Source organism: Ochotona princeps, chromosome 14, assembly GCF_030435755.1.
Source record: "Ochotona princeps isolate mOchPri1 chromosome 14, mOchPri1.hap1, whole genome shotgun sequence".
Taxonomy (NCBI): Eukaryota; Metazoa; Chordata; class Mammalia; order Lagomorpha; family Ochotonidae; genus Ochotona; species Ochotona princeps.
The window spans coordinates 21611621-21899978 of NC_080845.1; the positions used below are offsets into that span (position 1 = coordinate 21611621).

General features: G+C 46.4%; 2 protein-coding genes, 1 long non-coding RNA gene and 1 other non-coding gene across 4 annotated transcripts; 1 reads left to right on the forward strand and 3 right to left on the reverse strand.

Annotated features, from left to right (window-relative positions):
• Positions 1 to 72161: 72161 nt before the first annotated feature.
• LOC131481931 (uncharacterized) lies at positions 72162 to 179982 on the reverse strand. The gene is made up of 4 exons (XR_009246658.1): positions 179496 to 179982; positions 121053 to 121116; positions 117977 to 118041; positions 72162 to 72309 (listed from the first exon to the last, which is right to left on the reverse strand). It is a non-coding gene; the product is annotated as an uncharacterized LOC131481931 (long non-coding RNA).
• LOC118759969 (U2 spliceosomal RNA) lies at positions 139661 to 139851 on the reverse strand. Its single transcript, XR_009246688.1, has one exon. It is a non-coding gene; the product is annotated as a U2 spliceosomal RNA (small nuclear RNA).
• A 2080-nt stretch (positions 179983 to 182062) lies between the features above and the next one.
• Positions 182063 to 186838, forward strand: KLF4 (KLF transcription factor 4). Its single transcript, XM_004580926.2, has 5 exons — positions 182063 to 182723; positions 182843 to 182963; positions 183592 to 184585; positions 184696 to 184860; positions 185747 to 186838. The coding sequence occupies exons 1-5, from the start codon at positions 182719 to 182721 to the stop codon at positions 185920 to 185922; spliced, it is 1461 nt and encodes a 486-aa protein (XP_004580983.2). The 5' UTR covers positions 182063 to 182718; the 3' UTR covers positions 185923 to 186838.
• A 24502-nt stretch (positions 186839 to 211340) lies between these two features.
• Positions 211341 to 211855, reverse strand: LOC101535597 (large ribosomal subunit protein uL23-like). Its single transcript, XM_036496708.2, has one exon. The coding sequence runs from the start codon at positions 211843 to 211845 to the stop codon at positions 211375 to 211377; it is 471 nt and encodes a 156-aa protein (XP_036352601.2). The 5' UTR covers positions 211846 to 211855; the 3' UTR covers positions 211341 to 211374.
• Between the last annotated feature and the right edge of the window lie 76503 nt (positions 211856 to 288358).

The window sequence follows — 288358 nt, forward strand, 5'->3', positions numbered from 1 at the left end:
ATCAGCTACACAAATTTATGAAAGAACTCCTGGATGACAGCAACCAGTCATGAAGGCAGGTCCCCTGAAGTTGAAGAAATCACCTCCACACGCACGCAGCCTGCGTCATTAGTATGTTTAGTCATTTGTGGGCACCATGGACACCCGTAATCTACCCATGCACGCATCAAATGACTTCACCTCCAGGCTTATTGTAATACCTGGTGCAATGTACCCCCCACCCCCGTGTTCCCTCTCAGGACTTCCCTTCCCAACCTCATCTCTCTGGCCTCATTGCCCCCTCTCTCTTCTCAGTAGTTCTTTCCCAGGCCTTGTTTTAAGTGGGGGTACAATACAAGTTTCCATCTCCCTAAACTCTTTGAATTTCCCATCTCTTTTCCCCAAGCTGGAGGCTCTCCAGAGGAATCTGGAAGAAAAAGTGAGAGCAAAATGCCATTCTTATCAGACCTTCTGGGGTGGAATCATCAAATCTTGAAAAGGCATGCTTGGTTTTATAGCTCAATGTTTAATAAAGGGATGACTGCCAGTCATAGAAGGCAAATCTTGGCACAGTTTATGTGGCATGCACAGCATAGTAAATCTTAGCTAGGCTGGAGTTGTGTTTGCCAAAGAGCGTATACCATGTGTTTTCAGGTTGACAAACAGTTGTTCTCAATAACCTCATCCACTCCCACAGCTTTGATTATACACATAAGCTGGCAACTCCCAAGGTTCTATCACCAACCTGGATCTCTGAGCCACACGTGGATGGCTTCTGGGCTGTTCCCACCCAAATATCCCAAACATCGCAAGTTAGAACATGAGTTCACCTGCTCGTGTTCTGCCTGCTCCTGCTCTTGAATGGTGCCACTGTTGGCCGCAATCACCCACGACATGGGCAGAGGATTCCACCCTGGCACTTGTTCCTTCTGTGTAATGGCCACATCTAAGACAGCTCAGATACTCCTCTTCTCACCATTGCTACAGACACGGCCTCGGCCCTGGCCCTCTTTTTAGGGTTCCTTAGTAGACAACAGCCTTCATGCTCAGTTTCTTGGCTTCTGCTTCTCTATCTAATCTATCCTCCACAGTTGAAAATTGACCCATCCAAAATAAATATGTAGAGATTTCATTCGTTCTCTTACTTAAAATATTCTTGTGGCTGCTCTTTCGTTTATAGAATGAAACATGACATACAGGAGATGGAAGATCTCTCTGTCTCTCCATTCCTCCTTCTCTCCCCTTCCCTGTTTATCTCCCCTCTTTGATGTTCTTCCTTTCAAATAAATAAATATTTTTTAAAAATTGAAATCCATACATGGTTTTTTTCCCAATATGAATTTTCTATATAATATATTGTATGTATGTTATATATTATGTAATCTGTAATATTACATAATATATATTATATTTATACTACATAGTATATATAATATGAATTTTCTTATATGCATGAATTTTTTTTAACAAAATAAGCTTATTTTTTAATTCCATTTTCACAAACTTTTTGGTGTTCACTTACACATCTGCTTTTTCCACAAATCTGACACATAACCTAGTACAAAGTAGGGAATGAATTAATTAATTAATGATAAATGACTGAGACATCAAAAATTCTGCTCTCCAGACCCTTCCTCACAGAATCTAATGTCTTCGGAACAATAGCTGGGAGCCCTGAGTGGACCTCAGAAACAGAAGAACAGTAAACTCCCTTCGAGACTCAGGAGGGGAGCTTTCTCTGGTCCTTACTAAGTTCCAACTTTGGATCCCCACCCTCTCTTGCAAAGACCATCAGGGTCGCTGCAGAGTGCCCCCCTCCAAAAAAATTAGATTAGATAGACAGAGACCAACAAGGAAAGCTTAGAAACAGACAGTAAACAGTCAGCTTGGACTCACATATGCCTTACTAGGTAGGACACAAAGATTAGTTACTCCTCACTAAGGTAGTGAAGATTTCTCTGCACACCCCTCCTAAAACTGTTCTGCACCTCAACTGTTGACATATGCCACTTTGAAGCATCCTAAAATTTGCCAAGTTCAGTAAAAATAATTGTTCAATACTATAAACTGCTAAATATAAAAATGAAAATAGATACTAGACAGCTGAATGGTACCCTATAGCCATTTTAAGGTGTATAGCAGCCGGTTGTGTATAAACTAAAATTGAAATGTCAATGAAGTAGTCACAGGATGTGCTTAACAACTTGCATTTTCTAACATATTGGTCACTCAATACCTTGTCAGTTAACTCCATGATGTTGTAAATTGTTGTTGATGTTATGTTGTGGCTTTTCATTGGACGGGATGATACTCTGCCACTCTGCTTTCAGACCAGATGTGGTCTCCCCAAGAAACTGTTGAATTTATCTGGACAACAAGATGCTGGACTCTATGCATGGTACATGCTTGCAATGAAGGAATCATGACTGGATTTGAACTGTAACACTGCAACAAGGTGGAGGAATCCACCATGGGGGGAGGGCATGGAGAGGGACTGGGGGAATCCCAGAGCCTATGAAACTGTGTCATAAAATGAAATGAAATTTTTAAAAAATGTCAGCCTTGGACATCCTATAGTATAGTATAGTATCTATAATATAGTATCTATAGTATAGTATAGTATAGTATAGTATAGTATAGTATCTATGCTATAATATCACTGCTAGCATCAGGACAATAACAAAGGTTCCCCTACAGTCCAAGGAGGAGGGCACAGATGCCATCTCTTGATGAATAAGTATTACAATCACATTGCTCTAAGGCCATGTGGGATGGCAGAGACATTGGCATGACCATATTCTGAAAGTGACTGCTAGAATTTTCTTAGAAGTAAACTGTCATCTGATATTATGTGATGCTAGCTTTAGTACAGGCACAGTGAATATATAACATACATAACATAATGCCAACCTTGTCATGAGCAGGTATGTTCTAAATCTCAGATGGCTGCTTTCTGTCCAACAACACAGGTCCCCAAGGCCCCTGAGACTACAGCTGTGGTTGGCAGGCAAAGGGAAGATGAAGCATCTATTTAAAGGATGTACTCACAAAACTCTGATTACTCTTTCCCATGCCTTTTAGACAAATCAGAGACAGCTCTTGCTTCACAGAAACAAACATTTTCAAACAAACATTTTCAAAGTCACTCCATCATCATTCTGAACCAAGTTAATAAATTTCTGCTCTCTTTTCCTCTTGAGGTGAAGTCTGAGTACCATGTACAAAATGGGCTCTGCAGATATACCCATCATGCTTGAGTTCAAGGACAAATACTTTCAGCTACTGAGCTGAGGCCTCAAGAAAGAATTCAATGAACTCAGAAAACCTAAATAGAAAAGAAGTGATTTGTGATTGGTGTACACAGATATCATGTCACTAAGTTTCCTTGTGCAAGAAAACTGCCACCCTAGGGAGAATTCTACCAGCAGCTGGCTTTTTAATAAATGAAGTTGGAACAGCATCAGGCCCCATCGGTTTACATACAGTTATTGGGTTCTTCCATGTGGTTGTAACAGAAAATAACCTGGCCCTGCCATATCTAACATATTTCCAATCTATCCCTTCACAGCAAAAAGCTTGATTCAGTTCTTTGAAACCAGACTAAATCTGTTTACTGCTTATGTTAACCCTTGCAGCTGCCATTTTTCATGCATTGCCTAGGGGCCAAGTTCAGTGCTAGGAATCCATAAGAGTATTATCTTTAAATTTTACATAGATCCACAAAGGAGATGTTATTTCTGTCTTGAAGATAGACAAAGACAAGAGATTTTAAAAAATTAAAAGGTCTGTCTGGAGCCACAAGGAGTATGTGGCAGATGCAAGCCCAGGTTATTTGGATGCCAAAGTCCTTGCCCTTTTCTCTTCACCCTTCAATCAATGTGTGGAGAATAGATCCTTCTGCTCTCTGATGCCCAGGAGAGAAATGACTGCTGTTCTTGCTGGAATCCAGAAGCTGTTGCACGTTATTATCATCTGCACTGAGTGTAGCCAACTTTACCAAATAACTGTCTGCCGTGGGGATGATTTGTCATCAGTGGGACACAGAACACACAGTCACCTCTTGCAGCCCTTGGACATGGCAGAGAAAGGAGGGGCAGAGGCAGCAAGACGGAAGGGAGAGGGAGAAATAGAGAGAGATAGAGAGAAAGAGAGAGAAAAAAATGGACCATTGAAGCTCACAGCACCTGAGTTCCACTGGGACAAAAGATGTAGAACTGCAAACAGGAACTGCAAGAGACCACCTGCCTTTCTTCAGTGCTACTCAGGTTGGAAGGGATATCCAGGTACCCTGGAGGATCAGAAAGGGCTGGTAAGAATTCTGTGAACCATTGGTCTATCCAAGCAATCCCAAGCAGGACTCAGAATCCAGTAACCCCAAGCAGGTTCATTTTTTGAACTGATAATTTCATATAGTCCAAGAATGATGCTATGAATATCCCAATGAGGGCTGGCATTGTAACACAGTCAGTAAGGCCAATGCCTGCTACACCAGAATTCCACGTGAGTGCCAATTCCAGTCCCAGCAGCTCCACTTTCTGTTTCAGTTCCCTACTAATGTCCTGGGAAAGCAACAGAAAATGGGTTCAAGTTTTTGGGTTCCTGCACTCACCTGGCAGACTTGGTTAAAGCTCCTGCCTTCAGATAACCAACTGAGTTGTGATAACCAACTGAGAGCTAACATGCATTGGGAAGTGAAACCTGCAGCTGATTCTCTCCTTCTTTTCCTATATCTAACTTTCTTTATTTGAATAAATAGAAATAATACATTTTCCAACAATGAATTAATAAAAAAAAAGAAAGAAAGAAAAGAAAAAGCTGGGGCACGGCAGCATGGCCTAGCAGCTAAAGTCCTCACCTTGAACGTGCCAGGATCCCATATGGGCACCAGTTCTAATCCCCGCAGCTCCACTTCCCATACAGCTCCCTGCTTGTAGCCTGGGAAAGCAATCAAGGACGGCCCGGTGCTTTGGGGCCCTGCACCCGTGTGGGAGACCTGGAGGAGATTCCTGGCTCCTGGCTTTGGATCGCCACAGCACCAGCTGTTGCGGTCACTTGGGAAGTGAATCATTGGACAGAAGATCAACCTCTCTTTCTCTCCTCCTCTCTATATATCTGACTTTGTAATAAAAATAAATAAATCTTAAAAAAAAGGAAAAGAAAAGAAAAAGCTGGTAATCACAGGTATCTTTGATCTTCATGGTAAATAATGCTACCATGAAACTCTCATTCACACTTGATGAATTTCCTGTCCCCACTGCAGCCCAAAGAGAAATCTGCATTCTCCCTTCCCCAGGCCTCAGCCTATTCACAGGCTGGGAGTAAGAAATGATTAGCACAGGTTTCAGGGCTAGGGCCTGACCAGATATTTCCCAGAAATTCGCCTTTTATAAAAAGATTTATTTATTTTATTGTAGTAAATTCTTTATTGTTATTGAAATAAAATAGGATTTACAGAGAGAAAGAGAAATAAAAAAAGATCCTCCACCCACTGGCTCACTCCCCAAGTGACTGCAATGGTCAGAGCTGAGCCAATCCAAAGCCAGGAGCCAGGAGCCTCCTCCAGATCTCTTACATGGGTGCAGAGTCTCAAAGCATTGGATCATTTTCTGCTGCTTTTCCAGGTCACAAAGGAGCTGGATGGGAAGTGGAATAGCCAGGACATGAACCAGCACCCACAAGAGATTCTGGTACTGGAAGGGAGTGGATAAGGCACTTGCACCATTGTGCCAGGCCCAAGAATTCACCTTGTTGACCCTGGCACCCATATCCAAGATCTGCTAAGGAAAACAAGGCATTGCCCACTATAGGTGGAGGACTTTGAGGTTATTGCTGTATTTGTTTTTAATTCTCGTATTCCTGATATGCAGAATTACTAAGCATCTACTGTATGCAGATTGTAGGCGTTGAGGATAAACAATAACTGAACCGACTATCTGCTTTCAGTAATGGTTTTTGTATGCTCCATACCATGCTCTTCCTGAAACCATGTTAGTAACGTATTTCAGGCTCACATCAACTCTGGGAGGTAGATGACCTAGCATTGTCTGATTTCACAAAAGAAGAAACTGAAGCAAAGAATGTTCATGAATTCAATACATTGCTCACATACATGCACACTCATAACCTATTGTGTAAATGTTCAAAATAATTGGGATGTATACAGGTGGAGCCCTAAAATTTAAAAAGCAAAATTCTTTACTGTACATTTCCGCTCATTGCACCATCCCCGCTAAGTAGGCCATTGGATGCATTATGAACTCTGGCAATTGCACAAGGTCTTGTGGCCAGGAATGACCTTCAATCAAATGCCATTCTCTCAACAATTAGATGAAGGGATCCTAGAAATACCTTTCCGATTAGACTCCTGAGACTCGATTCTCCTCTTCTACTCCAAGCTCCCTTATCAGGAAGCCTTCCACCAGAAGTAGGTGCCTTTTGGCAAAATCAGATGTCTACCCAACCAGTAAGAACAGTAAATCTAAACACCCGTCCACAAGGCGGTAAAGAGGCCCAGAGTCAACTCTGACTACAAGGAGTTGACTACTACTACGTAACTTACTGACACCTTCCCCCAAGATGGCCACACTCAGATCAACCTGGGTGTACCCTAAGGCAAAGCTTTTTCAGCAGCACACTTGCTGCCTCCTCCTCCTCATCCAGGGCCTCAGATAAGTTGCCACCCAAGAGAGGAAGAAAGACAGATTTACTCTGAGAGTGAACATTCATTGGGAAGTGAAAACAGAGTGAGTGGGAAGTTGGGAAATACATTATTGGGCCCCAAAGGAAATATCTGAAAAGTAGCAAGCTAGGCTTCTTGTGCTGTTTGTAAATGCATTTCTGGAAACTTCTGAGAGGTTCCCAAATCAGTGAGGTCAATCAGTCTTCCAAGGAATCTTTAAAGAAATGTTAAGTGTTCTGATTTAGACAACAGAAAAGAATTTATTAAAACTTGGTACCAACCAAGAGGATGTTGCAAGACTGGAGTTCGATGTCCCAATGTGAGAATCAATGAATTGAATGTGCAGACAAATGAATCAGTTTTAAAGACTAAGTGGCTTAGTTAGCTATCCCAACATAAATGTATTTAGTCATTGAGGCAGGAAGTATTTGTTGAGTATCTGTGAGGTGTCAGGCACCATTCCTTATTGCTGCAAGTTTAAAGATGCAGAAGACTTGTCTCTGCTTAGTACAAATACACAGTGAACCACAATGCACTGTGCTGAGGACACCGTGGGATAAGAGCCAAAGAAACATTTTGGAATGGGCTGGGGTTGCACCAATAATGCTACCAAATATCATTAGACACTGGGAGGCCTTCAGTAAGTTGCTGAAACTCCTTCCTTGATTCCATATCTGTAACATGGAAATAAAATCATATTTTTATTAGCTGTGTGCTTTGAATATTAAATGTTAACATGCAGAGCCTGACACAGCCTGGATGTAATTTGGAAATTTTTATCATCAGGTGTGTCTATTATGTGCTAGATCCTGTTCTAAGAGTTTTATATGGTAGATAGAGACTTACCAGTCTGATGTTCTAAGTGGATAAATGGAGAAATTGAGCAATGGGTTGCATGGTTTATAAGCGCTGGAGCTGAGATTTGGACCCAGGAAGTCAGGCCCCTGAGTCTGTACTCTTCGCCTAATATATAAGTCTGTATTAACGCCCTACTCTTGGTTCTGTAGAGTGAAAACAAGAAAATGAAAAATTATTCCAGGAGATGTAACCTGAGCTGCACTTGTGAATATTTGCAAGAAGTTGAACAGAAAGAGTTGAAGTTGGGGAGGTGCATCTATATGTTTCTTGACAGGATTCAGGAGCTGTGGTTTGTGATGCGAATTTAAGCAGTGGGCAATAAAAGGAGGCTGTTTCTTAGCACCACTTCCCTGCAGCTGCCCTGTGGCCTCTTTCATCCTTCTGTCTCCTGCCTCAGGACACCCTTCACTCCTTGGTGTTTTTAGGGATTGACAGTGTTTCTTTTCACCATATCTGGCTTAATTTGTCCAGAAAGTACTCTTAGCTGACTTCTTCCCCTCTGCAACCAAAATCACAATTGTTTCACAGGTTCCCCTTCCTACGCCTCTTTTTGTCCCACTATTTGCTCTCTTCCACACTGTGTGCTTCGCTCCATAGAGTAATAATACCCAAACCTCTATGTTCCCAGCACACCACTCTCTTGGACTCCTCACACACATTTCCAATGGTGTCTGTCTAAACTGAAATCATCTTTTCATACTCAAACCTGCTCTCCCTCCTGGATCCCAGTCTCAGCAGTTGGCATCATCAACAACCTAATTACCCAGGCTAGAAACTGGGAGTTGTTCTATATTCCTCTTTCCATTCCACCTCCGCATCGAATTAGTCATCAAGTCTTCCTGAATCCACCTCTTCTGAAGCCTTCCCCTGCTTCTTTGCTCCACTGCCACAGTCAAGTTCAAGCCCTTACTACAGCGTTGCTAACTGGGCATGGCTTCCCAACAGTGTTGCTTCTCTCTTCACTTGTTGCCCTCTTTTAATCCATCCTACACATCAGGCCTTGGCAAACCTTGTCTCTAAACAGCAAGCTGACAAATATCTGAGGTTTTGTGGTCACAGGTTCTCTGTCACAGCTAAGTAACTCTACATTTAAATGAGTATATGCAAGTGTTATAATAAAATATTATTTTAAAAAAGAAGAAATTGAATCGATTTGTCCCATGATCCTATTTGCCAACTGACTACTGTACCACATTGTTCCAGTTTTCTAATGACTAAGAACCCATTTCATCCCCTTATTCCTCTATTTAAAATCCTTCAACAGTCTTTCAACACTGACAAGAGCAAAGCCCTTGGTAGGGCTGCAAGATCCTAGTGTTTTGAATTCTCTTGCTTTTGCCCATCCATCAGTTCCCCTCTTTCCATCTCTCTCAACTGCTGCAGATCCTTCATCTATGGAGATTTTTGCTCTTTGCCTCTATACTTACACACATGCTGATTCTTCTCTACCTAAAAAAGTTCTTTCTTTCATCCCTTAAGTCTCCTTTTCTATTTGAGGTTTACCATCCTCCATCTAGGAAGAATTCAGTATCGTTAATAGTTATCTATTGTACTTGCAAATTTGGATGCATTTGATGATATACCATGTTAGATTTTTGTCTCATTCACCAAAACTTTTTGTGGCTAAAGGGATCCTCACTCTACACGGGAGAAAACTGAGGTGATGGGGAGACCAGATTACAAACCCAGGATCACACAGCAAAGAAAATCTGAAAAAAAAAATTTCAAACTTGCAACACATGGATTTTGAATCCAAAATGTCTCCCTACTCTGTTTGGTGAATCAGAAAGATTTTTATATTTCTTGGGTCTACCTTCCACACAGCACAAAAATAATATTGCTTGTTTTTCTCTGCATCTATGTGAGCTTTCGTGAGTAGAATAAAGGACGTGGAGCTATGTGAGGGTTCTCTAGGAAAAATTGGTGATAAAAGAGTGATATGGTCAGAGATAAATTCCAGAAATATAAATGTGAACCGATGATGAGGGAGAGGTTGGAGACCAGAAAACCTTTCTGGGGCAGCTGCCCTAACCAGGAGCTTAGTAAAGACCAGGACTGGAAAGGACTACGGGATTGCAGCGGAGGGAAAGATCAATGGATCTGTGGAAGATGACTTAACAGAACAGTGATGCTTCAGGAAAAGCAGCACTGACACAGAGTGGAAAGAACCGGTGAGAATGTGAGATACGAGACGTAGAATCCGACCTTCAGGAAACCTGAGCTGCCAAAGGTGTCAACTAGCCTTCTGAAAGAAAATAATACAAGCTCAGACATCAAGGAGACATTGCTGAAAAAGAAATCCAACCAAAGAAAAGTTCTCATTCCACTTTGCTGCTCACAAGACTGGACAGAGAAGCTGGGTTGTTGGCTGAGGTTCTCATTTAGCTGATGCTGGCAAGTGGCATTTGTATGATTAATAGCCCCCAAACTGGCTCTTTCTACCAGCTGTCAAGGGTGGCATGCTGGCAGAAGTGATGGGTAGTCTTAGCAATGATCAGAGAACTACAGCACAGAGCTCGCTCTGAGACACATGAGACACATCCTTGAAATATTTTAGGTGTTGGCCTGTGATGGGACCGAGTTCCTCTGACATACAGAAAGTCCTTTTGTCACTGAGGTTGATCTTGGCCCAGCTGGGGCAGAAATTTGGGGCTGTAACTAAGATTCCACTTAAGATATCCACATCTCATCTTGTAGTGCCTAGGTGGGAGTCCAGGTGTACTTCTGAGTCCAGCTTCCTGCTAATACAAACCTTAAGAAACCACAGCTGATGGCTCAGGTACTTGGGGCCCTGCCACCAACTGCAGTACAGCAGGATTGAATTCCAGACTCCTAGTTGCAGCTGGTCCAACCCCAACGATTGTCAGCATATGATGTAAGGAGTGAATCAGAAGATGGAGGATCTTTCTCTCTCTCTCTCTCTCTCGTGTATATCTCTCTGTTTCTCAGGTAAATGTAAACAAATAAATATTCGAAGAGGCTACTATTTTTGCATTACAAGTCAAGAACTGTACCTGGCATTTATTTCTGTACATTTTATGGGATGTCGTAGTCTGTGTCTCTATGATTTGTACAAACCATCTGAAGTGTTCACGAGTTTTTTCCGTACAATGACTTCTCTTTAAAGGGAAGTGCGCTTTGCCAACGGCAAGCACACTGGAAAATGTGAATGTGCTCTTCCCAGTGGCGCTCAGAGACAAAGGGCAATCCAGCAGTGTCAGCAGTAGCCCTGAAGCAGGACACAGATGTAACTGACCACAAGGCCAGGGGCAAGATTTCTTTCTGCAGCACGCAGCTCTCCCAGAGGTTCCAAAGGAAGTACTCATGGCTTGCTGTGTTTCTTCAAGAGCTTTTAGGCTAAAGGAAGAGAAACAGCAGTCGGAGTATCTTAAACTGCGCCATTGGTGATATAGGATTAATATCCATGGTGAGAGCATAGTGTGACCAAAATATAGACTAACAAGAGCTGAATGTGGTTATTATTCACCTGGTTGTTTTTCCCATGTGATGATGCCTCAAGTCTATGAGTTTGTTTACTCAAAGCCATCATTGTGATACAGTGGGTTAAGCTGCCCATGCCTTTGGCATCACTTCCCAGAGCATACGTCTGAGTGTTGGCTGCTCCACTTCAGATCCAGCTCCCTGATGATGTGCCTGGAAAGACAGCAGAGGGTAACCCAAGTGATGACGCATCTGCTGCTACCTACTTAGAAGACCTGTTGGATTTCCTGGCTCCTGTCTTGTGCCTGGCCCTTCCCTGGCCACTGTGGCCATTTGGGAAGTGAACCAAGAAATTGAAGACATCTATGTATGTGTGTGCATGTGTGTGTGTCAGGGAGGTGGAGTAAGGGGATATATATATAACTGGTTTTCAAATAAATGAATAAATCACAAGAAATACAAACAAGCCTTCACCAGCGCCATTGTACCCAGTCTCCACAATAAGCCCCACAGACAGACAATGTTGCTGTCAGTCCCATAACAGCTGAAGAAAGTGAAACTCAAGTGGACAGCAGGACTATGTCACCTGACCCCAGCACCCCTAAGGCAGGACCAAGGTTGCCATCTCTCAGTGCCTAACCTCTTGGGCGCAACCTGTGTGTACTTCCTGTCTTGTTTGTTCACATGTGTGGTCAATCCACAAATGTGTGTTGGGCACCAGATTAAGGTCGCTGTGAATAATGATTCATTCATGTGTGAATTAAACTCTGCTTAAGAAACTGCTGGGGGAGGAGAAGGAAACGCAGGAGTCCCCACCCACAGGGGTTTACTGTTCCTCCATGAAGGAACATGAATGGGAACAGTATCTAAAGGGAACGGACTGTTAGGAAAACAGGGAGAGATGTGTCCGTGTTCTCTAACCTAGTACTTCTCAAATTTCTCTTTGAAATAAATTTTCCAAAGGAGTAGCGCACTAATCTTCCACCTGCAGAGTCAGCATCCCATATAAGCACCAGTTCGTGCATCAGCTGATCCACTTCTTTTTTTTTTTCCTTTTTATTATATTTTTTACAATCTTTACATAATTAGGGTAAAAAGGTTCAAGGGCTATAGGAAAGTGGGTAAGACTATTATGTCCATATTGTTTCCCTCATGTATCGAGGTAAAGGGGGATATTGAGGGAGAAGCCCCACCCAGTTTCCCACCCTCCCCAGGTTCCAGATGTGGGGCATGCGCCAAGATTCTTGCTCAAGTGGTTTTGATAGTTCACCAGTTATGAATCGCTGCCAGTCTTGCCACTCCAAGCATGATGAGGTCATTGAAGAATCCACTGATTGACATAGTCCATCATAGAGTCTCCGTTTGCCCAGTATTTCGCTGCCAACATATAGCTGAGGTGGTTGATTCACTTGTGCTGTCTTCTGTCTTTTCTTGGTTAGGGTTCTGAGTCCGGCATTTTGATTGGGGAGATCCCCAAAGAAACTCTGAGGTGTTCCCAGACCAGATTCTTGTATGTACTAGCAAGCACAGGGCCCGGCACAGTCCATTGCCCTGAGCTGATCCACTTCTGATCCAGCTAAATGCTAACGGCCTAGGAAAGCAGCAGAGAATGATCCAAGGCCTAAGGATCCTGAACCCACACGACAGACCTAGGAGGAAGCTCCTAATTCTGATTCAGGCTGGCCCAGCTGAACCAGACCATGGCAGCTGAACCAGACCATGGCAGCTGAACCAGCCCATGGCAGCTGAACCAGACCATGGCAGCTGAACCAGACCATGGCAGCTGAACCAGACCATGGCAGCTGAACCAGACCATGGCAGCCATTTAGGGAGCAAACCAATGGAGAGAAGGTTTCTCTCTTTTTTTCTTCATCTCTCTGTAACTCAGACTTCCGAATAAAATAAGTATATATCACCAAAAAATAAAGAAAGAGAGAGAGAATAAGGAAAGAAGGAAGGAAGAAAGGAAGAGATTTGACCTATTCTTTGGTATTTTTGTCATAGTTCCTCAGATGATTCTCCTATTGGCCGAAGGACAGAGATTAGTATTCTAAGCAGACATTTCTCAGAGATGAAGCTCAATAAAAGCACCTCTGATTTTTCCTCACTTCTTTCCTGGCATAAAATAAGCTTCCAATGGAGGTCAGAGATTGACCTCTGCAAATTAGAAGCATGATCCCTGAAAAATTCATATAAATTTAGCCAAGCCAGTCTCAGGCTTAGGACTGGAGGAGGCTGAAGTTGGCTGGGGTGTCCATCGGGAGGTTATTGTTCCACTCTCACAAGGCCTTTCTTAACACACCTTTCTTCTTTGTTCAGTGAGCTTTGACAAGGCACTACCCCAGTGCCAAGTTCAAGCATATAACCAGAAATGAAGCAGACAAGCTCTTACATTTGAAAACCTTCCATACTATAACATCATAAAGGCTGTAAGAAGGATATAAGCCAGAGGAGGGAAGACTAACTTAGGGCAGACCACGGAAAGATTCCTAGAGGAAGTGATATTTGAAAAGTATCAGTGCATCAAGCAGCAAAGGGGAAGTAGGCCCTTGACAGAGAAAGCAGCTGGTGGCATAGCTAGAGAGCACCTGGGGAGAACACAGCTAATAGTGTGTTAGGGACAGAGAGATGCGCCCACTGGGCAACATGAATAGTCCTGGGTGCTAGACAAGAGAGTTGAGGCTTAGACTTAATCAACAGGGAGCCATCCTTTTCTAATTACCCTGCACTTCTGTATTCTTTCTCCTTTTCCTGCTCTCTCCGCTTAGGAGGCTAGAGAAGAGAGCAAAAGAAAGTAGAAAAATATGGGGAAACCAAGAGACAGGGAAAGGGGAAGAGAGGAAGAGGCTCATGCCAATTCTCCTTTTTATTGGCACCACCTTTCACTATCTGGTGTTTTATACAAAATCAGCAGATGAATAACCATTGGCTTTAGAAGAGACTTCAGTGCTGAAGCTACAACCCAGGAGGGCTGGACTCGGCTCTGGGTGGCCCAGCCACTGTGGGCCCACTGTCGTGCCTCTCAGACTCTTGGCCATGAGGACAATCCCTCACTTGCTATAATGTTTTTTTTTTTTTAGGTATTTAGTGTCTGTTGATTGAGAGAATGAAGTACAAATGGGGGGAAAATATACCATTCAAATTAAGGCACATTCTAGAGTCAGTTTGTATTCATTCCGTGTAATAGCCTCCATATACTTTAACAAGGACTTTCATATACAATATCCTACATCAATGGCAAATGGTAATACACATTGACAAATACCTATAACATATGTGATAGACCAAACGAAAGTGCCTTTATATATAAAGAGCTCTTACAAATTAATAAGAAAAAGCCAACATCCTAATAGAAAAAAATGAATAGGAAATACTCATGAATTTATTAATCACAAGAAAAAAAGTAACTATTTTAAGTTCTCTCATAATGATATATTTAATATGTGGAATATTATTTGTTTAGCCTAGTGGAGTAGCCAATGCTACACATCTTGATAATCATAATGTAGATAAGGCACCACTTTCTTCTACAACTGGCAAAGTGCAAAGGAAAACTAATTATTTGGAAGACAGCTTGACCACACATATCAAAATGAAAATAACATTATTTGACACAGAATTCTACTGCCAGACAAGTAAAGTCACATGTGTGCACAATGAAATGTCAAATGACACACAGTTATCATGTAACTTTCTTTCTTTCTTGCCTGGTGTGTTCAGGGGTCCACTGACTTCCCAGAAACAGGCTCTGTGCCTTAAGACCTCAGGCTCCGGAACTGGAACACGTTTTGTTTGCAAGGTTCTCCTGTGGTCAGCTCAGGCCTGTGTCCCACTTGGATGCCAGACATCTCATGGGAGACAAGATGATCTTTTCGTTTCCTTTTACCTCATCACCTCTGCAAGACAGGACCCCCAGAAACAGAATGCAGAGCAAGGGGAATAGTTTCCCTCACACGCTTGTGTGGTGTGTGTGGGTTTCCCACACCGCTCACTGAAGACACCTGAGCTGGTATTACCTGGTTCCAAGCAGCGTCCGCCAGCCAGCACCTTCTGCTCCGCCTTAGCTCTGGGCCCCCACTGCCCCTCTCTGCACTCTCAGCAGTGCTTTGGCTCCTCTCTGGATGGGAAAACTCCCTTCCTCCCAATAAGGTTCTCCCACTGTTTCTACCATTAGAGACCTAATCAACCTCAACCTCTCTGTTTCAGGCCTGTGCTTGAAAACTCAGGGGCCAGGAATGATGCTAGATTCCCCCAAGAGTTCTCTTCTAGCCCTTCTCAGTTCTTTATTCCAATTTATCTTTCCATGGGATATGAGGATGGTGGGCAACACAGGACACACTGGTAACACCCTCCAAAGTGTCTCCCTGCCAGCTGATCCAACCTCATAGGGCACTGCAGATGGCAACCAGGCAGTGATGGCAGAACACATCAAACATGCTGTCGGCAGGGCCTGTCTAGATGGGCCAGCACCCTGGTTTAGGCTTGACAAGGGAGACATCCAATATCATTTCTAGATATCTGGAGCCTCAGACAGAATCTGAGACTAAAAGAATTTCATTCTAGCATCCTCTTATAAGTATGCACCATATATATCATTTATAGCACTAATTATAAATGAAAAATTACCTAACTGTTTTTTAAGTAAATTAAAAAACAGACACATGACAGTCTGCATATATCATTACAGGAAAAATGCTACGTGGTCAATCGTGAAGTTAAAGCAGAACACAAAGAAGTGAGAGCTCTCAACCGAATGTGAGTGTTTTCAAGAAGGTGTCCTATTATCCTGTTACATACCACACATGACTGTGCTTGCACAGGATTTGGATGGGAAGGAGACCAGCGATTCATTGTGTAACTTTTAAAACACTGTAGAGTTGTACCACAAAGCATTCATTTTTATAATTTTTTAAGACTTGCTTAGTTTTATTTAAAAAGAAGATTTAAAGAGAAAAGGAGAGACAGAGAAAAAATCTTTCATCTGTTGGCTCACTTTCCCAAAGGGCCACAATGGAGCTGAGCCAATCTGAAGCCAGGAGCCAGGAGCTTCCTCAGGGTCTCCCATGTGCATGCAGTGGCCCAGGAACTTGAGCCATCCTCTGCTGCTTTCTGGGTCATAAGCAAGGAGCTGGATCAGAAAAGGGGTAGCAAGTCCTTGCCTTGAACGCGCCGGGATCCCATATGGGCGCCGATTCTAATTTCGGCAGCTCCACTTCCGGGCCCGGTGGTGTGGCCTAGTGGCTAAAGAAAAGGGGTAGCTGGGATAGAAACAACACATAGTATCCTATATGAGGTACGGGCACGTGAAGGTGGAGGGTTAGCTTCTCGAAGCACTGAACCAGTCCCTCCTTTAACAATTTCAAAATAGAGTGCAAGCAGATTACAGTTGACAATAATTATCCATCTGCTTATAAATATCTGGTAGAGAATATTTTTGAAATTCCCTCCAAAAAGAAATTATAAATGTGTGAGGTGATGGATTGGATTATTCATTGTACGAAAATATCACACTTTATCTCAGAAATAAATACAAACAGGTGTTAGGTGCCAAGATTATAACTATTTTTTTTAAAGAAAAAGTACAATATAAGAGAAGATATAAAGACAGAAAATATGCAGTTTCCCTTTTAGGAAGCATTAGTTTAACTTGCAAAATCAATGAGTTCTCTTGCACACCATACAGAAATAAATACAGAAGAAGCTCCTGTTTCCTGGCTTTGGATTGGCTCAGCTCTGGTTTTTGTAGTCGTTTGAGGATTGAACCAGCAGATGGAAGATCTTTCTCTCTCTGTCTCTCCTTTCCATAAATCTGATCCTTCTTTCTAATATAAATAAATCCTTAAAAAAACTAAGAGTATCTCTTCTTTTAATTATTTATCTATGACTTTAAAATGCATATAATTTTTTAAACCAAAAATAAAATCATGTTATACAGAATCTTTTTAAGTCTGACTTTTGTTTTCACTTTAAAAGCCTTCAAATTGGGCCCAGTGGCATGGCCTAGCAGCTAAAGTCCTCACCTTGAACGCCCCGGGATCCCATATGGGCACCGGTTCTAATCCCGGCAGCTTCACTTCCCATCCAGCTCCCTGCTTGTGGCCTGGGAAATCAGTAGAGGATGGCCCAATACTTTGGGACCCTGCACCCGTGTGAGAGACTTGGAGGAAGTTCCTGGCTCCTGGCTCCGGATCAGCGCAGCACCAGCCGTTGCGGTCAATTGGGGAGTGAATCATCGGATGGAAGATCAACCTCTCTGTCTCTCCTCCTCTCTATATATCTGACTTTGTAATAAAAATGAAATAGATCTTTTTTAAAAAGCCTTCAAATCGGGCCTGGCGGCGTGGCCTGGCGGCTAAAGTCCTCGCCTTGAAAGCCCCGGGATCCCATATGGGCGCCGGTTCTAATCCCGGCAGCTCCACTTCCCATCCAGCTCCCTGCTTGTGGCCTGGGAAGGCTGTCGAGGACGGCCCAAAGCTTTGGGACCCTGCACCCACGTGGGAGACCTGGAAGAGGTTCCTGGGTCCCAGCATTGGATTGGCGCTCACCGGCCCGTTGTGGCTCACTTGGGGAGTGAATCATCGGATGGAAGATCTTCTTCTCTGTCTCTCCTCCTCTATGTATATCCAGCTTTCCAATAATAATAAATCTTTAAAAAAAAAAAAAAGCCTTCAAATCAGGGCAAAGAGAATCCTTCCACTTTTTGGAAAAGTGACAGTGTATCTGATTGTTTCCCCAGTGTATAATGTACAGTCTACGGTTTACTACAGCATAACTTGACTGTGCTGCCTTGTGACTTTGAAGCCAAGAGGTGGTGACCAAGCTCACACTCACACATGTGCACACTGTTAACATTCTTATCCACTAGATCCCTTAGATAGGATTGCCAAAACAAGTAAAATGTTGACAGATGCTGCCAACATTCTGCAGAACTCTCCCTGCCAGCCCCTCTCCTGTGGGCTGGCCCTCCAACAACAGCTGAAGTGGCCTGAGCCATCTTGTTGACATGAGTTGTAAACCACACTGCGTGCCTTCTGACCCACAGTCTGGGACCCACTGACCTACATTAGAGTGTCTTCTTCCGGGGCATGACTATCCCCACAGCTATGTAGTAGAAGAAGATGGGGGAGAGGAAAGAAAGTTCTGTTTATATTGCACAACCTTAGATTAAATTTAGAATTAAAATTTACATCAACATCACTCAAATAAAGCAGAATCACCCAAGAAATGCTTTGCATCAGTGCAGCAGCTAGCTGCAAGACATGCTCCAGAAACCTAGTAGGGTTCCTTTCTGCTCTCTTCTGTCCTTGCATAACCATACTGAAATTTTCTAATCTTGTGGAAAAGCAGAGCCGATAACTGAGGTGCTGAAGGTTCTGGATTCCATGTGAGACAGGGAAGAGAGCCTCTTGGTCAGCAGAAGAAAATGGCCTGTGAATGATGAGGGCGGTCATTTGAGGCTCTGGAAGAGCTGTCCTCACTGGGTAGGAGGAGGCTGAAACACAGAAGAGGGGCAGGACCCAGTGCAATAGCTTAGCGGCTAAAGTCCTCACGTTGAATGCACCAGGATCTCATATGGGCACCGGTTCTAATCATGGCAGCCCTGCTTCCCTTCCAGCTCCCTGCTTGTGGCCTGGGAAAGCAGTCGAGGATGCCCCAAAGCCTTGGGATCCTGCACCCACCTGGGAGACCTAAAGGAAGTTCCTGGCTCCTGGCTTTGGATTAGCTCAGCTCTAGCCATTGCGGTCACTTAGGGAGTGAATCATCATTCGGAAGATTTTTCTCTCTGTATCTCCTCCTCTGTATATCTGACTTTGCAGTAAAAATAAAGTAAATATTAAAAAAAGAAGAAGAGGGGCAAAAGTTTGCAAAAATAGGCATGCTCATTTTCAGGCTAGATGGGAAAGAACGTTCTAAGTAACAATGCCATCTAGAGCTGCCAAGCTAAGATTTTGTATCAGCTTAGACTAGAGTGTTGTCTTCTGCAGGAGAGCCAAGGGCAATGGCGGTAGCTCTGCAGTACTGTCAGAGGACAATGTGAGTGGACATATAAGAAGCTTTGTCTGAAGAGGCTCAATAGACTATCACCCAAGAGCCACAACACCCTACCTTCTTGTGTTTGATTATTTTTTTTTCTTTTTTGCATTTTTGTGAAATCCACCTATGTTTATGCCTGATCTATAGTGTCCCTGGTCTATAGAAATATGGTTTCATTAGAACAAGAAACATAGACTAGCCTCTCTTAGAAGACTCACATCAGACAAGCTCCAAAAGATGAATGTGGGTGCAAACATTCACAAGGAGAGACAGCTGTCAAGTAGACCAATAACCCAAATCATTCTCATCAAATATCCCTTTTCTCATTGCATACAGACTCAGTAGAGTCTGCTATGTCCTTGGGACCAAAACCTACAGTCTCTTGGCCAAGACTCTGGCTTCCATGATGCTGGGAACGGCTCTGCTTAAGTATGACTGAGTCTTCACATCCAGAAGGCCACATTCATTTTCCTAATGCATCTACACCTCAGTCTTGCTATTGACAAGTCCTTTTATTCTGGTAGACTCTTTTTTTTTTTTTCATCTGAGATTTTTTGTTGTTGTTGTTTTGTTTCGTTTTGTTTTTTTAATTTCCTTTATTTTATTAATTGCATTGCATTATGTGACACAGTGTTTTAGGCACTGGGATTTCCCTCACCCCTCCCCAAACCCTCCCTCCATGGTGGATTCCTCCACCTTGTTGCAATACCACAGTTCAAATTCAGTTGAGACTCTTTCATTGGAAGCATTTACCAAGCATAAAGTCCAGCATCTTATTGTCCTGGTAAGTTCAATGGTTTCTTGGACAGACCATCTCTGATCTGAAGGTAGAGCTGGCAGAGTATCATCCTGATCAATTAAAAGCCCCAACATAACATCAGCAACAATTTACAACGTTATGGTATTAATTGATACGGGATTAACTAATATGTTAAAAGGAAAACGCAGGTTCTTAACCACATCCTGTGACTTCTTCATGGACATTTCAATTTTGGTTTATATACTACCGGGTTCTATATACCTTAAAATGGCTATAGGGTACCATTCAGCTGTCTCGTGTCTATTTTCATTTTAGTATTTAGCTGTTTATAGTGTTGAAGCATGATTTTGCTGAACCTGGTTGTTTTTCGGGAGGTCTGAACTGGCTTATAACTCTAACAAGACATGTGTCAACAGTTTAGGTGCAGAACATTTTTAGGAGGGGTGTGCAGAGAAATCCTCAACACCCCAGTGAGGAGTAACTAATCTTTGTGTCCCACCTAGTGAGGTATGAGTGAATCCACGCTGACCATTTCCTGTCTGTTTCTAAGCTTTCCTTGTTGTTGTCTATCTATTCTAGGTTTTTTGTTTGTTTGTTTGTATGCTTGTTTGTTTGTTTTGGGGGGTTTCTGGAGCGATCCTGATGGTCATTGCGAGAGAGGGTAGGGATCCAGAGCTGGAACCAGGCAAGGACCAGAGAAAGTTCCCTTCCCTAGTCCCGAAGGAAGTTTATTTTTCTTCTGTTTCTGCGGACCGCTCAGGCTACATCAAAGAACTATAAAACTTAAAACACTCCCAATACCCTATGTTATTCCATAATGGGAAGGGAGTGCAGAGAAATCTTCCATCTCCCTAAAAAGTGTGAGGAAGACATGAAATATAACTTATCAGGATCATATCTGGTAACTCATAGACAACAGACTCAAGTCGGCATTAGACAATAGTAAAGCTACAAAGGCATAAGGGGGGAATCGGGAGTGATCCTGACAGCCTCTTAACAGGAGGTCAAGTGCATGGAACAGGGGCGGTACTCCAGAGTGGAGCAGGTGGACAGGAGGAGGCTCGGATTCCAACCCCGAAGACTCCCAGATCCTCACCATGGACTATCAATACGAACAACAAGGACTACATCCCAACTGCCAAGGAGACCACAGGAAATAGGAGTGCCTTCGGAGGCCGAGAACTCTGAGGTCACCCACCCCCATCTGGAGCTTCCACAGAGGATGGAAGAAGTCCAAACTGTGCCGTGCAGGAACCAGCGTCATCGGAACGATAACCTGGTAGACTCTTTTTAAAGTGCCTTTGTTCACCACCATTCTGGCTTGTACATTTGGGGTTTTGCCTCAAGTCTCATGGAACATATCCTACAGTAGGAGAAGCAATAGATATGTTCATGTCCAGGCCTACTGCATGGGAGAGCATGGGGTCACAGCTAAAGTCACACGCTGGAGCCCCATCCAACACATCTCATTGTAAGTTTCATAATCTCCCTCATCCCCAATTTTTGGTAGCATAAAATGAAGATACTACTAGTACCTACTGTTGTGATAGTGAAAGAAGTTGATAAATAAAGCCCAAGAGGCTGGTCAGAAAGGCTAGCTGTAGGTATTACCATGCCCTAATATAAACCTGGCCTGCCTCAGTCTTACCATGAGATTAAGTCAGTTTTGTCTTCACTTTATCCATGAGAATGCAGAAAACTGGCAAGGTCAGATAGTAGAGAGCCAGAAAGGAAGCTAGTTATCTCTGACCGGAGCCAGGGACCACTCCACCTCCTCTACCATACCCTCCGTGAGGCATGGCTCTCTTCATTGCTTTGGGTGGGGTGGGTTGGTGTCTAGTTCCATCACTTCAGCTAATTCTTGAACAAGATAATGTATAATGTCCCCTGTCTATGGCCAGACTGCAACAAGTTGGTGAGATGCATGAATTATGCAATTCTAGCAGCTGCAATAGCAGATGTGTTCCCAGTCAAACATGATAGTAATTTCATTTCCAGAATCAAGAGCACCCATATAGAAGGCTTCACTGTGAACTTACCCAAGGTAGAAAGGGATGGAGCATCAGGGAAACTTTGGGGTCTGTCCACCAGGCCATGAGGCCCTCAGTATTGGAGTAACTATTGAAAGGTGACCAGGTCCCCATTCAACCTTTACCTACAATCACAAGTGTCTCGGGTCTTGCCTGGTTTACTGAACACTTGAACAGGGAAATGCACATAAAATGCCAGAGCCATCACCATGGAGATGAAAGAGCCACCAGTAGCCTAAGAGTACCAAGACCTATGATACCAAAATAGTTTAGGATTCATATATGTAAGTGAATGGTAAAGGCAAGAGAGAAAAAAAGACAAAACAAATGTCCTTTAGGGCCTAATCTAGACCAGGGATTGTATTAGCGCCTTTCCAACACTGAATCTCACTGTAGCCCCTGTAGTGAGTTTTATTACCCTGGTTTGCAGATAATCCTGAAGGAATTGTCAAAATCTAAGGGTTTTCTGACTCCAAACTCACCTCCTTCTGGCACAACACTCATTATCCCTAGGTGAAGATGCTGTGAGTTACCTATGTGGAGAAAAATAGTGCCTGACTCTTACAGAGTGGCCCAAAGTAGTGCTTCTCACAGCATCTTTTTTTACTTTGTTTTGTTCTAATTTGCTAAACCATCAGACTGTTAACATTTAGAAGATGTAATAAAAATAAATTACTTGAAAAGTACAATTTTAGAAGACACACATAATCCCCAAACTTTTATTAGATTCAACATACGAGCATGACTGTATCAAACTCTTACAAACCTTTCTAAGAGTTTGTTCTTGGTTTCTGTGCTTATCTCATTGTGCATCAGCCTTGCGACACTTCCCCAGAACTAAAACTATGGACATGTCCTAGAGGGAAGCCTAGAAGAGTCATCCTTGCTCGCCTCTTCCCTGCAGGAGAGGAAGGAGTGAAACCCAAGGCTGCTGGGTACTCTTGTTCCTCAGTATCACCCCAAAACTTCAAGCCAGTAATGCAGTTGCAGGTCCTCCTTCCTCCCCGTGGCCTCTGACCAGTCTGGATCAGAACAAAGTATTCCAAAGTTTATTTAAAGCTTTCTGGCTCAGACTTCATCCATCCTTACCCCTGTATACTCACATCCACCAATCCTGATTGGTTTCCTACCACCTCCTCTGCAAGCACGAGGCTGTTGTCAAAGTCCCCTTGAAACAAGAGAGGCACAGGTAAATATTCTTTGAACATGAAGGACAGATGGAGAAGGAATTCTCCAGCCACCACATGTTGAGTATTTTGAAGTGTCAAATTTGAGTACATTATTTTCAATTATCTTCATAACCACCCTGTGTGGCTGGTGTTATCTTAATCTTTATAGATGAGACATAATGCCAGAGAAAAGGAAAAACGGGATCTGCAACTCAGATCTGCAACTCAGTCCCCACCTAAATTCTAACTCATTACTGTAAGTGATGTAGCACTCCGAAGTCTGACAGTCATTCTAATGGCCAAGCTTGAACTCCGCACTTTTCCACACAGTAAGCCATCCCAGTCATGCTCATTTGACATGCCCAGTGTTAACAACACTTCTTTCAGGCCATGCCCCATTGTCCTAGTGGGCTCCTGCCCTGTGCACGCCTGACTCCATACTGTGTGACTAAAGCAGAGGCCAACATGAATGGTTTTCAGCACGGGTGTTTGAAGTTTCTCTTCTTTGCCAGCTCATCCCTGGCCCCAGCTTTCTAGGGACCCCATTTTCAACCCCTGCATAGGGCAGCTTCCTCTGCAGCTATAACTCCTACCTTTATGTTAAGCCTTCTGTGAGCCAGATCCTTCTGATATCTTCTATTTCTTCATATTTATAATCATCTTTGAAGGTGAGCATCATTAGCCTGTTCTATATAAGAGGACATTGTGAATTGCCTAGAGAGAGAAGTCTTTCAACATAGGTTGTCACCTACTATCACAACTTATTTGCAAAGCATTTAGCACATGGAAAGCACACAATCAATAAACCCCCAGGACTAATCAAAGTCAAATCAAAGCCAAAGAGAAAGTGGGATAAAAACATTGTGCTACATCCATTTGATGGATTTACTGCTCCATCATACCAAATGATGCTAAAGAGTAGGCACTGCCGAATAAGTCCTTGATGCTCACCAAATAAAGCCAAGTTCAAAAAGTAAGTTGCAGTCTTCTTTGAGTGTATCTACCATTTTATCCACAAAGATACATGTGCATGCACATGTTAAAGTAGTGTGCATTAAAATGTCAACAAAAATAGATTTTTGTGATGAGATTGAGGATGACTTTTGTTTCTTTATTTCTTTATTTCATTACTGTTTTAAAGAAAGGGAATTTCTAACCACTAGTTCTCTCTCCAAATGACCACCATGGCTGGGGCTGTGACAAACGGAAGCCACAAGCCTGTGATTCCCTCCAGGTCTTTCACGTGAATGCAATGGCACAAACACATGGGCCTTCTTCTACTGCTTGCCCAGACACATTCAGAGGGAGCTGAATTGAAAGTACAGCAACTAAGAAAGAATCTTGATTGAATTTGAACTGTAATACTGCAACAAGGTGGAGGAATCCACCAGGGGGAAAGGGTGTGGGGAGGGGTAGGGGGATTCCCAGAGCCTATGGAACTGTCACATAATGCAAAATAATTAATTAAAAAAAAAAGAAAGTACAGCAACTGAGATTCAGCCCTGCCCCCATTTGAGTTACTGGTGGTGTGCACAGCAGTGTCCTAAATTAAAATGCCAGTCCCTAATGTTATTCTTTTTGAACATTCAATTTCTGAAGCTGATACCAACAACAGCTTGCCTGGCATTGGACAGTCCTATCAGAGAAACCTCAGGAAGCAAGCATATGTCACATAGGCTCCTTTATTTTGTCTTTTGTTGTTGATGACCAGAGAGTGACTTAAGTACATCTGAGTCTTTGATTACTGCCAATCTGGAACATTCTTCATTCCAAATGAGTCCAATAATTGAAATGTGGAAAAAATTAGGACTTTCCAAAGCCAGGATTTTGGAGATCTAAATTGGATTTGTTCAGCGTCATTCACTGTTTGTTTCTGTTGGATGCTCTCAGAACTCATTGTTTTCAGTGGATCTGTTTTCCCAATCAGCTGATCATGGGGGGGTGGGCAGGAGCAGAGCCACCAGACCCTGTGTGGTTTGATGATTCTTGGTGTCCCCACTGTGAAAGGCACACAGTTGCCTCAGATTCTCAGCAAGAGTGGAAGAGAAAAGTTCCATGAGTACAAGAGATGCCACAATGTTACACAGTTGACATCATGCAAACTTGGGCTACAGAACTTTCAACCAGAGTCTCAATCCAGCAGAGACTTACAAAATTCTCCTGTGAAGCCTACTGAGCATTACTGAGCCTTTACATGGTAACCGGCTCTCCAAACCCCAGGGCTGGCCACCAAGGGAGCAGAGTATCAGAGGACAGAAATCAGACACACCAGAATCACAGTCTACGTCATTATCAGCTGTGACTGTGGATGAGCTTATCATCCTCCACTAACTTCCCTGTCTTCCCCTGTCGCATGGGAATCTGACGGGGTTGCTCCAGTCCCTAAGATCTCCTCTGCCTGAAGCTTTAGCTCTCCCACAGCTGCAGCCAGATGGCTGCAGGCTCTCAGTTCATGGCAGCTCTTGTGAAATGGGCTGGTTTCCAGCCTGCCTGGCTCAGTAGGAAATGTCATTAAAATGCTTAGCAACTGGGTTCTTGATAAGCCACCAATTACAGTCACAGGTGGAGACCCTATAGCTTCTCCCAGAGTTAAGGGATAGCTTATAGAACGAAAGCCAGTTTGGAAGAACATAATTCTCCCAACTCCTTGTTAACTAAGTAAAACACAGTTATTAGAAGAACTGCATGTGTAAATAACAGATACAAGGATGCTTCAAAAAACTTGTGAAAAAAAAAGTGTGTTAAAAGATAAATTCAGGACTCAGTGCTACGATGTAGTAGGCTAAGCCTCTGCTTGCACCACCAGCATCCCATTTGGCTCTGGTTGCATCCTGGCTGCGCTACTTCCCATCCAGCTCCCTGCTTGTGGCTTGGAAAAGCAACAGAGGATGGTCTGAGTCCTTGGAACCCTGATTTCATGTGGGAAACCCAGAAGAGGCTCCTGGATTCCAGCTTCTGACAAGCTCAGCTCTGGCCCATGTGGCTATTTGGGGAATGAACCAGCAGATGAAAGATCTCTCTCTCTCTCTCTCTTCATCTCTCCTTCTCTCTGTGTAACTCTACCTTTCAAATAAAAATAAAGTAAACCTTTGTAAATAAATAAAAGCTAAATTTAAAGAACAATTTTATGGTATAGCAGGTAAAGCCACTTGCCACAGAAATATCCATTTGAGAGTGCTGGTCTGAGTCCAGGCTCATCTGCTTTTGATTCAACTTCCTGCTAGTGCCCCTGGGAAGGTATTAGAGGATAATTCATGTGCTTTGGTCCCTGCCACCCATAGGAGAGACTAGACTGAAGTAACTGGATCCTAGCTTCAGCCAATCAAGGCCTGGCTGTTGCAACCATTTGGTGAGCAAACCAGTGGATGGAAGATCTTTCTGTGTCTCTTTTTCTCTCTTTCTCTCTCTGTTGTGCTTTCAAATAAGTGAAACTTTTTGAGAAAGATTCTGGAATTCATGCATAACTTATATATATATATATATAATATATATAACTTACACATATAATATATATTTAGATATTTATATATATATTACATATATATAAAATATGCATTTACATGAATTGTGAAAGCCCTGTAACTTTTACACCTTGCTACACTCAGTCAACATCAAGAACACATCTGTATATCACTCTCCAGCCTTCTTTATCATTTTGCTTCACTCCAAGGACATTAAAGAAAAACAAAGGAAAGTTCAGCAATCTCTCATTCTTATTGCTACAGCCTCCCCCCTACAGCCTCTCTGATGCTGTCCAGGTAACATGTCCCCGCATCAGATGAGCCCAAATGGTCCAAACACCCGAGACAATGTCAACCAGCTATAGCTGCACCATTCTATCTCAACCTTTCCACTCACACTCTTTCATGGGCAGTACAGATGACCTTGACTAAGTAAAATGGGTCACCTCAAAGCCCACGGGGAAGAGAAGCTGCAACATTGAGTGAAATCATGTTCTAAAATACAGTGGTGTTTTAAAGAAGAGCCCTGGTCAGGCAAGGGGGCTGGGAGAAGGGCTAGTCAGGAAATGCCAGTGCAAAGTTAGCTCTGACCTATTAATCAGCAGCCACGGGGACAATGATGCAGGAGGGGCGGGAAGGCCGGACATGTGCTCGTGCCAGATTTATGGGCCCAGAACAAAGGGTGGCCTGCTCGTTTAGAGAGTCTCTTTCCCTTTTCCTCTGGCAAGACGAGGACATTGTTTGAAAAGCCAAAGAGAACAAATATTCTGATGACTGAGGTCATTTCCAAAGATGTAACAGGTCATGATGGCAATGCATACAGATGCTGGGGTCCAGGGCCCTGTGGAGAGCACACCGTGTGCAATCGAGACTGGATCCACTTTCCTGTGCACTCCAGGTGCTGGCATCACTGTCCAAAACTACTCCAAAGGCATCTCACCTGAGCTCCCTTGGGATTCCTCCATACCTCTGTCTGCTTCCTGCATGGTCCAGCAGCTTTTATGAACAAGGAGGGTTTTCAGAGACTGGATTGTCCAGGATGCTATTAGCCCCCATTTTTTCCATAATCCTGTTTCAACACTCGGTCTCATTTCATCAGACTAGAGGAAGAAGAAGGGAGAAGAGTAGGGAGGAAAGAAAGGAAAGCCTGGTTCAGCCAGGCAGCTGGGTCATAGAAGGTGGCAACCTCATGAAGTGGCCAGCTTGGTGGTGAGTCTCAACTGTCCGAGGCCAGCTGGGCCGTGAGTTTCAGAGTCTCTTTGCTTTCAGGTGGATTGGCGGAGGTTTGATAACCCACCCTCCGTAAAGTGACACCCTCAGATCCGTGCTGGTTACCTCCCACTGGAGACCTCCAGCAGGGTCACTTGATTCATGTCTTGTCTTCCTCCAGTCTACCATCCAGATGGCCTCCAGCATGACCTTTCTAGCCCACATACGCATGTGATTATACCCTCCCCACCTAAAAGTATTCTATTTCTCTCCATTCTCTTCAGAAAAGCTGTCAAAATCCCTGAGCCTAGAGACGGACTCCTACATGGGATAGATCAGCCTTGTTAGCTCATCTTGCACCTCTCTTCAAAACCCAACAATTCCTTCAACCCCGGAGAATCATTCTCTGTTTCCAGAACATGGCATGGCCGCCTTGGGAAAATCAAAGCCATTCTTCAAGACCTAGCCTCCGATGTCACCTCCTCCATGAAGGTAGCCTACCTTATTCTGATAACCAACCCATGCTGGTAATTAGACCTTTGCCTAAAGCCTCATGCATATGTTTGAACTGCTAATAATAGTAATATTAGTGTAATACCTGTCATAGGACTCATACTACTTAAGAGGAGGAGTGATCACTTGAATGCATAAACTCCATCAAAAAAAGGAATGAATAAGAGAGTATTCCTAAAGGTTACTTTCCTAAAGTTACCTGTAGGAAATGTGAACAGCCATGCAAATAGTTTTTGTGAGGTCCCTGCAGATGGGCTCCAGTTGTGGGTCCTTGGGACAGTCTTCAGATGTAAGGCTTGGAGCTCCTCACAGGCATCTGATCAACCCCAGGCACTAAGTAGAGAACTGAAGAACGTACCAACAAAGGAAGATAGGGACAAGGACTGACACTTGTGCCCTTTTTCTGGACAACACTGCTGGCCTTGGTCAATCCTCACCTCTAGAAAGGCTTAAAAAATGTTGAAGATGAAATTGTTCTGTTTTAGCTAGTTATATATGTATTCATTTATGTGATAAACAAACAGATCTTCCACCCACTGATTCACTCCTCAAATGCCTGCAATATCTTGGGCTCGACCAGGTCAAAGCCAAGAACCTAAAACCCAATGTAGATTTTGCACATGAGTGGCAGGTACCCAGCTCCTTCCTCCCAGGGTAGGAGCTAGGACATAACCCAGGCATTCTGATACGGAGTGTGGACACTCTGGTGGCATCATGACCACTGTGCTAGATGTTCACCCCAAAGATAGCATCATAAGGGCAGGACTCTTGGAAGCCTGGGCCTACAGCAGACTGCCCACATCCCCAGGTGGTGCTGCTCCTAGGTAGCCATGTCACTGCACATTTCTGTTGGGCAGCGGATATTACCTAGTGTTTATTATGCAATAGGCACTTCGTTAGAAGCTGAAATTAGTATTGTCCCCTATGGCTGTGAGCGAGCAAACTCTCTCTGCCAGGCAGCAAACTTGATAATCACACAATGAGAGCAGCAGACTACGGGCAACACAGCTCTTGTTGGAACGGTCAGGAAGCTGAGCTGGAGAGCTCTGTCATACATTCCATGAGGGCCCTGTCACGTGCTCTACTGAAGGGTGTGGTTAGAAAAGGCAGTGAGGTTTCTGGGAGAAAGCAAAGGGCAATCCAGCAATCTCACTTCCAAAAATAAACCCAAAACGTGAGGAGGGGAAGAACGATGACTTGGAGCCTATTTTGAGGTTTAACAGATGACGGAAATAATAACTAAAATACATGTAAGTGGCTCTGCTCTGTGCTGTCAGAAATGGCAGTGGCAAAGCCAATGGGTCAAGCTGCTCAGGCAAGAGCCAGGGCAAGTGAAGCAACAGGTGGGCTTCTCCTCTCTGACCTCTGTTTCCCACCCTGGAGACCAGGGGCCAAGTCCCTTATGTGTTGTGACAATAAAGATCATAAGCAACTTAGTTACATGTACAGCACCAGTCCTGGGTCACTCACTGTTGACAAAGAAAGAGAGCTATGATTTCATGATTTCCTCATCTCACAAAAGAACATTTCTACAATGTAGATTTTTATTAAGATGTCTTTTTTTAATTGGAAAGGCAGATATACAGAGAGGAGGAGAGACAGAAGAAGATCCCCCATCTGCTGGTTCACTCCCCAAGTGGTTGCAATGGCTGAAGCTGAGCTGATCCTAACCCAGGAGCCAGGAGCTTCTTTGGGTCTCCCACGAGGGTACAGGTTCCCAAGGCTTTGGGCCATCCTCTACTGCTTTCTCAGGCCATGGGCAGGGAGCTGAATGAGAAATGAAGCAGCCAGGACATTAACCGTTGCCCATACAGGATCCTGGTACATGCAAGGCAAGAATTGAGCCATTAGGCTATCACACCAGGCTCTACAATGTAGATTTTTAAGGAAGGTGATATAATTCAGAGAAGAAAGAGACATGTTCCCCAGATACTGGCCTATAGCATGGAACTTCATGCCATGCTTTTAGTTTTTTGTTTATGTGAACACACACACACACACACACACACACACACACACCAGTCTTATCTCTTAGCAGTTCTACCCCTGAGTTATGATTCTCAGCTCAGGACAGTTCTCTTCACCTACAGAATCATCTGGCAATCCATGCAGACATTTCAGATTGTCCCACCAGGGAAGGTGAGTTGGTAGAGGACAGATCACGCATCTCCAATGCCCCCAGCAGGCCTCACAACCAAGAATTATCCAGCCAAAATGTCACCAGCGTCATGGTTGAGATCCCCAGTCTTTGTGTACGCTATTTCATCTGCACAATTTCTCTTCCTCTTCCCGCCTCCTTTAAGATTTATTTTATTTATTTGAAAGGTACAGTTACAGAGAGAAAGGAGAAACAGGAGCTTCTTCCATGTTTCCTCCAGAGGTGCAGGTACCCAAGTACTTGGGCTGTCCTCTGCTACTTTTTCCAAACACATCAGCAGGAAGCTGGATTAGAAATGGAGCAGCTAGGACTCAAACTGGTGGCCATATGGGATGCCAGCGCTGCAGGCAGAGGCTTAGCTCACAACACCACAACATCAGACCCTTTTCTCTTCCTTCCTTCCTCTCTCCCTCCTAAATTCCTACCTCAGTACTTAGAGAGGAAAGGCATCTCATGTGCTGCTGAAGGTGTTTTTGTTTCGTTTCATTTTGTTTGGGGTTGGAGCTAAGAAGCTGTAAACACTCATGACCTTGGACCATGCCATGCCATGGCTCACCCAGTCCTCTGCGGGAGGATGTTTATTGCCAGGCTGTTTGTGAATAGGCAAAGGCTACACAGCTTCACTGAGCTCTTCAGGAGGGGTCCGTAGCTCTGATACAAAGCAGTTATCAGCAACCCTTCAAGGAAGGAGGTGATTTCAAAGGGACTGATAGAGGAAGGTCACCAAGCCACACTATCAAAGCAAAAAACAATGTTCAGGACAGTGGCATTAGTGCATCCCCGTGTATAAATAAGAGGAATATTTATAAACATATTTATGTAAACTATTAAAAACAAACATGTAAGAAGATGTTAATAGTTAGAAGCATGATGAGAAAGCATTCATAATAACAGTTGCCTTGGGGGAGAAGCCTTTAGACAATTAGAAGAATTAGCTTTCATTTTATTATCATTCAGACTGATTTTATTTTTTAAGATTGATTTATTTATTTATTCGAAAGGAAGAGTTTCAAAGCGAAAAAGGAAGAGAGACAGATATCTCTTACCTGCTGGCTCACTTCCCCAGTAGCCACAATGTCCCTGGTGGAGCCAAGGCAAAGCTTATTGTCCAATAACATATAATAACAATAATAATAACAAACAACAAGATAATGAAAAAGAACTTGAGGTTGTGGTACAATTGGCTAAGTGGCCACCTATGATACCAGAGTCCCATTTGGGCACTAGTTCAAGTCCCAGCTGTTCCATTTCCAATCCATTTCCCTGCTAATGCACCTGACAAAGCAATGGAAGATAGCTCAACTGTTTGGATTCCTCATCCACATGGGACACTCAGATTAAACTCCTGGCCTCAGCTTGCTTCTGTCCTGTTTCAGCCATTTGGAGAATGAACCAATGTATGAAAGATTCTCTCTCTCTCTCTCTCTCTCTCTCTCTCTCTCTCTCTCTCTCTCTCTCTCTCTGTGATTCTGCCATTTCAAATAAATAAATAGGTAAATCAAAAAAATGGTGGTAAAGGTCATTCCTCATCAGGGAAGCATAAACTAAAACCACAATGAAATATCACTCCTCCCCTACCAGAACTGCTAAAATGACCAAGACTAACAGTTGCAAAGTCAGACAGTAGAATACGTCAACTTCTCACAAATCTCTGGCAGTAGCACAAAATGGCACAGCTGCTTAGGAAAGGCTTCAACACCACCTACAAAGGTGGCGATTCCGACCTTACCTCTCGAATCCTTCCCTGAGCCACACAGACTTTCTGTATCAATCCTTCAATGTATGTCATGCAATCACTACCATTTAAACCTGCTGTAGCTCTCAGACATTGTATGTGCCTATTTGACTAGCACTTGCTTAGTATCTATGGTAAGCTGAGCACTTTAGAATCCTGTTGAAAATAAGGAGATGACCAACTTCATAGATCCTATTTTAATGCCCAACAGAGGACCCTACATGTAAGAAACAGACAGATGACATAGCAGACAAACATCACTTTAGATTCAGCTTTTCCCAACCAAATCCAAGTTAAGAGCCCTACTTCATGTTTCTTTCATGTTCTCACAATGCCTGAGTCTATGGCAACCCAAAATAGGAACTAGGAAAGTGAAAATCTGCTGAGCCAATCCAGTCAACTACATGTTCACAGACAGGAGGAAAGGTAAGGGCTGAGCAAAGGAACGGATTGGTCAGTGTCATTTCACCAAAAGATTTTAGGACAGTTAAAATCTAGCCTCTCAGTAGGCAATTTTACATCCATTAGCTCATGAAGTAGGTGCTATTATCACCATTTAAAGATGAGAAAATTGATGTTAAGATGAATGATGCTATTTACCAAGGTCTTATAACCTGAAACTAGAGTGAATCTGGGAGCCCTAATATTGTAAAAATTGGTTCTTGCCTCTGCATTGGGTACATCAGGAGCAGCCCAGCACGACTCCAAAGAAGTGCAAATCTACCTTTTATTTCTAGCTTTGCTCCTCTGCATATGCTTTTTTCTATTCCTGAAACACTTAAAGCTGCCATCTTATCAAATCTGTGCCCCAATTTTAATCTTTCCAGAAGTTTTTTCTTAATAGTCTCAACCAATTTTGATGCCTAGTCTGTGTGCCTTCCACACACCTTTACATTACATCTTTGTTTGCCTATGGAGTCATTGATACAGTGTTCTTCCACTCTATGCCATAGCTGCTGCTACCTTTTCCTGTCCATTGCTGAATCCCACATACTCTGCACATGTTAAGAATATAATAATAAAAAAATTGCACACAAAAAAAGAATATATGAATGGATGGGTGAGTAAATGGATGGGTGAGAAGAACATTCTTCCAAGTCTAAATTTAACTCTTCTTCCCAAGCCTGTCCTCCCAATTGCAATAACTCAAGATGGAGAGTCATAACCAGTGGTCAGATGGACTTAGAAGCAGAGGTTTGCATTCTGTCCCAGGACTTATTTGCTAGAACATTCCGTCTCTGCAATTATTTAGTAGCAATCTCTTACCAGGTCACTTCTCTGGTTTTGCTCAAGTCCACCTAGCTCTGATGGTAGGTGTACACCTGACTTCTTTTTAGGGAATCGTTCCTGCTTAAATCCAGTAGTGGAAAATCATCTCTTTGGGCTTTACATGCATTAGGGATAGTATCTGCAGCTGCAAGGCGCATGGATGTTGAAAGTGCAACTTGGAAACAACAAGTGCATGATCATTATCCTTCTGATATGCTTTCTATTAATCAGAGGTTCAGGGATGGCACTGGGGCACAGCAGTTCAAACTGTACCTGCGACACTGTTATCTGAGTGCTTGTTAAAGTCCCAGCAACTCCATTTCTGATCCAGACCCTCTCCGATATGACTGTGAAAGTGCTTGGACCTCTGACATCCATGTGGGAGACCCAGATGGAGTCCTCGTCTTCTGGTCTCAGCCTGGTCCCATCCTGTCCACTACAGGTCATTTAAGGAGTGAACCAGCCGATAAAAGATCTCTCTTTCGATCATTCTCTCAGTAACTTGAAATAAACAAATAGCAATCAGACACTCAGAACTGTTTTAGCTTAGGGCTGCCAGCTCTGCCATATCAATTTTTGTCCAGTTGTTCATGGAAACGCCAAATTCTGGATGAAGTTGAAGATTTGAAAAAAAAATCTGGAAACAATGAACAGAGTTAAATTATTGACAAGAATCTGCCTTATAAATAAGTAAGGATGCCAGAGGCCATCTGGGTTCACCTTGTACATTATTGTGTCAGATGGTCATGCGCTTGACACTTTGGAAGCCCCTAGTTATGGAGGATCTTGCTACCTGCAAGACAATATACTTCGTATTTGGCATCCTAATTGGAAGAAAGTTGTTTATTGTGTTGAGATCTGCTACCCTCCAGCGTTTTTTGTCTTTTCCCAGCACTGAGTATTTTTCTGTGTGACAAACATTAAAAATCTTGAAAGATAGAAGTGAATCCAACTGCTACATTAAAATGGGGGAAAAAACATATACAAGCAGAAACAAATTACATAAGGAAGTTTAATCAACAGACTGAGGAGAAATATGTGTGTGTGATAGGAATCATATACCTCTGCAGTTTCAACGACTCTGTAGTTATTTTATAATTTCCTTTGTATGAGTGAGTTGAGCATTTTCCCCTGAGTATTGTATATAGCCCTGGCCTGTTCTCCTGCTGGAGTATGGTCTTTTCACTTTTGATTTGCTACACTTTTTATTTATGAGAGCCAATAACCTTTGATTATTTCATGAATTAAAATGCTATCTCAAAGACTGTTTCTTAAAATCTGTGTCATATGTATAAGAGATGAAGTATTGTTAAGCCTACTACACCTACAAATACTCTGATGAATGTATTCGATACAAAATGGACAGAGTGCTGCTATGATTCTTCTGTCCCTTCTAAGGCTCATGTGGAAACATCATTCCCAATGCAGCACTGTTGGGCAGTGAGGCCTGGTAGGAGACATCTACGTCATGCAGTACACATGCGGACAGGACTGATGTACGCAGGACTTCCAGACATGGTTCTCTCTCTTCTGTTCTGCTGCCAGGAAAGAAACAATGTTCTTCTTCCTGAAGGACGCAGGCATCTAGATGCCATCTTGGAAGTATGGGGGGGGGGCCCTTTGCAGACACAAAATCTGCAGGTTCCTTGGTACTGAACATCCCAACCTCCAGAATGGTGAGAAACAAATTTCTGGTTTTTTTATGCTTCACCCATCCCGTGGAATTGCATTATAGCAGCACAAAACAGACTAAGACCAACATTCACCAACAACCCATATGTAAAGAAATGTATTGGTTCTAAATGCATGAAAAAATGCTAAAATGCCCAAAAATAATCTAAAGATATACTATTTGTACTATATATCTTATATATAATATACATACTGTATATAATACATATATAGTACATATATATATTATATGCAAAACTAAAAACAAGTTCCATAGAAAGGGTAAGTCAGCTAGATTTTTCCAGAGAGTGGCTTAAAAAGAGCAACTTTTTAAAAATACTTGTTTTACTTATTTAAAAAAAACAGAATGACATAGAGAAAGAAAGAGCTTCCATCCCCACTGGTTTACTCTCCAAATGGCCTCAATTGCTAGGGCTGGGCCCGTCTGAACCCAGGAGCCAGGAATTTCACCCAGGTCTCCCACATAAGTGGCAGGAACTCAAACACTAGAGCCATCTTCCACTGCTTCTCAAGGTCCATTAGCAGGGAACCAGATTGGAAGTACAGCAGTTAGGTCTTGAGTTAGTGCTCCAATATAGGATGTCAGCATTGCATACCAGAGTTTAACCCATTATGCCACAATACCAGCCAAAATATCAAAATTTTAATTGTGCAAATATTTTGATCAATAATTGTATTTAAAAGGAATTTACCCTAAGAAGTTACTTACTTCAATGTACAGTAAGAAAATGACATTGATTTTGAAATGTATTTATAATACCAAAAAATAAAATTCAACAGCAAAATCTTTACCAATAGGGAACTGATTTTATATAAGTTATGGTGAAACCATGCAATGAAATTCTAAATAGGCATTAAGTAGCTGACACAGTGACATTTTATCACACAATGTTGAGTGCAAGGAGACTAGGATCGGCCATTACTGTTGCGGAATTGCCAATATGTGTGGGTGTGCATTTGCTCTCACTCTCTACAACATTCATTAGGACAGGAATGGGATTCCTCTTGAGTATAAAGGATGAGTTTCCTTTTTATTTCTCCTTGTGGTTGTGTCTACATTTTGTGTTGTGCATCTATCATTTTTTAAATAATAAAGGCACTTTTCTATGAAAGCACAAACAATGAAAAGGCATTTTTAATATCTCTCCTAAATCTTCCCTTCTAAGCTAAATACTCAAAACTCTTTCAAACTCACTTCAAGTGGGGTGGAATCAGGTCCCTCCTGATTTCTCTCTTTAGAAGCCCCTGACCCCTCTCAGATTATCCCCTTCCCCATTAGAGCAACGAGACTGGAACATGGGGACATGGCTGTGGTTTTAGGAGCGCAGAGCCACACATGAAACCCTGCACCGAGTAGTGTGAGGAACTTAGGTGACAACAAACCCACTTGCACTCAATACTGTACGCCCTGGCCTCTTTCACCATGATCACTAAGAACCCAGTGGTTGTTAAGCCATTTGGGCTCCTATCAGAATCAACATGTATCTCTGTTGACATCTCATCTGCCTAGATGGGGACCACCATTCTTTCACCAGAGGAGCGTTGCACAGAGCTTACATGATGCACACAGCACCTTCATCACACCCACCGGCTATCACACACTCTAAAATACCCTAAGCATTTTTCTCCCAAGGTTCTCAGTTCCTTTCTCAGATTTGTTCCCCTAGTGTCTCTCATGATACTCTGAGAAATGCAGGTTCATGGGGGTGTATTTCTTCGATTCATTATTGGTAAAAGCTCAAGTCAATACAGAGCTCCTGGGAGACAACCAGAGGAAACTCAGGGAAATATTAAGTGTGGTTAACCTTGACACCAAAATTACCCCACCATTTCTATTGATTTATGCACTCTCATAATAATGTGACTTTAAGGATGACTTCCTAGAAGTGGTGTTTGTGTGTATTCACCATTGATCATAGAGGTGTTTGCAATGAAAAATCAGAAGCAAGATAAATACTAAAGTGGTGGAGACAAGATAATCAATGATCATCTTTATGTGACTAAATACAATGTAAATACTAAAAGGGATGATGTAAGTGTGGATATTTGCCATGGTAGTTAAAATGCTAGTTAGCATAGTTATTAGGGCATTTGCATCCCGCACAGCAGTGACTGGGGTTGCTTCCTGGTCCAGCTCCTGATCCCAGCTTCCTGCAATTGCAGATTCTGAGAAGCAGCAGTGATGGCTCATATAGTTGGGTCCCTTCCGTCCCTGTTGGAGTCCTGGGTAGAGCTGCCAGCTCCCAGCTTCAAACTTGCCCTGCCACAGATATTGGGGCATGGGGACCCAAACAGCAGACGGAAGCTCTCTTCTCTTTATTTCTGTCCCACAAATTGTTAAAATTTATTTTAAATGTAAAGTAACAGAGATAGACAGGATTTGGAGAGACAGAGAGAGAACAGATCTTCCATCCTCAGGCTCACTCCGCAGTGACCACTATAGCCAGGTCTGGACCATGCCAAAGCTAGGATCAGTAACCTCAACCCCCAGGGAGTGGGGTAGGAGCGTTAGCTGGGGCTGGATTGGAAGCAGAATACCAAAATCCAAACCAGTGTTCTGCTATGTGAGGTCAGTGTCACAAGCCATGACTTAACCCATTATACCACAATGCTAGCTTCAGTGCCTATTTTTTGCTCTATTTGGGGGGAAAAATTCATCATTTTTCATAATTAGAAAACCAATAGCATCCATGTGGAGTTTTTGAAACTTGTGTTTCTCCACATCTCTTCAACTAAAAGTTTGAACTAGAAGCCACATTTGCTGCATCAATTTGTCTTCTATAAAGGTCCAAAGAGTATTCGGATATTGTTGGCTGACTACTCTGTGCCATAGTACAAAAGGGACATAGACACTGCCTTGGAGACACATGAGCAAAGCTATCTCCCACTAAAATTTTATTTACGAAAGCAGGTAATGGGCTAAATTTGGATCGTGAGCAATAGTTTTCCAATCCCTGTTCTACAGCATTTTTCCTTTTCCTGTTTGGTGCTTGCAATCAGTTGTATCTCCTTGACATTAGTTAGTTTTTGCTGTGCAACAAATAATTTAAAAACTTAGCAGTCCAAAACAGCTACCATATATTATTTCAGAGTCTAAGGGCCAAGAGGCGGAGCTGGGATCTCCCACAGCTATTCCTTTGGCTAAGGCCCACTCACCTTCCACAGTCTCACACATGCCTACCTGGCTGTCAACAGGGAAGTGGAAGTATTTGACCAATGTCTCTCCATTCACTTGACTGCTGAGGCTTGTCCAGTGGGTTCTGAAGGCAATGTTATCAATAACAGCAGGGGAGGACAATTCCTCAGTTTTCAGGACTCTGACTGAGTCACACCTGCCGCTGTTTTACTTGCCCAACTAAGCAACATGGACAAACCAAGATTTCAAGTCTAGGTACATACATTAGGGACATTGCCAATGACATGGCTCAGGGATGTTCATAGGAAAGAGTGAATCATTTATGAGCGTTTTTGTAGTCTGCCAAGCTCCATCAATCATCTCACCTCTGGTTCTGTCTGCTTCCTTCCATGGATTGTTCTAGGAATCTCAGGTACAGGTTGGTGGCTACCCTGCACAAATTCGTTCCCTGCTTCTTCTTAAGCAAGGCCACTCCTCTGTCTTTACGGCCTTCAAGCACCACTCTCAATACATCTTTCCTAGCAAACAGTTTGTAATTCTTTTTTTTTTTCACCATCAGCCAATCATTTCTCATCCTGGAAAGGAGTTGAGCATCTATTTATAAATCTCAAAATATTTCTCCACTCTCTGATTTCCTTCTTCAAGGCTTGTATTTAAATTATTTCCTGCGTCACTTCCTATTCACTGAATTTTCCCTGCTCTCCATGTGTTCATTTTCAAGCCTTTGAAAAATCAAGATTATAAAACTGGGACAGTTCCCATGGTGACACATTGATCTCTTTGATCCTCTTTCTCTCACATGGCAAATGAGCCACCCAGACAGCTGAAGTTCATTATAATCCTTTCTGTGAGAAGGACCATGCTGGCTTCATGCACCCTCCTTCCCTCGACAGTATATATGACACTGCTGGCAACCTTTAAAAGAAAAGACAACTCTTGCTCAACCACCATCATTGATGGAGATACAGAGAGACAGCCGACAGACCAAGGACAGCAGAAGCAACATAAGACCAGGCGGTTTAACCATTCAGATCTGGTCTCCACCACCATCAGTGGAACCTGGGGCAAATCAGTCTCATTTCCCGCACGTGAAAGCATCAGTGTTGTAGAATGAACAATTGGAGTGCTCATAAGTGCTCATTCAGGTTTGCTCACAATTATACGCAAAACAGTATGGGAAGGGGACATTAAGGAATTCTGAAACCATGATCTCCAGCAGGGAGCTCAAAATTTGGCAGTGAAAGAAAGCTTCCAGCCTAAATCTGCCTTATGCTACTCCTTTTGAAGATTTATTTATTTATTTGAAAGAAAATTATACAGAGATGGAGAGGCAGAGATTGATAGAGACAGATGGAGACAGAGACATTTTTCATCGAAGGTTCATTCCTTAAATAGCTATAACAGCTGGTGCCCGACCAGGCCAACGCAAAGAGCCAAGAGCTTCATCCCTGCCCCGCCCCCATATGGGTGGCAGGGGTCCAGGCACTTGGACTATCTTCCATTTCTTCCCTAGGTACATTAATAGGAAGTTGGAATAGGAGTGGAACAGCCAGGGTATTACATCAAATGGTGTCCATATGGGATATCAGCATCCCAGGCAGTGGCTCTCCCACTGTGGAACAATGCTGTCTCCCAAATCTGCCATTTTTTTATCCTCAATGACAGTATGATGTAGAAAGCAAACATATATATAGAAAGTTTATATATATGTTTTATATATATAAGCTTATATATATGTATGTCTCATATATGTCTCATATATATATAAGCTTATATATATATAAAGGTTCATATATATATACGAAAATCAAAACCTTTATATATATAAGCTTATATGTATGTATGTCTCATATATATATATATATAAGCTTATATATATATAAAGGTTTCGATCTTCATATAGTAATGATCACGACTCCCAGATTCACTGTGCTGTCAGATTAGTAATGACCTGAGCCCCAGCCAAGCCCTGACCTGACGGCCATGGCAGACACCTCCACCTCAGTGCAAAGCCTGGGGGCTACCTGCATCTCACCCTGAGAGGTCATATCTCAGAGTTTGGAAAGCTCAGCTCCTGCAAGCAATAGAGAGAACTGGATGAGGTTAATAAAGTCACAGATGACAACTCGTGGCCCGAGTTGTGGCCTAGTCAGTAAAACATTGCCTGCAACAACATCCCATATGGGTGCTGGCTCCACTTCCAATCAAGGCCTCTGCTGATGCACCTAGGAAAGTAGTAGAAGCTGGCTTGGAACTCTGCATTCGTGTGAGAGATCCAGAAGAAACTTCCAGAAGAAACTGCCAGCCAGGGCTGGCGCAGCTATTTGAGACAGGTTTCATGAACCATGAAGATCTCTTTTTCCCTCTGTGTGGTCTCTGTGTGTAAACCTGCCTTTCAAATAAAACAAATCTTTCAAAAGCAAAAGAAAAGAGCGAATGACAACTCCTTGGGCTTGAGCTCCTTCGGATGGACAAACACAAGCGCAGGGAGCAGAGGGGGCCGTTGTTTCACAAGAAACAAATGAAATTTCTTTTTGGCTTAACTCACTGTGTTGTTTCTTTATGTTCTTACAAAATGGCAAGAGACAAAGATAAAAAGCTGTGTGAATTAGAGTCGACTGCAAACCCAACCTGTTTTGTGAGTGCTTATGAGAAAATTAATTTCAACACCATGAACTTTGGAAGGCTGGTCTACAAAATGAGGATAATTGTCTTTCACATCTCTGATAACATCAACATCGAGTAAAGAACACTCCGAAACCAAGCCAATAAATGACAAATATATTCTACACTAGCAGGTCTTTGGTGCTCAGTAAAGAGAACGAGAAGGAATTGCATGTCTCTTATGTCCCAGGTCGTTTCTTGTACAACAATCCTGATTTTCAGCCCTTCTTATTTTATTTTGAGTTTTATAGCTCAAAACTTGAAGCTCAGAGAAGTTAGACAGCTAGACCAAGATCACACAGCCACTGAGGCACAGATGTTCCTGCCTCCAGCGCTGCCCCCAAAATGCTAAGCTTAGCACAGACTAAAACCCAGTGCAGTTATTGTTCCCCCTGGGAAATGCTTTTCCCACAGAGACACCTCGATCAGAGTTTGGCTGGGGGATGTCCCCAGAGAAGGTAATCTGGTCTGGCTGCTGCCCACACCAGGCAAGCACCCTGGGGAGCTGTGTTCCATCGGGCCACGTGCACAGTCTGTGCCGATGAGCAGGAAGAGGGTGTAGCTCCAGCTCTGATGAAGTCTGCAGATGCTTGAGACATAAACACCAGTGGGCGTGGGTGATCAGGAGGGCGGAGGAGTCGCAGCGAGGCTGCTCTGGCAGCTCAGAGCGAGTGGAAATGTGGGCAAAAACTAATGAAAGAAGTCTCATCCCTGGCGACTGAGAACAGAGCAGGCGCGATGCTTGCTGCACAAGAGGCAAGCATCCATGGAGGCAAGTGGGACACTATGATGAACACTCCCAGGAAAGATGATTCAGGAACCTAAGATTCCCAACTAGGGCCCTTCATTCACCAGGGAATGTGGCCCTCACACCTCTGGTTACACAATTCAGCTGTGACTTAGTTTCAGTTGTGTGTCCTCCTCTCCAAATAATAGTGTTATTAAGTTTAACTAATTGGCTCCCTGATTCTCCCGTTTACTGGCTGTGTGACTTAGCAAGTCATTAACACTATTAAAGCTTGACTTTTCTCATCTGCAGAATGGGCATAATAATTACTACCTTCCACATAGAGTCATGCAAGGATTCAACCATGTAATACATCTTTAAAGAAGTCCCAAACACTTGGCATAGAAATGAGCCCAAACTAAGCCTTTAATGACAGGTGGCTACTCACGTTATGACTGTGAAAATTCTCTTACATGCCCAGGCACCAGGCTTGGCTTTGTGCATACACTGGTTGGAAGCAGGGACACACCCACCGGGGATACTTACATTGTATTCAAGGGACTGTGTTGTTGAGGACTGGGAAGTATTAAACGAAAGAACAATGGGTTTTGAAACACCATGAACTAATAAAGCACCATTGAGGACCTAATCTTTGTTGGAATTCTGGACAGGTTGAACAGCATCCAGAGGGACTGGCCACCCAATGGTACCTGGAAGTAGATGGGATGAGGAAGAGAGGTGGTACTTGGCTAGAAGGAAGCCTCTTTCTCTTTCATTACCCTCAGTCTTCTGCCGCTCTCTCCCTTCCACTGGCTGAACCTCAGGGTAAGGGAAGAGACAAAGGATGCTGCCTGGTCAGCCTTCCAGTCACCAAGGGAGCAATACAGTGAAGGTTGGAGCCTAGACGGGGGTGGGACATGAGCTGAACACCAAGCCCATGCTCCAAGGCTCATTCTCCAGTCGTGAACCGTAGGACAGCTTGGGGTCCTTATAGTCCTTTTTCACACTGGGAAATTTGGAGGAAAGATTTAATGTGAAAAGCAAAGCGATAAAGAGAGGAGAAACAGAAAGACACAGTGATCTTGCGTCTCCAAATGCTGATAATCAAGGATGGAGCAGGCCAAGGTCAGGATTGCAGAATTCCAGCAGATCTCCCACATGAGTGTCAGGGACCCAAGGACCTGTCCATCTCATGTCAGGACCCAAACACCTGTCCATCTCAAGTGCTAGAGTAGAAAGCTGCATCAGATAAGAAGCAGAGTAGCTAGGATTTGAACCTGGCAAAGCAAGATGGGAGTGAACCTTCCAAGCTAAGGCTTAACCAGAGGCACCATAACACCTTCCCTAGAATTAGGGGATGAGGGTGTTTGGATGAAAGTCTATCAATAAGCATTGTTTTTTTTTCTTTCTTTTTGGGAGGGATCATCATTATCGGTTTACCAGCACCATGTGGCCCTTGGGGACTTCCTTAAGGAGGAAGTATTTGAAGTAGACCTCCTTACAAGGCATTGGAAAGATGCCCCACCTCCTCTCCATCCTGTCCTTCTCACTTCTCTTGGGACAGCCCCAGTGAACTCACTGGGGACCCTGGAGCCCCCACTGACTCCTTCTTGCTGTTATGCCTTTTGTCTGATGATCTGTTCTCTTATCCCACACAGAAGGATGCAATGCCAGCTGAATGACCTTGGACTGTCCTTGACCTCTGTCAGCCTAGTTTTCCTTGGCTGTAGAATGAGGAAATATGAGCTGCCCTGTCTACTCCACTGAGCTGTTGCGGGAAGGAAATCAGACAATCCAAAGGCCACACAGAAGAGGTGAGCCCCAGAAAAGGCTCACAATGCAGGGCTGGACGTCAGGCCTGGAAACAAGCTCAAAAACCATCCAAACCAACCTTCTCAGCTTACAAATGAGAAATCCGCTTGGAACAAGCGTGTTCCTTGGCCAGAGTACTGCGGACAGTGGAAAAACACGATCCCCTGCCTGTCCCAGAAGATCACTCTTGTTTTCCCACCACGGACATGTGGGTACCACCAGGCCAGACCTCCCAGGGATGAGAAGTTGGAATCAGTGCAGGACCAACAACCACCCATACATCCCCAGGCAGTGGGCCAGCAAGGCAAGCGCTGCCTCTTTGGGGAAAACCAAGGGAGGCCGGCTGGAGCTGTGCAAAGACCCTGCCCAGGGAGAACTGAGGGTATGTCTTTGAATGGTGACATGGCTCACCTTCTCTCACTCCCAGGTTGCTCTTGCTGCAGCTGAATTTAGGAAGGAAGGGCAGCAGAGATTCCAGAAGAGATAGGACATGCAAAACTGAAATAACTGAAGAGAAGCTATGGAACTCTAGGGCTTTTCTTAGGGCCCCACGTCTTGGAGGCAGCCTTGTTTGGGTCCAGGTGGAATGGGGTTTTGTCATTCCCACAGGTAACACTGAAGTGAAGGTCAGGGCAAAGCCAGGTAAAGTCGTGGGAAGCAGCCATGGGGCCAGAACTCCCAGAGAAGACAGGTTTCCCCAGGAGGCAAAGACAAGGAGGAAAGATGCTGGTTGAAGAGCCAAGGCTATGGCCAAGGCCCTGCAGGAAGGTAACAGAGCGCAGGGACTTCGGGCTGCATCATTCTCTCACATGGGCTCCGAGGAGGGTTTGGTTGCAGCTTTCATCGTGTTTTAATCATACAGTAATCCATCAATACATTCTCAATGCAAACAACTGAAACGTTTTAGACAAAAGAAAAACCATCTCCCCATTCCCCAGGGTCTCATTTTACTCTGCGTTTTTCCAGCTCTTTCTCTGGAGTCTATGCCCATTGTTCACAGGGCATATATGGGGGACGTTTGTACATTAAATGAACTGGGCACAAACACACTAACTGAATCCTACTGCTGGTACCTGAGGAGTGATACATGGATACCAAGAGCTACAGCGTTGTGCACAAACAGCCCTCAATGCTCCTGCAGTCCAGAACGGTAATCTATGACCCAACCCCCTTTCCCATGAAGAAACTCTTAGATTATTTCTGGTTCTTCATTGTCAAACAATGTGCCAATATGTAGATACCCTGCATGTGCCTGAGACCAGGAAACAAGAGAAAAAAAATGTATACTTTATATACAGTTGGGTATCACTTAACAACAGTGATGCATAATTATGTTGTTGTGAAAACGTCATAGGCTATACTTATATGAACCAAGTTGCCTACAACACCTCTTGGCAACATAATATTATGGGACCACCGGCATAAATGAATCATCTGAAACATTGGTATACAGTACATGACTGTGTATTATTATATTAGCAGGGGGTTGGGTGGAAGTGGAGTAGCCTATTCTGTATTTGCTACATTTCATTAAATACGTTGTGCTCCATTGTGCATAATACTTTCATTATGCATTTACATATAATACATTCACTCTGTGTGTATTGGAAACTACTGTTTTCAGAAATGAGAATCTGCTAGAAAAAGTGTGTACCTCAATTCCTTTTGCATCCTTTGACTTAAGATTGCAACAGAACACCATCGAGAACTATGGCTGCATGATGCCAAGAGGGAACCAAGCAGCTTAATAAGTCATTTCCATCCCCACTTGCAAGGTCTCTGTGTATTTCATGCCCCCTTAGTCATCATTTGGGTGAGTCCTACATACTTATACTTGTTCTTGCTTTCATTTGTCCTCATAAATCAATCCCTGCAGTCTCCTAATCAAAGCCAGCTTTTCAAATGAAACTGGAGCTCAGCGGCTCACTAACCAAATATTGTGTTTGCACCAGCACTGACAGAGCTGGTGGGATGCAGTCTGGAACATCATCCTTGCTTCCTCTACGACCCCAGGAAACCACGTGCCATCCAGGTGGGCATCGGGCCACAGGCCGAGGGTGCAAGGGAATGCTGGCTCAGAGGTTTTCCTCAGCTTCTGTCTCCCTGAGAATTCCAGGAAGCGAGTCACCCTTCCCATTTCTACCCTTAACAAAGGAAGAAAATAAAGTGTGATGATGCCTGGTGTAGCACCCTGCCCTCAAAGTGTGCGTCCTGAATCTTATCCCCTGCCAACCCAGAGACCTGCAGCGGAGTTTGACAAATAGAGATGCCAGCTCCTGCTACTCCAGCTTCAAGGTAGTTGTCCAACCCAGTCAGATCACCACTTGTGTGGACTTAGCGAAAGCCAGGCTGAGAGCTACAAACTGCCCTTGAACCTCATCTTGAACCCACCCTTAATGCTCCAGTGGCCTCCTTCTTCAATAGAAATGGCTCTCCTTCAGAGAAACATTGTCAGTGTCACCTGGGAACTGGGCAGAAATGCAAATTTTCAAACCCCACCCAGACTTACTGGGTCAGAATTTCTGATAAATGCACAAGTTTAGACAGCAATGACCCATAGGACCATGTCTAAACTGTTAAGTGCTCCGTGCTGGCCCTCCCAGCCCTGCAGCCCCACCTCCCGTTGCTCTCCACAGAACTCTATACTGCAGAACTCTATACTGCATGAACACATTGCTGGGTCTCTCTCCATCTCCGCACTTGCTGTTCCTTCTCCTTAGCATATCTTCACTCACCTGTATGGTACAGTTATCACTGGACCCATTGCAGTAGCCTAGTGACTAAATCCTCACCTTGTATTCCCAGGATCCATTACGGGTGCCGGTTCATGTCCCAGTTGCTCCACTTCACATCCAGCTCCCTGTTTGTGGCCTGGGAAAGCAATAGAGGATGGGCCAAAGCTTTGGGACCCTGCACCCATATGAGAGACCCGGAGAAGGCTCCTGACTCCTGGGTTCAGATCAGCTCAGCTCAGCTGCAACCATTGCAGGTGCTTGGGAAGTAAACCAGTGGATGCAAGTCTTTTCTCTCCACTTATCCTTCTCTCTGCAAGTCTGCAAGTGTGGAAGAAAGAAGAAAGAAAGAAAGAAAGAAAGAAAGAAAGAAAGAAAGAAAGAAAGAAAGAAAGAAAGAAAGAAAGAAAGAAAGAAAGAAAGAAAGAAAGAAAGAAAGAAAGAAAGAAAGAAAGCCCGGCTGCGTGGCCTGGCGGCTAGAGTCCTCGCCTTGAACATGCCGGGATCCCATGTGGGCGCCGGTCTGGTCCTGGCAGCTCCACTTCCCATCCAGCTCCCTGCTTGTGGCCTGGGAAAGCAGTCAAGGACGGCCCAAAGAAATGGGACCCTGCACCTGTGTGGGAGACCCGGAAGAGGTTCCTGGTTCCCGGCTTTGGATCGGTGAAGCACTGGCCATTGCTGGTCACTTGGGGAGTGAATCATCAGACGGAGGATCTTCCTCTCTGTCTCTCCTCCTCTCTGTATATCTGACTTTGTAATAAAAATAAATAAATTCTTTAAAAAAAGAAAGAGAGAGAGGGAGGGAGGGAGGGAGGAAGAAAGGAAGGAAGGAAAGAAGGAAGGAAAGAAAAATCCTTATCCCTGGCCACGTCAATGTTGTGGCACATCAGGTTAAACTGCTTTATGGGGACACATGCATCCCTATCGGAGGGCCTGGTTTGAGTCCTAGCTACTCCACTTCCATCCAACTCCCTGCTAATACGCCTGGAATGGGAGACTAGGATGGAAATCCTAGGTCCAGGCGTCTGCCTTTGCCCAGCCTTGGTTGTTGTGGCCATTGGGAGAATAAACCGGATTGGAAGATCTTTCTCTTCTCTCTCTGTCACTCTACCCTTCAAATAAATAAATAAATAAATAAATAAATAAATAAATAAAGATTTTAAAGCAACTAAAGCCCTACAACTTATCTCTTAGTCTCCCCAGTAACATGTAAAATTAGCTTAACATCTGGAGAGCACTATTCCAAGAACGAGGTTTTGAGAGAGTCATTGACATGTACAATAGTAATTCAAAATGTATGAAAATGAAATGAAGACAGTAGTTTATTTTGGTACAGAAATTCATGAAACTATTCATACAACCCAAAAAAATTTATAAAAAGCACATATCATGAAAAAACTATGCATGGATTTCAAAACATTTTAGCAGCAACATAAACCTATCTTTTATTTCCTTTTTCTCACAAACATTTCAAAGTACCCTTATAGATATAATGTGTTTACTATATATATAGAAAGTTGTTTATAAATTAAATTTTGTTATTAAATTAAATGAGAACATATTTAATCCTCTCAATGAATTCTCTGAAGCAGGAATTACTATGAAGTGAATACATTATATATTAAATATTATATATTATATATATAACTGTCACAAATATATATATGGAAGATACATTTCTGTAGGTTGCACTGCCTGCTCCATCAGTGAGATGGCAATGAGAATGCATTATTTCTTAGTTGTGTGACCTAAACAAGTCTTTAACCTCTCTGTGCCTCAGTTTCCTCAACTACATGCTTCCACTTCCAGTAGTTTCCCAGGGTGGAAAGCGGTACCAGTGGATCTGACCCCGGATCTGGAGCTGTAACATTTGGATCTGTTGCTTCTGGCCTCAGATGCATCCTGAAGGTTTAGCACCACACCATGTGGCCCTCTGGAACACTGCCACCCTATCCAGAGCACTACCACCCACCGTCCTGTTGGTCCTCAACTGTGCAAAGCCAAGCCTGCCATTCCCCAAGCTGACACCCACTGTTTACTCACTCCACTTCATGTGACCTGGCCCCGGATCCATAGCTGCCTTTCAAAGGAGGAGGCCTCCATGCATGCTCTCATTGGCTGTCTTGCTATCTCCCATTTCCTGTTCAAGTTGTTGGGCCGAGCCTTTGCACCAGAATGGTAACATGACATGCTTTCCAAAAAATCTCATTTTCCAAAGGCGTTTCTTATTGATTTCCTTCCTCATTCATGCTGTTCTCAGACTGTCTTACATTAAAGACAGGGTGGGAGGGAGGGAAATAAAACAACGATCTGTGTTTCTCCAACTGCAGACTGATGTGAACAGCATTCTTGCCAGATTTACTCACAGGGTAGCTGCCTGGACAGCCCTCTGGTGGGCTGCTCAGGCAGCATTCCCCAAACCCATGGCCTTAGGACCAGCTCAGAAAATCCAGTCTACTTCCCCTTCAGTCCCCTGAAGCCTTCTTCTTTTTTTTTTTCTTTAAGATTTATTATTTTATGGAGAATCAAGATGGCGGAATAGGGTAAGGACATGTTTAAACAGATAGAGAAACATTAGTCAGGGTAAAGCAGAAAGGGAACATTTCAGGAAATAGGAGAGGACAAAATGACAGCAGAGGAATAACTGGAGACTGACAAACACAGAAAACCAGCAGAAACAACAGTGTGGTATTGCAGTGACTGGTACCGCAGTGAGATTCAGCCAGTGGCAATCTGATGTGCACTGGCAGCCAGTGGAATAGGGTGTTCACTGGGAGCTCAAGAGGTGAATCCAGACAAAGAACTGCCAGGCCTGCGGTCTGTTTGATTTGACCAGGAGCAGAGACAAGGCGGCAGATTCCAAAAAGGTGGTGCAAGAAGAGGTGGATTTTACAACCCAGTCCATCCCCCTAGAGCTGAATTGGGCACCATTTTGTGTAGGGAGACAAAGACTATGGGATAAGACTGCGCATGCACTGAGCTAGGAGTAAACTCATTTCTGGATCAGTGAACTGCAACATCATGGCACCCTACAGGTTCCACCAAAGACATGTCCAGGTATCCCTCAGACCTGACAGGCAGCAGATTAAGAACTCTAGTAGTAGGCACCATTTTGTACAGTGTAGCAAGAGCTGTAAGACTGCAGGGACAATAGTGAGCTGTGCATGTGCTGAGCTGGGAGCAAACTCACTGAGCTCAGTGTATTGCACTGGTTCCACAGGGAAAATAATACTGACTTCGGCATCATACAGGTAAAAATAGGTCTGTGTGGCCTCCAGACCTAACGGTCAACAGGTACTAGCAAGATCAGCACCACCAACAGCCTAGCTATATAGGACACCTGGTGTCTCCCTAATCCTGGGAACTGCTCTAACAGGAAGTGGGAGAAAGGTTGTACAGACAATGGTGCAGCCTCAGCACGATATCACAGGAGATGGAAAGTGGAGCTGGGGCTACAGAGACCACAGTGGAAGTCTAACATAAGAACCCAGATCTGAAATTTGTTGGGGGGAGTGGAATAATTGACTGCAAACAATGAGCTGTGTACCAACCTCAACAAGTAAAATCGAATTGTAGACCTGTGGGTGACCTAACTTAGATACCTACCCCAAGAAGAAGAATCTGATAACTAGAAGTAAAATGACCCAGAGCAAAAGAAGAGACAGAGGTACAATGAATATTACCGAAGACTCCCCCTGCAAAGGAGCAAAACCCTATGCCAATCTCAGAGTTAACTGAGGAAGACATTGAGAAAATGGGGGATACAGAATTCAGAACACTTGTTCTAAAGCTTCTTATCAACAACAAAAAGCATGTAATGCAGGCATTCAAGGAATTTAAGGTATATGTCACACAGGAAATGAATCAAATGAAAGCTGATACATTAGAAATGAAGAATACAATGGAACAAAGTGAAAGTAAAGTGGAGAGACTCCAACACAGAATGAAGGAGGCAGAAGAAAGAATCACAAAATTAGAAGATATTTCCTGTCACTAGGGGAAAAACAACAAAAGGCTGAAAGCAGAGCTGGGTCAAGCTAAAAAGCATTCAAGAACTGAAAGACACTATTAAAAGGTCAAATATAAGAGTTATGGGAGTCCCAGAAGGTGCAGAAAGAGAACTGGGATTAAAGGTGTATTCAATGAAATAATGAGGGAAAAAAATCCCTAACCTAGAGAAAGAATTGGGAAACAGCATCCAGGAGAGGCACAGAACTCCCAAAAGGATTAATCAAAACCAATATTCACCACAATACCTGATAACCAAGCTCTCTTCAATCAAACATAAGAAAAAGATCCTTAAATGTGCACGTGAAAAAAAATCAATTGATATATAGAAGAATGGCAATCAGACTCATAGGAGAGCTCTCATATGAGACCTCTCACAGGAAACTCTACAGGCCAATAGAGAATGGAGCAACATATTCTAGATTCTAAAAGAAAAAATTTTCTGCCCAGGATAACATACCCAGCAAGCTTTCCTTTGTCTTTGAAAATGAAATAAAATTCTTCCACAGTAAATAAAAGTTAAAAGAATATGCCTCTTCCAAACCTGCCCTATAAATGATAAATATGTTCAGAGAAAAGGAATAGCACCCACCAAAACCAAAGGCAAATGTGAAGAACATCCCAGTAAAATAACAACAAAAGACTAAGTCAGTGAATAACCCATTGCCAAAATAACAGGACCAAATTACCACCCATTCATATTAATCCTGAATGTAAATGGCTTAAACTCATCAATCAAACATCACAGATAAGCAGACTGGATTAAAAAAGCAAAACCCATCTATTTGTTGTCTACAGGAGACACATCTCACCAAGAAACATCAGTGGAAACTGTATCTCATGGATTTTGATTTTTTTCTTAGTTCCATCTCTTCAAAACGCTCATTAAATTCCTCACTGACTCACACATCATACAGTAGCATCATTTTCTTCAAGAAGGTTTTTGATTTTCTTTTTCATTTCATCGTGACACATTAGTCATTCAGAACATGTTATTTAACTTCATGGCATTTTTAATTCTTTTTCTTCTTGTTGTTGATTTTGTTTTGTGGCTTTTTATTTAAGGGGATGTACAGCAACTGTGTAATGGAAACTATCATATCCAGATATGAGGATACAATGTAGTATGCATCTCTACTTCCAGATCAAAAATGGACTCACAATAAAAATGGTAACTGTATCTTGACAATAGGATGCTGGACTCTTTGCCATTGTCCAAGCCCACAATGATAGATGTATGACTGTTTATGAAAAACTATGCTATAGTAATAATACAGGGAAACTCAGTGTGGGGGGAGGGAACTTGGGAGGGAAAGAGAAATCCCAGGGTATATGGAGCTGTATCATAAAATGGTAATAATAATTAAAAAAAGAAGTAAAAATGATTTATTATTTTTATTGGAAAGGCAGATTTACATACAGAAGGGGAGGAAGAGAGGGAAAGATTTTCCATTCACTGGAAGACCCCCAAATGGGCACAAGGCCAAAGCTGAGTCTATCTTTAGTCAGGAGCCAGGAATCTTCCAGGTTTCCCATATGAGTGCAGGATCCCAAAGACTTCAGTCATCCTCCACTGCTTTCCCAAATCACAAGCAGGGAGCTGGATCAGAAGTGAAGCAGCCAGGATAGGAACCAGTGTCCCTATGGGATGTTGGCACTTAAAGCTGGAAGATTAGCCTCTTGATCCAAGGCACTGCTCACCCCTACCCACCCCTGAAAAATCAAAACCAGGACTGCCTAGCCTTCTGTAGGCACCCTCCACAATTTCTTGTCAGGGGAAGAGAAGGAAGACAGGAGAAAGGGTGATTTACTTGGGTTGTAGCCCAGATGCTCAATCATAAGCTGTGTGATATGCAGCACATTCCCAGTGCTTTCTGTGTCTCTGCCTGGCCACTTTGGGACAAAGAAGGAAGTTGGTCATAGTCTGGCCTTCAGCTATTCAAGAACACTAGGCTCCAGCATCTCCGCCCCAGCAAGTTTATTTCAAATGATCTATGGACTGGGAATAAAGCTGTATCATTGGTCTCCAAATCTATTGACTTCTACTTCCAAAAGCTGGGTTATTCACATGTGGTGAATGTGTTTCTCCTGCCTAGATTCTCCTACTTAGCTGTGTCACCTTACACAAATCCCTAACTTCTGTAAGCCTCCACTGCCTCATCTGTATAATTGGAATAATAACAATACCTAAATCTATAAGTTGCTTTTTGGATTGCTAACAGTTTTGCACACAAAAATCAATGGCACAGTATCACAGGTACTTGGAAAGCACCTGCTCATACTTCTAATTATTATTATCCCTGTAGTGTTCACCCTCAGTTTATCCCATGGGGATCATAGCTCAAATGTGGCTGTGTCAGAGGACCCTGGATAGCTGTCTGCAGTTTCCATCGCTCTTACTGCCTTTCTGGGCTTCAAGGTTACAGCCAAGGGCAGGAAGATGCTCCAAGGGAACCAACTTACACAGGAGCTCCAAGCTGCAGCCTGATAGGGAGGGAGGCCCTGGATGGTAACCAAATTTATCCCACTTGCCATAGAGAGGAGTTTAACCAAGCCCAGCTAGAACTGACTGTTGGCAGGAAGCTCCATAGAGACAATGGATCAATGTGTATGGCAGGGTGTAGGGAGCACAAACATGTGTATATGTTTGGGGAAGAGGGCTGTTGAGAAAGAGATTCTTCTATCTGAGTAGACCTGGAGTTGGTTCTGCCCTTCCAGTCTATAAAGCCTTTACTAGTCATTTCCTGTCCCCCCAGTCACCGTGATGGTGAGAAGAGCACTGAGCAGTATGAAGGAAGAGGAAGCCTAGAGTTAGATAATGCAGTCTCTCATGTGATTTACTTATTGTCATTTTCTTTGTAAGACAGAGACAGAGATCTTCCATTCTTTTATTCATTCCACAAATGCCCATTCTGCCCACTAAAGTTGGGGTTGGTTGGACCAGGCAGGAGCCCAGATTTAGTCCAAGTGTCCCACCTCGGTGGCAGGGACCCAGGTATTTTAGGCATCACGTACAGTCTCCTAGGATCCATGTCAGCAGGAAGCTGGATGAGAAGCGGATGCAGCCAGGACTCAGACCAGACACTTGCATTTCAAATGCAGGTGTCTCAGGCAACAACCTGATCATTGCACTTTCTTTTTTTTTTTTTTTTATCGAAACTAAGGTGACACTCTAGAGGCTTGTGGGGGTACAAGGGCAAGCTCCTGTGAGTCTCCTTACAGATTTTCTAGAGGATAGACTACTACTTTGCTTCATTTTTCGTCATTCAACAAACATAATCAGGGCTATGTGTACCCCTCTGATACAGAATCAAGCATGATCTAGGAAAAGCTCACTTGCTTGGAAAAGCTCACTAACTCAGAAAGAAGACAGGCATGTGGCGAGATCAATGAAGTGCAGTCAACATCACTGTGGAAGGAAGTCAGAGAGTGCAGAACAGGCATGATGGAGGGAGGAGGCTGGCTCTGGAAGGGAAATCCAGAGGGCTTCAAAGAGGAAGCTGTGAATGTAGGCCTCAAGAGGGGGGACATCGTGCAGGGGAGAGAGGGAACGGCAGTTCTAGAAGACAGAGAGGCAACTGGAGGTGGGCAGGCTGTGCGTCATCAACCAAGCACAGAAGGAAAAGCTTCGTTGGAGATTGTTGAGTTGACTTGGATTAGCAGCAAAAAGGGCCTGTGGCCTTGCCAAGAGGACCAAGGAGAGGCAGAGATGCAGAGACACCATGAGCTCGGCTGTGATCATGGCACAGGTCAGTGTGGGCTGCAGCCCTGCAGCATGTGCTTTACAACAACTAAAAATGCAGAGGCTCCACCTCTGCTTGCACCCACGGAGTCAGGAACTACTGGGTGTGTGAGGGACAGAGGCAGGAGTCTGTGCCTTCCAGGGCAAAACAGGGCTCCCTCTGGTAGAGCATGATGACAATTGGGACAGATACCAGGTCAAGTCCTATCAGACTCCATCTGCACAACTGCCCTGGGAAGTGGCTCTGTTCTTAAGCCCACTTTATAAATGATAAAACCAAAGCTGGAGGATCCACAGAAGCAGCCTAGTGGCTAAAAATCTTCACCTTGCGTACTCCGGGATCCCTTATAGATGCTGGTTCATGTCCCAGAAGCTCTGTTTGCCATCCAGCTCCCTGCTTGTGGCCTTGCAAAAGCAGTCAAGGATGGCTCATTGCCTTGGGACCTTGCACCCGCATGGGAGACCTGGAAGAAGCTTCTGGCTCCTGTCTTTAGATTGACTCAGCTCCAGCCATTGCGGCCATTTGGGGAGTGAATCAGCGGACCGAAGATCTTCTTTGTTTCTCCTCCTCTCTGAATATCTGACTTTCCAATAAAAATAAAATAAATCTCTCTTAAAAAAAAAAAAAAAAAGAAAGAAAAACTGAAGCTTGGAGATGGAAAAACCTATGTGAAGTCATGGGGTTTTTGAGCAGCCAGTCTAGGATTTACACCCACACTTTGACACTCCCAGCCCCACACACTCAGAGAAAGGCAATCCACCTGGGAACAGAAAGTCCCAACAGAGAACCAGAGTTCTTTCTTAGGATAAGCAGCAGGGCATGTTGATAGGCGCCTGGGGAGGGAGCAAGAATAAACAAAGGAGACCTCGAGGTTCCTAGGCTAAGCAATGGAGAGTGTGAAGACAGCATTCCCTATGACAAGGATGTTAGGACAACTCTGGTGGGAGCTGAGATGCCCCGTTCGCATTTGCAGAGTATACAGGCACCCAACCCAAAGAGGAAAATCATCCACAGGGGAACTGGGAACAGGGGCTGTCCTGGAGCACCTGCTGGGTGGTATGATCCACAGCATATTGAAAAAGATGAACAAGTATCCTTGGCTCAAATTACTGTTCCCCAGAGTGTCAACCACCAGTGAAACCTGTCACAAGATTTAGGAGTGTGCGGAGGAAGGGGCCAGACCAGAGACAGTTCCCTCCTCATGTACACCCGTGAGGGGACTCCCTCCTGGAACTTGTCCCATTCCTCTGAGGTTGTTCAAACTCAACCTTGCTGTGATCCTTTCCAGGCCTTGGAGAGAAAAGGGGAAAAGCCTGCCCTCATGGCAAAGAGGCAACAGACCAATGCATGAGGCAGATCTGAAGACTTTGGAAGTGCCCCCCAAGCGAGGAGTGTGGTGCTAGGCTCACCTACAGCAGAAAGAAGAAAATGCTCTTGGGGATCCTGTTTGGGTAGACCCAGGTATAAATCATCCTCTGAATAGGTGCTGTGCAGGGTGCCTTTTCATTGTGGGTTCTCCAGCCTTTTACAAACAGTGCCTCATTCACCCTGGCAAACACAGGGACAGACTGTAAACCTGGGGAAGGTGGCATTTCTGTGTGTGTGTGTGTGTGTGTGTGTGTGTGTGTGTGTGTGTTGCAGAACAGGTCTTCCTAGGCTGCCTGGTGGTCCTGGCACAGGAACCTCGCTGCCCACTGTGTAGCCACCCTGACTTGTGGGTTGGGACACATCCAGGAGAGCCCAAAATCTGAAGAATGTGGGGGCGGGGTGTGTGTGTGTGTGTGTGTGTGTCTATGTGTGTGTGTGTCTGTGTGTGTGTGCATGCACCTGCCAGCACCTTGTCCTCTTAATTATCTAATACCATGAGGAACAAACAGGGCAGAGGCAGCAGGCAGGAAGACAGTGAAAACAGTGTATGAGAACCTGTACTCTCTGAATCGGCCACACTCTTAACTAGAACTTCCCCTCCATGTCTTGGGTGAGTTCCTCCTTCCTAAGTCCTTGCAGTTTATTCCCAGCCCTGAGAACACTTTCACAAATCTTCGCGAATAGCAAGGCTTACATATCTAAGTGAACAAGGCGGACTGGGGAAAAGGAGCCCCCCCCAGAGAGGCATGGTGACAAACTCCCCACAGCGGACACTAGTCTCAGGGTTCCTGTCGGGTTGGCTTGGGAGCTAAGTCTGGTTTAGGTAAAGAAAGAAAACCAAGAGACACCTTAGAAATAGAAATCATCCGATAATGGTGTCTTTCGTTTTAATTTGTTTTTTTTTTTTAAAGGAAAGGAAATAGAAGAGGAAAGAGAAAAAAAGCAAGAGAAGGAAAGGAGGATGGGGAATTGGGGCGGGAGAGACGCAAAGAGGGAAAGAAGAAGAGGAGAGCGCAAAGCCCCCGCGTCCTACCGGGAGAGCCGAGCCTCTCTCCGCGGGGCCGCAGGCTCGGAGCTTTTAAGGGTTTCTAATCCTGGAATGCTGTCTGACATCACCCCGTTTCTTGTCGGCTGATGTTTCGTACAAGCCTCTCATTTCCTCGGTGTTTGCAGAGCCACCAATTACTGCAACAATCTCGTGTTTATGTTTGCTCTGCCGGCCGGCCAGGCTGGCCCTGGGCCTGGGAGGCTCTGCTTCCCTCTGTGCGCCAATCCTGGTGGGGAGGGGGCGGGAGGTGGGGGATCTGGATCGGCCGAAGAAAAAGGGAGGGGTCCCCTTAATTTTTTTTCATTGACTTCAGCACCATGTGATCAGGAAGTCTGGCCTCCCTCCATTTCCCCTCCCGACTAAAGGGAAACATTGTGCAGCGGCTGCCGCGGCCGCCGAGGGGATGGCCTTGGCCGCCTGACGTAGGGGGATAAAAATAACCAGCATATTTAAGGCTGGAGCAGGAATCCCGGCGCTCACACGCGGCCTGATCACTTCCCCGGGCCCGCTGGTGGCGCGGCCTGCCGCGAGGCCTCGCACTCAGCTGCGTGCTTTAGGGGCCAGTGTCAAGAGCCAGCGCTACCCAACCTGACCTCAACCTTGACCCTGCCCCGCCTTCAGGGCCCAGGCCCACACAAGCAGATGAGACTTGCAGGACCCTGGGCAGCAGGGCAGCCAGGCCAGGCAGGGATCCTTAATAAGCCATCCATAGCACTCAGAGCTGGGCTTTGATTCTGAGATCTGACTCTCAGAAGAGAAGAGGGATGCAGGGACAGAGAGAGGATGGGAAGGGAACCTAGAGCCTCAGGGCAAGGTTCTAACAAACGAACACTTTCCAAAAAAATCGCCTGCCCGATGCCGCAAGTCACCTGCTCTATCACACGCAAGCCCAAAGCAAAATCTCCATCTGCAGCGCTTTTTCTCACTCAGTTGCACCTTGCAACAATTTGGGAACACGTGGCAGGGATAAAAACAAACCCTAAGGCCTTACCAAAGACAGGTTCACCAAAAGGAAAATGAAGAAAGTCCAGGACAAGTCATGCTTTAGAAGAGACTGCCCTGTCAGGTTCCCTTCAGGGGCTGAAGGTTGCTGCCACCGCCGACCTAGGCAGGGACTGAAAACATAGAAAAGGAGGAAGTGTTTGCTGAGTCTTGGATGAGCTCACATCCCAGAAACCCACACGGAACCACATGTACCCCGCAGGCTTCTAAGTTCATGCCCTGGCTTAAGCCTCCACCTGTCTTCCCCAGGGACTTCTGGATCCTCAGAGGCAAACCGAGGCAGTGGCAGGTGAAGCCGCCTGCAGGCAGCGCTGCACTGCTCTTCCCTGCATTCACTTCCCTAGACCGGCTTATCATTTGGGAAACCTCTTCCCTTCTGTTCCTCCTACTCCCTATATATAAAATTAATTTCCAGCAGGAACAATCATGGTGAATTTCCCACTGATGTGAGAGATTGTAGCCTTACCCTTGCTTGGGGCCGCAATGAAGTTTTTACTTCCAATTAATAATGGGCAATCTCTCCACCTTCTGATGTCAAAACTAACAAGATAGTTCAAAAGTTCTGGCAGACTTTTTTACCTAAAAGCCAATGTGCAGATGAAAACTGAATAGATACTTAACCTAGGTTTTTTGCATTTGGAGTTTTTTTGTTTTTGTTTTTGAGATTACAGTGATAACATAGTTTTGTTTTGTTTTGTTTTTTTATGGGTGGAAGAGGCCAAGATCTCTCATGAGCGTGATTCCAGAATTTAACCACCTGATGAGGACATAGACTTCCAGGTCTGGCATGGTTTTGCTGAATTCCCAGTTCCCGACACAATGCCTGACAGTAAAAGCTTGACCTGTAACTGTTAGGCTTAATTAATAGGTCGGTGGTGGGAAGTCAGCCTTTTGGATAAGATCAAGTGTAACGATGAGTCGGATGATGTGTGCTGGTTGTGTCTGCAGTGACTGGAGGAGCACGGCCACCCCGTCCCAGGAAGAAACACTGAGAAATAAGTGTCTGTATCCTTCATGTCTTGTACGCAGGAGAACTGCAACCCAGAAGGCAATGTATCAAAGCCACCCCAGCCAGGGAGTGCTGGCACTGGGCTTTGAACCAAGGCATTTTGAACCTTGAAACTGGGTTCTTCACCCCTTGGTCCCTCCTGAGATGTGTCAGAATAAAGAATTCACCTTGCGCTCAGCCCTTTCTAAAACTCTATTTTTACCTACAGGAAGAACAGAGTGACAGGGAACGTGAGAGAGCTCTTCTAAAAGCCTGTAACAGGCCAGACCATGCCAGGCTACAACCAGGAGCCCAGACCTCCATTTGAGTCTCACATGAGTGGCAGGGTTTTGAGCACTTGAGCCCACACCTGTTGTCTCCCAGAATGCATTAGCTGCAAACGGTATTGGAAGTAGGATAGCCTGACCTCAAACAGCCATCCTGATGGGAGATGCCAAGTGTGGAGACTTCACCTGCCATACCACAATGCCAACCCCAGAGCCCCACTTCTGACTCAGTTTCCATGCTTGCTCCTGGAGAGATGGGATCAGCCACCACAGGCTGTAGGCCCTCAAAGAGGTGAGCTGGGAAGAATGCATGGCAGCCTCTTTGAAGGCAGCTTCTTTTCATCCATGTCTTTGTCCCCAACACTGACTCTCAGAATTATCTGTTGAGTTGTCCCCCCTCAGGAAGTCTTCCTCAACCACTGCCAGCTCCTACACATTCAGCTCTCCCCATCTCGTGATTGCATTAAAGCAACTGTCCTTGCTTACCTGGGAGCACCTGGAAGCAGAAATGGTGCTTAGTGAGTGTAGGCGGTGGGGCCAGGCAAGGCATTCACTAAACTTGCGTTAGAAGGTAAATGAACATGAGGTCTTTACTAGTCTCCCTAGCAGACTTGGGTCTAACTTTCTGCTGTGATGTACACCAGGCAAGGATTCAGTTTGTTTGCCTGTGATTTGGGAATGGTAGTATCACCTGGATGGTTGCATGAGGATTAATTTAGGCCCAGTGTTCCTAAATTATCACCACCTATTCCAGATCTCTCTCTCTCTCTCTCTCTCTCTTTCTCGGCTCTATTGCTCTGAAGATTCTGTCTTGACCTTCCATTTAATCCATTTCCTTTTCCTGAAGGCATAAACCTGTGAATACAGGACCACCATAAACTTCCCATCTGTTACAGTGCCACACATCTTGCAGGCATTCAATAAACACTTGAGCGTCAGTGAGTGAATGAATGAGTGAATGAATGAATGAGCCATGGCTGCTTGGAGCATGTCCCACCTTTCTCCTCTTGAAATAATGTCATTACCCAGATTGTATTCACAAACTAAGTGTTTTCTGTCTGGTGACCACTTCAAATCCAAGTCTCATCCATATTGATGATAAAAAAAGACTTAAAAGGGGGGCTATTGAATAAGGTCCTTCTTCTCGTTCAACGTGGGCTCCAGTGACCACGATAGTCAGAGCTACACACAGGCTCCCTTTATGCCTCTCTGTTTTCATTAGCTCGGGTAACTTGCCAACGAGTGATCCTTTTGGGCTGAAATTTTCCATGCTGGGTCTTGGCAAAAGGTGAATTTTGGGGAAAAGTTTGAATAAAATCCCTTCAGCCATTTTTTAGTTTGATGAGGATGAAAAAAAAAAAATACATTTTTTCTTGCTTTTAATTGAAGACATTTTTAGGACACAGGAAACACCAATCTAGTTGAACTTTGAAATTTTGAAACTCAGATCAAATCCCCTTGAAGGAAACTGTAGAAATTGTTTTGGGCTCAAAAATTTTTTAACTAAAAAAAAAAAAAAGAAAAAAAACTAAGAAGTCATTGAAAAATCTGTTTGCAGCCTTAGCCATCATGATATTTTTACCCCACTTGGGCTACATAAGTCTCTCTGTTATCTTAACAAATCACAAAAGCTCAGAGCTGTTTAGAAAGGATTATCAAACTTGGACTCCAACCCCATGCCATGACAGATGATATTATTCCCTCATCCGCTTCCCCTTCTCCTACCTCAAGAATCTTCCTTCAACAGTTGCCCCAGGATTATGATTTAAACCTTGGCCTCAGAAAATAACAAAACTGAGCTTCGTGGAATGAAAGGACCGCTCCTTGAAAGCCAAGTAGACAACTGGACTTCGAAAGCTTTCTTAGACAAATGTTGAGCAAAGCATTCTCTCTCTCACCGTGCGTCAGTATCAGATGCTCAGTTTCTTCTACACTGGGAACTAAGTTTGCCATGTCGCATTGTCATTCTTCCCCATAGAATGTGCTCCAAAGGCCATGGTAGGTTGGAAAAACAGGCTTGAGTCTAACTGTCTGCTGTGATGTAAACCAGGCAAGGATTCAGTTTGTTTGCCACCTGGATGGTTGGGTGAGGATTAATTTAGGCCCAGTGCTCCCAGCATGGCAGTGCCCTGTTCTTCCACCCTGGAGTTGGCATCTTACTTCCTGAGCGCCTCAGTTTCTGGTGGTGCCTGATCCAATTTAAGGCTGATACAAAGGCAATGTTAGAGCAGCATCCTGGGGCTGGGTGCTTTTGTTGATGCTGGTTCCTTTCAGCGATACCAGCAAATGTCTTCTTTTCACTGGTTATTGCCTGTCTCCTTTACGCAAGAGCCTTCTCCATCTTTCCAAGTCTGGGACACAGCAGGACAGGTGAGTGGATGGATGAATGTATTAGCAGAGGCCTCCACAGGTCTGACAGGAGCTGAGGCCTAAAACCTGGCTCATTGTAACTCAGGGATTCTCTGAGAATCAGGATTGGTTTGGGATGGATGTGGACTCTGCTGGCTATGAAATCAAAACCTGCCATGTCTCCAAGGCTCTTACTTATATATACAGTTTTATTTAGTAAGGAGCACGCTATTTTAGCTACAATCTTTTTACTGGGCCACAAACTGCCCTACTCAGACATCTTACCACCCAAGCAAAGCACTGCTCCAAAAGAGGAAAACATTATAGGAAAAAAAGGGAAAAAGGAAAAATAAAGATGGCAGGGATGAAAAGAAAAGGAAGGGAATAGAAAAGCGGGAAGCAAAAAAGAAGAAAGGATTCAACTTCAACTAGCCTCTCTCTATCTTCTAAAAACTTCTGTTTGATTTGCTTGTTTTTGTACTACAAGTTTGTCTAGCCTTCTGACTTTCCTTCAAATAGTTAACTTTTAAAAAAAAAAGATAGAGGGCCCAGCACTATAGTATGGCAGTTAAAAGTCCTTGCCTTGAACGCGCCAGAATCCCATATGGGTGCCTGTTCTGATCTCGGTAGCTCCACTTCCCATCCAGCTCCCTGCTGGTGGCCTGGGAAAGCAGTCGAGGTCGGCCCAAAGCTTTGGGACCCTGCACCTGCATGGGAGATTCTGAAGAGTCTCCTGGCTTCGGATTGGCTCATATACAGCCATTGTGGCCGTTTGGGGAGTGAACCAGTAGATGGAAGATCTTCCTCTCTGTCTCTCTTCCTCTATATATATCTGCCTTTCCAGTAAGAATAAATACATCTTTTTAAAAAATGATAGAGCTGTAACCATGAACCATTTCTGTGGCACATCCTATATCATTTCATTCTCATCTCAAATTTATGAATGAGAAACAGGCTTGAGAGGTTAGGGAGTTTGCCTTGAGTAGCATGTCTGGAAAACGCCACCACATTTTAAGAGCACTTTGAAATTCACAAATTTTCTCCAGCTTTTCCCCCATCGCCTCACAGCCACCCGACACATGTGCTGGTACACATATGCACACACTTAATTGATTATAGTTTATAGAAAGATTCAAGTCTGCGAGGAGCCCATCTACTGGAACAGAGTGTGAACAGCATTATGGGAAGAGTAAACACCAAATTCACAAGAGGGTTAATTATGGCGGGAGAGCGGCAAAGAGTAGAGGAATGCAATGGGGTGAGAGTGCGCTGAAAGATTCAACTGTGTTGGTCAAGTTTGATCTCTTTGGCTGACCGGCATTTACATGGATACTTTTGGTTGCTATAAATCTGTCATAATACATTTTTTTTTCAGATGTAGCTGCATTACCTGGCGCTTACTCACAGTTCTTGCCATTCACACACACACATCCTTAAACATGAACATGAGCAGTCACATTTGGTACACACTCAACCACTGACAACTACACACATTCACACATCCACTCACCCACACATCCACCCAAAAACCCACACAGTAATGTTAGCTAGCACACACACACACACATGCGCGTGTGCATGCATTCACAGAAAAGTGTACACACCCAATCACAAACACCCACCAGTCTCCGTCTCTGACCACCACTGCTCTCCTGTGATCAACAGCCACACAGGGTCCCTGAAACTTGGGATGTTGAGGTGACACCAGTGAGCCTTGGAAGCCTCTGGAAAGGAGAAGAGGGAAGTAGCAGCTGTCACAGACAGATCCCACCAATGGTCAGTTCCCTGGGGTCCAGTGGATGGTCCTACACCTGGGCAGATGTTCTCCCACCATCAGACTAGACTCATCTGGGATGGGACCAGAGTTGAAGTGCAAAGGGAAGTCTCAGGTCTTCCACTATTGAGTGGGAAGCAGTAACTTGTATGGGAAACAACCTCCTTGGAAACCATAGCAACACCCATTTGGCAGCTCAGGGTTGGATCTGGACCAGACATTTATGAAGCAGCCTCATAAGCTGTGGTCTGCAGATGAACAATAGCAAACTGATCAAATGTTAATCGCTTCAATCTGTTCCTCTACACAGAGCTCCCTCCCCATACCCCTGCTTTGCATCCATGTTTCCCTGCCAAGGCCGAAAACTGCCTAACAGCCCAAATGTGGGACCAGGATTGTGAGGCACTTGCAAGTAACTTTGTGCAAAGGGATGGGAGGCAGGTCAAACCAGGGGAGTGTGAGACCCAAAAGGGATCATTCTCAGATTGAACTGCCCCACTGAAAAGTCTAACAGATCATTTGATGGAATAATTCTCAATCTGACTGCATCTGAGAATTACCTTGCTTTAAAATGAATAGATAAATAGACTCCAATCCAATGGTTGGGTTTCACTCCAGCTCAATTAAATCTGAATCTCTAGCAAGTGGGGACTTATTACTTATGCTCTTAAAATTCCCCAGATGGAGTTAAGGACCACTAAAAAATTCCAAACTTTTATGAAGGTGGCGGTGGAAGAGTTTAGAGTGAGAGACAGGAACTTTTCCATAGTCACAGAACTAGTGAAGTGCCCAGGCATCCAACCTGCTGGCCGGAGGTTCACCCGTGATCCCTGGTGACAGCATTTTGTGTCTCTCCTTGACTTACCAATAGTCTTGCTTTTTCCTACCACAAGCCCAAAGTTGGCATAAGAAAATAAAGTGAATCTAGGGAGAATGAAAGAAAATGTGATTTGCACAAAAATATGGGGAGGTGACATTCAAGAAATCTTGATGGTCATATGTACTGATTTCCCACTATTACTGTGATGAAGATAGAACTCAGCAGTCTTAACACTGGGACCCTCATCAGATAACCACGCCTCCAAAGCTCAAAGGTGAGAGACACCTGCAACTCTCCCACTGTTGTCCCTGTCCAGACACATTGAACTCCAAGCATTAAGGTGTCTACCTTCAAGAACACAGCTGCCTCCCCAAAACACTGGCTGTTTCTCCATTGCACAGCATCATTTTCTCTCATTTACAATACTACAAAAGCCTCTTAACAGACTCCCTACAGGTGCACACATTCTCCAATCTAACTTGCACAGGGCCAATAAACCTGCTAGAAAACACACCTGCCTAGATTGTTCCTCAGTCAAAGCCTCACCATTAGGGTCACCCCATTAGATACAGGTGCCCTTGGTAGCCTGCTCATTGCACTCTGAACACATCCCACAGACCATGAAGGAGCCAGAGACTGCAATGGCAAATAAGGTAAATGTGTCCTCTGCTGGAGTACAAATGACGTTTTCATGAGGAGACAGAACTCATCTTATGACTACTACCATGAAAGAAGAGAAAGCTCTTAAGAGATGGTACAACAGGAACCAGTCATGTCAAGAATGGCTTATTTTGAGCAAAGAATGAGATGTTTAATCTGCTAGTAGAATAGTTAAGTGAGGTTGGGGGGAGAAAAGGGAAGAAGAATGTTCTAGACACAGGAAATAATGCTATACACAAATGCTCCTGATAGGAAAGGAGTTGAGTATGCAACCCAAAGAGGAAATAGAAAAAGGAGTAAGATAAGACAGATGTTGGAACCCAGTCTATGCAGGGTATTTTTAAGACATGTAAGAGATTAAGGGTTTAACCTTAAAATTTTAGTCGAGTGACCAACTACTCCAATGTGCCCAGGCTGAGGGATGATCTAGGATGCAAGACTTGAAGTTCTTGGCTGTGCAAACAAGGAGGGACTCAGGTCTCTGAGATACACTGCTGGAGAAGTGGTGATGTGATGCCACATCCTGGAGGACGGGTGACAACCACTGAGTAGAATTGACTTGGAAAATGGAGGCCATATCCAAGTACAGATGTTAACCAAGACCTTAGTTCACTGGTCTGAAGCTAGAGTCTTTAGAGAAAGATAGCGGTTTGGAGGCTATCAGCCTAGAAATGGTAACTGAATGATGGGGGTAGATTAGGTACCCTGCAAAGAAAATAAAAATAAAGGTCATAGGAGATCGGTAGCCCAGCCTTGAGGAATTTTAATGCAGGGAAACCCCACAGCCATGAGTGAAAACCAACAAAAGGGATTTGGAAAGAGCTGTCAAGGCTCTATGAGAAAAGCCATGGGTCCATGGGGTTTTAAAACACACAAAGTGTGTCTAACAGAGCAGTGTCAAGCACCCAATACCAATTGGGTGGTATTGAATCAAAGAAAGAAAAACTTTTCACCCACTCAGGAATGTGGAGCTCATGATGACCTTGGAGGACAGTAAAGGTGGAGACATGGACTGAGGAGTGAGTGGGAGGCAAGGAAACAGTGCATGTGGCGTAGACAGCTCTTGTCCAGGCTAACACCTACTGGGCTGGAAGGGCAATCAGTAGGGCTGGGGCTGGCAAAAGACATGAGGTGGAGACAGATTTGCTTTGGATCAGAGACCTTAGCATGGTTAAAGGTGCTGGGGCAGATTCAGTGGAGAGGAAGACATGAACAACACGGTGCAGAGCGGAGCTCATGATCACTCCCTGCGAACACTAACTACTGCGGTCTGCACACATTATCACCAATCAGGATGCTTTGTCTGACCTAACAGGTGCTTTCTCTCTGTTCAAACTTTAACTTGGATCAAGCAGTAAGCCCAGGAATTCTCATCCACCTACCCTCCCCATACCACTCCCCATATTCACACAGCCTGAGAATAACACCTCCACCACAGCACACAAATCTGCCTGGTTCCCCTTCTTATCTCTCCCAGTATACAGGAAGCTCTTCAAAGGTGACACACTCACTTCAGATCTTAACTCATGGCATTGGCTTATCCAGAGTGTGTGCCTGGGAGACATCGGTGGGATGAATAAATGAACGTAGTGATTCACAAATGAATAATGATGACTAGAAGGTGCACATGGGCACCTATGAGGTGGGTTGGCACGGGAAGTGGTCTCTGCTCCCCATCAGCAGAGCCTTCAAAATGGTTTTGAGGGACAGAATTGTGACATAGCAGGTAAAGCTGTCGCCTGCCAACACTGGCATCCTATACATGGTCTGGCACCAGTAACTAGGTCTGGTTCATGTCTTGACTGTTCCACTTCCCACCAAGCTCCCTGCCAATGAATCTAGGAAAAAGCAGCATAAGATGACCCAAGTGCTTGCCCCCCCCACACACACACACATGTGGGACAGCTAGATGAAACCCTTAGCTCCTGGCTTCCACCTCCAACCCTGGCCACTGTAGGGCTCCTGGGACCCACTAAAGGGAAGATGGGAAACAGCAAAGCAGGTAGAGAAGACTCTTGACTCCTCTCTATCCCACATTTTTGTCTTCCATTGTTCCTGAAAGCTGAACACAGGAAGTACAAGACAGCTCATGTGTTCTCCTCTCCCCAGCAGGAGAGGAACAGATGGGCATAATTTATGCCCACACCCTTCTCTTGCAGCCCAGGCACTGTGGAGAGGGGACACAGGGGCAGAGACCCACCCAGCTTCCACAAACTTCTCTCAACATCTAGGCAAGCGAGTCACAGCAGGAGTCAGCCAGGTCAGGCAGGGAGCAAGGAGAGGACAGACAGAGGGGAGGAGAAGAAGAAAAAGGAGAGAATTGTCACCTGGGAGTGTCCCTGGCATGCCAGCCCCAGTGCCAGCTGGATGTGCACCTGATCTCAGCACGATTCTTGCACCTGCTTCAAAAACTAGGAAACTGAGGCTTAGGGAGGTGAAAGAATTGCAGCAAGGTTACCCAGCTGGTGAGCGGTCACAGAGCCAGGACTACAGTCCAAGCCTGTCTGGTTCCAAAAACTGTATACTCCCCACCGGACCCAAACTTCCAGCCAGAGTGGCAGATGGAAGGACCACTAAGGTTCTTCTGCTTGAGGGGGGCTGGACACTACACCACTATGTTAGAAAAGACCCTGAAGTGATCAGGAAGAGATGGCACTGGGGCCTGGCAGAGTGGTCAATCCTTGACTTTTTTTGTTTACTAATTCGTATTATATTAACTTATTTGAACTTATTTGAAAGACACAGAGAGAGAGAGAGATTTGTTTTGATTGAATCTGTTGAATCTATTGATTCAATCTCCAAATATCTACAATAGCCATGGCTGCCCCAGGTAAAAGCCAGGAGATTAGAACTTAATCCAGATCTCTTGGGTAGAAGGGACCCAAGTACTTGAGCCATCACCTGCTGTCTTCTTCAGAGTGTGTGTGTGTTAGCAGAAACTGGAATTGGAAATGAAGCACATCATTTCTCTGCCTTTTGGCTAAGATCAAGTGTGGAAGTGGAGCCAATACGGTCTGTGGATATTCTTAACCAGAACCCCAAACATCTACTCCTACCTTTAATGTTCAGAAATTTGTTTTCATTTTATTTGAAAGGCAGAAATAGACACAGATAGATTTCTCCTAATCACCTTTTTACTCCCCAGATGCCAGCATTAGCTGGAATTTTACCAGGCCAAAGCCAGAAGTCTTGGACCCAATCTACCTTTCTCAGGGACCCAGCTACTGGAGCCACCACTACTGCCTCCCAGAGTGAACATTAGCAGTGATCTGGTATTGAAAGCAGAGCTAGTATCTGAACCCATACTGATACACGATGTGGCCATCCCAAACAGCACCTTAACACAATATCAAAAACCTCCTCCCCACCATCAACAGCTTTTGAGATCAATCCTGGGGACAACCATGAGTTCAGAAAACAAAATCAAGGGGTCCAGCACAGTAGCCTAGTGGCTAAAGTCCTTGCCTTGCATGTCCAGGATCCTATATGGGTGCTGGTTTGTATCCCTGCGGCCCTGCTTCCCATCCAGCTCCCTGCTTGTGGCCTTGGAAAGCAGTCGAGGACGGCCCGAAGCCTTGGGACTCTGTACCCACATGGGAGAACCAAAAGAAGCTCCCGGCTCCTGGCTTCGGATTTGAGTTCAGTGAACCTCACCTGGAACAACCTTAGACTTGACTCTTACGTGCACCAGCCAGGTGCACAAGCCTGTTGCTGTTTTCATAAGTAAAGTTTTATTAAAGTCTCACAAAACCCTCTCATTCACATCATCTGGGGCTGCTTTCACACAAGAATACAGAGTTAGATGGTTGCAGCAGAGACTGGAGGGACCCTCAAGCCCTGAAGCACCTGCCATCTTTCTCTGTTACAACAACCATATACCCTCTCCTCCTCATGATCATGATCCCAAGGGTCCTAACTTCAGGAGAAGTCATTGTTTTCATGAAATAGACCTTTGGAGTGATGGCAAAAAAATCCTTCAAAATATATTGTATTTTATTTTTAAAGATGTGTTAATTTATTTGTAAGGCAAAGTCACAGGAGCTAGGGCAGAAACAGAGAGATATTCCTTCTAAGGGTTCACTCCCTAAAGGACTATAAATGCTGGAGAGGGGCTCACCCAAAGCCAGGTGTCAGGGGCTTCTTCTTGGTCTCCCATATGGATACAGTGGTCCAAGCACTTGAACTATCCTCTGTTGCCTTCTCAGGCACATTAGCAGGGATCTATATTGAAAGTGGAGTAACTGGTGCCATTATGGGATACTTGTATCACAGGCAGAAGCTTAACTTGCTAAATCAAAATGCAGCCCCTAACATGTATTTTTAAAATCTGTTTTATAGCTGAGAGGAACTTGATAACTCTTTTTTTAAGAATTTATTTATTTTTATTGAAATGTCAGATATACAGAGAGTAGGAGAGACAGAGAGGAAGATCTTCTGTCCAATGATTTACTCCCAAAGTGACCGCAACGGCAAGTGCTACGCTGATCCGAAGCCAGGAGCCAGGAGTTCTTCCAGGTCTCCCACACAGGTGCAGAGTGCCAAGGCTTTGGACTGTCCTCGACTGCTTTCCCAGGCCACAAGCAGGGAGCTGGATGGGAAGCAGGGCCGCCGGGATTAGAATCAGCACCCATATAAGATCCCGGCATGTTCAAGGCGAAGACTTTAGCCACTACGCCACCGCGCCGGGCCCTGAACTTGATAACTCTTATACTGAGTGTCCACAGAAGGCCTTCGAACAAAGATCTGTGTATTAATCAACTGTTTGTTACTATAATAAAACAATAGAAAAGCTGCTTATAAAGAAAGAGTAGCTTATTTAGCTCACAGTGTTGGACACCTAAATCCAAGGTTTAGTGGTCACATTGGCTTGGTGTCTGGAGGGCAGTGAATGACAATGTTGGAGCTCATGCACAGAAAGGGTCCCTTGGAGAGGCAGGAAGCAGACAGACAGACAGGCCAGGACTCCACTCAGGTCACATAATCAACCTTCCCACAAGAACTGCCTCTGTGACCTGAGGATTTCCCAGTAGGCCCTCCTCCAAAATGCCATAGCTGGATTATAATTTCCTTCCTCTTATTACTATTGACACACAACTTCAGAGTTTAAATACCTGCATGAGTTCAGAAATCAAACCCATTCAAACCACAGCAGACCTTAAGCTAATATCTGAGTGACAGGCCTGGACGTGAACCAGCAAAGGAATGGCAGGAACAAAGTCAGTGAGTCAAAGGCAACACGGTGGAACAAATGATCACCCTGCAAGTGGAAATGCTGGCATCCATAGCTGAGTATGTGAGCATCAATCCTAGTCCTTGCTGCTCTGCTTCCAATCCAGCACACTGCTAATGCACCTGGCAACGCAGAGGAACATGGTGCAAGCACTTGGGCCCCTGCCACCTACATGGGAGACTCAAATGGAGTTCCGGGCTCCTGACTTCAGCCTGATCAAGTTCCAGCTGTTGTTGCCATTTAGGGAGTGAACCAGTGCATGGAAGATTCTCTCTTTCGATCTGCTTTTTAAACAAACAAATCTTTTGGAATACTGCTTAGAGTTCAGCAGGCTCGGAACAAAACTCACTGTTAGAAAAGGGTCTGGCGTGAACACTGACCTATGTGAATAGAGGAATAGAGCAGGACCTGGAAGAGACCTGAACCCTCTGGCACTCACCGGTTGGCCAGATTCAGATACTTCCTTTATGCTGGTGGAACCTCCTCCTGTCTCTGGGCTCTGAAATGAGTTCTCACCACACACCACCCTTTTGGGACTGAGGCAGGTCAGAGGCAACAAAAGATGTGATGGAAAAATCTTTTGCCATCACACAAGGGCAGCCCGAGACTTGATGGCAGCCCCTGACGTGTGTACTGATGTGAACTGTGAGCTTTGTGACCCTGAGAGCTGAAGGCCTTTGTGAGCCATCCATGTTCTGGCGCAGGCCAGCAGAGCTTGGCTCTCCCTTCCCAGCTGGGCTGACTAATGTGCAGCTCACTCTCACACGTGCCCCTTGGCCTCCGCATCACACAACCCAGAGAAGGCACTGAGGGCCTGAGGTCAATGTCTTAGAAACTTCATTGCAGGAGTAATGGAGTCTGCTGGGAGAACATGAGCAAAGGGCCAGGAAGCTGAAAAGTTTGTGCATGAGTGAGAGTGTGTGTGTGTCTGTGTCTGTGTGTCTGTGTCTGTGTCTGTGTGTGTATGTATGCTTGCATCAGACGGCAGGGTGCAAACAGGGATGTCTGGGTAATATGTGACCAAGAAAACCCAGTCTTCTGTCATTTGTCTAGATCTTGGCTCCTTTCTGCTTAGGATAATGCTTACCACCTGTTGCCATGACTGGCTGGTACAATTTGGAAGGGCTTAGAAAGGGTTGGAAAGGGGAGAAGTGGTTGATGCCTGCTTGAAAACTTTGTAGTCCAGAAGGCCTGACTGGCTTCTGAGTTATGCCTTCTGTTGGTTGTGTCACCTCTGGAAAACCTTCTTTGTCTCCTCACCTGTGAAGTTGGATGCTACCCCCTGCAAAACCTATCTGGGGAGCAGGTGTAAGGTTTTGTGGTTTGGATACCTGTTGCCTATGTCAGAGTACTTGGGTTCCATCCCGGACTCCGGCTTCCAGCTAATGCAGACCCTGGAAGGCAACAGTGATGGCCCCAACAATTGGATTTCTTCCCAGTTTTTTACCTTCCCAATTCCCAGTTCCAGCCCTAACAACTGTGGGAATTTGGGAAGTGAACCAGCAGACCTGAGTTCTTTGCCACACTCTGTGCCTCTTTGCGTTTGAAATATTTTTTAAAGAGATTGTCTTGAGGGTTAAACATAATTGGGGCAGTTGCATGAAACAGTAAGTAAAGTGAGAGGCACACAGTAACCCTTAAAAATATCAGTTCTTTCATCCTGGCTCCTGGAGTCCGGCTGGGCACATGGCATAGATTGGGTAAGACTCCAGATGCCACAGGCAGGTGGGGTTCCTGAGCCTCCTTGTGTCCGATGTGTGCAGAATGGTCTAGTCTTCAGGACACACAGAGCAAAGTCCTGAGAAATCCCAGAGTAACAAATGACCCTGTGCTTCAGCAGCAATAGCTCACTCCACAAAAGTTTACATGGCATCTTCTCTATGCTAGACTCTGCAGGAATGCAGGAGACTCAAAATTGGGAAGCTTCTGGACAGCCAAGTTGGAGAAAGATGAAGGACACGTGGCAGGCATACAGATGCTGGTGAGCCAACACACAGAGCACTGGACAGTTGACTTTTGTTCTTTGGATACTGCCATAGCTCACACACAGGTGAAGCTGTCCTTCCTGCTGATGGCAGAATGGCACTCCACTGAGTGACACAGCTTCGTCATTCAAAACTGATCTAGAGTCAAATCCCAGCTCTTCCAATATTCAATTCAGGGACCTGCAGTAAGGCAACTTGCTTCTCTGCACCTTCGCTTCTTTAAAACTAAGTTGGGGATAATGCTCTGGTCCTGTGGTATAGAAGGTGGAATAGAGCAGGAAGAAGCTCACGTCTCCACTGCTGACTCTCAGGGCCCATCAGCACCAATTCTCTTCTTTCTCTCACTAATGGAAGCTCCAGATATCAGCTGAGTACCTTAGGCACCCAGGGTAATTTGCAGCCTTCCATCTGTTTTATTTTACCAAACAACTAAGTTCCAATATATTGGATACAGTTAGAGAGGCAAACCCAGCTTACAAGAAATATGCTTAAACTGTGCATTCTCATCTCTGCCTTACTCCCTTCCTGCTTCATGGGAGGCAGATATCACGGCTAGAGCTCCAGCAGCCATGTTGGATCAAGAGGTGACTTTGAGAACAACCATACTATGGAGGCTCCTGGGCCCTGTCATATGCCAAATCTGAACTAACAACCTCTGACTTATCACACAAAAAAAGTGTCTTGCTAATGTTGTGCTTATAAAGGACAATCTGCACTTTTCAGGCTGGTGAGCACTGCTCTCTCCATTTCTTCTTCAAGTGGCCTCCCACACCCCCATCCTGCCTCTGTTTGCCATTCCCCTTCAGTGAGTTCACAAACCTTGTAGGGTGCCTTCGGTGCATTGAGTTCATTCATAGGTAACAATAACTGCTCCAGCGGTCAGGTGGCTAAAGGTCAGGAATAGGGGAGTAGCGATGAGTACACATCCAAAAACAGGGCTCACATTTGCGTACAGGCTAAGTCGAGCTGGGTGATTCAGCCTCAGCAGCCTAAACGGAAATCTATCTAAGCACTTGCCCAGTAGGCACCCAGAGAAGTTCATGCCAACCAAGACACCATGCCAAGCCCTAAAGGCACCCAGAGAAGGCCCATGCCAGCCAAGGCACCATGCCAAGCCTTAAAGGATGGTGGGAAAGAGGAGACCCCATGCCCAAGCACTAACAGCTAACATCCGAATGAGGAGCTTACATGTCCACACAGTACAGCACACAAGCCCATTGTTTCACTCATTTAGTACACCTGTTTTGTGCCAGGAAAAGGGTCTGGGGGAAGCAGGCAACAAACAGACTGGAAAGGAAATTATGAACACAACCTGGGGCCACTAATTGAACATCATCATCGTTATTACTATCTTTTTTTGAAAAGCAGAGTTATAGCAGGGAGAGAGAGAAATGTAGTCTTCTATCTACTGGTTCACTACCCGAATAGTCTCAATAGCCAGAGCTGGGCTCAAACCAAAGCCAGGAGATCAGAATGCTTCTGGGTCTCCCATGTGGTTGGTGGAGACCCACACACTTAGGCCATCTTCTGCTGCTTTCCCAGGTATGTAGGCAGGAAGCTGGATCAATGATGGAACTACCAGGATTTGAATGAGGGCTTACAGGGGATGTCAGTGTTGCAGGCTACAGCTTAACCTCATGTGCCATAACACTAGCTTTGGCCACAAGTTGAACATGAAAATATCCCTTCTCATTCACTCATCCCAAGGAGGCCAAGCACTCCCAAAAACTATCTCATAAACTTCCCTAACAATGAAAGTAGCCACAGAGTTTAACAAATGGGCTTGAACTTGCAGAAATTTATCACAAATAGGTAGAGGTCAGCATCCATGGGAATACAACAGCAGTTTCCCATTTGGTAGGTGCACCTTGAGTTGACAATGGAAGTCTCCCATCCCCTAAGCCTCTTGCACTCCTTTGTAAAATGGTCTCAGCATCAGTCAGTGTCATGGTGCAGCTGGTAAAGCTTTTACCTGTAACCTCAGCACCCAGTGTGGATACCGGCTCATGTCCCAGCTGCATAGTTCTGAATCCAGTTACCTACTTATGGCCTGGGAAAAGCAGAAGATGGCCTAAGCGCTTGAACCCCTGTCACCCACATGGAAGACCTGGCTGAAGCTCCTGGCTCCTGACTTCGGCCTGTATCTTGCTGCCACTTGGAGAGTGAGTCAGTAGCCTGAAGACTTGAGTGTGTGTGTGTGTGTCTCCCTCTCTGTTACTCTTTCAAATAAATTCATCCCTCAAGAAACTGCTCTCATCAGCAGCATCCATAGACGCACCTGACCTGAAATCCTGACTCTACCAACACGCAGTCAACAGTTGTATATGACCTTCGGGCATTTGTTTCATGTTTTTGTCTCATGGGAAAAATATGCTTCCCAGTCATTGGGTACTGAGAATGATTGGTGTTTGTCTATGAGAAGAAAGGAGGAGGAGGAAAAGGGGTACAGGGAAGGGGAAAAGCCCAGCACACATGCCACTGAGCTCACTCCTTCTCTCTCTCTGCCTCCCTCTTCCCTTGTCATTTTTATTAAACAAACTATCTGCATGATGCAAGTGCTTCTCTTTCCATTTCAAACTCCATGGTGCAGCCCAGATCAACCTTGCCTCTGTGGCTGCATGCAGAAAACGCAGACAGCAGCGCCAGGCCAGAGGAGCTTCTGCCCTCCTCCAGGGTGACTGAGCAGCCTGGTTGTACATTTGCAGGGTATTTAGCAATCGCCTCAGAACAATGCCCAGGGAAGTAAAAGGAGAGGTGAACAGCACCCAGGGGACCCTGCCAGGACCAGGAGTGCAGTACAGCCTGGACAGACCACTTCGAGGTTTAAATCCCAGGTCTACTCGGCCCAGCACAGCCAATCACATGGCCTTGCCTGTGTCCAGAAGTCTTGTTAAGTCTGTTTTATAACCTTTTTTTTTTTTTGACAAGTGAGACCTTTAAAACATGCTTCCTCATTGTGCCTAGGGTGAAGTTCAGTCCAAACATTTGTCCACAGCAGAAACTGGGCGAGCCCAACGGCCAGGGACCCTCATAAACTCGGCTCACACGCAGAGGCCCCAGGAAGGGGGCGCTTCTTCCTCATGCCCTGTGAGCGGCTCTGTGGAGAACAACAGTGCCATACAAACAAGAGTGCACTGGGGTCCCAGCACCTCCCAGCCGCCGGTGCAACCTCTGTCTCCGCACAGTGCTATTTACCCAGTTGGCTTGAGAGGAAACTCTTCTTTTCCAAAGCCACCCTCCTAGATGAGGACTAATCCAATACTCAAATTCTGCTGCATTTGGTGCCAAAGCCTGAACTCCTCCTAGCGCACTGGGAACACCTGCCAAAGATGAGTGTAGTCAGCAGACTCCTAAACAACCCAGCTTTGAAACTCAAAGAGATGGTAACCCAGAGAAAGATCATCTTCCACCTGCTGATCCTCTCTCCAAAAGTGCACAACAGCCAGGGCATGGCCAAGAGCCCAAGATTCCATCCAGGTCCCCCTTGTAAGTGAAAGCAGCAAAACTACTTTAGTCCCTATCTTCTGCCTCCCAGGAAGTGTGTTGTTAGCAGAAGGCTCATTCATAAGCAGAGGAGCCAGAAGTAAAACTGGACACTTTCATAGGAGGACACAGGCCTCCCAGGAGGTGACAACTACGGAGCCAAGGGCTGGTTCCCTCAACCATTAACTATCACTAGCCAGAGGAAGCCCCACCTCTCTTCCTTCTACCTCCCCATGGAATTGCATGTGTTCTGGGAAGCTGAGCTGGGGTTTTTGTCTGCATGCCTGAGGCCCAGGCACCACAGGCCCTGATGGAAGGAGACTCACCGGGTAAGTGGATGTTCAAGGCTCACCTGCAAATTTCTCAGGGTCAGAGCAGGTGACAGAGGTTCCTTCTGTGGCACGTGAACCCTACTGGAGTCACAACCACTTTCTTGCTAAAGAGATCAAGAGGCCATATCCAACCCTCACAGGGAAGGAGGGACCAGGCGTGGCTTGAGCTCACTTGACCGAGTCAGTGCCTGGTTTGGAGGGTAGCAGCCAACCTGCTTAGAGATGAATGAACAGTCTTCCAACAGCTAACTTGACCTCCCTGTGGCAGGTACCTCTTGCCCACATCTCACCAGTATCAGCAGCCCATGCTTGGCCTGAGGTATAAGCAGAGCATCCACTCATGCTTGGGTCCTTTGTGCTGCCACACTGGATGTCCGTGTGCTCTCCACTCATTGGTCATGTGCCTCTACCTGTGACAAGTATTCACTCACCACTCACAGCCCCAACACCAGTCCAGCTGTCACCTACAGAGAGGCCTTCCAAGTCTCCTGGCTCAATTCTTATCTTGGCGAACTTAGAACTCATACCTTTTTTGATAGGACTGATCAAGCAAGTGAGTTCTTAAAAACAATGCCTGGTTAGAACCAGCACTTGAAATATCTAACCATCTCCATCGTTCTTCTCTGGCTTGGATTCCAAGCGCCCAGAAGGGAGTGTTACTGGTGGGAACTCCAGTCCCACCATCTGAGGAGGACTGCTCCTTGCTTTCAGGCTTCAGCTCAAGCTTGGCTACTGCCGCAGGGAAATTCCCACCCGTCTTTGCACTTGGAGGGATGTCTCATGCACCATGCTGGCTCCCCGCCCCTGGCAGTCATGGGCTATTCTCCCATTACACTGAGCTAGGGACCACTCCGGGGAGCTGAATCCTGATTGTCTCAGTAATGAAAGACAGTGCCAACAGAGACAGTGCCCCGCCCCACCGCATCCCTGGAGAGAGCTATTTGCAAAGTAAAGCACAAGTTGAAAGTGGGAGGGAGCACAGTCATTAGCGAAAGCTCCCTAATTGGCCATAGGCTATTGTCCACACATGTAGGAAAGGGGCGAGGATTTTATCTACACATTTACTTCATTTCACTCACAGACTTCATAGATTGATAACAGCCTGCTTTGGGCAAAACCCTGAAAAGTCCATCTAGTCGAACTTCCACTGGACCCTTGAGCTTGAATTGCCATTCCAACAGCACCACTCCAATGATGTGACACTCACCACCTGCCAAAACAGCCCATTCTTTATTTGATATGGCGGCCTGTTGAAGGCTTTCACTTTTCTTGCTCTGTAGCTTCTTCCCCTTGAGCCTCAAAAAAAATCTATCTGCTTCCTCTTGCCAGGACAGACACTTTTTTTTATTTTTAAAGATGTATTATTTATTTGAGAGTCAGAGCTACAGAGAGTAAGGAAGAAACAGAGATCTTCCATCATCTGCTGCTTTTCATAGACCATCAGTGGGGAGATGGATCAGGAGTGAACAGCTGCAACTCAAACCAGTGCCTTTATGGGATGCCAGCATCACAGGTAGCAGCTTCACTCCCTAGCACCAGCTCCCAGGAGAAGAGGCAGAGCTTTTATACTCCTGCCCCCACCTTCTTCCAAAGAAGCACTCCAGTTTCTTTAGAAGCCAAAGCCTCAGGCCCCTCATCACGGTCATTTTTTTCTAGTTCACTGCAGACCCACTTGCTCCTCCCACTCACAGGGCAAGGGTGCGTCTGCAAGCAGAACCTCTGGTTGGCGCTCACCAGCACAGAACAGCAGGCTAGAGGCTAAGAACCAGACAGCCTGAGACACCACCCAGGGAGCTTCAGCTCTGCCATCTGACAGATGAGACCCTGGATGTGTCATCATTTGCTCTGGTTTCCTGATTCCCAGCAGAACAACAAGACCACATTTGTTGACAACAATAAACAATATCATCATTGTCATTGTGCCTGTTTTCACTGGCAGCCATATCGGGGGTGAACTCATGTTGCACTTCAGTTTTGATACCTTCATCAATGATGTCAATATTAATCTTGGAATTCCTCCTAGCAAACACATCAGTCTAAATAAAGAAATAAATAATAAATAAATAAGGAAAAACCTTATAAACACAGAGTCAATTCGTGGTTGCCAGAGGCTAGGGGGTAGAAGAGAATGGGAAATGATTGCTAATGAGTACAAGCTTTCTTTGGGGAATGATAAAAATGGTCTGAAATACGATCGTGGTAACAGTTGCACAACTCCGTGAATATGCTAAAATCACTGAATTGTGTGCTTACAAAGGCTGAATCTTATAGTACAGAAAATATATCTCACTAAGGCTGTATTTTCTTTAAAAAATAAAGGAACAGCAGAATTCAGTCCATGCATCTTCAGATCTGCAGTCTTTCCTTGGTGCTTCTGGTTAGCAGATCCGCAAAGTGAGTCTTGCGTTTAGGGATTGTTATCAAGAGTAGAAGAAATCTTTAAAATCCATTATTGGATATTTTTCTAAATGTCTTAGCTTTCCAGAGCACAAAACTCTGGAAACTCTGTTCCACTTTGTTTTAATCTAAGGCGTGAACTAAGTACCAGACTACAAGATCTGAGCACTCCCTAAGTGTCAAGTCACCTTAACTCATTGTCTTAGTCTTCCCAGAAGTCTAAGCATGCATCAGAACTACCTGGAAGGCTTGTTAAAACACCGGTTGCTTGTCTCCACCCTCAGCGCTTCTGATTCAGAAGGTCTGGTCTGGGACTCCAGTTTCCTGGTGACATTGTTGCTGGTCATGAAACTACACACTGCTCTTTGAAAACCACTGCTCTCAGCAACTATTCTCCTGTTTTATGAATGGGGAGTCTCCCCTTAAAAAAAAATACAGTAAGCCACCTAGAATCACCTGATGTAGCAGACCCTCCTGAGAGCCGACCAATACCATTTCTCAAATCTGATCTCTTGCTGTGCTCTAGAACAAAGATCAAACACACAATCTTTTTCCATCCTTGTAGTTAAGGATGGTTGGGCAGCAAATTCCAACCAATACCCCTGCCTCCCCGTCCTAAACATGGATAAGCTGCTCGGAGAGATTCTTCTCTCCCACGAGAACAACTTGGTAGAGACGTTGAGGAGGACAAAGTAACCTTGGTCCTCAATAATAGGTAGATGATCCAAGGATCCCAACATTTCAGAAGGCTTCTAGTTATGTACAGAAAGCAAATTCTTGGTTTAAGTCCCTGTTGGTTAATTGTTCTGTTATAAATAGATGATATTAACCCTATTATTACACAGGAATTATCACTATTAGGGTCAAAATTTATACCTGAGTCTACTTAACCTCACACTTAACTCTTTTCTACTCTCCACACTATCACTGGATGTGGAATTTTTAGCTGTGAAATATTCAGCACACTCTGAGAAATCTCTTAACTTCCCTCTAATAGTGTCCCTCAAAGGGAAGTGGCTTGAGTAATTAGTCTCAATCCCAAACAAAGGAATTGGATGTGGTTTGAGTCTAACCAATGTCCTATGACTGACCCAAACAAAAACACATCTTTAGATCCTCACTCCTCAAAGTGTGTCTCACTCCCTGGCAGCATGAGCATCACATGGGAGCTGGTTGGAGAGGCAGAATTCCTGGTCCCATCTTAATCTTACTGGATCAGAGTTTGCACATTAACAAGATCCCTACAGAGTCATGCACCCACTGGAGCCTCATCAATGGAGTTCTAGTTCAGTGATCCTAAGACTGTTAGAACCACCTGGAAAATCTGAACACAAACTCCAAAAACCAAGCTCAGGGTCTCAACCCAGATTTACTGAATCAAAACCTTGCTTGAATAGGAATTGAAGCCCACATCACTAGTCCTTTCTAATATTTGGCTTAGGGGTCTTTTTGAGAACGTGATAAAAGCTGTGGCCCTTCTGCCATAGAACAATGCAGACTCTCTGTGTGCATGTTCATATACATGTGCAGATGCAACATTTTACATTCAAGTCCAAAGCTTCATGGGTCAGTGAAGTCCATGCAGTGTCTTCTACAACATACAAATTCCAAAAAAGGAGCCCTCTCTACATGTCTGGGCAATGACAAAATGCACTCTGGCTCCTAAGGAGAAGTGGCAGCCAACGCATGCCAACTGTGTGATTCCTGGTCCATTCTCACCTAAAGAAGGTTTATGTAACCAGCCAGAGCCCTAGGTCACAATGCAATGGCTCCTGATCATTTCCATCACCCCAGATTACAGAGCTATTCATTTCATTTTCACCAAATTAACCTAATTCACATGGAGAATAACTTCCTGCTCATCTACTACTCACAAGGATGCCACAGAGGCAGATGCCTCATTCAATTAGGAAGAGTTGTTGAAAAATACAAGCACAACACTCTTCAAAACAAAGTATTCAACAAGCAAAGGCAGAGTCATATCGCTACCACCCCCAACCAACCTGGGTGGACCTTATCTGTCTCTATCTATGTATTTCTAAGGCCATGCCTATTTTAGCATTTTGCTGTGTCATCAAAAACTTGCTGTTTCAACAGGCTACAGACTCCTGGAAACAAATAATAATTTTTCATCACTACAGCACTAAACCTAGAGCTTGCACTGGATGCGATACCAAGTAGGCACTGAAAAGATTATTCGGTAGATGGATGAGATGACGGGTGATTCTGTTCTTCATGCACAATACCATGGGAAGAACAGGAAGTTAAAGTGTAGAAAATTCAGCTTTAGATACCACCATGCCCTAGGTAGCTGTAAGGCTTTATCAAGGTATTTAATCCTTAATAAAATCCCCGCTATAAAACAGGAACATAATCTCTGAACTTCCAAGGCCATTATGACAATTGAACTGGATAGCATGTGAATCAATTTGTACAGAAGGCAGTCAATGGACTTACAAAAAGATGGGTCCCTGAAGCAGGGATAGCTGGACTCCAGTCCAACCTCATCACTGTCAACTGTTTGATGTTGGGTAAGCTTCACAAACTCTCTGCACTTGCTTCCTCATTGGAGTAATGGAGATGGCCGTAGCTCCCTACTCCAAGAGACTTTGAAGGAGAGAGCAGATAGAGTGTGCCCCTCTACCCTTGGTCTCACTTCCAGGAAGAGGTGACTGAACAAGAAAAATGGTCTTTTTTGGTCAATCAGATCAGGTTGAATGGAAACAAATAAGCCAACACCCAAATCTCCAATAGAAGGTAGGTAGGAGGGTAGGGAATGAACCAGGAGAACTTCCACCACTCAGACCTCACAATCTATGGACCCTTAAGCTTTCCAAGCCAAGTTGCATAATTTTCCATCACATGAGCAAACTGCATTTGACTTGATGAGGCAATAACTGTGTATTTCTTTACACAAATGTATTTCCCTTTTCTCTCTGCCCCCCTCACCCTCCTTTGCCTCTTCAGTGTTTCTCCCTTTTTGCTGTCTTAGAGTTGCTAACATCATGTAACACTTTGGGGTCAAAGTCCCAGGACGGGATTTCAGCTCTCACTCTTCAACTACAGGGCCTCAGGTGAATCAGTTCACCTCAGTGGGCCTGAGTTTCATCCACATGCTGGATTACTCACACCAGCCTTGGGTTACTATCAAAATTCAGAGAGATCACAGCTAATATGGCAGGGGCTGGTTAGTCACTTTCCCTCCTTTTCTTTGTGGGGAGGATCCAGCTAGAATTTCAAATAAGTCTGAATCACGTGTTGAGGAATCAAGAGAAAAGAGCAGCTCCCATACCCCAACCGGTCTTGGATTGAGGTCAGGGGGTGGGGAAAGCCCTTTACTGCAAGTGCTTATAGACACATCCTGGTGTTTTACAAGCCTCTGGCACCTTCTACCACGGCTGTGTGACCAACTGGGAACCCAGTGTTCTGCAGTGCTTTCTGCCCAACTGTAATTAGGAGTCAGCAGTCTGGGGAGAGATAGCCTTTGCCCAACACCTCCAAATTTCAACCCAACCTATGGCAAAGCCATGCAAGTGCTCCCTGAGTGATGATCAAGGGAGACCCGAGAAAGAGCTTTTCAGGCCCCAGAAGCACAGCTCTGTGGATCAGCTGGCCTTTTGCCCATTCTTACCAAAAGAACCCCTCATTGTGTATGGCATCCCATGCCATGCCAGGCACACAAGCACTGGAGTTCTGAGACAGAGTCTGAGTCTTCTCTAGCCCCTTTGGTTCTTCTCAGGATGTGAAGGGGGAGAAGAGGAACTGCTGAGTGGCCTCAAACAGCTTACCGAGAGCCTGAGACTTCCACTCAGTCATCTTCATGGGACATGCCAGGCTTTCACAAGAATCCCCACTTCACCTCTCCCTCTGGGGAGCCTTTCTGACCCATTTTGCAAATGAACAAACAGAGGTCCAGGGAGATTGCGTAGTGCTGAAGCAAACTCAGCTAGAAAACAAAAAATTCAAGTACCAGATCTATGGTTGGCTTTTTGCCAATGGCCTTTTCATGACCTTCCCAACCCACCCCATCCCCACTAGGGGTTGTTAGCCAGCTACCTCTCTGGCAATTAATTTTTTTAGTGTTTCTCTACCCAAGCTTTCAATACCATGGGTCAAGCTTAAAAGAAGAAAGAATAAGATACTAAGTAGGAGGGTATATTTGCTGCATGTGATTTGGGCTTTGTTTCTGCACAATAATGGGGCAGTAACACACACTCTTCATACATACCAGAAGTGACAGAGCACCCAGAAGTCATCCTGTGGCAGAGAAGAGCGTATGAACAGCCTCTCACACGGTCCCAAATACTCACTAATCCCAAAGTTCCCGAGTTGTCACTGAGGGAACCTCTGGCCTAGAAAAGACTTTCGATGTAGCCAACTTGGGCCCACAAGTGTCTCTCAAAGACAACAGTTCCAACAAAGAAGGAAGTCATCGGACACAAGGCACTTGGGCTTGTGGAGCAAAGCAATGACAGGCAAGGCCAGGTAAAGGAGAAAGAAATAATTTATCAGTAGAACAGTTGGAAGTCCATGGGTAAAGCCAGAACAGCATTTTCTCACCATACCAATAGATATGTAATCCTTCCTGTACCCTTCCACCCCCAGCCATTTCTCTGTAAATAAGGGGCTGGCAATACACGATCAATGAAATAATTTACAACCAAATGTACGCCATGGCAAATGGCTGCTGTGTTTACTGGCTATAAAAACATCTCTGAACACACTGACCTTCAGCAGGTGAGCCTTTGAGTTTATAGCGCTGAGGAATTGTTTTACTGCTTCAGTGCAGGCAGAAAGCATGCTAGACACCTGTCAGGGCTCAGAGGTAGGGGATCAAGCCCTCTGGAATTTCAGGAAAAGAGATTCTTGGTCAGAACAAGGCATTTCTAACATGAGCCAGCCAGGTAAAGCAAAGCACCAATGGCCAAGACAGATCTGAGTCCACAGTAGACAAGCCAAATAAATAGTCCAAGGCTAAGGTCTGAGGCCTGAAAGTAAATTCCTATCAGACGCAAATAGGATGGAAACCTAGGAAAGACCTGAGGGAAAGCCCAAGGCTATAGAACTGGTAGTTCCTAAATATGAGGGACAGGAGCAAGGGAAACCTCAAAGACTGGAACTCAGCCAAGACCCAACATTGAACAAACCTAGGATGTAGGCTAAAGGATTACGCATTGAGGAGAAGGACATCTGCTGTAAGAACAGCTGCCAAATGGCACCTGACTGAGTTGAGGTGGTTGGCAAGAGCCAGCCTGGGGGAAATCATAGTACTCCTTCTTCATCAGCCTTCAGCGTGTTCTAGAAGGCTATCGCACACCAGTGCCTTATTTAGCACAGAGATTCCAGAGAAGCCCTGAATGGGAAGTACAGTTCCTTCCCCATAAAGCCAATGATCAAGGCCTCCACAAGCGTGAATGTGGCTGCTTCAGCCAGGGAGATTCTGCAGAGTCCTGCCCCGGCAGCTCTCATGACGTGTGGCAAGACCTTTGGAGTTCTGATCAACGGCATCAGGCCTATAGCCTTTGAGAAGAGACAAAAAGTATGTTAGAGAAAAAAGAGAATCTAAAAAGTACTCCGGTTGGTGGGGGGATGGTTCTACATCTCAAGCAGTGGTGATGAAATCCAGAACTGTGTACACTCGGCTCACATGCAGAATGAGCTCCTGCTCAGCAAGCACCCTGGATGAATGAGGAAGAGGCCTATGGGTAGGCCTGCAGTTGCCCAATACCCTAAGCCCTGCGAGAGAAATAAAGAGGAAGCAAGCCATTGTGTCCACACTAAGTGAGAAATTTAGTGATTTCCATTTGTGGTGTTTTTAATTCTCTGCCTTTGAAGGTCGTTTCGGAAAAAAAAAAATTAGTTGATGACCTGCCAGTTCTTCATACACACACACACACACACACACACACACTTGTCATGACAGATCAGGGCCACCTTTTTGTAAAGAGACAGAACAAGCTTTGACAAGATCTGAAGTTTGGCTAGTTTGGGGGCAAAGTGAACAGGCGGTTTTTATCCTTTTCATACTTACATGTTGATGTGAGAGACAGAGACCAAAAGGATGAACAAAGAGATGCACAAGATAACTATCAACCGTGATAAGTGCTATAAAGTAGATTTTTTTTTAAATGTGATAGTATGGGGCCTGGCACGATAGCCCAGCGGCTAAAGTCCTCACCTTGCATGCATTGGGATCCCATGTGGGTGCTGGTTCATGTCCCTCCTGCTCCACTTCCCATTCGGCTCCCTGCTTGTGGCCTGGGAAAGCAATTCAGGATGGCCCAAGGTCTTGGGATCCTGCACCCACATGGAAGACCTGGAAGAAGCTCCTGGCTCCTGGCTTCGGATCAGCTCAACTCTACTGTGGCAGCCACTTGAGGAGAGAATCAGTGAATAGAAGATCTTTCTCTCTCTCTTTCCTTCTCTCTGTAAATATGACTTTTCAGTAAAAATATATTTTTAAAAAATAAATGCTTTTTCTTTAGAAAAAAAAAAAGATGATGGTACGGAAATTGATTGAGAGAGTCTGGTTAGATGCACAGACAGGTAAATTGCTGAGAAAGTCATTCAGGCTATCAAGTAAAGGATGAGAACGCACCCATTATTTTAAGAATGATCCAGGCAGAGTGTGGGTCAGGTGTGGAAGGCGTGAAGGAGTTCAGGAGTTCCAGTATGAGACTGAATGAAACATAATGAGTGAGAGAGAGAAGAACCTCTATATATATGGAGAAGCAAACATGGATGGAGATACTAACATTGGTCCTCTTGGTTTTATCTGCCCAGACTTTTGCCTCTTGGTCTCACAACAGAGTGATTCTTCTGCCACTACTCTCATCCCATGAAGTTTGGGCGGATGGACCTCATTCCCCAGCCACAGAAATGGGTGCATAATCCATGTTGGCTAATGGATCCCTGCCTCTTCCCCCCACCTCCTCCATCATCGCAACCAACTCATTCATTCATTCATTCACACCCCCACTGCCACCCCTGGCCACCAGGTAACTCAACAGGGCCAACAGGCAAGACTTCAGTCAGAATCCATGGTATCAATATAAACTATGAGCTGCAGGGGACCATCTAACCTTAACAAGGGAAGAACAGGTCTTGAAAGTAAATCCAGCCCTGTGGAAAGCAGAGTTGACACAGAGCCCTGGACTTCTCAACTGTATGAGCCAGTAACACCTTTTTATTTTTCTCATCAAGTTCAACAACACTTACACAGTTGTGCTGGCTGCTGAATGACAAGTTGATTGAAGAGAGACAAAAGTGGAAACAGAGAAGTCCATCAGGAGGCTACCATAGGATTCAGGAGAGAATTCAAATGCTCCACTAAACAGAATCCAGATTTTCTCTGGCAAGCACTTCCTCTGACATTTGTGGTCATCTGTAAACTGCTGCTTACATCTCAAACTCTCTTGCTAGGTGAAGGTGCCCACACTTTGCATGTGCACTTTCCCTCTTCTGGATCACACTGGCTTCCTGACATCTTCTGGGTCTCAGCTTGAAGGGTAATCCTTTCTTAGAGTGGCTTCCTCCTCTTCCCCAGTTGTTTTCTATCTCATCACCTTGCTTATCCCTTCATAGCACTAGCTGGTGCTATGAGTTGGTGGGCATCTTATTTCTTTGTTGATCCCTTTGGCTTCAGTTCCACCTCCCTCCCCACGCCCTCCCTCCAGAGGAACAGAAGCATGAGGACAGGGGTTTCCCATCTTCTCATACATAATTGCACTTCCAGCTCCCAAACTGTCTGGAACAAACTGGTACTCGATAAACACGTACTAACCTTCCTTTGACTCAGTAGCCCCTCCCCTTACAATTGGTTTCAAGAAAGAAACTCACAGGAGGCATTACAAATCATATAGCCAGAGAGAGTTACTGCAAGGTAAAAGGTCTACCAATAAAAATCTTTAAATAACTGAATAATGTATGAACACAGGGTGACTATTACAGTCAGAGAAATGTGTTATTGTGAAGTTTTAGAAAAATATCTCAATGTAACATCAAGTGATAAAAGAAGCCTGAAATATTGGATGAATTGTACCAATACTCTAAAAAGAACATATATCTGTAACCAACTTCTGACACAAAGATAACTGCAGGAAGGGAGGGTACAAAAATCAACAGGTGATGTGGAAGGCGGAGAGATCCAGGCACTTTTTTTTATGATGCTTTTATTTCCTTACGAGTTAGTTTAACAGTAAACAGGCAGTGTGGAGTTGTACAAAATTATCAGATTCAGAATCAAATGCTGTAGAATGTTTGGGCTATGGGAAAAACACCGACCTCACAGAGCTACTGCAGAGCTCAAAGGGAATGCTGCATTTAGAAATGCCCAGGCTTGCTTTGGCACCAATGTTTGATCCATACAGTGACTAATAATAATGACAACTGTAATATAATGATACACATCATATTCTTGGAACAAGTGAATGGGTTTTACCACTCACTACCTGTGTGACCTTGGGGGAATGCTTAGCATCTTGAGCCACCATTTGCCCACAGGGAGCAGGAAATGATGACAACACAGGCTTCCTTGAGAAACAGCAAGCACACAGACAGATCCTTGACATCATTGCAAGGCAGTAAGAGTTGGGAGGAACAAAACCTTCCATCGAGTCTCATATTATTTTGTCCCTTGATCTGGTTGGTGCTGATGATTCCTGTTTTGTTCTTAACTGAGCAGAGAGAAAAGGGATCTTAATGGGAAAGAAATGTAGAAAGAAATGAATCACTGGTTCCTTCAAGAGTGGGGATTTTTTTATTATTAGTATTCCTGTGCAACATCAAAGGAACACTTAATAGTTGCTAAAGGATTTGCAATCACTTATTGGCTATGCGCTGGGTATTGTGTCTGGGAAGCCAGAGTCATCTTGGCTCTTTGCCGAAGGCAGGCTGTGAGCTTGAGGCTCTGGGACAAAGTGAAGTATCCAATGAAAACTGTGTTCACAAGATGCTGGTTCTCAAGTTCTAGAGAACAATTGGAAACAAAGGAAGGTGTAGCAGAGCTTGACACGGAGAGCAGTAGTGTCATGCAGCCAACCAAGAACCAGACACTGAGCCAATCCAACCCAGGTCCCCATGACACACCCATGTCTGTCTGTGTTTTCATCCCGTCATGCCAAGCATCTTAAACTGGCTCAGGACATCACCCCTCCTAGTTAGATGAGCATGTTTAGAATCAAACTATGCTACATTTGAATCCTAGCCCCACCCCTTCCCAGCTGCGTGACTTTGGACAAGCTATGTAAACTCTGGGGTTGGGTTTCCTGATGAGGATATTGTGAGGGCTAGAGGAGATGTGGCTTAGCACAAGGCCTGGAATACCACATGCACTGAAAAGGTGGTAACAATTAGTATTTTTACAAAGGCTAGAGAGGAAATATCAGAGGCAGGCTAGGGGAATATGAAAATAAGAGAACAAAGGAAGAAGTAGAAGGATGAAATTTGAACTCATGTACTCCCAGCACAAGCCCCTCTAATCAATACCTTGCATCTACTGGGTGAAGTTCATAACCTGGACACATCTAGAGCTTTCCTTCTTGCTGTTGCTCTTGTCACTCAGACACTGTTCTACACTGAATGCTAGGGTCCTCTGCTCCTCCGTGCTGGAGTCCCTGCTCCTCAACCAAATTCACATGTTGAGACCCAGGGTTTTGTTGGAAAACGGAGCTTACCAGAAGCGGTTAGACCATGAGGATGGAGCGTTCATGAATGGGATTTATACCTTTTTATAAGAGATCCCAGAAAAGACCTATACTTGCTCCTTCTACTCAGGGCAAGAAAAGAATATCCTTCAAGAAGCAGAAAGCAGGTCCTGGCCAGACACTCCAGCTGCCAGAATCTTCATCTGAAAGCTCCCAGTGTCCAACCTATGAGGTCTGGCTGCTGAGAAGCCAACCAGTCCATGACATTGTGTGGAGACTGCCTGAGCAGTCCAAGACAGCACCGTCATGACAGGAACCCCTGAGTGTACTTGCCTGCTCCCTCTTCACGCGTGAGGAAACTCTAAGATGTGGGCTGGCTGCAGCCAGGAAGAGGCCCTTGCCAGCAGTCAGCCATACGGGAATAGTCTCATCTCCAACTTCAGCCTCCAGAAGTGGGGGACAGAAACCAAGAAGCAGTTGGTCCCAGCAAGCTAAACTGTGACAGTCACTCTGGTCACACTGCTCTCCTCAAATGTTCCCCCAAATCTTCATGCACAGTTGTGGCTGAGCCGGGAGCCCTGTTTGTGTATTGCCTTACCCTTGCGAGTCTCACTACTATGGGATCACTCCAGTAGAGTTCTCAAGGCATGTGGATCTGTCAGTCTCCCCCACTAGCTCATGAGGCCCATGAAGACCAGGGTCTGATTCCTATCAGTGTGTCTCTACCTCTCATTGAGTCTAGCTCAATAAACATGTGTTGAATGGAAGCATAATAAACTTTTCATTGCATGCTTGAAACAATACTGGTAAAAGGTACAAAGTAGGGAATGAGCCATTGTCAAGGTCAGGCATGGGTGCCCCGCATCCACCCAAGAGGCTTGACTGTGTGAAATCTGAGATCTACATTGCAAGGCAGTTGAGTACCCATTCCAGGGTCCGTGCTCCACAGAAGGCACATACATACTTCATGCCATCTCTCTGCCTAACTTTTCTCATGTGAACTTGATGGAAGAATAAATGAACAGTATGTCCACTCTTTGCCATCTCTCATTCCCAAAAGCTCTTGCCTTTTACTCCAGGTTCCACTGCTGCTTTCTGAGCTCAACCATTGGGAATGAGAAACAAAAGCCAAAGTCCAGAGAGATGGAGATAGACTGATGCCCAGGGATGCTCTGCTCTCACAGTTACAGTAAGCACTAGTTCATTTACAGGATGCATTATCCCCGCCCCCACCAAGCCACATCTTGATTTCCCCCAGAGAGCACACACTCAGACCCTCCCAAGCTCACATTGGTGCTAGATGCAATATCCCTGTCAACCTGCATAGAAGTTGTCCTGAAAGATTAGATTCTTTTATTATCTACAATGCTTTGGTTAAGATAAGGATATAAAGCCCAGGAAGTGCACTGAGATGTGTCCAGAACTCTTGAGAGTTATCAACCCCTATCATCACTATAGCGAATCATTCAACTGAATAGATGCCCATTTGAGGACCAGTAACCACTGGGATTGAACTAGGAAATCCGATAGGAAATTGAATTAGGAAAAAAATTACCACAAATACAGCAAATGCAGAGCCTTTGGGTGAGTTACAGGAGAGGCCCCTCCCATGCCCAAAATTATCCAACACACAGATAGCCTTATAGTAAGTTCCTTTCAAATCCTCTGCCACTCAGAGTGGCCACACACCAGGCACATGCTGAGCACAGCACACCTTTAGAGAGGGTCCTCCAAGCTTCTGATGAGACGCCCAGGGCCATGTCACTGCCCTTTTCCTACTCATGTTCCTGGACTAGAGGAATGAACCCTAACGTCAATGGCTTCTGTTGAAGGGACTGTTGACACAACAGCATTTCCTGCAGGAGGAAAGCAGAGTCTGTGCCCAGGAATCTCCAAGCATCACTATGCCTTTAGCATCGCGGAGTCCAGCAAACACATTTCCTCACATTTCCTTGGAGGACATCGATCCAGAATGTATGCATGTTGATTACAAGTGTATCTTCCTTAGTTTGTGGAACATGAAGGCCAGAGGCAGAGGATTTTCAGGACTGGCTTGACAATTTCATCAAGAATCTATCTTTTTGGCATGTCAGAGTTTGCCAGTTTTGTTCCCAAACTGACTACCTTCATGGTAACAAGAAGACAGCTACAGTTCCAAATATCACACCTAGACAGAAAAAAAAAAATCCAAAGGCAGAAAGAAAAGCAATGGAAGCTTCTAGTTTCTTCTTGCAAAGAGTTAAAGAAATCACTTTCAGAAGGTTCTCATCAGTTCATGCTTCATCTCTCTGAGGCCAGATGGGATGACACACCCAGTCGGACTCCAGTGCTGATAAAGAGAAAACAAGGTTACTGTGACTAACTAATCAGGATTCACTCCGACCTGGGGACAAAACTGCCTTCTATGATCAAACCAAGGCTCTGTCTGTAGGGAACAATGGAGTAAGAGAGGAAAGACAACGAACATCAGCTGTGCAAACCGGCTAGAGCACACTGAGCAGGGACCTTGTGCTGCCAGACATCTCTCGCGATACAGACACTAGGACAGGGAAGGTCATCAGCGCTTGGCACAACAATACTCTTTTCTCCGGCTGCTCTTTGGACTCCCATCAAGAGGATGGGAACTGGGTTCAGCGTGGTGGCCTAGCTCCTAAAGTCCTTGCCTTGCAAGTCCCAGCATCCCATCTAGGGGGCCAGTTCATATCCCGGCAGCCCCACTTCCCATCAGCTCCCTGCTTGTGTCCTGGAAGAGCAGTTGAGGATGGCCCAAAATCTTGGGACCCTGCTCCTGAATGGGAGACCCAGAAGAGGCTCCTGGTTCCTGGCTTCAGATCGGCTCAGCTCCAGGTGTTGCGGACACTTGGAGAGTTAATCAGCAGATCAAAGATTTTCCTCTCTGTCTCTTTTCTCTGTATATCTGACTTTCCAATAAAAATAAATAAATTTTAAAAAAAAGAAAATAGAGTATGCAGAGAGGGCTCCCTCAGTGACTTGGGATTTGTGCGGTGGTACTCACTTATTTGCCTACCTGCACCACTTCCTTCGGTTTGCACTTCTCAGAGGATATTATAGGGAGAAATGTAGTCAGATATCAAGGGCAAAAGGAGCTACTTTTTTAATTGGAAAATCAAATGCACAGAGAGGAAGAGAGACAGAGAGGAAGATCCTCTATCCGTTGACTCACTCCCCAAGCAGCCACAACAGCTGGAGTACGCCAATCTGGAGCCAGGAGCCAGAAACCTCTTCCCAGTCTCCCATGCAGATGCAGGGTCCCAAGGCTTTGGGCTGTCCTTGTGTGCTTTCCCAGGCCACAAGCAGGGAGCTGGATGGGAAGCAGGGCAGCCAGGATTAGAACCAGCACCCAGGTCGGAGCTATAGCGTAGCGGTTATGGTTCTCGCCTTGAACACACCAGGATCCCATATGGGCGCCGGTTCTAATCCTGGCAGCTTCACTTCACATCTAGCTCCCTGCTTGTGGCCTGGGAAAGCAGCCGAGGACGGCCCAGAGCATTGGGACCCTGCACCTGTGTGGGAGACCCGGAAGGAAGTTCCTGGCTCCTGGCTTCGGATCGGTGAAGCACCGGGCATTGCGGTCACTTGGGGAATGAATCATCAGATGGAAGATCTTCCTCCTCTGTCTCTCTTTCTCTCTGTACATCTGACTTTTCAATAAAAATAGGTAAATCTAAAAAAAAGAAAAAAAAAAAAAGAACCAGCACCCATATGGGATGCTGGCGTGTGCAAGGCCAGGAATTTAGCTGCTAGGCTACCACATCGGGCCTGAAAGGAGCTTTTTTATTTTAGCTTTGAGAGGTAAGTCCTACTTACACACATTCAGTCACCTAATTCTCCCAATACTCAGCAGCTGGACATTCCCTGTAACTGTTACAAATGAGGAGGCTGAAGCATGATGAACAAGTTGCCCAGCGCTTGCCTCTAACACCTTCAGCCTTTGGGGCAGCTAGTCTACCTTCTTGTGCAGAGAACAGTACCAAGTTACAACTAATGAGAAACAGACACACAGGAAAATAGTGCCATCGTGGGAACACAAACAATAAACCCAAATAAGAAACAAAAAAATACTCTTGAAACACAAGTCAACATTACCTTATAATCTCACAAACACAAATCCCATGCCCAGGTTTGCATAGAAGGCATACTGTCCCAAAGCCCTGTCCTGTATCATTTGATTTCATAAGACTCTTAAAGTATAGTCACTCGTAACATCAGATACTCACACACCTCTTATCTTCAGGTCACAATAAGCATGGAAATAAAGGCAAGTGGCTAAAAAATTTCCTAAAACTGTAACTGCTGACATCCAAGCATCAGAATCTAGAACGGAGGGAGTGTTACAGAACCCAGGTAGCATGCAAACTGCCTACTACTAGTGGTCTATGATGGACAGGAAAATAAAAAAAAAACTAAATCTGTGAATCCTTTCAAAAGGAAAAAAACAGATAATCCCTTGCAAAAAGTTGGAACTCACCCTGTGGCTCAGTGGACTACATGTAATTACCCCATTTCGCAGGTATAAAGAATAAGACTGTAAGAGAATGAGTCACTCGTTCAAGGCCAACCCAGTGGAAAGAGGCAGGACAGGAAACACTCTAGCTCAATGGCAAATGAGAACTCTGAAATCTCTCAGCTCTGATAACAGGAAGAGAGTTGGCAACAGGCAGCTGTGGAAAGGGGGAGCCTTATTAAAGGAAAGAAAGAGAGAGAGAGCAAGCAAGCAAGCTCATTCCCCTGGCATTGCTGCTGCTGCCGGAAGTTCAGCAGAGACAAGATGCTTCAGAGAACTGTATGGAGGCCAGGAAAAGAAAGGAAATGGGTGAGTTCCTCCCTGTCAAAGGCCAGTCGTGTGCGTCTGGGTTTGCCAGTTACCAGGGAGACCTACTCCTTCTTACTGCACTTTCACTTCCACAAATCACCAACGCCTCCTTTTAAGCCCTCCCACTGACTGAGGCCCCGCCAGATGAACCTCCCTCCTCTTCCAGGCTGATATTTTCCCTTTCCAGAAAATTCTATGAGGATTTTCCTCTTATCCAACTGGAAAAGCCATGCTCTTCCTAAAAGCATTTGTTTAACAGTGTTACTGTAGCCACTGCTTTGGATTTCAAGAACCAACACTCAGTCAGTCAAGCTTACCTGTTTAATTGGTTAACTAGAGGGAGAAAAGAGAGGTGTCACTTTCACTGATTCAGTCTCTTAATAGCACAATCATGGGTGCTTCAGTCCATAACTGGGAGCCAAGAAATGCAATCCAGGTATCCGATGTGAGTGACAGTGACGCAGCAGCTTGAGCCATCACTGCTGTCTCTGCATTGGCTGGGAGTTGGAATGGGGAGCCAAAGCTGGGCTCTGGATGTGTGCACTGTAATATGGAATGTAGGTGTTCCAGCAGCTAGATCAAACACCTGCCCAAGCTTAGTTTTAAAGGAGGTAGTGCGTGGAGTTGTTCAGTGTTCTCCCACAGACACCCCAAGACAGGAAGAGAAGTGTGGGATCACATCCAGGTTTGGACAACTCTGGTCATCTTCAGGCATCTCTGTCCCCACCCAGCATCACTGTCACTCCATACCTAAGACCTTGGCCTCTTCCCATTGGGACTTCTCAGCTTCTCCCAGCACATGTGCTGCCAGCTCCCTTTCCTCATCCCTGACCTCTTCTGCTTTCTTGCTGCTTTAGTACTCAGTACCTTTACTCACATACATCACAGTGACTTCCAGACCGTCATACTGCCCCGCACCTGCATCCACACAGCCATCCTTCTGTCTCCAAATTTAACTTCCTAAGAAAAGGATCTTATTGGTTGAATTGCGTATGTGTGCTCATCAGCTTTCCTCAACTCCAAAGTCAATCTCTAACCTCAACAAAGCAGAAAATGAAGAAAGAGTGGAACTTCTGACTCTGTGGCAGCATTTTTAAATTCCAAACGTTTCTTGGGATATTTCTGGACTCCTTGATACAGCAGGTGGGGATGATGGACTAAAGATTGAATTCAGCTTCCCTCTCTGTAACTGGGGATAATAATAGCTGGTTTTCTGGGTGGCTGACAGAACAAAAACGAGATAACTGATGAAAAATGCCCAGTAGAGTAAGTGAGCAGATAACTCATGTCCTGTGAATTATAATGGGTGGTTTAAAACAGCCTGGAATATGCCAGCAGGTCCTCAGGGCAGAAGAGAGTATAACCAGGGACTTTGACAGTAAAGTCCTACCTTTATTCAATGATCTTCACCCTGTGGGTTTCAGCACCGGGCAGTCCAGCCCCACCACTTGCTTGTCAGCAAGAGACCTACAGGCAATAACAATGTTATGATGTTAATCATTAAAGCACTCTGTCTGTTTTTGTCTGGGGGACAAGGCATTTCGATCTTTGTTCTCCTTCTATAAAGATGAAAGGTGAGGTGCTACTGCAAGGGGTGACTCTAAGCTGAGAGGATGGCGTGCCTGCCCGGTCAATTGCCTAGTCACTCTGGTGGGCGGGCTCCCATTCCCCACCTCCAGGGTGCTGGGAGGAGTCCTGGCAGGGTAGAGCCTGGTAGAAGGGAAGGTAGATCAGCTCCTCCCTGGAAGCCAGACTCTGCCCAATCAAGCTGACTAGGGAAGGAGAGTTAGAAAGCAAAAGGAAGGTACACCCAAGAGAAAAATCACAACTAAGTCCACACCAAAACTTGAACATGAATGTTCATAGCAGTGTTACTCACTATAGTCAAAAAGGTAAAAGCATTCCAACGCCCTAGCAACTAATGGGCATAGGACAGGAATTTTTTGTAGGCATAGTCCAGGATGGGCAAATCCACACAGCTGGAAAGCAGGTTAGAGAAGCTAGGGACTGGAGAAAAGGGAAATACGGTGCTGACTACTGATGGGTCAAGGGTTTCGCTTTGGGTTGATGAAAATGGGCAACTGTGCAAATGTACTAAAAACCACTAAACACTACACACTTCAAATAGGTGCATTTTGTTGTATGTGAATTGTATCTTTGACAGTTGTTCTAACAGTTCTTGCCTAAACTCCAGTGTAGAATTCTTGGCTCTCGGGCCCGGCAGCGTGGGCTAGTGGCTAAAGTCCTTGCCTTGAACACGCCAGGATCCCATATGGGCGCCGGTTCTATTCCCAGCAGCTCCACTTCCCATCCAGCTCCCTGCTTGTGGCCTGGGAAAGCAGTCGAGGACGGCCCAATGCTTTGGGACCCTGTACCCGCGTGGGAGACCTGGAGGAAGTACCTGGCTCCTGGCTCTGGATCGGCGCAGCACCAACCGTTGTGGTCACTTGGGGAGTGAATCATCGCACGGAAGATCTTCCTCTCTCTCTCTCCTCCTTTCTGTATATCTGACTTTGTAATAAAAATAAAATAAATCTTTTTTTAAAAATTCTTGGCTCTTGTTTTCCCACTGAGAAAAATCTGAGCACCTACTAAATGCCAAGCATTATCTAAGTGCTATGTACATTGTGCTGCACAAGACAATACCTTGGTCCTTGTGTTGTAGTACAAAACGCTGTGAAAAATGCTCTAAAAGACGAATAACACATAGTTGCAAGTGTGATGAGACCATGAAGCAAATGGGGAGTTTAAAGGGAGATTCTTTTGGAACGAGGGATCACACCCAGGATAGGAGAAGCTCCAGCCAAAGGACACAGAGAGAAAAAAAGGCCCTGGTGAGTTAGATGCATGGGATTAAGCTCAGAAGCGTCACAGGTTCATGTCTGACCTCAGCCAAGTTCCTTCTACTCTCTGCGTCACTATGCAGTACAGTGGGGACAACATGAGCTGTAAAACCATGGAAACACTTGGCTGTGAGCACAGAATAGGCACCCAACTTTGATCTCCTTGGGGCGGGTGTTTGGCACAAAGATGAAGGTGTGGCTTGGGATACTCACATCCCACTTTGGGACTGCACTCCACTTTGATTCTAGTTTCCTGCTAATGTGCACCCTGGGAGACAGCAGTGATGGTTTAAGTACTTGAGTGGCATGAGAGATCCACACTGAGTTCCAGACTCCTGGCTTCCACCTGGCCCAGCCCCTGTCATTGTGGTCACTGAGGGGATGAACCAAGTGTTCTCTCTCTCTCTCTCTCTCTCTCTCTCTCTCTCTCTCTGTTTGTGTGCCTTTGAAATAAATACATAATAAACGTACTTTTTTCGGTAAATGATCTCCTTATATTTATCACCCTGAATCACATGTTCTTCTTTTCTCTACCTAGAAAGACATTCTCTCAAGGAGCCTTTAAAAATTATATGACCAGCAATTTCCAAAGGCTGCCTACAAGTAAGCTAGAAGCCATGCCTGAAGCTGGTCTGGATCCAAAAGTTCCACTAAGGCAGGAACTGTGATTTGGTCAGTAAAAGCAGAAGCTTTGGATGCAGTGCCTCTGGGCCCCAAACAAGCTCACTTGTGCTTTTTCCTGCCTGAGCCTTCTCTAGGTGGAGCTTTTCCTCTCTGGTCATTTTTCTCCAGCAGCGGCTGCCCTCTGCCATCATTTACAGGCAGCATTCAATAGCTGACAGACCACGGACCATCATCTGTGAAGTCTGGAGCCACTATTACTCCCATTTTACAGAAGACTAAACCATGGCTCAAGTAGTTGGTGTCAAGTGCTCAAGATCATAGTTAGACCATGGGAACCTCAAAATGAATCTAAAACATCTGGTTGCAGAGATCATGTGTTATCAATCACACACTACGACATCCTCCAACTACAAAATGGGACAATATCATCCGCATTGTGGGATTTTCATGAGGCTATCCTAAGCTAATGTGTAGAAGTCACCTTGGGGTCCTGGGACCAGAGAGTGGCCAAAAAAGAGCATGCTAGGCGGCCTCCCCTGAACCCCTTGAGATCAAAGGGAACTCTGCTGTTACAAAGGACTCTGTCTGGCTTCCAGGTGAGGTTTTGCCCAATGAGAGGATGCCGATGCTAAGGGTCTGTGCTCCAGCCATCCCTAAAGCCTCTGAATTGTCCCAGGAGTCTCCCCTCATCCCGCCCCTTACAGAACAGACACCTACAGATGCCAGCTGCATGGGCTTGTGGGCTAACCCTGAGCTGGACATGTCAGTGGCTACTCCGAGGAACCGGCGGTACTCCCAGGAGGTGGGCTGCAGTCCAGTCTTGGCCTTTTTAAGATCAGTGTGAACCCCAAGAGTCTCCAGGGTCATTGAGGCACAAGGAAATGCAAAGAGACTTTAAAGTTGACAATAAGAGAGCACCTAGGTCAATCCCAGGGAAAGTTGGGTTTTCCCCTGCGGGCTTGGGAAAGCAGCAGGGCGGTGGAAGGAACTCTCTCTGCTCTAACCAGCTCCTCCTCTTCAAAGACAGCCTAGCACTCTCATTGAAGTCTTTCGGTAGCCTTAAGGCAGACGTAGCATTTTGTTAACTTCATTATGCAGGTGAGAAAACAGAGGCAGACCAGGAAATGAATTACCCAGGTTCCTGCTGTCACCTCGGCTGTCACCTCCAGGGCTTCCGGAGGGTGGGGGTGTAGGGTCCTCACTTTGCCAAGCCTCTGCTCTCCATCTGTCACAGGAAGCAAATTCTGTCTATATTGGATGTCATCAGCAATCACGAGCGTTACTGAATATCACACTCAGCACATCCGTTGATTAGAACCAATAAGAAGCAGAACTCTTTCCTGTGCTGCTGTACACCTGGCTTGGCATTCTGGGCGCGTGCTGACCACCACTGCAGACACTCTGACCAGCCCCGTTATGAGAGGAAGTAACTGAGGCTTGAAGCATTGTAAGCAAGCACATTCAAGGTGAGGGCTAGCAAGGTGTCAAGCATAGGACTTGACCCCAGGTGGTGAGTCTCCGTGGGAGCTGGTTCCACTCTCCAGACAGTCCGTTTTCCCCTCACAGGAGATCCCACAGTCAGCCCAACCTTGATTCCCATCGTGGGGCCACCCTTGGTCACTAGGAGAGCATCGAGGGGCAGCCAAGTCCATGCCCTGGCCTCAGACACCAGCAGCTCCTGCCCAGAGGCAGTGTGCCAGCATCTCACTTCATCCTCCCAGCAGCCCTGTGAGACCCAGAATAAAGTCTCTCCTCCTCTGTGCAGACGAACAAGCAGAGGACACGAATCATCCACAGAGACACTGTCAGTCCCCATGAAGCGAATTCAGTGCCCATTCAGGCCTGGGGCTGAACTCCAGGGAAATGACTCTCTCCCCTCCTCAGGGGCAGCCAGCCTTGTGTCCACACAGGAAAAGCAAGGTAGATAAACGCAGGAATGCACGGCCCTATAAAAAATGAATTAAGATAAAACGCATACCCTTATGACTTAATGAGGTAGGTTTATGAACACAAATGCATGACAATGACTCAGAGGAACACAATTATCTTATCAGAAGTTAAAGGCAATCAATTTTCATTTCTAAGTAAATATCATATTTCCTCGAGCCTCACACACCTATTTTTTTTTTTCTCTTACACTTGGCCCTCTCTGACGTCTGGGCTCTGCTGGCCATAGGTGGGACATTGATGCCATGGCTGTCTTGCCCCAGGAAAGGCTGGTGTGGAGTTGAGACGAAGCCTCCCAGTGGCTGCTGGCTGGGCGTCCAGGGCTGTCCCAGGGACAGCAGCCCCACCCCCAACTCCGCCCCACCCTTCTTTCCCTCTTCAGAGCCAGAGGGAGCAAACACACGTGCCTGGTGAGAAACTGCCCTGTCGCGGGACTGACAGGGGCTGAGGAGTTGAAGAACTGAAGAAATGGAAACCGGAAATATCTTCCCAGCCCAGGACCGCTCCCAGATGCACAGCCCTTGCGTAAGGACATGAGAAAGGTTGACTGTACTTAGATCCTCCTGCGGAAGGCTAGAGGGGCATGGCCAGGGGTGAGGGTGTCTCTGCAGCTGGGATACTTGAGGTCAGTTGGGAAGAGCCATGCCGCAGAGCACAGGCCATGGTCACCTCCCAAGACCGCTACTCTAGCTATGGATTTATAGTTAGCACGGGTCAGCAAAGCCTCCTTCTCTCACTTGAAATAGAGGCAAAAACACACATTTTTTAAAAAGAAAAAAGAAATAAAGAAGCCAAAGAAATACCAAGCCAAGGATTGAGAGCAATGAAGTTCAGTCTCTGGTCCTCACTATTCCTCTCTACGAAATGGGTATAGCCCTTTCCTGTCTCTGGACCCACTTGCCAGTTCCTTCCTGGCCTAGGGTCTGAGGTCTGCAGAGGCTAAGGCTGAGGACCACTTACCCTCTCTCTCATTTCTCCTGGTAAACCAGGCCTTCAGGGTCAAGGCTGGTGACTTGTTTGCAGCAGAGCTGGCTGGAGGCTCTGTCTGGGAAGCCTTAGTCCTGACTTGTTAGTTTCTGTTGAACTGAATCAAAAGCCATGTTTGGGTTGAGAAACCCCCAAGACAGCCATCTTCAGTGTAAGCCTCTTACCCCTTTGGCCTAAGGTTCCTTGTCTTGACCCCTGAGAACCCAGTGAGGAAACGCAGGACAGAACCAGGCTGAGATGCATGGCGGGTGGGAGCAGGCAGGGAGCATCAGAGCCGAATGAAGCCCCCCAAGATGGCTTCAGGACAAATCTCATCCAGGCACACAGGCAGCAGCTCCCAAACCGGCTGGGCATGAGGGGACCCCAGGAGAGCACTCAGGGAACACACACTTCCTGCCGGAAACTGGGTGCTGAGACAGAACCTCACTCTGGGCTGCATGTTCCCAACGCTGCTACCACCTACGACCTCAAGTCATGGCTTAACCTTCCTGGAAAATGGGAATGTTAACAGTCTCTGCTTGCTAGAGTCAAAGATGCTTGGGGCAGTGTCTGGCACATTCGTGAATCCTAATGCCTTGTTCACTACTGCCCAGGGCTTCTGTTATTATCTCATAGAATCTCCACAGGTCTCAGAAGTCAGTGCTTTGTACAGGACAAAACCCAAGGTCCCTGTCACACCACTGGCTGGTGGCAAGACTGAGGTTTAAGGCTTTTAGTTCCTTCTAGCTTCAGATTCCGCCACACTGGCTGCTGTCCCAGAGGGAAAAGCTAGAGAAGGAAAAGCTAGGTGGGTGAACAAAGTTGAAGAGGAGACCATAGCAGCTGCAGGCTAAGGATCCCTCACTAGCTCCAGCTCTTCCATGGCCACATGCAAAGGCTAAGTCTCTGGGGAGTCCCACTGCAAGCCACACTGCACAGTACCCCCCGGCTCTGCGGGTACCAGCAACCTCATCCTGGAGTAGAATGGGTACAGTTGTGTGGACAGTGAGGCAAGCTGCTGGCCTAGCAGGCAGCAGGGTTAGGGTGTAGGCATGTGGGTGGGCAGCGGGCTGGGGCATGGGCAAGTAGATGGGCAGTGGGCTGGGGCATGGGTGAGTGAGTGGATGGGTAGTGATCCAGAGGAACCTACCACAGTTATCCCTTCAGCCCTGGCATCTTCCTGGCCACAAAGGTTGGCAACAGAGCCACATAGTAGCCTGCCTTCTCAGACTGGAGGGAAGACATCTCCTCACCTTATGAGAAGTCCCAACCTTGTACCATTCACCATTCCCAGATGCATGCAAAGTTAGAGCCAGTGAGGGACCTCCCTGGGGTGGACCAGCAGGGCCTTCAGAGTGGGCCATGGGGAATAGCTGGAAAGTGCTGGAATGAGATCAGCCTGTCATTTTATCCATGAGACCCAATACTTAGTGGCGTGCACTAGAAGGTCTAGAGACAGGTCTCTGTGACTCTGTGACCTTTCCCCCAGCTTGCAGTCTGAGCCATTCTAGAAACTCCTTCCAGCTAGTGGCTTCTCTGGGTTCTGAGGGATAGAAGGGAATTCACCATGTGTTGTGTGCATGCATTGGTATGGCATGTGTCTATTCATTCATCTGCAAATATTGATCGAGTGCCTTGGGCCAGGCTCCATGTAGATAAAGCCAGTCACAGCATTGATGGAGCCCGGTTCTGTGTCAAGGGGCTGGTAGCTCAGGATTTGTGGAGTTCCCTGTACATAGTAGACCTCAATTTGTGTCTGGAGTCGGCCAGGCCAAGGGAGTGCTGTGGAGACCCTGAGCTTCAGCCATTCTCCTGATCATCTTGTGCTTTGCAAGGGTCTTGGAGAAACTGTGCAAGCATTTCCTGAACCTCATCCCCACCCTGAATCCCTGCTCCTCCAGCACTCCCAGGGAGCCACATCTGGCATTCTGCACCCTGCTTTGGAATCAAGAGCTTTCTCAGCAGCCTGCGAACGAGCTCCACCTCCATCACTTCTGAATTCCGAGCACCTATCAGATGCACTTGCCCACACACAGGTTGAAGAGAAAGATGCATGGACAGTCCTGGATTCTGAGCTGCTCTGGCTCCAATGGGACAGGGAGTGATAGCTCTGCAGCCACTCCAGATTGCCCTGCAGATCAGAGACCTCAAAGATCAAAGTATCTTGGAACCAGCATTCCAGCAATACACTGCCAATGATCCCCCATAAAATGACAATTCCATGTTTCTCTCTTGGAAAGCACAGGGCTACAGAGATTCCTGGTCTCTTGTGGGAGTGTGTACCTGAGACCGTAGCTGAGTGTGAGAGAACACAGCTGCCATTGGGAGAGCCAATGTAACTCCAAAAATGATCCAAGGCTATCAGGAAGCTGTAGGCAGCACAGAGCCCTCACTCAGCTAAGTCAGGACAGAGAAGAATCAAAATGCAGGCAGGAGGATGAGAGAAGGCACACACACACACACACACACACACACACACACACACACACGCCAAGGCCCTCTGTAGTGTAGCTGCTCACTGGTTGGCTGCATCCGCTGACTCCCCAGGCAGGACAGAAGCACTGCCTGGCCATAAATGACAAGTGGCTCCAGGCTGGCCGCCCGCCCTGGCCGCCTGCACGGAAGGGCCGGACTTTACCCAGCAAATCGGGAAGGAACTGCAGCCTCTGAACTTGGGACTTGGGCTCCAACGATAAGGCCAGTGGACAAACAGAGGGCAGGGGCCAGGGCTCCCCTTTATACACACAGAAGCCTGCCTCCAGGTTGATACTGGTAAGATCTTTGCCCTTTAGTTCAAGCAGGAAATCTTAAAATGGAAATGAACTGCACAAGGAAGGGGTGCGGCCAACAGCCCACAGAGAAGACAGCTCACAGAAGAGCATTTGCGCCTCATGGCAAAGGAACCCTCGCCAGCTGAAAGGTTTGGGAAGGGGCAAGAAACACCTGGGAAAGGTACGAAAGAGTCGGACAGAGAGGAAGTCCCGAAGACAGCCGTAGGGGACAGGAACATAAGAAAGCTGGGACTGAACCACAAGATGTAATTTCTTTTTGTGGTTTGTGAGTCGTAACCTCATGCCTGCAACCTCAGTGGTTCCATCCATTAATGGGGCTTGCAATATCATCTACCTCACAGAGCAGAGGATCCGGATGAAGTCATGGAATGAAAGTGCTCTGCAGATCATAAAGGACTTGGCTGGCCAGCCCCACATCCTTGGGGAGGCCCTCCTCAAAAGAGATTTCACAATCGAGAGGGGAAATCCAAAACAACACCCCCAGCTCGCCATGCCACCCATGCCCACCCCCATGCACTCAGTTCAAAGAAGAGAAAATTGGGAGAAGATAAATAATTAGAGAACCCCAACATGTTGTCTCCCCACTGAGGTTTCCAAGTAATTATTCACCTGTAAATTACTCCTCTCGTGCCTTAATTCTGTCCACTGATGCTGTAGACAAGAGAACTCTCCATTTATTTACACCTCTAACTATCGTGCTTTGGTAAACATTCCAACCAGCTTGGATGGCCCATTAAAGAAAAAACTGCAAGAAGTGAGGCACACAGGAGAGGGAGACAGAAATTAACTCCTGGTCATTACTGGCATTTACAGAATTACCTGTGAGGGTAATTAATGAGGAATCAAAGCCAAGAAAAACCTCATCCAGAGGGCGGGCATCACAGCCGGTGGGAACTGCAAGATGCCTCACTGGCGAAAGGCCCTGGCCTCACTGCTGTGGGGCGGAACCTTCCAGCAATGTCCCCTCAGCGCCCTCTGCCCCAGGCAGCGTGTGGGTTGCACCTTCCCTGAAGGAGGAGCACTCCTTATCCTGGGGTGTCACCCTTGGCTCTCCTCTCACTCACAGGCGGACCCTTGGCTGTCATTTCTAGGTCTGGTACACTCTGAGCCCTCAGTAAACAGCTGCTGAATGAGCAATCAATGTACTTATTCTAGGGTCTTAAAACCTGTTGAAGTAGGGGCTAGCACAATGGCTCAACTGGCTAATCTACCACTTGCAAGCATCAGCATATCTCATATGGGCACCAGTTCATATTCTGCTGCTAGATTTTTCATCTAGTTCCATATGTGTGGCCTGGGAAAGGATGGCCCACACCTTGGGACCCTGCATCCTCGTGGGAAACCCGGAAAGATGCTCCTGGCTCTTGGCTTCAATCAGCTTAGCTCCAGCCATTATAGTTATTTGGGGACTAAACCAGCAGATGGAAGATCTCTGTCTCTCCTTCTCTCGGGAAACTTGCCTTTCTAATAAAAAATGAATCTTCAAAAAACAAAAATCAAGCCAAACAACAATAAAAAGCGTATTGGAGCCTCCAAAGTCCCCAGACTCCACCTGCCAGGTGACTGTTATCTTTTCCCTTGGCCTAGGCAAGGCTTTCTAGTCTGCCCTCTTCCCATCTTCCAGACATAATTCTGTTTCTCAAGGTTCAACTGAAACTCAACCAAGTTCTTTCCCATTTCTGAACCCTAGCTTCCTCCTCTGCAAAACAGAACAACCATAGTACCTCCCCCATTGGAAGTTTTGGCATTACAAGTTCGTGCAGAAATGCCTAGCACGTAATGAACATGAGCTGTTAGCAGCGCTGTTAGAGTTGTCATCGCCATCACCCTCCTTGTGCACAATGCCTTCACTGCCTCCTCAGCGCCTCACTGTCTCCAGTTAGAGACCATGCTGCTCAGCATAGCTCAGGCAGCCTGGGCCCTGCTCACCTCTGCTTTCCATTGCTGCCACTTTCTCCCTTGCTAGTCCTGCACATAAATCCTTGCTGTGTCCTAACTTTCCATTTCTCTTTCCTTCATCAATTTACACAGGCTGCTCTCTCGCTCTCTCTCTGTCCTTCCTGGCTCTGCTCCCCAGGATTCAGGCATTCACAGGAAGCAACTCCAGGGAGAGACCCCAAAGACTGTTATTCCTTAGAGATTTATCCCAGTTTGGACAGACTGTGTGAGGTGTAGGGTTGGCCCTTCCAACCAACCCTTTCAAGTTCATGTATCTTCTAGAAGGAGCCTTCCAGACACTTTGGAGCATCCAACAGTCCTAGGAAAGAGAAAGCTAGAAATGAGTCTCCCCATTTTCAGATGAAGCAACTTGGATAGAAGGCCAGTGACTTGCCCTTGACCTTGGCCACTACTTAGCAAAGCAGAATCATGGTTCCAAGCATCCCAAGAAAGCAGAGAGCAAGACCGAGCAAATTGTCACCTGTCCCAGCTTCTGATTCCTTCCTCTGTAAAGCAGGGATGAGAATGACTTTCTTGGGGAAGTTAAGTTGAGATACCTGCTCTATGAAAAGCACTCAGCTGCTGCCTGATGCTGGAGGGGGAGCAGCTTCATGGAGTGAAGAGCCAAGGAATAGAGAAGGAGGATAGATTTTACATGGACAGGTGCACAGGAGTCAGCAAGTGGTGATGGGGAGGAGGAGGAGGTAGACTTGGCCTCTACACCTAAACTCTGGGATCTATATGGCCCTGGTCCTGAAAATCAAGGGCAAATGTGCCTTCAGCAAAGTCACAGGTCAGTTACAGCAAGAGCAGAGGCAAAGGGGAGGCTAGGGACACAGCTCGAGGTGAAAATTCCCAGAGAAGGACGCGGAGATGGAAACCAGAGAGGGAGGGGGAGAGACAGGGACAGGGATAGAAAACATACAACAATGACCAGCAGGATGGTCGGACTGTCACCACAGTCAGCTCAAAACAGCAACTTGCATTTTTTCAATGTTTTCCTCCCAATGTTTTGCAAAGGGTCCTGCTTTATATGTCATTAGAAGAATAAATGATCTCTTGGGGCCAAGAGACATGTCACCACACACAGACTTCTCAAGGGTCAGGCCCTCGAGGGCAGAGACCAGCCCTGGGACCCAGCCCAGGTACCCTCCATGGATATCAAGAATGGAGAGCAGAATCAGCGAAGAGCTCACACAGATGTCATAAGCGGGAAATCAGAAGAATGTTCTTAAACTCTTATTTGCTAAGAATCTCAGAATATGATTTACTATGCGATCCTGTTTTCCAGACCACTGACTAAGCAATTACATAAGCAGAAAAATGGTTTGAGTTAAATGAACCTGAACTAAAGCCTGCCTCCTTTGCTTACCTCTCTGAGCCTCAATTTCCTCATCTGTCAAAGACACTAAGTCATGTCGGAATTTAGCTGGGAGGAGTCAAGCTACTGTATATATAGTACCACCCATATGGTTCCCACCTAATATACGAAACCTTGTCTGCCAGACTGCAAGACAAGACCACCAACACTCAGGAGCACAGCATATTTACTGCTTGCTTAACCATAAAGCAAACCAGCTGGAAATAAATAACAAATGATAGCAAAGAGAATCCCACAGTTTTAAAAATGCCTGAGCATCATTTTGAAGAAATAAAAAAGGCCAGGGAGGAAATTAAAGTGGAACTTAGAGTCCGCTTAGAAAACAGAATGAATGTCAATGAAAACACTACAGTTTAAAATGCCCTGAACACTGCCAAATCAACGCTTGAGGAGGGAATATATCACTTTAATTGAGCGGCTATTGTTGCAATGCAATGAGTTAAGTCAGTGCCTGCAACACTAGCATCCCATATGGCTACTAACGCTGCTTCCAGTTTAGCTCCTTACTGATGCACCTGGGAAAGCAGCAGAGGATGGTTCAAGTACTTATGTCCTTGCCACTCAAGTGGAAAACCCAGGAGGCTGGCACCATGACACAGTAGACTGAACCTCCACCTGTGGTACTAGATCCCATATGGGCACTGGATTGAGTCCTAGCTCCTCCACTTCTGACTCAGTTCTCTCCTAATGTGCCTGAGAAAGAAATGGAAGATGGTTCAAATACTTGAGTCCCTGCAGCCACGTGAGAGACCCAGATGAAGCTCTAGGTTCCTGTGGCCAGGATCTGAGTCCAGCAGACTAGTCAGGGAATCCCATAAGAAACCTTACCTGGGCGACCACAGATTTGACTCTTACGTGTGCCAGCTGGTGCAGGGTCGGGTTCAGTCTGGCACCTGTACCAGCCAATTCACATACCAGTGGATGTAACTACCTGGTCAGTTCTGGTCCTTACGTGTACCAATGGGTGTTGCAGCCTAGTAGGGGCAATCTTCAATAACCCTACCAGGCCTGTCCCTAGACCTGCTTTTCACACATGCCAGCTTCTACCATGGCTTAGCCCAGCCCAGCCCACATTTCATCCAGGTCTCATGCACACCCATGGATGCTAAAGTTTAGCCCAGCCCAACCTGCCCCCAGAACCAGCCCTGCTGTACGCTGCAGCCTTGTCCAGCCTTGTCCAGCTTTGCCAGCAGCCCAGGATCTTGCACCTGCCAGGGGGTATTGTGGTCTAGCCTGAAATAACTCACACCCAGTTTGGACACTTGCCAGCTGGTGCTGCAGCCTAGCTTGGCTAGGCCACACTTTTCTGGCACTCATGCATGCCAGCAGCTGCAGCAGCCCAACCCAGCCTGGCCTGTCCCTGGGCTGGCCCACCAGTAGAAGCAGAAACCCAATAAAGGAGTCCCCAGAGTTCCTCTACCAGGCCCACCCCCAGCCCCAAGTCTTGCCTGTGCCATCGGGTGATGCAGCCCAGTCTGAGATGGCCCACCCCAAGTCTTGGCATCTGCCAGCAGGTGCTATAGCCTGGCTTAGCCCAGATCACCCTCAGTCCCAGCTCTTGCCAGTAGGCACAGCAGCCTAGCCCAGCCCAGCCCACTACCGGCTCCCAAAAGAACTGGAAGATGTTGAAGTCCACCCAGCCTGACCTGCACCCCATCCAGTCTCACACGAATGCCAGTGTGTGCTGTAGACCGACCCTGCCTGGCCTGCCCCCAGAACCAGGTCACATATGTGCCAACAGGTGCTGCAGCCAAGCCCGACCTAGCCTGCTCCTGGGCCTGGCTCTTGCACTCACCAGCAGGAGCTGTGCCTAGCAGGGGAGTTCCCAAGTTCCCCTATCAGGTCTGCTCCCAGATCTGGATCTCACACATCCCATCAGGTGCCATTTCCCAGACTGACATGGCAGCGTGCCCTCAATCTCAGCCCTTGCATGCACCCGAAGGTGTTGCAGCCTAGCCCAAGTTGACCTTGGGGAGTGAATCAGCAGATGGAAGATCTTCCTCTCTGTCTCTCCTCCTCTCTGTATGTCTGCCTTTCCAATAAAAATAAATCTTAAAAAAAGAAGGAATAAGCAATTGTACTGGCATATTGGTATAGTTAACGCAAATTTGGTATTAACCAGGCCCAGAATGCCCACTAGCTATTGGCTGCCATTCTGCCAGCCATGTACAGGGGAAGCTAGGCGGTTGCCTACAGCAGGAGAAAGGCCTTGTGCTTTGAATTGGAATGAATTTTTGTTGCCATTTTAAGACCCAAACTCTGGCTACAGGGAAAATCACAAGTGGAGAGCCTGCATTGGGATTGGGCTCCTCAGGGGCCGATGCCTGTGTAGTGGACAGCATGTCCAGATGTGCAGGGAGCATGACGGCCAGCTCATCTAGACCAGCAGAGGACATCAAGTGCCTCGTCAGATGGAAAGCAGGACAGGTTGGACAACTCTCCTGCCTAAGCTTTGCAGCAAGTATATGGGTCTATGGATGCATGCTAAACTGGACTTGGTCAACCAATTGATTTTGGAGAGACTTTCTCAGCCCTGGTACAACAAAGCTGGCAATAACTCAGAAGTACAAACCCACTCAAGTAACACCCTCACAACATTCTTTCCCGATCAGGGTCTTTAAGGTACCATCGGATGACTGCCCTATTCCCATGTGCTGATATAGTTTGACAACAAGGAGTGGCCACCCACTTCCCTCCCCCCGACTAGCAGGTATTAACCAGGCCCAGCTCCCTGCTTGTGGCCAGGAGAATAAAAAGTGAAGAACTGAAAAAAAAATTATCAGCTATAGCAGTAGCATAATCAATCTTAGGAAGATGACAGATAAAGCCAGTTATTCCCACCTAAATCACATTATATTCATAAATTATAATCGTTCTGGATCAAATTGGCAGCAACCAATAAGTTAAAAATTAATAAGTTTTTTAAAATTCAGCATGATTTTTTAAAGAAGCACAGTAAATTAAAAATAGAAGTTTCCTTAAATTTAAAAGGGATATTTACAAAATCCAAAGTAAATATCATACTGAATGGTGAATTTTTAGAAGAATTTCCTGTATAGTCAGAAAAAAAGAGCAGCTATACTGGTAGAAATTTGACATTGTTCGAGGTCCAAACTCATGTAAAGAGATAATACAAATTTTAAAAATATGAAAACTACTCTTATTCCCAAATCATGTGATTGGCTACAGGAAAACAATAATTAAAACAATAAATGATTAGAAAGAACAAGAAAACTGCCAAGATTGCTACCAGTAAATCAAATTCAACTACATTTTTAAGCACACCAACCATCAATTAAAAATGTGCTTTCAGCCTGGCGCAGTGGACTACCAGCTGAAGTCCTTGCCTTGAACGTACCAGGACCCCATATGGGCGCCAGTTCTAATCCCGGTAGCTCCACTTCCCATCCAGCTCCCTGCTTGTGGCCTGGGAAAGCAGTTAATGACGGTCCAAAGCCTTGGGACCCTGCACCCATGTGGGAAACCTGGAAGAAGTTCCTGGCTCCTGGCTTTGGATCAGCATAGCTCTGGCTGTTGCGGTCGCTTGGAGAGTGAATCAATGGACAGAAGATCTTTCTGTCTCTCCTCCTCTTTGTATATCTGACTTTGCAATAAAAATAATTAAACTTTTTTTTTTTAATGTACTTTAAGGGCCTGGCATGATAGCCTAGTAGCTAAACCCTTGCCTTGTACACCTTGGATCCCACATGAGCACTGGTTTGTATCTTAGATGCTCAGCTTCCCATCCAGCTCTCTACTTGTGGCCTGGGAAAGCAGTCAAGGATAGCTCAAAGGAAGCCTTGGGACCCTATATCCACATGGGAAACCCAGAAGCAACTCCTGGCTCCTGGTTTCAGATCAGCTCAGTTCCAGCTGTTGCAGCCACTTGGGAATGAACTAACAGACAGAAGATCTTTCTCTCTGTTTCCCCTTCTCTCTGTATATCTAAATTTCCAATAAAAATAAATATTTTCAATATGTTGTAATAAATACAAATTCAGAGGCTAGCATTGTAGCATAAAGGGTTGAACCACCTCCTGAGGCACTGGAGCCCATGCAGGCACGAGTCGGAGCCCAGCTGCTCCACTTGTGATCCAGCTCTCTGCTGCTGTTTGTGAGAAAACACCCTGCAAGAAATCAAAACAGCTTGGGCCCCAACACTCAGTGGGGACACTTGGAAGAAGCAACTAGTTCCTGAGTTCTGCCTGAGCCAGCCCTGGTCATTACAGCCATTTTGGGGAAAGAACCAGTGGATGGAAGATATCTCTCTCTCTCCATTCACCTCTTTCCTGCTCTTCCTTTGTAAGCCTACCCTTGAAATATAAAATAAAATAAATAAATTTTTTTAAAAAGAAATATAACTTACAATGGCAACAAAATTCTGGAATGAATTTAATTGGAATATTAAAGATGGAAGACATTTATTAACAGAGAGAGAGAGAGAGAGACCTTCCATCTGTTGTTTCACTCCCAAATGGCCAAAGCCAGAGCTGGGCCAGGTGGGAGACAGGAGCTTCTTCCAAGTCTCCCATGTAACTGCTGGGCCCAAGCTTTTTAGCCATCTACCATTGCTTTCCAAAATGCATTAACAGGAAACTGGATTGAAACTAGAATAGCTGGGACTTGAACTGGTGTCCATATGGGATGCCTACAAAAGGGGTGGCAGCTTAACTGGTTATACTACAGCACCAGCCTGTGTATTAATGTTTTGACACCTATAGAAAATTATCTGACTCACACGTTTGAAATAGCTACCCGTGATCAGCAAGGCTGCATTGAATCTAGGGTGATCCCTCGGGATCTCCAGGTGGCATGTCCTTACAAGATCTGTCAGCACTCTCGGGTTCTGACATTCACCAAGCTGGTATTTATACAAACTTCAAAACTCTGCAAAATTTATACACACACACATATATACTTACATTTACATTGGTCATATTTCAAACATGTAGGAAATAATGCAGAAATGCAAAGGAATTATTAAAAAAAAAAATTGAAAAGGAGATCCCAGCAGGATACATGGAATGATAATGCTCTGCTTTGCAAACTGATGTTCTGTGTGTTGGAATTATTCCACAGTAAGTGTGGGATGCAGGACTGAACACATGCTAAAGACTCAACTATTTAAAAGAAACCCAGAAAAAGAGACTGGAAGAGAATATATTGAAGTACTAACCACTGGAATCTTTGAATGACAGCTGTCATTTTTGTCTTGTGTTTTTCGTGCTTTCTAATTTTCTACAGCGAACATGTCTATCTTTTATAATCAAGGAAGGAAAAAAAAATATTTTGCTTAACAAGACAAACCCCCTAATTGTAAAGATAAATACCAGCCAGTTGGAAGTAGAAGAAAAAAAAAAAAAAGAAAACCCACTAAATATAAAAATAACTTTGAGTTTGATTGTCAAGTAAAAAGCTACAATCTCAGGAACTTTTTCTCCCCTGAGCTTTGCTGAGTCCTACACAACAGAATTAGGCAAGATGTTGGGTTATATTGTTCCCCAGGCAGGTAGAAAAGAGAAAACTTGTGTGCATTTAAGGGAAAAGCACAGCAGGGCTTATTTTTAGACTTACTGTAATTCTCTCCCCTAAAGGACTGTGCAGCCAAACGAAGTCGGAAAGTTTGCTTTTCCTCCTTGAAACGTCATCAGATCCTCATGTGTGTGCGTGTGTACTGTGGTGTGGGGGGTGTGTGTGCAGGCAGTGCAATGTGGGGCTTCCCTTCAGATTAGGGTGTTCTCTGGCATCCGTCTCATTTGGCCTCAGTCCCTCGCTGGCCTTAGCAGTGGCTACAGGAATTCAGAGCAGTGAGATAACGGTGGCTACCACCCGAGGCAGCTGGGATAATGGCCCCTGCTCCCACCGGATGCAGAAACTGGGACACCAAAAGGTGCGTGTGGCTGGGAGCCAAGGGCTAAACGCTGGCACCAACTCTCTCTTGGGCCTGTCCTGCCACCCCAAGACCCATTACCCAGATGCCTCAAGCCAGTTTCAGGGGGTTACTAAAAACCTCAAACATCTTCTTACGGTTTTACTTACAAAGAAGAAGCAGAGAAGAGGAAAGAAGAGGCAGGAGGAAAGTCAGTCTTACAGCAAGGATTTCTACAGGGCTTGCCATGTGTCTGACATCAACCTGAACATGGCCCACTGTATTACCTAATCTTCACAGCACAGTGAATTAGGTGATGGCGGGAGGTGGGGGGAGTGCCAGTTTTTACAGAAGAAAACTGAACTTCAAAATGGTTAAATATCTGGCCTACAGTCCTGTGCTTTTTTTTTTTTTAACTAATGTATTGTAAAAATGACAGACAGAATTTCCCTTCCATTGGTCCCCTCACCAAACAGCCTGTGATGGCTAGGTCAGGACCACACCAAAACCTGGAGCCAAAAACTCCATCCAGCTCATCATCCGCTGCGTTCCTAGGCACGTTAGCAGGAAGCTGGATTGGAAGCACAGCAGCTGGGACTAGAACCAGAACTCCAATGTGGGGTATAGGAGGCTCCATAGCACCACAGCAGCCCCCACTGTCCCACGCTCTTCAAGGACAGGGCTGAGAGTGTGGTTTTAGAACCTGACTTGTTGGGCCCGGCGAGGTAGCCTAGCGACTAAAGTCCTCATCTTGAAAGCACCGGGACCCCATATGGGCACCGGTTCTAATCCCAGCAGCCCTGTTTCCCATCCAGTTCCCTGCTTGTGGCCTGGGAAAGCAATTGAGGACGGCCCAAGGCCTTGGGACCCTGCACCGGTGTGGGGAACCTGGAGGATGTTCCTGGCTCCTGGCTTTGGAGAGGCGCAGCGCCGGCCATTGAAGTCACTTGGGGAGTGAATCATCGGGCGGAAGATCTTCCTCTATGTCTCTCCTCCTCTCTGTATATGTAATTTTGAGGTAAAAATTAAAAATAAATCTTTTAAAAGAAAAAGCACTTGACTTGTCACTATGATTCCTCTTCTCCCTCCCACATGCCAATCAAAGGATCCTGGAGCAGCACAGGGTTTGGCCTCTGAACTTGGACAAAGTTACATATGACTCCACTGCCCCAAACGCCCCAGAATGCTCTCCCTCTGCAATAGCTTACAGAACACCTGTCAGCCTCTCCTTGGGGGCCCTCTGCATAAGACCCACACAGGTCTCAAGTGTGTGCAGAATCCCATCTGCCTTAGTAGGCTTCCAGGCTCAAGCAGGCCTCCAACTTGGGTTGCCTAATCATTCTTCTCCCAGATCAAGGCCCCTGGATGTCTGTTCATCCCATGGGAGCAAGGTATGCCTCCTCCAAGAAGTTTTCCAGGATTTTATTAAATGTATCAGCCCATTCATTCAACCCAGAACTCTATGTTTGATTTCTTGTTTATTTTATTGAAAAGGTAGAGAAACAAAGAGAGATCCTCACCAGCCACGGGTTCACTTCCCAAAAGCCTACCACAGACCAAGCTGGTCCAGCCCGAAGCCAGGATCCCAGCTCTCAATGTAAGTGTCCCATGTAAGTGACCATGACCCACCTGAGCTATCATCTACTGCCACCCAGGAGGAACAGTAGCAGGACACTTGAATCAGAAACCCAGCCCTCTGAGACGGATGTGAGTATGCTAAGCAGCATGTTAACCACTCTGCCAAATGCCCAACCCAACAAATGTTACTAAACTGCTATCTTATGATAGGCCCCATAAGTGAATTAAACAACAAGTTTAATTGGAACTTGTGAATGAGGTCAAGAATATTTTTCTTGGGCCCAGCGCAGTAGCCTAGTGGCTAAAGTCCTCACCTTGAGTGCAACTGGATCCCATATGGGAACAGGTTCTAATCCCAGCAGTCCAGCTTCCCATCCCTGCTTGCGGCCTGGGAAAGCAGGCTCCAGGCTCCTGGCTTCAGATCAGCTTAGATCCAGCCGTTGTAGCCACTTGGGAAGTGAATCAATGGACGGATTGATTCTTCCCCTCTGTCTCTCCTCCTCTCTGTATATCTGACTTTCCAGTAAAAATAAATAAATCTTTAACATAAAGAAAGAGCTAACCTTTAAAATGAAAATAATAGTTTTCTGGAATATTCAGTGACTGAACAGTGACTGAAGGGTAAGGAAAACTAAGGAGTGAAACTAGGCGAGAGGGAAATGTGGCTAAGAGAACCAGGTATGTCACCAACTAGTCATATTCAACCCCACCCTGCGAAGCCAAGTGCTCTTACCACCTAAAGCAGGTAGTGGCGCTGATCACACTACGCAGATGCAATCAACACTATTCATAAAAAGCCCATCGTATCATGGGCTTTCATTAAATGTCACCTCTTTTCACTAAGATTTCTTTTGAAGAGCAGAAACCATCTTGCCTGTCAAAATATTGTGAGTTCAGGAGCTGAGGATAGACGATTATGGATCAGGTGGGCTGCCAGCTGCCGAAGCATCATATCTGTTACTTGTGCTCAAGCTAGAAACCCAAGAAGTGGGGCCTGTGCTGTCTCACCACTGTGCATCCACGGAGCTGCAGTGGTGCCCGTCACAAAGATCTGTTCCAGGAAAGTTTGTTGGCAGCAGCATCTCTGGACCTTGTTTGAAATGCAAATCCTGGGCCCAGCGCAATAGCGTAGCGGTTGAAGTCCTCGCCTTGCATGCGCCGGGATCCCATATATGGTCGCTAGTTCTAATCCTGGTGGCCCCGCTTCCCATCCAGCTCTCTGCTCGTGGCCTGGGAAAGCAGTCGAGGACTGCTGAAAGCTTTGAGATCCCACCCACGTGGGAGACCTGGAGGAAGCTCCTGGCTCCTGGCTTCAGATTGGCTCAGCTCCAGCTGTTGCAGCCGCTTGGGGAGTGAATCATTGGACAGAAGATCTTCCTCTCTGTCTCTCTTCCTCTCTGTATATCTGCCTTTGCAATAAAAATAAATAAATCTTAAAAAAAAAAAAATGCAAACCCTCAGGCCCCAACCCTGGCCTACAGAATCAGACACTACAAGGGTGGCTTCTGGAAGTCAATGTCTTCCCAGTCCCTGCAGGTGATGCTGACATTGGAGACACACGTCTCTGCAGCGTCCTTCCACAGAACAGGATGGGCATCCTCAAGCCTAAGTCAGAGCCCTGAGCAAAGTTATCACTATGGAAAGTCGTCCCATTCAAAACTCCAGCTGCCCAAGGGACATCAGGAGCAGAGAGCCTCCTCACTCTCCCAGCCTCCCAGTGGGACCGCCCATCATTCCCAAAGAGGCCCTTCCGTTCTGCATGAGTAAAATCCCAACTTAGTTGTTGCCTGCTCCTGGGAAACTTTGGGAAAAAAATTCCCAGGTGGATGAATTGCTTCTTCCCCTGTGTTGCAGGGTGCAGGTTTTCATTATCGTCAGCAATGAAAATGGGGGAGGGAGGTATAACATCACTTAACAGTATGTCCCCCTTAGGGCAGGCACTGTGGTACAGCATGGTTAAGCCATCTTCTGTAATTCCAGCATTCCATCCTGTGCCCTTTCAAGTCCCTGCTGCTCCACTTCCAATCCAGCTCCTTGCTAACGTGCCAGGGAAAGCAGTGGGTGCTGATGTAAGTGCATGGGCCAAGCATGAGAGACTCAGGTGCAGTTCCCAGGCTCTCTGTCTTTGGCTTGGCCCAAGCCCAGGCATTGCAGCTCTCTGGGGCATGAACCAGTGCATGGAAGATGAAAAATGTCTTTGTCGTTTCTCTCTCTCTCTTTCTCTCTCTCTCGATACAGATATAGATATAGATATAGAGATAGATATAGAGATAGAGATAGAGATAGATACATAGATAGATCTTTCCCCCTCTCTTAAACTCATAATAGCTAGGTCCTAAAAAATAAAACAAAAAGAAATATCTCCCTTCTAGACACATCCCATCCAACCTGGTAGCCACTAAACCACTGAGCACTTACCTAGGAGACTACGCGAACTGATATACACTCTAAGTAGAAAATCCTTACTGGAATTTGAAAATGTAGTATGCATAGAAGTGCTTATGAAATGGCTCGCCAGTGGAGGAAGGTGTTGTGGCTAAATCTGTGCTTAAAACAGTAGATTAAACCTGTGCTGGGAATACCCACATCCCATTCCAGAGAGCTTGGGTTGGAATCCTGCTTCTGTTCCAACTCCAGCTTCCTTCTAATGTACACTCTAGGAGACAGCAGACGATGGCCCAGACACGTGAGTCCCTGTCACGCGCATGCGCAGGCCAGACAGGGTTCCTGGTCCCCGGCTTCGCTGGCTGAATCTCGGTGGTAGCAAGCACTTGCAAAGTGAAAAATCAGACAAAAGATCTTGCTCTCACTCTCTCTCTGCCTTTAAAATAAAGACTCCTCGCTTTGTGTACATGTTGAAATGATAATGTTTAGATACATTGAGTAAAATAAATACAGTGCTAAATTAATTTCACCTGTTGCTTCGCAGTGTTCTGTGGGCACAAGATGACTTAAAAATGACATGTGTGGCTCACATTGGAATTCTCCTGGGTAGTTCTCTCTGGGTAGCATGAGTCTATCATGCGGGTGGGCCAGCACTTGCTCACATTTGGACCCCAATGCCCAGCCTCCCTCTTACATAGAGCAGGCGTTCAAGAAGCAAGCATAGCAAAGCAAAAGAACTAACAAGTAAGTCAGGGCCTGGAGAAAAGGAGCTTCTTAAATGCAGAAGCATCGACATCAACATCTGGTGCCAAGTCAGTTTGCTCCACTACAACAGTCCGAGCCTGAGGACCCCTCGGAGCTGTCTGCAGATCCGAGATCTGGGACGGGCCCCGACTAGCCAGGTGGCTTGAAATAACTCTGAGAACTGCTGTGTGCTCCCTCCACAGGCTCCATGAAACACCCCACGGAAAGCTAGAAGGAGCCGATTGCAGCCGTTATTAGCACTGTGCAAGAATGAGAGACAAGCCTCCTTTTCCTCTTCCCCCACCCCGTGGTCTGGCCTAGATTTTTCTGGAAAGCTACAGAATGTGCAGACATTGTGTTCCCCAGATTTATAGCTCATTTTATAACATTTTGGGTGAGGCCAGAGCTTTTCATGCACTATTGTTTTCCTTGTCTTTAATCTAAACATGATTTCTCTCAAAGAGGAGAATTTGGGAAAGAAGCAATGGGAAGAGTCTACTGAGAATAAAACAATCTGTGGCCCTCTCAGTTAGCCAGGCTTTGGGTCTAGCGCCACATCTAGAAAACCAGGGTGAGCTCCTTGGCGTGGAGGGCTTATCTTCCAGGTCTTGCGAGTACCAAAAATGTCAGCAGCCCCCCACCCCACCCCGAGCTGTGTAATCCAACAGACATCCGTGATGCAGTGACAGTGGAACCTCAGTAAGCAGGGATTCATTTGCTCACTGAAATGTATTTGCAACCCCCAAATCAACACTTCAAGCATGTTCATGGTCATTCACAAACTTTCACGGGCAAGCCAAGAACAAGTGTGAATCACCTCTCTAGGTTCCCAGCCACGGTTAGAGAAGCTGCTGCTCGTCTTCTTGTTGGGGCGCTCATGCTGCAGACAAGTGTCTGTTTGCATGCTCGTCACTTGGTTGGTCTTGCTGCCATTTAGGAGCACCCCCAAGCAGAGCACTGAAGGGTTACCTGGTGCTCCTCTATGACAGAGGCTGTGATGTGCATTAGGGAGAAAGCACACATTTGATAAACTTCCCGCAGGCAAGAGTCACAGTGCTTTTAGCTGTGAATTCAAAGTTAGGAAATCAATAGTCCGTATAAATAAGAATTTTGCAACAGAAACCTGGGACATAAGCATATGGCCCAAGAGTTAAGCTACCTATGTCCCATGTTGGAATGCCTAGGTTCCATACGCTCTCTGGCTCCTGACTCTGGCTTCTTGTCAATCAAGACCCTGGAAGGCAGCAGCAGCTGAAGGTTCGAGTAATTGGATTCCTGAGACCCCTGTGGGAGACCTACAATGACATCAAGTTCCTTACTCCCACACCTTTGGGAAGGGAGGTGGGGGTTACTAACAGGTAGGAGCCCATTCTGTTATCTATCTATCTATCTATTCATCCATTCTTAAGAAAATCTGTATGCACTTTAATAATACAGTGTTGATTGATTAGGAAAATCTGTGACCAGAATCGCCATGGGACTTAGTCCTGTATTTCCCCAGAAGAAACAGTTTGATAGTCGCCAACTCAGTATTTGTAGCAGCTTTATGATCACAGCTGTGGCAAAAACAAAGCTGCCCACCATGTTTCTAGTCGAAGGAGTGTGTTTTTTCCTTGCCTGCACCTCACGGCCACAGCTTGTGTCCTATGCTCTGAACTAAGCATCACATCACACCACTGACATTCAGTATCGCACACAGGAAACAGCAAAGGCAAGCCTGATGATGTCTCAGATTCCCTTAGAGAGCAAGACATCCCTCTAGAGCGTGACAGTCCCTTCAAAGGGACAAAGTTCCGACTTGCTTTCTGTTGTTTAGGAGAGTGGTTATTTTCATCACACACAGGCATCAGCATGCAGATTAAAGAACAGAAATCCATCCCCTCTTTGGGCAAACAATTGCCAATGCCCTGTTATTTAAAAGTAATGATGCCCTGTTCTTTGCTAGTTCAACACATACGGAATCCAGCACTGGATATACTCAGACAATAACAAATGAAATAAGAGGCTAGCATTGTGGTGCCGCAGGTCAAGCTGCCCCTTGCGACACCCACACGCTGTACCTCAGCACTAGGTTGCAGTACCAGCTCCCTGCTGACGTACCCAGGAAGCAGTGGGATGGTCCCAGGCTGTGAGTTTACACCACCCACTTGGGAGACTGAATGGAATTCCTGGACTCTTGGTTCCTGGACCTTGGCTTGAACTTGCCCCGACCATGGCTATTACAGACATTTGGAAAGGGTCAACCCTATTAGCCACTTGGCACCAAAGGACACTTGCCTCACAACAGAGAGATCCATAACCCTATTTCTTGAGCCACTCGTCTGGCACTTCTACTCCATAGAAAAGTTATCAGCTGTGCAGTCAGAAAATATGTAGATCACAAGCCTGTGTGCCCCGACTCGGGGACTATGCACATCTCCACCTCAGGTTTCCCATCTCTAAATTGAGAACCAACAGGATCTATTTCAAGGAGACCTTGGAAGGAGTGAGGAAAATGGTTTATTCCAATCCCAGGTCCACAGCAAACTGTGCAGCAATGCCGCTGAATAATAACTATTCAATGTCGCTGTCCTTTCCTGCTAGCGCACATTTATTTGTAAATATTATCTCCCAGTAACACTTTCTTCTGGAGGAGAAAGGATCCTGTGTCAGTTTCTCCATCCTTTAGCTAGGCTTGATGATGCACCTGCTACTTCTGTGTCATAGAAACAGGGAGCAAGATACAGCTCCTGCAAGCTTGTTCTGAAGAAACAAGTCAGCATTAGTGTCTCCATGTCTTAAATATTATATTGTAGATAATAAGATCTTAGTGATAATATATTCCTAATGCATAAGGAAGAGCAATAAGAGACTTAAGGAGTCATACCTGGTGTTGTGAAAATTCCACAGAAGGAATTACCTGCACCATGGTGGAAGTAGGGCAATCCTTGAAGTCCTCCTGGAGGAAGTGGCATTCCACCTGGGCTGTGTCAGTAAGATTTGGAGAGGTACAAACAGGAAAAAACAAGGGGCAGATGATAAAATGAGCAGTTTGGCTTTGCAAGAAGTGAAGTTCTAAGTCAAGGATATTAATGGAAATCTTGTATGGAAAACACATAGGGCTAAATTTCCTTCAACAGTTCCTCATCTCCTATGCAAAAAGCTTCTTCCCATTCTTTGCCTCCCCCCATCTTATTTCCTTAAAAGAGATGAAGATATTTTAAATTTAGTTTCTAAAATCCATTACCACTGAATGTTGAGTTAACAAATTCAGAAAATTCAAACTAAATGAAAGTTAAAAATCAGCCACATTCCTATACCCTAGAGATAATCATTATTAATGTTTTTGTTCAATTCTTTCCTAAAATATTGTTCAAGTGTATGTGAGAGGGGGTACGTTATATTGACCACAATATTTACAAACTAGGAACATATTATTCATGTTCCATAGCTCGCTTTTAATTATTGCTTAATATGTCACAAATACATTGTCCATGTCAAATACAAATCACTAGGTCACTTTTGTCGACTGTATAGTATTCCACCAAAAGGACATACCCGGATACTTTAAATCCTTCGTTCCTGGATGGACATTCGACTCTGCAGTCAAGATGTCATTTGGGGCACCCTCATCCTGTACCAGAGTGCCTGGGTATGAGTCCTCGCTCTGCTTCTAGTTCCAGTTAGGTGATGGCTCAAGTAGTTGGGTTTCTGCAACCCACATGGGAGACGCATATTGAGTTCTGGGCTCCTGGCTTCAGTTTTGCCCAATTCCAGCTCTTATAGTGTTTGGGGAATGAGCCAGTAGATAGAAGATCTCTGTCTCTCAGTCTTTCAAATAAATATAAATGAATTTTAAAATTCTTCCTTTTTTGAAGCACTCATGTTTCTATGTGTTTTAAAGTGTGTTCCATTTACTAGGAGTTAAACATCTGATCAAATAAAACATTTAGAAAATATGGAAATAGTGTCATATGTTAGTTTTTCCATAAAAATAATGTTTTATTAAATATGAATTATCTAGTATAATAAGGACCTACTTGACACACTGATTTCAACGCACATTCAAGAAACTCAGGCTTTGTTAGCATTGCTAGTAGTTCATTCAGCCCTCAGCTTGTTTCTTATAAAGAAAAACCAAACACTACAACGCTAACTGTCCCTGAGTGGCACTAAATAGGATTTTGTCTTAGGAGACATGTATTTTTTTTTTTACAGTGAAATAATTCTACAATACAATTGTAGAAATATGTACAACTGCTTCAAAAAATAGCTTTGTTCAGCATTCTCACACTAAGTTTATTTTTGGAAACACATGTTTTAGATCAACGTGAAGAGAGAAATGAGCAGGGATTAACTTTCTGTATTATGTATTTCTTTAATGTTGGCAGTTTTTAGTCAATGGATGTGCTACTTTTTATCAGAACAACATAGATTTTAGCTGTTTGTTTATCTTTTTTTAAACATACGAAGTTGATTGAGCCCTCTGATGGGTTTCCTTGCAATCTTTTTCTATGCATATTCACAGCCTTTTCCACACAGCTGGCTTCCTAACAGAGGTACAATCTTACTTTCTGCTTATTTCCATCATATTGTAAGCATTTTCCATTTATAAACTTTTCATAAATGCTTTAATGGTTGTATAATATTCCACGGACAGTATGTCATCATTTACATAATGTTTCCCTATGTCCAAACACCTAGGTTATTTCTAGCTTTTCTCTATAATTCACAGAGTTTTGATTCAATTGCATGAATCTGAGTCTGTGCTTTGGATTATTTCCTTATGGGAGATTCCCAGCAGTGGAATGACTAGCTCTAAAGCAACGAATATTTCCCAGGCCTGGGACATACATTGCCAAATTGCTTTCCCAAAAGGGCTGTCCCATTTCACACTCCCACTAAGAATGTTGCTGATTTCATTTTTAATGGCATCCATGCGAATGAAATAGCCAATCACAAGGGTTAAATAAACCATGATACATCTAGCCAGTGACTTATACAGCCTATGAACTTGATCATGAGGCCTGTGCAACAACATGGAAAAACAGTTTTGCTGCAATGTTAAGCAGAAAATAGAATTGAATGTAGTTGCCGTAACATTTAAAACAAAAAAAGTCTGTAAGAGGATGAGGTCTGAAGGAAAACCAAACCAACCACGAAGCACTGTCACACAGAGTAAGTATGGCAAGGTGATGACTGTGAGATTTATCATGGCCTCTCTGGTTTTCATTATTTCGACTCTCTGGGTTAATTCACCTTATGCTGCTACAGCATTGTTTAATATTGCAAAACCTTTACATACAAGCAAAATACTTAGACTACAAAATTACACAGTAGATAATTTTTCTCAAAATTTGCCTCCTGCAAAATTCTAGCATTTACAAGGCTGGCCCAAGCACATTCACAGCTAAAGGATCATGGTGGTCTCTTCTGAGTTCCCAGAAATAATTAAGTCAATGAATGGAATTTACTCAAATGTAAATTCTCCCATGATTTTTTCTCCCCTCAAACCTCTGGCAAATTGCTACCATTTTTCTGCCATGGCAGATGACAAGGAGACAGACTTCACAAATAGTAACAGAGAGCCACGGCCACAGCTTCTCGGAGTCTGCGGATCCTGAACTCGCAGTTGTACCATTTCTCCAAAGCGTGGAAGAGGGTCACGTTGTCTGTTAGCAAGCCCTCCCAAGGACTGCCACGGTCAGGATGATTCCCCAAGAGCAGGGTGCTGTCAGCTGCCAGAAGTCGCCATCTGGAGAGATACTAGCAAGGCTGCCTGCTGGGCCCTCCTGTCTGGCCCTGTCATGGGTGGGAGAAACACGCGAGACAGCAAACCCAGGGCCCACTGGGTCTGCTGCCCAAAAGGACAACCAGTTGCCTTAAGCAGCCACGGTACTTCGTTGGCTGTTTTTCCTGCCCCCAGCGTCTCCCCCCATCACAGCTACTTAAAACCTCTCTACTTCAAAAACATAAAAATAAACAGAATGACTCACCAGGCATGAACCATGATGGGTCAGACTCTTGACTCTTCGTAAGAGATGATGGCTCTCTCATAGACTGGTTTACAGGATATTTTTGCCAAAAAAAAAAAAAAAAAAAAAACACAGAAAAAAATGCCAGATAAAAATTGCTGAATATAAAACTTTTTAAAATGTTACTGTTACTAAGCTCTGCTCCATAAAAGTCAAATAAGTAATACGGCAGTGAAAATAAAAAAATCTCCCTGCTTCAAGTATAATTCAGGTTCCATGAGCCTCACTATATTCTGGGAAACTTAGTGGAAATGCAGCACTCAAGGCTCCTGCAAATCAGCCTCTGCACTTCACAGACAGCTGGGGAGTCCCATGGCAAGAGACTCCGGTGATTGCACACACAAGTGATGTCATCTCTGCCCAAGATGTCCCAGCAGCTTCCCCTAGCCAGAAGGGCCCCTGCCATACTCACTAACCTGGCTACAGCTCGCCTCTCGAGCCCCTTCTCAATGGGTCTCCTTAGATGGCCAGCCCTGGCACACAGCAAGCTTTCTCAGAGCCAGCTTCCCAGTACCTCTAACCCCAGGTCAGCACTGCAGCCCTGGCTCCAAGTCCTGCCCAACTCACAGCACATGGGCTGTGAAAATGAGCAAAAGATGGCCCAAGAACATAGGCCCCTGCTCCCCCCAGGGAGGAACTGCAATGGAGTTCCAGGCTTCTGGCTTTGGCCTGGGCTGCTCTCAGCTGTTGCAACCAGTTGCAGAGTTAACTAACGAATAGATTTTTTTGTCTCTTTTTAACACTTCCTTTCAAATACGTAAGTTCAAGAAAAAAACCTTTTCATAGATGAGAAAATTGCACTCAACTTTCAGAACCCACTTGGCTTCCTCCTACAGAAAGCCTTCTTGGATTGTTCTCCTGACACACTGCCCTCCTCTCCTTCCTGAACTCTCCCGCCTCACTTTTTAAGTCATCTGTGTGTGTCTCCTACAAGGTGGCAATTTCCTTGCAGGTGGCTCTGTAGATATTTAATCTATGCTTGCTCAACGGAAAGGAACAAGCACATGGCTGAGCGAAGTACTACTTCTCACTTTGCCCCAATCACTGACATGATTTCCCTCTTGGGAAAATGTCCTATTTCACACGGATATTGTGAACACCAAATGTTTCCTGTGAGCCTAAGTGCTCCATAAGCCTCAGAGATCCGTGGGATTGAGCTAAGTCCCAGAGCTTTGTGTGGGCCCTCCCTGGGCCTGCCTGGGCTGGGCTCACAATGAGAACCAGAGGGATACCGGTATGAATGGATGCCCGCATTGCACCTGCGAGGAGCCTGATACTGTAGCTGGTTTGCCTGTGCAAAGCCCAGGCTGGGAAAAACATGCTTGCGAGGCTCCTAGCCTAGTCCTGGTCCCATGGCGAGGATTAAGGTGAGCTGAGAGAGACGTGGACTACAACATGGAAGAAAGCCCTTTGCGCTCAAGGTTTTGTAAGTGCAGGATCAGCAATGCGAGGGAGAACTTGTAAGCACGCACTCAGGGTGTCGCTCTAGCTTCATCCACCCCAAGGGAGCAGGCTCAATTCATGTGTCTCCCCCGCCCCTCCTTGGGAAAGCCTAGTGTGTCTGCTGTATGGACAGCCCCGGGGCCTCAACCACAGCCAGACCCAGGTGAGTTGAGGACAAGTAGCCCACAAATTCCAGACGCAACCACTGCGGCCCCATGAACGCTCTTTCCCCGTCGTGGTCAAGAGGCTGGCGGAGGCTAACCTCATGCCCCCACCAAGTCTGACCACCTCAGGGCGCCAGGGCCCTTTGAAAAGCCCAGGGGTTTGGCACCCCCTCTGGCCACTTCAGGTCCTAGGGGCCAGCCCTGTGCTTTCCAAGCTCCTGATGGGCAGCAGCTTGTCTGGCGCTTGTGGAAACTGTGCCCGGCTGCCATGCGTGAGGGTGGCGAAGCTCCATTTGGCAAGCCTGCTCACCACCCCATGACCACCCAGAGGCGCAAAGCCCTCGGCTCTTTCTCTCTCGCTCCCTAGCTCATGGGCTGGCTCTGTGTGCTGGGCTCAGCACAAACACATGGCCTGCGTGCATTTCCCATCCGGCCGTTATTGCTGGTGCACGGAAGAGGAGCCCTAACGCGCAAACATGGTAGAAATTCATCCAAAAGTGTCTCTTGCCACGGAAGGCAAGTGGCTGTCAGAGCTAGCATTCCAGTCTCTGCCACCACCCCCTGCCTCACTGATTGGTGTCCTTGCTATTGAGACAGTTTTATCCCCTCCCCTCGGTATTTCCAAACCTCCTGTTTTCCTGGAGGATCTATAGATAGCAGCCGTAACAGCCTGAGGCTTGAACCGGAAGTTACATTCTTTAAAAAAACAAAACAAAGTTATGTCTTTTTATTTGAAAGGCATATCTGCAGAGAGAGAAGGAGAAACAGAGAGAAAGATTTTTCTATTTGCTGGCTTACCTCCCAAATGGCTACAATGGCTGGAACTGAATTCATCCAAAGGCAGGAGTCAGGAGCCATTTCTGGGTCTCCCACATGAGCCCAAGGACTTGAACCACTCTCTGTTGCTTTCCCAGGCCATAAACAGGGAGCTGGATCAGAAGTGGTGTAGCCAGGACACAAACTGGTGCTCATATGAGATATCAGTGCTTACAGGTGGAGATGAGCCTATTACTCCACTTTACAGGCCCCTGATGTTGATTTTTTTTTTTTAGAAAGATCGATTTACAGAGACAGAGACAACACCTGTGTGCCTCATGTGGACTAGATCAGGGAAAAGCCAGGCTGGGCTGATTATTCCTACTAGTGCAAACAAAATTAGAGTGGGTGAGGGTTATTTGGGCTTAGCTCAGCATCAGCTGGCAGAAGCTGGCACTGGGGGCTAATTCTGTTAAGTCAAACCACAGAACCACCTGGAGAGTGCATAATCCGGGAGTGAGAGAGACCTGGGAGGGAAATAGTGGGCTCCTCCCTCTTGGGTTACTACTCCTGCGGGAGGCCATGAAAACTAGGATGGGGGTTGGGGTGGCTAGACAGAGAGACACCCAACAGCATCTGTGTGGACTGCATAGTGGAGCTGGTTAGATGGAACTAAGCCTCAACACCCATTGACATGTATGAGAGCCGAATGGGATGTGGGACAGACTGGACTATTCTGCTATACATACTGGCAAACCAGGGTAGGGGGCGGGCCTGGTGAAGGTTATTGTGGGTTGCTCCAACTAGGCTGCAGCTCCCACTGGTTTATGTGAGGGCCGAGTATGTGCTGGGTAGAACAAGGCTGTACTGCAACACCTATTGGTTCCAGTGGAAGTCGGAGCTGAAAACAGAACCAACCCAGCAATTGCAACCACCAGCTGATCGGGGCGATGGACTGTGCCAGGCCCTGTACTTGCTAATACATAAGAGAATCTGGACTGGGAACACTTCAAAGTTTCTTTTGAGATCTCCCCAATCGAAATGCCAGACTTGGAACCCTAACCAAGAAAAGACAGAAGACAGAACAAGTCAATCAAGCACTTCAGCTATATATTGGCAGCGAAATACTGGGCAAACTGAGACTGTATGATGGACTATGTCAATCAGTGGATTCTTCAAAGACCTCATCGTGCTTGGAGTGGCAAGACTGGCAGCGATTCATAACTGGTGAACTATTAAAACCCACCTGAGCAAGAATCTCGGAGCATGCCCTACATTCGGGACCTGGGGTGGGTGGGAACCTGGGTAGGGCGTCTCCCTTAAAACCCCCTCTACCTTAGATACATGAAGGAAACAATCAATATGGAAATAATAGTCTTACAATAATGTTTAAAAAAAAAAAGAAAAGAAAGGTCGATTTATAGAGACGGAGACAGAAATATTTTCTATCCACTGGATCACTTCCTAAGTGACTACAATGGCTGGAGCAGAGCTGAGCTGACCTGAAGCCTGGAGCTGCCTTCAGGTCTTTCACGTGGGTGTAGGCTCCCAAGGTGTCCTTTGGGCTGTCCTCTACTGCTTTCCCAGGTCACAAGCAGGGAGCTGGAAGGGAAATGGAGCAACCAGGACATGAACCAGCACCCAGATGGAAATGAAGGGCATACAAGTTGAGGATTTAACTGTTGAATCATCACACTGGACCCTGACGCTGGCTTCTTGAGAAGTGTATGTGTGTGTGTGTGTGTGTGTGTGTGTGTGTGTGTGAGCATGCTGTGTGGGTTCTGTATACACTCTGAATCTCTTTTCAAACCAGTACTTGATAACATTTTTTCAATGACAAGAGCCATGGTATAAAATCTCCCCAATCGAACTGCTGGACTCAGAACTCTAACCAAGAAAAGACAGAAGACAGAACAAGTCAATCATTCATATCAGCTACATGTTGGCAGTGAAATATGGGGCGAACAGAGACTTTATGATGGACCATATCAATCAGTGGACGACCTCATCGAGCGAAACTGGCAGCGATTCATAACTGGAGAACTATTAAAACCACTTGAGCAAATATCTCAGAGCATGCCCCACATCCGGGACTCGGGGTGGGCGGGAAACCGGGTGGGGCTTCTCCCTCAATATCCCCCTTTACCTCAGATACATGATGGAAACAATATGGACATAATAGTATTACCCACTTCCCTATCCCCCTGAACCTTTTTTGTTGTTGTTGTTCTTTAACCGTAATTAACTATGTAAAGATTGTCAACAACAATACAATAAAATAGATTAAAAAAAAAATCCCAATCACTGATATGTCGCTGTCCCGCAGCGATGGACTTGGTGCACGGAGCCGATAATAACACACGTGGACCCTGACTGATGGTCAAAAGCCGTAGTTTATTAGTGGCATCAAACTTTATACACTGAGGGTCATACAGGATAAGGGAGGAAGTATTGAGCTCATCAACAAAACCTTCAATGCTTTTGTTTGGAACTCTTTTGTCTTGTATATTCTACCAGGTGTTCTCATATACATACTGTCCACTCAACTGTTCTTATGCAAATGATATCCAATAAGGTATACAAAAGGTAGCCATTTGGTTATTCTCCTCCAAATATTATCCAACCAACTGACCTTCTAGGGTCACAATGTCCTCCTACAAATCCCCCTTCTGTGTTTTGTAAAATTAGGCCTGAAAGATGTATGTAGGGGGAACATGCTCTTGGAAGAGCAGAAAAATGGGGAGAAACAATATTATTTAACCGAACTCAGAGTGGCACAGGAACAGTGTAAAGACCAACATTGACATATATAGCAGCTGAGTTTAAATGTAACATCAAAGTTCTTTACAGTTACATCTTGTTTAGCATTAACAGTTTTAAATTGATAAAAGCTTTTCAGGGAGATTCTTAACCCAATTTAAACTTTGCAGTTTATAGTGATTAAGCACTGTTTTTACAGAACTTTGCACTTAACAATTGAAGAATAGAAAAGTCTTAGGCAGGTGAGCAGGGAAATCCCCAACAACTTAGTGAGTGAGGAAGAATTTAACTCTACATGGGACTCACAAGCAACCCTGATGGTTGGTGTAAGAGAGGGCTGGGAGCCAAGGCTGGAACTAGTTAAGAACCAGAGGAAGCTCCTCCTACAATTCTTTTGTCTCTGAGTGCCTCCCGGGGCTACTGGCTTAAGTTCCCAGGTCACCAGACCCTATGAGCAGGGTACTGGGCTGCTACAATCCCTTGTGAGAAATCCAATAGGAAAGGACTGACCTCAGAGTTCTCGGCCTCCAAGGGCACTCACCTTCCTTGTGATCTCCTTGGCAGTCGGGATACGGTTCTCGATGTCCTTGATGAGGCAGATATCCACTGCTTCTGCAGCGAAAGCACATGGGAGGCCTCCGGGGGTCTCCGGGACTAGGATAGAGGGCTCCTCTTATCCTCCTGCTCCACCCTGAGATCCTCCCTGCTCTATACACACAACCTCCTTTAAGAGGGTGTCAGAGTCGTCCTTGGATACCACCACAAATTTCTATGGTGGCTTTTCTAATGTCTAAGGTCATTAAAATCTATAAATAACAAGTTACACTTAAAGTCTTCCTCAAACATTCTAAGAAGGTGGAGAATTTCTCTGCACTCCTGACCTGTAGTGGAACCAGAGGAATATTAAACAAATTTAGCTTTTCAGTTCTTAGAGGCAGCTCCACTGGGGGTTCCATTTTCTCCAGGGGCAGCGTTGAGTTCAAGGGAGTTGCAGCACTTTTGAGGTCAGATGAGCCATAGTTTTGAGGATCCATCAGGAAATTCTAGGGACAAGAGCATAACCTTTCCCACAGATTATTAGTGTTTATCAAATGCATCATAATGTCAAGGACAGTTGCCGCTTGATACACCAATCTCTTAGAATCCCTCATGTCACCCGGTGTTGGGAGAGGGCTGGCCTCCTCCTCCTCCTCCAATGTCTCCTTGATGGAGATGGATCTTTCAGGATCAAGTGGCGAAGTTGTCTTACTGCAGGCGCTTCCTCCAGTGAATGGAGTCCAGGGCTTTACATTACCAGCTGGCACCCACACAGGCTCAGTTTCTGGGAAAACACAAACAAACCCTCTTCCCACAGTTAGCAAGGGGTCAGGACCTCTCCGCTTGTGAGTGGCTGGGTCCCTCCACCAAACCAAAGGCATCCAGGTTTAGCCTGCAAGCAGCCTCCAGTAACGCAGAGCTGGTGCTTACCAGGAGACAAAATCTGAAGAAAATTTAAGGTGAGTAAGGCCAAATTAATACATTTACAGGGGTAGCATATTCCCACCTCTGCTTTTAAAGCATAACTAACATCTTTGTGCTTTTACAATCCTATCAGAAAGCTCTGGGCGTGGCTGCAGGTTGCCACAGCCAAGGCAACCTGCTCTTGATAAACAAACAGCAACACATGCTAACAATTTGAAACAACTTTTTACAAAGGACAAAATGTTAAGACACACATGTATGCGCGTACACACAGACACACACACACACACACACACACACACTTTTGGAGACTTGAAAATATTATTCTCAACTAAGCTTAGTAGTAGTGTTCACCAGAAACCAGTAAGTGAAACGCCATTAAATCAATAGTTTTGAACCAAGAAACTCAGACAAAAACATTGATCATGCTATGAAATCCCTCCATCAATCTAAAATTGCAAATTTCAGTCTTCCCAGCAATACAGCCATGCTAAGAATACATAATTAGCAACGCAAACTAAAATTAAACCTTCACAACTCCATGGATGTATACACGTTTTGACACAATAAAATTTTACTCCATTTGCTATTTGGCAATAATCTTAGTATAATCCAATAGCCTGGTCAACTGTCTCCACAATATGGGAGATAGATCCATTGGCATTCTTGAGGCCTCTTCAGAATACCAAGGGAATCCCTAGGATTTAAAACCTTTGAATTCTTAAATGCTTTTTTAAGGATAGCTAAAAATATCTGAAACAAGATTTGTTGTTGACATTAGCATAACACATGATAGATTACAATTGGTTATTGATGCGCAATCACTCAAATATCTTTAAAACAAATACAAAACCTTGACACATTAAAGGCAGTGAGAGATTTGATAACCAGCCAAAAACACAAGAATTACATTAATACATGCAATTAATACATACAAACACTTTGTAGACAATGAATATCACATTAACTTATACCTTGAAATAATCAAATAGTGTTCGAGTTCAATTTTATACCAAATTATTTACGATAAAATTTCACATTTTTATTAAATGTCCCCCCAAAAACCCTCAAGATTTACAAAAGCCTAGTATCTTTGAATTCCAAGCTCCCAAAAGTTGCAATGGATATACAGATGAAGTCAGTTTGCTAAACATCTACCACAACAAAAGACCTTGAAATTGGTGATTATTGTGAAAGCTAGCCATTAAACTGAAGGCCAGCTTCCTCAGCATTATAAAATATTCCAAAAGACATGTGGTTACAACTTGGGTACATTAACAAACAAAACAGCAAACATTCCCTTTATAATGATATAATGACATCACCCAAACACTCCTTAAAGCAAGAAAATCACTTTTGTTAATTTTAAACAATGAGAACTTAATGAGACAGTGAACATAAAAATTAACTTAACATAAAGACTTGTAGTTAAAAATTAGTATACATAATTAAGCAATGCTGTATAGGAAAAAGTGCTATATGAATAACACGCATACACCACAACTGATTGGAATTTCAGCCTCCAGGATTTATACTTGCAGGGTGAGGAGCACAGGTGGGGCAATGAGACAGTGGCAGTTTTAAGTTTGTAGCTTCTCTGCAGATTCCCGTTTTGTAAACCTGTGAATGTTTGGGACCTGGGGCTGACCCCTCCCAGAGTCTTCTGGCCACAGGCATCAGCCATCTCGGTCAAATTTGGATTTACATTCTTTTTTCCAGTGTCGGTCACTTTGGCACTTAGGACATATTCCAGGGGAGTGACTGTTAAAAGTATCCGCATGGTATTTTTGAGTTGAAGGAAGCATTGGCAATTTTTTCTAAGGTGTCCTGGCTTGCCACAATTAAAACATTTAGTCTTCATTTGTTTTTGAATAGCAAAAGTTTCAAGTGCTGCTAGGCGGGCACGGTGTTTAAATGTCCTTATGTTGCGACAGGCTTTCAGGTAACCCAGAAGATCCTCTTTTTCTTTTATAGGACCAATAACAGCCTGGCAGTCCTCATTCGCATTATCAAAGGCCAGTTGCTTTAACAACAATTTCCTAGTGCCTTCTCCCCTAACTTGTTTTTCAATGGAGTCTGTCAAACGCCTTACAAAATCAGCATAAGATTCTCTGGCTCCTTGAATGACTTTTGTATAACTGCCTGCAAATTCAGACCCAGTTTCAATTTTCTCCCATGCCCACAATGCTACGTCTCGTATATGCATGAGCGCAGCTTAAGGTAGCTGTATCTGTTGCTCTGTAGTAACCCACTGTCCATCTCCAACCAACATATCATAAGTTGGCCTGGCAGCATGGCCTAGCGGCTAAAGTCCTTGCCTTGAAAGCCCCGGGATCCCATATGGGCGCCGGTTTTAATCCCAGCTGCTCCACTTCCCATCCAGCTCCCTGCTTGTGGCCTGGGAAAGCAGTCGAGGACGGCCCAATGCATTGGGACCCTGCACCCGCGTGGGAGACCCGGAAGAGGTTCCAGCTTCCCGGCTTCGGATCGGCTCACTTGGGGAGTGAATTATGGGATGGAAGATCTTCCTCTCTGTCTCTCCTCCTCTCTGTATATCTGGCTGTAATAAAATGAATAAATCTTTAAAAAAAAAAAACCATATCATAAGTCAGTTGTCCCCCACCAGGGAGTTGCCGACCCGATGCTCCTAAGGATCGCAGTTTTTCCTTAGCCATATTGCTTCTCCACATTTTCCATTGTAAATATTGAGAAGGAGAAAACCGTTATTGCTATTACTTCAAAATCATAAGGAATCCAGTTTGCTCCCTGGCTCCAGCCATTTAAATATTCCCACACATAAGAAGTAGGTCCGTAGGACACGCAAGCCTTTTTAAAAGCTATGATGGCATTAACATCCAGGCTTTCATAGGTAGGCTGGTTATTTTCTTGACTAAGTATGATTGGAAAAATCAATCAGAATTCATGAGGTCTCCGGGGAACATCAGACATTTGGAAACGTTTTTGATCAGATTTAAGAGCAAGATGGCATGGGCTGATATTTAACTGTTGCTTTATCCCAGCCTCATTTACCTCACTAGAGAAATCCTGTGGCTTAACACTGAAAATTTTCTTTTTCTTAGTTCTGATTTCATTTTCAGTCACATTATGGTAACATCTTCCAAGTTTTCTTTTCCTAATTTCCACATCTGTAGTATAAGGCCTTTCTCTTTTAGCTGCATTACAGTGGCATCTCCTCGTGGGAGGGTCTCTCACACATTCTTTCTCATCTTCATCTGTAGTATAAGCCATTTCTTTCCTAGCCACATTACGGTGGCGTCTCCCGTTAGGGAAATCTCTCACAGGCTCCTCTTGGCCATCCTCCTCATCTGTACTATGAGGCGTTTTTTTAGCCATATTACAGCGTCCTTTCCTGTTAGGTGGGTCTCTGAAGGATCCCCTTTCTCTTTCTTCCTTGTCCGTACTATGAAACACTTCTTTTTTAGCTACATTTTGGGGGTGTCTCCCCTTAGAGGAATTTCTTGCAGATTCCCCTTCTAAAATTATAATAATAGCTCTAATTAAAGCAGATATAATCCAAAAACTAACCTGAATATTTTCTATCCTTCCCGACCTTTTCACCATTTTTCTGAGTAAAATTCTTAAGTCCAGTTTCTAGTGTCCATTCATCTGGTGACCAAGGATTATACTCACTAACAAGCTCTAAATAAGAATGCAATTGCTACCATATCAATCAGTGGACCACCTCATCGAGCGAAACTGGCAGTGACTCATAACTGGAGAACTATTAACTCCACTTGAGCACATATCTCAGAGCATGCCCCACATCCGGGACTTGGGGTGGGCAGGAAACCAGGTGGGGCTTCTCCCTCAATATCCCCCTTTAAACAATATGGACATAATAGCATTGCCCACCTCCCTATCCCCCTGAACCTTTTTTTTTTTTCTTTTTCTTGTTTTTTCTTCAACTATAGTTAACTATGTAAAGATTGTCAACAACAATACAATAAAATGGATAAAAAAAAAAAAAAAAGAATGCAATTGCTGCCTAGTTACCTTCGCTCCACTTTTCACTAAAAAATTCTGCATAAGAGAGATAAAAGACTGTGCCCTACATTGGTTCTGGCCCATTGTCCCACTCACCACTTTCTGTGGGGGTCTCTGCTGCACTTTCTCTTCTTCTTTCAAGTCCCTGTTCAGGCGCCAGTTGTCGCTGTCCCGCAGCAATAGACTTGGTGCACGGAGCCGATAATAACACACGTGGACCCTGACTGATGGTCAAAAGCCGTAGTTTATTAGTGGCATCAAACTTTATACACTGAGGGTCATACAGGATAAGGGAGGAAGTATTGAGCTCATCAACAAAACCTTCAATGTTTTTGTTTGGAACGCTTTTGTCTTGTATATTCTACCAGGTGTTCTCATATACATACTGTCCACTCAACTGTTCTTATGCAAATGATATCCAATAAGGTATACAAAAGGTAGCCATTTGGTTATTATCCTCCAAATATTATCCAACCAACCGTAATCCTGTGCTCGCTGACCTTCTATGGTCACAATGTCCTCCTACAGATATACTTAAATGCAAGTGTATTGTAAGACAGTCAGCTTCTTTACAAAAGTGTTGAAGAACAAGTTCAGTGGTGAGTCCTATTTCTGAGGGGTGGAAATAAATCAAGCGGGTGGCAATTTGCAGCAGCCACCATTTGATATCAAATACCCCTGAGACTCAGGCCCAGCACATGTACTCAGGGTTACCACACATCGGACAGGGCCAATAGGCCAGAGCCTGCTGCCCTCAGCAAGTGCACTGACCTGATCAGTGGACTGCCTGGGACTTAGGAACGAGTCCCACCCACTTAGCTTTCCCAAGACTTCTTCACTTGATCTGAGCCAAAAGGCCGAGAAGCGATCCCCCAAGACCTCTTTGTTTGAAGTTTCTACCCAGAAATCTTATAGAATTGCTCAGAAACACAGTGACATGTTCCTTAAAAAAAAAAAAAAAAAAAAAAGTAGGAAGCAAAAGTTCTCTCTCAAGGTCAAGGCACCATTGAACCCAGAGACTTCTACCTGCGTGATGCCCCATGCAGCTGCTCTGGGAGGGACAGGACTGCTTATCAGGTCAGAGCTGGAGTGACCAGAGAGATAAGTGTGTTTGGATGGGAAGGAGAAGAATGTGTTTGTAGGCATTGCTGTGCTCTGCATTCTGATTCCCTCTGAATGTGGTCGCGGCTGCCAAAGTCACCTGGGCAATCCTCCTATCATACACATCAACCAGAAATTCTCATTTCCAAAAACAAAGCAAATGAGAATGAATCGCCTAAGAGTCGAAGGCATGGCAGTAGAAAGCAGGAATCCCAGCTCAATAAGCTGGCCACCTTGACCCTGACCTCCAATCAGGTTCAGCCAATGGAAAGTTGAAGGGAGGAGAAGGGCTGGTGTGTCCATCTCCTATTGCCTGTTGACCCTTAAAGCCTGAGGCAGGGCAACTAAGTGACTCCCATTACTAGGGCCCAAAGTGCTACCCCAAATGCCAACCACTCTTGGTAAAAGCCACAGTATTGAATAGCCCTCAATCGTACATGCTGAGCCCCTGACTGCTACTACAGCATGAAGGAGCTTTCCTTCACCCCAATGTGACATGGTGCTGGTCTACACTAGGGGAGTGGCAGGGACACTGCCCTGTGACTGCACAACCCTCTACAGAAAGCAAAGCCCTGGCACAGACAGAGACCCGGTCGCAGCTCCCAAGCATCAGCAAGCAAGAAGCAGGTTAGATGCAACGAATTCCTCTGAGCTGCAGCAGCAGAGTCCCAGGGAGTATGTGGACACTGGGCCAAAAAGATGGCTGATGACCAAGAGAACCAGGGCTTGAAGCCAGATTTTCCAGATGCCAATACAGTCTGTCCTTCTCCGACAATGCAACTCCAAGTAGGCCTGGAGTGGTAGAAGCAATTCCAGCAGCCATCCATGCACACACTCATACATACCTTCCACAGGAATCAGTGATTCATTCAACAAACATTTATTTATTGAGCTCTAACTGGGTTACAGAACTCTGTTAGAAACCAACGGATGAAAAAGATTAGATAGGAGGAGAAGGGAGTGAGTCAGAAGAAATTGGTGTCAGACCAGAGTGGTAGACAGTGGGCTCTGGCCCCACAGCTCAGCAGTTCTGGCTGCCAGGCCCAATCAGTGAGAGGTGGCTCTGAGATTTCTCTGTGTTTCCACTCAGGAAGCTTACAGATGTCAGCCATTTCTGATTTTAAACAAAATAGTCAAGTTCATTTCAGATGCAACTGCCAAATGCAAATGCCTTTGGTAGGCCTCGAGTTCTTAGCTCAACACTGGGCCCTTGCTCTCACCAATCCGGAGCATAGGGCGCAGGGCCTCCTCCCCACCACTCGGCAGACCCTGCTCCTCCCTGCGATCTACACTGCCCGGCTTTTCCTGATGCCTCACTCCCCTCATCCCCTAGAAAATACCTACTCAATCTTCAACATTCAACTCAGCTTAGTGATGGTACTCTCAGTAGTAACTAGCATAATGTTCAACATTGAAAAGGCCCCTCAGAGCTTTGGCATTCGTGATTCACTGGATTAAGTCAAAATAAGAATAAAATACACAAGGCTGCTGTGAGTATGTATACATGTATAGCCTATGTCCAAACAAGGTTTTGGGGACTAGGAAACTGAACATGGTTAAAGAGTGGATGGATGGGGAAAAAAAGGAAAATGTGGAAACAATGGTCTTACCACTTTCCTTTAGCCCTTGACCCTTTGTGCCCTAATCAACTATGTAAAGATGATCAAAATTAAAAAAAATAATTTCAAAAAGAGTGGATGGATGGATGGATGGAGGGACGGCTAGGTGGCAGTAGACGAGTGGGGATGAGTGGCTTCACGAGTGGATGGTTGGATCTGAGGACTGAGTCTCAAGTTGGTGTGAAAGGGCAAGAATTTAGCTGGTGACATTTGGGCTGCACAGGAGGAATCTCACTAGCAAATACAAGGTCTACTTGTGCACAAGTATCTTAGTCTGCTTTGCACTTCCATAACAGAACATCATAGACTGCAAAATTGAAAATGAAGTCAAATGTCTTGGTTCCCAGTGCTGGAAGATGGGAAATCCAAAATCAAGGAGCCAAAGCCTAGGAAGGGCCTTTTTGCTGCGTCATTCCCTTGCAGAGAAGCCAAGAAAGGGTGAGAGAGAGAAACCACAGAACAAATCACTTCTGAAGCAATCCACTCCCTCAGTAACAACATTAACTTATTAATGGATCAAGTCCTTTCATTAGGCCCCACCTCCCAACACTGCTGCATTGGAGAGTAAGTTCCCGGTGTGAACATTGGGGAACACATTCAAACCATAGCAAAGGTAACTCCTTGCATGAATCCCTCAGTCAATTGCAGCCAACGGTTGCAGGTGCATCCCCGAGGCTAATGCCAACCCCCGAGTGTCTGTGCTTGACCCAAAGAACTGAACTTGACAGAAGTACTTTGGAATTTGGTCAAGACAGAACTTTTAGTTATATGCAGCTGACAAAAATACTTCTGCTTGTGATTCTTGTGACAAGAAATAGATGAGGAAAGCAAGAATAAAGAGGAAACTTCTCTTTTCTAATCCAGATTTCTGCTAACGTGTAGTCTGACAGGCGGCAGATGATAAATGGCTCCAGTACTTGGTTCCTTGCCATCCATGTGGGAGACATGGACAGTGTTTCAGGCTGCTGGCTTCAGCCTGAGCTGGCCCAATCTCAACTGTTCCGGGCATGTGGGGGAGTGAACCAGTAGATGGAAGGCATCTGTCTGGCAGTGTCTCTCTCTCTCTCTCCTCCCCCCTCCCCACCTCTCTCTCTCTCTCTGTCTGTCTTCCATTCACATAGAATGAAAATACATTTTTTTAAAAATAGAAGATTCCTGGGCCTGATACGGTAACCTAGTGGCTAAAGTCCTCGTCTTACACGTCCTGGGATTCCATATGGGCAGCAGTTCTAATCCCAGCTGTTCTACATCACATCCAGCTCCATGCTTGTGGCCTGGGAAAGCAGTCAAGGATGGCCCAAAGCCTTGGGTCACTGCACCCACGTGGGAGACCCAAAAGAGGCTCCTGGCTTCAGATAGGCTCAGCTCTGGTTGTTGCAGCCACTTGGGAAGTGAATCAGTGGACAGAAAATCTTTCTGTCTCTCCTTCTCTATATATATCTGCCTTTCCAATAAAAATAAATTAATCTTTTACATATATATCTGTTTCTTGTGATGGGGAAAAGATTGGCATCCATAAAGGTGAGCAACATAGACGAGTGTTTAATATGTTGTGATTGTTAAAAGTATTAGCGGATATAACCTGGATATTGGAGCACTGTAGGGCACTATTGGATATCACCCCCAACCCCGGCCCTTCATCAGACACAAATGGTATCTTGAGAACAACCTTGTTTTGTGTTTTTTCTTTTCCAGACTTACACAAAAAAGCACTGGATTCCATTTTCCAGCTGACATGTCAGTGTCGGATTGTCCTCTCTTCCCAGTAGCTTCTGAGCCAGCAGTAAGCACCCATGTTCCCCGGAACTTGGCCTTAAGCCCTTTCATCTGAAATTTCATGCCCTCCCAAAGCCATCCTCTACTAACTCCTCCTGCCTCGTTGGTAGTTCACTGCTGAGAACTAAACGTTTATATCCAATCACACAGTGCTGGTCCCTGTGCCCCACAAACTCAACATGTGAACAAAAACAAATGTATCATGTCCCCAAATCATTGTTCTCCATATGACGCCTCTCTAAAAGAATTAGACCACCAACAATTTCTTTGTTCAACCCCTAAATGACTGTGTCATCTTTCAATTCATTAGTTCTGCCATTCCCCATAACTTCATGGTAGCTTCTCCCTCCTCAGTCCTTCTGCCCCAATCATGCTTTAATTGCCTTATCCACACATTTGCGTCCCTCCACATAGCCTCGCAGACCTCAGTCTGTCTTCATCTACTGTGTGTCCTAATTATTCTAAATATAACTCTTGGGGCCCAGGGTGATGGCTCAATGAACTAGTCCTCCTCCTCTGAAAGAACCAGCATCCCATAGGTTGCCAGTTCATATCATGGCTGTTTCACTTTCCATCCAGCTCCCTGCTTATGGCCTGGGAAAACAGGATGAAGATAATCCAAAACCTTGGGACCCTGCACCCATATGGGAGACCTAGAAGAAGCTGCTGGCTCCTGGCTTTGGATTGGGTTCAGTTCCAATCATTGTGACCATTTTGGGTGTGAACCAGCAGATAGAAGATATTTCTGTCTCTCCTTCTCTCTGTAAATCTTCTTTTCCAACAAAAATAAATAAACCTTCAAAAAATAAAGAAAAGAAATAATTCATAGACAAGCGTTTGGCACAGTAGGTAGGGCTCCAATTGGAATCCCCACATCTCATATTGCAACACTTGTGTTTAGTGTTCAAGTCCTGTCTTTGCTTCTGAGTCTAGCTTCTTGCTGATGGTTACACTGGAAGTAATCAAGTGGTAGCTCTAGAATTTGGTTCTTACTAGCCATGTGGGAGACCAGATTGGGTTCTGTTCTTGATTTCAGCAGGGCCCAGCTGCAGCAGGCATCTGTCTGTCTATCTTGCCATTTGTCTCTCTCTCTCTCTCTATCCCTCTCTCTTTTCTCTGCCTTTCAAATATAGAAACTTAAAATGCTAGAAGAAAAATGTTAAAAACAAACAAACAAAAAAACATAAGTGCAATTCTAGCCATAGCACCCCTAAAATTATTTCTAGTGGCTTCCAAAAAGACAATGTCCAAATCCTTCATCTGCTGTTCAGGACTAAATTTTTCTGGATGCAAAGGTCCTAAGCTCTTAAAGAGCCTTGGAAAGACCTTGGACCAGGCAAGGATGCTGGGCCTCCTGGGAAGCAGGGGCTGGAGTAGATGAAGGCGTGTCCTACCTCCTATCAACACTGCAGTCCCGAGGGTCAGTCACCAGTCCGTAGAAGGGAGGCTGCAGCGACCACAGAAACCTTGGAAGAACTGATCAGCTTCCGGCTCATTCCCCACCACCCTAATCTCTCTGCTCACATCACGTGTGCTCTGTGTTGCTCCCTGTTTGTACCACACTCTTGCATAGTGTGCCCACTGGTGCATTTTCTTTCTTCTCCTTGGAATGCCCTAGCCCTTGTCCACTGCAGAAACACATACTCACTCCTCAAGACTAGACTATGTCCCTTCCTTTGAGATGTCCTTTCCCTCAGGACCCTGAAAACACGCGCTAACACCCTGCACTACGGCATTCTCTTACTCACTTAGCTCCCTGCTCTCCAACTAGACAGGGCTTACTCATCTTTGAATCCCTCGCCACAACCACTCCCTAGCCTGGCCCAGCCCATCGTAGATGCTAGACGTTCAGTAATACTCGTAGAATGATATTTTTGGACAAAGAAAGAATTATTTCAACACAGAAAACCACTGTTGATCAAAGCAGAGCACTCCCAGGTAATAGTTGCCACCATCTTTTGACATAGTTGCCAAAGAACAGGTGTTCATCATGGGAATTAAGGCAGACACATCCCGCATTGCAGTGTTTGGGCTCAATTCTCAGCTGTGGCTCCTGAATTTAGCTTTTCAATTCGTGAAGACCCTGGGAAGAAGTGGTAACATCTCAAATAATTGAATTCCTGCCACCCACAAGGGAAGTCGTGGGCTCCCAACTTCTTTGGCCTGGTCCAGCCACAGTGGTTGTAGGTATTTGAGACATGAAATACCTGCTTGCTGTCTCTCACAAATCTTTTGAAAAATAAGAACAAATCCAATTCTGGCCACAAAGGACCTCACCTCAAAATGGATGTGACTTCCTCCCCCTGCTCTCACAAACGTCACATCTGATCAGTGTCCCTGTATCCCGCCTCGCCGATGTTGCTGGATGTTTTTCAGGACAGATGTATGTATTAGTTGTGAAGTATCTGGCATGATGCCTGGGAACCAGTGGATAACATCAATAGTTTTCAGAACTGAATAAATGAGATTCTTCCCTGAATTCTTGCAAGTTTAGAGGATCCACAGTCACCACTTAGAAGAATCAAATTTCCATCAGGGACAGCTTAGTTCACACAGGACTTCACCCTGCATAACCTGCTCTGATCCCAGGAGCTGCCCTGAGAACTAGGAACTCTCACGAGCATTGCTGGAGGAGGAAACTGAAGCTCAATGAACAAAGTAAAGGCCTAAAGTCACACCATCAGAACCGGTGAAACTAGGGGCCAGTGCTGTGGTGCAGCACATTAAACCACTGCCTGCAACGCCAGCAACCCACATGGGTACCACTTGGAGTCCCGGCTGCTGCACTTCCTTTTGAGCTCCTGATTAATGTCCCAGGGAAAGCAGCAAAGAATGGAACAACCAATCAGACACCTGCACTCATCATGGGCGAAATGCCAGGCTCTTGTCTTTGCCCTTGGCCCAGTCCCAGCCATTATAGCCATTTGGGAACTGAACTAACAAGTGGAATATCTCCCTCTCTATGTCTCTCCCTGTCTTTCTCTCTGTAATCCTGTCTTTCAAGTAAATAAATAAGTCTTTCAAAATATAAAGAAGTGGTAAGATGGGGATCCTGGCCTGCAGACCCCTGCCTCTCCACTGTCCTGCCAGCCCCTGGGTGTGCACATGCAAATCTCCATTATGTAGTATTCTTTACCTGTTGCCATGCACACCCTAAGGCCACTCTAACTGGGTGATTGCTTTGGCTACAATACCCTCATGTTTCCACGGGTACTCCTTTAGAAACAAATACCTTAGATTTGAATTTTATTTGCTTTTTAAATTTTATTTTCGGGCCTGGCGAAGTGGCCTAGCGGCTAAAGTCCTCGCCTTGAACGCCCCAGGATCCCCATATGGGCGCCGGTTCTAATCCTGGCAGCTCCACTTCCCATCCAGCTCCCTGGTTGTGGCCTGGGAAAGCAGTCGAGGACGGCCCGATGCATTGGGACCCTGCACCCGTGTGGGAGACCCAGAAGAGGTTCCTGGTTCCCGGCTTCGGATCGGCACAGCACCGGCCGTTGCGGCTCACTTGGGGAGTGAGTCATCGGACGGAAGATCTTCCTCTCTGTCTCTCCTCCTCTGTGTATATCTGACTTTGTAATAAAACAAATAAATCTTTAAAAAACATAAAATAAATTTTATTTTCATTTTATTTTGATATTTCACTTGATCTTAGCCAAAAGGCCAAGAAGCAATTATTTTCATTTTATTTAAAAGGCACACAGAGAGAAGCCTTCAATCTTCTAGTTTATACCACAAAGTCTACCACAACCAGGAATTAGCTAAGCCAAATCGGGAAGCCCAGAACTCAAACTGGTTCTGCCATATGGATGGCAGAGAGCCAACTACCTGATGGATATGACTTGCAGGAAGCTGGAGCAGAAGTCAGAGTCAGGATTTGAACTTAAGCACTCCAGCATGGGATGCATTGTCCCAAACAGCAATGTAATCTCTACCCCAAACAATCAGCCTCTAGCTGCTATTTTCAGTTGGCTACTCTCAAAAGAGCTGTGTTGGACTCTAAGTTTACCTTGTTATAAGCCAGGACCATCAGAGCATCCGCTGTCCTACCCAATCCAAAGCTAGCCCTGGCTTGGGAGAGGACTAACTCCACCTGCTTCGAGAAGACAGTTTCCAGCCCTGAAACACTCCTCCCCACACATCCCCAGGCATGAGAATTCCCGGTCCCAAGCTGCACTGGGTGTCATGGTGGCTCCGTCTCGAGGGTGGCTTTCCTTTTTGAGATGGAGGCAGGAGTTGGCTGACTCCTGCTTATGACCACATTGCGGAGAGCAGAGAGAGTGCGTTCCCTGGGCAAGGCTATGCTCACAGATGGAGTGGGAAGAGGGAGACAAGCTGGGCCTGAGATGGCTGAGAAAGCCTTGGCCTCTGCCCCTGCTGAGTGTGGCCCCTGCCCTTCATTTCCTCCAGCAGCAGTTTCAAACCTCATCACCCCCTTAAGCCAGAGCTGAACCCCTTCTCTTAAAAAGGTTCATTGGCCCTCAGCAAGGAAGCTGTCTGACCCTACCTTCTTGGTCCTGCCTGCCAAGCTTCCTGCCCTGCCTTCCAGGCTGAGGCCCTGGTCCCCACTGTGCCCATCATCTTGGCTGTTGCAGTGTCTTCCAACAACAACTCTCCTCCAGCTCTTCATGTAGATACTCACACATCCTCTCATCTCCCTGCTAATACTAAATGATCCCTTCACCCCAGATCCCCTTTGACCGTGATCTTGGCTCTCCCTGCAGTCGTTTCACTTGCTCCCTCTCTTCTACACAGCCCACAAGCTGGCATTGGGCCCATTCTGCTATGCAAATTACTTTTAACTAAGGTTACTGTTATCTTTCATTGGACAGTCCCAGTTGTTAGAGTCTGAACACCCACCCTCTCTCCTGATTATAGCCTATGCTCATGGTTCCAAGACAACCCAGCCTAAGCAGAGTCCTGGTGCCTTGGACTTGACCAGCCAATTTTCTCCCTATAGACAGATTTGCTGATTGGAAGATTCATCACAGTATTGGTGGATGTGGGATCTGGTAAGGCTACCTGAGTCTTTAGCAGGTTTTGAGGTAGTCTATCCCAGAAATTCCATCTCCACGTTTTAAAAAAATATTTATTTTGATTCCAGTTGAATGACAAAGTTTCAGAGACAAAAGGAGGCAGAGAGAGAGATTCCATTTGCTGATTCACTCCCCAAATAGCCACAGCTGCTGGAGTCAAACAGTTCGGAAGCCAGGAGACAGGAGCTTCTTCTGGATCTCCCACCTGGGCCCAAGTCAGGAGAGCTTGAGCCAAGCCTCACTGCTTTCCAGGCCAAAAGGCAGGGAGCTGAATCTGAAATGGGCAGCCAGGACTCTAAGGGGTACCCAGCTGGAACGCAAGCACTGCAGGTGGAGACTTATCTGTTAACCCACAAGCACTGGGTAACCCACACACGTTTAACAGACTCAAGTTCAGTGCCAAACCCCTATCAGCCTCAGCAGTCCCCAGCTTTCCAAGGTTCTAGGAAGGTCCATGTTCTTAGTAGGCAGACTCTCTTTCTTTAGAAAAGCTAAAATTCCAGCAGCCTTCACTCCATGGCTTTTTGGTTTTTGCGTATCTCTGGCCCCTTCCTAGGTGTATTGGGTTATAGTTAACATTTTAGAGGACAACCTCATTTAAAAGTGGCCAAGACAGGCTGCTGCCCCGGGATCACAGGAGATCATATGAGTGGCATGAAATCATTCACCTGTTCATTCTCTGTCTGTAGCCCTCACCTGCTCCAGCCCCGAACCCCCCTCCTAAGCTCACTGGAGTCAGGGAGAGCTAAGGCTCCCCCTCCCAGGGCTATAAATGTATCTTATTCAAGTATCGATCATACTGGGCATTCTATGAGGGCCATTTTGGGCTTATTTTCACATTTATTTTCATGTCAAAACAGTTTTAAAAAGCAATCTACAACTGCCTGATACCTAAACAAACACCCAGACCCAGTATGTCAATAACCTGGTAAATGTTTGACTCCCTGGTTTGCAGCTCCCATTCGCCAGATGCTCAGAGGGTGCCTGGAGGACTGGTCTCCCAGGGGGATTGCCCAGAGAGGGAGCAGCGCAGTGAATAAACAAGGCTAGGTGTGCTGAATGTTCAAGCTCTACTTAGCACGGTGCCTGGCAGAGTGGACTACACATGGATTCATAATGGACAGAATTGGACAGTGCCCTCGCTGGCATCTCTGCCACACTCTGTGTTCTCTGAACTCAGTTTCCTCACCTGTGCAATGGATACCAATTTCAGGACTGTCTGTGTCTGCTGTCTCAAGACAGCAGTCCTGAAAAGCTTTTTGTGTGAAGGGAGTAGTGTGAGACTCTTGCGAGCTCCGCTGCCACTGCTGAAATGGTGAGTGGAGTTGTTTGTGGCCAGAATTCTTGACATTTTATGCTAGCAAGAAAAATTGCACCTGCCAATCAAATAGTCCCCCCTTTGCCTTGAGCCGGCTGGCTCACTGTGGACCCTGCACGGCTGCATCACTTGTTAGCATTCTTTGGAAGATAGTGGTGGAGGAACCAGCAAACAGCTTCCAAAAGTGGAACCAGAGGAAGTGTTTGAAACATGCAATAGCATAGATGCTTTATGCAGGAACAAAGTAAGAACAGCAACATCCAACGATGGAGGTGGAAAAAGAAAAAGAATTTAGTATTTATCATTACTATGAGCTTCTGTTCATGAAACCTTCATCCTCACCTGCCCAGCATGGCAGTGGAAGACCCCTGCTGTTGCATGACCTTGGCCTTGCTAACTTCAGCTCACTGCCCTTCTTGCTCAGCTGTGTGCTTGTCGGGGTCAGCATCAAGTGAGGTCACACAGTTGAAAGACTTAGGTAACTTTACAAAACAGTACACATGTGACTGTCCAGCATTAGAATAAGTGTGTGAGATAAATATGAAGGAAAACCCATGGGTAGTCCATTCCTAGGCTCTTCCAGGCAAAAGCAGAAGTTTCTGTTGGGAGGGGGAGGGGTGGACGTCTAGGGTTGATGAGACTTCCAGTAATCGAAAGAGCCTCAAGGCATGAGGCTAAACCAGACTCCAGCTTTGGGATTTTGCACAACAGCTTTGAGATTTTAAGTTTTGAGTCCCACATGCATCATTAGTGGTGATAATTTGCATGATTTCAGGCCATTTATTTAATCTTTCTGAGCCTCTGGTTTTTCTTGTGTAAAATGAGAACAATAATAGCACCTACCTCACAGGGTTGTTATGTTGATTATTCTAGATAATGCTCCTAAGACAATTTGCACAATGCCTGGCTGGTGCGGGGTTGACAATGGCTGTTGTTAGGAGGTAAGTGGGCTGGAGAAAGGGAACAGGAAGGGAGTACATGTCATCACTGGGAAATGATTTCCATCCTACCCCATGCCCTAGGTCATTCTCACCTAACGAAATATATAGAAATGACACACATAGACAAAGATTGGACCATCCTATAAAGAAAGAGCAGTGTTCTGCTAGTTCTTTCATCTCCTTGCCATCATGATGCCCCTGGCCGGAAGAATATCACTTTGTTTTATTTTTGGTCTAAAAAGAAAAAAAAAAAAACAAGCAGTATGTAGCAGTTGTCTCTGAAGAAGCCTCCAAGAGCAGAGGGGTAGCCAGAACCCTGAAGCTGGCAGCAAGAAAAGTCAGCAAGATGTGAGAGGAATAGATGCCACTAATAGTGAGATAAAGCCTGCGTCTTCCATAGCCTAGCAGCCGAAGTCCTTGCCTTGTATTCACCGGATCCCATGTGGGTGCCGGTTCTAATCCCGGCAGCTCCACTTCCCATCCAACTCCCTGCCTGTGGCCTGGAAAAGCAGTCGAGGATGGCCCAAAGCCTTGGGACCCTGCACCTGCGTAGGAGACCTGGAGGAGGCTCCTGGCTCCTGGCTCCGGATCAGCGCAGCTCTAGCCATTGTGGCCACTTGGGGAGTGAGCCAGCAGATGGAGGATCTTTCTCTCTGTCTCTCCTTCTCTCTGTCAATCTTTCCAATCAAAAGAAATAAATCTAAATAAATAAATAAATCTAAATAAATAAATAAACCAAAAAGCGCTCCCCACTGGAGCCTGAACACACCTCCAAGAATCCCGATAGTAGCAGAGCCTCGGCTCTCCCCGCCTCCTCCCAGCCACCTCTCCTTTGGCCTCACCAGCCAGCTCTCCTCAAGCTTCTCTCCCCCGAGGCAAAGTGAGGCCCAGCCAGCTTTTCCTCCAAGATCCTGCTCCGGGCAGTCTCCTCCCAGTCATAGTTCTCATTCTATCTCATTATCTTTCTTCTTGCCTCTTCTTCCTAGAACTCACACATTATCTCCTTCATTTACATGTTCTCTGTGCCTTTCTCTAGAAGATAACCCCACCAGACCAGGGGCCTTGACTACCTCACTTGGCCATTGTGTGTCCAGTGACAGAGCCCCGAGGAGGCTCACAATACCCCCGTTAAAATAAAGAAACAAACCTGCCAAGGATGAGATCAGCCAGGGTAGACACACTCAGAACTGGGCAGAATTTCAGACATTCAGCCAAAGATCAACTGGTAGCAGTTGGTATAAACTGCCTGGAGCAGATACGGTGCCACAGCAGGTGAAAGTGCCACTTGAGCTATCACGCCCCCACATCAGAGGGCTGGTTACCCTGCTTCCGATCCAGATGCCTGCGATGTACCCTGAAGGCTCCAGGTAATGGCTCAGGTGCTTGCTCCAGCCACTTGGAAGATACTGAATTCCAAGCTTCTGTCTTGAGCCTCGCCCAGACTTGGATTTTGCAGGCATTTGAGGAATGAACCAATGAATGAAAAATGTTTCTGTCTGTCTCTTTCTATCAATCTGCCTTTCAATTAAACAAAAAGAAACATCAACAAAGAAATTTTTTAAGTCAAAAAATGCCAACAATGAAAAAAAAAGCACCAGCTGGTAGCAGAAACTTTCAATGTTTGACAGCATTGCCCCTGTACATCCATAGACATAGACCTGCTGGCTTAACATGGCCACTTGCAGCATATGTTGGAGCAACAATAGATATGAGGGACAAAGTCCATGTCCTTTCCTAAATTATTACCAAAAGACAAAAATCTAGCCCGAGGGAAACGAATTCTTCAAAGATCTCCTAGCTCTCTTTCATTCAACCCATGTTTGCCAGGTCAGGAAGAACAAGTGTGCTAGAGCAGGTTTTTTCTGTTTGTTTGTTTGATTGAATGGTGGTTGGTTGGTTTTTTAAGACAGAGAGGAGGATTTTCTGTCCAATGATTCACTGCTCAAGTGGCTGCAATGGCTGGAACTGAACCGATCTGAAGCCAGGAGCCAGGGGCTTCTTCTAGGTCTCCCACACAGATGCAGGGTCCCAAGGCTTTGGGGCCTCCTCAAATGCTTTCCCAGGTCACAGGCAGAGAGATGGATGGGAAGTAGAGCAGCGGGATTAGAACCAGTGCCTATATGGGATCCTAGCACATGCAAGGTGAAATTTGCCAGTAGGCTTTCATGCCAGGCCCAAGCAGGGGGTTTTACACAAACATCTCATCTAAGTGCCGATTCAAGTACCTGCTGCTCCAGTTCCTATCTGGCTCCCTGTCAACATGCCTGGAGAGGCTGCAGAAGATGGTCCAAGTGTTTGGGCCTCTGCTACCCACATGGGAGAACCCAATGGATTTCCTGGTTCCTGGTCCCAGCCTGGCTTAGCCCTTGGTCATTGCAGCCATTTGGGGAATAAATCAGTAAGCAGATAATATCTCTCCCTCTCCCTTTCTCTCTGTAATTCTGCATTTTAAATAAAAAATAATAGATGTTAGAAGGCAGAGAGAGTGGGGCTGTACAAGACTCACAGCATAGAAGGATTGGAATGGGAAGAATGAACATAACACAGAAGAGAACCGGAATTAGCAAGCAGCAGCATTCTCCAGCTTAGAGGAAGGATTCAGGAGTGTCCCTGAAACTGCAGGGAAGCCTTTGACCTTCTGAGTCCACAAAAGTGAAAGTGAAGCCTGCAGGGAAACCCACAGGGTCAGCTCAGGAGCCACCCTGCAGCCAGGGTCAGGAAGGCCGCTGGCTGGCTGGCAACCAAGGGCAGCAGGTGTAGGGCCTGATGGGACAGAGGGACACACTGCTTCCTGCCAGCACCACTCGACAGGCTGCAGGAAAGAGAACATGATCTTGCCAACAAGTTCTTCTGAGCACAGTTTGGGCCGACCTGAGAGTCCTCAGCAACACACAAGGAATTCTATTCTCATTTGGCAGGTGAATGTTAGTCCCAGAACTCCAGGGGAAAATATTTGAAGGTCGTCTATTAGCAGATGGGCCTGCTCTTGAAAAGGCTACACTTAAGAGTCTTTGTAGACCTTTTATTTAAAAAAAAAAAAAGTCTCCTGTGGCCCATCATAGCCAACACAGGAGACAGCTGTGTGCAGTGAGCCCACAGATCTGAGCTCAGTCCTAGGCCATGTTTGCCTTTTTTCTCTCTCAGTTACCCCTTGTGCAATCTGTGGGACTGGATCAGAACAGAATCATGGATTTGTGATTGTTGTTGAGGGATCAATCTATTGTTACAATACAGGGGAAAGTGGTGGGGAGTTTGGGTGGAAGGGGAAATCCCTGAGCCTCAGGAACTGTATCTTGAAAAATAAAGAAATAAAAAATCAAACTGCTGGTTCTGATCCATCAATATGAGCGGCACCAATCCATTTTTTTTTAAGGCAGAGAAAGAGAGAGATCTCTTATGTGCTGACTCACTTCCAAAGGCCCACAAGCCACAAGCCTGGAATTCAGGCCCAGTCTCCCACGTAGAGGGCAGGAATTCAAGTGTTGGAGGCGTCACTCTTTCTCCCGCTGTGTGCGTTAGCAGGTAGCTGGAACTGGAAGTGGAGGCAGAACTCTAACCTAGGCACTCTGATAGGAAGAGCACTGCTTCAGATACCTACCCCCCAAAAGCCATAACCTTTTAAATTAAAGGAAATAATTTAGAATATAAAGTTGTCAAGGGTGTAACAACGAATGAGTGTGCATTACATCTATAAATACATGCATACTCGTATCAACACAAAATATTTCTCAGTGTGAGTTTCTCTTCAAAGAGAGAAAGAGAAAGAGAAAAGCTCAAAATATATTAAGGATGTTGGGACCCAATCCTTCTTGCTTCAATGCCCGCTTCCCTTGCTTGCCTGAGGCCTGAGCCTGGCTCTAAGCGAACTCTGATTTGGCTCCACTCTAGCTATGGACACAATGACCTAGAAAAGGAGCATTTACTGCGCAGCATGACATCAGCCAGAGAGCATTGTGGAAATAATAATATTATGATAATAGAGTGAAGGCCTGCTGTGAGCCAGATTCCAAGCTAAGCGGATCCATTCTATCTGAATCCATTCTCACAACCAAGTGTGTGTTATTCGAGATGTGTCATGTGATTCTCACCTTTTCAGAAGCATAGAGTGAGGCCCTTTGAAGAGGTGATGTAGCATTCCACAGTGGAGAACCAAGGAGGGGCCGAGGTGGGACTGGAACCCTCCTCTGTCCACCTCTCCAGACCTTCCCAACGCACCCCTGTATCTGTGAGTCGGAAATCCTGTGCACAAAGTAGCTTTGAGATCAGTCCAATCCCTTGGCAGGGACCCAGTCCACGTTGTGAAAGTAGCCAAGTCCTTTCCTGCCTGCCTCTGACCTGTACTGGGTTAAATTGAGTCGGTTTACATTTCTAAGGAAGCAATCAAACTACCCTTCTTGGAGCTGGGGGAGGAGGGGATGTTCCAGAAGGCCTGAATTAAGCGGAGAGGTCTAATTTGGGGACATTCTTAATACACAAAATTTCTTCCAGAACATTTGGTCCTTTGAGATTTCCTTAAATTGCCAACGATTAGACAGAAAATTCCATCTCTTTCGCCTTGGTTGCTTCATGGACTCTGTCGCTTGCCCCTGCCTTACCTATAAGTGCACCTCTCCTGTGAGCCGCTTCAGGAATTCCTTAGTATCCAGAGCAGCCTTTTGTGGCTGTCTCTGTAACAGATGTAACCGTCTGACTACTTCACTGGTGAAACCAACTTAACCAGCAACACCAATGCCAGTTAGGCATGTGTTCAGTGTGTCCATGAATGCAAAATACACAGATCCGTGCGTCCCTTTCCTTTATCTCAGAGATTTTAGAGTTTTTTAAGTCATCATCCAGATTATAACATACCCACTACCCCAGAGTTTCAAAAAAATATTTATTCAGGGCTTAAATTAAACTTTAACCTTGTCTCAAATTAAAAATACAGTTTAGCACAGTAGTTTCATATGTTTCTATTTCCCGGCCTCAGAACACTAACAGCTCCCTGACTGCTGTAGTTGAAATCCTCCTTAACATTCCAGAACCATCCTGAGGGCTCAGCCTAAGGAGCAGCTCCTTTTGCTCCCACAAAGTCTGTCACATTTCTGGGAACTGTTTCCAGTATCCCTTACCACTTCCCTCCAGCCCTGATCCTCCCCCAGGGCAGCAGCCATCTTGCATTCTTATCTGTCCTGATACGTGGCTCAGCAGCAGGTGCACTTTGCGACTCCCCTCAGTGGCTGTGGTTACCTAGTCGGAATATGTAAGCCAACTTAAGTCTGCAGGGGAAATGACACCAGCTCCGGAGTGTTTGGAGCCTCACAAATTCGGGGTGAAATGCGACTGGGCCAGGCTGAAGTCAGGAGCCAGGAATTTCATTCCAGATCCCCACATCGCTCAATGACAAGAATGCAAGAGCTTGGGCCATCACCCACCACTTTCCAGGAAGGTTAGCTGGAAGTAAAGTGGAAAGCTGAGACAGTGACTTCTAACTGGTTCTTTTATACAGGGCATCCTATACAACACAGACTGAACCCACTGTGTCACAAACTTCATGTTGAACTTCTTATAAATAGAATCACGTTATGAATTCTCTTCATATTTGTACTAAATGCTATGTTGGTGGCTTTCAGCAGGTTGGTTTGTGTAGCCCTGGCTAGTTCACGTTCATCAGCTTCACACTTTCCAGTCCATGGCTGCTACGATTTATTCACCGATTCCACTGTTGATGGACATTTGCAGTATTCTAATTTGAGGCTTTCATGGATTGAATTGAATTGATGTGAACATATCTGGTGTTCCTTTCTGCTAAGCATTTTCCTAAGAGGACAATCATCTTGCTTTAGTAGACACAGCCAAATCGTGCTGAGAGTTTGTAAAGATGACAAGCCAGACCTGGTATAGTAGCCTAGTGGCTAAACCTTGCCTTGCACCCTCCATATGGGCACCAGTTCATGTTTCAGTTGCTTCACTTCTCATCCAGCTCCCTGCTTGTGGCCTGGAAAAGCACTAACGCATGCCCCAAAGCCTTGGGACCCTGCACCTGTGTAGGAAGCCCAGAAGAAGCTCCAGGCTCCTGGCTTTGGATCAGCTCAGCTCCAGCCTTTGAGGCTGCTTGGGGAGTGAACCAGTGAATGGAAGATCTTTCTGTCTTTCTTCTCTGTAAATCTGACTTTGCAATAAAAATAAATAAATCTTAAAAAAAAAAAAAAAAAGAAAGAAATTGGCCAGCTGCTCCTAAAAATGCATATGAAGATACAAGCACTTAAGACCCAGGCTGTGCTTAAGAACAAAGCTGGAGGCCTTGCAATGCTATAAATTCTTATAAACTGTAGTAATCATGACAGTGCAATGTTTGCATACATACACTAATGGATTGGAAGAGTGAATCCAGAAACAGGTTCACAAATGTATGCTAGTTGATTTATGATCTAGGTGACATTGCAATGCAGAAAGAGAAAAGGATGATGTTTTCAGTAAATGGAGCCAGACTGATTGAGTAAGCACATTTTAAGAAAAAGTTAATGATAGATTAAAATCAATTCCAGATGGATTATAGAGTTCAATGTTAAAATGTTAAGAGTAAACCAATAATGGTTTGTAGAAAAAAATACATATAGTAGAATAAGACTTGAGATAGACAGAATTTTTCAAAATTGGACATAAAAAGTGATAGATAGCTATAAATGAAAATACTGATCAATTAGACTACTGTTATTTATTTAAGCAAAAGGCAAAATGACAAAGGGTGAGAAGTACCTTCCATCCACTTCCATTCCCCAAATATCCAAAATAGTCAGGACTTGGCCAGACTGAAGCCAGAGGCCAAGAATTCCATTTCTCCAGTGTGGGCAACAGGGGCCCAAGCACGTTTCAGCTGCTTTCCCTGGCACGTTAGCAGGGGTGTGGAACAGGAGCAGAGCAGCCGGGAATCGAAGCCATTCTCATATAGGATGCCTGTATTGTAGGTGGCAACACAAAACACCAACCCCAACAGATATGATTTTCGAAGTAGTTTAATTTCTTATTTTAAAAGTAGTCTAGGGGCTGTTGTTGTGGTGTAATGCATTAAGCTGCTGCCTTCAGTACCAGTGTTATCAGAAAAGCTGGGTGGGTCCTTTCCTCAGTTTAGTATAGCAATAAAAAAACCAGTAATCCATTGCAGACAGAGAAGTTTTATTCGTGACGTGAACAGGTGAACAGGAAAACACCTTCCAGGAGAGCGCAGGGAGATAGGGTACATCTCGAAAAGGGGAAAGGCAGGGGTGGGTGTGCGGCACAACAGTTCAATGGCTCAATCCTCACTTTGCAGGCACTAGGATGCTAAATGGGCACCGGTTCATATTTCAGATGCTCCACTTCCATTCCAGATCCCTGCTTACAGCCTGGGAAAGCAGTAGAGAATGCCCCAAAGCCTTGGGACCCTGCAACTGTGTGGGAGACATGGAGAAGCTCCTGGCTTCTGGCTTCGGATCAGCTCTGGCCATTTCGGCCACTAGTGCAGTGAACCTGTGGATGGAAGATCTTTTTCTGTTTCTCCTTCTCTTTGTAAATCTGCCTTTTCAATAAAAATAAGTAAATATTCTAAAGAAAGAAAGGAACAGAAAGAAAAGGGAAGGAAAGAAGGCAGTCAGTCAGGAAGAAAGGAAAGAAGGAAGGAAGGAAAAGAAAGCAGAGAGCGAGGGCCTGGTGAAGTAGCCTAGTGACTAAAGTCCTTGCCTGGAACATGCCAGGATCCCATATGGGCGCCAGTTCTAATCCCAGCAGCTCCACTTCCCATCCAGCTCCCTACCTGTGGCCTGGGAAAGCAGTTGAGGACGGCCCAAAGCCTTGGGACCCTGCACCCATGTGGGAGACCCAAAAGAAGCTCCTGGCTCCTGGCTTCAGATTGGCTCAGTTCCAGCCATTGTGGTCACTTGGGGAGTGAATCATCAGACGGAAGATCTTCCTCTCTGTCTCTATTCCTCTCTGTATATCTGACTTTGTAATAAAAAAATAAATATTTAGAAAAGAAAAGAACACAACAGAGAAGAGAAGAGAAGAGAAGAGAAGAGAAGAGAAGAGAAGAGAAGAGAGAAGAAAAGACACAAATTTGCTTTCAAAATGGTCTAGGATTTTAGGCGTCCCCTGACCCCTTCTTGTCTGGGTGGGAATCTGCGAGGAAGACGTTGTCCATTGGTGGTCTCTCAACCAGTTAGAAAATGGCTGGGCAATTCTTGTGCCACCCACTTGAAAGGGTGACCAACATTTTAGCTGACTGGGATAGTCTCACCATGATCCCACATGTATGATGGTTCGAATCCCAGTTGCTCCAATTCCAATCCAGCTCCTTGCTAATGCACCTGATGGCCTAAATGCTTGTGTCCTTGTCAGTTAAACAAGGATCTGGATGGAGTTCTGGACTCCTGACTTCAGCCTAGCCCAGCCCTGGCTTCAGTGTGCATTTGGGAGGAGAACCATTAGGTGAAAGATCTCCCTCCTTTTGTCTCTCCATTCTCCATCTTACTCTTTCATTCAGTTTTTTTTTTTTAAATAAGTAAGTCAATAAATAGTAAAGAAAAACCTGTTCATCAAAAAATACCATTCAAGGTATAGACCATAGATTGAGAAAAGATATTTGCAAAGATGTGTCCTACTATGGACTTGTAAATAGAACACATAAAGACCAACTGTGAAAAAATTGCAAAAGATAACCCTGTAGAAAAGATGGACCAATAAATAATAAAATAAATAAGGAGAAGAAAACAAGGAGGTGAACTCCTCAACACACACACACACACACAAAGTACAATGGGAAACAATACCTGTGGGTCCGTATCCACAGACTCAAAAATATGGCACAAAAATTGCATCAGTATTGAACCCATTGTAGACTTTTTTCTTGTCATTATTTTTTGAAAAAAAAAAAAAACACACAATTTTGTTGGAGAAAATATTGTAAGTGATCTGGAGATGGTTTACAGTATGCAGGAAGATGTTCAGTTATATGCAAATGCTACTCCGTTTTGTATAAGGAACTTCGGCATTGTAGCAGAATGTGGTATTGGTGGTGGGTACTAGAACCAATCTCTCCTAAATACTAAGGAAGGATTGTACAAGCAAATGGCCATAAGCGTATGAAAAGGTGCAGAAGAGGCTTGCAAATTAAAACCACCCTGAAACACTTGCACAAGAAGTAGTTGAAATGGAAAACAGTCGACTCATTGCTGTGAAAACACTAACTCAACTGACTGTGCTGCTAAGCAGGGTATGCACTGGTTCTTCCCTGGATTTTTTTAAAAACCTGGATTAACTAAAGTCCAGAAAGTAAATACGCTGACTCTTCCCTCAGTGTTTGCCTGTCCCATTTCCAGGGCAAGTAACAGGTGTGTGAAGAGGTCAGCATGAAGCATCGCAGCAGACAGCCTGCTTCTCACTCCACATAAGACAGAACTCTTGACCACTTGCCTTCTCTCTGTTCTTTTGCCCAGGCCTCATTCCCCACCTAGTCCTTCGCTGCAGCAACGAGACTTCTTTCTGACCAGGCTGGGTTTCCAAGCTCCTGTTTGTGAAGTGGGCAGGCACACACTACCAACAGCATGTGGGCCATGTCTCATCCCAACACCCCAGGGCCCACATTGCGGAGCAGGTGAGCCACTTAATGGCACGCTGGCAGCCCATATCAAGTACTCAAATCCTGGCTACTCTGCTTTCAATTCATCTCCCTGCTAAGACAACAGGGGAGGCAGCAGATGGCGGCCCAAATACTTGAACTGCAGCCACTCTTGTGGGAGGTCTGCATGGCGCACCTTCCTTCTGGCTTCTGCTTTGCCCAGATCTGGCTATCTTAGGCATTTAGAGAGTGAAGTAGCAGATGAGAGATACCTTTCTCTATCTTCCACTCTGCCTTTAACATCAATAGTGAACAAATAAATAAAATGCAATCCGATAAAAACCCAAAGCTTTGTGAATATTAAATGGTCTCCAAACGAATTTCTAGTATTCGTGGTTATGTTTATTTTTATTTGCTTCCAGGTTCAAGTTGCCAAATTCTCTTTCTGAAATCTTGCACCAGTTTATAGCATGATTGGAGGCATATATTTGCCTCTTCTGTCAACATAACAGGTGAAACATGGCATCTTCTGCTACTCAACTCTTGATCCCTGGTGAGATTAAATATTAAAATGGACTTAACCTCTTGGTCCTTCCTATTTCTTCTCTAAATTGATCTGATAAAAAGTTAAAGTAGAACAGTGGGTAGGGAGGAATGAGAAAGGTTGATAAATGGGTACTAAGCAACAAATAGGTAGGATATGAAAATTCTAGGGCTCCAGGGCCTGGCGAAGTGGCCTAAGTGACTGAAGTCCTTGCCTTGAAAGCACCAGAACCCCATATGGGTGCCGGTTCTAATCCCGGCAGCTCCACTTCCCATCTAGCTCCCTGCTTGTGGCCTGGGAAAGCAGTCGAGGACGGCCCAAAGCCTTGGGACCCTGCACCCTTGTGGGAGACCTGGAAGAAGTTCCTGGTTCCTGGCTTCGGATCGGTGCAGCACCAGCTGATGCGCTAACTTGGGGAGTGAATCATCGGACGGAAGATCTTCCTCTCTGTCTCTCCTCCTCCTCTGTGTATATCTGGCTGTAATAAAATGAATAAATCTTAAAAAAAAAAAAAAATATATATATATATATATATATATATATAGTCATTAATATTATCTGTAGCCACTGTGCTGTGAAATGGAGCCCTAGAAATTTTTTTTAAAGATTTATTTATTTTATTTATTACAAAGTCAGATGTACAGAGAGGAGGAGAGACAGAGAGGAAGATCTTCCGTCCGATGATTCACTCCCCAAGTGAGCCGCAACGGGCCAGTATGCGCCTATCCGAAGCTGGGAACCTGGAACCTCTTCTGGGTCTCCCACACGGGTGCAGGGTCCCAATGCATTGGGCCGTCCTTGACTGCTTTCCCAGGCCACAAGCAGGGAGCTGGATGGGAAGTGGAGCTGCCGGGATTAGAACTGGCGCCCATATGGGATCCCGGGGCTTTCAAGGCAAGGACTTTAGCCGCTAGGCCACGCCGCCGGGCCCTTGATGCCCATTTCTAAGGCCCACATAAGGAATGACCGCATTGTGTTCCAGGGGCCTGATTGTAAAGTGCCATCTTCCATAGGCCAGTCACTGGATTTATGCTGGTGGAAGTCAACCAAAGGTGTTGGTGACATACCTGAAAGTATTACAGCAGAGAGATATGCAAAGCTGAAAGCAGATAGGATGGTTGCTCCAGGACAAACAGAAACTTATCAAGCATTCATGCAGCTAAAAAGGAATGTGCACGTGGGGAATGGCTGGGGACAGGAAGGGAAGAGCTAGCTTCATTCTCAAAACCTCCGAAAAAGCTGGACCTTTCATTTATTCACTCATTCAGCAGTTTTGTGCTAAATCCTCACCCAGTATCAGGCATTGGTTGAAACATAAGGATACAGAGTGAACAACAGATAGGAATCCAATTTTTGTGGCTTATATTCTAGGGAGGGAGCCAGACCATTCAAAAGATAACACAGTAAACTAAATCACAGTCAGACAGTGACAAGAAAAAATCATCAAGAGGAACAAAGAATTTAAGAGTTTGAAAATAAGGATGTATAGGGTCTGGCACAATGGCTCAGTTGGCTAAGCCTCTGCAAGCACCAGGATCCCATATGGATGCCAGTTTGTGTCCTGGATGTTTTAATTCTCCCTGCTTGTGGTCTGGAAAAGAAGTGGAGGGTAGTCCACAGCCTTGGACTCTGCACCCACATGGGAGACCCGGAAGGAGTCCCTGGCTCCTGGCTCCCGGCTTTGGATCAGGTCAGCTCCAGTCATTACAGTCATCGGGGGAGTGAATCCTCTCTATAAATCTTTAAAATAAAAAACTTGTGCTTGGGCCCGGCACAATAACTTAGTGGCTAAAGTCCTCACCTTGTGTGCACCGGGAGCCTAGTGGGCACCAGTTCATGTTCCAGCTGCCCCACTTCCCATTCAGCTTGTGGCCTGGTAGGGGAGTAGAGGATGGCCCAAAGCCTTGGGACCCTGCGCCCACGTGGGAACCTTGGAGACAATGTTGGCTCCTGGCTTCGGATTGGCTCAGCTCTGGCCATGGAGGCCACCTGGGGAGTGGATCAGCAGTCAGAGGATCTTTCTCTGTCTTTCCTTCTGTATGTAAAATCTGCCTCTCCAATAAAAATAAATAAATCTTTAAAAATAACAACAACAACAACAAAAACTTGTGCTTAAGAAAACTTTTTTTTAAAGATTTATTTATTTTTATTGGAAAGGCAGATATACAGAGAGGAGGAGAGACAGAGAGGAAGATCTTCTGTCTGATGGTTCACTCCCCAAGTGAGTGCAGTAGCTGGAGCTGAGCCCATTCGAAGCCAGAAGCCAGGAGCTCTTCTAGGTCTCCCACATGGGTGCTCCCACAAGGGAGCTGGATGGGAAGCAGGGCCACTGGGATTAGAACCAGTGACCATATGGGACCTCGGCGTGTGCAAGGCAAGAACTTTAACCACTATGCTATTGCGCTGGGTCAGAAAACTTTTCATTTTAGTATCTGGAAAGAGCATTCTAGTAGAGGAAACTACAAATGTAAAAGTCCAGAAATGGGGCCTACTGTGGTGGCCCAGTTGCTAAATCCTCAGCTTACATGTACCTGGGATCTCATATGGGTGCCAGGTTGTGTCCTGGTTGCTCCACTTCCTAACCAGATCCCTGCTTGTGGCCTGGGAAAGCAGTAGAGGATGACCCAAAGCCTTGGGACCCTGCACTTGCATGGAAGACCCAGAAGAAACTCCTGGTTCCTGCCTTTAGGTTGACTCAGCTCTGGCCATCATAGCCATTTGGGAAGTGAACAAATGGATGGAAGATCTCATTCTCTGTCTCTCCTCTCTGTAAAATCTGCCTTTCCAAAAAATATAAGTAAATCTTAGAGAAAAAAAGAGTCAAGAAGTGAGAGGATGCCAGGAGCACTGGAGGAATAACAGAAGGGTCAGTGTTGGAAGGCAGCTTGCACGTTGGGATAGGAGAAGCACAATAGGGCATTAGATGATCTAAGGCCTTGCAGACCGAAGCAAAGACTTAAACATGCACAGAGGTGCAGTCCAACACTTGTCACACAGGGATTTAGTTGGACGTGGAGGTAGATCCCAATACTGTTTGTGACAAGGACAGTAAGCATGGAAGAGAATCCCAACATGACCCAGAGGAGAGAGGCCTCCCTCAGTGTAGCCTGAGCCTTCTCCTGCCAATGGCAAGACAGATACAGCGTGCTATCTGGCACCAACGCCAGTAGAACAGTAGAATGCCGTAGCTGACCTGCTTAGGTTCCGGGCCCACAAGATAATTTTCTGCTTATACTCTGGCTTCCCAAGGATGGGTCTTGCAGAGGGCTCTAAAGGATGCTGGCAACTCAATACTTTTTGCTATAAATCCATCCATGAACAAAACACATAGTCTTATCTGATGTAATATTCATTAATACACTTCAATGTTGTATAAAATATTTGTATGTTGAGACTAGTGCTGTTGCAAGGGTTGTTAAGCTTCCATCTGTGACACCAGCATCCCCTATGGGAACTGGTTCGAGTCTTAGCTGCTTCATTTCCAATCCACTTCCCTACTAGGATACCCAGGAAGGTAGCAAAGGATGGTCCAAGCATCTGAGCCCCCACCACTGTCATGGGAGACCGCATGAAATTCCTGTCTTCGGGCTTCAAGCTGGCTCAGCTCCGGCTACTACAGCCATTCGAGGAGAAAAGCAGTGGATGGAAGAACTCTCATTGTCTCTTCCTCTTTAACTCTACTTTTCAAACAAAATAAATAAATTTTTAAAGTCCATATCACAGAGATGGGATCACGTGACTGACTCTGGAGAGCCGAAGCAGCTGTGGATCAGCATACCCATCTGGTCTTTGACCACTTAACTCCCATGGACCAGACCCCAAGCTCAATCTATGGGGCTGCTTAGCAGCCAGTCAGCCATCCTTCCCTTGGTGTAGTCTAATCTCACCACTCAGTTTTTTTATCCAAGTCACAGCACTTCACATAGTTTCAGTTTACTCAGCTGCAAAATGGACTGAAACTATGAAACTATGAACTTGAGAGCATTTGAAAGTACACTTTTGTTTATGTGTAAATGCTTGTATCCCATGTCCAATAACAGCTGTAAATACTGAGCTCTATCTCTGGCTTGTTCCTTAGTGAAGTGCAGGCTGGAAAAGGAGCTCTGTTTTTTTACTCATTTATTTATTTATTTTTTGTAGAGAGAAGAGGAAACAGTTATAACCTAAAGAAAATAATTATGAGTTCCAGCCAGAAACACCCCCTGTCTCTCTGTGTGAATGTAATGCTGTTTGCACAAGTTGAACTAAATTTACTTGACTGATCTTGCATTTGCAACACATAGACTCACACAAGAAGACTTGTACCTGGGAGGGGGAAGAAAGAAAGACCCCATTGCTCGCTGTTATATTTTAAGCTTAGGTAAATTTAGCCCATACTCCGTCCTCACATTGGTTACCCTGAACTTCACCCTGTGCGCAGAGGAATGTGTCAAAACCGGTGCACATTCTGCTCAGCCAAGATCCTGGACACTGCTCAGGACAGAAAAGGCAGGCAGGAGAAGAAGGCCTGACCATGTCCTAGGAAGGAGCCTGGATTCTGCAGCAGGCAGGTTCCATGCCTGCTGAGCAACCTGAGCAAAGTCACTAACTTCCCTAAGCCTTGTGTGTGAAGTGCAGGTCGTGGTTCTCCACAGTGGGCAGGGTTAGAGGACTGATGGGCGTGATGAAGAATGAAAGGCAGGACGGGGGAATGCTGCTGCAGTGGTTCACACTGCAAATGCCAAGACCTGGGAACTCAGGCCAGGTCTCCCTTCTGCGTGGCAGGAACTACCTGAGCCATCATCTGTTGCCTGCCTGCCTGCCAGGATGTACATTAGCAAGAAGTGGAGGCTGGAGTCAGAACTCAAACTCAGCAGCCTGACGCGATGGTTCAATGGGCTAATCATCCCCTCTGAAAGCACCAGGATCCCATATAGGCACTGAGTCGTGTCTCGGCTGCTTTTCTTCTCATGCAGCTTCCAGCTTGTGGCTCTGGAAAGCAGCAGAGGACAGCCCAAGACCTTGGGACCCTATTCCACATGGGGGATCTGGAAAGAAGCTCCTAGTTCCTGGTTCTGGATCATCAGCTGAGCTCAAGCCATTGCGGCCACTTGAGTGAATCAGAGGATGGAAGATCTTTCTCTGCCCATTTCTCCTTCTCTCTTGTAAATCCACCTTTCCAATAAAAATAAATAAATCTTTTTTTAAAAAAATCAAATTCAGACATTCCATTTTTAGGTGTGAGCTGCTTAACCACTGGGTTAGTGCACACATTTGACAACACCTGGGGCAGGGGCACTGCAGCAGGCACTGTGACTGATTTCTTGGGCCCCACAGTATCTAGAGTTTACTGTGAGGATGCTGGAGGAACTGGTATGATGGAGTCACTCTGCAGTCTCAGAAGTAAGGCTATTTATTCATCAATGGCCACAATATGGACTCACTGTTGTAGCAGCAGCACAACCTTCACCCATGTCTATATAAATGGCACCCTGCCTATGGTCTTTCTGCAAAGATTAAATGATGTCATGTACTTAGATGCATGAGTGAGCACATGAACGCATGGGCATCTTGGGCTGGGCTCAAGAATCAATAATGTTCTCCCTGGGGCCAATGTGAGACGCAATGGGTTAACCCACCAGTGGGACCCTGGCATCCTGTATCAGAGCCAGTTCGAGTTCTGGCTGCTCTGTTTCTGATCTGGTTCTCAACCTATGTGATTTTGAAGCATAGGAAGATGGCCCAAGTACTTGAGCACTAGTCACCTGCACAGGAGACCCAAGTGGAGTTCCAGACTTTTGGTTTCAACCGGGCCAGTCTGAGCCATATAAACTATTTGAGGAGCAAGCCAGTGGAGGCAAGATCTCGGTGTCTTTCCCTATCTGTCTTTTTGCCTTTCAAATAAATAAATGAAACTTTAAAAAGAAAAAATAACTTTCATCCAGGGAATGTCATATGGAACATTTACTGGATTCTGAGTATGAAATGCTGATTTGGAAAGATGTGTCTTGGGGAAGTCCTCCTTGGAACAGGAAGTGGTGGACGGGCATTCCCCAGGCAGGGGACCTTATAAACAAACACAACAGAGGGAAAAGACAAAGAAATCTCAAATAGAAAATAGCTTGTCTTCCTCAAGACACTGCAAGCTGACACTGTGCTCAATATCAAGTTCAAGATGGGGCTCACAGATGAATTAACAAGGGCCAATCTTGGTAGAATCAAATGTTTCCATATAGAGAAACCAAGCATGGGAGGTGACAGGCTATTTGCATATTAAAATAATCACTGCCCCCCCCCCCCCAGTGGCCTAGCAGCTAAAGTCCTCACCTTGAACACGCTGGGATCCCATATGGTCGCTGGTTCTAATTCTGGTGGCCCCGCTTCCCATGCAGCTCCTTGCCTATGGCCAGGGAAAGCAGTCGAGGACGGCTTAAAGCCTTGGGACCCGGAAGGGTTCCTGACTCCTCGCTTCGGATCGGCGCAATACCGGTGTTGCAGTCGCTTGGGGAGTGAATCATCAGATGGAAGATCTTTCTCTGTCTCTCCTCCTCTCTGTATGTCTGACTTTGCAGTAAAAATAATAAATAAATCTTAAAAAAGAAAAACCTTTAATACACAAACACTAAGGAAGGAAAGAGGGGAGAGAGAGAGAGAGAGAGAGAAAGAGAGAGAGAGAGAGAGAAGGCACTTGACCCAATAGTTAAGACGCTGCTTGGGATGCCCACATTTCATATCAGAGTACCTGGATTTAAGATCTGGCTCTGCTTCCCATTCCAGTTTTCTGCTAATGTGCACCCTAAGAGGTAGTAGTTGATGGCTCAAGTTACTTAGAGCTGGATTGAATTCTGGACTCACGACTGCAACAGACATTTGGGGAGTGCATCAAAGGATGGAAGATCTTTCTGTGTCTGCTTCTCTCTCTCTTTCTCTTCCTTACAAAAAACCAGAAAGGCAGATGCTCTCACTTTGCGGACTTTCCTTTCAGGAGGATGGGCTTTGCGAACCCCTGGGTAGAACAGCACCCTACGCTCAGTCACCCTACTTCACATGTAACTCAAGACTCTTTGGGGTCAGACCCTGTCTACTTTCTCCCTGTCATCTTCTGCTAGTACCACCGTCGCTGTTCCAAATCCATTTTTGCTGAGTCTGTTGCCATCCCACCCAGCTGCTTACCCAACCACATACACCTGTCGTGTGCTTTCCCCATCATCTTCAAGGTCTGTGCAACAAACTGTTACTTGGCTTTTCGGCCCCTTCCAGTGCTTTCGCTTTGTAAAGGCTTCCTCCTATACTCTCCTATCCCTCAGCCCTATTGCCTTCTATTTCCCTTCCTGTTTCTTATTGATTCCAACACTTTGTAACAACACTGTTTATAGGACAATCTCCCTAGCTTGATTGGACTACACCTTAAGAATCCAGGGACACCATTTTCATCATTAAATGATCAATAGATGTCTGCCAGGAAGGAGGGAAGGAGGAAGAGAAAGAAGGGAAAGGGAAAGGAATGAAGAGGCAAAGATTTGAAAGAGAGAAAGAGGAAGGAAGGAAGGAAGAGAAAGAAAGAAAGAAAGAAAGAAAGAAAGAAAGAAAGAAAGAAAGAAAGAAAGAAAGAAAGAAAGAAAGAAAGAAAGAGAAAGAAAGAAAGAAACTGACTCACACCCTGAGTCTGACCAAAAGAAATCTGTTTGCTATGAGAGTGAGAATGAAAAGTCCAGGTCTGAGACGCAGCTGACCAGCCATGGACTGTCAACAAATCAGGGAGCTCCTCTAGGGCCCGGATTCCTTCCACTTCTCAGATCCCCGTGATCTCCCAGCCAAGTGTTTAAGTTCAGAGTAAATAGTACATTAGCAAGTCTCGCTCTTCTGTTTCTACCATCTCTCACTTGCTTTACCCTTATGTGAATGGACATTGATGCAAAACATATTTCTTTTCTTTTGTGTTCTTTGGAATGTAAAACTGAGACATAGAGGGAGAGAAACAAAAGAGGCTGAATTCTTTCTACGAATGATACAATAAAGTTTAATAGTGTGGGGGTTTTAATTGTCCTCTACAGGACAGCCCGAGTCAATAGTGTGGTTAGTGAGGTCCCTGTCGGCCCCCTCTTTCTCTGCAAGGGTAGCGAGGTACGAATGTCCTCGAGGGCCAATCAGCTAACTGCCCTGTGTCATTCCCTCTCTAATAAGGCTCCTCCGCTCAGACCCCATTTTCTCAGACACAAATCATTTTATTAAATGGCTGCAACTGCAATTAAGAGTGGGAGAATCCAGGCATGTGTTTGGGTTCGAGACGTGTCCTGTGTGATTTCTCAAATACTTTGGGTTTGGCAAAGGCCAAAACACATTCTGTCAAGTTCTTTCCCCGCTCCTTCATTTTTATGCCCGGGTGTATTCGAGAGAATGCGGTCCATCTGATTCTTATTCATTTTCACTTAACTCAACAACAAGTTGCCTCGGAAGAACCAGAAACTGTCCAAGCAGCATTTGTAGCCTTTTTAATGGAAGCCTTCTTAGACTCTCTTTCTCGCAAAGCCCAGACAGCATGACCTTCTCCAAAGAGGCCAAGCATCTTCATTTCTCTGTGCCTCTCTCCTTGCTCCTTAGATCTGGAAGCCCCTGTTCGTTCCCCACTCCTTTGCCAGTTGACCCCTACCTCTTCAAGTCCCCTTCTTCTTTAAGGTCACTGCCATTGGCCAGCTGGCAGATTATCACATGACCCTCGGGGCTGCTGCCACCGTCATTCATAGTGGTCGCCAGTCCTTTCCCTCTGCTTTGTGTTACAGTTGCTGAACCACGTTAGCCAAACCCTCTCTGATGTCTGCTTCAGTGTTAAGCCCTTGACCTTAATTAAAGGCCTTCACAAGATATGGCAGACAAAAATTGGCATTTGTGGTAAGGCTGTTGCCAAAAACATTAATTATTGTGTCTATCAATGTCCCTATGTGGGCTTTCAGGTGAGAAGTCAACTTGAGGCTTACTTACCAAAATAAAGATGGGTTTCTCCCTCTCTGGTGATGAGAGCGGTGGAACTCAGCTCGTTCCCTTTTTTGTCTTGCCTGCAAGAAAGCTCTGCCGCAGAGTCAGTGTTCATAGTGCCCATACCATATGCTGACTTCCTCCTTTTTTTAATATTGTTTATTTGAAAGGCAGAGTTAGAGAAAGAGAAAGACCTTCTATCTGCTGGTTCGTTCTCCAAATGGCCAGAGGTAGATCAATCCAAAGCTGGAAGAGGCAGCTTCTCCTGAGCCTCTGCTGTGCGTGGCAGGGCCACGACATTGGGGATTTTGCATCTGCTTTTCCAGGCGCATTAGCAGGAAGCTGGATCAAAAGTAGAGAATCTAGGATTCAGATCTGTGTCATATAGCACCACAGACAAATGCCTTATTCACTATGCCGCAGGGCCGGCTCCTCCTCTTTTTCAATTGTCTTGATTTTCCCCCTTTTTTCTAAGATTTATTTATTTTTTATTGGAAAGGCAGGTGTACAAAGGAGGAGAGACAGAGGAAGATCTTCCATCAGATGGTTCACTCCCCAAGCAGCTACAATGGCTAGAGCTGAGCTAATCCAAAGCTGGGAACCAGGACCTTTTTCCAGGTCTCCCACATGGGTGCAGGGTCCCAAGGCTTTGGGCCATCCTCAATTGCTTTCCCAGGCCACCAGCAGAGAGCTGGATGGGAATCAGGGCTGCCGGGATTAGAACTGGCACCGATACGGGATCCCGGCATGTTCAAGGCGAGGACTTTAGCTGCTAGGCTACCGCGCCAGGCTCAGCTTTCCTTTTCTATATTACTAAGTTAACAAATGAAAAGAAACAATGTTCTTCACTGTGAGCCACTTCAAAGTGGTTGCAGAATGACAGAAGGAAATAAAGTGTAAAAAATAGTAAGAAGTTATTCATGATAGTTCCATTTGAAGAACAAATTTAGTATTTGGGAGTAAGAGAAAAAGGTTTTGCTTCTAATCTTGGGTGTAAACTATGTGAATCTTTTATCATGCTCATGTATTGATAATTACAAACTTACTAATTACAAAATTTATTTTATCTGAGAGTCATAGAGCGAGGCAGTGAGGAGGAACTGGAGGAAAAGGAGGAATGCCAGGGTGTGCCCACCGACTTCCCAAACACTCAAAACAGTCAGAGCTGGGCCAGGGGAAGCCAGACGTCAGGAACTCAACCCAAGAAACCAAGTAGGTGGCAGAAACCCAGTGACCCGAGTCATCTCCAGTGCCTGCCAGGCTCCATCACGTCAGGGTGCTGGAGTCAGGAGCGGGAGCCAGCCACCATGGGTGTCTTAGTCGCCAGGTTAAGTGCTTGCTCTCTGATTTCTAAATTTGAAAATTCTTAAATATAATCTTAAAAGCTAATTTATAATTTTGACACACACACCCCGCCCCACCCAGAAGCCCAAAGTTTCTTGAACACACAGCTTTTACCACCTATATTTTTTCCCGAATCTCTCATCATGTTGCAGGGTATCGTCATCACAGGTGGCATTCAGTAAAGGAGGTTACCCAAGGGAGTGCAACCGGAAGCCAGGGAAGGAGTCACAGGTTTTAGATACAGTCATTTCTAGATTCCAAGCTCTGGCTGATCACCCTGACAGACTTAGTCCCTCAGATCTCTCTGCACCTCAGTTTTGTTATCTGTAAAAGGGGGCTTTACTAAGTACCATCTTAAAGAGTTGTGTTATGGATTAATTCAGAAGCAAGCTTCATATTAAAGCTGACTTTCCTTGAGGCCAGCATGTTGGCTCAGTTGGTAAATCCCCAATTCCAAGCACCAGCATCCCATATGGGCATTGGTCTATGTCCCACCTCTATGCCCTGTTCAAGTTTTCCACCAGGACACCTACCTCAGCACTCACTTGCCAGGCAGAACCCAATCCCTTTGTCTTCTGAGCTATTGTGTAACTTTGTGAACCTTTCTTGCCATTATCACACTGGCTACCTTGTGTTCCAGCTTCTTCCAGCATGTCTCCCAGGTAAGCACTTATTCACCCTGGTGCCCTAAGTTCCTAGGCTGGGACATTTAATGATATAAAACAACAACAACAGGCCTGGTGCTGTGGCATAGCGGCTGAAGTCCTCACCTTGAACGTGCCGGGATCCCATATCAGTGCCAGTTCTAATCCCGGCAGCCCTGATTCCCATCCAGCTCCCTGCCTGTGGTCTGGGAAAGCAGTTGAGAATGGCCCAAAGCCTTGGGACCCTGCACCCATGTGGGAGACCCAGAAGAAGGTCCTGGTTCCTGGCTTTGGATTAGCTCAGCTCTAGCCGTTGCAGCTGCTTGGGGAGTGAACCATCTGATGGAAGATCTTCCTCTCTGTCTCTCCTCTATATACCTGCCTTTCCAATAAAAATAAATAAATATTTAAAAAATAACAACAACAAAAAGCACAGAGAACACGTGAGGTTTAAAAACAGAAGGCAACCCCAGCTGTAGGCAATTGCTTAGGTTGTCTTGTACCTAAGCAAGCATTACGCTGCGGGGGAAAAGCAGCCAATAGCTGACAGGCAACCTGGGCCTAGTTAAGGCAAAATTTATTTTAACTGTATCAGTATGCCAGCACAGTTGCTTATTCTCTCTTTTTCTCTTTTCCTCTCTCTCTCTCTCTTTCTCTTTCTCTTTATGATGCATGGGGAAGGTGGGGAATTCTAGCAGGGACACACCAACCGGGCACCCCCATGGGAGATGCTGCATATTGCACAGGGAAAGGGGTGTGAGGATGTATGGCAGTGGGAGTGGCTGATGGCATGTTTGACAGGGGAGGAATGACTTCTGGAGTTTTCCATGGACTTACACTGCACTTGCAATCAGGCAAGAGAACTGAGATAGGGTGGTTAAGAGAGGGAAACTGGAGGGCATTTCTGGGTCAGGCCAAGGCACCCACCCACGTGGGAGACCTGGGCTGGGCTAAATAGCATTGCTTGCCTCCTGCTGGTATGTGCAAAAACTGGGGAGTGGTGGGCATACCTGGCTGGACTAGGCCGCAGTACCTTCCCTGTGAATGTCAGAGGAGGTGAGCCATGTCAAGCTGAGAAACAGCACCCACCAGAAGAAAAGCAAACCAGATCCAGGGGCAGATTCTTATCAGACTGATGGACTTGATCTGCGAGACTGTACACCCTCTGGTTTGTGTGCAGAGCTGGAGATGGTAAATGGCTGAGTCAGGCTGGACCACAGAACTCACCTAGCAGAAATCTACCTGACACTCACAGGAGCTGGAGCTGGTAGGAGGCTAGACTGGGCCAGGCTATAGCATCCACTAGCACACACAAAGACCAGAACTGAGGGAAGACTGTACCAAGCAGGCCCGAAGCATCCACCAGCATGCATGAGATCCGGGACTGTGAGCAGGCCTGGTAGGGGAACTTGGGGAACTCCCCTGCTAGGCCACAACTCCCTGGGGAACACAAGAGCTGGGGATGGGGGTGGGCCAGGCCAGGCAAGACTGTAGCACTCAGCAACATTTATATGTGCCAGGTCTAGGAACAGACAGGACTGGACCAGGCCTTAGTATCCACCGGCACACAGGAATTCCAGGACAGGGTGTAGACTGCGCTCTGCTGGGACAGGCTGCAACACCCTCTAGCAAGAGCTGAGACTGCAAGTGGACCGTGCCAAGCTAGGTCGAAACAACCACCAGCAAATGCAAGACCCAGGGCTGGGGACATGTCTGGTAGGGAAACTCCAGAGCAGTAGCTCTCACTAGTGAATTAGAGCATTAGGGATCTGGGCAGACCAGGCCAGGTAAAGCTGCAGCACCCATCAGCATGCAGGTGGGCTATATCTAGGAGTAGACAAGACTGAGCTAGGGTCTAGCACCCACTGGTGATCATAAGAACCAAGATGGATATGGGAAAGACTGTGCTAGATTGTGGCACCCACCAAGTCACATGAGAGCCAGGTCTGAGGTGGACCAGGGTGAACTAGACTGTAGACCCCAGTGGTGAGAGCTGAAATGGGTACAGATCAGACACAGAACCCAAAGGTGAGTACCAGGAATGGGGGCCAGCCATGTTGATCTATGTAGCAGCAGCCATCAGCACACGTGAGATCTATTGCTAGGGACAAGCCTAGTAGGGTAACCTGGGGTACTCCCCTGCTAGGCACAGCTCTGATTAGTGAGTGCAAGAGCTGGAGTTGGGGAAAGGCTAGACTAAGCTGGGTAGCAGCACACATTGGCATATGACCCAGGTTTGGGGACAGGCCAAGCAGGGTCAGTACACAGCATACAGTACACACTGGCATAAATGGTGCAGGCAAGGCCAGATTGGAGCACAACATCCACCAGTACACATGAGAGCTGAGTGTGGGTAAGACTAGGCTAGGCTACTGCACCTGCCAGTGAGAGCTGGGCCTGGGGGCAGGCTGTGCTCAGCCAGGCTGTAGTACCTCCTGGCAAATGACAGAACAAGAGACAAGCCATCTCAGACTAGGCTGCAGTACCTATTGGCACAGACAAGACCTGGGGCTGAGAGTAGGTCTGGTAGGGAATATCTGGAGATACCCTTGTTGGGCTGCTGCTTCCACTGATGACCAAGAGAGCTGGGACTGGGGGTGGGCCAGTTTTAGGGTGGGCCAGGTAAGGCTAGGCCACTGCACATGCTGATGCATGTGAGAACCAGAATGGATGCGGACCAACCAAGCTAGGTTGCAGCACCAGTTGGCAAGTACCAGGACTCCATGTAAGTCATCTGGATTATAGTACATCCTGGTAGGTGAAAGAGCCTGGACTGCCAGCATGTTTGGCAGGGGAACTGTGGGCACTCCCCTGCTGGAACTCACCTCACCCTGGTGAGTACAAGAACCAGTGCTGGGGGCAGGCCAGGCTATCCAAGGTGGAGGCACCTGTCAGCATACCTGAGGGCCAGGTCTGGGGAGGTGTTGGGCTGAGCTAAGCTGTAGTACCCATGGGTGTACATGAAAATAGGATTAGGCTGGACTGGGCTAGGCCATGTCAAAGACTAGCATGTGCAAAAACAGGCTGGAGACAGGCCTCGGGGGGCTATTGGGGAGCACCCTAACTAGGCCACAGAACCTACTGGCATTCATGAGGACCAGGTATGTTGGAGGCTGGGTGGGATGGAATTCACCAGGTAGCTGCTTCCACCAGTATATGTGCTAGCCAGTACGTGTGACAGAATGAACTTGACCCTGTGTTGGCTGGTACACACAAGTCGAATCTGACATCTTCCCAGGAGAGATTTCTTGGGAGATTCTCCCACTAGATCTCTGGACTCAGACCCTGGCCACAAAGAAAATCACAGGATGTGTGGTCTGACTTTGGAATGTATGTTTCAGGACTAGGCCTCCTCAGTTGCTGATGCCTGTGCAGTGGACAGCATGGCCAGATGCACATGGGTGACACGATGGCCTGTTCATCTAGGCCAGAGGAGGATGTCCAGAGCTTCATCAGAGGATAGAAAGCAGCACAGGATGGACAATTCTCCTGGCAGAGCTTTGCAACATGTTCCTTGGTCTGAGGATGCACTAAGGTGGACTTTGTCAACCAGTGGATCTTGGAAAGATTTTCTCAACCTGGTGCAATGAATCCAACCATATCTCAGAACTACCAGTACTACTCCAGTAAACCCTCAGAACACTTTCCCCACATTGGTGTCTCTAAAACTCCATCTAACGACTGTCCCTCATCTCTGGGTGCTGATGTAGTTTGACAACAACAAACACCCTCCTCCTGTGGGGACACAGAAGGGGAAAAACACACACACACACGTCGGCAACGCCCATGTCACCGCGTACCCCGAGCCGAGCCTAGGGACTAGGGTTACAAAAAGACAACACACAAGACAACACAAGACAACACGCAGTGGGTCATTCTTGTAAAGAGAATGCCATTTATTTGAGGTCAGCCTGCCTCTTTTATAGTCTGCCTAGTTCCTCCCAGTATTATCCCAATGCTCAAGCAACTCCTAAGCTCTCCCAAGGGCATCTTAAGAAAGGGGAAGCAGGGAAGAGGGAACTTGCTGTCAAGCCAGGGGGTAAATGTATCAGGCCAAGATTGCCCATCCTGTTACCCTTTAGAAACAAGCTAAACTGTGGAGTTAACCCTTGGGAGACCGGGGCCTTCACACACAAACACAATTGAAATGTTTATCCCACCCACTTTCCTCCATACCTGACCCTCCTCACCCTAATCAGAGACCTTCATGGATTTGCTTAACTCTCAAAAGTAAATAAGAAACAAACTGCAGGTACAAGTACTTGTCTTGGTGCTTGGCACTCAGGATCACAAAAAGAACAGGATTTTTCTCTTCCCCCTCCTTTCCTTGCACACCCAAGCAGGCCGGCTCTTCCTGTAAGTACTACTACACAGAGCTTCTTTGTCACCAATGGTGGCGGCTTTTTTTTAAAAAAAGATTTATTCATTTTATTACAGCCAGATATACACAGAGGAGGAGAGACAGAGAGGAAGATCTTCCGTCCGATGATTCACTCCCCAAGTGAGCCACAACAGGCCGGTGCTGCGCCTATCCGCAGCTGGGAACCTGGAACCTCTTCTGGGTCTCCCACGCGGGTGCAGGGTCCCAATGCATTGGGCCGTCCTCAACTGCTTTCCCAGGCCACAAGCAGGGAGCTGGATGGGAAGTGGAGCTGCCGGGATTAGAACCGGCGCCCATATGGGATCCCGGGGCTTTCAAGGCGAGGACTTTAGCCGCTAGGCCACGCCGCCGGGCCCAGGTGGTGGCTTTTATTGTCATTACTTGATTCACAGCCTTCCCCCAACCACAGACTGTGAGCTCCCTGTTGGTTGGGACTGTACATTTCTTTCTTTATTTTTTTTTTTTAAGATTTATTTATTTATTTTTATCTCAAAGTCAGATATACAAAGAGGAAGAGAAATAGAGAGGAAGATCTTCCATCCACTTGTTCACTCCTCAAGTGACCACAACGGCCAGTGCTGCGCTGATTGGAAATCAGGATCCAGGAACTTCTTCCAGGTCTCCCACACGGGTACAGAGTCCCAAGGCTTTGGGCAGTCCTCAACTGCTTTCCCAGGCCACAGGCAGGGAGCTGGATGGGAAGTGAGGCTGCTGCGATTAGAACCAGCGCCCATATGGGATCCTGGGCGTGTTCAAGGCGAGGACTTCAGCTGCTAGGCCATGCCGCTCTGGGCCCGGGACTGCACATATCTTTGCTTATTATTGGTTTTTCCAGTGCCCAGCTCTCAGCCAGACACTTAGCTGGTGCTCACTAAACATGAGCTGTACCATTGAAGGACTAAATTTCTGTCCCTATACACACACACAGTGAGTTGGTCTTGTAGCTCATACGTGGTTATGCGGTCGTAATGGAGGCAGTAATTGACAAAGCAGCCTTAGGTATAAACCTTGCAGATTACAGAGGAAACCCCAGGCTTGCTGGCTAAAGGAGAGAAACAAAATAGTAAATGAAGCACTCTCACTTGCAGGCTTGACAAACAGTACAGAGCCAAAATAAATGTTTAAACGTATATCCCAGCGGGCCCGGCGGCGTGGCCTAGCGGCTAAAGTCCTCGCCTTGAAAGCCCCAGGATCCCATATGGGCGCCAGTTCTAATCCCGGCAGCTCCACTTCCCATCCAGCTCCCTGCTTGTGGCCTGGGAAAGCAGTTGAGGACGGCCCAAAACTTTGGGACCCTGCACCTGCGTGGGAGACCCAGAAGAGGTTCCAGGTTCCCAGCTTCGGATAGGCGCATACTGGCCCGTTGCGGCTCACTTGGGGAGTGAATCATCAGACGGAAGATCTTCCTCTCTGTCTCTCCTCCTCTGTGTATATCTGGCTGTAATAAAATGAATAAATCTTTTTTTTTTTTTAAAAAAAGTATATCCCAGCATATTCTTGAAAGGACATTCTTGTCCTTTCAAGAATCTTCCCAGCCATCAAAACCTAAGAACCAAAATGTTAAGAGGACTGAAGCAAGGAGGGAATCTATTACGTATGATGACAGCTTCCCAGAACAGAGAGTAGAGCGAAAGCACAAAAAGTCAGAAGAAATCACAGATGTCTTATAAAAATGAAGTTAAGACCATTCTCAGACCCGTTGTTGTCTACGCAGACAACAGCTTTTCTGAACGATCGAATCAACTTTACAAGCGCAATTTTCAGCAGAGTTGCACGGGAAGTTAAGATGAGCTAGCTTAGTGCTGAGAGCCAGCTGACCCATTGCTCTTCTGTTGAGAATATGTAAGCTGAGGTTACCCACACAGACAAGGTCAAGGCCTGCTCTAACCCTCCAGAGGAATACTGGCACCCTGAGCATGAGGGTCCTCTATAGCTCTCACACCAATATCAACTACTTTGTACTGTTACTCCTTAGGACAGACGGGGATGAGGATATGTACAGACCCAGTTGGCGGCCCCTTGGGGGAAGCCCCTGCAGTGACCACACCCTGCATCAGAAGGATGAAGTCAAGGATGAATTGGTTGTCTTCTAGGAGACGAGCAAAACATAAAAGGGATCAACAATCGACCAGCTTGCGAGTGGTCAGTGTTTCCTTTGCTGTTCATTGTGGGAGCTTAGAGCTCTGTTTTAAAGCTGTCCATGCTCATCCCAACTTCTGCTTCGTCTCCCAGTGAAGTCAGAATGCTGGGCTTTGCTCTGTCTATTGACACAGAAAGCCTGTGAGTCACAAATTCAACAGGATGACTTTTGCTGCAGTGTGATTGAATGGAAAATATTCTCTCATCTGAATTTTGTCCTTTTTTTTTTCTTTTTCAAGCAAGGGACATGGTTATTTTTTGCAGCATGGAGTGCAGGCTCTTTTATTTATGGGAAATTAGGACCTCCAGCATCCTCTGACATCCAAGGTAGCCAAAGGCAGGTTCACCACGCTCGTATTTGCCTTATGAAGTGACACACATTTTACTGCCTCCCTCTCCTTCTCCCTTCCTGTCGACAATTATATCTAAAGCAAACAGTCCCAGCACAATAGCTAGATTGCACTTGAATTTGGTGTTTACTTGACATTTACCCATTGGCCATGCTGGACAGCTTGGTCATTCCAGAAGAGGGGCTCAGCCAGCAAGGGTTGCATTCTGTTGGCCCTCGATCGTGGGCAACCCAAGACCCTGAGAGAGCCGCAGAGTGCCAGAAAGTTGCTTATACTGACTCTTAGGCTGCGGTCAGGGTATCAGATCTTCAGACTTTCCAGAAAAATCTTTCCCTTACTCGTGCAGGGCAGACTGGTGATTCTGATGCCACGCAACTGCCCCCTTACATACAACTCACACATACTGCCATGCATTGCTAGTTCCCAGTGCTAACTTGCCTCAGAACTGGCTACACCTCATATGATCAGCATTAGCTCCAGTTCTTCCATTTCAGCTGCTGTAGAACAGAATGAATAATACCCACTTTGTAAGATCATTGTGGGTATAACTTAAAGTACTTAGGACAGGTTCAGGCTCTCAGAAGATGCTCTGTTGGTTCTTACCCCTGCTGAAAGCCACAATTCTGATTTCAGAAGGCAAAGGGACCAGTATATAGAAGCACAAGTTCCAGTGGCTCCTATTTGATTTAGGGAGGGAAGCTGGGACTTGGCCTGAAATCAAGACACACATTTTCTCAACCCAGCTTTGCCAACATGTAGGCTGAGCAAGTTAACTCTGGTACCAAACTCCAGCCGCATACGTGCTAAGTGGGAGCTGCTGATCCCATTCTAACACTGTGTGGTTTCTATATATGAGGAATTCAGAGCAAGCCCCGTCTAGTAGCCATGAAACTTTAACCAAAAGCTGATATATTAAAAGACATAGTGAAAAACAAGAAGGTAACATTCAGTGCTGGGGAGTAAGTAAAGAAACAAATATTTTGGCACCTTGCTGCTGACAAGTAAACTGATGGAGATTGAAATGTGTGCGAGGCATTATTATAAATCAATTTCTAAGGCTCGCTAAGGAAATAAGTGGGTATGCCTAAGAAATACATGGAAATTTTATAATAGTGAGAATTAGAAATAATTTATAAGCACATTAAAAAGGATTGGTTAAGTATCAATATTAGTAAATATTAAGATAAATGTTTAAATGTAAAGCATATCTGTATTATTAATTGATTGGTTTCAATAGCAGAGACAGAGTCCTCATCTACAGATTGACTGCAAAGCTCAGAAAAGGGCTAGGATGGAAGCTAGAACTGGGAACTCAAGTCTCCCACTTGGGTAGCAAAGACCAACCGCTTGAGCCATCGCCTGCAGCCCCCCAGCTCTGCAATGGCACAAAGCTGGAACTGAGTGTCAAAGTCAGGAGTCAAACCCAAGCTCTCCGATACGAGACGCACATGGTTTAACTGGCTCCTTTTAGCTTTTTTTAAGATTTATTTTTTATTCGAAAGAGAGAGACAGAGAGATCTTCGTCGTTGCTTAGTTTACTCCTTAAATGGCTGCATTGGCCAGGGCTGTGCTAGGTTGAAGCCAGAAGCTAGGAACTTCACCTGGGTTTCCCGCATGAGTAACAGGAACTCAAGTATCGGAACTATCACCTGCAGCTTCCCAGGCACTTTAGCCAGGAGCTGGATGGGAAGCAGAGTAGGCAGGGCAGATACTCTGATACAGGATGGGGGTGTCCCACACAGTGGTGACTTAACCTGCTTCAACAGAATGCCTGCCCCTTAATGGCATCTTAGGTGCTGGGCCAAATGACCACCTCGATGTGTCTATAATAGTAACATGAATAGATGCCTGCGATGTATTCGTTAGGTGAAAATGAAAGCAAATTTACAAATTTATGTGCAAATTACAATCCATACTTTGAAAATAAATATTCTTATTAATGCATTAAAAACTCTGAAATTTCTACAACGAACTATTAACTATGGTCATACATGGAGAAGAGAGGATGCAGATATATTTCTATCAAAAACATACTTTTGGGCACTGTGACCTAGTGGCTAAAGTCCTCGCCTTGAACACATCAGCATGCTATATGCGCGCCAGTTCTATACCCGATAGCTCCACTTCCCATCCAGTTCCTTGCTTGTGGCCTGGGAAAGCAGTTGAAGACGGCCCATGGCCTGGGACCACTGTACCCACGTGGGAGATCCAGATGAAGCTCTGGGCTCCTGGCTTTGTATCGGTTCAGATCCAGCCATTGTGGTCACCTGGGGAAGATATTCTCTCTGTCTCTCCTCCTCTGTATATCTGCCTTTCCAATAAAAATAAATAAATCTTAAAAAAAAACATGCTTTTATGGATTCGTTTTTTTAAAAGAAACATACATAAATATTTGAAACCAGAATACAATTTACCTTTAATACAAAAAATAAAAAGAGCAAGGGACTTTTAGCTAACTATAGTTACTAACACATTTTCTCATAGGAGGCCTCTTTAAAGTGATTCTATAGGAATTGAGAAGACTAAACACACCATGACCAACAGAGTGGGAGCTTGGAAGAAGCAGGATCAGGGGCCACAGACAGAGAACATAGAAAACAAAGCAGTGATTTCAATCAGCAGGACCCCTGAAAGGCTCAGGTGACTCAGAATGTGGGGGTACACTGAGAAAGTGCAAACAGAATTACTGATTGAAAACCTGTCTGAGAACCAGCTAGAACACCCAGCCATCCTCACAGGTCGCTGGACCCTAAGATTTTTCCCCAGCCCTGTGTGGCAGGGCAACTACCTTCCCTGCAGCTGGGCAGAAGATGAGATGTATTTCCTGAAGAACTTGACCTGGACTCTCCACCCAAGAAAGCTTGGCACAGTTGGGGTCAGTTGCTGGTAATTTAGTTACCCTAGGGTGTAGCTTTTTGACACTATAACACAGTGTTCATTTATTACAACATATGCCTTGAGCACCTACTATATTCCAGCCAACTGTACTTGTACTACCTTCTAGAGTAGCAGCTCATCAGCCTGGGTTTTTTGTCTCAGTGGTGGGGCCAACCTAAGCACGGTGCCTTCTGCAGTGTTTGCTGGGATGATGTTAATGAGCGACTCTGTTCCCTCCAAGACCTGGAGGGAGAACACGATGGATTCTTCCAGTGTCCTTCAAGGAAAGATAAGGTTAGAACTTTGCCAACATTGCCAAGAAATACATAGTTCATTAATGCTGACCTGACCCTTGAAATTCCCTTGTTCAGCCAAACTCTTGTCTGGATTATGGAAAATCAAGGCGATTATCTTCCTGGATTTTGTCAAGATACAGTGTTTGCAACTCATAGCATGGACCCAGAAAATGTAATTCCTGTGATAGATACTGACCCTACTTAAACTAGTGTCATTGTGAGGTTTTCAGCGAGCCTGAGTGTTGCATCTACAATGAGGCTGGGGTAACTGGGGAAAGAAAATACCCATGATAAAGTATTGTCTTCCAACTGCAGCACTTCTCCATGTCAGGTACTACTGAACCAAGTTCAAGTTATTAACTGTGTCGGGTCTCAAGGATAGAGGGAATATATTAACTTTAATAGGTACCTATCATGCCCACAACCCCAATATCTCAACATACACAGCAGCCCTGTGAGGTTGCTACAATCATAGACCCATTTTATAGACAAGGAAAGCAGAGTGCAATTAGATGATGTAACTGGCCCAAGGTTATCCAGCCTGTTAGAGGCAGCACAGGGCCTGGAGTTCAACTCCTTGGGTGCCAGAGTTCACCTGCCTACTCCAGCCCTGCCTGGCATGCTTTTGTGCCATAATATGACTTCACTGCCAGATCTAGAGAACCAGGTCCAGTCTTCTGAATTGTGCTATGACAAGATGGCCCAAAGAACCAGACTCTGTGACAATCTAAACATTCAGATCAAAGATTCTATCTCCTCTTCAAAGAAGCACAAATGAGTCTCTATTTTAATGGAAACTGAGTCAGCTGAGCGAAACATTAAGACATTGAAATTCAATTCAACGCTTCAGTGTTTCCCACAACATTTGGCTCTGAAAGCTTTGTTGGTTAAACTCAGCAATCAGAAAAAATCATCAGTTAGACTGTGCAGACTGACTTAACACTTAAATTACCTTCTTCAATACCTATATTATGTTGGAAATTCTTCCTAATCCAGGAACTTCCCCCGCCTGGAGGTCTTGGGAAATAAAAGAGATGAGTCTAGATTTGAGTCATTGACTTTGAAACAAGTTATCAAATCAATATGAGATGTTCAGGTGCTATCAGAAAATGGCTTGGATTTTTTTTTTTAATATGTTGGCACCAGCCATCTTTTCATGCCCTCGTTACTGTCCAATACATTAAAACCAATTAACAGACACAATACTTATGAAACTGAGTCAAACACAGGATAATCAAATGCATTACTATTGTTCAAAGTATACAATATCAAATGGGCAAAAGTAACCCATTCTCTTATCTGGCCCACACGCTGCAAAGATAATTGCACACAGAACTGTTCACTCCATATTTGCCTTTCTCGGGAGGTGAAGCATATATTGTCAGCCTTTCAAAAGTTCTACCCTTTCCATAATGAAAAATTGTACCTGAGCCCTGCGTGGTAGTCTATCAGCTAAAGTTCTTGCCTTACCCACGCTAGCATCCCATATGGGTGCCGGTTCTAATCCCAACTGCCCCACTTCCCATCCAGCTCCCTTCCTGAGGCCTGGGAAGGCAGTCAAGAAAAGTCCAAACCCTTGGGACCAAGTACCCATATAGGAGATCCGGAAGAGGCTTCTGGCTCCTGGCTTTGGATCTAGCAGTTGCGGCCACTTGGGCTGTGAATCATTGAATGGAAGATCCTCCTCTCTGTCTCCTCTCTGTATATCTGACTTTCAAATAAAAATAAATAAATCTTTTAAAAAAAATTGTACCTGCAGGTACAATCCAAATCAGAGTGCTGTGTTGTTCTAGTCTAAAAATCTGAGACATGAGGTTTTTATAGAAAAGAAATAAGCAGAGGGTTATGTCTCACCTCTGGTTTCAGAAAAACAGTCAGAACCCAATTGGTAGACCATGCCAAGAAAATTCCAGCAGCAGCAATTCCTGGTCCACTTGGCTGCTTTGCTAATATTTAAATAAATGCTCTACAACTTTTCGCTTAAAATTTAAATAATAGCTCCACATTTGCTAGTTCATTTTCTTTTCAGTGTGGTTTCAAATGCTAGAGCATCTACTGGATTTTTCTCCTGGCCTTTAAAGTCTCCCAAGCTAAAGACAGCAAATGCTACTCCGCTACTCCTTAATTTCTTATGTCAAGAGAGATATTACTGAAACATATTTGACTCTTGGAAGGTACTGCCTTCTTCTTCAACAGACATTTTGAAATTAGCAACCAAATCATGGGTGCTGCAGGGCAATGTATTAAGCCACACCATGAGACACCCACATTTCATAGCTTAGTGCTGCTTGTTCAGCTTCCCATTCCAGCTCCCCGCTAAGGCTCCTGGGTGGCAGCAGAGCATGGCTCAGCTACTTGGGTCCCTGCTACCCATCTGGGGAACTGTGGCTGGAATTCCTGGCCCCCGGTTTCAGCCTAGCGGAACCTCAGCTGTTGAGGTCATTCAGGAATTGAAACAGCCAGATAAAGAATTATATCTCTCTCTGTTCTTATCACTCTGCCTTTCGAGTAAATTAACACATCTTAAGAAAAAAAAAACAAGCAAACAAACAACAAACAAGTGCCTGCATTGTGGCACAGCAATTTAAGCTGTTGTTAGCTACATGAACATTCCACATCCCAGTTCCAGTTAAATGTAAGTAAAGCCACCAATTTAAAAGACATTTTGGTAAGCTTTTTAATTTTATTTTATTAAATCTTTTTATTGGAAACTCAGCTTTACAGAGAGGAAGAGAGAGAGAGAGAGAGGAAGATCTTCCATCCGATGATTCATTCCCCAAACAGCCACAATGCCTGGAACTGCGCCAATCCAAAGCCAGGAGCCAGGAGCTTCTTCTGGGTCTCCCACGTGGGTGCAAGGTCCCAAGGCTTTGGGGCATCCTCAACTGCTTTCCCAGGCCACAAGCAGGGAGCTGGATGGAAAGTGGAGCTACCGGCAATAGAACAGGCGCCCATATAACATGCTAGCGCATGCAAGGCGAGGACTTTATCCATTAGGCTAATGTGTCAAGCCCAATTTTATTTTATTTTATTTTTAATTTATTTATTTTTATTAGAAAATCAAATTTACAGAGAGAAGAGAGATATAGATATGTCATCCATTGGTTCACTTCCCCAGTGGCTGCAACAGCCAGAGCTGAGCCAATTCAAAGCCAGGTGCCAAGAGCTTCCTCTGGATCTCCCATGCAGATGCAGGGTCCCAAGGCTTTGGACCATGCTCAAGGGCTACTCAGGTCACAAGCAGGGAGCTGGATGAGAAGTGGAGCAGTTGGGACACGAACTGAGCCTATATGGGATCCCAGCATGTGCAAGGCAAGGATTTAGCCACTGAGCCATTGTACTTAGCCTTGGGAAAGTTTTTAAAAACCCTAACATCTCAGCGCAAGCTAAGGATACTGGGCAGAGGACTGCAACATATTACTGACAGAACAGTTCAAAGGTCTTTAAAGTAATGCCATAAATTTCAGATTTTCTTCTTCGCTTAAGCCATGTATTGAGCTAAGCTTTTTGTGCTAAGAATGTAACTTAAGTGATCAAACCTAAGGGTTCACACACATACACACGCACACACACACACAAACTAATTGAATTTCTGAGAATTGATTTTTAAATGTCTGTGATTCATTTTCTGCTCTAAAAACTTCAATACCCAACGTTTGGGTCTTGAAAGGCAATGAACTTGGCTAGAGAAGAGAGTCGACTCTCCATTTGGTTTTGGTTTTGGTTATGGTTATTTTTGTTTGTGTTTTCAAGTTTGTTTTATTACAATGCCTTGGACAGAGCTGTTCTTTCACTTTGTCCAACTGCTCTGAGAAGACTAAGGAATAATTTTTGGTCTTCATAGAACTTATCAAGAAAAGAAAAGGGGGCTGACTTTGTGGCTTTTTGGTAAAACCGCTGCCTGTGGCACCAGCATCCCACAGAGGTGCTGGCTCATGTTCTGGCTGCTCCATTCCTAATGCAGCTCCTTGAGCACGGTCTTGGAAAGCAGTTGAAGATGATCCAAGTGTTTAGGCTCCTGCTACCCACATGAGCAACACAGATGAAGCTCCTAATTCCTGGTTCCTGGCTTCAGCCTGGCCCGGATCAGGCCACTGCAGCCATCTGGGAAGTCAACTAGCAGATGGAAGATCTCTGTATCTGAAATCATCTCACGGGCCAGGCGTGTGGTGCAACATTTAAGACACCGCTCCGAAACAACATCCCTTCCTGCAGAGCCTGGGTTAGAACCCGACTCTTGCTCCCAATCTCAACTTCCTGCTAGTGCACACCAGGGGATGGTTCAAGTTCTTGGGTCCTTGCCTATCCCATGGGGGATCCGGATGATGTTCTGGGTTCCTGCTATCGGCCTGGTCCAACCCTGGCTCTTTGGGGCATTTGGGTAATGAACGAACAACTGAAAGGGTTTCCTGCATCTGTCTCTCCACCTTTTCAAGTTAAAAAAAATGTTAACAATCATTTGTGTTTGTGGCATGGTTAAAAAGCAGCTATCGCTGAGTCCCGCAGCAGTTAGACACAGCTCCCCGGACGGAGCAGGGAGGCTCCTGAGTCCCGAGTCCATACCAAGGTACCGGTGCAGAGTTCCTCACTGGAGACGCATAGCGTCTCTTCATCCAACCACACCCTCCGTGGCTCCATATTAATCCCCTAGCACCAAGAGCTTCCAACACCTCTTCTGCCAACTAATGTAGTTTGTCCTGGAAAAAAAAAAATTATTTTATAACTCCAAAGACATTAATAATTAACTCCTATACCACAAAACTTGTAATATCAGTTTGCTGAAATAAAGTCACCAGTATTTAATTCTTCTTTAAAGGGTGTCTTCTATTATTATTATTTTAGAGTGCAATTTAGTCATCAAAGGTTTACTCAGCCTCATGTTTATAAATTATATAGGGCAGGGATTTTTAACTCTTCTTGCCCTACCTGTTCCGAGGCGGAGAAGGAGGGTCATAACCCTGTTGTCACAGCAGGCACCTGCCTTGAAAGGAACTTATTCCTGTCCTCTTTTAGAAATCAGGGATGAATCTAGACATTTCCCTTTATGACGCAATCAAATGAATAACCAGATGATTGTCCGCCATGAAGAGACGCTGCCTTCTACCTTCCAGAGAGCTGCTTGCGAAGAACAAATTCCACCTGTTCAGATGAGTTTCAGAATCTTCTTTTTTTTTTTCTGTTTCAACCGTATTGTTTTGATGATCTTTACATAGTTCATTAGGGCTCAAAGGTCAAGGGCTACAGGAAAGTGGGTAAGACCATTATTTCCACATTCTCGTTTTTCCTTCCTGTATCTTGGGGGAAGGAGTTTCAGAATCTTGTCTCAATAATATGACATAATAATAGCAGCTCTCCAACACATCTGGGCAATATTGTTTTTTCATTGTGGTGGTTACTGTAAGAGTTTTCAAAATTAATTATCTACCTATTTATGCAGGGTAAGGGCTATTATTGTCTGAGATAAATAAAAATAAAGCAGAAAGAATCTGGTAAGAAATCCCAGCTCCTTAACATCCTAAAGTGGGTGGTGGCCAAAGATTCACCCCACCTTCACCAGGGTTTGGGAATCCCGGCTTAAATGGGAAGAGCGAATGACTTTTCCAAGCAACACTTAAGTCCTCACATCCCAAGTGTTGTCACCCCAGTGAACGGTAGCAGGTATGTTCCGTCCTTAGTGCACGGGTTTGAAAAGTACAACGTGTTTCAAAAGTAGGATCGTCACTGGCCGTGCCTCGGGGCGGGGTTGAACCCCTCGGTGGTGCCACGAGAGGACCGGCCTCGGGGGGTCGGGGGAGGGGGTTCCCATCTGAATCCCCGCAGCCCTTGGCCAAAGGTCAGGGAATGGAAGTCATCTCCAAAGGCTCTCTGCGCTCTGGCAACGAGACAGTCCCCAGTCGATTCATTCAGGGCGCGCTGCATTCCACGCATGCTTCTGTGGTCAGCAAGGAGTGGAAAAATCAGGGATAACAAATATGCCTAGGAAACCTAATAGGTACCAGAGTCGCGCGTTTCAAACAGGTGACAACGACAAAAAAGTATGAGGCCATTGGAGCTCCGCGGGGTGACGGTGGGGGTGGTGTGCGTACTGGCGGCCCGAGGCGCAGGTATCGATCCCTGTTCCCCCAGCCCCCTCTGCTCCCGAGAGCTGGGGGGCACCCGGACGGGGAGCGCACAGTTGGCTGGCGAGAGGGGGCTCTGCGGAGCGCTGGGCGGAGCCGGCCCCGCGCGCCTCGGTCCAAAGTAAACAGCTCGCGAGCCTACGTTTAGTGATACTCAACACCACGCTCACGTTTAAAAAAAAAAAAAAAAGACTGCAGAGATGAGGGCGAAAACATTTCCCGGCTGGAAAATTACTGATCTTACACGCCAGGGAGCGGGGGTGGGGAGGCAGCGGGAGCCGAAGGCACGACCGACCGCCTCTTGCCTCTCCCTCCCGGGTGGGCACCGACCGCCGCGGCTGGGTCGGCGCACGCTTTCCGGGAACCTGGTTCTCCCCTCCGCACTGCCCCACCTCCTGGCACCCGGCCGCTTTCCTGTGAAGTCCCTTTCCGTGGGTTTGATCTGCCAAGAAGCCTGAGCCGAAAGGCACAGACTGTCGCTTGACCTTTGCCTCGCCATTTCACCTCTTTGTGACTCAGTTTCTCATCCTTGAAGTGGAAAGCAGGGTGCGTAGCCTGTCGAGTGTTTTTTTTTTGGGGGGGGGGGGAGAGATGCCTGGTGGAGGGACGTTTCCGTGCCTCAAAGGCTTTTCCTCGTCTACCCCCGAAAGTCAATCCCAAACCCTTTCACTGCTGCGCACCCCAGTCCAATCTCTGCTTCCCTTCCAAGCGCTCTGCTCTTCCGAGGCTCCCGGTTGTCCACCCCGGCAACTGGGCACCCATCTGCCTCCCCGTACCCCACCCGACAGCCAGGAGGCGACGCGCGGGCCGTGAGCGGCCAGGCCTACGTCGGCACCCGGATCCTGCGTGCAGAGAGGAGAGCGAGGCAGAGAGAGAGAGAGAGAGGAAGGGAGGGCTGGATGAGTCACGCGGATAATCGCGCTCTTCTAGCACGCAGACAGCGCGGCGAGCGCCGATAGGGCCAGGGGTGGTGGACGCGCGCCACCTTCCCCCTCGGCCCGCCACCAGCCTTCTGGGTCGCGCGCTTCGAACCCAGGCCACCGATCAGGGCGACGCGACGGCCGGACCTGCGCCCAGCTCCCCGCGGCCCCGCGCGCCCGGTCGACGCCGCCGCCGCCGCCGGCGTCAGCGCGGCTCCAGCCCGCCAGCTGCCCGGCTGGCGTCACGGCCCGGCCCGGCCCCGCCCGCGCCCCTCCCTCGCCCCCGCCCCCACGTGCGCCGAGTTTGTTTATTTAGCTGCTATGGCAACGCGCGGGGGGGCGGGCAGAAGAAAGGGAGGGGCGGGGCCTGCCGACGGACCCCTGCGCGCCCGCGGGGAAGAGGCGGGGAAGGCGGTAGCCGAGGAGTTATAAGTAAGAAGCGCGCGGCGGCCGCCGGCAGTTCCCCCGGCCCGAGAGAGCGAGCGCGGCTGCGGGCGCGCGGGGAGCAGAGGCGGTGGCGGGCGGCGGCGGCATCGGGAGCCGCCGAGTCGCCCCTCCCCGCCCCTCCGGCCCCCCAGCCACCCACCCGCCCGTGGCCCGCGCCCATGGCCGCGCGCGCCCCGCGCAGCCCCCAGGACTCCGCGCCCAGCGCCGCCGCCCAGCCCGCAGCTCCGCGCCACCGCGGCCATTCTCACCTGGCGGCGCCGCCCGCCCACCTCTCCGGCCACAGCCCCTGCGCCCACGGCGACAGCCGCTGCGACCGCGACAGCGGTGGGGGACGCTGCTGAGTCCAAGAGAGGACAGCCTGGCCACCGGACCTACTGACTCGCCTTGCTGATTGTCTATTTTTATAAGAGTTTACAACTTTTCTAAGAACTTTTGTATACAAAGGAACTTTTTTAAAAAATAAAAAAAGAGACGTCTTCAATTTATATTTAATCGAAAGAAGAAGCATCTCGGGCAATTCGGGTTTTTTGGTTCTTTTTTTTTTTTTTTTTTTTTTTTTGGCTTCGTTTTTAAGGTTTTATTTCTCACCCCTCTTCGTCGGCTTTGGGGTTCGGGTACCCTCGCTGCTTCGGGCTCCCAAGGATCGTCTGGGCCCCCACATTAATGAGGTAGGTGAGGCGCGGGACGTTGCGGGCAGGGAGGCGTGAGGTCGGGAGGGACGCGCCGGAGCGACGGCCCAGAGTGGCCCCTGACTCCTGCCTCCCTGTGTGCCCCGCCCGGCCCGCAGGCAGCCACCTGGCGAGTCTGACATGGCTGTCAGTGACGCCCTGCTCCCGTCCTTCTCCACGTTCGCGTCCGGCCCAGCGGGAAGGGAGAAGACACTGCGTCCGGCAGGTGCCCCGAATAACGTGAGTGTCGCTGCTGGTCGCCCCGTGGCGCCCGGTGGGCATCTTTGGGTGCGGGAAAAGGGGTGCGGGCAGAGCCCCGGACTCGCCAAAGAGCCACCAAGCGAGGGGAAGGAGTGGCCGCCTCGCGGACCCCACAGCCGTCCTCCCCGAACGCTTTCTGTGCCTTGGCTGGGGTATCTGTGCGTGTGGTCCCGGCACTGCGGAGCCGCCAGGGGCGCACGGCGGGTCCTCACACGTCCCGAGGCGCGCAGGCGGTGGGGTGGGCACGCGCAGGCTGCCCGAACGTGAGGTGGCAGTGTCCCTAGACGCCGGCCGAACCCCAAAGAAGCCTGGCACGTAGGCGGTCCCGAGGCTCGGGCGCCTGGGCAGAGCCTCCGTGTCCCAATTCCGTGGGTGGCGGAAGAATCCCCGGGATCGGGCCGGCCATGGCGCTCGCTCACCCTCCGTGGGACAGACACCACAGAAGCACCCCTCAGTACAGACTCGGTGCCTCTCCTGCCACCCAGATGTCGGCTGAGGTTGCAGCGTTAGGGTGCTGGGGGCCCCTGCCTGCCGGGTCCCCGTGTCAGCACGTCGGCTGACGACGGAGCACCACCACTGACGAGCTCTGTCTTCCCTGTCCCCGCAGCGCTGGCGGGAGGAGCTCTCCCACATGAAGCGGCTTCCTCAGGTGCTTCCCGGCCGCCCCTACGATCTGGCGGCGGCGACTGTGGCCACAGACCTGGAGAGCGGCGGAGCCAGCACGACTTGCGGAGGCAGCAACAACCCGGCACTCCTACCCCGGAGGGAGACCGAGGAGTTCAATGATCTCCTGGACCTAGACTTTATTCTCTCCAACTCGCTGTCCCACCAGGAGTCGGTGGCAGCCACCGTGTCCTCGTCTGCGTCTGCCTCGTCCTCGTCTTCCCCGTCGAGCAGCGGCCCTGCCAGCGCGCCCTCCACCTGCAGCTTCAGCTACCCCATCCGGGCCGGGGGCGACCCGGGCGTGGCGCAGGGCGGCGCAGGCGGTGGCCTGCTCTATGGCCGGGAGTCCGCGCCTCCTCCCACGGCTCCCTTCAACCTGGCGGACATCAACGACGTGAGCCCTTCGGGCGGCTTCGTGGCCGAGCTCCTGCGGCCCGAATTGGACCCCGTGTACATCCCGCCGCAGCAACCGCAGCCGCCAGGTGGCGGGCTGATGGGCAAGTTTGTGTTGAAGGCGTCGCTGAGCGCGCCCGGCAGCGAGTACGGCAGCCCGTCGGTCATCAGTGTTAGCAAAGGCAGCCCTGACGGTAGCCACCCGGTGGTGGTGGCGCCCTACAGCGGCGGGCCCCCACGCATGTGCCCCAAGATCAAGCAGGAGGCCGTCTCTTCGTGCACCGTCGGCCGGCCGCTAGAGGCCCACTTGGGCGCTGGACCCCCTCTGAGCAACGGCCACCGGCCCACTGCACACGACTTCCCCTTGGGGCGGCAGCTCCCCAGCAGGACTACCCCGACCCTGGGTCCCGAGGAACTGCTGAACACCAGGGACTGTCACCCTGCCTTGTCGCTTCCCCCGGGCTTCCATCCCCACCCTGGGTCCAACTACCCACCCTTCCTGCCCGACCAGATGCAGCCGCAGGTCCCGCCACTCCATTACCAAGGTTAGTGTGGGGCACGTGGAGCTGGGGCTGGGGAACCCCACGTGAGGCCGTGCTGGCCCTCTGGGGTAGGGTACCTGGCATGGTGTTGACCCCACCTTCTTCACCCCTAGAGCTTATGCCGCCTGGTTCCTGTTTGCCGGAGGAGCCCAAGCCCAAGAGGGGAAGGAGGTCGTGGCCCCGGAAAAGGACGGCCACCCACACCTGTGATTACGCGGGTTGCGGCAAAACCTACACAAAGAGTTCTCATCTCAAGGCGCACCTGCGAACCCACACAGGTAGGAGGGTGCGGGAGAGGCAGGGGGCAGGGTTTCCTTGAAATGTCAAGTCCCTCCCAGCCAGCTCCAGGAGCTCACTGTGGGCCCTCTTTGGGACGCTGGCTCAGTGCATCTGTCTGCGCCATCTCTTAGGTCCCACAGAGGACACAGCAAACCGGCGCCTGCCTCTGTGCCCAGGAGCCTCTGGCATGAGGGATGGTATCTGTGCTTGAATGTGCAATTTTGTTAGCGCCTTTGGAAGGCAGGGAGATCCCAGCAGTCTGTGGGCCTCTTTCTGCTCCGACAAAGCCTTGCCCTTGTAATCAAGAAATTACACTTTGCAGTGCAGCGGCTCGACGGCTTCTTTTAAATTGGGTTTTTCAATCTCACAAGCTGTTTTTGCTGCTTGCTCCCTCTGCGAATTCACTCCCTCTCTTATTTTTAGTCCTACTCTTGCTCAGCATTGACTACTTAATTTATTCCAAGACCTCAATGATTATAATTGCTGGGAGCTCCTCGCTTACGATCGTCATTGCAGAGTCGTTCTGTGCAAGTTGATGCATAAGGTTGTGGAATGTTTACAAAAAGGAACAAAAAAAAAACAGCCCTCTCTGGCCTTTTAGAGGCAGATGTGGATTGTAGGATAAGAAGATGTTACTGCTGAGTTTGGTTTATTTGAAATTATTCCCACCACTGACTTGGCTCAAAAAAAAAAAAAAACGGCACCAGCCTTGCAGGGATGGAGTTGAGGGGGTGACTGTGTGCTTCCTTGCATACGACCCTTCGACCCTTCGGTGGTATAAGGATGTCCCTGGGTCACTCTCCGAAGGGAGGGCAGGTAGGGATAAGCCTCCAGTTCCTAAAAGGGCCCAAATCACCACAGCACTGTCCCCTTTTCCCTTTGCAGGTGAGAAACCGTACCACTGTGACTGGGATGGCTGTGGGTGGAAGTTTGCCCGCTCCGATGAACTGACCAGGCACTACCGCAAGCACACCGGGCATCGCCCATTCCAGTGCCAGAAGTGCGACCGGGCCTTTTCCAGGTCGGACCACCTTGCCTTACATATGAAGAGGCACTTTTAAAATTCCAGACAGTGGACAGAACCCACACTGCCAGAAGAGAGTTCAGTATTTTTCGCCTTTCATACTGTCTTCCCGAGGAGGCGGGAGCACAGCCGGAAAGCACTACAATCATGGTGGAGTTCCCAGGGAGTCCATTTGTGAACCCATAATCAGCAGAAAGGAGGAATCCGAAAGACACGAATCAAAAGAACATTTGGGGTCTGTGACTGGATCTTCTATCATTCCAATTCTCAAATCCAACTTGAATATTCCTGGACTTAACAAGAAATGCCAAGGGGGGTCACTGGAAGTTGTGGATATCAGGGTATAAATTAGATCCATGAGTTGGGGGGCGGGGGAGGGAAGACCAGAATTCCCTTGAATTGTGTTTTGATGCAATATAAGTATAAAGATCACCTTGTATTCTGTTTGCCTTCTAAAAGCCATTATGACCACGTTGGAAGAGGAGGAAATTCAGGTACAAAAAAAAAATGTGTGTCAATAGCCTAAATGATGGTGCTTGGTAAGTCTTGGTTGTAAAGGTACCAAATGAGGAAGCCAAAGTTCTCGAACTGCTGCATATCTTTGACAAGGAAAATCTAGTTTTTGTCTTCCGATCTACATTTATGACCTAAGTCAGGTAAATAGACCTGGTTTACTTCTTGTAACATTTTGATGCAGACAGTCTGTTATGCACTGTGGTTTCAGATGTGCAATAATTTGTACAATGGTTTATTCCCAAGGATGCCTTAAGCAGAACAAATGTGTTTTTTTCTATATAGTTCCTTGCCTTAATAAATATGTAATATAAATTTAAGCAAACTTCTATTTTGTATATTTGTAAACTACAAAGTTAAAAATGAACATTTTGTGGAGTTTGTATTTTGCATACTCAAGGTGAGAATTAAGTTTTAAATAAACCTATAATATTTTATCTGAACAACAGTATCATTGTTTTTGTCCTGGAAAAGCATGTTATAGGTCGCATTCAGTTGGAGCACACAGGAAGGTAGGGTGTGAAGACGGGCACTTGGAAAATGCTGGCTGACCTCAGCAGGGGTTAAAAGATGATAAGCAAATGCTGGAAAGGGAAAGGTTTTGAGCGTTGGGAATTGTAAAATTAAACAGTTGGTCCAGGCTTCTTCTTACAAATGTACGTGAAACTACCCAGGAGCAGTTAGTTACCTTACCTGAGTGGATTTCTGGGTAGAAATCAAGTCAGTTGCCCCTTCATTTTGCTGTTTCATTAATGCAAAAGTAGGCACCAGAACCGACATACCAGCTTCACATTTAAAATTTTTCTGAGTCTCCTTCAGTTAAAAGCAAGTGGAAATATGAATGTCTTTGCAGAGGCCTGGCCTGGCACTCCTCACGGAATTTGAGTAACAAAAGAACCTTCTGGGGCAGGCAGCCTAGGAACACGGTTCCACAGTGCCCTCCTGAGGACTACAGGATTTATTCATGTGTGTGTGGTGCGTGTGTGTCCCAGATGCATTGCGTCCAGTATGGCTAAGGAAGTCGGAATGAAAGCTCCCCTTAGATGGTCTTGAAGCGTTAACAGTTCCTCTGAGGATGGGTACACAGACCCAGATACTGTAATTAAAAGCTATTCTAATTCACCAAACTAAGTGTAAGCTTGAAATTTATCATTTTTTTTTAAAAGTTGGTAGCATTTCTAAGTTTAAAGTTAGAAGTTAAAAAGTGTGCTACTATAATTGCAAGTGTTTTGAGGTGGAGGCCCAAGGCCTTGAGGTTCACTTGTAGCTGTCACAAAATGGAAAAGCCATTTGGGACACTTGTTGACACTTTGTATATGTAGAATGATGATGTGGGTGACTAACATTTGTCCTCATCAAGGGGACAGAAGCTGACTGGTGTTTTCTTGAGTGTTTATTAACTTATGTCCACAGGAGGTTTTGCACCATGGGTGCATTTTATAAATGGAATTAAAAAAATAGAAATTCCTAAGAGGTTTGTTGGTGGATCGACAGAGTATTTTCTTTGGCTTGTAAGAGTCCAGCATGACTGGAAAACATGGCATGTGTCTTTGCTTAAAAGAAAACAGGTGCATCAATAGGATGGAATTTTATGTGGCTAAGAACATATTCAAAATGTTTTTAATGACACGGAAAAATGCATATGGTATGTTAAGTGGAAAAAGCAGAAGTAAGACTATAAATGGTATGATTTCAATTGTGTTCCTTTAAATGTGTGTGTGTGTGTGTGTGCGCGCGCTGAAGGAGTGAGAGAGGGGAAAAGGCACCAGAAAATTGAAAGACAAAAGTGCAAAACATTAATACTGATTTTCTCAGTTTAAATCTTCATTTTTGAAGTTTTCAAATATTTTGAAACAGGGATAATAACTGATGAATTTTTTTTCCCTAAGAATGGAAGTTAAAATAATCAGGCTTTGCCTTTTAAACGAGCAAATAATGCATCGACTACCAAGAGAGTTTAATCTCATTCAAATGTCCCTAACATCAAAGGGAAATATCATTCATTAGTTTTTCATAACCTGGGAAGAAAAGGTAATAGGTGAGGAAGAGTATAACAGGACAAAACACTTTTCAACATACATAAATACCTGAACTATTTGCTTTAGCACCTGTCAGTTGTGGCTTCCAAGGTGTGTTGTCATTATGATGTCACAGAGCCACTTATACTGTGTAATAAGGGCTACCTAATGATTGTGATGCCTGCTTATCATATTTTCCTTATGACATTTAGTTTTGTATGTCCTAGATTTTAACTTGTGTACAAAGGATTAACAATAGTGTTTCCCATACAGCAACAAGCTTTCCTTCCATCCCCTTTCCACCGAAATGTCTTTGCTGGTAACACTGTTCCTCCAACCTGGGCAGGTCCTGGACTTTTGCAGTCATACTTCCATTTGTAAAACCAAAGCAAGTGCTTCTAGTATCTGACATGGGATGAGCTGGGGAAATCATTCTAGTGTTCCAATTTTGGGAAATACAAAATGGCGTTCCACATTTGTAGATCAGAAACTTTTACATAGAGTTTTCTTGGAAACAAGTCCAGTTGAGGCAGCTAGCTGGCTTACTGTGGAAGCAAACCCATGGGGAAATTATTGAAAGAAACGGTGGTGGTTCCTGGCCGACTTTAATATATAGGTGTATCTAAATTGAGCAGCCTGTGGCAGCCACCTGTTCATCTCGTAGCTTCTGCATCTCCATTCAGCACAAGATACACGCAGGGCTGGGTGTGTAGTCTAGAAATTCTTCCTTCCCCACCACCCCAATGCCCTTCCCTCCTATCTAGACACTACTCAGTACCACACAAACACTTTTAAATTGTGTATTTATTTTTACCCTTTCATTTATCATTAATTACATGCCACATATTATGTATTTGTTTTACTCCTTTGTATTTTCTTAGTACCTTCTACAGGCTATTGTCTAATGACATGTTTTTATAGTGCTTAACTGAAGCTATGCCTGGCTCCTAAAGGTTGTTTATGAAACTATCGTTCATTGTTCACATACAGAGTCATTCAATAATATTACATATAAAACCATCAAGATCAATCTATGTAATGTAGGCTGTGGAATAGATCATGGAACATGCTATCTGGGAAAACAAAACAACTTCCGATCAAAATGTAGAAGGAAAACAGTCTTTTTAATGCTATGTAAAACTAAAATGAAAGTTGTAAATGAATACCTTTTGGAAGCCTTTCCCTTAAACACAAGGGGCCCTCTGAAACTTTTCACCAACTTGGAAAAGTGAGCACCGTCTTAAATCCATTTAAAGTACCTGGTGCTTCAATGCTCTGCACGCAGTCAAAACGGGGGAAACTCCACCCCTAAGGTGTCAACATACACAGAAAACTTTTGAGGCTCTGTCAGGCTACCAGTGCCGGTTAACTTCGCTGGGGAAGGAGGGAGTGTAGGAACAGCAGCAAGACTGCTTCTCTGGAACCACAGACATCTGGAGCCCATCTTGGCCATTGTTCTCTGTGATGCCCTTGATATAACAGCACTTTTTCTGAACACCAACACCCTCGATGAGTCAGCATGTTGCAACTGGTCCGCCCCAATGTCCTTCGCCACTTGTTCTTAAAGGAAAAGGAGGAAGTAAATAGAAATCCAACGAAGTATCAGCCAAAAGTAAATTCACACCTAGAGGATCCCTTTAACAGCTCATCTGAGTTTACCTACTAAAATGTTTTCATTGATACACCACAATAATTACCTTGACATCTTGGAGTGTTAGGATCATTCGTTACTCCTTTATGTTTCTTTTCATATCTATAGTGTATGTCATCACCCTAATAGAGCAAGAAGCAAGAAAGATAGCTTTTGTGGAGAAATAAGTAGGTGACAGGTAGATAGGTAGAATAAAGGCCCTGCTGGTGACCTGACAATTTTCAAGTTAGATCAACTAAATAGGCAAACGTGTCCAGCCCTCTGTATCCACAGCCAGGAGGTCTAGTAAGGTTACAGAATGTGCTCCTATCTATAATAGTTGTAAAAACTGACACTGGGTCAACATGGTGCTAAGCACACGCCAAAGCCAATGTACCCATGTGCTACACCTGTATACCATTTCTTAAAAGCTAAAGTGGTTAATAACATTACCCAGAAATTAAAGGGATTCTAGCTACACCTGCTGAAAGCCCAGCAGGTAAGTGAACTGGGACTAGCCATGAAAGCAGACTCCCAGATATGACCAATAGTAGGATTTTATCTGTACGGACAAATACCCTTCTTGGTCTGATCCAGGTCACCTTTAGCAGGTGTTGAAGGAGTCTTCAAAATATTTTAAGGGAAAATGTGCTTTAATTTCCACTCTCCACAATCATTTCTTACTTCCTTTCCTTTTTTTTTTAAAGATTTATTTATTTTTATTGGAAAGTCAAATATACAGAGAGGGATTAGCAGTTCATCGCCTTAACCACGCGGTCTCCTCATCCCAAGATATAAAGAGAGGAGGAGAGACAGAGGGGAAGATCTTCCATCTGCTGATTCACTCCCTAAGTGAGCGCAACAGCTAGAGCTGTGCTGACCCAAAGCCAGGAGCCAGGAACTTCCTCCTCGGGCCATCCTCGACTGCTTTCCCAGGCCACAAGCAGGGAGCTGCATGGGAAGCAGGGCTGCCAGGATTAGAACCGGTACCCATATGGCATCCCACTGTGTGCAAGGTGAGGACTTTATCCATTAGGCCACCGTGCTGGGCTCCATTCCTTACTTTCATATAGCTTTGTGGAAGTTTTGCCACATCAACATTTCCATTATGTCACCTGATCCTTGTAATAAAAGGTAGGGGTGGGCTTTCTTCAATTATACATATGAAGAAACCAAGATTGCTTTTATAGAGTGGTATTTTGTTTGCATTTCTCATTCTTATTAGCACTTATTGTTAAAAAGCACTTCTAATACTTTTCGTTGTGTTGGAAAAGTAGGAATACAAGCACAATGGAGATACACTTTAATTCAAAAGGATCCGCTAACATCCAGCAAACCTGTCTGAGGAGTGAAAAGGCCTAACCTTCAGGCTTTGTGGCTCTGCGCCTTCATCACAGATGGACATCCACAGGGCTCAGGGAGCTCTGCTTATCTGCCTTTAAATATCCACAGTTACTGAAGTCCACTGAGCAAAATTAATCATGTGTGGAGTACTGAATCAAAGGCCAGATGCCTCTTTTTAGCAGACTCTACCTTTCCACGTGATTCTCTGTCTTGATTCTGGAAAGATTTTGGCTCAGTTGGGGGAATCTGCTAGGTGCTAGAGGAGGCAGAGCAGTCTCCAGGATGCCGGAACTGGGGGCAAGGGGATGTTTTATCCTTTACGTGCTTCAAGGGAAAGAGTATGTATCTTATGAATACAGACAGTAAAGGAAGGTTAAAAAAAAATCTTTCAAAGGGACTTGCACTTGAAGAAGCCATTTTGCCACCTGGGCCATTGCACCCGCCGGCTGGCTGCCTAAGGGAGGCTGTTGCTGGCTGCAAAATGCATGCACTTGGTCTGCTCCTCTTCCAACCTGAGACTCTCAGTGCTGCTCACTGTCAAGTGCTTTTCTAAAGTGACCCTAGAAAACAGCACATGGAATTGACAAATGTCCCTCCCTGCCTCTGAGGCACTGTGCCATGGTGGCACAGTAACATTGCAAGGGCTGAGGCTGTTCAATGATAAAGGCCGTGTGGGCAAGAGAGGCTCTTCAAGACCCTTTGAGACCTTTAACTTGGGAAACTTGAAACCCAGATGAAGGACTGGGCTTGCTGAAGGTGCCTCAGACTGGAATCGCAGCACAAACCAGCACCTTCATCAGGCTGGATGGACCGACAGCTGATGGTGCCATCCTGACATCCCAAGGGAGGAGATTATAGAAACCCACAGGAGGAGGCATTTCACCTAGAGGTGAAGGGGCCCACGCCAGAGAGCTTGGAGTTCAACACCTGACGTCCCGTCTCAGTTTCCTACAACACAAAAGGTCCTGGGAGGCAGTAGTAGTTGGATTCCAACCACCTATTTGGAAGACCTAGACTGAGTTTTTAGTTCCCAGTGCTGGCTTTGGTCCAACCCAAATTGTGGCCCAGCCTCTACTGTTTGTGGACTTTTGGGGAATGAGTGAGCGGCTAAGAACTCTGTCCATCTCAGCCTCTCTACCTCTCAGACAAAAGTTTTCAAAATAAACACCCATGCAAAAATGAAGCTATTAAAGAGAAGATTCTGTTAGGATATTTCATGGTACTTTCTATTTCTTCTACGGTGCTCTTGTTATTACCAGCCAGCTGAGACACGTACTGCCCGCTCATCATCACTGTGGTCCCTTGAGAGACAGCCTAAGAGCTAATCCCTCCAAGTTACAATTTCCTTCTGACTCTGTCCTGCCTTCTCTTTCCACGCAATTGCATCAAACACACTGTAATGTATTCAAGGGCCTACCTTATTAGCCATCATGCAAAGGGAGGCAGAAACAAGGATGAATAAAGATATGTAAATATGCATGTCTACAGATTTTGTTTTCCCCCAGCACAACCATATCACAAGCAGTATCCCATGTAAGTTAAACTTAGCACCCTTGGTCCAGTATAGGTTGTCACCTTTTGGAAAACGATCAAACACAATCACTGTATCTGCAACATATACATTATTTTCCCCTTTGCAATTCTCTTGATCGCTTATTTTTTTTTTTATTTACATCCAACTTGTTTATCAGGTGCATGTTAAGTCACGTTAAAACATGCTAGTCAGGTTTAACATGCAGGTTGGAGTCATATTCAACAAAACATCCCAGGCTTCTGTTGGAATTAATGATTTGGGTTGGCATGATGCTTACTCTTTCTTGGTTGGCTAACCTAAGAGACAGCTTGGGTCTTCTGTGATATGATCGCATATCCAGAACACCACGAGAACAACCTAATTTTGCTTTAAGCATAATTAACTTTACTGCCAGGGAGCGCACGACTTTGCAGTCAGGTGGTGTCAGAGCCTGTAGGAACAGACAGAGACCTTGCCTTGGGAATTCTTTGCATTAAAGACTTTGGTTAGGCAAAGCTGCTCTGGCTGCAGGAGTCTGATTTGCAATTTGTGCCTTTGTGAAAGGATTAGAAGATCCCCATTGTTTAATGTTTGGATCTCAATTTGCATTTGGAAACACATGACCTCTTCAAGGTTTAGTTCTCTTTTTATTTTTATTTTCTGGTGGGGATACACAATTGATATTGTTTAAAATTTTTTTGATAAACCTGCTTGGGTGAGTGTTTGCTTTGATTACGGAAGTGTGATAGGTTGGTTCTCTGTGAATACTGAGTCAGTAATCTATTTGGCAACTGACAACCCATAGGTAAAGACCTGAATATGTCACAGATTTCCTTAATTAGAATGCAGAGCATGTTGTAATAGCCAGCCCACCAATGGTTCTGGAGAAAGAACTAGAAGAAAAAAAAAAAAAAAAACCCTGTGACCCCCTCAGGACATAGAGGAACACATCTCTGTTCAACGCCTTTTTCTAAATAAAAGTTTTAGAGAAATTATTTTAGGTTTGCCATGACAATGCTTTCATCTGCACACTGTTTAACTACCTGTCCTTTGGTAAACAATTTTTAACTAACATTTGTTTTGACAAAGTTCCCAGGTTGCCAACATGCAGCCTGGGAGAGAAATCGTGTGAGGAGGGGCAATTTCTCAGATTATGGCTTTAGTCCCATGGTTCCTTTGTTCTCTTTAAACTCTTCAGGGTCTCCCTCCTCTTGGTCACTGACCACAGGGAACCATTTCTCCCACATCAGAGCAAATGGACGGGGGAACCTCGACTAGGAGATGTTTGACTGAGCTGGAGGTGCATGGAAAAGAAAGTTCACACACATGTGCTATGCCAAGAGCTTTTGCCAGATGCTTACGAGTTTGCTATTGTTCCCATTTTATAGTGGAAAAGATCGAGGCCTGCAGGAGTCCAGTGACTGGCCCAAGATCACACAGCTATGCTTGGAATCCTGACTCAGAAGCTCAGGGTCTGACTGCCTCATCAAACCATCTTTCAGATAAAGCAAAGCTCACTTCGTTTGGGGAGTTTATCAGCTCCTCACTTCCTAGGAATGCCTGCTTGTTTTAAATCTAAACAGTGGTGTTGTCTGGTGCACTAGAAGCTCCAAGGGCATCTCTTTTTCTAAGGGAGCCGAGTAATCTTATCAGTCGTCCTATTAAAAAATACACCACATTCCTGTAGGCTCCAGTTTGGACAATGACTTCAGAAGACACAATCCGCGTCTGCCTCAGAGGGCCCCCATTGCCTCTAAAAATTCACCAGGAGTAAAGAAGCCATGGCCTTTCTTGGGTATTTCAGCCGCAGAGTTCAAAGCATTTCCCAGGTGTATTAGCACCTCGGTCGATTAGAACAAGGACTAGCAAGTGCCCTTTCCATAGTTGGGCTTACTGGAGGGGAGCTCATGGACATGTTTTTGGGTGGATGAAGGTCCCACATTCCACGGCTCCTTTCATGGCAGAATGTGGAAACAGGAACAAAGCCTGCAGGAGTTGTGCCTTCCCAGGTTGTGCTTTGCTTCCACATTCTCAGGCGCGGCCCATGGGAAACACTCCCACTCCTTCGCACATCTGCCAAAGCGCTTTGCCCACATTCTCCTCATGGTCTCAATAACTGAAGATAATCCCTTTTCCCCTAACCAGGAGCTCAACCTAAAATAGCTCTGGGCATGGGCCATCGGGCATCAACAAATGACTCAGAGAGCCATTTCAGATCTCAGAGGCAAGGACAGCACCCTAGGGCACCACAGCAAGAGCTGGGAACAAACCAAGGACAGGGCTAGGAAGGGTCCCAAGCTGAGCCCACATGTGTTCTGGAGTTATGTCGCTGCAGACCCCTATGTCCTGCCCGGGACTGCCTGCCCTCAGCCTCAGCCTGTGTGAGGTCACGGAGTCACTTGTTCACCCAGACCTAGAAGGTGCCCCATCCAAGACCCTGGTGGTAGGTGCGTAAGTGGGTGTGTCTGGTATCAGGGACAGCAGAGGAAAGTCTCTGTTAGAACAGGTGTTAGTCAATTCAGGATCCTCTCAGTGATTATGTCCATGTTGGCTTCTGGCTTTCCTTCTCTCCTTTCTCTCACTAATACAACCCCTTAGGTTCAAATCCAACTGTTTCTAACAAGAGGATTTCCTGCTTGGAAGTCGTTAGAATGGACTATGGGATTTCTCACATTGTACTTATATTCAATGCACTTCTGCCTTCTTGGCTAGTCCCTAGGAAGGAATAGATGCCTATCCAGGAGATCAGTAATGCTATTCCTCCCATTTTATGGATGAGGAATCTGAAGCCACTTGAGCTTAGGCATCTACACTTGAGTTGTAAAACAAGTGAGTGGAGAAGCTGGTACTCACACCTGGTTTTACCCAGACCCCTGCTTTTGAGTTACATGCTCTTTATGTGCAAAGTATGTTTGTAAATTAATGGGGGGAGAATGAAGAGTAAGGGGAAGAGTGTCCAATTTGGTAAAGTAGATCTGTGTGTATGTCTTTGGGGGCATATTTGCATTGGGGAAACTTCGGGAAGCCTCCCTCAATGTCAAACAGCCTGCCCATCTGCCTGTTAACTATTTTGTTTTTCTCTTTAACCTGTTTGAGTTTCCTCACAGCATCTCCTATTACCTGCAGTGTAACACACAGGTGGATGTGTGGTCTATCTCCCTTTAAAAGGACAGGAAGCACAATGGCTACAGAGTGCCTGGAACATACTAGAGGCTCAGGAAGTATTTATGGACTTCGAAGAATTCATCAACTCCTAGAATGTTGGTGGGTGGTACTGTTACTTACATGAAGTAGATATTCTTGTTTCATTGTGAAAACATCTAAATAGAAAAACAAAACAAAAATGACACAAAAAAAATCAACCCATCAATCTGCTTTTAAGTATCAAGAATCTAAAAATGTTCCACTTTAAAAAGCAACATGTGAGGATGGGTGTTGTACGGTAATGAGTTAAGCCATCACCCAGAACACCTGTATCCAATCTTGTCTGCTATCACAGTACCTGGTTTGAGTTCAGGCTGCTCTGCGCCTCCATCCAGTTTCCAGCTAACGGACCTAGGAAACAGTGGATGACAAAAGAAGTTGGGTTCCTGTCCCCTGTGTGGCAAATTTGTGATGGAGTTCCTGGTTCCTGGCTTTCTTTAGCCCGGCCCAGTCCCCACCTGCTGGGGCAGTGAACCAGCAGGTGAAAGTTCTCCCCTGACCCCGTCACTGGGACTTTCACTAAAATCAATGAATCTTTTTTTTTCTTAAGCATTTGGCAGAGTAATGAAGATGTGGCTTGGGGTGCTCACATACCTTATTCAAGTGCTTGGGTTTGTGTCCTTTACGTGGTTTTGGACCCTGCTTCCTGCTAACTAACATCTTGATTGCATTGCTGGCTCCTGGGTTCTACCAGCTGTGAGGAAGCATCTGGGGAGTGAACCAGTAAGTAGATGGATGGTCTGAAAACTCTCCCACTCTCTTGTTCTATCTTTCAAATAAATACCTAAGACTAAAAAAAAAAAAAAATCATGTAAAACAGTGATGTTGCCTTTCCTGGAGTTGTCTTTTTTCTCTTTTTTCTGCAGCAGAAAGGTCTATCAGCTACTCAGATAAACTTACTTTGAGTCAAAAGGCAACACTGCTAATCCATCCAGTGTTCTATTCACTCAGACGGCTTTGCTGAGCACTCTCCTGATGGTTTGAGAGAGATAAACCTCCCAGTCACCAGGCTCAATTGAGTAACTGTGAAAACAATTGGCTGTGGATGACAAGGTTGAAGTTTTTGAGATGAATGGAGGGCCGCATATCTAGCCACCGAGAAAATGAATGGAACATTTGAAGTGAACTGATAACCAGTTGTTTGGGTTTTATTCCCGTAAGAAACTCTCTCCTTCCCTCCCCCAGACCTCCCTTGAGTAGGAGTCACAACCGACTCCACGGGTTCCCTTGGCTGAAAGGCCTTGACCTTTCTCTCGTCCTAGCCACTTGAAAGGTCTTCTGAGACATTTCTTGCTCTAAGCTGTGTCCTCCTGAAGGGTGACTTCTGCTCTGTCAGCAACTCCAGACCTTTCCAAAAGTCAAGAGACAGCATCCCTCCTGTGCCTCTCAGCCAAAGGGCTGCTTTGGCCAGCTTGCTTCTTGCTTCCCAAACAGAACCAAGCTCCTATATAAAATTCATACATTCTTGGCAGGAAAGAAATCCTCCTGTTAGAAGAACAGATGTTCTGCAAGTAACTTTTGCCATCATATTCTGTTCCTAATATCACAGTACTAAAGTGTGTGGGGATATTAACGTGTTTTTTTTGTTTGTTTTGTTTTGTTTTAATAAATGTCAACATGTTCTGGGCAATAATTCCATCACCATCTGTGGCATCCACATCACCTCTCCCCTTAAAACTTTCCGGAGAGTGGTTGGACATTGGAGAGATATTAAAAAGTGAAAGCAGAAAATCAAGAAGTATGTTGATTAACAACCTAATGCTGAAAGTAAGACCATGTCTCCCTCCCAGTTGCAAATTTCAGAAGTATTCTTCGCTCTTTGAAGTCTTAGAACTTGGAATGGTGTACAGACTTCTAACAAGGTAATTACAACCAATTAACATTCAGGGGTCATTGCTGCTATCGGAATTCCAGGAGAGACAGAGGCTTCCATAAAATCCTCTGCTTTGTGGGGGTGAGAGGGCGCTCAAACTCCCTAGGCCACTGTCCCATTTTCACTGTCCCATTGACACCTCATTAAACTGCCCACCTTATGCCTGGGTCCCACGAAAACAGAGAGAGGGTCAAGGCCAGTGGGTACAGCTCACACAGCCTAAGAGAAACCTTAGAAAGTGTGGTGGCGCCTGACTGGGTTGGAACTGGGTACAGAGGTCCCAGATTACCGTGGCGTCTGCAGGGACCACAGCTCCTGCTGTGCTGTAGCCGGGCCCAGCACGCGTCCACCTGCTTTGGACTTTAAAGTCACCGTCAGGTGAGCGGCCGGGAGAGAGGGGTGGGGGTTCGCTTAGCCCGAGCCGCGAAAGGGAAGCCGCTGGACGAGGTGCGGCATTCAACCTTGCACCCGAAGGCCTCCCGGAGTCCCGGCTCTCAAGAGGATTCCCTGGGTCCCGCTGAGTAGCAGCCAAACGTGCCCACGTCCTCTGATCCTCAGTAGGACCCAGAGCCGGAACCCCCACCCCAAGCTTGTCCAGGCTCTGCAACTCTTGGTTGCGGAGTGGAGGTGTGAATGGGATCTGCACTGTTGGGCGCGGTGCCCGCAGCAACCCACCCACCTATACAGCGATCCCTGTTAGTGCCCCCAACCTCCAGGAGGGTGTTCCACTGGGTCCAAGATCCTGCACCTCCGTGGGGAACCCTTTCGCAGTGGGAGCACAGAGCAGCGCGGGGAGGGCGCAGCCAACCCTCGGCGCCCGGAGCTGGAGGCGGGCGCAGTGCCGCACGGTCTGCAGCGACCTCCGCCGGACAGCCCGGCGCCGCGCGTTGACTGCCAGCGGGAACCTGGCATGCCTCTGCTTGCTCTGGTTGGCAAACTTTACTTCACATGGAGGTGGACGCTCCTCTAGCTCTGCTGCTGGCTGATTCTGGGCTGTTGGGATCTCTGGACATGTTGGATCTTATTTTGACTAATAGGGTATTATTCCAGACAAGATCACTATGATAAGCGAGAGCGCGCACTAACCCTGCTAAGTGAATAATGGTAAAAGCCACGTGTTAATGTTACTACTAGCGGGCTGGGATTTGGATGGGGCATCCCAGGAGGTTTCTGTTTGAGAGAGGTCGGGGTGGATAATGGGAGGAGAACAAAGAGGGATGCCGTCTGCCTTTCGACCGAGGAACTCAAGCATCCAGCTAGAATCCAACCTTTCTTTTTTCTTTTTTTAAAAAAGATGTATTTATTTTTATTGGAAAGTCAGATATGCAGAGAGGAGGAGAGCATTCGCTCTTTGGGGTCTTAGAACGTGGAATGGTGTACAGACTTCTGTACAAATGTGGCAGGTGGTGTGATTGTGTGATAAGATCTGGAAGGTCTTCTGTCCGGAGTGGAGGAGAGACAGAGAGGAAGATCTTCTGTCTGGAGTTGAGCTGGTCTGAAGCCAGGAGCTTCTTCCAGGTCTCCCACACCGGTGCATGGTCCCAAGGCTTTGGGCCATTCTTCACTGCTTTCCCAGGCTACAAAGAGGGAGCTGGATAGGAAGCGGGGCTATCGGGATTAGAACCGGAGCCCATATGGGATCCTGGCATGTGCAAAGCGAGGACTTTAGCCACTAGGCTACTGTGCCAGGCCCAGAATCTAATATTTATGTGCTTGTAATTCCTCCAATAGCTGTGGACTCCACTGCCACTCAGTTGGCGCTGATATCCTTGTCGCAGTCATTCCCCCTACATAACAAGAAATGCAGAGCTCTTGGAAGCAGCCACCAGGCAGGTCCAGAACATCCGTACCTGTAGGACATAACAGGTGCAGTACAAGGCCCTTGTCCCTCCCTATACATGGCCCCGGGGTGCTCTCCTTCTGCTCACTCTCCTAAAATTTGCTTATTTATTTGAAAGACTAAGCTAGAGATATATAGAGAGATCTCCACCTATTCGTGAGAGAGAGAGAGGGAATCTTCTACCTACTGGTTTACTCCCCAAATGGCTGCAAAAGGGCAGAACCTGGAGAAGTTGAAAGTAGGAGCCTAGGGGCTCCATCTGGGTGTCCTGTATGAATGACAGGGCTGAAACATTTAGCTGTCTTCCACTACTTTCTCAGGGGCATGATCAGGTAGCTGGATTGGAAGTGGAACAACTGGGTCTTGAGCTGGTACTCAAGGGGCGGGGTGGGTGCCAGTGTCTCAGATAGCAGCTTAACCTCCTGCACCTTGATACCAGCCCCATCTCTTTTTAACAACATGTAGCAGGTGCTCTGGACAGGCCTGGCTTACCTGAAGCAGTCGGCAGAGCTTGGCTACCTCTGGCAGCCTCACCTATAAGCCTGCAGCTTGGGCTGCAGCCTGTGACTGCGGGGGTGCTTCTTCTGGAACCTTCTCCCCTAGATGTCTTCCTTTTTTAAAGGTTTATTTCATTTTTATTGGAAAGGCACATTTACAGAGAGGAGATACAGACAGAAAAACCTTTTTGTCTGCTGGTTCACTCCGTGAACGGCTGCATTGGCTGAAGTTGAGCTGATCCAAAGCCAGGAACCAGGAACTTCTTCTGGGTCTCCCACATTGGTGCAGGGTCCCAAGGCTTTGGACCATCCTCAGCTGCTTTCCCAGGCCACAGCAGGGAACTGGATGGGAAGTAGAGCAGCTGGGACACAAACTGATATTCATATGGGATTCTGGTGCATGCAAGGTGAGAATTTAGTCACTGAGTTGTCTCACTGTACCCTAGATCCCTTTCAAAACCCAAAGCAGCTGCCCCTGTACTTGTGCTTTGGATTGGATGGAGATTTCCACTGCGCAGAGTTCTGTACCAGATACAGATAGCTGTAGCAAACACTTCTGGAATTTTCCCTGTCTTTGGCTCTGCCAAATGTCATATCCTGGGACTTGCCACTGCCACCAATTATCTGAAGGTTAGCACTTGACAGAGAGGTAGAGTGCTGGGTCACTCGGTATTGCCCCCTCAGAATTCTATTCTGTGATGCTCATGTCCAAAATTTTTGCAGATAAAAATCAAAGGGGAAATCCCCACTTGTGCTGTGATTGTGGCTTTGGGAGGGATAGCCCCCTTTAGATGAGCCTCAGGGGCCAGAGGGTATGTATTCTGAATTGTACAAATATTTGTGTGACACCATTTCCTGCCAGCAGTCCAAATGTGGCAGATGGTGTGATTGTGTGACAAGGCATAGAAGCTTCAGTATCCCATCCCTGTGACTTCTCTATGGCAAACTCATATGGGAAAAACAGAAAGTAGCAACAGAAAAAGAAGCCAAACTAATGTCTAACATTTATACGTATGGCCTTTGGAACTAAGGCAGAATGGTGTATGTTGTATCCGCTTAGTGATCAGCAATGCTCCTTTCCCAAAGGAACCTTGACGAAGCAAGGTCATTTTGGGGCATAGCTCTCCAGTACACAGCACACAGCTGGCTCTCAATCCTGCCGGGTTCTACTCAGCTAGATAAGGTTCCATTCTCCTGGATGGTGATGTGGAACTCTTCCCTAGGCCTGGAAGAAAACGTTCCTGGAGACTCTTTAGAGATGATAGGACACAGATTTGATTAACACACAGCACTGGCCAAATTAGAGAGCTTTCCCGTATTATGACAAGGTAGGAGACAGCAGCCACTCCACCCAAGGTATTCATTGTAGGGCCATTTGAGTAAAAATTGCCCTAGTGGCTTGAAGGCAGGGCCTCTTGCTCTCTGACTCACAGGAAGCAAAAATAAATCACTATCAGGTGATGACCATGCTTAAAAATGAGGTTTGTTACCCCTGGCACAGAGCAGCCAACTGCACTCTACAAATGGGTAGGTCAGTCTGTCGAAAATGTAATGTTTTGGGGAAAGCAGTCAAGGACAGCCCAAAGCCTTGGCATTCTGCTCCCACATGGGAGACCCGGAAGAGGCTCCGGACCCCTGGCTTTGGATTGGCTCAGCTCCGGCCATTGCAGCCACTTGGGGAGTGAATCAGCAGACAGAAGATCTTTTTTTCTCTCTCCTCCTTTCCATATATATTTCCAATAAAAATAAGTACTCTTAAAAAAAAAAAGAAAATTTAAACTTTTCTTCGGGTCATACACACTTTGTACTTTTAATCTGTTTGCGATGGGTTACTCATTTCTGTGCTTGCAAACTGACAAAGGGCCGGAGTGTATACTCTCTGCTGTCCAGCAACTCACAATGTGACCTAAATACGTGCAGTGGTCCCCCATCTGTGGAGTGGGGACAGTCACCATACCTACTCCATGAGTGCGTGGGTGACCAGGTCACAGAAAGCACTCATGAGAAGTAGTTGCTAAGAGCCTGATTCCAAACAGGCTGGCAATAGGTGGGTATTGCAAAAGCCTCATTTTTCAGTGAGTACACAGTCTCTGAGAAGGGAGAGCTTTGCTGGTTCACAATGTAACCAGTATTCAGATTCAGGTCTGGTCTTATGTGAGAGTCGGGGAGTTTGAGTCGCTGTGCAATTGCTCTTCTGAAACCCTGGAACCCAGAGCTGCCTCCTCATAACCTTCTCTTTCAGCTAACAGTCTCTGCAAAGGCTGCCTAGGGATGTATCAGGCATAGTAGATTCCAGAGGGTGTTGAATGGATTCTCAGTTCTCTACTGTGTTTCGATTTTCCACAGGGTTCTCAAAGAGATGCATGGGGGCGCATATGGGGCGTAACAGGTAGGATGCTCACTGGGATGCTTGCCCCACTTGTCAGTGTCTGGGTTCAAGGCGCAGCTCTGCTTCCCATGTCTGTTTCCTGCTAATGGACACCCTGGGCAGTAGCAGGTAATGGCTCAGTGACGTAGGTTCCTGCCATCCACATGAGAGCTGGATTACATTCCAGGCTTCTGACTTTGGCCTGGCCTGGCCCTTGCTGTTGGAAGGTTTGGGGAAATAAACCAGCAAATGGGAGATGTCCATGTTTATGTGTCTCTCTCTCAAAAAAAAAAAAAGCTCTACATTAAAAAGATTAGAGAAGAAATGTGGCTGTTAGGCTCTGTGTTTATTCTGGAAGATAACATGTAATGGTAGTCCCCCAAGAATTCTCTTCCGGGGTGATCTCAGACTTGACTGTTGTGTGTGCTAGCCACCTGTAATAGCCAATGAACACACTGGTGGATGCAGCTTACTCAGTTCTGCCTCAGCCCTGTATCTCACATGAGGTGACCGGTGCTGCAGCCCAGCCCAGCCAGCCTGCAACAGACCCAGTCCTCACCTGTACCAGTGGGTGCCGTGACCTGGTTGAGGTGACCCCCCAAAACCCTGCCAGGCCCATCCCCAGTCCCAGGTTTTGCATGTCCCAGCCTCTGCTGTGGCCTAACACGGCCCATCCCGTATCCTATCTGGCTCTCATGTACATCACAGGTGCTACAGCCTAGCTAGCCCACCCCATCCCCAGGCCTGCCCCTCATGTATGCTGACAGGTGCCACCATCTTGACGAGCCTAGCCTGCTTCCAGCCTGGCTCTTGTGCTCACCAGCAATAGGTACAGCCTAGCAGGGGAGTGCCCATGGTTTCCCTGCCAGGCATGTCCTCAACCCTGAATCTTGTGGATGCCAGGGGGTATTGAGGTCTGGTACTTTTCTCCTTTGTATATTTTTGGTGCCCTTGTTGAAAATCTGTGAACCAAATAGGTATTGATTCTTTTTTATTTGTTAAGATTTATTTATTTGAAAGTAACAGTGTCAGATCTTTCATCTGTTGGTTCACTTCTTAAATGGCTACTCCTTAAGTGGTCTAGGGCTGCGCCATTCCAAACCCAGGAGCCAGGAACTCCATCTGGGTCTCCTCGGTGGGTGTCAGGGACCAAGGCTCTTGGACCATCATCTCTGCCTTCCCAAGCACATTAGCAGGGGTTACTGGATGGGAAATGAAGCAGTTAGGATTCAAAACAATATTCATAGGAAATGCTGAAATCACAGCTGTGGCCTTACTGTGTGCCACAATGCCCGCCCCACCTGAATTCTTTTTGAGCTCTCTTTTCTGTTCCACTGCTCTACTTGTTTGTATGCCAACACTGTGTTTTTTTATCTATTGTAGATTTGTAGTATCAAAAGAATTTTTTTCTTTCTTCTCTTTTTGAAATATCCATTCATTTGAAAGTAAGAGTTACAGAGAGAGCAGAAGAAAGAGATCTTCCATCCCCTGAATCACTCCCTCAATGGCTACAATGGCTGGGGATGTGCCAGGCCTAAGCCAGGAGTCTGGAAGACCATCCAGGTTCTCCATGTGAGTGGCAGCGGCCCAAGCATTTGGAACACCTTCCATTGCCTTCCAATGCTCATCAGCAGGGAGCTGGATTAGCAGTGCAATAGCTGGGACCCAAATCAGTGCTCATATGAGATGCCAGCATTACAGGTAGTGGTTTAAAATGCTGTACCACAGAGCCTACTGTGATAGCAGTATGTTTTGAAATGAGGAGGTGTGATAGCCCCAATCAAGTATCATATTGGCTTTTCGGTTTTTGTGTAGGTTATCCATGAATTATAGCATTTTTGTGGTTGCTGTTGTTTACCAAAAAAAATGCTGTTGAGATTTTGATAGGAACAGTACTGATTCTGTGGGTATCTTTGGCTAGAATGTCTCTTTCAATGTGTGGCCATGACCATGCATAGTGGGGCCAACCAAGAGGAAAAGCATAGGATCTATGGTTTGATCATGGAGTGCATGTGTCAGAACTGGACTTTCTAGGTTGCTAAAGAGGTGCAGTGGATGGCATGCCCAGATGCACATGGGGGACATGACAGCTCATTGAGGCCTGCAGAGGACATCAAGTACCATGGTAGAGGAAGGAGGGCAGAACAAATTGGACAATTGTCCCAACAAAGCTTTGACAGCAAGTATCTAGGAGAACAAAGACTCTAAGATGGACTATGTCAGCCACTGAGCCTTGGAAGGATTTCCCCATCTGTGGAGCAACAAAATCAACAGCATCTCAGAACTGTTGAAGCCACTTAAGCAGTACCCTCAGATGTGTTCCACATCTGGGATCCTAGGATAGCATCGAATGACTATCCCACATCCGCAGGTACTCATGTGGTTAGGCTGCTGGGAGCAGCCCTCTCATCTCCCTGCTTCCTCCAGATACAGCAGAGGGGGTAAAATGGAAGCAGTTGTCTATTTTCTTCCATACCTCAACTTTTCCCACCCTAAACAGTGGTCCACATGGACATTCATCCTTGTCAACTATGTAAGCATCATCAAAATGAAATAAATTTATGAAGTAAATAAATAAAATTTGCCAAGGTCTTTGTTTTTAATATTTATTTTATGTTATTTGAAGGCCAGAGTTACAGAGAGATTTAAGAGAGACAGAGATCTTCCATCTGCTGGTTCATTCCACCAAATGGTGATAAAGGCCAGAGCTGGACCAGTCTGAAACTGGGAACCAGGACCTTCTTCCAAGTCTCCAATATTGGTGCAGGGTCCCAAAGACTTGAGCCATCTTTTGCTGCCTTCCCAAGTCATTAGCAGGGAGCTGGATCAGAAGTGGAGCAGCTAGGACTTGAACCGGTGCCCATATGGTGTGAAAGTACCACAGGTGGAAGATTACTGTGGTATATCACCATGCTGACCTCTGTGTTTTCTATTTTTTTTTTTCAGTGGAACTGAACATTTATTAATAGTGTTGACTTAGTGTGATTGGTAAGAACATTTTCATAGATTTGACATTTCTCTCTAATGTTACTATCTTAAATTTCTGCTTCATTGCTTTTAATTTCTAATTTCTTAGGCATATGCTATAAATAGCTGAAATTTCCTAGTCTCCAAAACATATTTTCTTGCTCTTGGTAAGGTGTAATTTTATTCAGAGAATTATTTTGGAAATATGTTATAGAACATTACAGCTAAAGTTTTACATTAGTCTGAATAGAATACTGCTACATTTTTTTTGTGTGTGTGTGTGTTTTCTATTTTTTAATGAGTTCAGTCTTTCACTTCCTTGGTTAATTCTTGAATATTTTATTCTTTTTTGATGTTATTGTAAGTGGGATTGTTTTCTTAACTTTCTGTTTAAATAATTGTTTGTGTGTAGGAACACAACTGATTTTTGTGTATTCATTTTGTATCCTTCAACTTCACTGGATTCATTTTTCAGTTATATAGTTTTTTTTAAGTCTTTAGGTTTTCTATGTACTCATATAAGATCATGTTATCTGAAGATAGAGACAACTTTATTTATGTTGTGATATGGATGTCTTTTTTTCTTTTTCTTACCTAATTGCTCTGGCTAACACTTCCAGTACCATAGTACATTGAAATGGCTGGAGTGGCCATCATTGTTTTGTTTCAGATCTAAAAAGAAATGCTTGCGCTTCCTATTAAACGGTTTAGCTGTGGGATTGTCATATGCTTATTTTGTTGAGGTACATTTCTTCTAGAACTAGAAAATGAGTTAAATTTTACTAAGTTTTCTTTCCGCATCTATTGAGGTACTCAAATGCTTTTATTCTGTCTTCTGTTGATGTAGTGTGTCACATTTATTAGCTTGCAGATGTTGAATCTTGTATCCAAGAACAAATCCTATTTCACCTTGTAATGTACTGTAGAGTTAGTTAGGTTTGCTAACATCTCATTAAGGACACTGACCAATAATTTTCTTGCCTTGTTTTATGTTTGTCTGGCTTTAGTGTCTGAGTAATGCTGGATTTATCAAAAAAGTTGGTTTGGAAGTATTCCTTTGTTTTCAATTTTTTGCAGGAGTTTGAAAAGGGTTGGTATCCATTCTTTAGATGCTTGGTAAAATTCATCCATAAAGTCATCTGGTCCTAACAGGGAGATTTTTTGTTTGCTTATTTAAGTTAGCAGGTTTTTGATTGCTGTTTCAATTTTCTACTCATTGTCAATCTGTTCAAATTTTCCATTTCTTCAAGATTCAGCTTTTGTATATTTCTAGGATTGATCCATTTCTTCTGTGTTGTATAATCTTGTGAAATCTAATTATTCATGTTAGTCTCATGCCCCTTTTTATTTCTGTGAAGTCAGCTATACTGTCTTCTTTTTTTTTTGCATTTTATTTATTAGTGTTTTTTTAGTCTCACTAAAGATATATCATTTTAATACTCCAACTCTCAATTCCATCTGTCTTTTATATTCTTCCCTATTCTCTGTGCCATTTTCTATTCTACTTTTAAAATTATTTTTTCTTTCCTTCTGCTAACTCAGGCTTCACTCATTAACTTTTTAAGACTTATTTTTTTATTTGAATAGTATATCTGCAGAGAGAAGGGGAAACACAGAGAGAGAGAGATCTTCCATCTGTTGGTTCACTCTCCAAATGGCTGCCATGACCAGATTTGGGCTGGCCTGAAGTCAGGAGCCTCAAGTTTCTTCTGGGTCTCCCATGTGGGCACAGATGCCCAAGGACTTGAGCCATCCTCCACTGCTTTCCTAAGCCATTATCAGGGAGCTGGATCAGAAGTGGAAAGGAGAATCAAGATGGCAGAATATGGTAAGGACACGTTTAAACAGACGGAGAAACATTTAATCAGGATGAAGCAGAAAGGACACATCCCAGGAAATAGGAGAGGACAGAACAACAGCAGAGGGGTACCTGGAGACTGACAGACACAGGAAAGCGATGGAAACAACGGTGTGGTATTATAGTGACTGATACTCCAGCAGCATTCAGATAACAGCAATCTGAACTCCACCAGCAGCCAGAATTCTTTTTTTTTTTAAAGATTTATATATTTATTTTATTACAAAGTTGGATATACAGAGAGGAGAGACAGAGAGGAAGATCTTCCGTCCAATGATTCACTCCCCAAGTGACCACAACTACTGGAGCTGCTTCAATCCAAAGCCAGGAGCCAGAAACCTCTCCCAGGTCTCCCACGCGGGTACAGGGTCCTAAGGATTTGGGCCATCCTCGACTGCTTTCTCAGGCCACAAGCAGGGAGCTGGATGGGAAGTGGAGCTGCCAGGATTAGAACCAGCATCCATATGGGATCCCAACCCATGCAAGGCGAGAATTTAACCACTAGGCAACTCCGCTGGGCCCATCCCATAACTTTTTGTATATGTTATGCTTTCATTTTATCTGTTTCAAAATACATGTTCATTGCCTCTTTTTAGGAATACGTATTTCTTTAGTTGAAAGGTAGAGCATTTGAAAGGGGTAGGAAAAGAGATCTTTCATCTACCAGTTCACTCCCCAAATGGTGACAAAGGCTGAAGCTGAGCTAGTCCAAACACAGAAGCCAGAAGCTTCTTCCAGTCCATATGAGGGTAGGGATCCAAGCACTTGGGCAGTCATCTGCTGCTTTCCGGGCACATGACTGGGGAAGTGGCTCAGACATGGAGCAGCCTGGACTCCAATCAGCGCTTCTCTGGGATGCCAGTGCCACGGGCGGTGGCTTTCCCCATGACCACAGAGTGCCAGTCCCCCATTGCCATTTACATCCCTTCTTTGACCAGTTGGTTGTTCAGGAATGTATTGTTTACTTCCACATATTTGGGAATTTCCCAATATTTCTGCTATTAATTTCTAACTTCATATCATTGTTATAAAAAAGTATCTGATATAATTTCAGTCTTAGATTTGTGGTCAACCTATGAAATAGCCTGGAAAATGGTCTTTATGTATTTATGAAGGGTATATAGTCCAGTGCTGCTGAGTAGGATTTCTGGATATGTCCCTACTCAGTCACAGAATAGCCATGGAATCTTGTAGAAACTACTAAACCACTTTGAACCTTATGTTCTTCCTTGCCAAAGTGGGTACTTGAAGAAACAGAGGGGCACAGCTAATACATACCTGGGTATTATGAATATGAGTTTAGTTTTAAAAACATTTATTTATTTATTTATTTATTTATTTATTTATTTATTTATTTATTTAGAGATTTCATCCCTTGGTAAACTCCCAATATGGTTGTGATAGCCAAGGTTGGGTCAGGCCAAAGCCAGGAGCCAGAAACTTCATCCAAGTCTCTCGCATGGACAGTAAGGAGCCTAACAGTTGAGCTATCCTCTGCTGCTGTTCCAAGGCACATTAACAAGGGGGCTAGACCTGAAGTGGAGCAGGTGGCACATCAACTGGTACCCTTATGGATGCCAGCCTTACAGGCAATGACTTTACTGCTATGCCATAACACCAACCCCTGAGTACAAGTCTTTTTTTTTTTTCAAGATTTATTTGTTTATTTGAAAGACAGTTACAGAGAAAGAAAGAGGGGCGATTTGGCATTCATTCAGACCACTTTATACTGCTTTCCCAGGTGCATTAGCAGGGAGCAGGATTAGAAGTGGGAAAACTGGAACGTAGGTAGCCAGACTTGTGCCATTGCCCATAAGGGATGCCAATGTTGCGTTCTGCAACTCAAGCCACTTTGCCGCACTGTCAGTCCATGAATACAAGCCTTGAAGCGTGTTTGAGAACTGCATGTGACCCTCTCCACCTTGTCCAAACAGTGCTTCCCCACCAAGAGCATGATGCTCTCCTACCATTCTCATGGTAATGATTAAACAAATTTGACACTAGAATCCTGGAGTGAAGCGCCAATGGATCTTTTTTCTAAGTGTGGGAGATTTGGTTCCATTACTTAACCTAGCTAACCCTCAGTTTCGTCATCTGTATAATGGAGAAAACAATAGGGCTTGTTAAGGTAAGATGGTTAATAAGAATTCTATGGGCTAGTGCTTGTGAATTGTTTGCCTCATAGCAAGCATTCCACAAATACTAGCTGTTTTTACTGTGGTAAACTGGGTCAGATTTCCTGGGTGTTGCAAGAAGGCATACAAGCTGGGGCTGGATTATTAAACAGAGTCCCTAATACTATCCCTAAGAAGAGATGGTCAAGCAGTTGGCACAATGGCACAATTGGCTAATCCTCTACCTTCAAGGGCCAGCATCTCATATGGGTACCAGTTCAAGTCCTAGCTGCTCCACTTCCCTTCCAGCTCTCTGTTTATGGCCTGGAAGAGCAGAGGAAGATCAGCCCAAACTCTTGGAACCTTGCACCTGCATGGGAGACCCAGAAGAAGTTCCTGGCTTCAAATTGGAATAACTCTCTGTCATTCTCTTTGTCTCTCCTTCTCTCTGTAAATCTGCCTTTCCAATAAAAATAAATACATCCTTAAAAAAAGTAAAACAAAGCAGATGGTCAGAGTGAAGGTCTGAGGGCCCCCTGCTTGATGGCCTCAAGTCCCAGCCCAGACACGTTATCCACAGATTCTGAGCCCAAGAAAGCCCCTTCTTTTCTTCAGAGCTTTAATCCCTCCCACTACTCTTCCTTTAGGGGAACTGATCATAGTTGCCAAGAGACCTGAGCACGCTCTTTGCTGTGATTTAGAGATTCTCATCATAGAATTCTTGGTTTTTTCCTTCCATCCTGTTCCACTCCCTTGCCTGGAAGCTCTTTTGTCCTCTTCCCATCAAATCAGTTTTGTTCCCTGTGGCTTCAAATTGAGAACCCTAAAGGCCAAGCCTGACACTTTGAGATGAACTACCAAAACCTATGTAGACTTACTGTAAACTTGGAATAGGTGCCACACATGAAAATCCTGTATCCATGTAAATGCATAAAATTAGAGACTGAACTTGAACAAAGTTGAATGGCTCAAACTGGAGCCCTTATGGGACACGGCTTTATCTGCTATGCCACGGTACCAATTGCACATCATGGCCTAGGCTTTCATCCTTAGGCTCTTCAGCATATGCATTCTAAAGGTAGAGAGAGACATTCAGGGATGGAGCCATGGAACGCAGGACAACTTTCTGCCTGCAGCGGCAGCATCCCACCCACATCGGTGACTGTTAAAGGTCTGGTGACTCCACTTCTGTTCCTGCTCCCTGCTGATGGCCTGAGAAGGCGGCTGAGGATAGCCCAAATGCTTAGGCCCCTGTGCCCTGGTAGGAGACCCAGAGGAAGCTTCTGGTTCCCGGCTTCAAAACCACCCCAATACTGGCTTTTGAGGCCATTTGGGGAGTGAATTGGCAGATGAAAGATCTGTCTCTGTCTCTTCTCTCTGTAACTCTGCCTTGCAAAAAATATATATATTTTTAATCCTTCTGTTTTAAGATCCATTGATCTCATTGGAGTGCCTTGGTTTAACATCTAGCTCTGGCTCTTGACCCAAGCTGTGTGTTAGTGTGAACTCTAGGAGGCGGTAGTGAGAGTGTGTGTGATAGTATTTCTACCACCTGTGTGAGAAACCTGGCTTACATTACTAGATCTTGGCTCTGGTCTGGTCTAGTCCTGCCATTTAGAATATGTGTAGAGTGAACTGGGGGATGGGAACTTTTTATCTCAGTCTTCCATTCTGTATCTCAAATTCATTAATAGCTTGTTTTTTTTTTTATGGTGAAAAACATATTTAGAATTAGAGAGCTGGATGCAGTTTAGATGATCCCAATTTTGTTGGCAACATTCAGAGCATCATAATCAGGAGCCAACCGCACGTACGCCTTCTTTTCTCCATCGGGCCTGATCAGGGTTTTGACTTTGGCCACATCAATGTCATAGAGCTTCTTCATGGCTTGTTTGATCTGGTGCTTGTTGGCCTTGACATCCACAATGAACACTAGTGTGTTGTTGTCTTCTATCTTCTTCATAGCGGACTCTGTGGTCAGGGGGAACTTGATGATGGCGTAGTGGTCAAGCTTATTCCTCCTGGGGGCACTCTTCTGGGGGTATTTGGGCTGCCAGCGCAGGTGCTGCGTCTTGGGCCTCCGGAAAGTGGGAGACGTGAGGATCTTCTTCTTCTTGTGGCTGTGGACACCTTTCAGCACCGCCTTCTTGGCCTTCAGGGCCTTGGCTTGGGCTTGGGCTTTGGGAGGGGCAGGAGCTTCCTTCTTCACCTTCGGCGCCATCTTGGTAAAAAGAATAGCTTGTTTTAAATACACTTTTCCACATGTATATTTTCTATGTACAGATTTCCTTTTTTTTTTTTAATCAAAATGCGTTCATCTCTCAACTGCATCTTGCACACACTTTTTGAAGCCCCTTTGAATATGTGAGCCTGGCTGAGTCTGAAGACATCTGTGTCCAAACCTGACCCCTTTACACCCCTCCAAGCATGGTGTGCCAACATGGCCCTGCCCTGGGGAATTTACAGTTTCCAGGGGACAGTCCATCTTGACATAAAAAGAGAGACCAGACCTTGCATATAAATCATCCATGGAGTTGTTGAAACAGCTGTAAAAAGAATGGCATCATTACTGACGGATTAAAAAGGAGGCCACTTCAGCCACAGAACAGGCTTTGTGAGCTTTGAACGTGAACGTCAAAGACTGATTCTGTTGTTAAAGGAAATCCCCAGATGTTTTATTGGCAGCATGTTTCAAAATCATATAAACATAAGGAAGACACATGCTGGCATTGATGACACAGTTACCTTTTTAGGTCTGTGTTCTCCAAACTTGGTCCCATTAGTCTTTATCCTATTATTTGGTCTCCTCCCAGGTTTTCAACTGGCTTGGCTAGAATTTTCAGATAATCTGCATGAAGTGTTGAACCAACGATGGATGCTAAGTTCCTCTGTCCTAGGAGTTCAGGCCTTCTCTTGACTGATGGGTGTGCCCTCATAATTCTGTCTGGCTCAGAAGGGACTGAACAACTGAGATGAGAGGGAGTTGAGTTGTGGAAGTGGCTTGGTTTCCACTTGGGTTCCCTCATCTGGATCTTGGAAACAAGATCATTGGTATCTTATAAGAATACAACTCAGCAACATAAATAAATACAAAGGCTTCTAGGGGTGGGCACAATGGTGTACTGGGTTCAAATCCTGGATCTGCCACTCAACTATGATCCAAAGCAAAGTGTTGAACCTACCTCTACTTGGTTTCCTGCCTGCTGAATGGGAATAATAATGCTTATTAACTGTGTAAGATACTTAGTGCAGGGTAAGAGGAGTTGCTAAAACTTTGCTGCTGTGGCCAGCACAGCAAGTTAATCCTCTGTCTGTGATGCTGGCATCCCATATGGTTGCTGGTTTGAGTCCTGGTTGCTCCACTTACAATCCCAGTCCCTTCTAATGGCCTGAGAAAGCGGAGAATATCCCAAATTCTTGGGCCACTGCACCCACATGGGAGACCCAGCGGAAGCTTCAGGTTCCCAGCTTCAGACTGACCCAGCTCTGGCCACTGCAGTCATTTGGGAGTGAACCAGTGGAAGGATGATCTCTCTCTCTCTCTGTGTCTTTCTCTGCTTCTCTCTAACTCTGGCTCTCAAGTAAAATACAAATAAATCTTTCAAAAAGTTTTGAAAAGTGTTTGCTGTTCTTCCAACCACCCCAGTAACTCTCTACTAGGTATTTGCACTTTTATTTATTTGAGAGAAAAGAGAAAATGAGGAAGGAAGGAAGGAAGGAAGGAAGGAAGGAAGGAAGGAAGGAAGGAAAGAAAGAAAAAGAAAGAAAGAAAGAAAGAAAGAAAGAAAGAAAGAAAGAAAGAAAGAAAGAAAGAAAGAAAGAAAGAAAGAAAGAAAGAAAGAAAACCTCCCATTTGTAAGGATGTTCTGCAAATGCCCACAAGGTGGGTCTGGACCAGGCCAAAACTGGCAACAGAACTCAAATCAGGTTTCCAGTGTAGAAGGCAGGAGTCCAATCCAGTGCTTAAGCAATCACCCATTGCCTTTCAAGATCTGCATTAACAGGGAGCTGGAGGTAAAAGCCAGAGTCAGACAACAAACCAGGTGCTCCACAATGGGATGGGGGCTTCTTTTTTTTTATTGCTTATTATTGTTTTATGATACGGTTGTATAGACTGTCTATGATACTGTAGCATAGATTGGGATTTTGCATCACCCTCCCAAGTTCCCTTTTTCCTCTGTTTATTTTCCCTCTAGTATTACAATGGTTGGTCCTTCATGAGTGGAAATAAACCCATCATTCTGCTATTGAAGTATTTCCCAACATTGTAGGCATGGATCATGCCGGAGAGTCTAGCATCCTACTGTTTCACTGGGAGTCCATCTTTGGTCTGGATGCAGAGAGACATACTGCACTATGTCACCACACCTGGACATGTCAGTCTCCACTACACTTCCATTATACAATGGGATGGGGGCTTCTTAACTAACGGCTTGGCCACTAGGCTTGGATGCCCGCTTATTAGGCTTGTTCTTAGACTTTACATAACAGAGAGCTGAGGGTCTGAGAGAGCAGACCTCTGACTGTAAAGTTTCCGACAAGCCTTCCACTATGCCGACTGGCCTTGACAATGGCCAACTCCAAATCCCATGCTGGTTCTTCACACTTCACCAGGTTGCTCTGTTGCCCAAGTCCAGAAGAGAAGATTCTTACTGTATTTTTTCTAAAGAGTTATTTATTTTCATTGGAAAAGCAAAGCTACAGAGAGGAGGAGAGACAGAGAGGAAGATTTTCCATCCAATGATTCACTCCCCAAGTGGCCGCAACAGCCGGAGCTGAGCCAATCTGAATACAGGAGCCAGAGGGCTCTTCCAGGTCACCAACATGGGTCCCAAGGCTTTGGGCTATCCTCGCCTGCTTTCCCAGCCTACATACAGGGAGCTAGATGGGAAGCAGGGCTGCTGGGATTAGAACCATTGGCCATATGGGATCCTGGTGTGTTCAAGCTGAGGACTTTTACTGCTATGCTATCATGCCCGGCCCCCTTACTGTATTTTGTGCATACACTTACTCCTATAGGATCTGCTCCTTTCTTTACAAGATTATCAAGCAAACAGCCAACAGGGTCCACACAGGGATGACTGTGGCTAAAGAAAGCAAAATCCCACCTTTGCTCATGGCTCCCCAGGCAGTGAAAAATGCTGACACCTCCACCCCACTATATGCCTGGATTTGTATTGATATAGTGAACCTCTGTGTGCATTTGCATAAAGCCAGTCGTACACACAGCCAGATGTACATGGAATGCCCATACAGATATCAGATTCCATCCATGTGTATGTGCTATTATACTAATACTGCCTGCAGATTATAAAACACATGGGGGCCCGGCGCAGTGGCCTGGCAGCTAAAGTCCGCACCTTGAATACATCAGGATCCTGTATGGGCACTGGTTCTAATCCCGGCAGCTCCATTTCCCATCCAGCTCCCTGCTTGTGGCCTAAGAAAGCAGTCAAGGATGGCCCAAAGCCTTAGGACCCCGTACCCACATGGGAGACCTGGAGGAAGTTCCTGGTTCCTGGCTTCAGATCTGCACAGCACCGGCCATTGTGGTCACTTGGGGGGTGAATCATCAGACGGAAGATCTTCCTCTCTGCCTCTCCTCCTCTCTGTATATCTGACTTTGCAATAGAAATAAAATAAATTTTAAAAAAAACACATGGAGTGTATTAAGAATGACATGCAAATCGGAAATGGATGTTCATGTGGAACTCTCTTGGACGACCACTCTCCCAAGCAGTGGAGTGCAGGGTGGAAGGCAGGATTGCTAGCATGCTTATCACCTGAGGGCACTGATTAGGAGTGTGTGTTGGGCTCTGAATTATGGCACAGCAGGTTAGCTCTCACTTGCAACACTGGCATTCCACATCTGAGTACCAGTTCAATTGGGCTACGACACTTATGATCCAACTCCCTGCCAACACACCAGAAAAGCAGCAAGAAGGTAACCTAGGTACTTGAATCCCTGCCACCCATGTGGGAGACCCAGATGGAGTTGCAGGTTAAAATCGTCTCTCCAACCCCTCCACCGACCCCCTTTCCCTGTTCTCTCTTTTTGTCTTTCTTTTGTTCTGTCCTCCTAACATTTTGTTTTGCTTCATTTTAAAGGTTTATTTATTTATTTATCCATTTGAAAGGTAGGGTGACAGAGGAGAGGGAAGGAGGGAGGGATAAAGCGAGAGAGTTCTTCCATATGCTGGTTTATTCTTCAAATAACCGCATTGCCAGGATTGAACCAGGCCACAGGTAGGACCCCAGAGCTTCTTCCGGGTCCCCCACATAGGTGCAGGACCCAAGGACCAGGGCTATTTTCCTGTGCTTTCTGAGGTGCACCAGCAGAATGCTTAATTGAAAGTAGAACAGTCAGAAGAGGTACTGGCATCCATGTGAGGTCACTGTAGTGCTCTGTCCAGCTGTTCTACTTTCAGTTCAGCTTTCTGCTAATGTGTGCATTGGGAGGCACACAATGATGGCTCAAATACTTCAGTCTCTGACATCCATTTGGGAAACTCCAATGGAGTTCCAGACACTCTGCTTTGGACTGGTCTTAACTCTAGCTCTTGGGGCATTTGGGGAGTGAACCAGCAAATTTAAGATTTCTCTCTGTGTTGCTCTGCCTTTCAAATTTATTTCAAATAGATAAATAAACAGGTTTTTTTTTTTCTTAATGCTGGAAGGTATTCCAGGTAATGTTTCTGAATAATAATGGCTTTTTATAAAGTTCTTGTGCAGAGGTGAATTTTTCTAGTGGGTTATTTACAATAATGCAATGAGATAAGAGGTCAACTGGTTAATGGGGGTATAGAGAGAAAGGAGGGTCAAATGGGTCTAGGATTGGAGTCTTAACCTTGGCTCACCATACTCGGTCTACAATGTTGAAAATAAAATTTTTAAAAAGATGTAAAACAACAACAGCAACAAATCAATAACCTGCACCTGCCAACAATGATGACACATATACTTTTATTCAGAGATGAATCAAAAGCCTATGTTTGGGACCATTCACTGTTCTCAGGCCCTGGTTCTATCATCTCCCTACACTTCTCACTTCTCAATATATGAGCAGTCCCCTTGGTCAAATTCACTTTATGTAGATTTAGCTGGGTGGAAACTGTAGATGAACATGCCAGAGCAGGTTTCCTGGGGATAAGGGCAGAGGTAGCTGTCATCAGCCAGTCAACAAAGGAGGGGAGAAAAGAAGTGAAGCAAGTTGAGTATCCATGTAGGCCCAGTACACATGGGCCTACAGCATGGCTCTGAAAGGCAGGTGAGAACCAACAGGAAAAGCATGGGCTGCTTGTAGGAGTATTGATGTAAGATGGGAACCTGAACTCATAGACAGTTATGGGGCTATCTACTTGATGACGAAGGTGAAAGGAAGAAACTAAAGTACAGGAAGATGGGAAAACATGATGACACTGACCAGGAAAAATCAGTCTCATATAAAAACAAGCCCCTGCTTTCCTTCCACAGTCCTATGTGACGGATGAACCACAATCATGCCACCTAGCAACCAACTAACAAACAGTGGGAAGTGTCTCCTTATGAGTTATTTAAAAAGTTATTTATTCTGGACCTGGCATGGTAGCCTAGTGGCTAACCTAATAGCTGAAGTCCTCGTCTTGCATGCACAGGGATCCTATATGAGCTGCAGTGCGTATTTCAGCAGCTCCGCTTCCCATCCACCTCCCTGCTTGTGACCTGGGAAAGCAGTCAAGGATAACCCAAAGCCTTGGGACCCTGCACCCACCTGGGAGACCTGGAAGAAGCACCTGGCTCCTGGCTCCAGATCAGCGCAGCGCCGGCCATTGTGATCACTTGGAGAGTGAATCAGCAGTGCTTCCTCTCTGTCTCTCCTCCTCTCTCCATATCTGACTTTTCAATGAAAAAAAATAAGCCTTTAAAACATTATTATTCTATTTGAGAGACTGTGTGTGTGTGTGTGTGTGTGTGTGTGTGTGTGTGCTCACTCCCCAACTGCTAGCAATAGCAGGAATTGGAACAGATCCAAACCAGGAGCCTGGAAATCCATAAAAACCTTCCACATCACTAGCAGTGATCCAAGTACTTGAAGGGTCACCTGCTGCCTGCAAGGTGTGCATTAGCAGAAAACAGGAATTGAGAAGAGAACTACGGCACCTGCTAAGGTATGTGGGGCTATGGATGTTCTAAGCAGTATTTTAACCTCTAGGCCAAGTGGCCATCCCATCCTTATACAACCTTTTTTAAAGATTTTTTTAAAATTTATTTGAAAGGCAGCATTACAGAAAGCAGAAGGGACACACAACACAGAGAGAGAACTTCCATCCACTGGTTCCTTTCCCAGATGGCCACAGTGACCAGAGGTGGGCTGATCCGAAGCTGGGTACATGAAGCTTCTTCGAGATATGCCACCTGGGTACAGGGATCCAATGCATTGGATCATCCTCTGCTGCTTTCTTAGACCACCACCAGGGATCTGGATCAGAAGTGGAGTAGCTGGAGCACAAACTGGCACCTGTATGAAATACTGGTGCCACAGACAGAGGCTTGAAGTGCTACATCATTGCACCAACCTCATTATGACTTTTGTAAAGCCAACCTGAAGACTTGAAGAAAGATAAAATGTGTATGGATAATTTCTTTCTGATTCATCCTTGCTGTTTAAATGGCAGTATCTCATTCTCTCTAGTCTCTCTTTTAAAAAGATTTATTTATTTTTATTGGAAAAATCAGATATACAGAGAAGAGGAGAGACAGATCTTCCATCTGCTGATTCACTCCCCAAGTAGTTACAACAAGGAAGCTGGAGCTGAGCTGGGCTGAAGACAGGAGCCAGAAGCCTCCTCAGGGTCTCTCATGAAGGTACAGGGTCCCAAGGCTTTGGGTCATCCTTGACAGGTTTCCCAGGCCATGAGCAGGGAGTTGGATGGGAGGTGGGGCTGCCACTACATGAACCATCACCCATATCGGATCCCAGCGCAGGCAAGGGGAGGACTTTAGCCACCAGGCTGTAGCACGGGGACCCAGTATCTCATTCGTATTGGCTAAATGCTGTTACACACTCACACACACACACACTCACACACACACACATATTTAGCAGAAGGACTATCATGTGGGCAAACCTGGCGGATAGGACAGTAAGTGAAATAAGCCCAGCAAGAAGGAAGCCTGCCACTGGAACTCAACTTCCATGTGTAATCTAAAACTATTGAACACATAGAAATACAGAATAGACTGTTATCACCATGAGCAGGGAAAGGAAAAGGGAGAACTCAACCACAGGGTACAAATGTACAGTTAGAATGAGACGTCTAATATGAGGTGTGTGGTTAACAATGTTGTGTCATGTACTTCTTAAAATAATAAATTTCATAATTTTTAAAAAGATTTATTTGTTTTTATTGGAAACATAGATCCACAGAGAGAAAGATGTTTCATCCACTGGTTCACTCCCTGAATGGCCTCAATGGATAAAACTGAGCCAATCCAAAGCCAGGAGCCAGGAGCCTCTTCCAGTTCGCCCACATGGATGCAGGGTCCCAGGGCTCTGGGCCGTCCTCAACTGCTTTCTCAGGCCACAAGCAGGGAGCTGGATGGGAAGCAGGGCTGCTGGGATTAGAACCAGCGCCCATACAGGATCCCAACACTTAAAAGAGGAAGATTGGCCAATAGAGTCATTGCATCAGGCCTTGAATGTTCTTATTGCATGCACACACACATAGAAAGCAACTGTGGAAAACAATGGATAGGATAATTACTTAACTGAAATAATCATTTCACTGTGTCTATGTGCATCAAAAATTCATATTGTATACATTAATTAAATATAGTTTTAAAATAAGAATGTATGGAAAGGAAATATGTAGAGGAAACATTAAACTATACAGACTTATGATTTTTAGAAAACAGAATTATGTTAATGGTTGAATATGCCTATTAGGTGATTAGCAAGAAAGTGAGCATTATAAAAGGGGAAATTGTAGTTTCTCTTGGAGGGAGAGTTGGGATTATGATTGGGACAGCTCTCTTCCAAAGTATTTGGCCAAGTTTTATTTTGTTGACTGGAGTGGTCGTTAAAAGGAAGTGAATCTTTGGTATTTCACAAGGCCATATGTTCAGTGGGTTCCGTGTCTGAGCTTCAGCTTGCAAGATTTAGACTCTCAGAGGTCACATTCTTCTGTTTTGTGTGTGTGTGTGTGTGTTGTCTTAAGCTCTGGTCCCCAGAGCCTTAGATAAGAACACAGTGACTGAGGTTCTTCCAAACCCTAGCAGCTTTGCCACTGGCTTCTTTACCCCTGCACCACCTGGAAGAAGACGTAACCCAATACAAGAGAAAGAACAATGGGCTTAACCTCATTGAGTCGACTAGGGCTAACTTCGCTGTCTAAGGTTTCGACGGATTGGCTTCCACATATGAGCTGTATGGGGTTGTGAAAGGCACCCAGTCCCACAGAGCTTCCGTTTCCTCATGTGTGAATAGGGATAATGGATTGTTGGGAGGATTAGATAAGTGTGTGCAATGGTACACAGTAGGCGCTCAGTGATGCTATTACTATAATTACTGTGATGAGTCACAGGACAGGTTGGCCAGGTTCTAGGACTTGGAAAGTGTCTGCGAGACTGCCACCATGTTGGGTAGCTGCTCTGATTCCCATCGTTGCTCTAAGCCCCAAACAAAGGTCTTTTCTCCTCCTGCTGGCTGGCTTTTCATGGGAGACAGGTCCAAGCAGAGACGCACCGGCTCCTGCCTTTGAGTGCTGAGAGCGTGTGACCCTCACCGAAGTGCTCACCGGACACCAAGGAGTGATTCAATAGTTAATGAGAATTAGGGAATCAATGAGTCATGCTGTCAGTGACAAAGACAGTGACAAAAACTCCTTCATCAAGTATTCCTTTCCCATCTGCTTTCTGAAATTGGGAGGTACTGCTCCTCTGGTTCCAGCCTCAGTCAATGCTTTCTGAGGTTACCATGACTTAGTACACCTCCCCAGAGATGAATCCTGGCAACATTCTCCTCCTCCTGCAATCTTGGGTCATGCCAGAGGAGGGGGGCTGGAATTTGCCACTGCTTGTGTCTGCTAAGCAGGAGCTAAGGATGCTGCTGCTGAGCGAACAGGACGGCTGCCCCCCACTAGAGTTACCTAGCCTGAAATGTCAATAGTGCTGCAGCTCAAAAATCCTGATCTAGAAGGAAGTGAGCAAGGAAGATGAGGTGTAACCTCTAGGTTCTGCCCTGGGCAGCGTGATAAAGGCTCAGTTCTCAGGCAGAGGCTCATTTAGCTGTCAGGGACCTGCTTTTCTGACTCTAAGGTTTGTTCCCTGCTAGGGATTTGCCTCCTGGAGATTTCCAGCGAAATGAAGTGTAGGATAACCCTTTAATACATGACCTTCAAAGGACCACCCAAGCCACAAGAAAGAGGTTCAGCTTTCCCTTGCCTCATGAGTAGCTCACAACACAGCCTCTCTGTGGCTTTCCATTCCTAACTCAGAGATGAGCCCAGCCTGGCTCCTGAGCCAGCATACAAGCCATTTCAAGCTCAGGCCCTGCTCAGTTCTCCATCCCCGCATCACAGCTCTGCCTCCTGCTTGCTCCCCACTCCCTCTGCTCTTACTCACAGCCTTACTTTTGTTCCCTGATTCCCAGAGGTGGGAACCATTCTCTCCGGGAATACCAGATGATTTTACAGGTCTGGAAGGATGTCACATCTTCACTTGAATAACCCAGTATTCATTTATTTAAAATATTTATTTTACTTGAAAGAATTAAGAGAGAAAGATAGAGAGCGATCTTCCATCCATTGGTTCATTCCCCAAGTGTCTGCCATGACCAGAGCTGGACTGATCCGAAGCTGGGAGCCAAGAGCTTCTTCCAAGTCTTTCACGTGGGTGCAGGAGCCCAGGACTTTGGGCTATTCTCTGCTGCTTTCCCAGGTCATCATCAGGGAGCTGGATCGTAAGTAGGGCACCCAGAACATACACTGGTGCCCATATGAGATGCTGACACCACAGGCAAAGGGTTAGCTTGCTATACCACCTTGCTGGCCGTTAGGTGTTTATTTTAATGTCTATTAGGAAAAAGGAAACTTACAAACAAGCTTATAATGCAGTGTGACCCCTTAAAATAAATGTGTCAAAGTAATCCAATAAGATACTATTTAAATATTATACAGATGATAGTCTTTTATAGTAAAAAGGATTGTGTATGTGATTTGCATGGACGTGGAGTGTGTCTGCGCATGCTCTTTGCTGGCTTAATGCCCTGCTGTCTGCCCTCTCTGCCTCTTTGCTCATCACACTCCTTGCCCAGTGTGGAGGAACCAGAGCAGAGGCTCAGTGGATAGAACTCCAGTTACTGCACAAGCAAGTCATAAAGCATGGCTGTTGGCTGGGAAGATCTAGCTCCCACTTTAGCCCGTCCTGTAGGAAGAGCTCTAACCATCTTAGCAACAAGCCAGGGCATGAGAGCTGCCCTGCTTGACCAGCACACTTGCCCTGGACAGGTACCTAGCGTCAAGCAGCATCCTACACCAATTTGCAGTCAGGTGCCAGAAAGTCTCTGATGCCAGGACTCGGCCACTCCAGTCTGAGTTTGGCTAAATCCATCTTCCTCTTGTGAGTTTCAGTTTCCCCTTTTGCACCATGGGGAAGGGAGCGGTCCCTCCCCCCAAGGTGGTATGAGTTTCGCCACCAGTGAGAGGCTGTGGAAGAACTTTGTCAGCCACAAAGCACTTTTGGATGAATGGAGTGACTTGTTATTTTTAATCTCCTAAACGAGGACAGCCTGCTGCCATGGGGTTTTCCGTGCAGTGCCGTATAACCAGAATAACCAGCCTGCATGTTCATGCGTCCGCACACAGACGCGCACACATATGCACACGCCTTTGCCGTGGACTGTGGCTGGAGGGCTTTCTGGAGATGCCACGAGATCCAGAACACGGTGTACTTCTCAGAGCCATTGTGTTTCTGTGTCTTTTTCTTGTCCAAGAAACAAGCTGGTGAGACAGTAAGACCTGAGCCTGGTTTCAGATGCTTCACACGCTGCCTGGTCTGTGTGAGCACTGGACAGTGAGGAGTTAGGACACTTCCTGGTAGAAGGTGCCCCTGGCCAACCTGGGTCTTTGGAAGAAGAACCTGGTTGCCCTCTACCTCCCTGATCTTCTCTTCCAGTTTTTCCAAGTGCTTTTCTACAGGCTGTGGTGTTTGGGGTGTTTCTGCCCAATGAGGGGCACCGGGTGGAGGCATCCAGGGCTTCCTTTCGAATTCTGCCAGCGGACACTCACTGTGTGTCAGGCAGTGGCATCCTGTGGGGATGGAGCTAGACGGAGGGAGCAACCCCGTAGAGATGGAGGAGGGACAAGAGCCGTCTGAGAGGTCCCCAGGGACGTATCAAGGGCCAGGAACTTCTTTCCGGGTATCCCAAGCAGGTGCAGGGTCCCAAGGCTTTGGGCCGTCCTCGACTGCTTTCCCAGGCCACAAGCAGGGAGCTGGATGGGAAGCGGAGCTGCCGGGATTAGAACCGGCACCCATATGGGATCTTGGTGCGTTCAAGGAGAGGACCTTAACGTCTACTCTATTGCACTGGGCCCTCTTGCCCTTTTTAAAGCAGAGTATTATTCTGCTGTATGTGAATTCCACATTTTGTTTTGCCATCTGTAAGTTAGTTGACATTGGGATTGCTTCTACCTTTGCTACTATGAATAATGCTGTTCACAAATATTTGTTAAAACCCGGGTTTTAGTTCCTTTCCAAAATAGCAATTGTATTTTATCTGTTTGTTTATTCAAATCTATTTGAGAGTTCTTCTTCCCTTTGCAAATGCCTACAATGGCTGGAGACAGAAGCCTGGGTAGCAGGAACCTAATTATTGGAGCCATCCCTGGGGACTTTCAGAATGTGCAGCACCAGAAAGCTCAAGTCAGGAGCCAGGACTGGGATTTAGATCCAGTCACTCTGAGATGAAGCATGAATGTTTTAACCAATAGGCCAAGTGCTTGCTCTCTCCTTTCAGTTCTTTCGGGTGCTTACACAGAAGTGCAATTGCTGGATCATACGCTCGATCTGTTTTTAATTTCCTGAAGAGCTGCTATACTGTTTGCCACAGTTGCTGTACTATTTTGCATTCCTACCCATTCCACAGGAAGTCCCAGTCCTCCAAGAAGCAGGTGTCAGAATGGGGTTAAACATGCCAGGAATTTTATTAGGATGATATTTGTGAGAGGAAGAGGGGAAGGCGATGGTGGGGGTTGGCAGAGCTCAGGGATAGGAGAGGGGAGAGAGCTGTCACAGGAGCTGGCCCAAGAGGCAGACCCAGGGGGCATCAGGAGAAGGAGGGAGAAAGGGAAGCTTGATTAGAAGCCTCCTGGGCTGGCCTGAGGAAGGCTCAGCAGGCTTGCTGGGGAGCTGGACCCAATGTTACTGTGTGGAAGTGCCCAGGAGCTCCTGGGAAAGGGCTCTCTATGTGCCTGCTGCCACCAGTTGGTGGCTGTGAGCAGCCCAAGGGGAGGTGGCTGCTGGACAAAGCCTGATTTCAGAGCAGTCACTGCAGTGGTCACCTCTGACAACTGCTGCTGCCCTGGCTATGTACCCAATGCACTGTTTAAGGAACCATGGGCTCATTTTATGTGTGTTGTCAGAAGAAATCTAATACATTGTAGGTGCACAACAATGATCGATTAAACAAGTGAACACACTGTTCTCAATGCATCTCCTGAATATTTATATTCAAGTAGAGAGAAGCATTTTTTCTTTTTGCTTGTGAAAGATCATACGCTTATTTTTCCAGTAGCAAATACATACTACCCTGTGCCTGAAGGGTTTTGCATTTGTGTGTGACTGTGAAGAAGCCAATTGCTCAACAGCGGGGCACATTCTATCTGACTCACTGTCTTTGTTCAGAAATTTGGAAGTATTTTAACCTTCTTTAACCCATGCAGAACCATCACCCACATTTTGACTTGAAGTTCAATTCCAGGCCTCTTTTCTGGACTTTTCTCATTTGGGCAGTCTTTCTTTCCGTAGCCCACCCCAAGACCAGTGTCTGTCTGTCTTAAAAGAGAAGATGCATGCAAATTTCCTAGAAGGGGTTTTGTTCTTGTGAAGAGCAGGGCATCCCCATACTTGCCCTGAATGCAGAGCCAACACTAGGAGCATTTTGTCCAGGGCCAACGTAGCGCTGCCCTGGAGCAGCACTGGAGGGAGCGTCTTGTGCTTCTTGCCCCCTCTCCAAATTCACATGTGGAAGTCCCAGCCCCAGGACCTAAAAACAGGAGCGTTTTTGGAAAGAAGGTTGTTGTAGATGCGCCTAGTTAAGTTTAATGAGGTAACATTGGAAGAGGTGGGGCTCCTAATCCCGGGGCAATGATATCTTTTTTTTTTTTTTTTTTTTTCTGGTCAAAGCTTCATTTATTCCTTTGAAAGGCAAAGTTAACAGACCAGGTGTGAGGAGAGAGAGATCTCACATCTACTTGTCCACTCCCTCAAGAGGTCACAACAGCTGGACTTGGGCCAGTCCAAAGCCAGGAACCAGGACCTTCTTCCAAGTCTTCTATGTGGGTACAAGGGACTCAAGGAAGTGGGCCAACCTCTGCATTCCCGGGAACATAAGCAGTACACTGAATCAGAAGTGTAACAATGGGAACTTTAACCAGCACTGCAGATAAAAGCTTTACCCACTATGCCTAAGTGCCAGCATCAACACTGGTATCTTTACAAAAGAAAATTAATTGGGATCTAGGCATGCACACACAGAGAAGCTCCCATAGTGAGGAAGGTAGAGATTGGTGTGGTGTGCTGCGGCCAGGGGATGCCAAACATCATCGCCAATTGTCAAAAGTCAGGGAAGAATCTTGGGACAGACTCTTCTCTCCCCGTGGGAACAACCTTGTCCATACATTGGCCTTCTGTGTCCAGCTCCTGAAATGGGTAAGCCCGTGCATTTCTGTTGTGTAAGGTGCTGATGTGGCAGCCTGTAGGTGTAGCAGAAGGACAGAAAGGAAGCAGGTCTGCATGGTAATCCTCTTTGAATGTTCACATTCTGCAGTTCCATACCCCTCTCTATGGTTACATTCAACAGAATGATGTTACTTGAAATTAAAAAAAAAGAGAGAGAGTTGCATCAGGAGATTATTTTGATGTGGCAATTCACAAATGTTTTCTAACAGCTGGTACCTTGTAAAAGGAGGCTCCAGTAAACAGGATATTCCTGTTGGCATAGAACTGCATATTTACCTAAAACAACAGTCAGCCAGTATGAACACGGAAATAGAGCAACAGAAATTAGAAAGTGCGTACACATAGAAAATCCCCTGGATGCGAATGCAGACATGACCAGCTGAAGGACGACAAAGAGTACTGGGCAAACACAGAAGCTTGCCTTTTGAAGCATCTGACACTTTCCTGGAAAAGTCACACTCAGGTGTATTTAAAAGAAAATGCACCGAGTGCCAACACAGGAGGGGAGTTCCAGGGACAGCTGGTCTATTTGCCCAATTTGACTGGCTGAGGAGGACAAGGCCCAGAGAGGGAAAGGGATGTGGCCGAAGCCACATAGCGGTAAAAGGCTGCTGCAACTCCTGGACTTGGTTTTTCTGACTCCAGGTTGACGAGTCCTACCCTCCTTACTTCTGCAGCTCTCTCTGGCTGGTTCCTAATTGCGCATTCAGCTCTTAATTGGCGGGTAAGATCCCACCACTCTTGTGGCCACCCAGGCTTTTTTGTTCTGGTCTCTTCCACCTGTCCAGAAGGACCTGGAAATTATTCAAAGTGATGTCAGGGGAGCTGATGGGCAGGATAGCGTGCTCCTCCCCAGAGCCTGGTGTTCCCTCCATGGGGAAGGTCTCTGGCTTAGCCAGACCCTGCTTCTGCAGCTCTCTCTGGCTCCTGGAAGACTTCTAAGGAGACCCTAACACCTTCAGTGATAAGTGGAACAGGAGGGTACTAAAGGCCACAATGTCAATATCCATTATGGTTATGAACACTTACACACAGCATAGGTGTGCACACACACACCCTGAGCACACACCCATACCACACACACTTACACTCAACTTATACACACACTGGGGTCACACACATTCTTTGCAAAGCCCCTGAAGGCAAGAGGCAAGTTCTCAAAGAATCCAAACAGAAATGTACAGAAATGTGGAGTGCTAGGAAGAGGGTGCTGTCACCCCAGGATTGAAATTTGCCTCTGTCCTTAACCCTGGTCAGTTTCTGAAATTCTTTGAGTTTCAAGGCCAAGTACTGAGTGCAGGCTGTTAGGAGAATTTGATGAGACAGTGCACAGGAAGTGCCTGGCTCTGTGTTTACCCCTTTCTGCCCCCTCAGTGGTTGCCCATGTTGCTGTTTTTTCATGAACTGCTGCTTGCCTGGAGCTCTGATGTCTTCCTACTATTGGGACCATGGCTACTGGCCACATGTGGCCGGTGACAGCTTCCCAGCTGGCCTCTGAGCATCATCCCCTCTGCTCCTACCCAGCTGTCCTCCACAGTGATCTTGTTTCACTGCCAAGCTGTTCACGTCCTTCCCTCTGCAAGAACCTCCTCTGGCCACCCTTCACATCCAGGATCAAGTCCAAAACTCCTTGGCTTGGCACCTAAGTCCTTCATCGTCTTGCACCTGGCAGCCCACACAACCAATCCCCACACGTTGGTTGGTTGCTCTGAACACGGCTGCTTCTTCACTCCATACCTTTGCTCAGAGCTTCCCCCATCTCCTTGGATGCCCTTTCTCTTCTGGGTGTAGCTCAGTGCTTCTCAAAGTGTTGTCCCTGCATGACAACGTGACGGTATCATCAGGGGTTCAACAGTGCAAGTTCCCAGACTTCACCTCAGACCTACTGAGTCAGAAACACTGGGTAGTGGTCCAGCAAGCTGAGCCTTAGCAACCTGGCCTGGTGTCTACTGCATGCTTTAGTTTTGTTGTTTTTCCATGCTGTCTCCCCAACTTCCTGCTATCACCCTTTGGCGAAGAGTGCCTTCTTCAAACTCCTCAAAGTGTTCTTGAACGCTGAAGGCGCCTCCCAGGGCTTGTCAGACTTGGTGGTTGTTATTGTCTCTTCTTATTTATCTTTCCAGCATTACCCAGCAGAGTGTTGCCACACTCGTCTGTTTACCCCAACGCTCAGCATGGGAGCTGAAACGTGTGTAATGAACATGAGCATTCGTGTTCAGATACTCTGTACAGCTTTGATTTACTCGTGTTTACCAAACTCATGAACTCTAACCCTGGACCAAGTTCAGGAACATGGCAGACAAGGCCCCTAGGAGAGTTTATAAACCTGCTCCCCTCCCCGTCTTAGTTATTGTTAATTTCACTGGTGTTGAGTATATTCACTCGGTGCCGGTCTTAATAGAGGAAGCAAATAATGATTTACATAACTTGAAATCAGGTGATAATCCAATAATATGCACCACATGCATGCTGAGATTAGAAACTCCTAGAGAAATATTTATGCACACTAACCTTTAAGAATATAGAAGTTCATGGGCCCAGCGTGGTAGCCTAGTGGCTGAAGTCCTTACTTTGCATGCCCAGGATCCCATATAGGCACCAGTATGTGTCCAGCTGCCCCACTTCCCATCCAGTTCCCTGCTTGTGACTTGGGAGAGCAGTCGAGGATGGCCCAACTTCTTGGGACCCAGTGCCCAACTAACTCCTGGCTCAGCTCCAGGCGTTGTGGCCACTTGGGGAGTGAATCAGTGGATGGAAGATCTTTTTCTCTGTCTCTCCTTCTCTCTGTAAATCTGACTTTCCAGTAAAAATAAATGAATCTTTAAGAAAAATAAAAATTAAAAGTAAAAGAATACAGCAATTCTTTCTCATGTGCTGTTTTGCTGTCTGCAGTTTCAGATACCTGAGGTCAACTGTGATCCAAAAATGTTAAATGGAAATTTTCAGAAATAATAAATTCATAGTTTTTTAAAAGAGATTATTTATCTATTTGAAAGAGTAACAGAGAGAGGAAGATAGATAGATAGATAGATAGATAGATAGATAGATAGATAGATAGCAGACGGGCAGCAGGTGTTACATCGATGGTGCACTCCCTAAGCGGCTGTGAGCGTCTGGGCCGAGCCACGCTAAACCAGCTTTGTCTGGTCCTCATTGAGGGTGACAGGGCAAAGCACTTGACCATCTTCCACTGCTTGTCTTGGGTCATTGGCAGCTGACCATCAGCTCAGACATTTTAAATTGCATGCCATTCTGAGTAGTATGATTCAGTGTCCTGCCATCTCGCTCTGTCCCACCCGGAACATGAATTGTCTCTTTGTGTATCGTATCTATGCTCTACGTGCTACCTGCCCCTTAGTCACTTAGCAACCACTTCAGTTATCAGATCAGCTGTCACAATATCCCAGCGCCTGCGTTCCAAGAACTCTTATTTTACTTAACAATGCAACCAAAGTGCAAACATGCAGTATGCCCAAGGTAAGCTATGAAGGGAATAGTTCTTCTTTACCTTTAAAAAGATTTGTTTATTATTTGAAAGGTAGGGTGACAGAGAGAGGCAAGACCTTCCACCTACTGATTCATTCTTCAACCACCTGTAGCAGCTGGGGCTGGAATCAGCCAAAGCCAGGTGCCAGGAGTCAGGAGCCTCATCCGGGTCTCCCATGTGAGTAGTAGAGGCTCAGGTACTTGCGCCATCACTTGCCATCTTTCAGGTACATTAGCAGGTTGCTGTATCGGAACCAAATAGTAGCGAGGACTTCAACTCAGGCTCTCTACCATGGCATGCTGGTATCCTACATTGCAGCTTCACCCACTGAGCCACAATACCAACCCAAGGAATTGTTTCCTTTAGGTGAAGAGGTAAAAAGTTCTCAACCTTGTAAACAAAGGAAAAAAAGAATATAAGCTGGGCTAGCCAAGATACATGGCGAACTTCCTGTGAAACTTTGGAGAAGAAAAAAAAGAAATCGGTGCGGATTTTACTTCTGTCATCAACCTGCTGCAGTTAAAGCCGTAACGCTGAAAGCACTTTGAGGGAAGCCGGAGAGGGCATGACATGATCCTAGGAAACACAGGGGTTGATGTCATCTGTGGTTTCTGCCACCCACCAGGGGTCTGGGGACATGCCACCTGGCAAGGACAAGGGTGGGGGACCACAGACAGAGACTGCTAGCAATGGATGAATGCTGAGTTCCTGATGCTTTGCTAAGTGTCTTGAACACATCATCTTCTCTTGTGCTGCCCCCAGCTTCAGGAGGCAAATATTCCCACTGCCTCCATCACACAGAAGGGAAACCACAGCACCTGTCTGAGGAGCTCCGGCTCCCGGGTACAGTCTCTGAGCTCTGTGCCAAGGCATGTGGCCTGGCAATAGTGCCATCTCCCAGTGCCTTCAGCCTTCAGGTTCCATTAGGGCCCCCTTGGCATTTGCATCCCTGGACTGGAAATGGATCCCACACGTGCTTTTCTCTCCAGTCAGGTCCTTGTGTGATCATCCAGGCTCAGCTTGTCCTCTGCGGCGTGGAATCAGTCTCTTGTTTGCAACCTCTCCAGGAGTGGAGCCCTCAGACTGCCATTTGGGTCTCTGTGTCCCTGAACACCTGGCTGCTCCTGCTCAGGTCCACTGTCCCTTCCTCAGAATCCTCAAGGAAAACAGGGACTCAGGATTCACAACACTTGTGGTTTTTTGGACAGGCGGGTTTTTGTTTGTTTGTTTGTTTTTTTAAAGATATCCGAGCTATGTGTGAGTGTACTTCACAAAGTTTGCAAAAAACAGTCAGAACATGGGTTCATGTGAGTGCAGGAAGCTTTTGTCAAATCTTTGCATTCAAGGGGTTTTCAGAAATTCACCGAAAACATACGCTATTATGACACAAATACACGTGGATTTTAAAAATCTTTTTGCAGAATAAACTTTTTTTTTAGCTTGGAAGACAGAATTACAGAGAGAAAGCATGCTAGAGAGAGATGTCTTCTATTCACTGGTTCATTTCCCAAATGGCTGTAATGTCAGAACCTGGGCCAAGCTGAAACCAGGAACCAGGAGCATCATCCAGCTCTCCCACATAGGTTCATGGACCCAAAGACTTCGCCCATCTTCTGCCGTTTCCACAGGCCGTTAGCAGGGAGGACTTGAGCAAGTGTCTGTATGGGACGCCAGCACTGCAGGTGGCAGCCTGACCCATTATGTCACAATGCCAGTCCCTGAACTTACATTTTAATTTTATGAAATTTAAAAATGTGGGGCTGATGTTGAGGAGCTGTGGCTGAAACTGCCGCTGATGATGCCGGCATCGCATACAGGTGCTGGTCTGAGTCCTGTCCAATCTGTTTCCCGCCCAGCTTCTTGTTAATGCACCTTGGCAGCCTCTAAGTTTCAAAGCTATGACTATTTTTTCCACTTCCAGGATGCGCATGAATGCCCACACTGAGTAGATGAAAGGACTCAGATGATTTTAAATTGAAGTTTATTATCCAACAGGTAATAACTTCAGCGTTTTCATTTTTTCGGCGCTTTGGGGAATTTGGAATTCCATGATGTATACCTGCCTCAGAGTGCAGGTTATGACAAGGCCCCTGCGAGACATTTCTGTGCAGACTGTACCTACGGGAAGTACAGCAGCCACAGAGTGTGAGGTTGCTCTGGGGTGGGAGTTGGGCACACAGGGCCAGACCATAGGGCATCGTCATCCTCTGGCAGGGGTCTGGGCTGAGCTTCCTACTAAGGGGCACTGCAGGAGGCAGCAGGTAGCAGGCGCAAACGACTTGATCCCTCCCCTGGCTCAGGAGAGCTGGGCTGAGCGTCCAGCCAAGGCTGTGGCGGTGCCGCAGGCACGTGTGAAGAGAGCAAGCAGAAATCTCTGTCTTGCAAACAAATCATTTACCTAAATCATAAAGGCAGCTCTTCTTCTCGGCCTCTTCCACATGCCCTCCTGCAGCCCACCTCCTCACGGTGCTCAGGTGCTCTGAGCGCCGAGGCCACCACTGGCTGCCTCCACAAACTCTAACCAGATGTGCAGGCTTCCTCTGCCCTTGCGGCTCTGCCGTCCTGTGCTTTTCCACTAGGGCTCCTTAAGGTAACGCACTCCTGAAACAGCTGGGGGTTTTCTTGCAGAAAGCAGGGTCATGTGCAACCCAGGGATGACTTTTCTGCAAAGACCCCCCCGGGACAGTCACCTTCCCATAAGAAGGTGCACCCCGGCCGGCCCTCTCCTAGGAGGTGATGAACAGGCTGGGCCAGTCGCTTGATCCTCTGGCCCTTCCCCACTTGACAAGACTGTTTTGGGAACACACTCGGCAGGCACAGGAATGTTCAGCAGGCAGAGGCACAGCGTCCACCGGGTACCTAGGGCAGCTTGTAAAGCCCTGTTGTTGCTTCTATGACGACACCACGCCGCGGAATGGGAAAGGCCCTTTCCAATCCAGGCCATTATTATGTGGGTCCTATTTCGGCCGCAGACACCACGTGGGCAGCCAGGCCTCTGCTGTTACTTCAGCCTCGGGGTTGAAAACATCCGAACAGTGGAATCTTTTTTGTCTCTGGAGCACAGACTTTGGACTCACAATTGTCTCCACCTATCAGCGTCCAGAGCACCAGGGCCTCCTGGGGCCCAGCCGCTTCCTTTGTCTCTGGCTTGCTTGAGGCTGGCATCCTCCCCACCGTCTTGGCCGGATGCCCAAGGCCCAGGAAACCAGGGAATCCTGGCCATCACTCGGCGTGAGGGGAGAGGAGGGTGAGAGGACCGCTGTCGCGTGAGGGGAGGACCCAGCGGAGCAAACAGAAGGGACAGCGGCCGGGCCCGGGTGGTTGGCAGCGCGGCCGCTGGCGCCCCTCCGTGGCGGACGCGGGAACTGCAGGCTCCGTGCGGGCTTGCAAGACGGGTTGGTTTGGCTGCTTTGAAGAGGCCGCAGCGGGCTCCCTGGGAGGAATGCAGACCTGTCTGCACCCGAAGGCCCCAGCCGAGTCCAAAAGGGGCGGAGCGCGGCCGGGCGGCTGGCACAGGGGCCCCACCTCGCCTGGGCGGACACGGGTCCCTGGCACGGGGCCTGGAGAGTGGGCCAGGCAGGCGGCTCCGGGCCCCGGGCCAGCCACGCTGCTTTTTCCCACTACTGCGGGAAACCCTGCTGGGGCTCCTCCTGGACCTGCAGGACCCGGCCTGGGAGGGAGGTCGTGGGCACTGAGGGCGCTTTCGTGCTGCCCTCTGCCCCTGGCCTTGGCGCCCTCCCCTGACTCCCGTCCCAGCGCCCCGCTCCAGGATGCCCAAGGGGTCTGAGGCTGAGCAGCAGCGGAGCTGTACTTCTAATCTTGAAGAGTGTGGAGGGAAAAGAAAAGAATGCAAGGCCAGGCCTGGGTCAGACTGATGCCAGGAGCTAGCAGTTCCATCTGGATCTCCCATGAGGGTGCAGGGGGCCCAGGCACTCGCGACATCTTCCACTGCTTCCACAGGCACTGCAGCAGGGAGCTGGATCGGAAATGAATCAGCCAGGATTTACACCGGTACCCATGTGGGATGCTGGCATTGCAGGCAGTGTTTTAATGCACTGTGCCACAACGCCAGCGCCTAAATCCAAATTTCTCGCACTCAACAATCTCCCTCAAGCCCTCTTCATCACACCATCCAGTCTTATTGTCCCCTCAAGCTTTACACTCTCTTCATATTGTCCCTGCCTCTCTTAACTTCTTTTATCCTTCAAATGCAAGTGAGAACCCAGGCCTTGACTGTCTTACCTGTGCCCAGAGTAAATATTGTTGAATGAAGGCTGAAGGGCTCCTGGGTGCAGGGTTGTGACTTCTGCAAATGCCTTTGTTTGGCAGCAAGTGGGAAGTCTGTGTGTGTGTGTGTGTGTGTGTGTGTGTGTGTGTGTTTCGGTGGCCGCCCCCAGGGTGTCAGGCCTTTCCCATTCACCTGCTTGGAGAAAGCGGAAAGCAGGAGTGACCCGGGCTGCATGGTGACTCTCCTCTGTGGCTGGTTTGGAATTGACCTTCAGAATGCACATACACGGTTTCTAGTTTGGGTCCGCCAGGGGTTTCACAGCCTGAATAGGCAGGTGCTTGTCCGCCTTGAAGTATGAGTGTCCTTTGAAGGGTCCTTTCAGACCATTTGTGAGGATTTGGGATTTTGAATTTAGGTCCCGGCTAAAGGTGGTTTGCTCTGTTGTGATTCCAAAGTCACTTAGCTGGCATGGCCAAGTCTCCATTAATCAACCCATCAGAGTGCTTGAGGCTAAGAGGTGTCCTGGTTAATTTAACTTCCTGGCTAAGCATCAACTCATTAGAATATCCTTATTGCAAATAGGAGCAGCATATGAATCCATTTTCCAGCTCGAGAAAGCCGTGTCATTGGACAAAATCACAGTTCTTAGAAAGTGTGGTACGGTAACGCTGGTACTTGTTTCTAACATGAAGCTGACTCCTGGTCTCAGCTAGAGTCACCTGTAGGAGATTCCTGGCTGTTAAGCACGGCCACCTGACTCCAGCAAGCTACAACTTTATGACCTCCTGTACCCTTTTCTTGGGGCGGGGGTAGGGAGCCGATGGGGGCCAGGTGGTCTTACCCAGCATTGGGGAGATTGTGGCGATGAGAGTTGAGAGCGTACCCAAAGTGCCTGGCTCAATATCTGCCTTGGGCAAGTGCCCAGTATTTATTCTCATTGTCAGCTCCCAGCCCCCACCTGTATTGGGGGCCCTGGGTGAGCGGTTTCTCTCCCTGGCCTCAGTTTCCCCTTGGGGAAGGCGGGAGGTCGGGCAAGATCTGATTTTCACCAGGCACATGGATTCAGTATGCCCTGGGGTCTCTGCCAAGTTAGGGGCTCAGCCTGGCTGTGGAAGCCTGGATCTTTCCTCTCCTGGCTGGAAAAGCCCCTTTTGGGACCTCCCCAGGTGCTGGTTTCCAGCCCAGATGAGCTGTTGTTAGTCAAGTGTCCCTGTGTGGCCACCGTGTGGGCTGGCGTCTGCGTGGTGGAAAGGCAGACCTGAGACGCCCTCTGCAGGAAGCAGCGCTGCCTGCCCTCAGCCTCCAGATTTTCAGTGTCCAAGCCCGGGCCTCAGGGATTGACTCAGGCCCTGGAAAACAGACAAAGCGTTAAACCAGCAAAGGCATGCTGTATGCTGTGCAGGGTAAGACGCTGTCCTCAGGGGCTGACTGGCACTCCTGTCTGGGATCACTGCCTTCACTTGCTCCACTCCTTCCTTGTCATGCCACCCACCCTGGTCCCAACTTAAAACCCTGCAAGAGAGCACCCTGCTTTGGTTGTTGGTCGGGAGAGCACCATTTTGTTGCTTGGCACTGAGGCTCCTCCCTGAGCAAGGCAGATGGCGCAGCAGCCAGAGAAGCGGCCCAAGCCTCCAGTTCGTGGACAAAAATGGTCCCAAGTGGGCAGATTCTGACTACACCAAGTCCCCTGGCAGGAAAGCACCAGGAGAGGGTAAATCATGACATCTTACAACCAGTTCTGTAAAATACTTAGTTTAAAATGTGACTCTTTTCGGTAAGAAATTGTTTATAAGGCCTGGCCCCATGGCACAGTAGATTAAGCCTCTGCTTGTGGTGCCCACATTCCATTTGGGTAGCAGTTTGAGTCCTGGTTGCTTCCACTTTTGATCCAGTTCCCTGATAAGGCACCCAGGAAAGCAGTGGAAGATGGCTCAAACCCTGGGACCCCTGGCTTCTGGCTTTGGGTGAGCTCAGCTCAGCTCTGGCTGCTGCGGCCATTTGGAAGTAAACCAGGAGATGGGAAATCTTTGTCTTTCTCTGTGTGTGATTCTGCCTTTCAAATAAGAATAAACAAATTAGAAAATATAACACTGGAGCTCTTGACAGGGCACCTGAGGCCCCCTGGGAAGGCAGCCCGTGGGCCTCTGTGCGTTCGTTTCTTTTTTTTCTTTCTTTCTTTTTTCTTTTTCTTCTCTCAGCTCCTCTTTCCTTTTTTCCTTCTTTCTTTTTTTTTTTTTTTAAAGATTTATTCATTTTATTACAGCCAGATATATACAGAGGAGAGACAGAGAGGAAGATCTTCCATCCGATGATTCACTCCCCAAGTGAGCCGCAACGGGCCGATGCGCGCCGATCCGATGCCGGGAACCTGGAACCTCTTCCGGGTCTCCCACGCGGGCGCAGTGTCCCAATGCATTGGGCCGTCCTCAACTGCTTTCCCAGGCCACAAGCAGGGAGCTGGATGGGAAGTGGAGCTGCCGGGATTAGAACCGGCGCCCATATGGGATCCCGGGGCTTTCAAGGCGAGGACTTTAGCCGCTAGGCCACGCCGCCGGGCCCTTTTCCTTCTTTCTTAAAGATTTGTTTATTTTTGTTGGAAAGTCAGATCTACAGAGAGAGGAGGAGAGACAGAAAAATCCTTCTTCCGCTGATTCACTTCCCAAGTGGCTGCACCGGTTGGAGCTGAGCCGATCTGAAGGGGCAGGGCAAGGGCAGGTGCAACGGGCTGAAATTTAGGGAGAGTGGAGCCTGTGGAAGAAGAAGCAAGTGCTTTGGGACAGCTAAAGCAAAGGTGTAAAGGGCCTGAGTGACTTTTTTTCCTTGGAGTCTATAAGCACAATTATTGTCCAAGGCCCTCCCTCATCATGTCATGCATATTAAAATTCACTCACATCTCATATTAGACATGAGTTTATATATAGCTATTTAACAGTGTGCCCAGTCACAAAGATGGCTGACATAATATGATTTTCTGTAGACATCTAATTACACATTTACTAATTTATACCTGGCACCCTTCTCATTTCACAGTTTTTGAGAAACACACGTACTGGTATACAGAGTGGATCCGGAAGCAAGTTGTCTGGTCACTGTGTTTGCAATGCACACCCTCTCCTCCTGACCTAGCTAATTCCTGTCGCTGCCTCTGAGACGCTCTCTGACACCAAGACTGACTTCCGTTGCAAACGTCGTTTTGCCTGCATCTGTAGGGGAAAGGTGTGGCACGAAGCCCTGCACCTTCTGCTACCTCCCTGCCTGACTTTGCCCTTTGACCTTGGCCACCTGAGCACCAGACTGGGTCTAATTCAGTGCTGTGTCCTCAGCACTGGGCTAGGGCCTGGATCATGGTGCTATCTCATTTACTAGCTGGAGCACAGCCAGGGAAACTGGAGATGAAAGGATGGATGCCTGCATGGTGACACGGACAGGTGCATGGATGGACTGATGGAAAGGCTTAGCATCGGAGTGTCAGGCAGGAGAGCCGGCAGCTGGTATCCCTGTTTCCCCCTGGATATCCCTTGAAGTAGTGATGCAGGCAGGAGACTTGACGTCACCACTTATTCCATGAGCTGGTTCATGGGGCTTTGCTTTCCTGATATTGTCTTCCCTTGCAGAACAGACCCATGATGCCTGAGTTACAGAATTATATGGAGTTAAGTGGATGATTTGCATAAATTGGAAAGACATTTTCACATCTGAACTGTTGTTACTGCCACATCCAGATTCCACCCAGCGGTCCTCCTGGCCTAAGCAGCTTCTTCCTCAGTTTGACAACCCTCTGCTCCATCCTCCACCTGCTCCTTCATCCCTGGGGCATCCAGGATGCCAACATACCTCAGGGTCAAAAGCCCTGTAGCAGCTCTCATGAGCAGGGCACGGTGCTGAGAGTCAGCAAACGCAGTGGGCTGCCTTTCCATGAGCCAGTTGTCTCCCCTGCCAGTGCACTGGACCAAACTTACCAACAAGTCAGCCTCTGCAATAGAATGACATCCCAGCGTTGCAATCAGTGAACTCCATAGTATGGCCAACTCTGGATAGAGGACGCTAATTGCAAGGGAAAAGAACAATAATTGGGCCCAGAGTGATAGCATAGTGGTCAAAGTCCTCTCCTTGCACACGCCAGGATCCCATATGGGCGCTGGTTCTAATCCCGGCAGCCCTGCTTCCCATCCAGCTCCCTGCTTGTGGCCTGGGAAAGCAGTCAAGGACGGCCTAAAGCCTTGGGACCCTTCACCTGCGTGGGAGACCTGGAAGAGCTCTTGGCTCCTGGTTTCAGAATGGTTCAGCTCCAGCCGTTGCAGCCATCTGGGGAGTGAACCATCGGACGGAAGATTTTTCTCTCTGTCTCTCCTTCTCTCTATATCTGCCTTTCCAATAAAAATAAATAAATCTACAAAAAAAATAATCAACAGCTTGTGCCAAAAAATAAAAAAGAGGAAAAGACTTTTGACTGAAAAAATAAGGAGATACAGCAATCAAATATTTTATATGGATTTTATTTGCATTTTGATTGGAACATACCAATTTCATATGATTGGAACACTAAATATGGGGTAGTAATATGAAATTAATTTTTTTAAAGATTTATTTATTTATTTTAATTGCAAAGTCAGATATACAGAGAGGAGAGACAGAGAGGAAGATCTTCCATCTGATGATTCACTCCCCAAGTGATCACAATGGCCGGTGCTGCCGATCCAAAGCCAGGAGCCAGGAACTGCCTCAAGGTCTCCCACGCGGGTGCAGGATCCCAAAGCTTTGGGCCGTCCTTGACTGCTTTCCCAGGCCACAAGCAGGGAGCTGGATGGGAAGTGGGGTAGCCAGGATTAGAACCGGTGACCATATGGGATCCCAGTGCATTCAAGGCAAGGACTTCAGCTGCTAGGCCACTGCGCCGGGCCCTCTTTCTAGTTTTATAAGTAAAAATTTTCATGTCAAGTGCATTTTTCAGCTTTATTGAGGCATAACTGATAAATAAAATAGGAAAGTACTGCCAAAAGTTCACAGAAAGTGAAATTAAAAGACAACGTACATTTCCCATTAATTTTTGATGTGCTTTGGTACACTTAAGATGTATAAGGTGATGTTTTATTGTTACAAGTAAAATCATTCATATTTAAAGTATACAATGTAATGATTGATAAATTTTGTGAATGGTTCTGCCACTGACTCCTTTCAATCATTTGGATGAATTCCTTCCTCTAAGCCTCACTCTCTTGCCTGACCCGTGGGATAGCTGAAGGTCATGGCCACCTCCCAGGACTGACGCGGGACTTCCTAGAGGAGAGTGCTTGGGAGCATATGCCGCCATCTCCCTGCTGCTTCAACACGCACACCTGCCACACTGCTCGCTCAGCACACACTCTACACCTGCCACACTCTCCACCCCACAGTGTAGGAATCTGCCATCCCATGCCACCCCTCGGAGTCTCAGCTCTCACATTCCTCCCACCCAGCCATCCTTCTCATCCCCACACAGTGGGCATGGAAGCCCATAGACAATCCAACTCTGCCTTGATATAGGCACGTGAGTGTGACTCGTAAGAATGTGCCTGAAGAGGAGGAAGAGACGTTTGAGCCTGTCAAGCGAAGGGCAATACTCACCTTCCGATAACTGTCCAGCGCCACACCCAGCCCATCCAAGGTTACCACCAGCTCTCACTCTGACTACAATGTTTCTTCCAGGTGGCACTGAAAGCAGCTCTAACACCTGCTCTACAGTAATAACCGTGCCAGCACCTCTCATTTCCCTTTTAGAATGACTATCCTCACGGGTGTGAAGCAGTATCTCATCTTGGTTTGGTTTTGTATCTGTATCACTCCCCTAGGCCCTGTCTATATTCAGGAGGCCCTACTCTGACAAGCCCCTCCCCTGGGGGCAGCTCTCCCATCGGGTGCATTCTGGCTGTGTTCAGGATGCCCTGGGCCGTCCTTGGGAAATCAGATCTCTGTGAGTTTATGTGCATTTCTTTCGTTCTTTGCTCACTTTTGTTTGATGGCTTGGGTGGGAAGCTTCTGCCAGATGTGGTAACACCCCCCACCAGTCCCCCCTTGCTGTACATGGAGCCAAGCATCTGTCTAGAGGTGAAGTGTGGCTGGCAGAGGTCTGGATTTCAGGCCTCGGGCTCCGAGGAGACGTGCAGGGTTGCAGGCAGCAGGCAGCACAGCCCCGCCGTGCAGTGCCCTGTGAATGCGCTCCACGCCCGGGCTGTCAGCAAGCCATTTGCAGCCGGATGGAACACTTGGATGAATTTCCCTTGTGTTCTGAGCCCACAAGAATTTATATTGGTCAGCAGTGAAACATTATGGAGCCCTGTTTGGGGACACAGAGGCTTCCAGGGTGTAGTTTTGGTAAATTTGATATATCCTTGATATGCGGTTGCCTAGAAACAGCAATTTGTATAAAGTATACAGTGACTGTGTTTTCCACACCTAAAATCAGAAGACTCCATCTGGCAAAAAAGAATGTATTTATGGGGACATGGAACATTTGAAATTGGAACCATCCCAGAGCAAGTCGGAGGCAGGGACTCGGCCGACTTGCACGCTGTATTCACTATGCTCGCAGAGCGTGACGCTCGACAGCTCATCTCCACACGTTCCCTGGCTCCAGCTGAGGAATGAGCTTCTGCGCTCAGCGGGAACTGTCCTTTTAATTTTATTTCAACAACCCAAATGACATTTAAATACCTTCTCATTGAAAAAAGCACAAAATGACACTAATAAATCCAAAGCCATCCTTGAACGTTGCTCTTAATTCCAGTCCCAGCTTAGCAGTAACTATGGCTATAAGCCTGCGTGCTGCTCTCTCAAGCCTTCTTTGCACCGATGTGCTACACTTATGTGTAAATATGGCATTTTGTTTCTTAAACATAACTCCCATTATCGTATTTTCACAGTACCCTGAACTTTACTAGTTTCACTTAATACAAGGGCAATTCAAACGAGTTCATGGAAAATGCAATTAAATGTCGTTAAGCTTATTTGAATATGAAACCTTTTGAAATCCATACACAGTTCTTTTCATAATATGCATTTTTGTGAACAATTTGAAGATCCCTCATAGAGATTCTCCAAAGTCAGACTATATAGTCCTATCCCATACACTATTATTGTAGTTTATGGCCACACAATACTCCTTAATCTGGAGATCCCAATGTAGACTTAGCCACTTCTGATGCATTTAACTTAATCTCAGCTCTTCTTTAGGATAAGCAAGTCTGTGATGATTTATTTTTTTTTCTTTTAATTATTTATTATTTTACTTCATTAATTACATTGTATTATGTGACACAGTTACATAGGTACTTGGGTTCTCCCCACCCCTCCCCAAACCCTCCCACCATGGGTGATGATTTATTTAATCATGCTACTTCAGAACTCATGAAAGTGTCTCCTTAACATGCATGTTGAAAGGTGATATCCAAAAATGATGGGGACATTTCCCAGAAAGTCAAGCTGCCTTTGCGAATGTGATTTAGCTTGGACGTGGTTTAAACCACGCTGTGTACCTATGAGGACGACTCCACTATGGGGAAGGCAGGTGGCAAACTCTGACACCTGCTGGAGCCAGGAACTGGGCATGAGGCAAGCCAGTGAGTGTCACATGGCGTGGAGAGCTAACGAACATGGGGTCTGGCTGGAAGAGCATCCACTCAGTTCCAGGCAACTCTTAGCATACGGGAAGGAAGACTTGTTATTGACAATGATTTCATAATAGCCTGGATTCTTAAAATATGCAATCTTCGGGGCTCGGCAGCGTGGCCTAGTGGCTAAGGTCCTCGCCTAGATCCCATATGGCTGCTGGTTCTAATCCCGGCAGCTCCATTTCCTCTCTATCTCTCCTCCTCTCAGTATATCTGACTTTGTAATAAAAATAAAATAAATCTTAAAAAAAATGCAATCTTCTGGTTTAAAAGGCTAGCAACAAATCCATTTAAAAATTGTTGTGAAGTCAAAATACATCAGCAAACCAGATTGAGTTGACTGCTGATGTGTGCTCTCTAGAGAGGCTGAGACATGGCCACCCTGGACTTAATTCTGACTAATGTGGGTGAATTACATGGCAGATACTGACTGTGTCATTCAGGACATGATAGGAGGGTGCTGCACCCATGTGGGAGACCCAGAAGAAGTCCCTGGCTCCTGGCTTTGGACCAGTCTAGTTCAACTTGGATGCAACCATTTGAGGAGTGATCCAGTGGCTGGAAGGTCTCTCTTTGTCTCCCTCGTTCTCTCTGTAACTCTGAATTTTCAAATAAATAATATTTATTTTTATTAGAAATTCAGATATACAGAAAGGGGAGACAGAGAGGAAGATCTTCTGTCTGATGATTCACTCCCTAAGCAGCCCAGAGCCTCTTCCAGATCTCCTGTGCAGGTGCAGGGTCCCAAGGCTTTGGGTTGTCCCTGACTGCTTTCCCAGGCCATAAGCAGGGAGCTGGATGGGAAGTGGAGCTGCCAGGATTAGAACCAGCACCCATATGGGATCCCAGAGTGTACAAGATGAGGACATTAGGCGCTAGGCTACCATGCCAGGCCCAAATAAATAAATCTTATAAAGAAAAGAAAAATAAAGAAGGGAGGGAGGGAAGAAGGAAGGAAGAAACCAAAGAACCAACCAAAGAAAAAGAAAAAGAAAGAAACCAATCCTGTACATTTAACAGCCATGAAGGTTCATTTCCTTACACATCGGGTCACAGGAAGCAGCAGCCAGGGAGGGAACAGTGACTTTATGAAATCACAAAGCACTCGAGTTTCTGGGACTGGCGTCATGGCACAGTGCACTAAGCTACCATCTGCCATGCCAACATCCCATATCAAAGTACTGCTCTTCCTCCAATCCAGCTCCCTACTAATGTGTTTGGGCAGGCAGTGGGAGCTGTCTACACACTTAAGTCCCTGACATCCACATGGGAGACCCAGAGGGAGATTGAGGCTCCTGGCTTGCCCTGACCCCACACCACCTCAGCCATTGTGGTCACTTGACAAGTGAACTAGCAGATGGAAGATCTGCATCTCTCCCTCTTACTATCAGTATGCCTTTTAAATAAATAAAACCTTAAAAAAAACCCACAAGTTTTGGGGTAGGAGTTTGGCTTAGCAGTTAAGTCACTGGTTAAAATGCCTGCATCCCATTTTGGAGTGCCTGAGTTTAGTAAGTACCTCTGGTTCCTGACTGAAGCCTCCTGCTAATAATGCAGGCCCTAAAAGAGGTGGCAGTGGTGGTTCAAGTAACTGAGCTCCTGACACCGTTTGAGTCACGTGGATTGAGTTCCTGCCTTTCAAGTTAAGCTCCAGTTTAGTCCCAACTGTTCTGAGCATTGAACAAGTGAACCACTACATGGGGGTTGTCTCTTTTTGTCTCTTTGCCTCTTAACTAAGTAAAAGAAAACAAAACAAACCCAAAGAGATGAAAACAGGCAGGACTCCAGCCTCTACCATCTTCCTGATCTGCCATTCTTAGCATGAGGCCCTTTCTCAGGCTCACAGGGGCAGCTGCAGTCCCTCCAGCCATAATTTATCCTGAATCCAGGCTGGAAGCGGAGCAAGGACAAAAGATGAAACTCATAAGCCAGTGGATCCAGTTTTTGTGTTTTTTTTTTTTTGTTTTTTTTTCTGATCAGGAAAACAAACAGTGGCATCCCTGAGGCCCACCCACTGTCCTTCCCTGCTCTATCAGCTTGTGTGTACTTGGTAGCCTGTGGAGTCTTTGGGATTTAAGCATGTGGCAGCAAGGAGAGACAAGGAGTGGACGGGGAGGGAGTCTAGTGGAGAGGGGCTTCCTGCACAAGGCAGAGAGAACAAAGCCAAGGTGGGCTGTGCAGAGAAGAGCAGGTGGTACAGCCAGGCCGGGTGCATCAGAGACTGTGGCAGGAAGTGGCAAGAACCCAGGTTTGGGAGGCCGGCTAGAAGTTCACATTTTTATTTATTTATTTTTTGCTTGTTTATTTTCATTTTTTAAATTTGACAGGCAGAGAAACAGAGAATGAAAACGAGGTTTATACAGGCACAGAGAGCTTCCATCCAATGGTTCGCTCCCCAAATGCCCACAAGATTCAAGGTTGGGCTAGGGCCAAAGCAAGGAGCCAGGAACTGCATTTGGGTCTCCCCTGTGGATGCCTGAGCCACCACCTGCTGGCTCTTATACTCTGTGTTAGCAGGAAGTAGAATCGGGAGCTGAACCAAGACTTCAACTTAGGAAAGGACCAAGAATCAAGCAGGATTCAGCTTTGCCTTCCCTTCCCTGAGGAAGAGCACATGGCTGCCACAAGAGCGTGCAGCCTGATGGTGGCCAAGGATACAAATATGGGACAAAGCTGATACGAAGGAATAGCCTTCCAGGTACCAGAAGAAGTTAACAGAAGGGGCAGTCAGGGGGGCCCAGCGCAGTGCCCTAGTGGCTAAAGTCCTCACCTTGAATGCACTGGGATCCCATATGGTCACTGGTTCTAATCCTGGCAACCCCACTTCCCATCCAGCTCCCTGCTTGTGGCCTAGGAAAGCAGTTGAGGACGGCCCAAAGCCTTGGGACCCAGCACCCATGTGGGAGACCTTGAGGCAGTTCCTGGCTCCTGGCTTTGGATCGGCATAGCACCAGCCGTTACAATCACTTAGGGAGTGAACCATCAGACAGAAGATCTTCCTCTCTGTCTCTACTCCTCTCTGTGTATCTGACTTTGCAATTAAAAAAAAAGAAGAAGAAGGGGAAGTCAGGCTGGCTGGAGTCAGTCCACAGGAGAACCCCGCAGGGGAGAAGAACTTGCTGGAGGTTATGGTTTAGAGCTGTAAGCTGAGCCATTCTGGACCCACCACACGCTGATGGACTGACTCACCATGCCAAAAAGCAGCATGCCTTCAGCAGGAAGGGAAGCCCTTTCCTCCTCTGGCCTGGCAGTGTCTCCCCCAGCACCCTCTGCTGAGCCAGCTGGCAATGCAGAAATGTCTCCAGGCTGTATTTCAAGTGCATAAAGCAGTAAAAGAAGGTGGAAAGAGAACTTAGAGGACAGAAACTGGTTAACTGGCCTGGACTGTGCAGGTTGCCCTGGGGAGGCCCAGCAGGTGCTTCCCAGAGCCACGGGGTTGGGGCACACACAGCATTTCCAACACTGTCCTGTGAAAGCAGAGGCGTTTTTCTACCTGTGAATCATTCACGCCCGCAGAAGCAGCTCCGCAGGGCCTCCTTGGAACAGGTGCAGTGGCAATGCCCTGTGAGAGCAAAGAGACACAAGCAGGGAGCCGGGAGCTCTAGATGCCCAGGAGCACTCCCGCCTCCGATTCAGTGAGATCAGAGACTCCAGGGGAAGGAGATGAAGATGACAGCACTGCCTCCACACGGCCCCTGCCTCCATCATCCGCCAAGCTGTGAGATAGGCAGAAGGAGGCAGAGCAGATAAACCCAGGGCCAGATCCCCTGACTCTCCGGGCCAGAGCTGCCTCAAGCTCTCTGTAAGGGCAGATGCAATGATTCTGTGATCCATATGGTCTCCTTTTCAATGACTTAACTTTTCCACTGTAGCATGAAAGTGACCATAAACAATACATGAATGGATGGGCATGGCCACATTTCAATAAAACATTATTTATGGGCAGCTGCATTTGAATTTCATAGAATTTCCATGAGTCACAAGACATCATTCTTCTTTGAGTTTTCTCCCAACTGTTTGAAAATTAAAAAAAAAAAAAAAAATCATTCCTAACAGGCCAGGACTCTTGCTGTTCAAAGTGGTTTTCACACTGAAGGCGCAGGTATCACCTGGGAGCTCTGTGGAAATACTCAGGCCCTGCCTAAACCTGCTGAGCTGGAGTTTGCACTTTACATTATTTATTTTAATGAGAAAAAGAGAGTTTGAGAGTGAGAGTCTTCCATCTAGTATCTCACTCTTCCCCAAAGCCAAGAGAGTGGCCAAATGAAAGCTAAGAACCTAGAACTCAATCTGGGTGTCCCAAGTGCGTGGCAAGAACTCAAGCACCTGAGCTCCCAAGTTATGCATCAGCAGCAAACTGGATTGGAAATGAAGCCAGGACTTGATCCTAGGTGTAGGAGGACATTGTGACCCTAGAAGGTCAGTGAGCACAGGATTACAGTTGATTGGACAATATTTGTATGATAAACAACTGAATGGGTGTGACTGATTGGATATCCTTTGCATGAGAACTGAATGACTACCTTTTGTATACCTGATGAGATATCATTTGTATAAGAACAGTTGAGTGGAAAGTAATATACCAGAGAAAAGGACTTCCAAACAAAGGCATAGAAACAGTTGATGGTTTTGTTGATGAACTAAGTATCTCTACCCTAATCCTGTATGACCCTCAGTGTATAAAGTCTGATGCTACTAATAAACTACGGCTTTGACCATCAGTCAGGGTCCATGTGTGTTATTATGGGCTCCGTGCACCAAGTCCATCGCTACGGGACAGCAACACCTAGGGACTCTGATTTGTAGTGTTCCAAGAGGCATCTTAACTGCTTATGCCAGACACCAGCCCCTAGAGCCTGTATTTCTTTTTACAAGATTGATTGATTGATTGATTGATTGATTGAAAAGACTGAATGGCAAAGACAGAGAAGGGGAGAGAGAACCTCCACCTGCTAGTTCCTTCCTCAAATTCCCATTGTGGCCTGGGTAGAGCCAGGGCTAAGTCAGAAGCCTGGTACTCAGTCTGAGTCTCTGGCATATTTGGGGATTTTCTACTGCCTTCCCAGGCCAAATAGCAGGAAGTTGCCTGGGCGTCTAAGTAGCCAGGTGTCTAATTCAACCTCTAATATGGGATGCAGGTGTCCCTGACTTAACCTGCCGCACCATGACACCTACCCCTGAACCTGAATGTTTAAAAAATTGTGTATTTGTTTAAGGGGGAGGGACAGAGTGTGAGAGAGTCCATTCCTTGGTCACTCCCAAAATGATTACAACTTGCCAGAGCTGGACAGGCTTCTGGATCTGGGGCCCCAGTCCAGGTCCCTGCTGTGGAGGATCAGGAATTCAATTACTCAAGCTTTCTCTGCAGCCTCCCAGGGTCTGTAGCAGCAGGAGCTGACAGCTGAAAACAGGGTCCAGACTGAGAAGCAGACCCAAGCCCTCCAGTATGGGATGTAAGCATCTCAACCAAGAGGTTAAATGGCTACTTCTAGAGCATTTTTATAAAATGCTTGGGTGATACATACACCTTCATGATCAAGGCTCAGGACTGGATCACACCCATGATCCTTTGTGAAAACAAATTCCTGGCCTAACCCATAAAGATCCTACTAAATCCTCTAGAGTACTGATGCTGTCAGTTCTAGTTGTAGTTTTTAAGCGGGAAGACTCTGAAGCCTGGGGTCCCAAACCTGGCTGGAAACAAGCATCACTCAGAGCTTTAACTTCTACAGACATCCAATCCTGCCCCACAGGAACCCTAATTGACTGGGTTATGGCAAACCCAGAGCACCAGAATTTCTGAAACTCCTCGGCTGGTTTCACTGGGCAGCCAGGTCACCCAGGGAAGCAGTTAGAGGTAGGTGGTCAAATCTGATCAGCATATTCATGGAGCCTTGCCCACCCAGTGTTTTCCGTTTGCTTGGCAGCCAGCATTTAAAAATGGAAATTTCATGTATATGCACATGCAAAATCTTTGATGTCCAGCTTTTCTTGAAAAGTCAGGAAATCTGGCACATGCAGCCCAATTCACACGTGGCCACCATGGGCCAGTGTCAAGTAGCCACTGCCTGTAGCAGCCCTGCCCAGCCCACTCCCCATGTTGTCTGATCCTGACTGCCTCACCCCTGGGACGTTCAAGTCTGTCCCAACTGAACAGCAACATGCACTGGACATTCTTCCTTGGCTCCTAACTTTCTCTGGCTGTGCTGCTTGGCCGAGAGTGAGAGATTTCTTTCCAAAATCTGGTTTTAGATTTTCAAATTGTAGAATGGCCAATATGCTGTAAATTTGGGTATTGTGCCCATACGTCTTAATCTTCAATATGTTATAACCTGCACGGTATTGTTTTACATGAGTTTTTGGATCTCCTAAGACAAATTATGATCCCTTGTTAGAAAAACCATATGAAACACTTGATGGAGCCAGTGCCTGGTCAGTTTTGGCATTTCACACAAGCACATCCATCTTGCAGCTCACTTCCAGGCACCGATTGTTTGCATTTGAGCATGGAATAATAATGTTTTATGTATTCTGAATTCCTCACAGCTTAAAAAGCATTTTCTTGGACATTCTTCAAACAGGATTTTCACATTGAATGAATCCAATGTAGCTCACTCAGTCACTGACAAGAAAAATGAAGCTCAAGGAGGGCAAGTGACTTTCTCAGGTTAACCTGGCCAGTGATTCAGGACTCATGCAATTCTACCCTCTCCTTAAGCCTGTGCTTTAGCTAACCCATGCTGCCTCTAAAGAAAAACTCCTCTGAGGCGTCCCATGAAAACTGTGACTCCTCAGTACAAGACATCAATGTGGGAAGCATATGGCTTTGGAAGTGCTCAATCCTACACATCTGCTTTCTGACCTCATCCTGCTTAGATTAGATTACTCTTGGCAAAGCCTTGGCTTATCAGAGAAACACAAGTCCCTAAAGAATGCTTGGTACAGGGTAAAGAGCATGGACTTGGGAGTCATAAAGCTGTGGATTACAAGAGTCCTCCCACCTCACTGCCCTCAGCTCAGCCTGTGGGAAGATCAGAAGCATCCAAATGGCTGGGTGTGAATTACAGCCAAGAGGAGGAGAAGCAGGACCCAAGATGCGGGAAAGAAAAAGAACCTACAAAGCAAGAGAACTGTGAAATGTGAGAAGTGAAGGAAAAGTGGGGACTAGCTTTGGTGGGCTCAGAAAGGGTTGGGGGCTACTCAAAGAAAACTTCCATCTTTGGGACTCAGTATTCAAGTACAATTGGTTACTAGGGGCTTCTCTGGTATCAGGTCTTCCTTCCCACTCTCCCTTTCACTAGAATAGTTGAGGAGCTGTGTTTGCTTAACCAAGCTCATTCCTTTGCTAGAAAGATGTACAACCAAGTAAAGCCAGGGGTGTATGTCAGATTTGCATTGGGGACATTTTTACTAGTCATGATGAGCCCATAAAACCCTATGCTTTCATTTTCATTGCTTCTGCTCTGTTCTCACCTCACCACCTCTCCCTGGACCACCATATCATCCTTCTTAACAGTTTCCTGGCCCCTTAGCCTCTGTGATCAGCCCAGCCTCTGTACTGTCGATCATTCAGTATTCTCATCATACCTGATTGCTAGAATCACCTGAGAAGTTACAGGACTAAGATGAGGCAGGCCAGGCCTGGTTGGGAATGGTGTAATAGGGCCGGTTATGGGGTTTGGACTTCATCTTGCAAGAAGTTCCAGAATTATTATTTTATCACAGTGGCCTTTGACTTTATATTGAAGTGATCCAAGGGTCATTTTAGACTCCCTGTATTAGTCCACATCTCAGACGAACTACATTGAAATCTTCTGGAACAGACACAAGCAACCATTGGGATAAATCTTACCAGATATAACTGAGAGTGGGACCTACTACTCATAGTTCTGAAGTGGAGGATAGGTTAGGAGAAAAGACACAAAGAAAACATCAGGAAGGTGGTTTCAGAATCTGACCGGTGCCCCACATGACAGCAGAATATGACTGGTGGAAATGGGAGGAAAGGAGGAATGAGTTAGGTTATGAAAAGAGAATCAATAAGATTGATTAATTGATGACTGGGGTTAGACACAAGAAGGATGGCTGAATCTCTGCCAGGTCCACGGGCTGAGTGGTGGCACCATTACTGAGATGTGGAAGCCTGGAAGAGGCCTTAGTATTGGGGAGGGCCAAAGGAGGAGCTGTGGGACGGGACAGGAGGGAAGGTTCGCAGGAACACATAGTAAAGAATAGTAGGTTCTCGGGGCTGCACGGTAACTGTGACAGGAAAGTGAGGCATGGAGGAGGCATATCTGATGCTCAGAGGTGCCATTCGAGAGAAAGAATATAGGAGTCTTTGTGTGATCAGAATAGAATTCCCACCATTGAGGTCAAATAGCGGTTCAAATAGTTGGAGACCAAGGATGTAGATGACCGAGGCAAATGGAACAACCAAGTCGAGAACATGACAGAGAAAACAGGTGATAATGGAATAACAGAAGAACCAACTCAACAGTGACTTAGGTTAAGGCTAGGGATCCTTAGCTCTTAGCCCCCCAAGAAGACAAAGATGGAACAGAGGAACAGGGTTCACAAAAGTAGGACAGAGATGAGCAGAACCGCTGCTCTGTCACCTGGATCCCAGCTGAGGCTGGACTGGTATCTGCCCTGACATATTTGGTCAAAAAAGATTTTTTTAACTTTTTAAACTTAGTTTTTACCTCTCCATGCTAATGTGATGACAATACAAAGAGAGTAAGTGCAATATACTTCATGTACACAATTCTAAGACTTCAATGATATCCTCTTCCTCTCTCCTTCCTTCTCTGTTTCCTTTTCTCTTTATTTCTGAGAATAACAGATTTTTAAATGTATATTATAGTCAAAGGCTGAATGAGATTTATGTGTTTATTTGAAAGGTAAATTTACAGATAGAAAGGGCAGAGACCTTCTTTTTGCTAATTCGCTCTGTGAATGGCCACAACAGCAGGGGCTGGGCCAGGCTGAGGCCTGGTCCTTGGAGGCAGGGACCTAAACCCTTGGGCCAACCTCCACTGCTTTCCTAGGCACATTGGCAGGCAGCTGGGTCAGAAATGGGACAGCAAGGACCTGAACAGGAACTCATATGGGATGCCAGCACAGTGGTGATGGCTTAACCCTTTACGTAGCAATGCCAACTCCCTGGTCAAAAAATGTAAAGGTGTTTTATGCAGTCCCTCACCTCACCCTACCGTTTTCTCCCAGCCTGGGTTAAACAAATAAGACTGAATGTAACATCCTGTCCTAGAAAGATGGGCATTGAGAATCCCTGCTAATTGTACAGACTTGAAATTAGGCAGAGAATGGAAATTCTTTGTCAAGGTCCCTCCCAGAAAGTAGGTAGCCAAGAGGGAGCTGGAAGCCTTTGGGATCAACCCACAGCACCTTTCAAGGCAGGCTGAGACATGACATCATCTCCTTCTTACAGAGCCAACACAGTTCTCAGCATCTGCTCAGGTGCTCAGCACCCAGAAACATCTCTGATCTGAGAGAGTGATGATCATGAGGAAGAAGGCCAGGAAGGCATCCGGGGGCATTCCTTTGAAAGTGTTCACTTGAGCCAAGGAGAATGGCACTCTCCCCTAAGAGTATTTTCTTGGAAATGAACTGTTTCCATACCTGTCCAATCTAACGAGCCCCAAGAGCCTCTGATTAGGAAATGTTATAACAGTCTGGAATCAGGGGACATGATCCCCTGTGAGAAAGAACAGTAGAAAAGGAGTTGGGGTCATACCCAATCTGTCATGTACCAGTTTCTTCAGCTAATCATGTGCCCTTCTACACGGACTGTTAAATAGTAAGGTCAGACTTCACGATCTTTGAGTCCTTCCAAAACAACGGTGTGGTTTGCCCTGCACCCTTCCCAGCTTCTCATCAAACAGCTACTGTAAATTCTTTCCCATACATGGGAGAAGGAGTCTTCCTCTTCCAGTGCCAGAGTCCCTCCTCCAGGTGGAATTAATTAGCTGTCACGGCTGGAAGTAGGGGAAAATGGATTCCATTCTCATGTTATATTGCTTAAAAACAGATTCCCATATAAGCACACACATCTGTCTTTGGGTCTGCTTTGAAAGATGCTTCTGCTGACAGGTTTTGGGCAAGTTCAGAGAGCAAGGAAGCCTCCTTTTCCAACACCTCCTTCAGGAGTGAGAGGTTTGTGTTCTCTCAGTTTAGTACTCTTCAAGGAAGTGGGCTGTGCATATGACCCTTTCCAGCTAAAGGGGTACTTTCCAATAAGTTATTTCATTGAACTATGAACTCACTATGGCTCTCTGAGGGAGGCAGCATGGTTCTTGGCTCTTACCATTCTGTAGTGAAGCATCTGACACTAGGAGAGGTTAAATGACTTGGCTAAGGGCACATAGCCATCACAGGCAGACCTGGGGCAGCATTCAACATGTTTGACCCTACAGCCAACCCTCTTATTACTCATCCATCCAGTTGACATGTTTACTTAAGAGAGTTGTCTCAGGACTGGCTGTGAAAATGCCAAGCAAGATGAGAGCTCATCCTTGAGTAGCCCAGTGGAGGCAGTTGGGAGGCAAATCTGTAAGGCATTCATAGCAAACCAAGCGCTCTATGTTGGGAGGAGAGAGGAGAAAGCAACTATCTCTAGGAGAGTTGGGGAAACCATCTCAGGAAGGTACATGTTGGAGTAGGTGTTTTCAGAGAACAGCATGGACAAGTCAAGAGGCACAGGAACTTGATGTGTTCCACATGTCCAGGTGGCTATAGACAAGGGTGTTTGCTGGGGAGTGGAGGGAGATGGAGCTGAACAGTCAGCAATAAAGGCTGTACCTTCTGGGAGGAGTTGGGGCTTGATTCAGCAAGTGATGGGCCACTGAGTAGTCAGTGTGGATGTTCCAGATTTTCTTGTTTGGTGAGTGGTGTGTTGGTTGCTGTTTGATACACAGTCACCTACAAAGTCCAATTGTCTCATCCTCCTTGCACATGCCTGTCTTGACCCAGTTATCCCAGAACATTGCTCAATCTCAGAACAGCCTCTATAAGAAGAGAGAGAGAGAATAGAGAGAAGGAGTCAGGAAGAAGACAGGAGAGGCTTGAGCAATCCAGGAGGCCCGGCTCGGCCCTGGCCACGGCCCATGTGGGTTTCACATCTTGAGGGTGATGCTGGCCACCATCACTAGGTAGAGGAGAGTGCAGCTCTCATCTGCGTGAGGAAATTCATGACCTCAGGAAAGGGTTGGGAGGGGATCAGATGACTGATGGTAGCCAAGATGGGGATGGTGCCAGAAGATTTTCCTGCTCTTGGGCTTCACAATTCCTGAATTTCCTTGTGCCCCCGTTGATGCCAAAGACTGGGGAAGGAGGCTTGTCCACCTGTTGGAGTCAAAGAGACTTAGTTTATAGTTGGCTACAATTACTTCAAACCACAAATAGAACATGTACTGTCTGACATTTGAAGTTCTCATAGGATTTATAAGTTTATATTTCATCATCCAAACTGGGACCCTGGGGAGTATCAAGCTGAACACTGGACATCAGCTGGACACTGCAATTGTTCTAGACACATTGTGATGTAGGGCTACCCCAGGTATTTCCCGGGCTCTGTGAAGCACTCACCAGGGCCTGGAAGCAGAGCTCTTTGGCTTTATTTGCAATGAGGAAACACATGGGTCTCTCCTTGGGTGGCTGTGTCACTCTGGGGTGCTGCCAGGGACTAGCAGAGACTCGGCGAGGCCAGGAGTTCTTGCCCATATTCATGGCCCAGTTATTCAGAGGCTGTGTTGTTAGAGGCAAAGTGGATGGGGGAGCCAGAAAGGAGGTCACCCTTCGAGGGCAGAGCCAGGAAGAATGCAGCTCTTGCCTTCAGTGCTTGCAGCTCCGTTGCCTCATTCAAGCCTGACATTATTCCGAATCAGACATAATATTGTGCAGGTGAGGAAAACAAGATTCTGAGAGAAGGAGTAATTCATTCAAGGTCACAGAGGTGACACTCTTCCCAAGTCACAAGGACCAGCAGCCATTCCCCCTCCCCTGTTGATGAACAGCAATTTTCATACAAAGCAATGGAAGTTTGTGCATGTTTTCTCTTCACGTTACCTATATATTTCATAACATGGGTCTGCATAGAGTTACCTCATCCCAGATTGCTTATCCAGGTGGCTGCAGAATCTTGCCAAGTTTTCTCTAGAACAGTGAGAACCTGTTAGGCCCTTGCCTCTCCTCTCTGCCCTTCTCTAGTGAGTCAAGCGTAACGCAAATCATGGACAACAGTCCTGCTGCTTGGGACCACTTGGGAGCATGTTAGCAAGGAACCTGAGCCTACCCTGAGCTTGCTGAAGCAGATTCTATGTTTACCAAGACCACGTATGAGAACAATATTGAAATATCACTTTAGATGGCCATGATGATTGAACTCCAAAGCCCTCGCATCTCATAAAATCAGTTCCACATAATGAATATTTGAATGTGGTGGTCAAGTGCTACAAGATACTATTAAAACACTATGGAGCATGCCTCTGCTCATAGTGCTGTGAACAATTAGTTGAATGCCAGTTAGATTAATAAATTGTTATATTGGCCAAGGTTGAAACAGGTTAGGGTTAGAGTTCAGTGCAGTTTTATTGGGAATGAGTTGTGATGAGTAAGTAGTGTCTGTCATGAGCCCAGGAAGTTAGAGTGGCCATATGACACTGCATTTGCTGTTTCTGCACTAGGCTCTCCCTACTTTCCCCACTCTCATTCTCATTTCTGTCTCTTGGCTCATTTCCCAGTTAGCTCTGGTACTTCCTAGTAACTCTTGGTACTAGAGCTGGATGAATCTGTACCTGACAGTCTGGGATGAGGACTGAATCCAGCACCTGTTCAGTCTTGTTGGCACTGACTCTACCAACCCACAGCCTCAGCATTATTTTTATAGGAAAAAGAGCATAAACATGGCCCTGAAGTGGACTCCCCTGCTCTATGGGATCCACTTTTCTCCATATAGAGGCTGGGGGAATCATGCTCTTATTTCTAAAGGATCTAAAACTCCTCACAAGTTCTGGAAGCTTGTTTAAGTCATAGGAGCATTGCTGTAAGTGCAAATTTTGCATGAAGCATACTGATCAAAGTTATGTCATAAAGCTAGTTAATCTTAGTCTAAATCCATCCTTCTCATCCCAGAGAACTAAACAGCAGTGAGCACAGTGACTGGATGGTATGAAACCTAATGACCTCAGATTTCATTAGGAAGGGTGCCTGAGGTCAAGCCAGGTGACTTCATCACTATGTATCAGGATTCAAAACCTTTACTGTATAAAAATTCACCACAGGGCCTGATGCAAAAAGCCTCAACTGCTTAATCCTCCACCTCTAGGCACATAGGAGTTCATGTTCCAGTTGCTCCACTTTCCCATCCAGCTCCCTGTTTATGGCCTGGGAAAGTAGTAAAAGATGGCCCTAAGTCTTGGGACCCTCCATCCATGTGAGAGACCAGGAAGAAGCTCCAGCTCCTGGCTTTGGGTTGGCTCAACTCCGGTCATTGTGGCCACTTGGGGAGTGAACTAGTGGGTGGAAGATCTTTTTCACTGGCTCTCTCTTTATGTATATGCATTTCCAGTAAACATAAATAAATATTTAAAAAGACAAACTTCACCACAGTATATGCACTGCTTAGAATGGCATCTGGTTCTTCTTCCTGAAGACTCTTCATTATACACGTAAGGGGCTGCCATAGTGGCACAGCAGGTTGAATAGCCACTTGTGACTGTGGCATCCCATTTTGGAGTGCTGGCTTAAGTCCTGGCTTCTCTGGTTCCAATCCAGTTTCCTACTTACACAGTACTGAAGGAATTGACCATTGGTCTCTTCCATTCATGTAGGAGACCTGGATGGACAACTGAGCTCCTGGCTTCAACTGGGGTTGCCCTGGCCATGCGTCCACGGGGGAAGTGAACCTACATATTAAAGATCTCTCCCATTCTCTCCCATCTCTTTCTCTCTCTTCTCTGATACTTTGCCTTTCAAATACATAAGGCTGTAAATATTTATTTTATTTATTTTGAAGGCAGAGTGATAGAGAAAAAAGTCAGACCCAGTTCTCATGCATACCACCAGATGCTGCAGCATAGTTGGGGCAACCACCAATAACCCCTACCAGACCCTCCCCAGTTCCGTGCATACCAGCCTGTGCTGCAGCCTAGTCTGGCCCAGTCTGCATCCCATCTGGCTCTCATACACACCTGTAGGTGCTGTGACTTAGCTCAGCCTGACCCAACACCAGACCCTGCCCTCACATATGCCATCACCTTGTCCAGCCCGGCCACCCCCCATCCCTAGTTCTCATGCTCACTAGAGATAGGTACAGCCTATCAGAGGAGTACCCACTGTTTTCCCCCACCCAATCATACGCCCAGCACCAGATCTTGTACCTGCTGGGGGTTCTGCAGTCCAGTCTGTCATGATTCATACCCAGTCCCAGCACTTGCCAGCTGGTGTTGCAGCCTAGCCCAGCTGGCTCACACCCATTCTGGCTCCTGTGTGCACCAATGCATGTGGCAGGTTAACCCAGCTGGCCCAGCCCCAGACCAGCCTGCTCTAAGTCCCAGCTCTCATGCTCAACAATGAAAGCAGCATCCTAGCAACAGAGTCTGTGTAGTTTTCCTACAAGGACTACGCCCAGCCCCAGGATTTGTGCATGCAAGCAGGTGCCATTGCCCAGTCTGAGATGGTTCACTCCAATCTCAGCATTCACCAGAAGGTGTAACAGCCCTGCTCAAAGTGGCCCACCTCTAGACTGACATGGCTGGCCCCCAGTCCTGGCATTCACTGGCAGGTACTATGGCCAACCTTGATCGGCCTGCATCCATTCCAGCTCTCACCAATGAGTGTTATAGACTCTCTCACCCTGGCTCATCCCCAGACCCAGCTCTCATGTCACCTGGCAGGTGCTGCAATCTAGCCCATCTTATCCCACATGCATTCTGGCTCTTGAGAGCACCAGTAGATGCTGGAGTTTAGCATAGTCTGTCCTGCCCCCTGACCCAGCCCATATGCATGTCAATGGGTGCTGCAGCCTTGTCCAGCCTGATCCACCCCATCCCTGGCTTTCACAATCACCACTGTGAGCTGCAGCATAGCAAGGCAATCCCCAGAGTTCTCCCACTAGGCCTGTATCCAGCCCTGAGTCTTGTGCATGTGGCAGGTGCTTTGACGAAGCCTGGCATAGCTCATTTGCAGTGTCAGCCCTTGCTGGCAGGTGTTGCAGCCTGGCCTTGCTGGGGAAGACCACACCCTGTCCTGGCTCTCGTGCATGACAGTGGATGCTGCAGCCTAAACCAGCAGTCACCAGACCCACAGAAATGCTGATAAGTGCAATACCTGACTTGGCCTGCCCCCAACCCTGGCTCCTGTAGGGGAATTCCCCAAGTTCCCCCACCAGGTCTGCTCCCAGTTCCAGATATCACACATGCCAATGGGTGCTGCAGCCCTGTTTGGTATGTCTTCCCTCAGTCCCAGTCTTTGCACGTGCCGGTGTGTGTTGCAGCCTGGCCACAACTGGTCTTCTGCCAGATCCAGTCCCCACACATGTCAGGTATATTCCTGCCAGGTGAATTCTGGGGTCCAGCCTCATTTGGCATCATTGCCCCCCAGCTTTCTGTATAAACTGGTAGATGCTGCAATCCCACAAAAGTGACCTCACAAGTACCCTACAGAATCTGCTCCCAGGTCTGGTTCTCTTGCATTCTGGTGACACAGTCTGATGTGGCGGGTATTAGGATGGCCTAGCCCAGTCAGACATGTTCCCCAGCCCCAGCTTTTACATGTACCCTTGGGCAGTGGGCAGTGCTATCTAGTCCAGCCCAGGCCTTCCACATGGTTGGGTGCCTTGACCTGACCCAGACATGCCCTCCAGTTCCCCCCCTGTAAAGCAGTCTCTGTTCCCTCCCCTACCTGCGACAGCAACCCCAGCCTGTGGAATACTCCAGACAACCTGCCTCCCATTTCAGACATGCCCTCAGCTGCTCTCACTCCAAAATCTCCCCAGGCACTCTCCCTGGGCAAGCTACAGCCCCTCCCTGGGGGCCAGAGTTTCACACTTTCCCCACATAACAAAAAAAAAAAAAAAAATTAAGCAACTATGCTGGCATACTGGTATAGTTAAAACAAATTTTTCATTAACCAGGCCCAGAATGTCCTGCAGCTACTGGCTGATTTTCTCTCAGCAGTGTAATACTTGCCTACATACAAGGCACGCTAGGCAGTTGTCTACAGCCAGGGGTCCTGCTGTCTTTACAATAATAAGAGTGGTACAGTTATCAGTGTTCTACTCTGAACACGAGGCCAGTGAAGCACCGAGAAGCTGATTACTCTAAGATAACAGCCAGAAAGTGGCATTCTGATGCTCGAGCCTGATCTCTTACCACCATGTCTCACACTGCCAGGTGGAAGTCACTTTATTGTTGCTGGCTACTGGATATTTCATTCCTAATCTGCAAAATGGGGATAATAATACCGTCTAGATTTGTATTTAGGAAGCAATGAAAACAAGGAACTTTTAAAGTATACAGAGAGTAGGCGTTTGGCTTAGAAGTTAGAACATCTGTGTCACACACTGGGTGACTGGTTTGACTCTGACTGCAGCTTCCTACCAGTGCAGACACTTAGAGGCAGTGGGGATGACTCAGATAATCAGGTTCCTGCCATCCTATGGGGAAACTGTGTTGTATTTCCAGTTCTTGGCCTTGGGAAGAGAATTGGCACATCAGAGTGCTCACTCTCCTTCTCTCTCTTCTCTCAAATTAAAAAGAAAAAAAAAATCAAGCATATAAACAGCTAGTCCTTATGATGTGAGTAATCAACACTAGAAGATGTTCCAGAGGCAGGCATTGATGTGGCCATTAAGACTCTGTTTGGGAGTGCGTCCGAGTCCAGCTTTCAGCCAATGCCCTCCCTGGGAGGCCGCAGATGATGACTCAAATACACCAGTCCATACCACCCTTCTAGGAGACCCGCACTGAATTCTGGGATCCTGACTTTGGCCTGGCCTAGCCCTGACTTTTTTGTGCCTTGGAGGAGTGAGCCAGTAAATGGAAAATCATTCTCTGTCTGTTCCTGTCTCTGTCTCTCTTCAACTTTCAAATAAAAATAATTTAAATTAACTTTTGAAATTGTTCCATGTTTATGTCATTCAGTAAAATAAATATTAAAATAGCAGTGACAGACTTGGGTCTGAAGGCTCGGGCCCCCTCAAGGGAGTTAGCACAAGAACATCACCTTGGGGACCAGCAATGATGGGGTAGCAGATAGAAGGAAGCTGTCATCCCCTGCTGTTCTGAAGGGGAACATGGAGAAAGTCAGCCTGAGGGTTTCTCTTCTTGGGGAAAAGACTGGAACTTTCAGTTGGTTGAGTTACATAAGTGCCAAACGTAGAGCCCAAAGCAGCAGTGGCAACTTGAGCCATCTTCTATGGATTCTTCAAAGCCTTTTCTGCAGGCTCTATCATACCATTCAGAGGACCCAGTGCAAAGTGAGACCCTTGTTCAAAAACAATCATTAAGCATTTCCAGGTCATGATACCAGAAAATCAAACCAACGTGGAGACCTTTGATGTTCGAAGCTGTGCCATGCCTCCCGGGTTTCAGGGCCTCAAAGCCCGCCCCATCATTTCTATAAACACAGTCACTGCCAGCTTTCACTGACTCCTCAGTCACACCTTGCCCCCATCTTGCCCAATTTTTCCTGTCACAACTTAATCCAGTGCCCCCATCTCTCTATCTTAAGAAATTCTTATTCTTTGTGTGCAAAGGAGCTCCAACTCTTGGCCTTTGCATCTTTGCAACTCTGGCATCCCAAGCTGCATGTACTGTTTCGGGCACTAATCCCCCTATCAATTCTCAGTCAGACCTGTGAATGGGTGGATGCTCAGGAGCCAAAAAGTTTTGGGGTGCCCGAGTTGCAGTTTGCTTTCTCCACCAGAGAGGCTTCCCCGTTGGTTCTTTCTGAATTACCTGTTAACACCCATAAGTGAGGCAGATATTACCTTGTTTTCAAATTTAACAATCCACTCTCATAGGTTGAGTATGTACTTATTTTAACAAAATAATGACTTCTTCCCAACACCTTAGACCTTTATGGAACCCAAAGAACTTTCTGCTTCAGCCTGCTTGTATTGCAAAGATTATTACATCAGTTCAGGCTTTCTGCTTGGTTTTGACTGAACAATCTGGGACTTTCCTAAATAGTTCTTCTTGGAGTCCCTCATTTTTCCTGTAACAGAACAGAGGGTTGGAGTTTAGTCATCCGAGCACACTTTGGCTGGCTGGTGAGCGAGGACAGTGAGCTTGTTTCTGAGGGGCCGTTTCCGAGCAGGCTGGAAACACACACAGAGACCTTGAAAGGCCCATGGGTGATGGTGTTAATCAGTTCACACCTCTGATCATTGTCCTGCCACATCTGCTCATCTCCATGCTTGAAGAGCAGGGAGTGTCACTAGGGTCTAACTCCAGTTGAAGAGTCCATGGGCCCATGGTATTAACCCACCACCCTCAAGTCGAGTCCTTACATCGGTCCTGCCCAGCCTGATGAAGGTGTCTGCCTCTTCTCACACTCCAAATACATCCCCAAGTCCCACAGGTTGTCTTGTGTTCTAACATGCGGTGTGAATACCCATCTTCTCCCCACCTGAAAGTCACTGCTCTGATTCGCCTCCATCCCCTTCAAAACATATCCACTTGTTTCCACTCTTTTTCTCTCTTTTAAGACAATCCTTCCTTCTCTCTGCCTATACACACTCTGAATGTCTCTCATCCTGGCCTTGCCCTTGTCATCAAATCTCTCCCTAACTCTACAGCCAAACATAATGAGAAAAACATTCCCCATGCTGTGACTCCACTTCCTCACCTCCCACGCAGCCTCAGCCCACAGCACTATCTGGCTTCCTTCTGGCCTCCCTACTGAAACTGCCTTGACAAAGCAGCCTTTTTCCCAAGCCAGTGGGTGGATTTTCTGTCCTTATCTAATTGACCTCTCCATGACAGTCTCATGTCACTCAACCCCTTCAGGAAATGTACTTGCCTGGCTTTCCACATCTTTCTCTCAAGTTGCTCCTCCTCCTCCTTCTCATACTTCTTGGGACCTCACATTTTCTCAGGGGTGCACTTGACCATGAGCTTTCTGAGAAGGTCCACCCTCAGGCCTGAGGGGAATAGAGAGGAAAGCACCACTGCTTAGAGTAGTAACCTAAACATGGGCATTCAGCTGTCCTGAATTAAACTAAATTCAGGATTGGTTAAACAAGAGCTCAGCCAATCCAGCACAGAGCGGCCTGTGGAGCTAAGGGTTACATGTACAAGTGTTAGGAACAATTTGGCCTTGTCTCAATTCTTCAAACTCTTTCCCAAGCATCCAGAATACTTCCTGCCAGGGGGAGAAGTTCAGAAAACAATGGTACACACAGCCCCATTCCTCAGATGCTCTGTGATACTAAACAAATCAAAACAATCCCAACCTCACAGCTTGAGGACCAGGGGCGGAGAATGGTTGATTTATGGTCTCACTCCTCTTGCCTTTCAGATCATCTCTGCAGCAATTCTCCTCTCTCGTGTCTACAATATTCAATATTTTACAGTCTACTGATTCATCCCCGTCAATAAACAAATATGCTGTTCCTCTTCCCTTCTCTGAAAAAAAAAAAAAATCCTTCTATTCCCTCCCCTTCTTCCTCCAGAGTCACAGCTCCTGGAAAAACTCACGTGTGTATGCTGGCTTCCATCTCTCTCTTTCTATTCTATTTCTCTTCTTAAATATTTATTTATTTTTATTTGAAAAGTAAGGTTAACAGAGAGAGAAGGAGGAACAGACTCAGAGGTCTTTCATTGACTGGTCCACTTCCCAAGGAAGCCAAGAGCCAGGAGCTTCTTCCAGATCTCTCACGTGTGAGCAGGTGCCGAAGCATTTGGGCCATCTGTTGGTGCTTTCCAAGGCACATTAGCAGGAAGCTGAACCCTAAGTGGAGCAATCGGGACATGAATCAGCACCCGAGATGCTGGCAACACAGGTGGAGTCTTTTTTTTTTTTCCATGATACAGTTCCATAGGCTCTGGAATTTCCCTTTCTCCCTCTCCAAATCCCCCTCCCCACTGAAATAAGTCAATTCCAAAAGGACAAATACCAAATGTTCACTTTGATATAAGGCAACCTTTACGCAAAATACAAGATCAATAGCCCTTTCAATACTGTTTTTGACACATCTCGTGGCTTTTTAATTTTTTTATTTTTGATGATGTGTACATTGTTTCCAACCCCTCTTCTTCCTCCTGTTTCTGGAGGAAGGAAGAAATTAGGGGAGAAGCCACACCTAACCTCCCCACCACACCCAGCCTCCCCGCCACCCCAGTACTTGGGGATGGTAAACAGCTACTGGATGCCATCCCAGGGTCCCCGATGTGGGGCCTGCTCCAAGGCTTCTGCTTGAGTGATTAGGATAGTTCTGAGCTGTCGACCTCGCCAGTCCAAGGATGAGGAAATACTTTCAAGGTCCATCTTATGACACAGTTCACCCAAGGGTCTCCGTTCACCCAGATATTTGCTGGCAATGTTTGGTGGGATAGTTGAGCAACTTGTTCTATTCTCCTTCCTCTGCTAAGATACCAGATGTCCTCTGCAGGTCCCAGTGGACTGCCATATCCTCCATGTGCATCTGGGGATGCCATCCACTGCTATGTTTTAGCCACTTAGGAAGTCCAGTTGTGACAAATGCACTCCACGGTCAGACCATAGGTCCTATGATTCTCCCCATGGTTGGAGCGCTCCATGATTGGAGCCCAGTCGTTCAGTTGGGAGGATCCCCAAATAACACTTGTCTGAGGCAATCCCAGTCCCGACTCGTACGTGATTGGCAGTATAGGATCTGGCTCAATCCGTCACCCATGTCAGCCTACACACACAGTTGTAATTGCTGGTCAGTTCTGTCTCCAGGATTGTTCCTCACATGAACTGATGGATGCTACAACCCAGCCCAATCCTGCCCACCACACACTTGACCCTCACGTACACCAGAGGGAACTGCAGCCTAGTCGGAGCAATCCCTAGTAACACCACAGGGCCCAGTCCCAGCCCTGGTTCCTGTGCTTGCCAGTATATGCTGCAGACTGATTCAATTTGTCCTGCATCCTGTTCGGCTCCCATATACATCAATGGGTGTTGAAACCCAGCACAACCCAACCGATCCCACTATCCAGCCCACACTCACGCCAGTGGGTGCCACTCCCAAACTAGCCAGACCTGCCCCCAGCTTTGATTTTCATGCTCACCAGTGGAAGCTGCAGCCCATCAGAGAGGTGCCCACAGTTTCCCTAACAGACCCATTCCCAGCTGTGGAACTTGAACTCATCAGGTGATTCTGCAGTCTTGCCTAGCAGGACTTGTTCCCATTCCCACGTTGACCAGCTGATGCTGTGGCAAAGTTCGACAAGGCTGCTTCTTACTCTGGCCTATGCATGCACCAGTGGATACAATCAGTTAACCCAGCCTGGCTATCCCCCTAAAAAAACCCAGCAAAAATATAGACCAACAGATGTTACAGTGCTGCTGACTTGGTCTGCCCCAGGTTCCAGCACTCACACTCACCAGTGAGAGCAGGAAAGTTCCCTGTAGCTCCTGACCGGGCTTGCACTGCCCGCTCCCTGTGTTTCACGAGCAATGGAGGATGCTGTGGCCCAGTCTGGCTTGACCCGCTTCACCTTGGCATTTGTTGGTGAGTGTTGTAGCTTAGCCTGGCCCAACCTGCACCCAGTTGCAGCTCATGCTGGTGCTGCCTCCCAGCTCAGCCCAGCTAGTCCTAGTCCTAGCCCTAATGTGGACTGGCTGGTGCTGCAGCTTGACTTGGACTAGTCTGCATTTTGTCGTTGTTTTCAGATTTGCCAGTGGGTGTTATGAACTGGCTCAGACTGGCCTACTCCCAGTCCTGACCCACACATATGCCAACAGGTACCATAACCTGGCCTTCTCTGGGCTGTTTCCAGTCTTGGTTCTTGTGCTCACATTTCCACTTACGATGCTCAATGAGTTATGAGGTTTTCCACTCAGATGGAAACAAAAACATTTCCTTCACATGCGGTCTCCTGCAATTTTCCCCTGCCAATTCTTTTGAGTGGTCTTGTTGCAGGTGTTGGATGGTATACACATGCGCAAGTGCTACTTGTCTGAAGACTTGAAAGGGACCCTCTTCAGCCTCCCAGTGCTTTCTGACTGCAGGTGCCTCATCCCTGACAATTGGCCTTGGGAATTCCAGCCAGCTTGGTCTTCCTGTAACCTCAGATCTAGCTCCTCAATGTAGGCAGGCCTCTAGACTCCATTCTCCACATCCAAAATAACAAATTCTCCTTCTTGCTCAATTACAGGGCTTATCTCTGCCTATCTTTCCAGTTCTTCATGGCCTGAGGCCCAATGTCTTTCAACTCGTTGCTTTATAAAATTTACGCAAATGTTAGTTGTTTCAGGGAGGAAAGCAACTCCAGTCCCTGTTGTTATATCTTGCCTTGAAGGAGAGATCTTGTGCATTGTTTATTGACTGTCTTCTCTACAGATTATAATTACACAATAAGCAAAAATCTTTGTTTATTTTGTTCCAAGATAATGTGCCAAATACCTGGTACATGGCAAACTCTCAGCAAATCTTTGTTGTGTGTGAAATTCATCTAAAAAAACCACTTGGTAAATTAAAATATATTATGTGAATTGTTGGCCTTAGAAATGTAGCTAACTTGGGCCCCGTGTAGTAGCCTAGTGGCTAAAGTCCTCTCCTTGCATGTACCCAGATCCCATAGAGTGCCAGTTCGTATTCCGGCTGCTCCACTCCCCATCTAGCGCCCTACTTGTGGCCTGGGAAAGCAGTCCAGGACAACCCAAAGCCCCAAAGCCTTGGGAGCCTGTATCCATTTGGAAGACCTGGAAGAAGCTCCTGATTCCTGGCTTTGGATCAGCTCAGCTCTGGCCCTTGTGGCCACTTGGGTAGTGAGCCAGCAGACAAAAGATCTTTCTGTCTCTCCTTCGCTTCATATATCTGCCTTTCTAATAAAAATAAATAAATCTTTTTTTTAAAGATTTATTTATTTTTATTACAGTCAGATATACAGAGGACGAGAGACAGAGAGGAAGATCTTCCATCCGATGAATCACTCCCCAAGTGAGCTGCAACGGCCGGTGCTGCACCGATCCGATGCAGGAACCTCTTCCAGGTCTCCCACGCTGGTGCAGGGTCCCAAAGTATTGGGTCGTCCTCGACTGCTTTCCCAGGCCACAAGCAGGGAGCTGGATGGGAAGTGGAGCTGCCAGGATAAGAACTGGCGCCCACATGGGATCCCGGGGCGTTCAAGGCAAGGACTTTAGCCACTAGGCCACGCCGCTGGGCCAAATAAATAAATCTTTAGGAAAAAAAAATATAGCTAACTTGAGTTAGTAGTCTTTGTCATGCAGATCTTCAGGGGCGCTCATTTTGTGCAACAATGAACACCATCTAGCATGCCCACATCCTATATCAGAGTGCCAGGTTCAAGTCCCAGCTCTGCTGCCAATTCCAACTTCCTGCTAATGTGCACCCTAAAAGGCAGCAGGTGAGAGCTCGAGTACTTGAATTCCTTCTACCCACATGGGAAGGCCTGAGAGAGTTCCCAGCTCCTGGCTTCAGCCTAGCCCACACTTGGCTCTTGCAGATATCTGGGGAGTAAACCAGAAAACGAAAGATGGATTTCTCTATGTCTCACGTAAATGAATAGATCTTCTGCTCTTGACAAATGCAAGATACATTGCCCACCATTTCAAGCCTACTTGGCAGAGGGGCTCAGCTCTATAGATGCTGGACCCCTTCTGGGAAGCTGAGCCCTGGAGAATAACCATAGATACAAACTTTTGTCCCAACTCAAAGCACAGTTGTTTCCAATGTTTCATTTGCTCACAGTGGGACCTTTCAGTTCAATGAAATCTTATATGTAGTCAAGTCTGCTTGCAACCCTAATACCAGGGCCAATATGAGATGAAGGTGTACCAAGTGGCATTCTAATCACGCTGCCAAATACCTGCCTGTTATGTATTCAGAATCATTGACAAGATATGCTCCCATCCCACACATCAGCTCCTCCATCCTGTCCATATCCCTGCAGTCCTTGCTCACAGCTGGGAATGTGTCTTTTCTTTGTCTCATGCCCACACACCCATGCAGCTTGCTGGCCATGGGTACTATTGGTCCCTGTTTTATAAAATGAGATCACTGGTTTTCTTGTAGCTTGCTTTTCTCCATCAACAACACCGTCCAGCATTGCCTCCAGGCCTCAGTTGTTAAACAGCTGTTTAATATCCTATCACAATTATGTTCAGGGGGAAATCCCGACCCTGCTTCTTGCAAGGCCTGCCCATGATACTGATGGTGACAGTGATGATAATTATGATGATTATTTGCATTATTGGACCTGACTTTAATATTGCCTTATTAGTTTTTTTCCAGGTTTTTTCTTTTTCTTACTTTTTTTTTTAAAGATTTATTTATTTATTTTGAAAGGTAGAGTTATAGAGAGAGAAGTTGAGACAGAGCTTCATCCGCTGGTTCACTCCCCAGATGGTTACAGCAGTCGAAGAGCTGGGCCTCCCTGAAGCCAGGAGCTTCTACCAGTTCTCTCTTGTGGGAGGACTGCTTTCTCAGGCACACCAGTAGAGAGCTGGCTTGGAAGTGGATCGGCCAAGGTAAGAACTGTCACCCATATGGGATGCAGGTACCACAAGTGGAGGGTTAGTCTACTGCTCCACGGCATTCCAGGTTTTTTTCAATGAATAATTCATTTACACGGCTCAAAATAATGTATAAAAGAGTACAAAATGAAAGTCTCTTTCCCATTTCTTTCGCTCAGCTATTCCTGTTTTCCACCCCATTGAACCATATTGTTGATTTTCTGTTTTTGTAAATTGTAAATCATTTTTCTTACTTTTTATTATGACCACAATACAGTAGGCAGAGCAACAGTTACCACTGATGTATGACAAACAAAAAGGCCCTGCCCTCCTCAGTGAAAAGGCGGAGCAGTGGGTACAAACCCTGACGCACACGGAGAATATGACAGCCCATTTGATATCTTAGCAAAAGGAGAACAGAGTAAATTGAACAACTAACCCACCCCAGCAATGACAGCAAAAATCTGGGTGAATGAGACTTGAGGTTGACTAGATCAGCCATGGACACTGGGAAGGTTGCATCAACTTGGATCAGCAAAATTGACAGCATTCCAGAACTGTCCAAACCACTTGGGCAGAACCCTCACAACATGCACATCAGTATTCACCCTGGGTGAATACTGGGTGGCAGTTCCCCATCCCTGGGTACGGGACATTTGGGAAGCCAGGTGTGGCTTCCTCCTTTATCTCTCCGCTTCCCCCAGAAACAAGAAGAAACAGTAAATTTGGAAATAATGATCTCACCCCACTTATCCTCAACCCTTGATCCTTCCCACTTAGACCAACCATGTAATTATCATGAAAATTAAAAAAAAGGCTAAACCCAGAAAGATTCAGAAACTCTGGGGTTAGTGCAGTGGCATATCACACTAGTCCTCTGCCTACAGTGCCAACATCTCTCTCATACGGGCACCAGTTCACATCCCAACTGCTCCACTCTCAATCCAGCTCCCTGTCTATGGCCTGGGAAAGTCCTTGGGACCCTGTACCCACCTGGGAGATGGGAAAAAGCTCCTGGCTCCTGGCTTCAGATCGGCTCAGCTCTAGCCAGTGTGGCCACTTGGGGAGTGAACCAGTGGATGTAACAGTTCTCTCAGTGTTTCTCCTCTCTGTAAACCTGCCTTTCAAATAATAATAATAATAATAATAATAATAATAATAATAATAATAAACACAAGGGATTCTGACATGAAGCCTTGCCTGAGCCAGACCCTCAGCGTGCCAAGCATGAGCTCAGCATGCGGCTTCATGAAAGCAGAGATCAGCGGCCCTGCAGGCTCGCCTACAGGTTGATCTGTTCAGTCAGCCTGGCCTGCTCTCCCCTAGGGGCTTTGTTTGTTCCTTGCCGCAGAGCACACCTGAGTCCTCCAGCTGAGGGAGGCAGCCAAGCCAGGGCTTGTCCCGCCTTCCCACCTCTTCCCTACCTGCATTCCTGCAGCAGCTGGGGGCGCTTCCGGGAAAGCCTGGCGCTTGTGCAGCTGGGCCTCATGGGGATGCCCTCTCTGTTTGCTCCCAGGGCCCGCAGGACAGGGACTGCATGTTCCTGCACTTGTTTGCTTCTGCCAGGAAGCCTCTCCTGGCGCTCTTTGATAAGGACTCCTCGGTGCTCAGCTGGAAAAGCTCGCTTGGGCTTCACTCCCATCTGATGTCCACAGGGAGTTCATGAGACAGGAATGAGAAGGCTGAGGGGGGCAGGAGGCCAAGCCGAGACCCCACAGCGTGCTGGTACCTCCACTGGCACTAAGAGAAGTGTTTCTCATGCCAAGACCTTTGAGCCCACACTTCGCATATAGGCAATATTCTGCAGAGGTTAAGGTCGTGGACGTGATGAACCACAGATTGTTATCAAGACCTGGCACTGGTACCTGATAGCTGTATATACTTTCTGGCATGTTTCTACTCTCTGTAAAGTTGGAGTAGCTAAGAAATGAAGACTCATTTTCCATATGATTGATACGACCCTTGGGAGATCACAACATGCAATGAGCAAATGAAACAACTTCCACACTCACCAGGGGCTAGGTTGGAAGGGAGCAGTGAAGGTTCCCTGTTGTGATTTTTTTTTCAAGAGTAGTTTATCCTGGGGTGGGAGTTTGGCAGTGTGTAGCCCGGGGCACTGTTAGAACGCACATTCACATGCTGAGAGTCCCAGCGCCTCTGCTTCTCATCCAGCTTTTCTGTTCCCACCCATCCATGAAGGTAGCAGGTAATGCCTCAGGTACTTGGGCCCCTGCCACCCTTATGAGACCCAAAGTTCCCAGCTCCTGCTTTGGCCCAGCCCAGCCTTGACCATTGTAGACTTGAGGGAGCAAACCAGTGGATGGAAGGTCTCTCGTTTTTTCATTGTTTCTGTGTCTTTCAAATAACACTAAAATAAATAGATGTTCTTAAAAGATTTTTATCAAAAAAGATTTTATCTTGCCTTCTTAAGGCATATATTTCTGGATATTTTATTTTTCTTGCCGTTGAAATGCCCATTTGAAAAAACGCATTCATTAGCACCAGCTGTCCTCCCTTGCTCCTGACAGGAGCTAGGCCCACGGATCCTGGAGTCTGTAGCAGCATTTTGTACAAAGCCGCTAACATGTGAACGGGAAAGGATGAGCACTTAGACAAATAAAGTGGAGGTGGCCAAGATTCGCAGGAGCAAAGAACTGCAGGTGCAGAGCCCCTGGGACTTGCCAGGTGGCTGGATCACGTAGGTGGCCTAAGGGGGCGGGATGGGAGATAAGCCTCCAGAGAAAGAGAGAGAGAGAGAGAGAGATTGAGAGAGAGAGACAAAGAGGAGTGAACTGATAAGAGACTGACTTGTGGCTTGGGAGTGGGGGGAGGGGTTCCATGATGAGAGTCAAATTAGATCTCCAAGTCTGGGGCCCTTATAGTGGGGCATGCCACAAACAGACTCCACCCCTCTTATGTCTCCAGCTGCCTCACCATGGCTTGGTGACAAAAAGAACACTTTTGCTATTGGATGAGTTTGGTTGCTTCTCTTTCCCTGGTGTTTGTCTTTCCTGGTGAGTATTCTGGCTTCCCTTGATGTTCCAGTCTACTCTGCCCACTGCCAGAATAATTCCAGGTAAATGTGATCTCTTGGGACTGGTGTTGTGGCATAGCTAGTGAAGTCATAGCTAGTGAAGTGTTGTGGCACACCTGTGAAGTCAGCATCTATATGGGCACCACTGCATGTCCTGGTTTTCCAATTCCAATCCAGCTCCCTGCTAAAGACCTGGCAAAAACAGCGGAGAATGGCCCAAGTATTTGAACCCTTCCACCCTCATGGGAGACCTGGATGAAGCTTCTGGCTCCTGTCTTCAGCCTGTCCCAATGCTGGCCATTATAGCCATCTGAGGGGAACCAGCAGATGGGAGAGCTCAACCATATTTCTTTCTTTTTGTTTAATCTGTCTTTCAACTAATAAATAAATGAATGTAAAGAAGATGAAAAATAAAGGTCTGACACAATAGCATATCAGGCTTATCTTCCACCTGCAGTGCCAAAAGCCCATATGGACTCTGGTCCTAGTGTCCTGGCTAGTCCACTGCTGATCCGGTTCCCTGCTTATGGCCTGGGAAAGCAGCAGAGGAGGGCTCAATTCTTTTGACCCCTGCACCCATGTGGGGACCCAGAAGAGGCTCTTGGCTCCCAGCTTTGTACCCATGCAGACCTGACTGTTGTGACCATTTGAGGAATGAACCAGAAGATGAAAGATCCATCTCTCTCTCTCTTTCTGTATCTCTGACTTTCAAATAAAATATTGTATTTTAAAACTGCATATTGAAACAAGGTTGTTCGCTGCTCTTTATTTATTTAAAGATTTATTACTTATTGGAAAAGCAGAGCTGTGAGAAACAGAATGGAGGTTGGGGGAGAGATCTTACATTCGCTGTTTCACTCCCTACATGTCTGCAACAATCAGGGCTGGGCTAGGTCAGAGCCAGGAGCTTCTCTCTCTCTCTCCACACGGGTACAGGGGCCCAAGCACCAGACTATCTTTTGCTGCTTTCCTAGGCCACCTGCATGGAGCTGAATTCGAAATGGAGTGGCTGGGACTCAAACTGGTGCCCATATAGGAGGCCAGCACTGCAGGTAGCAGCTTAGTCCAATACACCATGGTGTTGACCCCTAATCAGCTGCCTTTTAAATAAGAGTATCCTGGTTTGTCCACTGTGATCCATCTCCGGAGCCCTTAGGAGGGAGATGGGAGTATCAAGAGTTGAAAATGGAAATGTGAAAATGGAAGTAGAGGGGTGAGTGATGTGGCCATGAATCAAATGCGGTGGCTTCTGGAGGCTGAAGAAGAAAGGACTCCCATCATTTCCAGAAAGGCAAGCAGCTACACTCATGTCTCCATCGTGTCCCCAGGAGACCCACATGGGGCCTCTACCCTCCAAAACGATAGGACAACACAATGATATTAGATTAAGTATCTCCGATCATGGTAATTCGGCGCAGACGTGGGAAACAGGTGTGACATCCCAGATCACTGCCCAGGAGCATGGCATTTCCCATGCACCTGAACCTCACTTGTTGATGCTCGGGTGATGTGTGATGGCTGTGTGGCTACAGGCTTTGCTGCACCACAGATGCCAGTGTCCTTTGAGAGCACCCATGACCTAAGAGTCCCTCATGATGGGCACATGAACAACAGATGCCCGAGTTTCCAAAGCAGCACCCTAATGTTGACGTCGTCACCAGTTCAAACCCACAATTGAAGCTGAGAGTAGTATTGTAGCACAGCAACTGAAGTTGCGTTGCCAGTTAATGCCCACCTCCCATACTGGAGTATCTGAGTCCGAGCTCTTCTATTTCTTCTGATCCAGTTCCCTACAACTGCTTCCTGGGAGGCAGTGAATAGTGACCCAAGTGCTTGAACCTTTGCCACTCACTTGGGAGATTGAGCCGGTTGCAGATGAACCCACCATGCCACAAAGTTGGCTCCAAGTCCCCTCTGCTTCTCAGGTGCTGCAAGTGGATGATGCTTCCGCTGTCTCAATACCACTGACATAAGACTTGGGGCCCCAAACTTAGGAGTCTGGGGAAACAATTATTCAAACCCTAGCACTCAGGCCTTCACCCCAGCCTGGCCCAACTTATCCACCCCACCTGCAGCTCCCCCTGGGGCTTTGTTGACAACCTTCCCTCTTCCTTGCACCTAACACTCTCACTCAGGAAGTGGATTTCCACAAACCTGCCCAGATACAACTCATTCTCACCCCTCCACAGCCACACAAGAGCATCAGGGTGTTTCTCCCACCCCAGCCTCTGCCCCAGTTCTCTAACCTGGGTTCTGGAATCTTCTGTTTTCCATGGTGGACTCATTCACAGGTCCTTGGCCTGCCCATGGGAAAGAAGTTCCGTCATTCAAGTGGCCTTGCTGAGCCATGAGCTCTCCCCTGCAGCCGGCATGACGAGCAGAGGAAAGCCATCGTGTCTCCCAGATTTGTGCCCTCCAGGACTTCTCTGCCAAGCCAGCTTTTTTGGGGAATGACATGAGGACACAACACTAGCAGCGGAGTCCCATCATCCTCTCCCCAAACCTATGATAGTTCCCCCCAAAGAGCCACTCAACCTCTCATTTCAGTTGGGCCCCAGTAGCAGGCCAGCTGAACCTCGGGCCATGGCCTAGTCCCAAGGCTGGCCTTGCCTCGCTGGGGGGCTCTAGCTGGCTGCCTTTGGCTAATAGTGCAGTCAGGGAGAAGGGGAGGGCGCTCCTGCAGGCAGGGCCTGGTCCCACCAATCAGATGCTTTCTCTGCAGCTGAGTCTCCTGTGTAAGCTTATTTGCATAATTTGGTTCAATATTTACTGAGCCAACCTCATTTTCTGGGCTGTCTCCATGGCCGACAGCTGGGAAGGCTGCAATTACAGCATTACACGCACACAGGGAAGCTGCTGGGAGCCCCCAAGGAGTGGCGGCCTCTAAACAAACTCAGCCCTAGGGGAGCCCCGCCTGGGTCTACCCCAGATCTCTGCAGCTGCAAGTTAGCCTGGGCCACAGCGACAGGTCATGCTGCCCTTAGCATGGCCAACAGCTGCACCGGCTACAGGACAGGGGACCATTACTCCTGGAAGTTCATCCGTGCTGTCTTCTGCATGCTTGCATGCAAGCGCTCAACGAAGTAGTCTGCGTGGAATTTCTCACTTAACCCTGACGGCAGCTCTGGGAGGAAGGGAATCAATCAGGATTGCTCCACGCAGCTGTTTTAGACGCAGCGCAACTAGAGGAGCCCTAATTTGGGGAAGAGCCCTAAATTATCTTCAAGCACAGATAAATGCTGAATGTGAATGCCATGCTTAAGAATAAATTTTTCTAAGTTAGCCGCTGACTGCATTTACAAGGTTTAAGCACATGCTCGTGGCAACAGCCAGGCCCACCCTGTACTTCACCCAGTTTTAGGAAGGGTAGGTCTGAAGCTGCCCTCCAGAGCGCCAAGATCCACCCAGCTTGGGTGGGCTCCAGTCATGTGACTGGCTTAGTCCAGGGCCGTGCTCTCCCTTTCTCACCCAGAAGAGGGAGAAGAGTAGAGCCCTCTACAAAAATTAGGAGTTGGCATCCAAGTTGTGGTGCTGTGGGTTAACCCTATTCTCTGACATTGGCATCCCATGCTGGAGTGCCAGTTCAAATCCTGGCTTCTTCGCTGCTGATCTAGCTCACTGCTAATGCACCTGCTAAAGCAGCAGAGGATGGCTCAAGCACTTGGGCCTCTTTCACCAATGGGGGGATCCAGATAGAGTACCTGGTTGACTCCTGACATGAATGTTGCGGCCATAAAGGGAGGGAAGCAGTGAATGGAAGATCTTTCTCCTATCTTTCTCTTTTCCAAATCACTCTTTCAAATAAGTAAAATAAATCTTAGGAAAAAACGTAGGGACTGCTTTCGGACAAAATGAGGGGAAATAAATGTACCTTACAGTCATAAAAAAGAAAGGCTGGCTTTTGCCTGGTTGCAGGCTTCTATTGCCACCGCGTGTGCCCTCCTCACACACACGCTCCCCCTACAGCATCATCCATCAACTCGTGACACAGCCAAGAGGCTGAACAGGTGGGGCTGCCCAGTCTGGGATGTTGAGCTTCCAAAACTGTGAGCTAAATAAACCTCTTTTTTTTTTTTTTTTTTTTAAATAACATACCCAGTCTCAGGCATTATATTACAGCAATGAAAACAGACTAATGCAGACTGTGCCTTGGAAAGGACAGCAGTGACGACACAAAGTTCCACTGTCTGCTTCTTTCTGTCTTGGACTGATGGTGCTCCCACAGCAGGCAGCCACACGCTGTCTCAGCAGCCTTCGCTGAATGGCACCCAGCATGTGCTATCTCTCCCCCTGGAGAGGGTGTCTCCCAAAGGAGCTCCGGATACGCAGAGGCCAAGGATGTTCCGTCCTGAGAACATGATGACCTTGGCACAGAGCGCAGCCTGGACAGTGTTCCAGGTGCCAGTCCAAGGCCAGGCTCTGAGTAGAGCAGGATGTCCAATGGTGGCAGGGGTAGCTTTAGCAGCTGTGCCAGGGTCACGAGTCTCAGAAGGACTTTCTTCATCACCTGCGACAACTGTTGAACGCTCACCCTCAACCAGGAATGGGCAACAGTTGGATGCCACAGCTCTGCTACATCATTAGCTTGGAGATTGGGATTCCTACTCACTCCATTATGTACTCAGTTAATACACAGCAATGCCTCTAGCCCAGGCCGTGGCCTAGGCGCTTGTGTGTGGAGGAAGCCGGTCCAGAACACATTGACTAAACACCTGGGCTGGCTCAGCCTGCCATCGCGAAACTCCACAGACCATAAGGCTTGAGCAGCAGATCCTCCAGTGTAGTGTTCTGGAGGCTGGAAGCTCGACTCCAGCTGCTGGCTGACTCAGAAGTCCTCCTTAGGGCTCCTTCCCCGGCTTGCAGGTGGCAAGACCCCTTCTTGCTTTGTGCCCATATGGATCTTTCTCTGCTTCTGCTTCTCACTTTAAATTTGCCTGCCTTTGGAAAGGCAGATCAGACTTACAGAGAGAAGGAGAGACAAACATCTTCCATCCGCTGGTTCATTCTCCCAAATGGCCCCAACAGCCAGAACCTGAGCCAATTCAAAGCCAGGAGCCAGGAGCTTCTTTCAGGTCTCCCATGCAGGTGCAGGGGCCCAAGCCCTTGCACCATCTGCTACTGCTTTCCCAGGCCACAAGCAGGGAGCTGGATGGGAAGTGGAGCAGCCAGGACATAAATTGGTGCCCATATGGGATCCTGACATTTGCAAGTTGAGGATTTATTTAGTCACTGAGACACTGAGCTGGGCCCTAAATAAATAAATCTTTAAAAAGAAGAAGGAGAAGGAGGAGGAAGTAAAGAGAAAATGGGAAAGTGCACCATAGAGACAGGAAACCACTCCATCCTAATGGTTGGACCAAGAGGAGAAGCCAGACTACGGGGTCATCCAGAGAAGCTGGAATTGGGGTGCCTATCGGAGCAAGCTGGGCCATGAGAGAAGGGCTGTGCAAGAGGAGCTAGAACTGTGCCTGCATCAAATCCAAGATGCCACCTTGCACTTGGCATCCCAGAGGTGGCGAGTCTCAGCTGTAAACGTCTGAGCCACCTGCCTCACCATCCGCTATTCCCACAGTGGTTCGAGGATCATGACCCACACTGCCCCAGTTGTGTGTGGGCAGTCCCAGAACATGGCTGGTTGACCTGATCACTGCTTACTCATGCCTCCTCTGTGCTGGTGTTGGAAAAAAAAAATGAACTCCCACCAGCCCAGCTCAGTGGCATGCTTGCATTCATTTCACCCATTGGGCACTTCCTGGTCCTCTGCTATGTGTCTAGGGTGGGCACACAGAGCTGCCTTGGGCCTCACCCTGCTGCCTAAGAGCCACCAGATACCCATATCCTCTCAACCCCCCACCCCACTACCTGCACACCCTGGTCATGCAGACTGGGCTTGAAGCAAGTAGGCGTTAAGTAGGGGGAGGGCTGTCCTGTCCCCCACCCCACGTAGCCACCTCCATGCATTTAGGGAGTGAACCAGTGCATGGGTGATTTCTCTATGCCTATCCCTCTACCATCTCTATCTCTGGATAGCTCTCTCTCTCTCTGCCACTCAAAAACAAGCAAAACATGGGTTGAGCGTGGGTTGAAGCCAGATGACTTAGGCTAAACTCCAGCTCTGCTTTGGAACAGCTGTGTGACCTTTGGCATCTTACTTAACCTGTCGTGCTTCAGTTCTTCGCCGCTAGTTTTTACAGGCTCTGGTGAAGAAACGGGGAATTCATAGGTGTACAGTTTCAGAACAGTACCTGGCATGAACAAGCTCGTAACAGGCAACATTCATTATCGCCTAGTTTACATGGCTGTTCAGAAAGAACCTTGTAAAACAATTATTTTCGAGATATGTTGTAAATGGCAAGGCACGCTAAAAATGTTAGCGCTGTTTTAAACTAAATAAAAACGACTTTATTGTGCCAGGAGACACAAAGTAGTCCACGGAAATCATTGCCCATCTGGGCCCAATTCCCATGGCCAAGGACAATTGGAAAATGGATGAGCTCACGAAGTCACAGCCCTTTCTGAATCTCTTCGTATGTGCTGCCTATAATTTCAGGCATGCATATTTTCTCATTTACTCATCACAAACAAGTTATGGGGTGGCTACTTTTATCCACACTTAATAGCTGTCTAAATGAAGACTGAAATATATGCCAGCCTTGACAACCACGGGAAGCCTCTTGTGTGTGTCTCAGACTCTTGGAGGCGCTGGGTGGTAAATACAACAGGTGATTAACCAGCATGCACCTGCATTCGAGTGGGAGATCCAGTGAATCTGGGTCCACACATGCCAAGCCTTTGCCCACTGGCTCATAGATCAATTCATGACCTTGTTTGTCCTACTCCACGCTACATCACAGGCATGAATTCCCTAGAAAACTATAGTCCCAGATCCCCTTGCCAGCCTGCTCCATCAAGAGTTAGCTAAGAGGGCCCGGCTGCGTGGCCTAGCGGCTAAAGTCCTCGCCTTGAAAGCCCCGGGATCCCATATAGGCGCCGGTTCTAATCCCGGCAGCTTCACTTCCCATCCAGCTCCCTGCTTGTGGCCTGGGAAAGCAGTTGAGGACGGCCCAATGCTTTGGGACCCTGCACCCATGTGGGAGACCCGGCAGAGGTTCCAGGTTCCCTGCATCGGATTGGCGCACACCGGCCTGTTGCAGCTCACTTGGGGAGTGATTCATCGGACGGAAGATCTTCCTCTCTGTCTCTCCTCCTCTGTGTATATCTGGCTGTAATAAAATGAATAAATCTTTAAAAAAAAAAAAAAAGAGTTAGCTAAGAGGCACCAGAGTGAAAGAGTGCCTCTCCTCACTAGGTGGTACCCGGTCAGCAGTTTAGCCAGTTGTGTACAGGGGTCATCAAAAAGTCAGGGGAGAATCTGGATTAGACAAAACCAGGACATGTATTTCAACATTTTATTTTGCACCAAAACAAATGAATCATTTAATTCCATTTCCCAGCAGCTTTTTAGAGTGCTCCATTTCTCAGTTGTGACCAAAATGGACTGTGGTTACATGAGGGTTCACACTGGCGAGACTGGGTATTCCAACTTTTTACTTGCTGACTGGTAGTTAGTGGTGAATTAAACCTGTGACTGCAGAGTGGATTAAAATTATGTCATTGCCAAAACTGATGAAGGAGGGGCGGAGAGCAGGAGGGAGATGGGGAGAGTAGGAAAGTGTGGTCGTCTTGTAACTGTACCTGCAGAATGCAAGGATTATCTTCTCTATATAGATACAAAATTATAAAAACATTAGGGGGACTGGGAGAAGATGTACAGGACTTCACAGCCTTTGCAGCACTTTTTTTTTTTGAAAATTTAAAATTATCTCCCCCCCACACACACAAAATGTTAATTTTGTAAAAGAATTCACCGGAGTAGAACCCCAGCTCCATGTACTATGTGGGTCACTCAAACTCCTTTGTACCATGGCTTCTTCATCTGCACACTAGAGCACAGAGCTGATGGTGACCCCTGCTTCCCAGTGATAGCGGCCCGTGGGCTCCCCTGGCACAGCCAACCTTCTGTAAATACTGTCATAACACTGTGTATTAACACACAGCCCGCAAACTGCTTTCCCACGCTAGCACGGACATGGAGACCACTGCCCAGCTGTGCTTCCTGCCTTTCAGGAAGGAACTTGCTGTCCAGTGACAGAGAATAGCTATGCACAAAGTCACATCCTGGCTGGGGCAGCCATCCCTGGCCCCTGGGCTGTGGGGGCAGGGCATCAGGGCTCAGCCACTTCAACCCGCTGTGGAGCAGCTTTGCAGTCTCTCCGTTTCCTAGCTGGGGATTTGGCAGGTCTACATCTCGGGCAACACCGTCCTCTTTCAAATAATTTCATGGTGTGGATTCATAATAAACACCTTGCCCCCAGACTCCATCTCAGCAGCATTCGGTGCCAGGAGCTGCTGAGAGCTGTGTGTTCCCATCCCCAAGCTTAGCTGATGTGGAGGATGCCATCACCGTGGCAGGTGCAGCATGGTAAATCCTAGGATAAGGTGGCTTTGATACATTGACACCTCTGCCATGTGGAACTGGATGATGCACCCGTGGGTAGACTATGCTAGCAGACAATGACTGTCTCAGCATGTGAATTTGCGGTGAGGGGAAGGATAAAGTGGCTTCAAGGCAGCAGTAGTGGATGGCCATTGCTTAGCACCATGGATGCTGCTGCCACTGAGGGCTAGCTGCAAGAAACAGGAAGCCACAGATGGAAGCCTGAGGCCTCTTCGATTTCATACAAAGAAACTTTGATTCTGTATACCAGGAAGTGTAAAGAGAGACCAGGGTAAGCCCAAAAGTATGTAGTGCCGTGACTATGGTCTGATTGTCTTCCCCAGTGGCTCATGTGAGACCATGTGAGGTGGTGGGATTGTTAAGCGGTATAGAGGGTGGTGTTGAGGTCATCGGCACCACTGCCTTATAAGAGATTAAGATGGCTGTCCTGGAGCCCGAGTTATAAACAGAGCAAGCTTGGACCCTCCTCATCTCTATCTTCCCAACATGCAGTGGGATCTGAAACTTTTCTAGTTCTCCCACGTGAGTAGCAGGGTCCCAGGGACTTGAGCTGATGCTTTCCCAGGCCATAAGCAGGGAGCTGGAAAGGAAGTGGAGCAGCCGGGACACAATGTGGTGCCCTTATGGGATGCCAGTACTTGAAGGTAGAGGGTTAGCCTGTTGAGCCACCATGCCAGCCTTAATTCAGTGATTGTATTTTTGTCCAGATAGGAGCCAGTTTGTCCAGTGGCAATTACTAGTCTACCTTTTTCACAGATGTTTTAAAATCATTTTTGACAGGTAAAGATAGAGATAGGTGATACATTAAAGTTAGGTAAATAATAGGTGGACATAGGTAGCAAATAGATGATAGATAGATAGATAGATAGATAGATAGATAGATAGATAGATGATACCCAATCTATTTGGCTCTTTTTCCAAACATGTGTAATGGTCAAGAGAAGTCAAGAGCTGAGAACTCCATTCAGGTCACCCGCTCGGGTGGCAGGGAGCCCCCGACTTGAACCATCACCTCGTGTCTCTCAACATTTGCACTGGCAGGAAGCTGGAGCCGAGAGTGGAGCTGACACTCCAAGTACTCTAACAGGGATGCCAGCTGCTCAGTTTTATCTGAATTCTCACTTGCTTCTGATTCTAAAACTAAATTTTTTAATTGGGTTGCCGCCTGGGCAGAATCAAGGTTGAAATTTACAGGGGTGGATGGCAGAGCAGTAGCTGGTTAGGGTTAGGCTTAGGGTTAGGGTTAGGGTTAGGGTTAGGGTTAGGGTTAGGGTTAGGGTTAGGAAGGGAAGGGAAGGGAAGGGAAGGGAAGGGAAGTATGAACGAGCAAAGCTGCTATTTATGACAACAGCATCCTATATGGCTGCTCCACTCCTAATCCAGCTCCCTGTTAATGTGCTTGGGAGAGCAGCAGGGAATGCTCCAAGTTCTTGGACCCGTACACTCACATGGGCAACTTAGAGGAAGATCCTGACACCTGGCTTCAGCCTGATCCAGCCCTGGCTGTTACACTCATTAGGGATGTGAACCAGAGAATGAAAGATTCCTTTTTTTCTGTCTCTGTAGGTCTTGACTTTCAAATAAATAAATAAACAACTAAATCTTTACAATATATTAAAACATCTGTTGTCTGCTAAAGTCAAAATGGATAAACAACACCACTCCCCCACGCCAAGAAATAAAACTGGCTAACAGCTCTCCATTGAAACTATAGGCAATGGAAGAGAGAGAGAGAGAGAGAGATCTTTCCATCACTGGTTCACTCTCCAGATGGCCACAACAGCTGGGCTGGATCAGGCCAAAGCCAGGAGCCTAGCACTGCTCTCTGCCCTGGTTTCCCATGTGGGTTGCAAGGGCCCAGGTTCCTGGACTGTCATCTGCTGCCTATCAGATGCATTAGCAGAAAGCTGGATCAGAAGCAGGGCAGCTGGGATTGGAACCAGTGCTCCAATACGGGATGCCAATGTTTACAAGTGGCAGCTTAATCTGATGAGCCACAGTATTAGGCCTTGTAGACCCAACTCGGTGCTGATTATTCATGTGCTTGTCATGGCATTTTCAGAGCCCATCTGTCACAAAACTCCTCAGGACAGGGTCTGGAGCTAGTGCTTGGTCTGACCCTTGGTGCTTAACAAATGTTACATGAGCAAGTGGATAAGCAAATCTACAACCCAGCCTCAATGCATGAATAAGTACACAATGGTGGCACCAAGGGAGGACTGCCATTGGAGAAGTCATCCCAGGACTGGTCTCCTGATTGGAGTAGCATTTATGGACTCCTGACAATGTGTGTCAAACCCAAAGATGGAGGTTTCACCTGTGTCAGGGTCAGCCAGCCAGGAATCTATGGAACTGGTTTCCATCAACGGCTGAGATGCAACTGGCAACAAGAGCTAGTTACTTTTAAATGCTGATTTCATTTATTTGAAAGGAGTGGGAGGGAGAGAGAGAGAGAAGGAGAGAGCAATAGAGAATCTTCTATTGTCTGGTTCGTTTCCCAAATGGTTTCAGCTGGCTCAGGCCAGAATCAAGAGCCAAGAACTCCATCTGGGATCCCACATGGATGACAGGGCTCCCAATACTTGTATCATCTCCAACTGTTCTTCAGGCACATTCGCAGGGAGCTGGATTAGAACTGGAGCAGCCATGATTCAAAATGGCCGTTTGATATGGCATGTGAGCCTAGCAGGCAGTGGCGTCATGCCCAGCAGCCAGTTCTTGGAATGATGGCTCCATCTCAACTTAGGATTCTTCTTTGCCAATACTCACCTTTCCATCTCTGCTGATTCCTTGGCCCAGGAGAAATCTCTGGGTCTGAAGAAATCCTTCTCACCTTCATGGCCCAGAACAGCCTAGGGACAAGTCCTTCCTGAGGATTACCACAGGCACTTTATGAAAACAAAACAAAACCAAACCCACCCAGCATGGCTTTATGAGGAAGAGTAGGGCAGGCCGTGTCTGGAATCTTGAGTTCATGGACTGCTGGCATCTGAGACCAAGGTTGAAGTCTGCAGGCAAAGGTCTGCAGGTGTGCAGAAGTCCAAGTCCAAGGTCCAGGCTTGTGGGTGAGGATCTGTGGTCAGGCAACGGTCCACGGCCACAGGGCTGTGCTTAAAGGCATCCTTGAGACAGTCACAGACTTCTGTCCTTGGGTCATCCTGTTGCTTCCTGATCCTCAAGCATCAGCTGGGTAACATCAGTATGGGGCATGGCTATCAAAGTTTGCTCCACATCAATTCCGGTAATTTGACCTCCCGAGCAGTTCAATAGGAGGTTGAGGCAATGAGTTTTCTGAGTTGACCTTCTTTTCTTAGAGAAACGAGGCTTCCCCGGCCACCTACTTTGATGATGTTTATTTTAAGCCTGTCTCATTTGTTATTTTCTGAATTGCACATCACCTCCTTCAACACTGTCCATGCCCCTTGGGGCAAGGTAAATATCTCTGGGAATCCTGTGGTTGGCTGTTGACATACCAAGCAGTCCCATTTGTCTTCAAGAACTTGTCTGAGTTCCCAGATGGCAAATTCTTTGGAGGACCAGAGCCCTGCCCCAAGAGTGTTTCTTGCTATGGGCTCTAGGGGGCGCCCAGTGCTAAGCTCTGCTTTAGAGATCCAGTGACTGTTAAATTCCAAGCACACCTTTGAAAAACACAGAAATGTCCCTGAACTCCATCGTCAAACTGAAGCTGGGCTTGGGGTGAGCACAGAAGCCACAAGGAACTCCAGTCTTGTTAAGCAGAAGGCATGATAAACAGGTGATGGCACTATGCTGGGCTATGTAAGTGGGTATTATTCTTCCCTTGGGCACAGAACTAGTGTACCAGTCACATGTGGTGTGTGTGTGTATCTCTTCCTCTTTGTGTAACTCTGATTTTCAAATAAATAAATCTTTAAAAAATAAAATAAAGGCCATTCATTGATTTCACCCCACCTCCCCTGGGGTTGGGGAGGAAAGCTGTGTGTGATCATAAACCTGGGCTTTAAAATACACCATCGTTGGGCCTGGCGGCGTGGCCTAGCGGCTAAAGTCCTCGCCTTGAATGCCCCGGGATCCCATATGGGCGCCGGTTCTAATCCCAGCAGCTTCACTTCCCATCCAGCTCCCTGCTTGTGGCCTGGGAAAGCAGTCGAGGACGGCCCAATGCATTGGGACGCCGCACCCGCGTGGGAGATCCGGAAGAGGTTCCTGGTTCCTGGCATCGGATTGGCACAGCACTGGCCCGTTGCGGCTCACTTGGGGAGTGATTCATCGGATGGAAGATCTTCCTCTCTGTCTCTCCTCCTCTCTGTATATCCGGCTTTCCAATAATAATAAATCTTAAAAAAAAAAAATACACCATCGTTGATTGATCGACTCCATCAGTTTGTTGTGCACCTGCTAGGCGCCAGGTCCTAGAGATACACAGAATAAGCTACAGATTCATTCTCCAGGAGCTCCCAGTCTTGCAAAACCAAAAAGAAATCAAATAAAGGCAACACTGTGTGTTTGGAACAAGTGTGATGGGAAGGTCTCTGGATGTTCCCAGCCCAATATTTTAGACTATAAGAAGCTCCCCGCTTCAGTAAAGAGCAGGGAGGCAGCAGGTCTGGCGTGGGGCATGATGGGAACTCATGGCTCCATGTGGCCTATCCTAAGAGGTCCCCATTCATTCACAGGAAGTCCAGGGAAGAAGGAATATTTGGGCAGGCCTAGAGACTGGATGAGGAAAGTGGAGCTCCTGGCCCTGAGAAAGGCTGGTGGCCAGCAGGTGTGTCCATATCGGTTCTAAGCTCATGGTGTAAGCTCATGAGGTTGAGGCCTCAGCAGCTTCCCCCAGGTTCCAGCAAATCCAGCATTGCTCAAGATGCCATCGTGTAGCTTGTGATGCTAAGTGCTGTAAAGATGCCAGGTGATACTAGAGGCTGCGTAAGTGTGTGTGTGGCAAGAGAAGGCGGCCCCTTAGAAGGGTTCTTGAATCACTCACCCCGGACACTTCCCCTGGCCAGAGCCGCAGGGACCTCTGGCTGAAGATGAGTACCACTGCCCCGGGGAAGGCAGTGCTGGGAGGTGACCTCCAGCATGGGAACCCCGGCCCTCTGGCTGCAGGAGCTCTGAGACTCTGGAAAGATGGTTAGAAGGGAAGCAGGCTGACAGTTGTCAAGCAGTAACCACATTAACGCCATCCCATTTAAAGTAATATAAACTTGAAAGAGAAGAAAAACCCCATGGTGTGTCTCAAGAGGATAGGTCAAAGACCACCTCAGCAACGAGGACAGCCCCAAGCCTGAGCTCCTGGAATGTATGTAGACAGAAAGCAACGCTGGCAGAGCCAGGCATGAGTCCCGTGCCCGCTGGGCTGGGTTGCTGCTTCAGCAACCAGTTTCACATCCTCCTTTTCGCGGCACTTCTACAAGGATGAAAGGAGTCAACGCAGAGCGAACACTCAGGACCTTGTCCTAGGGGTCGGGTCCTCTTCTTCCGCTGACACCTGGGCAGTCCAGGCCAGGGCTGGCTGGCATCGAGATTCTCACGATGCTGACCCTTCCAGGCAGGCAGGCAGGTAAGCTGGCTCTTCCCCGCGCACTGGAACTTCCCTACTTGGTGCCGCTTCCTAGGAACGCTGCCAATGCCGCCTCTCACCACCAGAGGGCGAGCGCGTGGGTGCTGAAGTTACCCTGCCCCTCACTGGACCTTTTCTGACTTTTCCCTTTGCAGGGTCACCAGAACCTCCTCCCCGCGCCGAAGCCCAGTAGCCTTCCGACGAGACTCCAAAGCACAGTTCTGTCCAGTTGTGCAAGATTTGGCTTTTGGCTTTGATACAATATCCATAAAGATAAACGTACAAATAAACTTGGTCCATTATGTAGTATGCAGAAACCCAGGTTCAGGGAGTGGAGCAGGGGGGCAGGAACACCTTCCCAGAACCTGCAGCATTGAAATGTCTTTTTAAGAACTGGCTTTCTATTATTTATATTTATTTTTAAAAATATCTATTTTACTTGGTTGTTACACAGAGAGAGGAAGAGACAGAAAGATTTTCCATCTGTTGGTTCACTCCCCAAATGGTCACAATAGCTGGAGTTGAGCTGATCCGAATCCAGGGGTCAGGGGCTTCTTCCAGGTCTCCCACGTGGTTGCAGGGGCCCAAGGACCTGGGCCATCCTCCTCTGCTTCCCCAGGCAACAAGCAGGGAGCTGGGAGGGAAGTGGAGCAAACAGGACACGAACCCGTGCTTATGTAGGATGCTGGTACCACAGGTGGAAGACCCATAACATGACCCCTGAGGTCGGGCAGGAGCTCCTGTGAGAGGAGCGCAGGCTAGCTTCGAGCCAGAGGCACAGGCCTGCTAACCTGTGTGGGCTCTTACAAAGGCCCAGTACTGGGGACAGGGAAGACGAGGAGGAGTGAGTTTGCAAAGGCCCTAAAAGGGCTCTGCTTTCTGCAAACAGCAGCAGGCAGGCCCTCACCAGCTGATTTCCAACCATGTCCCCAGCAATCGGGGCCTCCCCCGGCAGTGCTGTCTGGATTGTTCACGAGTCCCCGGACCTAGCAGTTTCCAGCGGCTTGATCTTAAGTTTAGGATCTCTTTCTCTCCTCTGAAATGACTGAGGAAACCAAAAAAACTTTCTGTTCCGGAGGAGTGCCTCTGTTGGTATTTGATTATAAAAATAAAAGAGACATTTGAAAAACAGTAATTCATTTAAAATAAATTCATGCTGTGGCAGAATAAGAAAAATCTTTTAAGTAAAAATAACAAAAATCACCTTTGCAAATCTGTGCTGTGTTCTTAGTCATGGATGGCTGGATTGGTCACCTTTGCTTGTACGTGTGACATCGCATGCTCCGGGCTGTCCAGGAAACCCTGGTGTCCACCTTGGAGGGAGTGGCGTGAAGCCAGCAGCATCTTGGTGTGATGGTACCACTCGTTTTGCTCTCACGGATATCCCCACAGCCCAAAATGGCCCCCCTGCCCCGTTCCCTGAAAGGCTGGTCTAGCAGTAAATGAAGTCACTAGAAGAGCCAGCAGCTGTCCAAACGGCAAGGAAAGACATCACAGCGAGGCTGGAGACTGAACTTAGGGAACGCGAATGAGCAGGAAGGAAGGGCAACTTCTCATCTGACATAAGTCCACTTCCTGACTTCCTGCTAGGTAAGAGCCATGTGGCTCCTCCCAGAAGGATGGCAGCTGGCCTGGCCACAAAGTAGCCGTAATGCTACACCTGTGCAAGTATTGAGCACAGAGAGAGACACTTTTCACTATGAGCCAGAAGGGGGCCTTATGGAGTCAACAGCATTTGCTTAGTAACTGGGAGTTATAGAAAAGCCTGTGGTAGGAAGAGCCAGGAAGCCTGGCTCCCAGACACTTGGTCACCTGGAGAAGGCTGCTTGATCAGTACACACATCTGTCCAGTCCGAAGCCAGTGCCACGTGGCTGCCAATGCAGCAAGCTCAATTCAGGCTTAATTGAGGTATCATGCCCAGAACAAGGGAGGTGAGCCCATGTGTTCAGACTCTCCCTGCATGGGAAGCAAGTACAGCCAGGGGCACCTGTATAAATGCGGAGGGTCTAGTCTAATACGTACCTGAAGTATGTGAGAGGACTTCTTAAAGTTCATGGGAGGAAAAATGGAATTAAAAGGCACATTTACTTCGGTGCACAAAGCTTTTGGAAGCTGTGCCTTTACTGTAGCATGTATTTTCCAGTGCTCTGTGGCTCTAGCTGCACAGCATGTGAGCTGTACTGTAGGTAGTAACAATGGCACTTGTGTGTGCAAACATATGCACGCACAGAAGAGGAACAAAGCAGCCCGCGACGGGGGCGTTTCCGCTCTGCTGGAAACTGATCTACTCGTGAGCTCAACACTGCTAAAGGGTTCAACGTGCTCATGCTGTGCTTCAGTGAGGGCATGGCCAGATGGTGGGGACAGTGAGGAGGAACACCGTTACTCCTGTGAAAGCCCTGAAGGACGCACAGGCTTGACAGGCTCAGCACTTGAGATGCCAGCATGCCTACCTCCCATCCTGAGTGCTTGGCTTCAACTCCCGGCTCCAGTCCGTTTCCTGAGAATGAACAGTGCACCCCGGGAGGCAGCAGGGATGGACCCTGTGGTGGGGCCCCTGCCACGCACATGGGAGACTTGGATGGAGTCCCCAGCTCCCAGCTTTAGCCTGGCCCAGCCTGGCTGCTGTGGGCACCAAAAGAGTGAACCAGCAGACAGTGAGCGCTGTGTCTAATAAATAAACAACAAAATCAGAAAGGCTCACACAGAAAGATTCCTTTGGCACAGCCAGCAGTAAATGCAGGCCCGAGGCTAGCCTGGGGACTCGGTTGCTACAGTGTGGGGATTCCAAGACACTTTAGCTGGTAGCAGTGGGGCCAGGTCCCCAAGTGCCAGTGTGAAGATCCTGGGGCACTGCACTCAATCGAGGCAACACCCACAGGCTGTTCGCAAATCTGACTTCTGGTGTCTTCAGCAGTCAGGTCGACTGTGAGGAAGTGAGAGCAGAGAGCGAGAAAGCCAGTGCCTCAAGAACACGGGAAGATAGGTGAGTGCTGTGCAAGGCAGGCTTCTGGGTTCTCGGCCAATATGTATTTTTTTAAAATTCATTTTATTGCAAAGGCAGGATTTCAAAACGAGACACACAAAGATATAGATCTTCTGTCCGCTGGTTCACTTACCAAATGGCCACAATTGGTGGGGTTGAGCTGATCCAAAGCCAGGAGCCAGAAGCTTCTTCTGGGTCTCCTACATCAGTACAGGGTCCCAAGGACTTAGGCCATCCTCCACTGCTTCCCCAGGCCATAAGCAGCGAGCTGATGGGAAGAGGAGCAGCTGGGACACAAACCAGTGGGCATATGGGATGCCAGCACCACAGAACTAGGGCATAGCCCTGGCCATGGAAAACATTTGAGAAATACAAATGACCTGGTTATGTAAGGCAAGTGGCCATGTTGGGTGGCAGTATGGGGTATCAGCAATAAAGGCAGCCTAAGTCCTAAGGAAACTGATTGATGGCATAAGCAGGGAAATTGAGATAATATGTTGAGAGTAATGTGAGTCAGTTTCTCACTGTTCAAGAAAGGGGTCAGAAGCAAAACTGAGCCTGTGGCACTGGAACAAATAACAGCAGACGGAGCCTCCATCGCGTCATTCACAGGTGGGCCTGGGAGCACTGAGGCTCAAGCAGCAACAGGAACAGAGTGAAGGCTTTGGCTCTTAAACAGTCTGCATGAAAGGAATCACAGCTGCTTGGAGAAATGGCCAATTCCCCCGGCGGGAAGATAGAAGTACCAGTGCCAGCTGGAGGCCCTCATGCCCTGCCTCTCCTGCAGCTCCCTGTGATGTGCTTGGGAAAGCAGTGGAGGATGGCTCAGGCAGCTGGGCCCCCATCACCAACATGGGCAGAGATGGGTGCAGCGCCTAGCTCCCATCAGCCTGGCTCAGAACTGTCTGTTGCTGCCAATGCGGAGGTGAACAAGAGGAAGGAAGAGATCTCTTTCACATAAATCTTTAAAAGCAGACTAAGAGGGGCACACAATGGAAACAACTAGAAACAATTCAGTCAACATCAACGAACTGCATATTATTGGGGAATTAAAAGAATGAGTTCAGGAATTATTTCCAAATGATTGGAAAAGCACACCAGAACACAGAAGGCGGAGTACTCAATAGTTCGGTTACTATAATGAAGTACCTGAGGCAGGATACTCTTGGCAAGATGGCAGAGGCAGCAGCATGTGGGACCCCAATCACCTCAGAACCAGATGTGACCAGGTAAGGCCACCTTAGGCTGTCTGAGACCCAGGGCTCTGCAATGCATACATTAATCCCTTTCCGTGGTCACACCTCAAACTGACTTAAGGGACCCTCAACAGTCCTCAACTCTACACCACACTCAGAATCAAATATCCAACCCACAGCACCTTGGGGACGAACCCTAACAGAAGGAATCTTGGGATCTGAAAATCAGCACTGCGAAGCAGTACACTAATTATAATAAACATTCAGAAATACCATTGGATACTACAACTAATGAGGAAAACATTGGTGGGGACAAGAAAGGCATCACTCACAAGGGGACAAATGACACCTGTGCCACCTCGAGGGCCTCAGTGAAAAGAGCATGTTAGCATTTCCCCATTTCTTCCGAAATCACACCCCGAGTTCAGTGATGAGGAAACCTCAACCATGAAATTGAGGGACACTCCACAACTGCTGAAATCCTGAAGAAGGCTCTAAAGAAAGATGAGGGATGTGGGTTAAATGGGACTAACTAACCTGGATTGGACGCTGTTGCCTTATATTGTTGAGACAACTGCAAACTTGAAGAGGGTTCTCAGAGGTGGCACTGAGATGTATGTGGTCTTTCTGGGCTGGTCTGCATCACTTTGGTAAGTCTGAAATAAGCCAAGGATGGAAACACTGCTGATGCTCTGTAAAAACGGCATGGAAATTAGAAAGCCATGTGGATGGAGCTCTTTTATAACTAAAACAGTAAGCAAGAAAACCAGTGTCAAAATATTTAACTATCTCTGTTTAATTTCCTGAGAATTGGAGATGAAGCAAAAATCAGAATGTTGTCAAATACTAAGAAACTGACAAACAACCTGAGGGAAAACACTAAAATAGTGTAGACCGCAAAACCACCCCAGGGTCCATTAGACCAATTACACAAGGGTCCCAACTGTTAGGCTGCCCTAAGGTCTAATCCCTCCAATCAATATTTACTGAACTTTCAACAAACTTGGATGTAATGTATTGCAGGTTCTGGGCTATTCACATGCAAACAGCACACAGCTTCTGAACTGTGTGGCTCAACACTCTAACCAGTTTTAGACTACATTTTTGTCTTTGTTGTTACAGAGATGGAAGCTGTCAATAACCTAACATCAAACATCCTAAGTGTCAAGGTGCCAGAGTGGTACTGATCCTGACTACAGTTCAGGGTTGAGGGCTAGTACAGCCTAAGGTGATGACTGACTGTAGTTACAGTTAGACTCCGGGATGCCCAGGGGCTGATAAACATCACTGCTGGGTGCGTCAGTGAGGTGTTTAGAAGCCAGCAATTCAAACAGTAGGGACAAACAAATCACCCATGTGAGAAGGTACCACTGGATCTGCTGAGAATCTTAATGGAACAGAAAAGGTACCAAAAACAAGGATCTCCTTTCTGGCCCTTGAATTTGAGAATTCCTGGTTCCCAGACCTCACTCGAGG

What these genes read in the sequence shown, in the direction of transcription:
- KLF4 (XM_004580926.2), top strand. An exon ending in CGGCAGGTGCCCCGAATAAC is followed by an intron (nt 182,964 to 183,591) that starts GTGAGTGTCGCT and finishes CTGTCCCCGCAG; the next exon opens with CGCTGGCGGGAGGAGCTCTC. An exon ending in CCCGCCACTCCATTACCAAG is followed by an intron (nt 184,586 to 184,695) that starts GTTAGTGTGGGG and finishes CTTCACCCCTAG; the next exon opens with AGCTTATGCCGCCTGGTTCC.
- LOC101535597 (XM_036496708.2), bottom strand. Translation starts at nt 211,845, where the DNA reads ATGGCGCCGAAGGTGAAGAAGGAAGCTCCTGCCCCTCCCAAAGCCCAA.